Genomic DNA, 243,793 nt, shown 5'->3' on the forward strand with positions numbered 1-243,793 from the left:
TTGGGGCCGTTAGAGGATGAACCCTATCTATATTAAACCTTCTGTGACTTACCCTTCAGGAGTTATCAAATTTTCATATGAGCTGTGTGGGCGTATTTCCACGCTTTGCCTGGCCATCTTTAAAAATTATAATTAAGGGCGCGATGCATCAGAAGGCTTTTAAACATTTCTTGTTTCGATTTAAGGACTGAATTTTTTTCTTTAGATCGTATTTCAGACGATTAAAACTAAAACATAAAACAAACATTTGGTTAGACTCCATGTTCACGGATAAGAGTAAAATTATTGATGACAGCATGAAATTATTAGAAGCTTTTAATGGCCATAATTGGCTTTAGAATTGATAGGTTTTAAGAGCCATTCCACGAGAAAACCATGCAGAAGGTTCGAAGGTGGGGGTCGGCCGATTGAGTTCATATTTACAGGGTTTGGTCGACCCATCGAGCCTACTCCCCAGCCAAAATCGCCGATTTTAGAAATCAACCGTTTCTGAGATACAGCCCGATTACGTTTTTCGGCTAATTTTCGTCATTTTCCGGTTAAATTTCGACCAGTTTTGTAGCATTGCTATAGCCGTTAATCGACCAATGGCGAACTAAGTTTTGGTTGGTGATTATAGTCCGGGTCTCACCCTACCATATTATAATGGTCACCCAGTGCAACCCTTCTTTCCGTAGGTGTCATGACACTACACAAAATACGTGTCTGCAGACACCTGAATTATACCCTTTCTTCAAATTGCGATAACTCCACTGGAGCAGGGTTTGCGATAAAAATGGAAATCGTTTTATTTGCAGCTTGACCTGTTCTAACAATATAAAAAATAAAATCGTTGTCAACTAACCTTAAACAGTATGAAAATTTGTGTCGAAAGTTGCGAATTTCGTCACTTTTCGCGTCGAATTTCCACTTTTTAAGTGTTGGGATTTTGTCCGTACATTCCGGACATGTCCTACGCTATTTCATCAATCTAGTCTTGAACAGAAGTCATTGCTTCTCTTTTGTAGGACTATTTATCAATCCAATAAGAGTGAGTATCAACCTTATCTACGTGATTACCTCGGTGGTTTCTCCATTGCCGGACAATTTAATCTCATTGATATCAACCGACAGCACGTAGAAACTAGTCCTTGATGTCACATCTTATCCTGATAGTATATAACATCCTATTAAACCATTAACTTATTTTCCGTAATGAAACCACTTCTTTTAAGACACCATATATAAATTCCCATTTACAGTGGTACTTTCCCGCGATTTCGATTATCGCACGAAAATCGCTTACCATATAAGGCAGTGGTTACTACGAAACTATGCTGAAGTTCTGTATGCCTTTTAGAAGCTATTTAACTAACAATGTAATTTTAAAATACCATTTTCCGAAAATGATTTGACATCACCACAAGTAATTCTCATTTCGGACGTCTTTCTTTCATTTTCTGCCGTATAAACAAAGACTCGTAATTTTGGAGGAATATTACTGCCATGAATTTGATTGAAGCAGGCACGGATCGGCAAATTTTATTCTATCGTATTACGGAAGCACGTAATTTTATAGGAATATTACTGACATAAATTTGAATACCATACGGGAATTAAATATGAATAAGCGGTTGTCATGCAAGATACGCCCACATTTTGCAAGAGATGGACAGAGAACATTCAAAATAAAAAGCGATTTTTCGTACAATCAGGGGCCATCATCCAGTATGTTACAGACCGACATGCGACAATATCAAAAGGAACCAAGGTCTTTGGGATATAAAAGTATATTTAAAAGTTTCATCAAGTTGAATAAAAATTGTGACAACAAGAGGGACTACAGGCTAAAAAAACGTGATTTTTCATATATTCAGTGGTCATAACTCAGGAAGTTACGGTGTGATATGAGCGAATATCGAACGGAACCGAGATCTTTATCTTGGAATTACATATTTTTACACTATTTGCGTATGAGGAGCGGCCATTTTGTCCGACAGTTTCGGTCCGATTTTTATGAAATTCGAACTTAGTCGTCATTTAGGCGTAACGGTGATATATTGAAACGGTTTTTATAATCGGATAAAAATTATGACATCTAGAAGAACTTCAAGCTAAAAACGCGATTTTTCGTAAAAATCGGGGGTCATATTCCACGAAGTTACGGTGAGATATGCGCCAATATCGACAGGGACCGAGATCTTTGGGATCTAAACATATATTTCAAATCTCATCAAAATCATACGAAAATTGTGACCTCGAGCGTGTCCCAAACTCTGGAATTACATACTTTTACACTATTTGCGTACGAGGAGCGACCTTTTAGTCCTGCAGTTTCGTCCGGTTTTCACGAAATTAGAGCGTCGCCATCATTAGAGTGGAACGGTGATATATTAAAACGTTTTTTGAAATCGAATAAAAATTGTGACCTCTAGAGGGTGCTACAAGCTAAAAACGCGACTTTTTGTACAATCATGGGCCATAATCCAGGACGTTAACATCCGATATGCGGGAATATCGAAAGGAACTGAGATCTTTGGGTTATAAAAATACCTTTTAAGTTTCATCAAAATCGGATAAAAATTGTGACCTACAGTGCCCACAGGCTAAAAACATGATTTTTCGTAAACTCAGGGGCCATAGTCCACGAAGTTACGGTCCGATGCATGCCAATATCGAAAGTAAGCGAGATCTTAGGGACATAAACCTATATTTCAAGTTCTGTTGAAAGTAGATAAAATTTGTGAGCTGTAGAGTGTCCATAAACAAATTGTGGACGAACGGGCGGACAGGGGCGACAACAATATACGTCCACACGAAAATGTGGACGGATGGACGGACAGGGACGACGAAAATATACACCCACACGAAAATGTAGGCGTACAAAAATAGCGAGGTGTTGCTATTTTTATTACGTGCGGATTTGAATATTTTGTCAACATTTTATAAAGAAGAAAACGATGTTCTGACATCACAAACTATTCTTATTTCGGAAGTTCTTCATTCATTTGCTGTCGTATAAACGAAGACACGTTATTTTGAAGGAATATTACTGCTGTGAATTTAAAGCCGAAGCAGGATCGGCAAGCTTTCATTCAATCAATGTATTACGAAAACACGTAATATAAATAACATAAATTTGAATACCATACGGGAATTAAATAGAATGAATGGAATGAAATGGGGTTTAACGTCCTACTATTCTGCTTCAACTGGGCTAAAGGAGACGGGAGAATTAAATATAAAAAATATCGAGGTGCACCTATTGTTATTACGTACGGGATTTGAATATTTTGTTGACACGTGATTTTTAATTGTGGTATGAATCCGTCTGCTTAAATAACGATAAGAGTTATGCCCCTTTACTTTCGGTAAAATGTCCGACAAGAAAATTTTTGAAATCCCAACTCTAACTCATTTGTTTTTCGATATTTTCGAATGAGATATGGTTTGTTGATTGAGGAACGTGTGAACTTCAAATTGTATCCCTGATGACCTCGCGATTGAAGGCCACAGGTCAAATAGGCGATTTTCATGGAAATTGGGTCTGTTTTGCATAATTGTCGACTTTCATCATTTGAATTGAAATTTCTCATTTTATATAGAAAAATAAATGTTTCAATAATCACGATCGACATTTTAGATCGAGAATTTGCGAAAATCCATATTCACTGGGAAACGCCATCTTGGATTTGTAGACTGGATACCAAACCACACCGAGACTGAATATTTTGGCAAAGCGGGTTGAAGGGGAGCTGGAGTTGATATATTGACCCTTTGAATAACAATATATAGGCGATTGGGTACCTGAATAATCAGCCGATGTATCCCAATAAAAACTGAAGTTTTTGGTAACTTTCGACACGAATTTTCATACTGTTGCAAGTTAGCTGACAAAGATTTTATTTCTTATGTTGTTAGAACTGGTCAAGCTGCAAATAAATTGATTTTAATTTTTATCGCAAACCCTGCTCCAGTGGAGTTATCGAGATCTGAAGATAGGGTACATTTCAGGTATCTCAAGACACGTGTCTTGTGTTGTCTCCTGACACCTATGGAAAATGAACTTGAACCGGGTTACCATGATAATGTGATCGGGTAAGACCCCGACTATCACGAACAACGACAAACCTAGTTCGCCAGGGTCATGTAACAGCGGTAGTAGTGCGACAAAATTAGCTAAATTTTCGCCTAAAAATGACAAAAATCAGCCGAAAAACGTAATCGGCCTGTATCTCGGAAACGGTTGATTTCTGAAATCGGCGATTTTGGCTGGGGAGTAGGCTCGATGGGTCGACCAAACCCTGTGAGTATGAACTTAATCGGCCGACCCCCACCTTCGAACATCTGCCTGATATTGCATGACTTTCTCGTGGAATGGCTCTTAATCATTTTTGGACCATTATACTTTTTGACCAGGATATCTATTGTGTGTGGCTAAGTGGGTAAGACGCTGGCTCGCTAGCCTGGTGTTCGATTCCTGCATTGGCCGAGAAAGTTCATCTAGATTTTCCGGCGTGGTTCCCCCTTGTCAGTGATGCAGGACGGAGGTCCTGACATTGACAGCTGCTGCTGTCTAGTCGTGAGAATGGGACAAAAACCGAGGTCCCGTGTACACATTGGCGTGCACGTAAAAGATCCCTTGACAGTTGGAATTCGATATAAGAGTTGGCCGTAGTGCCGCTGTCCGGGCAAAACATCCCTCATAGCGCAATGTATGGCGTAGCGTATGCCCGTCTTCATTAGCCCAGTTCGGAGCAGAACAGTAGGACGTTAAACCCCATTTTATTTCATTTTATTTTCTATTATGTGTGGTTGGTAAGTCTGTATAAATTAAAACTAACCGACAACATAGTCTTATTTGCATTTTAGTTTGAAATGTTCGGGTTTTAATTAGGTGTGTGTTATGTATGGAAGGGTATCGCTGCCAATATTAAATGCTCTGCTACAATGTCTTTTCTATTGATTATATGTAAAAAGTACAATGAAAAAGTCATAATACCGGTAATGATAAAGTCAAAATACCTCTAAGGCAAGAGTTAAAAGTAAAACGTCAAATGTTAAATGACAAATGTTTTGTGGGGAAATGCTTTTTTTGACGTGTCTACATTTCACATTTCTCTCATTACATTTTACATTTGCGCTCTGCCATATCCCATTTGTCCTTCACGCTTTCTACATAGCATGTTTCGCACAGCATCAACTTGCATATGCAAATGTAGGATATCACGTGACTTATTAACATATTCGGAAACCTGGCACACTATAAGCCAGAACAAGGATATTCACGACACTATAACAGGAAATCAGCCTAGCACACAATAAAAATTTACTCACCTTGACACTTTGGATGGCACTTTATGATGATTACGGTGGGGGTGGGGGCTGTGCAATGCCCAAATACGAAATTTCAGGTATCATGTTACATATTAGTGAAAAGCACATTCTTTTCTGTTTGTAAATATGTAAATAGTTTTCTGGTACAATCGTATTTTCATAATTTAAATCTAATAAATATCACACTATTAAAGGGGTATTCAAGTAAAAATACTGGTCTAAATACGAAATTCCAGATACCATGTTACGTATCACTGATTGCTCTTTCTTTTCAAATATGCAAATAATTTTCTGGCACATTCATATTTGCTTAACTTTACAAATTAAGATTAAAGTTGAAGTGAAGGAAGGGGCGGGGGACTAAAATAAACTAAAATAAAGATACAGGGTTTAATCAAAAATTCTCTATGTCCATACTAAAAGATGTATAGTCATTCCTCTCTTTAAATATAGTATTTATTTGTTGGGCACAATGCTTATATATTGTTTTTTTAATGGATTAAAGTACTCAACTCTGTTTATAGAGAGACCGGAAAGAGTGGGAGTGTTTAAAATATCAAAATACGGGTATTATTGTGTTATAAATTACTGGAAAGTATGTTTCTTTGGCTGTTTGAATCTATCAATTATTTCCTGGCACATTCAAAATTACGCACGGTCGTCTAGATAGTTTCTTATGGTGTGCCAGCTTGATTTCTTTTGTCGTGCGGTGAATATGTGTGCCGGTTTATAGTGTGCCGGGTTTCCATATATGTTAATAAGTCACGTGATATCCTATATTTTGCATATGCAAGTTGATGCTGTGCGAAAGTTGCTATGTAGAAAGCGTGAAGGACAAATGGGATATGGCAGAGCGCAAATGTAAAATGTAATGAGAGAAATGTAAAATGTAGACACGTCAAAAAAAGCATTTTCCCAAAAAAACATTTGTCATTTAACACTTAACATTTTACATTTAACTCTTGCCTTAGAGGTATTTTGACTTTATCATTATCGGTATTAGGACTTTTTACATATAATCAATGGAAACGACATTGTCGCACAGCATTTAATATTGGCAGCGATACCCTTCCATAGTTATAGTGGTAAAACGCAGTGCCAGACTGGTGATCCGAAGGCCCACCTGTCAGGTCATTGACCAAGGCCCACACAAGTATGCGCCGAAGGAGCGTCGCGAGCGTTCGAGGGGGGTCTGGGGGGGGGGGGTCCCCCCCTAGGAAAATTTTGAAAATTGACAACCGCAAACCCGTTTTCTAAGCATTTCAGACCAAAGCAGAAGAAGGCAAATATTTGATTTCCTGGTACAATTAGATAACAAAATGACCTAAGAGCACTATCATTAGATGAATTTGAGAATTCTAGTACACTTTTTTTCTTGTGTTGTTTGTCAGTCATTTTTTTCCTATCTTTTCTTTCTCCTGTCTGTATCCTGTCCTCTCCTTCCTTCTTTCTTTTCTCCCCCCTCCCCTCTCCTTCCTTTCTCTATTCTTTTTTCTTTTGTCTTTCTCTTTTTTCTTTTTTCTTTATAGGTTAGGCCCACTTTTTTTTTAATGAGCTTAGGCTTTTAATGTTACGGACAGGTGGGCCCAGCCTGGCACTGGTAAAACGTATGCACTTTAGATTATAAGGTATGCGGTTCCGATTCCAAGTTTGTGTCGTCTGCCCAACTTCGGGGCTTCTTTCCCCCACAGTCAAATTTTACCGTATATTAGTTCCGATATGACCGAGTTTGTGTGTCGAGTGGATGTTGAACAAAGGGGACTATAAGATATTGCTTTCTTTACTAAATTATCCACGTTTGTCAGCGTTAAAACATCACCCCGTCTTCATTAGCCCAGTATAATTAACACCATCTGTTACAGATCCTATGAAATACAAGGATTTTTTCAAAATATTATATTCTATATTTATATTATGAATTGAAGGACATAATAACTGATCGACAGATAATTACTAACCAATGTACATTACAGTAATAATTAACGGCTGCGGATTTGAAAGAGTGGGCGGGGAGTAACTTGGTGATAATGGGGATCGAGCGATTTGAGATCGCGCCTCCTTTCTATCTGTTTAGGATTTCGTTTCATACCATTTTACCTACAAAAACGCCATGTTTTTTGTGTAAATGTATTTGATTTAGCGGGGGATGGGGGGGGGGGCTTAAAAATGTATGGTTAGGAGCCAAATTGGGCACCGATCACACCCAACGTAAGTCCAACAAACAATATGGACATACATGTACATATTTAGATTTTTTTTCTCCAAAACTCCATGAAGGATATTCGAGCATAGGAAACATTTCCGTATCCCTATTTGGTGTTTATACTGACGCACTTACTTTAAAGATACATTAGTTAAGCGTTTATAAGGTGTTGGCCATTCTTGCTATAATAATTCAAAAATAGATGATACTTTGTTCTGAATGGAATTGTCACTGTTGGAAGTTTGGACTAGAAATAGGCATCAACTGTGTCTGCACCGTCTATGAGAATTGGCGACCATTTGATTGACAGACGATAACTCCACCTACATATTCTCGATTATCAAGTAACATACTCAATGGCTATGATAAACTCGCTTGGCAGGCCTTTCATCACCAGTTTCCGGTAGTGACATCAGCGACTAACGGTAAATGTTAGCTTGGTCCGCCATTTATTGATTTAATTTTAAATGAATGACTGTTTAAATCCGCCATCCGTGGGTCTACAGAGGTGATTTTGAGCTTTTCGAGTCAATAAAGGTCTAATTAATAATTTCTATAACATCTGAAGCCTAAATAAAGACTTGCAATAGGCAGATTTAGCTCTAGCATAATGTATGTTTAAGTTTGGCCCCTTAATTTGCAGTGCCGGACTGGCACACTAAAGGAGAAGTAGGCAAATTTTTGATTTCCTCATACAATTAGAATGACCTAAGAGCACTATCATTAGATGAATTTGAGAATTCTAGTACACTTCTTTTTTTGTGTTGTTTGTCAGTCATTTTTTTCCTATCTTTTCTTTCTCCTGTCCTGTGTCCTGTCCTCTCCTTCCTTCTTTCTTTCTTTTCTTTTCTCCCCCTCTCTTTTCTTCCTCTTTTCTTTTTTTTTCTTTTCTCTTTCTCTTTTTTCTTTTTTCTTTATAGGCTTAAGGGGATCCACGGTGGCTAGGTGGGTAAGGCGCTGGCTCGCTAGCCTGGAGGTCGGGTGTTCGATCCCTGCATTGGCCGAGAAAGTTCATCCCGATTTTCCGACGTGGTTTCCCCTTGTCAGTGATGCAGGACGGAGGGCCTGACAGGGACAGATGTCTAGTCCTTCGGATGAGACGAAAAACCGAGGTCCCGTGTAAACATTGGAATGCACGTAAAAGATCCCTTGGCAGTTGGAATTCGATATAAGAGTAGGCGATAGTGCCGCTGCCCGGGCAAAATTTCCCTCATAGCACACTGTATGGCGTATGCCCGTCTTCATTAGCCCAGTATAGGAGCAGAACAGTAGGACGTTAAACCCCATTTCATTTCATTTATAGGCTTAGGCCCACTTTTTTAAATGAGCTTAGGCCCACCTGTCACGGACAGGTGGACAGGTGGGCCCAGTCCGGCACTGTTAATTTGTAATTAAAAAAATGGAAGGTACCGAAACAAACCGAGGCAGAACACGGTCGAGTTCGAAGAATAGCAGCCTGATTAATTGTAGAATGATTATCATATTTTATATAAATATCCAGCATTTTGACATTGTCATTGTTAAATATTAATGAAATTCAACAATTTCTATATAGCTATAACATATCACGTTCCAGTCATTGACTTTTATTTTATATTTACTCTTCACAAAAAGTAGGGGATATTGAAATGCAAATACCTGTGCAGGTTGTGATATGATAAATAGTCATGGACACTTGACATGCTTTGAGAATATGTTCACAGATGAAGAACTTATCGCCCCAACAGAACCACTGAGCTGCACCTGCGACACACAATAGCTCCATACACGTGAGAGGGGTTCATTGTCAAATTTGACACTTCAAGGAAGGGTTGATGAAAACTGCCGCGTGCTGGTTTATCCTATCCATGTTTGCTTTCCTGTCGGTTCTTGCATAAGATTTACTGTTTAGCTTATCTTTGCTTTAGTGTGTTACGTTTAATTTGCAATGAGACGTCTTCAACATGACGAACGTCTACGTGCTATTGGCATGCTTCAAATGGGTTCTACACAGCGAGCAGTAGCCAACATGCTTAATGTGTCACAGTATGTGATCAGCAGACTGGAACTCGTCAGCACATGGCAAACAGGCGTCAATGGTGTAGGCAGCGTAGAAATTGGGGTAATTGTCGATGGGCGCGTGTAATGTTCTCAGATGAGTCCAGATTTACTCTGGATTTTACCGATAGGCGTGTTCGCGTTTGGAGGCGTGTAAATGGGCGTCATGCTAACGTTAATGTCAGACAGCATGACAGATTCGGGCGTGGGTCTGTTATGGTGTGGGGAGGAATCACCATGACTGGCAGAGAGCGGACTTGCATATTGTTTAAGGAAGGGTCACTGGTGTGTAGTACCGTGGCCACATCCTGGCACCGATAGTTCTGCCCTTTGCTCAACGTGCTGGTCGACGTTTCATCTTTCAAGATGATAATGCCCGTGCCCACCGCGCTCGTCCCGTGAATGATTACCTCCAGCGTCACCATATTGTCCATAACCCTTGGCCAGCCATGAGTCCTGATCGTTCCCCTATAGAACATGCCTGGGGCATGATCGGGAGATGTGTTCGTCGACGTCAACGTCAACCGACAACACTGCAAGAATTGGCCGTGGCACTGCAAGAGGAGTGGGTCAGATTTCCCCAAATCGCGATTGGACGGTTGATTAGGAGCATGCCACGACGAATTCCTGAATGTCTGAGGATTGGTGGAGCAATTACAATTATTAAGACAAAAAAATCAAAAACGTCCATTTTCACTTTTGACAGTGTATCTCTCTGTGAGTAAAATGGGGCCGTCAGATAAGCCGCCCATATGAACTGTTTATGTTCATGTTTAGGCAATTGGCCTGTTATTAACATACACTGGTTACCTCTAATAAAAACAGCAGTGCATTTTTCGCAGTTTTGCATTGTTTTTGAATATCCCCTACTTTTTTTTTGGGAGAGTATATTATAATAAAGGCGTATAATTAAATATAAATATCTTATTTAAGAGATTAGTCTGCTAATTGATTCAGTTTATTATTTCATTCAGGTTTTTAAAAAACCTGACAATAAATCTACTTCTTTTTCTTTTTGCCCTTTTTGCCCCTTTTCTTCTTTTTCTTTAAACCCGCGCCCATTTTCAAAATAGCACTGAATATATTATCGTTCATTCGATGGGTAGTTCGTATTTTAACGCCTTTCAGTTTTTCTGCTTTCCGGAAAGTAAGCCCGTCCATTAGTTCTTTTCCACCTATATCTCCAATTAAATTATCATCTAAATCAATTTCCTCTATCCCGTCACAAAACATTAACAACTTTTTAAACAATGCCATGCAAATCACTGGTGCTAACTTTCCGTCTTCACCCATAGAATCAATACCATTATCGGCTAAATGTAACTTCTTTATCCACGGTCCCACTGGAGGTGGAGGAGGAGGGTGTTTCTTTTTCTTCTTTTTTCCTTTCTTTTTTTTCTTTTTTTCAGTACTCTTATTCAGACCCTTGAATTCGTTTTCCGTATTATCATCAGCACTCGTCCCTAACTTATTATACCGATTCTCCTTTTCTTCTTCCGCTAGTCGAGCTTCCTCTTCTAATTTCTTCTTTGCTGCTTCGGCTTTTTGAAAGGCTTCGAATTCTGCTTGATCGACACAGATCTTAATGAGTTCTATTGTTCCTTCGCATTCTAGGTTGTTGCCATCCAGATACAGTTCTTGTACGGTGGTAGTCGATATGATATTACCCAATAACTTCCCACTTTCTTTACTTAGATCGCAATAACACAGACTAACGGATAACATAGTCTTATTTCCGCCCAAACCTGCACATAAATACTCACATCCTTTGTCTCCAAACTCATTATAATCTAAATTAATCATACTCAAAGTATCACACGAGTTGAAGATGCTAGAAAATCTTTTCACGGAATAAGCTTCCAATAGACAATCCATCATCTCAATTTGACGTACGGGATAAAATGGTTTGATAACCAGAAGTGCCAACGATGCCACGTTTTCGTAAGACATCGGGTAATTCCAAACATAAAGATCTTTAAAATGAATATAACGTTCCTTTCTTAATGCTGCTAGTAATGGATCCAATAGCACGGGCAATTCGCCGCCATTCTCTGTCGATGGGGCGTCAAAAATAAACTTAACAATAAGTTTCGAATCGTCTAAACAAGTTTTCATTGTTTGCTTTATGCTCGGACACATTTGCGAGTCTGTCTGGGCACAAAATTTTTCATAGCTTCTCATTAGACTTTTGACTAGATTTTCAGCTGTTTCATCCTTCTTTTTGCCTTTTTTCTTTCCCTTTCCATCCTTCTTTTTGCCCTTCCTCTCCGCCTTACCTGGCATTTTGCAGACGTTATTAGTGTTCCTACTTTCCCTATTCAGGTTGTCACACACTGTTGTTAAGGGGTGCCTCTATTCTTTCAACACAGCTGTACATAATTCGAACAATCCTTGAAAATAAGGTAACACTATCGCTTATATTAGCTATAAACTCACCGTAGAATAATATCGTTAAGGCCAATTACTACATTTTATACTGATATCTCAATGGCAGTTCATACACTAGAAAAACAACCCGATTAGCCCCTACCGGTTACCTTCCAGGTTATTATAGCAATGTATATCTTTATTATTCATACATATTAGCCTATATTGTGGGCAATAATAATCCGTTACTATTCTTATTGTTGTAGTCACGTGGTTGTAAGTAGTTTAGTTGCTAGCCGTCTAAAAGCGTGTCTGTGACCTGTAGGTAAATATAATGTATCCACATACCTGACTTGGATCACACAGCGATATTAATTTGAATGGATTAATATTAGATTTAATGCTTCGTCACGACATAATATGGCTATTTTTAAAAATAAAGATTTAATTACGTTGGAAATTGTTTTTACGATTATGCTATAGTTGTGTAGCCAAATGTATGTTATAAATGTTGACAAAGAAAATGTCAGTCACATCGTTAAAGCGATCTGATTTTTCACCCTCCTTATGTCTATAAACAAAAAAGGCAACCCATAAGAAATATTTGAACTCTTAATACATAATATATTTATTTGCTTTGACGGTTGATCTCCAGCAATACATTATTTCTAAAAGTACTTTAAAACCCTTTTAGCTATTAATTTTAAAATTATTAATTCATTATACTAGTACAGTAAAGAATTTAAAGTATAAAATAGACGATATCACTCTACATTCCTGAATCATTGAAATATTTGAACTCTTAATACATAATATATTTATTTGCTTTGACGGTTATCTCCAGCAATACATTAGTTCTAAAAGTACTTTAAAACCCTTTTAGCTATTAATTTTAGAATTATTAATTCATTATACTAGTACAGTAAAGAATTTAAAGTATAAAATAGACGATATCACTCTACATTCCTGAATCATTGAAATATTTGAACTCTTAATACATAATATATTTATTTGCTTTGACGGTTGATCTCCAGCAATACATTATTTCTAAAAGTACTTTAAAACCCTTTTAGCTATTAATTTTAAAATTATTAATTCATTATACTAGTACAGTAAAGAATTTAAAGTATAAAATAGACGATATCACTCTACATTCCTGAATCATTGAAATATTTGAACTCTTAATACATAATATATTTATTTGCTTTGACGGTTGATCTCCAGCAATACATTAGTTCTAAAAGTACTTTAAAACCCTTTTAGCTATTAATTTTAGAATTATTAATTCATTATACTAGTACAGTAGAGAATTTAAAGTATAAAATATACGATATCACTCCACATTCCTGAATCATTGACATCGAACATTATTAACCATTGTCATAATTGAAAATGAAATGAAATGGGAATTAACGTCCGACTGGGCAAATGAAGACGGGCTACGGTCTACTCTTATATCATATTCCAACTGCCAAGGGTTCCTTTATGTGCACGCCAATGTTTTGACGGGACCTCGGTTTTTCGTTCCATCCGACCGACTATACGTTGTCCCTTGCCAGGCCCTCCGTCATACACCACTAACACCACGCTGGAAAATCCAGATGAACTATCTCGGCAAACATCCGGATCTAGGACCACCAGGTTAGCGAGCCAACGTCTTACTAACTGAGCCAGCAAAGGCGATTGTTTTATTGTCTACAAATTTCGCTTGTCGACTAATTAGGACCGTCGATACATCTTTTGTCATCTATACCAAACCGATAGCTGTTATATAGCCCCCGATTAAGCTTTTCGGAAATGTATAGTTCATTTCAATCGTGGTAGAAAAACTGCTAGAAGTAATCTTATGGAAGGATAACGTTGTCAATATTATTTCATTGTTCACGGTGCAAACTGCAAAATGTCAGTAGTTCAAAATACGTATTTTAGTTTTACAATTTACAATTTCCATTGCTCAACATTATCAATGTCTCGGTGTTAAAATACAGAATACACTTTTCAATAATACAAAATACAGTAGAATAGTTATTTTGCACATTACACTTCTGCATTCTGCATTTTGCATAATAGACAAATGCATAATAGAACCTTGCATAGTAGAACATATACCTTATATGGGATGTACGACGTACGTTATTTGCATACGGAAAAAAATCCGGACTATGACGGAAATTAATGATTTACGGGATAAAGCTATAAGGCCGGGGTCATTAGAAGGGGACAGTACTCGATTTTATTAGTCTTAAACGTCCAGGCTCTATAATGTAATCAGTTCGACGATAAGAGGATTCTGAAAGATAATAGTCTGGTTTAACGAGACTATTCTTATTTTTCTCATCGGTAAAACCCCCCCAGATATTTCAAGTTAATCAATTTCTTGTTAAAAATTAAATTGAATATCTTATTAATTGACTGGTCTCTAAAACCCTTTTTTGGGGTAAGGTTAAAGTATCTTATAGTAACCGAGCGGAATCTCTCACCCGTATTCCAGCACCCGGATTCGAAATGAAGTTAGCACACATATTCCCAGCGCCAATAAAAACCTAGATATAATTATCACGAAAATAATTGTTACCTTTATATTAGAAAATAACATTTTAAGACATATTAATGCAAAGTATATAATAATATGTATTAGACCCCCCCCCCCCCCAAAAAAAGAAGAAAATTTGCTGAAATAAAGATCTTGGACCCACCAAAGCTAGTTTAGAAGTCATTGCGTGCGCAGCGAGCCTACCCTAACCCGATTCCCCCACATATTTAGTACGTTTACGGTAATATATCTCGAAAAGCCTACATAGGAGGCTTCTGAAATTGTGCAGTCTAGTAGTTTATTCATCCCTGGATTCTGTGAAACAAAAAACATTTTGCCGCTAAAGCTGGTTTGGGTGCTTTTTGATGCAGCGTGGGCGTACCCCTTGTTTATTGTACCCACGAACCTCGCCTCGAATCCTGATGCTAGGAACCTTTCGGTGATATAACTCGATACGCCAACATAGAAAGTTAATGAAATTTGGCATGTTCATAGCTTATGCACCTGTCAATTGGGTGAGATAAAGATCCTGGAGCCACCAAAGCTAGTTTAGAAGTTAGTGCGTGCGCAGTGAGTCTACCCTAACACGATTCCCCCATATTTTGAGAATGTTTAAGGTAATATATCTCAAAAAGCCAGCATAGGAGGCTTTTGGATTTTTGTATTCTAGTAGTTTATTCATCCCTTAACTCTGTGACATACAAAACAGTTTGCCACCAAAGCTGGTTTGGGTGCTTTTTGGTGCAGCGTGGACGTACCCCTTATTTATTGAACCCTCGAACCCCGTCGCAAATCCGGGTGCTAGGTACTTTGCGGTGGTATATCTCGATACGCCAACATAGAAAGTTAATGAAAATTGGCCTGTTCATATCTTATTCATCTGTTGATTTGGTGAAATAAAGATCTTGGGAGCCACCAAAGCTATTTTACAAGTTATTGCATGGGCGATGAGCCTACCCTCACCCGATCCCCCCATGGTTTTAGTATGTTTACGGTGATATTTCTCTAAAAGCCAGCTTAGGAAGCTTCTGAAAATTTGTATTCTAGTAGTTTATTCATCCCTTGATTCCATGAAACAAAAAAAACATTTTGTCACCAAAGCTGGTTTCGGTGCGTTTTGATGCAGCGTGGACGTACCCCTTTTCTGCGTGCTCAGTTAGCCTAGTGTGCGATATTTTAGTATGTTTACGGTAATAGTATATTTTTTTTATGAGGGGGGGGGGGTCTATTACATATATACTTTGCATTAATATGTCGTTTTCTAATATAACGGTAACAATTATTTTCGTGATAATTATATCTAGGTTTTTATTGGCGCTAGGAATATGTGTGCTAACTTCATTTCGTATCCAGGTGACCTTATGGCTTTATCGCGTAAATCATTAATTTCCGTCATAGTCCGGACTTTTTTCCGTATGCAAATGACGTTCGTCGTAGATCCCATATAAGGTATATGTTCTACTATGCAAGGTTCTATTATGCATTTGTCTATTATGCAAAATCCAGAATGCAGAAGTGTAATGTACAAAATAACTATTCTACTGTATTTTGTATTATTGAAAAGTGTATTCTGTATTTTTAACACCGTGGCATTGGTAATGTTGAGCAATGGAAATTGCAAATTGTAAAACTAAAATACGTATTTTGAACTACTGACATTTGCAGCTTGCACCGTGAACAATGAAATAATATTGGCAACGTTATACTGTTACCCGCACACTGTTAGTCTAATAAATTAATCGACACTAAAACAACAGGAACTTATAAAGGTTTTAATAAAAATTAGAAACATATATGATACATATAATTTTCGGTTGGGGATAGCAAGGTCAAATTCGGGTATCCAAAATTACGTGGCTTCGGGACGATTTGTGGTCGTCTCTAACTATGTAATATTAATAATTACTTACAAAACACTTCTAAAAACACTTTCTACTACCAGACATAAAGAACACTGTGTTCAAACGCTGTCAAAACACTTCCTTGAGCCAGGATATTACTATCCAGTCTAGAAGGCAAAAGGCTAAATAAAACACTTCGTTAATTACACTTTCTTAAAACACTTCTTGAGCCAGGATGTTAATATCCAGTCTAGAAGACAAAAGGCTAATGCATGGAGTTCGTTCGTTCGTTTCTGGGGTTTTACGTCCACTTCCACCTAAGGTGATATCGTAGACAATTTTAATGCATGGTGGCAATGAGACTCTACTTATTCATCCACCTAGTAATAAAAGGTGGGGTGAAATCCTAAACTAACAGACACAAAATAAATAAAAGAACCCATGCCTCAACTAAACCAACATGACACATGGCTTACAACATGCATAAATAATAATTTGAAAGGATAAAATATACTAAATAAGACTTAAATTAAACATGCCTACTAATTAATAAATTCTTGATATACAAGAAGCTAATATTATCTCCCTTGGACAAGTCGGCATGGAATCTAAAATCCAGACACGGGTACTATCCAAAAAATATGCAGAACTTTTGACACAAAGTAGGCACCACAAAACTAAGGATAGGCACGGATAGCTAGATAATTTATCTACCAGATACATATAAGTCCCCATCAAAAATGTTTACTTACAAAATCTGCCCACTAAATATTATAACAAACTAAGTGAAAATACATATATAAACATAGTAAAGTTCTTGCTTGAAAATACAGTCGGCAGACACAATTAACAATAATAAAAACATAGGCAGCATGCTCAATTAGAAATATATACTCTTACACAATATAAAAATATCAAAATATTAAACAGGCGATGACTGTGCCGAGAAAACCATAGATTTTACTAGAGTAGCGATAGGTACCAAAACTTACACCCATAGTCTAAATATAGAACTACGGAGCGCTTTTCCGGAAAACGAAATACAAATAATTAAGATAGCTACGGCTACCGGTTACACTACCCACGACTCCGAAAATCGATCGTCCTCGATCGAAATAGTAAACATAATGAACAAATTAAACATTTCAAAACATTGATAACTGGAATAAACTTATAAAGTTCAAAATGTCAAATCATTAAATCACAGTTCAAGTCACTTTTACTCCAACACGCGACATATTGTCCAAATTACAGCTCGCAAACGCGATGTTTTCGCGAAATCAGTTCACACTGATGATCTATAAAATCACAGTTTAAAGAATTAACACAGTCATTAGAGTTCAAAATCACTGATTTGTTCCCGCGATATATATATTCATCACAACACAAATACAGATAACGTATACCGTCAACACACTTTTATATCACTATGAACCACGATCAGTTCAACACGATAATTGTCGATTAAACTCGCAAACATTACTTAAAGTTCACTTTTCGTTATCTCTTTTCTTCTAATTTTTCCAAGGGCGGTGGGGGAGCTTCATCGACGGGCCAATACAAACATTGTAGCGTTGTCCTGAAACCCTTCAGTTTCCCGTTACCATCAAAGTCTGCAACTTCCTGTTCACATCTAGGTATAAGTCGGTAAAGGCGTTCTTTTCCACCAGCCTCTGTTGTTTTGTGTATGGATTCTTTAATTATAAATCCCAATGGCTCATCTGAGTTAGACATAGCAATGGGCCATAAGGGTGGGGGAGATGTTGATACGTCGGAAGTTTTAGGCCTTGCATCAGATTTCATAGGTGAATTATCCTTCCTGGGACTCAAAGATATTGTAGGCAGTTTCTTTGGACTTAATAAAACTGCAACAGATTCTTTAGGGCTAAAAGACATATCAACAGGTACTTCAAGATCAACAGTCTTCTCTTCGTTCGACAAAGTCGATTCGGGCTGCTGAGAAATTTGACAAACAAAACGTTTGGTAGCCTCCGAATCCACAACACTAGCTGGACTAGAACCAACAGAATTACTTGTTACTGTTGCTACCGGAACAGTCTTCAGTGTAGATTTTGAAGTATTACCTTTAGACTTTGCAACTTCATCCATGACAAGCTTAGCATATATATCATCTGTATTGTCGTTCTTCGGCAAATGTGTAGCTAGATGTCTTCTCCAGAAATATTTTGAGCGAAACCTCTCTTTACAATCAATAAAATGACAATGATAATTGTAACACAAAACATCTGGCGGTACTTTGGATGGTTGGCAAATCAGTGGATGACTCCCAATTTCTATACAAGGAGACATAAGTTCCGTTCTACCAACGTCATCACTATCAACCGCAAAAGCCTTTATATGCCTGGACAAAGTAGTCGCTGTAATATTATACTGCTGACTTGTTAGGCTTTCCTTAAAAGATTTAAGCAAAGTATCAATCAAAGAACCACGAACCAAATCATCCTTTTCGGTACCCGATTCGGGGATAACACGACATACACCAATTCCACCCTTAGTCTGACATGGGATCACCTGACCACCAACATAAATCTCTGACAAAGGAACATTAATAATAACATTTTCCTCTTTTGCAAAATCTAGACCAAGAATAGCCTTTGTTGGCATGGTCACAACTGCAAATGGGAAAACAAAACTCTTATCGGTAACTTCGATCTTAAGAGATGCACGACCCTTAACGTTTAAAGGCGAGCCATCAGCCTGTAACAGCTTACAATTAACCGGACGCAACTCGGTTTTCTCTTCAAACGAATCATAAAAATCTTCTGAAATCATCGACAGGCTAGCACCTGTATCAACTAAAAATTCTGTGTCCAGCCCCTCTACTTTGCCTTCAACAAAAATACCGGAACTGGAAGGGTTCACAACACCAACAGTTCTGTCTAAGCTAGAATGATGTAACCTTGAAGGTGCTGGCATGGGAACTGGTACAGCAGGTGTATCTCTCTGATTAGTCTGCTGAAATGGTACCCTCCCATCTCGCCAAGAGCCAACAGGGGGACTCTTGCGAGGTGAGGGACATGTCGTAGAATAATGCCCTAACTCTAGACAATTAAAGCATGTTACTTCAGACAGGTCTCTTCTTTTCCTATCTGAAATCTTATTTTCTAACTCTCGTAACTTCTCTTTCACTTCTTTTAATTCTTCTTTCAAACTTGCTATCATTTTATGCAGTTCAGAACTCTCAGATTCTGCCTTCTTTCCAGACTTGGGTTTTGCATTAGCTACATGAGTGGAGCGTACATCGGGATCTGAATGTTTGATGGCCTCTAACTCCATAGCATGGTGTAGTGCGGCATTCAAATCTCGGGGACGTGCTTGGCTTACAAGCATTCTCATCTGGCTATCTCCAAAATACTGGATAAAATGGTCTTTAGCCATCTCTTCTTTCGTTATTTCACTACTTCTGGGATAAGCAGAATACACCAGGCGGTGGACAGCTTGAGCAAACTCCGACAAACTTTCATTGTTCCTTCTTCGTCGTTCTCGTAACTGTACCTTGTGCATCTCTGCTAACTCCGGAGGATCAAATTTCTGCTTTAAAGCTTCTACCAAACAATGGTAGTTAAGAACATCAGTTGGTTTCAACGTACCAAATATATCACTTGCCTTACCTGTAAGACTAATCGCCAAAAATCTCGCTTTATCACCTTCACTCCATGAGTTGATCTCTGCAGTGACTTCAAATTGAACCAAATAATCATTCAATCGTGTTTCACCATTATACTTAGGAGGCATCGCGATAGGCTTAGCCAACCTTTGTAATGGTCTAGCATCGGCTGTCTGAGCTCTGTCAAATCCAAACATTTGACTGTCTGCTTTTCTGGCCCTTCTGCTAGATTCTGGAGAACAGCGACTGGAACCACTGGCTAAGGTTGAGATATTAGACACGGGTCCATACATATTATCTCTCTGTCGTTGAGTATCTACTGGCGTAGACGTCCTTGTTCTAACAGGATTCGAATCTCTGTAATAATCTGCAGTTCTCTCCAAACCTGACGTAGATGAACTGAAACGAACACTGGATTGCCTTTGATTCTGACATCGAACAGGAGATCTGCTCATGTCAGAAAATAAAGATGGTGAATTAACAGGAACTGTCGATCTCTGACTCATGAATGATGGAGGAACAGCATCAACCCTTGTTTGGGATAACATCCTCCCAAGCGTTGCAATGTCGCTGTTATACGAATCCGTAAGTTCTGCAATAGCAGCCTCCAACTCTCCAAGACTCAAGTTATCAAGTCTATTCATGTTGACAATTGATGACATCCACAGCGATAAAACATAACTCCACAAACATCAACTTCTTCCGAATTCTTCACAAAACTATCCCACTCCAGCCACCAATTAAACTTTAGTGTTACCCGCACACTGTTAGTCTAATAAATTAATCGACACTGAAACAACAGGAACTTATAAAGGTTTTAATAAAAATTAGAAACATATATGATACATATAATTTTCGGTTGGGGATAGCAAGGTCAAATTCGGGTATCCGAAATTACGTGGCTTCGGGACGATTTGTGGTCGTCTCTAACTATGTAATATTAATAATTACTTACAAAACACTTCTAAAAACACTTTCTACTACCAGACATAAAGAACACTGTGTTCAAACGCTGTCAAAACACTTCCTTGAGTCAGGACATTACTATCCAGTCTAGAAGGCAAAAGGCTAAATAAAACACTTCGTTATTTACACTTTCTTAAAACACTTCTTGAGCCAGGATGTTAATATCCAGTCTAGAAGACATAAGGCTACTCCATGAGGCAATGAGACTCTACTTATTCATCCACCTAGTAATAAAAGGTGGGGTGAAATCCTAAACTAACAGACACAAAATAAATAAAAGAACCCATACCTCAACTAAACCAACATGACACATGGCTTACAACATGCATAAATAATAATTTGAAAGGATAAAATATACTAAATAAGACTTAAATTAAACATGCCTACTAATTAATAAATTCTTGATATACAAGAAGCTAATATTATCTCCCTTGGACAAGTCGGCATGGAATCTAAAATCCAGACACGGGTACTATCCAAAAAATATGCAGAACTTTTGACACAAAGTAGGCACCACAAAACTAAGGATAGGCACGGATAGCTAGATAATTTATCTACCAGATACATATAAGTCCCCATCAAAAATGTTTACTTACAAAATCTGCCCACTAAATATTATAACAAACTAAGTGAAAATACATATAAATACATAGTAAAGTTCTTGCTTGAAAATACAGTCGGCAGACACAATTAACAATAATAAAAACATAGGCAGCATGCTCAATTAGAAATATATACTCTTACACAATATAAAAATATCAAAATATTAAACAGGCGATGACTGTGCCGAGAAAACCATAGATTTTACTAGAGTAGCGATAGGTACCAAAACTTACACCCATAGTCTAAATATAGAACTACGGAGCGCTTTTCCGGAAAACGAAATACAAATAATTAAGATAGCTACGGCTACCGGTTACAATACTTCCATAGTATCTCGGGGCTACTGTAACAAGTTTTAAAAACAAACGAAAGGGTCATGGGACCAGTCCTGGATAAAGTCCGTGTTCGTGATTTGCCTACCTCATATAAGACAAAAAAGAAACGGTTCAAACATATTTCAATTCAACTAAACGATTTTGAATTATTATTACAGACTATAATACTTTAGGTGTAATCAGCTAATAGGCCGTGGTGTGAAATTTCTAGCTAGCTTGTTCTGTTTCTCCGTCCCGACCATTTTCGGGTGAAAAAAACCCTACATCATCTAATTCTTCTAGTATTACTTTGTAGTGTTACGCAACTTTTCTTTTATCAATTCTTTGACGTTTGATAGAAAACGTAAATTAAATATGGGCTTACTTGTCAATGTGCAATGGTATTTGAATTTCGCGGTGACTGGATTTAAACAGATCACGTGACATAATTGGCCAATCAAACATACGCGACGAAAAGTTCAACAGGTCTTGTGGTGAAAGGTCAACTGCTCTTTGTTTAAGTTTTGTTATTAACGGTACAATGTACATGGCGGAAGAATAGCTAAAGTAAAACTGCATAATTCGTGCACATTTTGTTAAAAACACTGAGCTAAAACCGTTCACTGCGACAAGCTGGGAAAAAGTTAAGGTATGTGCTAACCAGTGGATCAAATTAGATGGGAAATGGCAGGCTTGTGCCGGATAGACAATGCCGATTTGCTGGACAAAGAACTTCAGGCAGGAATGTGCAGACAAAACTCTCACTGGGGTATGGTACTGGTAGAGGCTACTCTTTTCTCACATTCCACGTTACCAACGTTAACAAAACTGTGTATGAAACATTATCACGATTCCAAAATTGTTGAAGAAAGTGATATTTAGAAACAAGCAGGAAAAAAAAAAGAAAGAGAATAAAATTAAAATAATAATAGGTCTGGTTAATTTGTTAAGGGGATCGGATCATATCTTAACATTTTCCCCATTTTCTTGCAAATGCAAGCTGATGAAGATATTCTCCTAAATGCATGACAACCCAGACCATCGGCTCAAGACCACTCAGACCAATAGAGAAGTCCACTCAGTCAAAGACAGAAGACCACTATGATAATTAGACTGTGTCACCATTATTGAGGTGAAATACAATGCAGTACTCATACCCAAGTTGTTATGGAGAGAGAGAAATACTAATAGGGTTTAACGTCCACTCGACACAAACTATGTCATTTCGGGACTAACATATGGTTAATTTTTTTATTTCAATAATTCGCTTGCGCGTAGGGGTCTTTAGCAGTGGGAGGAAACAGGAGGACCCGGAGAAAACCCACGAGGTTGGACAGGCGACCCTACTCCTTGTCGCGTACAACCATGCCTGTTGACTCAATGACAGACTTTATGATACAGTGCGCACGTGCTAACAATTCGGCCATCCAACCCCCTTGTTATGGAGAAAATAAGAACCGAAATAGATCATGAGTTGGTACAAGTGCACTTACATTTTTTGAAAAAAATATGTATGATAAATTATTTCTGCCCTTGCATCACCAGTCTAAAAGGGGACATATTCTGGCGCATTCCTCCCTGGTTGCCTGACTGTAGCTGTGAAAATTTAAACCCCTCTTGTTAAACTCTGTTGAACTAATGACAGGGTTAGGGTGACTAGAGATCAAGCACCAAACAAAACTTTCAATGTGAATGTAAATCAAGCTGCATTACACTTTTACAGATAGATCAGTAATAGATGTACTTGTTACAAGTGAAAACTTTCTTGTATGGTTTTGTGTATATTGTTCGAATATAAAAGTGACAGCCAAACATATGCTGACAGTGACATTGATTTTAATAGTGATGATGATATTGATGAAATTATGTGAGTAGGCCTACACCTGTATACATGTATTTTTGTAAGCGGTTTTTAAATATTACATATTTTAAATATGTTTTACTTAAATGTACTGTACATGTCAATAAATTTTCATGTTATATTTTGTCACTTTATGCTTACTATATGTTTTTATTTTACTTTTTTTTCTAATTCTAATTCATTTCCGACGGTTTGCCCTTGTCAGTGGTGCATGCGGAGGGCTGACAAGGCACAAGGATAGCAGTCTAGTCGAGGTCCCGTGTATACATTGGTGTGCACGTAAAAAGATCCCTTGGCAGTTGTAATTCGACATAAACGTAGGCCATAGTGCTGTGCCCAGGCAAAATTTGCCTTATAGCACACTGTATGACGTATATGCCCATCTTCATTAGACCATTTCATTTCTAATTCATTTTACTAGAACCATTTTACTTAGGTAACTTTTTGTTTTTCTCTTATACCGGTATGTACTTTTATTTACTGGTTGGTATATATCTTTCAACTTTGTACAGTGTATATGGGCACAAGACCTGATCTCTGTGTAAATACATGTATTCTGTGAATATAAGAACCTTAATACACTTTATAAATGATGATGTTATTATTATTATATACATGTTTCATTAATACTAGTGGTGTATGGTATTGTTGTGTACGAGGAAATTTATATAATTGCATTTGTTTATTTTTTTTTAATTTCTTTCTTTAAATAAATGTAATCTTATACTCTCTTATAGGGGGTTGGGTAGACGAATGGGTAGCATATCATAAGGTCTGTCATTGAGTCCACTGGTGTGGTTTAGATTCCACGGTTGTACTTGACAAGAAGGGTCGCCTGTCCAACCTCTTGGGTTTTCTCCGGGTCCTCTGGTTTCCTCCCACTGCTAAAGACCACTACACGCAAGCGAATTATTGGAATAAAATTGAACCAAAATTACCTAGTTTGTGTCGAATGGAAGTTAAACCCCATATCTCTCTATATATACTCTTATAACAAGTCTATTGTTTTCTTTTTAAAAAAAATAGTAAAATTGATGAAGGTGAATTATTATTAATTGTATCGATCAGATCACATGGTATTATTATTTTTGTTTTTTCTTAGCATTATATAATTATGAGACCGAACCAGTATTTCAAGCATGCCAAAATCGTTTTCATCTGCATCGGAACAGAAATGTATGCTACAGTGACGGCCTACTGGTTACATTATGTAACAAAGCGTCAGATTTTCACCCGGAATTTGCTGGGACGAGATGAAACGATTTTCGGGGCTAAATCACAGCCTATAAGTACGGGTTGTATATATTGAATATAGTGTAGCTACTGCTTTTTATCATTAGCATATAATTTGTATTGTAAAAATAGGGATAGGGGTCTGATATAGGCATTTTGCCTGTTCCCCAATTTCCCATTCATTTACAGTGAATGCATTATGTCTTTAAAAAATAGTTCATCATAACTATCAACTCATAAAGAGTTTATCCCGGGTCGTAGTCCGAAATGTCCAAATCAAAGATCCAGTTGAAAACGTCAATAATTCTGCGTACCGTACACAGAAACTGTTTTGGTGGGGAAGTACAAAAATCTAAGCGTAGAACTATAAAGTTTGTAGTTTACGATTCAATATTCTTTGTCAGATTGATCTGAATTCTCGAAGCGTTTGTTTTCGATATTTCATGGGAAATGTGAAACGGTTGTTATTGGTCCATGAAATACGTATGGATTATCAAGCTGTTACAGAAATGTTGCTTGGAAACGTGTTTATTAATCGACTCCTTCCTCCCACTGTTACTCCACATGATATTATATGCCTAATGGATATAAATGGCGATAAAAGTACGGATGAACAAAGACATTTAATTACATTCTATAGTAGGCTTGAAGGAGTAATATTTATGTATATGCGGTTATCAGATTTATCACTAATATCAACCATCATATACATATCGGTCTTGACATTTTAAATGGTCATATATTATCTAAGTAGTATTTTATACTGGTCTCGTCCGAAATGTTAATATACACGTGATTTGGATTTTTTATATTTTTTATTTCGGTGACAATAACTAAGCTGCCGTTAACACAAGGTAGGCCTACAATTTTATGGATACACAATTACTGAGTTTAATACTAAGGATACTCTCGTCTTTATGAAGCAAATGATGCAGGTATGTGAATAGTAGGCAAATATATACAGAATATGCAACAAAGATAAGAATAAAATACAATTAAGTCTTATATCTGATTTTTGTCATATTAGTAGTGATAGGGATTAGTTTCCTTTCAGTAAAACAAGAACGGGGTAGTAGTTAATCCCAAACACTAAAATGTTCCTCCGTACATTTTATTAAATAATTACTAAACTGTATCATGTCGGCTTGTAGAAAAAAAACATATTATAACTATTGAACACCGTTTAAATAAGTGGGTATAAGCACTTTAACGCCTTACGTTCATGATTCAATTCTACTACCGGAAATGATTCCTTCACAATCGCACGACCTTCAAATCTTATTGAGCAAATCTGGTTATTTCACAAGTTCTACAACTTTTATTGAAGTGTTCTAGTTCTAAAGACCATTTAATTAGTTTGTACACAGGGCTTAACATCAATCGTCTTTCATAAACATAATGACTAGTTTCGAGTCAAAGTTGACTAATACCGTTTCTACAAATTTAATTTGAACCAAAAATTACGTGGTGAAAAGGGATAAATTGATTTATAACAGAATTTTTGTTTTGTGTTTCCATTTGCTTTACTTCTCATTACCTCATTGTGTAGCTTTATTGAATTTTGGATGAAACGGGAAAGGAAAGTGGATATGATTATAGGAAAGTAAATACTTATTATCTACAATAAAATTAATGCCGGGCCTCAGATTCTCAAAGGAACATTCAAATTATTTCCTTATTAAATCAATCAATGAAAGTTTACGACGAGTCTGGCCATTTTTACGATTTCCAGACTTTGGTACTATAAAATTTGAGGCTTGTCATATTGGAAATATTTGTATATGTGCCATAAAATGTAATTGAAAAGTAATTGAAATGTAATTGACCATTACATGATTTTTCGAATGTAATTAATTACACTGTCATTACTCGTTACTTTTGAAATCTTCCATTACTCATTACATGGCCATTACTTAAAAAATGTAATGATTACATTCCATTACCATTACCCATTACCATTACCCCAGCCCTGTTCCAGATATGTATTCATTATCTGAGGGAACTTCAATGACAGACCGACCTGCTGCCAATAAACTGATCAATAAGAACATTGCATATGACACTGAAAATGCAAATTGAATTTTAACAGAAAACAGTAATTGTAGGGTGTGCGCAGAAAAAAACCCTGATCTCGCGTTGCTGCAATTGGAATTCGCCTGAAAAACAATTTGAAACGTTGCTATGAAAGTCTTTGATAACCACCTGATGCCTCTTACCTTTTCAGGAAGGATACACATTTTGTATCTTGTATGGAAGGTTGGCGCAGGCTGAAACATAGGGCAGGGAGGGGCGCGTGGTTTCGTTTTAAATTACACTAGATACTCTAAAATACTTTCAGTGTAAAATTTGATTTAGAGCCCCACTATTTAATTTTTATACGCCCACATTGAAATGTAGTCGTATATTGTCATCGCCCCCGTCCGGCGGTCCGTCGGTCCGGCGTCCACAATTGCCTGTGGGCGCTCTCGAGGCTAACGTTAATATCCTGTGGACGCTCAAGAGGTCAAAGTTAATATCCGATTGACTTTAAATTTATACACAGTGTTTAAGTTCATGAGACGAAGAATCCTATTGATTTTCAGCGATTTCCGATAATTACTTTCTGAGTTATGGCCCTTGATCACTTAAAAAAAATCTTGTGGACGCTCTAGAGGTCAAAGTTAATATCCGATTGACTTTAAATTTATACACGGTGTTTAAGGTCATGAGACGAAGAAGCCTATTGATTTTCAGCAATTTCCGATAATTACTGCCAGAGTTATTGCCCTTGATCACTTTGAAAAATCTTGTGACCCTCTAGAAGCTAAAGTTATCATCCGATTGACTCCAGATTCATACACAGATTTTAAGGTCTTGAGACGAACACGTATATTGATTTTCAATGAATTTTTATGACTTGAACAGCTAAATCCATGATATTAAAAGTTTCCTATACTAAACGTTAGCATGGGGCAAAACTTTTTAAAACCAAACAAATTCTAATGGTAATTACTTAATGTGTTGTTACTCTTAATCAGATTTTAATGTATTATAAATGTTTCATTACCGAAAAAAGTAAAAATATGTAACAACTCTTGTTGACTGCCCGGACGATTTAGCTGCTGTGGGCGTATGTTTCGTTGCCTGGCAGCCGGATTAGAATTTTCCTTATAAGCACACTGAATAATTGATCAATTAATAGTCACCATGTGTAAAACTATCCTGTGTCTCGGCAACAAATAATTAATTAGCTGTGGCTCTATCGTCTAGGACTTTCTTCGACTTCACGTTGTGATAACTATTTCCAATGATCAATTAAGTCTGAAACATTGTTTATGTTGTTACTATGTTTATAAATCAAATACAGCAAACTACAAACGTTAAATACAGGAAACTACAATATCTTTGGTAATACTTTTCGAGTTATTACAATATCTACGGTCTGAGTTTAATATCCTTTCTAACTCAGACCAGAACGGCTTAAACGTGGCAAGAGCCACATACTTCTTGATAGTTCTACATAAGGTTCGCGCTAGGATGATGTGTTCACCCTAGCCTCTAAGCCGAGGAGGCTATGGGTATAATATTCCCTTGAGCTCCGAATGATGTCTGAGGGTAAATCAAACCAGCTCTCTCCTATATAGAAAGTACAATGTGTTATCTATTAGGGCGGGACAATTACCATTTTTGGGTACGTGTTTCGTATAGGCACCGTTTTACGTCAACACTATTCTAGTTAATTGTACTAATCCGTGCACGGGATAACTTGATGACAATACCCTACTTCCAGTAATGGATACTGACATAACTGTCGGTGAGTTAGTCTAAGAAAGTAGTAGATTAATGCAAGCTACTTCGTTACCCTAGTAAAGAATTTCTATATTAAACAGAACACCTTTCTTAGAACTAAAATAACCCTATTACACATGCAGGCTAACGGATATGTTTATTATTTATGGCGCAGTTTTGTTTGAGTAAGCATTCCCACCTTACACTATACGTATCATATGATATATTAATTTTGTGGAATAATTTTAAATCTTCATATAAATAATTAGGAAAACTTATTTTATAAGATTTACTGTAAGTATATATCATTACCTTAATTAATAAATCACCCGTGGTCAGTAAAGCTTACTCGAATCTATTACATCTACTGGTTACCTCACATATTGTGGGTTATTGACCATAACGGTCTAAAACCGTAAAGCGCTTTAGTTCTTGCGAAATTGATAGTTTAATTTATTAAAATTAACAACAGTATTAGTATATGTGATTACAGGAACTTTAATCCGATTATATCCAATACTTAAATAAAGAAAACAGTTTAAAAGAAAATATATATTTATTTATATTTATTTGCTGTACATATAAAGATACCTGTTTACAGGTCAAATGTATAAAAGTTAAGAAGCGGCATCTGCATACTTCATCAGATCGAATTCTTCTTGCGTTAGTCGCCTTTCCAGTACTTATGGTGTTTTCCGGGCGGTTGTTGTCCACTATTATTAGACATTTCCACGTTAGACAGGTTGATATTGTATATTATACCAGATTTGATTTAAACGTGGTCCATTGAGTGTGGTGTTGGCTCAGTAAACAGGAAGTCACAGGTATGATCCCAGTGTTGACCATAAAAGTTCTGTGGGATTGGGTTCTATCTGTCAGTGGTGCAGGACGGATGACCTGGCAAGGAAGAGGTATCTAGTCGTGCACGTAAAAGAACCCTTAACAGTTGAAATTTGGAGTAGGCGTAAACGCTGATGCCCGGGCAAAATTCCCAGATTGGTGCAGATTAGGACGTTGAACCACATTTCATTTTTTTTACTTCTGATTAGGTATCGTGTCGTGTCTCTTTACATGATGCCCGTCGTGTCAAACTAGGCTGTATCAATAATATCCTTGTCATCATAGTATCAATTGAATTGGAAACTTTCAATCAAGTCTGAACAATTATAATGAAGTTGGGGAATTTTATTTTGTAGCCATGGTCACCAATAAAATGTTTTAATGACACTGCGTTATTTTTATTGTCAAAATTGATTTAATATAACTCCCTCAAGACAAATTATTCCTTTCAGTTTCACCATTCATTACAAATTCAACTACGTGAGTTGAAATCGTGTGGAGATTATGTTATATGTTGCAATCCCTATTGTATTGTAATAACTGTTAGAATTATAATAAAACTTAACCTCTCTTGTAATAATAACCCATATTGTAATAACTGTTATAATTGTAACACAACTTGTCTTAACCTCTGCTGTAATATTGTTACATTTGTAATAAAACTTGTCTTAACCTCTGTTGTAACACAAACCTTTATTGTGATAAGTATATTGTCTAAGCAACCATGGTGGATATTCTATTCCAAAGTGTAGTAACACAAAACAAATACTTGATAAAGGCATCGCCTTTTTTAGTAACTATGTATATTTGTGGAATAATTAACATCTTTACATTGATATTTAGTAAAACGTATTTTAAATAGAAGCCGATGGGTCTCAGTGAGTAAGACGCTGGCTCGTTAACCAGGAATTATCGGGTTTGCTCTCGGTGTTGGCCGAAAAAGTTCTGGGGATTTTCCGGCGTGGTTTCACCTTGTCAGTGGTGCAAGACGGAGGACCTAAGAAGGAACAGTGATCAGTCGGTCTAGAATAGTGAGACTTCAACAGAATTCCATTTCAATTCTATTTTAAAATATTTGCTAAGCTTCTTATTATATTTATCTATTGCAATAATAAGCTGTATTATGGCATTAATGGCTGTCCTTCTTTGTAGAATTAATCTAGGCTTACTGTATATATTCCAATTAATTTGTAATTAGCAACAGTAGCGGACCTAGAAGCTCTGAATAAGGGGGTGGGGGTCCAAATCTAGGGTTTGTCTGCTATATCACTTCGGTGGAAGCGGACGTAAAATACAACTATTTAACAACAACAAATCTAGGGCGCCATCCACAATCCCACCCCACAATGAATGTCAACAAAATACGGGCTATAACACTGCCTGGGCGTCACGATAGACCATAGATCGTATATTGTGTATAATATAGTTGTTCGCCGATCGTTATCTAATCGGAAAGCAGTTTTATTCAAGTTGACATAAAGTTCATGTCATATTATGATTGCTATTGATTTTGTTATTGATATATATCAACCTTAGAGAAGTGACTATAACAATAAGCAACCTGAGGGGGGGGGGGGGTCGGGGGTCTCCCCCTAAGAAAATTTTGAAAAGTTGAGTCTATATCGTGGTTTTGAAGGTCATTGCTGAAAAAAAATTTTGTGAACTATAGCATCAGAAATGGGAGTCAATGGGACAGAATCTTGAGATCTGCCTGTCGGTTTCGCCTGTTAACAGAAAATCTGTAATATGTCGCCCCACGCACTATAAGTGGTACTACCGATTGGGTGGTTCACTATAACCGTGAATATGATAGTCATGAGATAGTGTAAGATCACAGATGGGTGGAGGAAGAATGATGCCGTAATGGAATCGAGCGCCGTAGGCGCGAAAAAAATTTCAGATATAAACGTATAATTTTTTGGGACTGGGCTTAATTTTCCTGGCATTTTAGCTCATTGGTGGTAGCAAATGCTTGTGAACGAAAAGATAAGAAATGAGACAGAATCTCGAGCTGTGAATTTATGAGACCAAGTTTTCCTAGATCAGTTTTTTGCATAGATTCTGAATCTGGGTGGTGATCAGGGGGGTCCAATGTCTACAATTGGGGAGAAATATCATTATGTTGACATAAATGATGATCATGTTATATATTAATGTAAAACATAAATTTCTAGGACTGTCCATCTCTTAAGAGGTGTATATGATGCCCCTGGACAACTGTTTTAATTTGTGGGGAGGTGGGGTGGGGGTAGCAGGTGTGCGTGTATGGTGGGGGGGGGGGATTGGCGGGAAATGAGTTCACGTTGATTTAAATGATGATTTTCTTAGAGCTTGGTAAAAACATGACTTTTTAATTCCGCTGCACATCTCTAAATATGTGTGTAAGATTCCCATTGTATGAAGCGGAGCGGGGCGGGGCGGGGGGGGGGGGGGTGCAAAATGTAATTTGGGGACAGAAACCACTTGGTTCAAAATTGTTCTGAGAAGTGTTTTCTCGTTAGCTTTTTCGTTCAATCTCATTAATACAGATGGTATTTCGTTTCGTTTTCTATAGTTCAAAATTTCGATGTACTTGTCTTTACAACACTGAAAGAGTTGCTATATAACAGGCGGTCTAGTTGATATGAGGTATTAGCCAATGAAACGGTCTGTTACGGCGAGTTCTTGGCGTGCTCTGCACGGAACTGTGGGTAACCCCTAGACCCGTCAACGCTGATTGATTAATCAATGTCTGGCATCATAGGGACCAACGCCGCTCGTATGACCCCTAACGCGACCTCCCGATACAACTTCATGTAGTGTAGGCCATCGAAAGTATAAAAAAAAACGAAACGACATATACATCTATATTTTAATCAGATTTCTTTTCGTTCAGTATCAATATCGTCATTCCAAATATTAAATTATAATAGTACTTTTGATGAGGTCAGGGAATGTACATAAAAAACACAGTAAATCAGAGACATGTTTATATATTTGTTGCGATTAATGTGCAGCAAAAGACTACCCAGGCAAGATGGTAATGAAGAAAGAAATGTTTGTTATTTTTCATCACAATTAAAATTCCTCCAGAAAATCTTTCTTCTAATGTCATCTACGGATGTAAGTTGGCTTTTCGTCGTACTTGGCACAAACAATTTTTTCTAAACCAGCAATTATGTGATCAGAAACATCATTTGTATGCCCTAGCTCTTTAAAAATTGTTAGAAAGTTGGAAAAAGAAAGACAGATAGTCATTACCACTAAAAGCATGTATGCCAAGATATTCTCGACACTTTCAATACTAATCTTATTTGGATCAAAAAATATATCAAGATTAGTATTGAAAGTGCCGAGAGTATTCTAGACCTGACAACAAACAACGAGGACACTAAAATAGCTTACCTACGCCTCTTCGCATTGCAAATTAATAGAGGTGCTGAAACAAATTTCATTTTGCGTTTTTGCTCGGGTGAAATAGACATCCCAGTCATTCTCCTCGCAAACAATGATCCAAATATACACATTTTGATTGATAATGAAACGGGCAAAGTTAGAAAACATCGCTGAAGGCTACTTACATCAGTAGATGACGCTAGAAGAAAGATTTTCTGGATGAAAAAATAACAGACCTTTCTTTATTACCAACTTGCCGTAGTGGTCTTTTGCTGTATGGCTGGAATGAAGATTTACAATGTGAATTGGTATCTAAAGCATATCCAAAAGATATATGCCAGCTGAAGATATTTATCCCGCTCATATATATTATAAACTTTGATTTTGAATCTTCTGATGAAGACTAAGAATAAGCTAATACCTAAACATGTTTTTGTATTACTGTTTTTTTTATGTACATCTCCAGATCTCTTGAAAACACCATTATATCTTTTTCCCCAATTGTAGACATGGGACCCCCCCCCCATATCTCGAAAACGCCCCCTCAAGCGCCTGATCACCTCACAGATTCGGAATCTACGCAAAATATGGTCTAGGAAAACTTGGTCTCATAAATTCACAGCTCGGGTGGCGATTTCCCCCACCCCCTTCAGCCACTGGACTATTAGGGCTTAACATTACGCCCCGTGCTATTTTAAATGTGTCCCGTGCTATTTTATAATGAATATAATTTTAAAACATACACTATTAGAAAATAATCTGGTACATTTACATGAAAATTACTGGCAGCAAAAGTTACCAGTATTACATTCAGGTGTAATATTACAGAGTTTTCTGTAAATTGAAAACAATAAATTGAAAATGGCTATAAGTTTGTTTTTTAACTTCGGACTATAAATTCACCGCAACACAGTAAATGTAAGTTACCAGTAATACATTCAGATGTAATATTACAGAGTTTTCTGTAAATTGAAAACAATAAATTGAAAATGGCTATAAGTTTGTTTTTTAACTTCGGACTATAAATTCACCGCAACACAGTAAATGTATGATTACAGTAAATTTGTCTTTCAACTTCTAAATGTAAATTTACCGAAAGACAGTTTAAAAATCACAATGACTGTAACTTCCGTTCACCGTTTTTGTTTTAGTTAAACAATTTCACCGTAATCATATTATTTTAATGTGAAAGAAAAATAAAATCTGAACTGAAAAAGAGACATTTAACAATCCGCTTGTTGTAGCTTACCGAAAACATAATACTAATCCTTTTTGGTAGACAAGATCGAACTGTCAACCAAAAGGTAACAGGTTGAAACCGCCGCTCGTCAGTGATTGTGGCGGTTCCTGGCTGGCTTTCAGATGACAATGTAAGCTTGTGGTTCTGCCTACTTGCAGGCATTGAAACTCTGCTTTAGAGACAGTCCATCTAAGACTTGGCCTATCGGTTTAATTAACCATCTTCGAGCGAGCTTAATTTATGAGATAATACAACCTACAGGGAAGTCAAAACATTTTTTATACGTTTATGAACACACTTAGGCCGCGGTTAATTATTTATTGATTGTTTCTCATGACCCGTGTTTGTGAAATATACATGCTACATGAGGTAATTATTAATTATTGAGATGGAATTTAAAATTTTTGAGTTTAAGCTGTTTCCATTTCAGCAATAACTAATGTCGGTTACTTGGTCATTGAAAACACAACGGTAATTGGCGTTCGCAATTTATTCACATTTAAAATTTTTGTTATAGATTAAAATATATGTTGCACAATAGCCGGGCACCGGAAGACTTGATCATAATAATAGGTCTATATTATTAGTGATACCCTTCTAAGTTAACCGTTCGTTAATTCATTCATTCTTCGCATTTCATTTCATCTTCCCCTACTTTGACAGGTTACGAAATGACCTGTTCCAATCAGGTTGATGATTTGTTCTGACATAAATATTTAAAAGCATAAGCCCTAACTTTGGATTTTTAAATACAATAGAAGTTAGATTCTTAACATGTCAGCCCAAAGAATTTATTACACATGCGTTCGTTTCTCTAACCGTGAAGGAAGACAGTACCAATAACCCGTATGTTAAATGTCTTCAACTTTGACCCCATCGACACATGGCATCGTGATAATATGGTCTCAGACTAGCAATTACTTGCCCATTGACTTCAATGTTTAATGGCTGTAACAACATCACAGGCTGTAGCTTTTTGCTCAACATTCCGTTGGTTCCAATCTTTATAGGCACAATGGGGACCACATTTGACAATCTCCTCATCATAATTTTGTAGGGGGGGGGGGGCGTTTAGATTTTTTGCTACGGGGATTTGAAGTTGACTGGTGTGAAAATCTTACTTACAACACAATGATTGCTCTGCAGAAAGACACTTTACACCCACTATCCCTCCGCTGTAATATCATCAGTATTACCCAAAACTGCTATGAAATTGCAAATTTGATCCCTTTTCTCCAATTCTAGACCAAAAAGTCAACCAAAAAATGCAGGAAGAGGGGAGAAAAAAATTAAGGGAAAATTGTCTATTTATAACTGGCACTACATGAGTCCATATAAATACTTTTATAATTCTGGTCTATCTTCATCAAAGTATTCACATTTATTAGTATCTTTGTGACCTTTTGAGACTGTGTTACAGAGAGTCGTAGTTAATAAAATACCTCATGATCGAGGCTATATATCATGGCAGCAGTTTGGAACCGTTGGTCACCACAGAGTGTTAGTCACGTAAATAATATATTTTAGCACTAATTTAAAGACATTTATATCTTTCCATGAATTTTATTACAATTGATAAGTGCCTTATGAAGTATGTATGTCGTCTTTGGTGAAAGAAAATGCTGCAGAGTGACAGATATGGACTTCGTATATTTTTTCACGTCCTAGCCTACAGACTTTACTTATATCAGTGTTATGTTTATCGATAAATAGTCGATTTTAATACGTCAATTCATTGTTAATATTTGAAGGCAAACAAATATAGTTTTACAAATTTTACAGGACGAATTTATGACCTTCCTAAATTTGACCAAATAATTATGGAAGTGCGTAATTATTACGGATGAAAACGGACATGCGGGCGGGTGATGCGAAACAAACAATTACAATGTGAGTAACCTACGATGAATAATAATACACGTTATAGATCGTATAAATAATGTAAATTAGCTATACATGACATGCAATATACCAAATTTCACAAAATGTTGCTGTCCATGTTATGGTTAATAAATTGGAATGAATACTATAAGAAGATAATTATTAGGAATGGTTCGTTGCTATAGAATACTAAATAAAATAGACAGTAAATTTACCAATTACACAAGTAAATTTACAAAATAATGTGAATAAACGTAAATCTGTAAAATTACCTTCTGGCTTTGCTATTTCCAGTTCAATATTGAAATATTACATATGTAACTATGTATTTTTACCGGATTTTAATGTGTCTTTGATTTCATCAAAGTTTATTGTAAAAAATGAAGGAAACTTGGTAATAATATGAATAAACGTAAGATCTGTAAAATTACATGCTTGCTTGTTTATTTTCAGTTCAATTTGGAAATATTACATATGTAAGAATGCATTTTTACTGATTTTGAATGTTGTCTTTGATTTTATCACCGTTTATTGTAAAAAAAAGACACGAAACTCGGTAAACATACATTACTGCATTACTAGTGATAATGTTTCTTGTTGTAGAAATGGTTTTTAAAGATGTATATATGTAGTTTTAAAACATGACAATTCTCTGATATTCAAACGGAAAAATCGAAGATGGCATGTTTTGCAGAGACGGTATTTGATATGACTGTCGTATTATATTATACGATGTGAGTCGCTATCGCAAAAATAACATTTATTACAGTGCGGGTTAATATTACATAAGGAGTTATACAGTATAACCCTATATTGTAATACTATACTACATTGTAATCTCATTGTAGTAATGTATGGTGGCCCATGGTTATCATAATAAATGTGTAAAAAATCCACCACAAATATTAAAAACTGTAAAAATAAATTTGAATGAAAATAAAAATTCGCTAAAAAAAATAGCAAAAAAGAAATCGAAAATAAAAACTAAATTAAATTAAATGAAATAGAAAAATAATTTAAATTAAATTAGATCTAAATTAAAATCGTTTTTGATAAAAACAAAGTAAATTAAATGTAAATCAAAAACTGAAATGAAAAAAAAAAATTAAAAAAAAAATATTTTTTAAAAAAAAGTAAGTATCTCTATCTAAGTACTAGATGTTTAAGTGTCCTACCTGGTGTGTAAATTATCCATTACATCCTATTTTACTTGTCCAGAGGGTTCGAAAATAGTTTTTAATCGAAGTTTCATTTGAAAAGGTTTACGTTAGACGTTTCAAACCATTATGTTGAATTTTTCAAAATTTCTAAATAAGGTGTGTTAAAATAAAATTTGTATCATCAATTAATTGAAATATTCTAAAATAGTACAATTTGTTGACCAGAACGCGCCTCTAATTTGTCAAGCAGGGGCGAATAACTCTAATCATGATATGGTGATATTTTACATCCAGTGAATCGGATGTATGTCTGTACTATATGGAGGGAACAATGAAATGAAATGAAATGGGGTTTAACGTCCTACTGTTCTGCTCCTAACCTGGGCTAATGAAGACGGGCATACGCCATACAGTGTGCTATGAGGGAAATTTTGCCCGGGCAGCGGCACTATCGCCTACTCTTATATCGAATTCCAACTGCCAAGGGATCTTTTACGTGCACGCCAATGTGTACACGGGACCTCGGTTTTTCTTTTCATCCCATCCGAACGACTAGACAGCTGTCCTTGTCAGGCCCTCCGTTCTTCACCACTGACAAGGGGAAATCATGTCGGAAAATCCCGATGAACTTTCTCTGCCAATGCAGGGATCGAACACCCGACCTCCAGGCTAGCGTGCCAGCGTCTTACCCCATGGAGGGAACAAGAATGGGCTGTCAATGAATATCATAAGTCTCCATCCATTTAACTTGATTACAGGCTTGCTTACTATTAGTAAAATAGTCGGTATAAAATATATCAATTATCAGGTTGGACTAGGCCATGTTGTAACTGCCATTGAAGAAGAACTGGCCGAGCGAAATCTCTCACCCATATTCCAGCACCCGGATTCGAGATCAAGTTAGCACACATATTCCCTCACCCGTATTCCAGCACCCGGAAACATACTAAAACTATGGGGGGAATCGAATAAGGGTAGGCTCATCGCACACGCAATAACTTCTAAACTATCTTTGGTGGCTTCGAAATCGTTATTTCACCAAATCGACAGATGGATAAGGTATGAACATGCCAAATTTCATTAACTTTCTATGTTGGCGTATCGAGTTATACCACCGCAAAGTTCCTAGCACCCGGTGGTATAACTCGATACGCCAACATAGAAAGTCTGTCTGTCCGTCACACTTTTCGCGACACAATAACTCTCTTTCTAATTGAGCTAGAATGTTCAAACTTGGTGTAGGTGTTTATTAGGTCAATGCCTTGAAGGGAGTTCGAAGGCGAGCATTTTCTGCTTAGGGTAAGCAGAGATAAGCAATTCAATTGGTTGATGCTTTGGGACACGATAACTTTAGTGCTAATTAAGTGAGAGTGATGAAACTTGGTGTATAGTTTCATTACATCAATACCTTGACTAAGTTCGATAATGAGCATTTTCTGCTCGGGGTTAGCAGAGCGATAAGCAATTTGATTCGCCGAGACTTTGGAACACAATAAATCCCCTTCTGATTGAGCTAGAATGTTCAAACTTGGTGTAGGTGTTTATTAGGTCAATGCCTTGATGGAGTTCGGAGATGGGCATTTTCTGCTTAGGATAAGCAGAGCTAAGCAATTTGATTGGTTGATGCTTTGGGACACGATAACTTTAGTTCTAATTAAGTGACAGTTTCATTATATCAATACCTTGACTAAGTTCAATAATGAGCATTTCTACTTAGGCTAAGGATCGATATGCAATTTGATTGGTCGAGACTTTGGAACACAATAACTCTCATTCTAATTAGGTTAGAATATTCACACTTGGCGTAGCTCTCTATTAGGTGAATCAGTGAATGTCTTGATGGAGTTGGAAGATGATAAATTTCTGCGTAGGGTAAGCAGAGATAAGCAATTTAATTGGTTGATGCTTTGGGACACGACAACTTTAGTTCTAATTAAGTGAGAGTGAGGAAACTCGGTGTATAGCTTTATTACATCAATACCTTGAATAAGTTCGATAATGAAAATATTCTGCGGACGGTAAGCAGAGCCATAAGCAATTTGATTGGCCGAGACCTTGGAACACAATAACTCTCCTAATTGAGGTAGAATGTTCAAACCTCGTGTATGCGTTTATTAGGTCAATGCCTTAATCTAGTTCAATGATAAACATTGTCTGCCTACAGTAAGCAGAGATAAGCAATCTGATTGGTTAATGCTTTGGGGCACGATAACTTTGGTTATAATGAAGTGAGAGCGATGAAACTAGGAATATAGAATCATTATATCGTTACCTTGGTCACGATTTTGGAACATAAAAACTCTGCTTTTAATTGAGGTAGAATGGTTAAACTTGATGTAGATGTTCATTAGGTGAATGTCTTGACTGAGTTCAATGATTAACATTTCGAGCTGAAGCTAAGCAGAACTAATCAATTTCATTGACAAGATAATCTTGATTCTATCTGGTAGAGAGGGGTGACGTTTAGTGTACAGTTTGATCGCTCGATACTTTTGAAAAAAAGTAAATGTGCAATTAATTAATATGTGTCATCCATTTATTTTGGGATTTCGGCGGGGGACATCAGCCTTACTGTTGGCTTGTTTTACATTTCTCGGCTATGGCCCGTTATAAGAGTATAAAAATCTTACAAAAAAAACATTAAAATGGTTTCCAATATCGGTTAATATCGCACCAGAACCACGTTCAATGCTATTTAGCGTAATTATATGAACGTTATTATCCTTACTTATGAATGTTCTTAAGTATGCATCTATAACGCAACAGCCATTCCTTACACAAATCTCTTGAATTGAGAAAATCTTTCTCATTGATGTTTATATTGTAGGTTGCTGGTATCTTCGGACACGATTGATTATTTTTGGCATAGAAAACAACAAAAGAATTTCTCTAGAGGGGGTTGGGCAGTCGTTTATTTGCCTATAGCTTGTACCCAATTAAGCTACTGTTAGGTCGTATAATAATAGATGATTGGTACATGCATATTGACCAACACAACACCTGGGACATCGGAGTTGTCTTCAGATATCGACCAATTTTATCCGTAATCTCCTTTGATTTTTAATAATCCAGCACATCTATAGCCCACTGTACTAGATCTTTTTTCAGTTAACTAGAATGCTGGTCAATTAAAGAAGATATTATGTAGATCACGTTCTTCTGATTAGCTTGAAATCTGTCACGTACCTGGGCACTTACACATCTTGGAATCTTCTTTTAGAAAAAGGATATCTGAGAGCTTTGGCTGATGTCAAACCAAGGATCAACTACTAACCCTTACATAGGTTACTGTCATTATGACCAAGTATAGGGCTTCGAAAGTTTTGGCAACGACAGTACACGCCCACGTTCTTATAATTCACAAACATGGGTTCCGGTTGGAAAGCTGGCCATTATTTTGTCAACAAAAATAGTCCAAGCATGTTTTAAACACATGAATCTTGTCCACAAAAGTATTAAAATGAGATGGGGTTTAACGCCCGACTTTTCGGCTGCAACTGATCTAATGAAGACGGGCATACACCATACAATGTGCTGTGAGGGAAATTATGTCAGGACAGCAACATAATATGGGACGTAAAACAATCTAAAATTCTGAATTTTAATTAATGTTTTCATTATGATTAAATTAGTAATCTTGCAATTCAGTATCGTTTTTTTTAATCAATAAGGGCTTTCCTTATCACAAAAATAGAACAATTCTACCTTTCCTTGTCGGCCAGTTGAACAATTTCTGCGATAGTCTAATAGCCATACCAGTTCACCATCTTATCAAGTTTACTTTGTGTTTCTATGTAATTCAATTTTCTAATGGGCCAAGGCAGTTGCCTAGTTTCCCTGTGGGGTAATCAGCCATTGACTTAAACATACATTATGCAAGAGCTAAATCTGCCTATTGCAGGTCTTTCTTTAGGCCTGAAATGTTATCTAAATTATTAATAAGACATTAATTAACTTACCCAGACCATAATCAACTCTCGATGTCAACGCTAGCCTGCGATATTTATTGGATTATGATCCGATTTGCTGCTCAACTTTCATTCATGATTTAATCATGAGTTGGATAATCGAGACTATGTTTTTTATCGTACCGACTTTAGTAATAATGGACGAGGCTATGCCGAAATTTCAATCGCTTAATTCTCGGTTCATATTTGATTAATTTGACTGAAACATGCCTTTACATTATCTAGTTTTTAACTATTATAGTGAGAACTGCCAGCTCTTTATCTAATCTCCCATAACGTATATTTTATATCACTGAAAGACGCCGAAATACATCTCATTCGCCGTACAATGATGCCACGAACCCCACACCAAAGGAATTTAACGTTATTAAATCCCCTAAATTAGATTAATTTATAAAACAAAAAAGTACTCTTCGATATAGAATGCAGCCTCTCAGTATAACGGCAGTAAATATATATTCTTGTATCAATCAATTTATTGCCGTAGAAGACAGCTCTTGACCTTTTAACAAGTCAATGCTGAGTTCGTATTGTGATTCTAAATCTAATGTAATATTTTATCATTGATGATTCAGAGTAGATTAATCCATTGTATAATAATACTATTGTAGAATAACCCTTTGTACAATAAACTGTTGTAGAATACGCATTTACGAATGTGATGGGGGTTGTTTTTTTTTTTTTTTTTTTGTTTTGTTTTTGGGGTTTTCTTTTTTTTTGGGGGGGGGGGGGCAGTTATTTATTGTCTAGTACATTTACAGATTCAAATTAAAACCGCATCAAGTGTAAATACAGCTAATGTTAGTCTGTTTCAAATATCAACATTATTGACTAGATACATGGTTTAGTTTAAGGTATTTACAGTTTTGGCATTACGACTAACTGCTGGCAAGGGTATGTTTTTGTTTATATTTAGAGACATAGCTATTTAACAGATTCGCATTTTTGTAAGTGTTGGGATAGAAAGTGTGTCTATAGTATAGTTATCAATTCCAGAAAAAAGACAATTTGGAACTTAGAGTTTGAAGTTAATTCCACCTAATCCGCATTTGAGTTACTCATAATATCAAGCCTTAACTGCCACATGGGTTGGAACTATCAAACGTTAGCTTAAAACGTCTATGCGTTTGAAGGACAAATTGGTCACATTTGGAGTTTTTTCTTTGAAATAAAGAATAAAAAATCAGTTATCGGTTATGCCAATTTCTGTTAGGTTTGGTTATTTAGTTAATCTTAAATTATTTAAAAACAAAAGAAGGCATTTATAATTGTATACCGATGTATGTCCTTCTGTTGACTAGTACTACTGATTTATAAGATCATTGCTACCAGAATCAGTCGGGCCATGTAAACCCAAAAGAAATGATTCATTATCCTGAAATATGTTGTTCTTGGTGTATCTTGATTCAATCAAATTAAAATGCAGATATATATTTCGTTTCGTTTTTTATACGCCCACATTTTCATGTGGACGTATATTGTCGTCGCCCCTGTCTGTCCGTCCGTCCGCCCACAATTGTTTGTGAACAGTCTACAGGTCACAATTTTTATCCGAATTCAACGAAACTTGAATTATAGATTTATCTCTAAACGATCTCGGTTGCTTTCGATAATGGCATGTATCGGACTGTAACTTCATGGATTATGGCCCCTGATTGTACGAAAAATCACGTTTTTAGCTTGTGAACACTGTAGAGGTCACAATTTTTATCCAATTTGGTTTAAACTTGAAATGTATGCTTATAACCCAAAGATCTCGGTTCCTTTCGATATTCGCGCATATCGGAACGTAACTTCCTGAATTATGGCCCCTGATTGTACGAAAAATCGCGTTTTTAGCTTGTGGACCCTATAGAGGTCATAATTTTTATCCGATTTAAAAAAACGTATTATTATATCACCGTTACACCCTAAGGACGGCTAATTTTGAATTTCGTGAAAATCGGCCCAAAACTGACAGACAAAATGGCCGCCCTTCTTTCTCAAATAGCGTAAAAATATGGTATATCAAGGTTGTGGACCCTATAGAGGTCACAATTTTAATCCTATTTTGACGAAACTTGAAATGTAAGTTTATAACCCAAAGATCTCGGTTCCCTTTGATATTCGCGCATTCTCAAATAGTGTAAAAATATGGTATATCAAGGTTGTGGACACTATAGAGGTCACAATTTTTATCCGATTTTGTTGAAACTTGAAATGTAAGTTTATATCCCAAAGAAATCGGTTCCTTTCGATAATCGCGCATATCAGACCGTAACTTCCTGAATTATGGCCCCTGATTGTAAGAAAAATCGTGTTTTTAGCTTGTGGACCCTATAGTCAGAGGTCATAATGTTTATCCGATTTTAAAAAACGTATTATTATATCACCGTTACACCCTAAGGAAGGCTGAGTTCGTATTTCGTGAAAATCGGCCCAAAACTGACAGACAAAATGGCCACCCCTCGTTCTCAAATAGCGTAAAAATATGGTATATCTAGGTTGTGGACCCTATAGAGGTCACAACTTTTATCCGATTTTGTTGAAACTTGACATGTAAGTTTATAACCCAAAGATCTCTGTTGCTTTCGATATTTGCGCATATCGAATTGTGATTTCCTGATTATGGCCCTTAATTGTAGGAAAAATCACTTTCTTTTTAGCTTGTTCTCTATCCATCTCTCGAAAATGTGGGCGTATCCTGCCTGGCAGCCGCTGGTTATACTTTCAGTAAAACGATATTTGAAACTATACAAAACGAAATAGGAGCTGTGTTTTAATCAGATTGATTTTGATTAGTCGTACCATCCATGTAGAGAATTATCGTTTTAGTCCCCCGTGGCTTTTTATATAATTTATTGGTTGATATTTCATCTCGCCATTTCTCACCAGGGTTGTTTTTGTTTCATTTATGAAGTTAAACCTATGGGGAAATTTGTCCAATGTTGGTACTAGAGAAGTATAATCCTTCATACTAGATCAGATTATCAAGAGACCCCTAAACATGATATAGTTAAGAGAAATGTATCTTCACATTATCACAGTATCATCAGTCATTCTAAGTAATATATCTATATTGTTCTCCCAGTACCCAACAAGAAAAACGTTTGATACACATTGTGTTATACAGCAAATGGTTTATGCGTCTAATTCCTAATTCACGCTATGTCGGCGTTTACTGTCTTCGCTCCTGCGTCCTCCGGTCTCTTCAAAATTCTTTCAAACACTTTACAGATCCGAGTTTTTGTCATTCTTAGAAAATAGTTTTATGTAAGCATTGTTGTAAATACCAATATTCTCTTGAATAAAATCCTGTTTAAACCATAAAACGTTCTGAGTTTGCTTGATCCTATCGAATCTCATGCATCGATTTAACGCCGAGTTATCGCCCCTGTGACCGAAAGTTTAAAAACGCTTTTTAGAATTAAAACCTTGTTACACCAAGGAATCGGAGTTTCTGAGATTTTCTTATAAGTAAACTTGCTGTAATTGCTCGGTGAAGGACGGCTTTGGTCAAGAGGAGAAACCCTATGGAAAATTCAGAGGATTGGATCATTCTTTCGTGTATTAATTGCCTCTGTATAGTTGCCTGGCTGACAACACTGTTTATATTTGGAACAGCGAAATTATAATCATTAACCTTCGTAGCTTCCATGACTGCCTTTCAAAACTTCTGATTATCCATATTAATAAGAAATAAACCCCGTCCTAAACAATTTTTTTAATGATTAATTGTAATGAAAATAACTTTTTAATAATTTGAGAACAACAAAAATACACATATCATGTGTTAATTTCATGTAATATCATGCATAATCACCTGACTTTAAATTAAAAATTATTACGGTTCAGATATCAAAGAATGATTTGTGAGTCAATTCATTTATAGATCGAAGCATTATCACGTAAACTAAGATGTTATAATGTAACTTATTCTGAATAATATCATACTCAAAATAACCTCAGCCTCACGTTTTATAGCAATCTGATTAAAACACAGATCCTATTTCGTTTCGGTTTTATAGTTCAAAATTTCGTTTTACTTGTCTTTACTACACTAGGATCTGGAAGAGTTGTTATTATTGACGTGTTCTGAATGATGTGAGGGATAAGTCGATTAAACGGGCTGTTACGGCGTGCTTTAGGCGTGTTTTACACGGAACTGTTGGTAATCCACTAGTAACATCAATGCTGATTGGTTAATCAAATGTCTGACGTCATAGGGTCAAAAGCTGCTCGTATGACCTGTGACGCAACATATAGTTACAAAGGGTCAGATCTTCATGTAGTGTTTACAGGGTTTTATAGAAGCACTGACCAACTTATCAAAGGTATGAAAAATGCATGCCAACGAAGAATTTGCTTGTCTACGATATCACCCTTGGTGGAAGTCGACGTAAACTCCAGAAACGAACGAACAAAGAATTTGTATATGAATAATGTGCACATGTCCGATGCAACGGAAAGTTTTTACAGAGAAGTTGAGTTAAATACCAGAATGAGTTCACCACTCACATGCAGCGAATCAGGCTTAGAGTTCAGGTTTTACAGTTTACTCTAACAGTTAGAAAAAAAAGTGGTGGACTGATTCCCAACTTCCATAATTCAAACAAAAGGGGACGTTTACATGACAAAATTAATAGATGAATATGCATGAAAATATATTGTTTTCTCATAGATAAATAATCAGTTTATCATAAAATGTCTCCATATCTTGAATTAAATTGCGACGACGTCATGATTTCTCCGGTCCATTTTGATGTCGCTTGATGGATGTTTGGTGTCAGGTGGAGAAATTACCTAAAGTAAGTAGCATTATAATTTTACATGATCAAAAAGGTAAAATATTTGTCTTCTATTAAATCTAGTCAGATTTTCTAAACCTATATTTTGTATGCATGAGAGCACCAAACAAAGCTCATATTCTTCGAAATGCATATTTTGCCTTCTGTGTAATTCCGTCACGAATATAATATACTTATTTTCTACATGAGACGAGTTCTGTTTAAAGTAAAGTTGTATTTTTTAAAATTAACCAAGAAAAGAGCTTTCTATAATAAAACTATCGCTCGACCAGCAGATTACATGTTTTTTCAATGATTTTGTGGCGTATGTACGTAAATTGTAAAGGAATCACGGGAATGTTCAAATTGAATTCCCCAAGCGACGAATCAACTTCTAATGCACATGTGATGATCCAAGTACCTATCATAATTAATCTTGAACAAGTTTGAGAGGCGTTTTATTTCGTATTAATTTCAGATTGCTGTAAATTAATTTCAGATAGCTAAGATTGCAGCTGAGAGACAAAGACTGCAGAGGAAAAGTCTAAAATTAGATAGTAAATAGTATGCAAGATGTCTGGAACAAGATAGAAAAAGAAAGAAGGCAGAAAAACAGAGTTTAAAAACATCTGAATTACGGAAGCAGCGAAAGACAATCAAGTTAGCAGCTAGAGAGCTGAGACAAGGTCTCTTGGTTTGTATCCAAAATATGTCAATCTATGGAAGACCAACTTGAACAATATGGTGCCTTCAAATCCAAAGCTTCGTTATTTAAAGCCAAGTACATGGCACTGCCCAAAATGTTCACGAAAACGATAAAGATGGCTTCAGAAATTATATTGTATGTTAAACACACAATAAGTAGTTGTCATTTTATGAAACTTGAGCAGGGATTTGGTTAAGAGCGGGAGACACGGTATGCAAATGAGCTTCGTCCTAGATCCAATATAAGGTATATGTTCTACTATGCTAAGTTCTATTATACATTTGTCTATTATGCAAAATGCAGAATGAAGGAGTGTAATGTGCAAAATAACTATTATACTGTATTTTGTATAATTGAAAAGAGTATTCTGTATTTTAACACCGTGACATTGGTATTGTGGAGCAATGGAAATTGCAAATTGTAAAACTAAATTACGTATTTTGAACTGCTAACATATTTATTTTGCACTGTGAAGATTGAAATGACAATGTTATCCTTCCATAATTTTAAAGTTCCAATAAATCTGTTTAATGTATTATGGCAACATTTTATAATGTAATACGTGGTTTGTAATAGACTGGATGTTATTATTAGCAATTCGTCAATTATTAACAGTGGCGGACGCAGGATAATTGGATATGAGGGAGTAAGGGGGACCAATCCTCCTAGAAACTTTTTTAAAAAGGGTGTGTCTATGATGATTTGTAGGCATTATCTGGACCGAATATACTTTTCAATTCCATCAGCTACAACCTCAATAAACTGCAACTTATTTTTTTTTGCACTGGTATTTAGGAAGGGAGGGGCCCTAGACCCCCCCCCCCACACACACACACAAACACACACACACGTACCTGGATCCGCCAGTGCCCCGAGTAGTTTTCGTTATATCCCATGTCTAGGGAATTTTAATCATCTTTTCCGTGTACAGAAGTTCAAACTGCTGACAAACTGTGTTCCATATTATGGTTTTGTGTTTATTAACAATGGACACATATTTATACATTATACATTATTTTAATAAATAACAACACCATCATGCCTATTTAGCAGTGGCAAGTGAGCTGGAAGTCCAAGATACCAAACACATTCGTATATCGGAATTCTTATAAAACACAAAACGTTGCTAATCAGGCGCGGATTTAGATTTAGGGGTGGGGTGGAGGGGGCGTGAGACCCAGTATAAGCTCCCCCGTGAGACAAATTCCGCTCAGACCCAGTCCCAAATTACATATTATTTGAATTTTTTTCCGTCTACGGCGCTAAAAGCTAAGTTACATAGGCATTATACGTAGCTGTCACATGTGGACGTATATTGTCTCGCCCCTGCCCGTCCGTCCTTCCACAATTGTTTGTGGACACTCTACAGGTCACAATTCTTATCCGATTTTGACGAAACTTGAATTATAGATTTATCTCTAAACGATCTCGGTTGCTTTCGATAATGGCATGCATCGGATCAAAACTTCATGGATTATGGCCCCTGATTGTACGAAAAATCAGGTTTTTAGCTTGTGGACACTCTAAATGTCACAATGTTTTTGATCTGATTTTGATGAATCTTGAAATGCATGTTTATAACCCAACGATCATGGTTCCTGTCGATATTCGCACATATCGGATTGTAACTTCCTGAATTATGGCCCCTGATTGTACGAAAAATCGCGTTTTTAGCTTGAGGTCCCTCTAGAGATCACAATTATTATCCGATTTAAAAAAAAACCGTTTGAATATATCACCTTTACACCCTAAGGATGAGTGAGTTCGAATTTCGTGAAAATCAGACCAAAACGGACAGACAAAACGGCTGCCCTTTGTACTCAAATAGCGTAAAAATATGGTATATCAAGGTTGTGGACCCTCTAGAGGTCAAAATTTTTATCCAATTTTGTTGAAACTTGAAATGTAAGTTTATAACCCAAAGATCTCGGTTCCTTTCGATATTCGCGCATATCGGACCGTTACTTCCTGAATTATGGCCCCTGATTGTACAAAAATCGCGTTTTTAGAGGTCACAATTATTATCTGATTTACAAAAACGATCGAATATATCACCGTTACAACGTAATTTTGGTTGAGTTAGAATTTCATGAAAATCGGACCAAAACTGTTAGACAAAATGGCCGCCCCTCGTACGCAAATCGTGTAAACATCTGGTATGCCAAGGTTGTAAACCCTCTAGAGGTCACAATTTAGATCCGATTTTGATTTCCACCCGATGGAACTTTATTGCTTTTTATCTGTTAGATCTCAGATTAGTTTGAATTGAATGAAATTGTTTAATTATTCGTTGAACTATTGCCCTCGTATTCGCCAAATTATGTTCAAAATAACTTGTGAACACAAAAGGGTCTGTATATTCTATCAGATTTGAATGAAAATTGGTATCCATGATATCTCAGTGTAATTAAAAATCCGTTAAAAACTATAGCCTTTATCACGTTCACAAGGTGTTAGGCAATGGAGGCATCGACACAACTCTGGAACTTGGTGACACATAATGGTGAATATCCAATAAAATCTGTAGTCTTTATCGCGTTCGGAACCGGGGGAATAACTCTGGAACGGAAGGTCGCTGAATATAACCACAATGCTTAACAATAGCTTCCGTCTTTATTAGCCCAGTCGGAGCAGAACAGTAGAAGGTTAAACATTTCATTGATTTATCATTCACAACAACTTCCGTCCAAAATTGTTACCTCTATTGCCTTGAAAAGCCAATTGTTGCAAGTCGGATCGACGGACGAACAACGTAACGCCATTATACGCACACACTGTTGGACAGCTGCCACTTTGGAAAACTATAAATGAAATGAAATGAGGTTTAACGTAGGAAAACTATAAGCGGGACCATCTGATGTGGCGGTCTGTCTTTAATTTTCCGAACGACTCTAATTAACTGAGCAGAACTCAAATTAGTATCAAGAAATAATAGGAGGAAAAAACACATTATGTAACGAAGTTACAACGTGTGACAGGCTGACTCTTTGCTATTCGGATGTACTGAATTCGCTGTCATTTCATTTACGTGCAGCAAATATCAATATGATTAAGAAACGTGATTATAAGACCAGAGAGCTTAATATAATTACACTTTGGTGATGTGCTGCCTTTACTTGTTCAATGTACGGTAGCCTATAATCTACAGGAATCAGCTGTTGGATTAATAAGGTGTTTACCATATCCTAGTTTATGTTGGCACTCTTCACTCGACCTTTTACTTCAACAGATAACATTAGGAGGTATTACCATCTTTCGATAACTTAACGTATTTATGGAGAGAGCATAAAAAGGTATGACTTCTTTTTTATAACTATTTTTGACACAGTACGGTTAGAATGGAATGCGATTCTGAATGATTTGACAAATGAGGTGTCTATTACATCAAATTAATTTTTTAAAATAAGACAAACATACAAACTATTTCCAGAATTGTTCTCAAGGGCATTGTACCTTCAAAATTTATGTTAGTTTTAGATCTTGAATGAAGCTTTTAACGTATGAAATGGTTAACGGGTAGATTAAACTTTGTGACTAAAAAATGAATGAACAGACTCGTTTCCTTTCTGTAAAGCCCGGTACCACGTCTTCTTTTTGGGAAGTTCGCATAGCTAGCAATTTAGTGTGAACATATTGTCGTCAACTGTCTCGTTGACTCGTCCATTTATTCTTGCGAACGTCTGGTTCATTGCAGTTCTTGTGTGACATTTTCAGGCGCGGATATAGAGGGGGCGGGGGGGGGGGGCTCCCCCGTGAGACAAAATGCCCTCAGATCCAGTCCCAATTTACATATTATCTGAAATTTGTTTGCGCTAACAGCGCAAAAGGCTCAGTTGTGGCTGTCAGACAGTGTTAAAGCCAGTATTTTGTTGACATTTATTGTGGGGTGGAATTGTGGATGTCGCCCTAGATTTGGAACCGCCCCAACCCTCATTCACAGCTTATAGATCCGCTACTGGACTTTTAGATGTAGCACGGACTACTTGCTGCAGATGAACGTGTCTGTATATTGTTATGATTTTAAGACTCACTCGTTTCCAGACAACTTATGTAATATAAACATAGTTATCTGACTTTAGGTCATTCAAAGTGATTCAGCTGAACGGTGTATATAAATCTTTTGCGACCTTCACCTGTGAATCCGCTGATTAACATCTTAAACACAATCTGGTTGATCTTAAAAACTGTTTAAATCCCATAATCAGTAAATCTTAACAGTTATTATTTTATTTAATGTGTCCGGAATATAGTCCATAGAGGAGGACGGCTGCGATGGCCCAGTGAGTAAGGCTCTGGTTCGCTAACCTGGAGGTCCCGGATTCTATCCCGGTGTAGGCCGAGAAAATGTACGAGGATTCTCCGTATTAGTTTCTTATTGTCATTGGGTACAAGACAGAGGGCCTGGCGTCTAGTCGTTCGAGTGCAGGGACAAATAGCCGAGATCCCATGTACACATTAGCAGTATTGGAAATACGAGTAGGCCGCAGTGTCGCTGTCGGGGCAAAATGTCTCTCATAGCACACTGCTTAGTGTCTATCCGTCTTCATTAGCCCGGATGGAGTGCAGAAACGTAGGACGTTAAACCACATTATTTTGTCCAATCTCATACGGGTAGTTAAGAGCAGAGCCCTGGGTTAGTTATAAACAACTAATCTATACTACCCGACGTCAAAACGTAAGTTAATAACATTATTTACATTGTCATTTTATACAATAAACACGTAAATGAACAGAACAGACAATAGCTATTCACAAATGGTAACACAACTGATAATAATGTGATAATCAGTTATTTTACAATCAAATTGTCACAGACCTTAATACATTATACGACCCTGATCTGTCGAAAGAAATTAATAAGCTTATATTGAAAACTCAGTGTTGACAGTCATGGTAGGCACGACTCGATTATCATGTGATAAACAATACGCCAATGAAGGTACTAGATAACCATACTAGCTAATTGCCATACTAACCAGGAAATAATTGTCAACGGAAATATTTAAAAAAAGAGATTGGTTCTGCATTCTTGCAATTTTCAGGGTAAATATGATTGTCCCGACGCTGCCTTCTACCAAGTAGTTTCGGCTCCTGAAAAACCCCAGTTCCAAACTTGCGATTTCAGTTGTTGTTTTGCATCTCATATACGGTATAGCTCAACATAATAGGTATACCAGTAGCTCATGAAGAGCAATATATTTGAGTATTCCGTGTCCATTTTTGGTGGCATTTCTCAAGGAATATGGGGTTTATATAAAAGAAATCACATGGCTAAAGGTTGATGCATCATACAAAAGATAAGTATCAAATGTCTCTTAAAATTAAGATCGTTGTATGCAATTCACATTAATTACCATTTTGTATTTATTTTGATGAATGCTTTATATCGTCTCAATCAACTGTGATGCGTGTCGCATAGACTATGCATGTCTCACAGAATACGACCTTGATATACATGTAATGGTTAAAGAACCCAAGTCATCCACTTTAACTGAAATCTATTTCACCAGCAATGTTATGAGAAAGACCCGAACCATTAAGACATAATACTACAATTCTCTTGGGATGGTTCACATTATAGCATGACCAGACTGGCGTAATACATTGGAAAATGATGGATAATTTAATTTCATTGTCTAATGTTTTCAGTAAATAATACAGTGGTGATGTTACGTACTTTTAGGACTAGGTTGGGCCAAGAATTGGACTCCAAGCGCTACTCATCTTGTTCTTGTTCTGTTTGTCCCTTCGATTGACTGACTTCGATTTCTGATATGACATCACAATTCCAAGATTGCGGCGATGACGTTATGCTCGGTTACTACGCTCATTTGTTTCTATTTACAAGATTGAAAAATATAAAGGAATTTTTTTTTGATGGCTGTACTTGGTTATTCCAATGCATTATGGTATAAGCCATATAGAAATCAAATGCATAAAAACTACCTCAATAACATTGTTTGGTTTCTTGTTATTAAAATATGAATATTTTATTTGTGGGGTTTCTGCGTTAATGAGAAAGCATACATCCATGTTATCAGGTTATACTTAATTTCTAATAAATTTACATGTTTCATTAGTTATCCCACAATACATTATGCCATTTTAAACGTTGATGGGTGCCACGAAAACGTTCCTTGGGACTTCCCGCCTGCCCCACCCCACCCTCTGTCAGTCGTGCATGACAGATGGCCTGACAAGAAACAGCGTCTTGTCGTTTGGATGGGACGAACAACCGAGGTCCCATACGCGTGTACACGTTGGCGTACCCATAAAAGAACCCTTGACAATGACAGTTGGAATTCGAGACAAGAATTTTCCGTAGCGCCGCTGTCTGGGATAAAATTGACTCATTAGCCCGGATGCTGCACAACTTTCCACCCCAATCTGTTTCACAGAGATATTGTAAAAACCTTCTTATACATGTATTAGATGACTGAACTTTATAAGTTCAAGTATGTTTTCTATAGGTGACGTCACATCACGGGGCGTCCATCATTGGCTCTATGGCGCGTGCATTGTTTACATAAGACGTTGTTGCGTTAGCTGGTCCCGGCAGAATGGCGCCTTTAACTCATTTTATATGCTTATTTACACTAAATAGGAAATATTTTTGTATCTATATAAACTTCAAACAACTTTATTTATTTTTCTAATACTTCAAAAAAATGTTTTAGCATTTAATTTGCAGATAGAAAAAAGTTAATATCGCGAGTTCATTAAGCCGCCCTGATGTCATCCCTCTCAGTGGTTGTAGCGGCCTAGCGAATATTCACTGCTGATCAATTTGTTTCAACCCCAATTCGCTTCATTTTAAGCGATAGTGCGTTTGGCCTCGCTGACGTAACCGTTGAAACAACCTGTACCTAAAGTTTACGCCATACGCTTTTAGCATATTGACGACAATTTTAAAGCTGTGCGAAGCGTTGTCACCACCCCACCCCGTCCTCTTTTGTTAATCTCTCTTTTGTAATACTTCCATGGGTAATTGAATTCATAATAATTTTGGTAGTGACGTTCTTCCTCAACACACATTAATGCAGTGGTTTCCAATCGCTATCCACTTGCGGTCCCCTTAGAAAAATTTTCAAATCTTCAATGACCCCAACAATCTGCATTTACTGTGTATTTTCAAGATTTCTAACTTTACTTTAGGGAAATTAAGATTTAGGGCGCGTGCCACAACTTTTCACACGAATCTTTGATAAACCCTAAAATGGGGAATCTTGATCTAAAATATAGAAACAAGTATTAAGGCAACAATATGTAATTTGATAACATCTTAATTTCGGTTTGTTTACACTCACTCTTCTGTGATTGTCCTGTAACTCAGCCACAAGGTGTTTAATATGACTCCGATATCAGCTACTGAAATTGATAGCATATACCAACCATTGGCTATCTTTTTTTTCCCCACGAACCCGTTTCCCGTTGTGGACGTCAGATCAGGAAACACTGCACTGGTGTATTGAGATGTCATGTAACACATGACTGATCAGGACACAATGCGATAACAACGGTTGGGAAATATTGCTTTTTTTCGTGGTTTGAATCCCTTATTATAAATTTGTTTTCATTTTGAGTTAAACTTGTATCACTAGTTCACTGCAGGCCTGGGACTGTACAGCGCAGTGGACGTATGATACTATAATGGTGTGATAATCTGTCAATCGCTAAGATAATTAATGTTTCTTAAATTAACCACTTTAAGATCAACTGACTCTACTAAGTCGTTAACCTGTCATCACTTTTCAACCCGTCATTTGCTGACACCAGGGGGTGGGGGGGCAATCTTGTCTGCCCTCTGTTTGCCCCCCCCCCCCAATAATTTTAGAAAATAAAAAAAAGTATTTGTGATACGTTTCGGTAATCAATACCTTCTACGGTGAATAAATCCCACATCCCCACTCAGTCATAAACTTGCATGTTGTAGAGCATTTCCGACAGTCTATTTTTCAAAATTTTCTTGGCGAGGTCCCCAATGGACTCGCTCACAAGGGGAATTCGTTGAGGTTCGCAAGTCCGTTCGTTTGACATTTTGTTCTCTAGTTGGATAAACTAGTGATCAGGCGACGAACGGTATCTGGGCAGATCTATTTATCTCGACGATCGGTGCCTGACAGAATACTGTAAGACAGCATTTCCGGCAGTCTATTTTTCAAATTTTTCTGGGGGAGGACTCCTTACTTTGACGCTCGTGAGTGGGCTTCGTCGTGATTCGCTAGTCCTTTCTTTTCACACTTTACCTCATCGATCAGTGCCTGAAATACTGCCAGGCTGCATTTCCGGCAACCTCTTTTTCAAAATTTTCTGGGGGAGGACCCCTACCCCTAGTTGAAGCTCGTGCCTTTGCCCCCTTAACCTTGGACTTTGCCCCAGCTTTGCCCCTCCAATCACCGACGCCTGGCGCCGCCACTGTTTTGTTGATTTATTATATTGTTTAAACCTTTATGCATTGTTCAACTATCGACGTGTCAGTTTTAATTACAACATTTACTTTTATCCCATTATTTGATTTTCCTTAAAAAATATAACAAAATTGTACATTGATGGAGTCACTAGTTAGGATCCCTTACTAAGTGCAGTAACTGGCTTGTCAGTACTCTGTGACGATATATGTTTATTTATGTTCCGATATATTAAAGAATTGAAGAATCATTCGAAGTCTTGTTATATCCGAAGAGAGAATTTACACCTCTAAAATACGTGTTTGTGTTTACTGTTATTGTTTGCAATGTCTTGCGTGTACATTGTGCGTCTTGTCCACGGGTTTGCCTTAGGGGTTTTGTTTATGGTTTTAAAACCCACAATTAGCATTGATTTGAAGCTTTATTTATCTGTAAACCCGTAAACCAGTATAAATTCTATTTTCGTTTTATAACCCATAATAATCCATATTATGTTGTTTTATATTACAAAGAAATTAACTTTCTAAAATAAAGAAAACCGATGATAATATCGCTTTAGCTCTTGTATAAATATCATTTTCATCATTTTTAGCTATTTTCGTCTGGATATTACAGATCAGTTCACTCAATTACTCTGTGTATTTTGAAATATATGTAATTAAGGACATCTATGATCTTTAATTTGTAGACAAATATAAACTATAAGCGTATTTGTTTAATGTATTACCCGTCTTCATTAGCCAGGTTTATTCGTTAATAAGGAATGGAATACTAATCCTATTATATTCATTCCCATATCGCCGACCCGCCGAGTTTTAGGGAAAAATTTTGGTCGGCGTTAAGGGGTTGAGTCGCCAAGAACAATAGAACCAAGCTGAAGGATAAAACTAATTAAGCAGATAATTTGGGGAGCAATTGTAACAACCTTTAACACATAACATAACACATAAGTTTAACTTTTTGCACGCATAAAATTATGTCCAACATAGTCCAAATATTCTAACAAATTCATTCTTCCTTGTTCATATCTATATTTCGAATCTTCAATCTTCCTGTTGATATCGGTGTATTTTTTTCTTTTTAGGTGGTTGTCGCTGGCCACTTGAATACTACAATAACTGAATTCCAATCGTCTTTTGCTCTTCTTGCAAAAATTCCATTACTTCAAAAATATTAGGATGAGCTTTTCCAATTAATTTTTTTAAGCGTCCGTGCCAACCCTCTAAAGAGTTGTTGGTTCTTCGCGTGGTTTGGTTGTGGTTCCATTGTATCTGTGTCAATTGGCCGTCTAACCATTGCGTAACCATATAGTCGGCCAGTTGTCTATATTTCTCATTATCTGGTACTTCGGCCATTATTTGAATCCATGCTCATGGTATCCCGATACATCGTCTAACGAATTTGCGTGTTTCTTCTTCTAGGTATGAAGTTTACAGACCCAGTTGTTGAACTTTCCTCCAAATACATTGACCATAGTGAAAATAACAACCTCTCTATTGTACACCAGGAAAACCTGCCTCACTAATTGTATCATCAATTAATTGGAATATTGTAAAATAGTACAATTTGTTGACTAGAATAAAGATTGCGACATATTATTCAGTTACAACAAGAGTGGTATTGAACCTTTAACTATAGATTAGATCGGTTCACCATTTAAAAATTTAATTTGAAATTGGGAAAGCGAGGCTAAGTCTCGTATATACCAGTGCCCTGCTTACCACAATGCCTACATCTTGCCAAAACTACAAACGGTGATAACTTGGCTCAGAATGAAGAACTTTGAATGAAATTTTCAATATTTTCATTTTACATTATCTATTTTTGAGCTATTAAAGCAAGAATGGCCAGCCCTCTATCTAAATATTACATACACGTAGTGTATCTGTAATGTAATATGAATGCATGTAAAGTGATTTATATTAAGTTTTTGAAAATTATTTGTAATTTCTAATAAATTATGTTCGGTGAAATACGCGTACAGTTCAAATACTTAGTGCATTCTATGCGTTTTTTAAAATTATTATTTTGTTGTTTGTGAATCAGCCTTTACTAATTACTTCCACATTGTGTTGTAGGATATGCTTTTCTTTGTTCATTACAAAATGCCACCCGAAACCATGGGGTACACGACTCGTTTACTGATTATAAAATTGGATATTAGGATCCTATAGTTTAACAGCAACATAGCACCATCAATATTGATTAAAATTGATCAATATTAAATTCTAATTCGTGTTTTTTATTTCGGATATTATGGAAAATATTGAGTTAGAGACTTAGCTCCTTTAAGTTACTCAAATTAAACATACATTGGGACAGACGCACACCGACAAACCGATCGCCATAATGCCTTCGAACAGAATAAGAATGAAACGCGTACAAATTCGTTACGTACATATTGAGAACAACGCCAACTATTTTAATTATTTTACTATTTGGGCTATTTTAATTAATTTACTATTTGGGCTATTTTAATTATTTTACTATTTGGGCTATTTTAATTAATTTACTATTTGGGCTATTTTAATCAATTTACTATTTGGGCTATTTTAATTAATTTACTATTTAGGCTATTTTAATTAAATGAAATGGGGTTTAAGGTCCTACTTTTCTGCAACCACATACGTCATGCAGTGCGCTGTGAGTCGATATGGTCTACTCGTATTTCAAATTTCAACTGTCATGGGTTCTTTTACGTACACGTCAATGTGTACACGGGACTCGGGTTTTTCGTCCGTTCGGACATCAAGACGTTGTTCCTTGTGCAAGGCCTCCGTCAAGCCCCACTGCAAGAGAAAACCACGCAGAAGTGAACCCGAAACCTCGGATACACAAGTTTGTAAGTGCAGAGTCACTTCCTTATTGAACTCGGTAACTATTGATTTTTACCTCCAGTACAGTCACCCAGGAAATATAATGAATATATTTCGCGTAGGATGTAGGCCCAAATCAAACACGTTTTGTCGACAAAAACAGTTGTTTTGTTGGTTGTTAAAAACGTTATAAATCGAGTTAAAATTAAGATTGTTGGCCGTGCTAGTGATAAATCAACACTTAAAGATACATTATGGGAGATTAGATAAAGAGCTGACAGTTCTCATTATAATAGTTAAAAACTAGATAATGTAAAGGGAATTTGCTGAAAATGTCAGTTAAATTGATCCCCTCTGAACCGAGATTTTAGCGAATGAATTTTCGGCCTAGCCTCGATCATCATTACTAAAGTCGGTACGATAAAAAACATAGTCTCAATTATCCATTTCATGATTGAATTATGAATGGAAGTCGAACAGCAAATTGGAACCTAATCCAATAAACATCACAGGCTAGCCATGACATCGAGAGTTGATTATGGTCTGGATAAGTTAATTAGTGTCTAATTAATAATTTAGATAACATTTCAGGCCTAAAGAAAGACCTGCAATAGGCAGATTTAGCTCTTGCATAATGTATGTTTAACATCAACAATAACACTAAGGTTAATACCTTTATTGATTTAAACGCCAAATACTGGACATTTTCTGATTATTTTCCAAGTCTTAAGTGATATATTAAATCATGTTAGCGGTAGTATTTTTTTTTAAGTTTGTGTCAAACAAGTACCTCTCAGTACAAACTCAACAATAAAACAAAACATTTATATTGTTTCAAACGTGTCTGGTTTTTGCTTATGAAGATAGCATTGAAAAATAATTATTGTACCAATATTAAATAATGCCAATACTTATCTATATACATGTATTTACAGCAAAAGACTTCAGGTGGATGAAAAGCGGTGTGGCTGTCTGTTTATTAAGACTTCAGATGTAGAGCTTACAACAGACCAACAAAGACCAACAAATAATTCAAATTTTATTTTCCTAGTTTAGTGTGGGAATCAAACATTCAATACAATTGCCAGTGTCTCGATACCGCACGTTCCTATCCAGTCTTTAATACGATTGCGACAGTGTTATGTAAATACCTTCGGCTAATCTGCCCACAGGAAAATGTACAGTATTTTCATGTCTTGTAGCCTATAGAAGCGAGTCTACAAATTGTGTGTCATCAACCGCGAGGAATATCTTGCTTCTATTGTGTTCACCGGTAGCAGAAGTAGAATGGTTGCCGCCTAGTTGATTGATTGAACACGAGATAGACAACTCGTATTGATATTGTAATATTGTAGGAAATTGTGTCACTCTGCAACATGTGGTTACACGGCACGGTTTACTATATTATCAGTACAAACACAACATAAAAGACTGTTTAGATTTAGACGTACGTCCCTATATTATCTGTATCTGTAAGTTTTTTACTGCATCAATTGTGATATAAGACGTAACTTGTAACTTTAAGTTTCACAGATTGTTCGAAGGCTAACATCAAACCACAAAGGAAATGATTAAACCCACATATTGTGTCGTCTGCTTTCGCAAAGGACTCGGTGATTGTTCTTGAACTAATCGAAGCGTACATCAGAAATCAAGTTCAGATGCTAGACTTCATTGGAACTCATTCATAACCGGACGTAAACATATTTTGCCTCAGGTTTACATTAATATCATCCACCAACCTTGTAACCTTTAAACGTTCGGCTGGTATTTTGAAAAGAAGCCCTTTGTCTTGAGGAAGATACTACCATGTGCTTTGTATATTGAGCGGTGAAACACGAAGCATTCATCATGACGATGCCTAACAGGAATATACTATAATGATGAGTTAGAACTCTGACTTTACGCAAAGTAACAATACGTATGTAATCAAGAGAATCAAGTTCAACAAAATGACTACCAAATTAAAATGTGACCCGCGAGACTTTCTGTATGTGCATTCCACACTTGCCGTATATCATATCATTTGTACAATGACGATTGTTGGCGGTTTTATTCTAACAAAAACTGTTATAGAGAACTTCCGACGCCTTCATTCCAAGCTCACCGTTGTAGTCATCGGTGGTGGCCCTGTCGGATTAACCTCGGTACTGGTGGCAGCTTTATCAAAGAAAGTTTCAAATGTGATACTTTTTGAAGAATTGTGTAGAAATGCACTGTGCAATCGACCTCATCAAATAGCATTTAATCCTAAAACCGTGAAGTTTTTGCGAAGTTCTGGAGTAGATTTTGATAATTTAGAAGGATGTTGGGAGGAGGGTTATTTTTATACGAGAATAGGTGTTTTTACAGACTACTTATTAAGCGCTTTATATAAATTTAACAAAAAAGTAAATTTACGTCTGGGAACGAAGGTAAGCAAATATTAATATTTTTTGATTTCATGATGTAACCTTTCAAGGATAGAAAAAGTAGTTACAGATATATTATGTAAGATTTATTCTGAGAGATGTTATGAATATTTTAAATTTTGACCATTGCCTTTGTGGTCCACTTAAAGGTTATCAGATTGAATGGCATGGATGGTCTAATCCATTTAATATCTCGGTCTCGAGATTTGATTATGGGTTTGTCATGTAAATAAATGTTTACATAATTTATATAACATTTGAAAAAAGACTCGCAATAGGCAGATTTATATCTTACGTAATGCATCTTTAATGTTAAGAGGCAATTGATTTTTTATTCATGTACTTTCATCTGAGACAAATGCACTTGTCAAATATTCGCTCTGTTAATACTTCAATTAATTAGTTCCCCGACTGCGTTTCTACGAACTTCTTCACAGAAGACCAATTGAAAAATTCCACTTTATCATTGTTCACCATTTAAATTGCGTTTCGAGATTTAACACTGTCAATCCAATATAGCTTGTGATTTCTTCAAAAAAATGTCATAATTTATTGAATTTAAACTGTGTACAATTCAGATGAAGAGTTCGTCGTTCGTGCTATACTAGATCAAAAATACATAATCAAAAATGAATATGTTGAAAATTTCATTCAAATTACCGGTACTATATATATTCAGAATGACGTTATTGGTTATGACAAGATATAGCATAGCTGGTTTATTATCGTGTCAAAGGTACTTGACATATCTTGATTCCCCCTCCCCCTTCCCATCCCTTGGGCTCGAAACTTTTTGAAAGATGTGTGGCCTCTAGCATCATTTTGGCGTACGGTATAACCAGGCTAACTGGAGGTCACTCTGCTAAAACACATTGCCCCCCCCCCCCAAAAAAAAAAAAAAAAAATTAAGAAGAAGAAAAAAAACGCCTAACGAAACAAAGACGTAAGTAAAAGTTTCGCTTTCAGTTTCGTTTTTAATAATGGGTACCAGTCAGCCTACCTAGAGCAATCGATAACCGCGAAGGCCCCGGCAGATGGCTTATAGTTTTTAATTCACCAATTCTTCCTTAATTTTTCCACACTCACTGGCCCTGGATATAAATACTGCTTTAAAATGACGAGTTCAATTATAGTAACCCGAATGTTTAAAAAAAGGACGGTTATTTAACAGTATATATTATATATATATATATATATATTATTTTTTTTTTTTCTCGAAGGAAAATTTTCAATAACTTGTGATAAGAGCTTTCGCAGTCACTCCAATTATATACTAATAATTTTGTAGGCTAAGAACGTGCTATATCTCTCCAGTAGGTTTCAAGTATGACTCTTGGCTTTGAAGATTCCAGACTCCTGGAGTGCGAAATAATTCCATATACATGTATGTCGTTGGTGATTATAGACATGAAACATACAGTCTTCTTGAAAGGAATAAAAAAAAGTAGTTCTTTTTTTTAACCTAAGTGTACTCCACGACCGGAATGTTGTCAGCTCAAATATAGGTGTAGTATTTATAGTACCATGTCGGTTATAAGTTTCATTTGTTCCTGGATGTCTAGCAGACGATAACCTTTAACCATTCTTTTCTCACGGACTATTCCACCAGGTGTGTGAAGTAGATGTACCTTCAACATAGATATTTATATATACGCTCGTATATACCAAGATATTAAACCATTGATTGACATACACTAATTTCGTGTAGAACGAAATAATCATATATTCGCGTGGTATGGAATTCATTTGGAAAATAGAATCGGTGGCACACACATAAATTGATATATATCCAAGTAATAGTGGCTCGCCACAATCGCCTGTCTAACCTGCTCGCAAGCATTATTGAAATCCCCCCTTTTCTCTCTCTCTCTTTCGATCCATACTTTAACATAGATTTTAGTGTTTTCCCATACGTAAACTTATCGTGCGTTCAAATCAATATACCGAGTAGCCTACAAAACTTTCATTGTGATTCAGAATGTAGATTGTGACATGTTTATCAACATCACAGCTAGTTTATTTTCACTGTACAGATTTTAGACATGTTTAGTATAAATATTGTGTACTATTTACAACAGACAAAACAGATGCGTTATCAATGCCAAAACAAATTTTTCGAAGCTGCAAACATTACTCTTGAATCAAAAACAAACTGTCCCCAGATATTGGCCATCGGGTCTGGCTGTACAAAGTATTGACCATCATTTCTGTATGATCCCTATCATAATCTTTCGGGGGAATAATGCCACATTAATTTTGTCTTCCTGCCTAACCTTTACCCCCAGACTAGATAGAAAATAGAAATTAGAAAACATATGGATATTGAAAAGGCCATTTATTTTTTAAATGAAAACTAATAATTACATTAAAACATGGATGGAAATAAAGCTAATATCACATTAAGATAATTAACAATCCTTACATTCATTCTAATAACCTACCTATCTTTCATAAATTAACAAAATTAGTTAACCTCCGATCAAAGATGGGGTCCCAATTTAGCTCATACCATGGGTATCTTCAAGTTCTTCTTTTAACTTGTGTGTTGCTACCATCCAATTATTATTATAACCCGGATTACAGGGCTGATACGGATTGATTTCATAGCAAGATCACATTTTCTTGTCAAAAGGCACAGTAAGCCATGCCCGTCACATATCTCACAATTCCAAAGTATGTACTGAAATAAAAACTATTATTAAAAAAATTTTCATGGAGAAACTTTGTACGGAAAAGATAACAGAAATTAAACATGCAATCTGCCTATTGGGCCTTAAATGTTATCTAAATTATGAATAAGACATTAATTAACTTATCAAGACCATAATCAACCCTCGATGCTATCGTTAGTCTGCGATGTTTAGTGGAAAAATGGATAATCGAAACTTTGTTTATTATCGTACTAACGGTAGTAATGACGATGGAGGCTAGCCTGAAATGAATCGCTAATATCCCGGTTCAGAGTGACGCAATTTGACTGAAATTTTCAGCATATTCTGTTTTCATTACCTATTTTTGTAACTATTTTAACGAGAACTGTCAGCTCTTTATTTAATCTTACCTAATGCCCCTTTGATATTATTACTTTTTTATTTGTCTAATAAGTTAAAAATCGACCAATTTCAATAATTTGTGGACCATATGTGTATTTTGTGTATGGTCTATATTTGACGTTTATTCTGGGCATGGTTGGGTTTTAAATTGACATTGATATTATCCTTAAAACCAGACAAACGCACGATATGTTTTTCTAGCTGCTAAATTTCTGGCGATTAGTCCGTCATATTTTATTCAACTTCATTAGCACATTGTGAATGTTATGTAGTTAATATAATAATAACGTGTTTAGGTCGTCTGCATCTTGTCATAACAAGAATGTTTCTTTGATTTGAAATAAATTCTGTAGCAGGTTAATTTCACATGGTACATGGACAGGCAGGTGTAGTGTGTAATGATGCATTATGAGATTGGTATAGCGAGTCAAGGGAGACCTAGTATTGGAGACGTCAAGTTTGGGGATCACCCGAGAATTTGATAAAATCATAAGCTCTGAGACAATAGAATATTATTATGCTGTGTGCGAACTACGGGTCATTTTATGCATTTTATTACATATTTTGTTGACATTCATTGTGGGGAGAAAGTGTGGATGGCGCCCTAGACCCCCCCTCCCCCCTACCTTCCGAAATTCACAGCTTCTAGATCCGCTACTGCCATATATCACCATATTTTTTTTCACAACTACAACGCGATCTACTTCATTTAAAATCACTTTAGACATATACGAGATTGGTTACAATAATTCGATATTTTACTTACGTTTGAACTATTATTTTGTAAGCGCTACATGTACCTTTTACTTAAATTGACCACCATGTACTTTCTGACATGGAATTTAACGGGTGTGTATTAAACGAAAAACATACGATTGTCTTTTGGGTTTTTTTTGTGAAAAATGTTCCTTGTTCCCATAACAGAGACAGAGAAAATCAATCGGATTAAAATACAGATCTTTATTTCGTTTCGTTTTTTTTATGCTTTCGATGGCCTACACTACATGGAGATCCGACAAGTTGTACTGGAAGGTCGCGTGAGGGGTCGTACGAGCGACTTTTGACCATATGACGCCAGACATTGATTAATCAATCAGCGTTGAAAATTTTCTAGTGGTTTACCCACAGTTCCGTGCATGGCACGCCAAGAACTCGCCGTAACAGACCGTTTCATAGGCTAATCTCTCACTTCAACCAAAACGCCAGTAATATAACAACTCTTCCAGATCCTAGTGTAGTAAAGACAAGTAAAACGAAATTTTGAACTATAAAATATGAAACGAAATATCTGTGTTTTAATCATACTGAGAGAAAATAATCGCTCGCTCCCTAATCGAACTGACATGTGAGAACCAGGATTGAAAAATCCCGAAGTTTCTTACCGGTCCACGCCTGGATCCGACCCCGGGTGTTTTATTGCCACCCACGAAATTTTAAGCAACTTCAGGATTACCAGAAGGCATGCAGAATATCATCATTCAAACAACAAGTGTGTTTCATATTAACTTGAGATATAACCTTTGCAGTCTGGAGTTTGATTTTTAATGTGGTTGATTATCAAGTAACTTTGGCCAAGTAAGGTAAGAGTTGCGCCCCTTCCCGCAATAATTCCCATAATTCTTACATTAATGTAAACAAACATGAATCGTGACGGCGAATTAGGGTTAATTTAAAAAAAACCCATATATATAGCCCATGAAGAGAGAAATTTTACAATACAAAAATTAAAAGTGTTGGATATTGAACTGGCAATGCAATCAAATGGATTTTTTGAAATGGCATTCTTAAATTAATTTCATGGGCGCCAACATCTTGTTTTTGAAAATAGTTACCTGTCTTAGACTTTGTCTATGATAATCTAAAAAAAACGGATAATCTAGCCGATGACCTATTATTCTCAAATGTTGACAACGCATCCAGACTAATATACTTTACCCGGTTTGTTATCCAATCCAAGCGACAGGTGCTACCATGTAGCCCTTTTTTCAGAAAATCAAATGGAAATATTGAATGAGAATTAATGTCCTTTTCTACTTCAGTTTACCAGAGATAATATACCAGAAATAGATAACATTATTGGTAGAACATTGGTCATTGCCTGCGATGGTGCCAGTGGTAATGGTGCCAGAATCATGGGTCTTAATGATGAATTCCTACAACATTCCTGTAAGGCTTATGGTGCCGTAGCAGGTGTCGATCGTCAAGTTCATGGTGCTGTCCCGGTTCCAGAAACCGGAGTCCATAATCTTCTCTTTGATTTAGGGGCGTATGGTATTTTGATGGATGAACGCCAAGAGACCCAGGGATTTAGTTTGAAATTATTCGGAAATCTTAGACATCGATATATGAATATAGCCATTCCTAAATGTGAATCAATGTTATTGAAGTCAATGAGATTGGTATTAGATAGATCTGTAAGTACAGCTTATTTTATTTTAGATAGATTAGGGAAATTGAGTTTCCACTATTCTGTTAACATCAAATGTATTTTATAACTTTCACCGTGAGCTGTATTGCATGCCTTTTTACATCAAAGTATATGATCAATCGTATCCATTTCATTAATACAGATTCTACTTACACATGTACGCGCCACATAACTCAAAGTCTTGATCTGCTTGTATTACATTTATACAAACAACCCATAGTCGTGTTCATTGCCTTTTAGTTGGCATTGACAGGGCCAAATGAAAATGCGTTTTATCTAGTAATTCAGGAAATTCGGGTCTCACTAAGTTCAACGTTTACGGGCTAGTTTGGAATTGGGGGACATAAAATGTACCCAATGAAAAGTAAAACTTCATTTTAGGGAGCAAATTGAAATACCTATATCATCCTTTGAAACTGCGAGGGTTGGTGGAGCTTATTTTGAGTGATCAATTATGTTTGGGTTTCACAGGATGAAAAAATGTGACTAAAATTTATATTTATATGTGCTCATATTGTTACATATGGACGTAAAGGGCAAATCTCGACGAACACGTCTCCCCATCATGTCCCAGACATGCTCCATAAGGGAAAGGTCAGGACTCATGGCTGGCCAAGACATATGGACAATATGGTGATGCTGGAGGTAGCACAACATGCGGTCGTCGCGCATGCAAATGGGCTACGTGTAGCCGATTTCTAATCGTTTGGGGTGTAACTCGAATTCCTGTAACTGATTGGCCGTTTGTCCTCGATTTCGCAGGACCTGTGTACGAATGTATCGATCCTGGCCTTGTGTAGTGGCTCTAGGACGACCTGAACGAGGTCTATCATCAGCATTGTGTGTTTGTTGGTATACCGGTTCCACAGTCTGCTGATCACAGACTGTGACACATTAAGCATGTTGGCTACTGCTCGCTGTGTAGAACCCATTTAAAGCATGCCAATAGCACGTAGACGTTCATGTTGAAGACGTCTCAGTGCAAATTAAACGTAACACACTAAAGCAGCAAAGATACCTAAACAGTCAATCTTATTCAAGAATAGGATAAACCAGCACGCGGCAGTTTTCATCAATCCTTCCTTGAAGTGTCAAATTTGACAATGAACCCCTCCCACGGTAAACGTTTTTTTTTCCATCCACTGGAGCCAGGTGTTATGACGTCATATGTGGATTGTGGGTTAGGATAAGGGCTGTGGCCTGCAGATTTCGTCAGTCTCGAGATGTAGACAGGGCTAGCCCTAACCCTGGGCCATTCCTAACCCTTATCCTAACCCACAATTCACATATGACGTCATAACACCTTGCTCCAGTGGATGGAAAAAAACGCTTACCCCCTTCCACGTGTATGGCGCAATTGCGTGTCGCAGGTGCAGCTCAGTGGTTCTGTTGGGGCGATAAGTTCTTCCTCTGTGAACATACTCTCAAAGCATGTCAAGTGTCCATGACTATTAACCATATCACAACCTGCATAGGTATTTCCATTTCAATATCCCCTACTTTTTTTTTGAAGAGTGATACGTTTTCAAACAACTTAAACCCGCCAGTCTTCATATGAAAATGTTGACCGATGTCCCAAGCTGTATTATGCTGTCTGGATAAAACCAGACTTTAATTTTATAAAAATAAGGTATAGGTGACATTTACATTTCGTTATCAAGTACAGCACATGGGTCATGCGATGTATAAACCCCTAAAGGAACGGCAATCGATTATCAGGTCATCCAATGAAAAACTTGTCCCGAAATCTTAAAAGGGTTAAGTGTCCGGATAATCGGTTTTGACGTTCACGTCGCAACGACTCAATATTTTGAGCTGAAATTTGGAGACTGTAAACACACCATTTCTCTATATATTGGCGCTTAAATTTCATAGGTACACGGACTTTAATTTTGAGGCTCTGTTCAAATTGGGATAATCCCTTTAATACAGCAATCATCTGCTAGGCTTTGCTATGGAATGCCCTCAGTGATATGTTGTAGTTTTTTGGGGGGTTTTTGGTTTTTTTAAAGTTTGGCTTAATCAATCGAGGAACCCCCTCGCCTGGTTGTTTGCCTGTTGTCAAGTGGACCAAATCTTATCTGTCTGGTACATTGCAGTTAAATTCATCCTTTAGCCGGCATGTTCTATATATTTTTTAAGCTTATTTACGATAGTTCTCATTGTGATGACATGTCAATTAATTTTTCTAAACCACTAAAAATAGCTGTTAACCCTAGAGTCAAGAAAAATCGAGATTGATGGAAAATGTTGAGTGGCAATTGTAAAATAATTGGAAACGTTACGACCTAATTTACTGGCTTGTAAATGTTGTGGTTTCTAACTAATGGAATTCATTTCCAAACGAGTAACTTGACAATTAGTGGTAAATAAATCGCTTAGTTAGAAATAGCGGCTGCCATTTATATAGAAGGTATTTATTGTTTAAAACCCTAAAATCCATTTGAACATTTGACGTCATTAGCCCGAATGGAGCAAAAACGTAGGACGTTAAACCCCGGTTCATTTCATTTATTTGGCGAAATCCATAGAAATATAACGCCGAATATTATTAGTGTTTACATCCAGTGTCTTGACGTATTGTGGAACCGGGTGTTCCTGGTGCAATCGCTGACTCGTCGACTAAGCTATCTTGATCCAACACTATCATACATTTTAAAATCCCGAATTCTTTGGTGGAGACAATTTACAGTATGGACAAAGCAGATGTTTCAACCAAATTTTTGTCGGTCACTGACATACACCCAGTATAGAATGGCTAGGGTACAGTTATAATTAAGAGAAGATTTATGGTTTAGAAAGATGTCATGGACAAATTATAAAACTGCCTCAAATGTTAATGCAAATACAAAAGTACAAACAAAAGATTGTCGCTAATGTGAGGTCCCGAAGTAAGAATTCCTTTCAGATGTTATAGCAAGGACACACATTTCAAAAACCGAAGTTTAAATACAAAATTACAACAAAACATGTCGACAACGTGAATTTCTCAAAAGACTTTTATTTTAGTGCGTTGAAAAGATTGCCTATCTTTACATATTATCTTTAAGTAAAAGAGAAACTGTGGTGACTCAGTGAGTATGGCGCTGGCCTGCTAACTTGGAGGTTCAGGGTTCAATCCTGATGTTGGCCGAGAATTCCCGGGGATTGTCGCGTTGTCAGTGATGCATGACATAGAGCCTGGCAAAGAACGGCATCCAGTCTTTCGGATGGGACGAAAAACCGAGGCCCCGTGTGTACACTTGACAGTTGAAATTCAAATGAAATTTCCCTCATAGCACACTGCATGACTCATGCCCGTCTTCATTATCCCGTTGCAGCTGAAAAGTAGGACGTTAAACCCCATTCCATTCATTCGTTTCAGTAAAAGTATATATTGTACCTTGTGATTAAAGCTATGCGAGTGTAATCTTACGATGACAGTTTATGTAATGTAATACTTGTTGGTAATAACAGAACATTAAGTTGTATATAACATCGTATCTTTAAATGTACGCGAGTCTGATATTATGATACGTGTTGATGATAACATAACAGTAAGCTGTGCTATTGTAATTTTTAGCTTTGATTCTTGTAGACAAGTCACGCAGAAAATAACTTCATCAATGTCAATACTCTAATCATCAACAACAATCTTACAAAGTAAATAATTATTTGATGAATTGACCGAGAAGAAAATTACATAAGAGGGAATTATGGATAATTGAGTAATCCTTCTCAATTATTCAAATACAGAGCTTGGTTCTACATTCAAGTATAGGTTATTTGACTTTTTGCATAGCCTATATGCAAATAGTGGCCATAATCTATGGGAGGGTAATACACTGCAATAGGGGATATTAAAATGCAAATACCTATGTGCAGGTTGTGATATGATAAATAGTCATGGACACTTGACATGCTTTGAGAGTATGTTCTCAGATGAAGAACTTATCGCCCCAACAGAACCCTTCAAAGGAAGGGTTGATGAAAACTGCCGCGTGATGGTTTATCCTATCCACGATTGCTTTCCTCTCGGTTCTTGCATAAGATTACTGTTTAGCGTATCTTTGCTTTAGTGTTACGTTTAATTTTCAATGAGACGTCTTCAACATGATGAACGTCGTCTACGTGCTATTGACATGCTTCAAATGGGTTCTACACAGCGAGCAGAAGCCAACATGCTTAATGTGTCACAGTCTATGATCAGCAGACTGTGAACCCGTACCAACAAACACACAATGTTGATGATAGACCTCGTTCAGGTCGTCTTAGAGCCACTACACAAGCCCAGGATCGATACATTCGTAAACAGGTACTGCGAAATCGAGGACAAACGGCCAATCAGCTTTCTGTAAACTTGTACCAAGTTACAGGAATTAGAGTTACACCCCAAACGATTAGAAATCGGCTATATGCAGCCCATTTGCATGCGCGGCGACCGCGTGTTGTGCCTCCATTAACTCGCCAGCACAGGCAAACATACGTCAATGGTGTAAGCAGCGTAGAAATTGGGGTAATCGTCGATGGGCGCGTGTAATGTTCTCAGATGAGTCCAGATTTATTCTGGATTTCACCGATAGGCTCGCGTTTGGAGGCGTGTAAATGAGCGTCATGCTAACGTTAACGTTAGACAACATGACAGATTCGGGCGTGGGTCTGTCATGGTGTGGGGAGGAACCACCATGACTGGCAGAACGGACTTGCATATTGTTCAAGGAAGGGTCACTGGTGTGTACTACCGTGACCACATCATGGCACCGTTTCATCTTTCAAGATGATAATGCCCGTGCCCACCGCGCTCGTTTCGTGAATGACTACCTCCAGCGTCACCATATTGTCCATATGCCTTGGTCAGCCATGAGTCCTAACCTTTCTCCTATAGAGCATGTCTGGGACATGATCGGGAGACGTGTTCGTCGACGTCAACGTGAACTGACAACACTGCAAGAATTGGTCGTGGCGCTGCAAGAGGAGTAGGTCAGATTGCCCCAAATCGTGATTGGACGGTTGTTTAGGAGCATGCCACGACGAATTGCTGAATGTCTAAGGATTGGTGAAGCAATTACTCATTATTAAGACAAAAATCAAAAACGTCCATTTTCACTTTTGACAGTGTATCTCTTTGCGAGTGAAATGGAGCCGTCAGATAAGCCGCCCATATAAACTATTTATGTTCATGTGTAGGCAATTGGCCTGTTATTAACGTACACTGGTTACCTCTAATAAAAACAGCAGAGCATTTCCGCAGTTTTGCATTGGTTCTGAACATCCCCTACTTTTTTGAAGAGTATATATACATGTATGTGCACAAAATGTTATATATAGTCCGGTAGACATTAGTTAGAGAGTATTTTGAAAGGCTCGACAGGAAAATTAGACAGCATGTCGTGTGCATTAATTTCTTATGGGACGATCAAATGAATATTTTATATATATATATATATATATATCACGCAATAACAAATAATATAATTTCGATTTATCACTCGCAAATGAAAACGTGATTTGTATGAATAGGCAGATTAAAAATTGTATGACATTGCAATGTTACAAGTATATGCCCATGGGTATCTTTTTCTGAGACTAATGAAGGAGAGGAACTGTAAAATACAACAGATACCATCGTGTCAATTTCAATTATTACACGATTAAAAGTGGCAGATATGTGGGGGTTAACTGTTTAAAGGCTCGGTGTGTCATTTTCATTTTTGCTAAAATAAAAAATTTCTTACGGCTTAATACACACTAAATATAATCTCAGATTAATTTAGAAAACAAAATCCAAAAACCAACGCTAGATAATCTCCAGCATTGGAATCAGTCAGGTTTAAACTAGGCGTCTTGTTACGCACATAACTTTGTAAATATTGAAAGGAATTGAATCATTTTGAGACTGATATTCTGTTACATCGCTATATGACGCTTTATTGTTGCTTTGATAATAGAAGACTTTTGTGGGTTCTTGTAGCTGATTAGTAGGATCGTGTTATAAGGTTGAAAGTACGTGACGTGTGGGTTAAAGCATTAAGTAGCAGTAGAATAATCCTACCCGAAGTTTCCGTCTATCGTCCGACATATTATTATCATACATCAAAAGCTAGAGATTCTATTAAGTCCCTATTTTTCCCCATGCCGTTTTCACCCATACACGCTAACATGATCTTTCTGTAGGTCAGTATAAAAGTCGGATTTATGATAATGTTAAGGTGGCTTGACCTTCTTCCCATAAAAGATTAGGAGACTTATATCAGACCATATCTAACTTTAAAGGAATAAATATCGGCTTACGACTAATCTTAGACCACGCTGAGCGTTGTCGTTCTTAATTACTATCTTTAGCACTTAGCTATGCAGACAGCTCACACGTTGGCCATGGTTATTTGAAAACGTTTCGAAATCGACAAAAGCAATTTGTTCTATAATGGTAGTGAGATTGACATAGTTTAACATTTTGATTGTTCATCTTCTTATACTTGACTCTGTATTAACAGAAAGCTGAAGGCACACGACTCTACTTTACTAAATAAAACGGCTCGATATAATAGACTTCTAGCACCATCATAATCCTCTGCTTTCAAATGTCTTTCTTTTAAAAAAAACAACCCAAAAACCAACAAGTCCCAACATATTCTATAGAAAACTGCACTACACCTCATCCAAGAGTGTGGTGTATTGTCATCGTATTTTACAAAAATGAAACGAAATGGGATCTGTGTTTTAATCAGATTGAGTCTTTTAATATCCTCACATAACTATTCTGTCCTATTTTCTTGCCCCCTACAGGAATAATAAAAAAACGGACATAGGTCATGCAGTGTGCGAAGAGGACAATTTCGACCATTATTAGCGTTTAATACAGAAACTTGTCAAATAAGCCACCGAGCTGATTATGGGCTTGTCATGTGAATAAATGTCGAAATAATACTTTATATAACATTTGAATCATCCAGAAAAGCGCCCACGATAGATAAATTTAGCTCTTGCCCAATGTATCTTTAACAAATTTAAAGTGGGTATACGGGTAGAACCGTCATATTTTGGTTATCTGCGGTTTAGTTTATCGAAAATACATTTTAATGCCAATCACCATTAACAAAAGCATTTAATGTTGTTCAATAATTTAATAATTAATCAGGGGGGTTGGAACTTGGGTGGCAGAATGGTTAGCACGTGCGCGCTGTATCATAAAGTCGGTCATTGAGTCAACTGGCGTGGTTTCGATTCTCCGGTTGTACGTGACAAGGAGTAGGGTCGCCTAGGTTTTCTCCGGCCCTCCGGTTTTCTCCCACTGCTATAGACCCCTACGCGCAAGCGAATTATGGAAATAAAAATTGAACCATATGTTAGTCCCGAAATGACCTAGTTTTGTCGAGTCCACGTTAAACCCCATTTCTCTCTTCCTCTCTTAATGATTAATCAATGCCATTAATGGCCGACCAATCCCTGGTACACGCGAAGAATATGACAATACTGTGCTAGGCCTTGTTTGATAGAAACAAAATCAACTCACATGGTTATTGTATTGTACGTGTGTTTACAAACACCGAAACGAGAAGACAACTTAATATTTCTCACATATCACAAATTTGTGATTTGTTATACGCGACGTATTATATAACCAAAATGCAATTTTTAGCTGGTAGTCGTATATTGGACACGTATTGACCATGAAATGATGAAAGAGACACTCTCTAGTTAGCTTTCAATAGCACCCACTTTTATACGTCCACATTATAAAGTGGATGTATATTGCCGTCGTCCGTGTGTGTGTGTGTGTGGCCTACAGGCCACAATTTTTAAGTGATCATCTTGAAACTGTATATACTTATTCCTTATACCCGAAGGATGATCCCTATTCTTTTTGGTGCATGCCCAAACTTCGCATACCTATTTTTTAAACCCTAAGGATGACCCCTATTGTTTTTTGGTGATTGCCCAACCCCCAGGGGCAGAGCCACACCCATTTTTTCTTTGTGTCTCTGTGTGTTGCCTACAGGCCACGATTCTTAATGGGTCGTCTTTAAACTTGGGATATGTATTCCTTATAGCTTAAGGACGACAACTGGAAGTTCCGACCCCCAGGGGCAGAGCCACGCCCAATTTTTGTGTTTATCGTTTACAGGTCGCAATTGTGAATGGATCGATTTGGTACTTGGCATATGTATTCCTTATAGCCTAAGGGCGTTAACTATTGATTTTGGTGAATGTCCCGAACCCCAGGGGCAGAGCCACGTCTAATTTCTGCCTTTAGCGCCCGAAGGCCATAATTCTGAATGGATTATCTTGGAACTTGGTATACTTATTCCTTACACCCTAAGGACAGCAACTATTGATGTTGGTTCACGACCCCCTCCTTCACCCCACCCCTGCCCTTTCGGCGGTGCCACACCCGCTTTTTGTTGATATTTTGTAAATGATATACAGGTTGCAATTATTAACAGATTTGGATCCAGCATAGGGTTGTACCTATATATATTGGCCCATGTCCAAACCCCAGGGGCAGAGCCGCGCCCAATTTTTGTGTTTGTTGTCTACAGAATGGAATTCTAAATAGATTATATTGGAACTTGACATATTTATTCCTTATACTGTAAGGATAGCAACTATTTATTTTGGTGTATGTCCCGACCCTCATGGGTGTGGTACCACACCTACTTTTTTGTTAGTTTTTATCGGTAAATACCCTACAGGTTGCAGTAATTAACAGATTTTGTTCAAATTCAGCACATCAATCATTTCAATAACAGGGTGGTACCTATTTATACTGTTCCATGTCCATCCCACAGGGGCAGAGCCACGCCCAATTTTTGTATTTATCGTCTACAGGTTGCAATTCTGAATGGACCATCTTGTAACTTTGCATATTTATTCCTTTTACCGTAAAGACAGCAACTATTTATTATGGTGCATGCACCGACCCCCTGGGGCAGTGTCACACCCACTTTTTTGTTAATATTTTGTTTGTAAATTTGGCAAAACAAACCCAACGCCTAGCCTTCTTTGCCTCTTGTCATATTACAGCCATTTAATATTTCATTCTCTTCATTTTAAAAAGTACCATATCAATCAAAGCAGGAATGTGGACGTATATTGCAGCGTTAATGATGCTCTTGTTCATAAGTGTCACGGTTAATAACTGATCACTATCGTCGACAGGTGAAACAAGATATGAGATATTGGTGATAACTATCTAATCATACACATAACTCATTATCGTCGACATACAAAACAATAGAATATTGGTGATAACTATATAATCATGCACATATCCACACCATCCCTCTTGAACCAATATCTCATATCTTAATGTTTCACCTGTCAATCTGTCTGTAGAAACACTAATATCATAGTTACCTGTAACATTCGGTGCTTATATATCGTCTATGACATTTAAACAGCTAGACGTCTTGGAACTTTTTTACGTTTCATATTATGTAAGTAGCTTAAGAAAATGAGAACAAAATCGTCTCACGATTACTGTAATATTGATAGAGTTGACACAAAGAAAAATCTTCTTGGAGTATCCGTCAAATTTAGGAACTATTATCAGAGAACTCGGACACGTACAGAATCCGTATTAACCCCGATTTAATGATTGTCTAACAGTTCTTTGACTTGATTGATTTCTGTAGGTTGATAATGGCTGTGTGTAATTGTGTGTATATGTCTGTTCACAGCTGATTTACCCTATATAATTATAGAGGCACGAATGTTATAATGATTAGATCTTTCTACAATAATCATACAATCGATGACGATCTGCAGTTGTCGATCATCCACAGTAAAATTTACATACACCCCTTCCACTCGACAAAGTAAGGTGGCTGATTGGGGGTTGCAGGAATTTTGGTCTGGCAAACAAGGCAAAGGCTTTTCGCTGTAATTTGAATATAATCTTTAATAATCTTCAAATCAACAAACAGGCGATTCATTGAAGGAATGAAACAATAATAGGCATGGCTTACTGACAGAGTAAAGTATTGAATTGAAGTATTCTTATCTGAATTTATATCAAACAAACCTCTGCTAAATGACTAGTTGAGAGATTGACAGTACTACCAAAAATGGTATATAAAACACTAAACAATTTTATTATTAATAGAAATATCACAATAATATAATATTTGTACGTTTTAAATACCTCAAAATTTATGCGAAAGTCCACCTTCTTAATCGCTCAATCGACAAACAAGCATTGCTTTAAATATTATAATGTGCATGTATATTAGAACAAAGGAACAATTATGACAACACAGGATATTGTGAAACTTAATATAGAATTAATCAGTATACCGACCGTGTATAAAACTTATAATAACAAAAATGATAATGTTAAAGATACATTATGGGAGATTAGATAAAGAGACGGCAGTTCTCACTATAGTATATAGTTAAAAACTAGTCTCGATTATCCATTTCATGATTGAATTATGAATGGAAGTCGAACAGCAAATCGGAACCTAATCCAATAAACATTGCAGGCTAGCCATGACATCGAGAGATGATTATGGTCTGGATAAGTTCATTAGTGTCTAATTAATAATTTAGATAACATTTCAGGCTCAAAGAAATACCTGCAATAGGCAGATTTAGCTCTTGCATAATGTATGTTTAACATCAACAATAACACTAAGGTTAATATCCTTATTGATTTAAACGCCAAATACTGGACTTTTGGGCCTAGCCTCGATCATCATTCATAAAGTCGGTACAATAAAAAACATAGTCTCGATTATTCATTTTTTTGATATAATTATCAATGAGCGTTAAGCAGCAGAGAAGATTCTAATCCAGTAAATATCGCAGGCTAGCGATGACAACGAGAGTTGATTATGGCCTGGATAAGTTAATTAATGTCTAATTAATAATTTAGATAACATTTTAGGCCTAATGAATGTTTAAATAATGTAAAGCTTATTCTGTTCACAACAGGGTCACATTCCTCAAGGAGATATCTGGTTGATTCTCAGACCCAGTCCTAGGAGTGTAAGAACTTATTGTAGGTATATTAGCATGTAACACAAATTATACTAGAAAACTAACTAATTGTATAACATCATTTTACAGTGGCAGTTGAAACGTTTTGCAATTTAATACTGATAATCTAATATATTGTAGACTTTTATCTTAGTTGGAAATGGAAGTCACGGTAGCTCTGTATGTATGATACTGGCTCACTAACTAGATCACGTGACCCGAACCCCATTAGGACGTTGGCCCCCACATCTCCCCCCCCCCCCCCGCCCACACACACACACAACTTCCCCCACACGCGTCTTATATCATTTTGAGTCATATACAAGTTTGTACCAATTCCCCTCCGACGCCTACAGACACCACCATCGTTGGATGCTGCGTTTTGGAACTCGAAACGGTATTAGCATTGAGCCTTCGACGAAAACGCCTGGATCTTATTTTATTTCTAATAGGTTGTTGTATATTTAACAATTATGAAAATGGGTTAAGTGTCATCTATTGGCTGAAACATGGTGCAACTATAGTGTGATATGATCTGTAAAATAACTCTAGTGGTGCTTACATACATGTTTCTAAATTATTGATGTTTCGCCTTAACATTACGAGCTTGTACTCTATCAATAAAGTTTATTTACGTCTCATTCAGAAACAATATATGACAACGGTGTTCATCGTCGTCTATAGGAAATGATTGTCTAAGAATAAATGACTGGGTCTATGCGGTCGAATTTATTTGAAGAACCGAAGCTGTAAGCCAGAGCATATTTGAAATAACATACAAAAGCAGATAGTTTAAAGGATCCGCCCAGATATATTATACTGAATAAAACTTGTTAATTCCCTGTGAAAGACAATTAGACGCTTTATCCTCGTTGCCTGAAACCGTCCGAAGCTCTGAAACCGGATCATCTTCATGCTCGATTGGTGCCAAGTTTTCAAGCCACGCGAAAATACTATGGCCGCTTGACTCAAAATAAACATGTATATTTTTATATACCACAAGTATATGATATCATTTGATACTAGATTACAAACAGGCCTGCATTTATAGACTAGATTAGAATTAACTCAAGATAGACCTGAATCAAATTCCATCGTCTAGACAGTTCCAGTTCTCAGCTGAATTTTACGGAAATCAATTATTCCACCAATCAGAGCCGATTAAGCTCAACATTGTCCAATGTGCAGAAACCATGTTATACCAATCATTAATTGTACAAACTGAATGAATGTGTGGTAGGACAAACATTACACTGAGCCTACAACAGGATTAAAGTATCATTGCGTCATTTAGTGCAATAGGAATCCCGTGCAACCTACAATATTGTTAATGATGAATCTCTAACAAAAATTTCAGTCGAATGGTTTAATTCCGTCCAGAATTTACAAATAGTTGATTATAGGCTTACCATGTGAATAATTGTCTAAATAATGGTTTATATAAAATTTGAAGCCAAACTCAAGGCCCGCAAGATTTAACTCTTACATAATGCATCTTTATAATATTAATAAGTCTTGTAGAGATTAATGACCACGCCAAAATGTTTTTAATTTCTATTCTCGCATCACAATTTGGTCCTACAGATCACGCGAACTTACTGACTAATAACCCTAAAAAAATTGCAAAAAAACGTTTTATTGCATTTTCTTATAGTATTTGGTCTAGAGAACAACATATCAAAAGTTGTCTGAAATTGAGTTACCGCAAAGGGTCTAAATATGACGTCAAACAAAATGGCCGCCATTGGACCAAAATCCCGTTTTTTCTGCTCATATTCTATCAAAGCTGTTGTTTGAGAAGGCTTAGGTGTAAGACAATGCTATTATAAAAGCAACATCTTAGTAATTCATCACTCTGTGAGTGTAGTGCAGTGTTTCCAGGGGTCGTTATGACGTCATGACGAAAATTGTTCCTTTTTGATTTTTTGTTAGCCATTTCATTTGAAGTTGTAGATGGATGTAGAGCAAAAGTGCAAACAATTGCTGCAATAGAAATGCCAACCACGATTTATGATCGGTCTAGAGTATATTATCACCATAAAAAGTCCCAGTCCGAAATCCGTGCCAAAATGGGTTAAATTGGCCAAAATTCAAAATGGCCGCCAGTATGATCGAGCTTGGTATCAAAATGTATCCTTTCGGGGTAGCTGAATCCATTTCCGTACACATTTTGGTGAATAATTATACCGCGGATTCGATATTGGGAAATAACTCCAGATGGCGGCCAGTTTTGGCGGGAAAATTCGAATTTTACAAAATGACCACATTTGGTGTCAAAATATACGTTTTGGAGGCAGCTGATACCATTTTCGACTCATTTTCTCATTTTGGTAATTAACTGGTTTCCCTGTGTCAAAATGTGAAATCCCATTGGAGATTTGGGGATTAAGAGAGGTCGAGTCTGCCTCTGATCTAATACTATTGCATTCATCAAGCATCAACTAGATTACATTTAGACTCTCTGACCGCCCATTGCTCATTGCGGAAGCAGCGTAGCAGGCATGATGAAAAGGGCCTCTCTCAGCTCACTGTGTCCGATTTCGATCACCATCATCGACAGTGGAGCCAAGATGACCAAACCTATTGAAGCACACAGCGAATTTATTTTACAAACGATTCAAATAATGCGACACAGATGGATACCGATATGCAGTGAACTATTTGATAATGAACTGCCTATCGCCATTCGGAAAATGACGGAAAGATAACGAATATTGGAGGCCGACAATAATGAGCCGATTAAGATCCCTGACCAAAGTTCAATAATGAGCGGAGATAACAATTTCAATGGCAGAAAATTTAGGACATAATAAAACTTGGTGTAAAGTCATGACTAAGTTCTACAATGAGCCAAGGGCGTGCTTGGGCCTCCGAATGAGGGTAGGCAGATCAAAGTTAGGGCACTTTAGGAGAGGGGGCAGGATACGGAAAATTTGAGTTCTGTGGCACATGGTAGAATCGATTTGGTGTCTATGTGAGCGATGACATACCATACATTGACATTTGGTTAAGGGATTATGATTATGGAACAAGGGAAGGGCAGCAGAAAAAGGGGCCACAATGTTTTCTTTAGAGTTGGCATTTCCTTGAGTATTTAAGGTAACTTTGTCGAAATTCGAGGGCACATTTTCGGAAGGGATGGGGGGGGGGGGCATACCCACGCTCGCTCCACTATACCCTGGTAGGAAATCGCATTGTATTTGAGCGTTATCAACCATTTCCAGTTTCCTTTGTTTTTGCATTTATGAGAGCACGCCTCTGCAATGAGAATTTTTGCTTAGGTTACACAGAGTGATGAACAATTTCAATACTAGATGCTTTATAGATATGTTAGGTGTGCTAGTAATTAATGAGTGTCATCTATTTAGGGACACCAGATGACACTAGATTAATGTCCAGTCATCAAATATCCGGTCTTGGCATGTCCAAAAGGTGGGCGTTGTAGCAGGGGTCACCGGTTATATCTGTTGTAATGAACCGTCTGCTAGTCTTTCTTACTGATCATGTACGTAAAAGACAACGGTGCGCAAAAATTAATTTTGGCACCTCGGACCGTCTAGACCTTTATACAGGCGTTACAACATTGCGCAATAGTGAAAGTTGCGACATTCCACATAGTATTTTTCACCGGGCTTGAAATCACGACCATAATTTCTCAGCTAAACCGCCTTATTGACGCTCGCAATACCCGTTATTTCCGAAATAATGTTGGGCAAATCATTATCAAATGGTTCACTGCATATGTGACAAACAGGCGATATTGTATCCACCGTGTCTCAACATTTGAACCAGTTTGTGAATTAAATTAACAACGTGCTTCAATAAGCATGATCAGCTTCCACAGTGACCTGGCAGTGTCTCCTGCAGTCTACATGCCCATACGCCGCTACCGCAGTGAGCTGAGCGACATTCCAAATGAAATTTTGTCGATGAATGTCATTGTATTAGCTTTAAGGTAGGAGTTTCATTAACCTCCATTCCCTAATCTGTAATCTAAATCCCTAATTGGAATTTATGCTATCTATCCATCTACAACCTCGAATGGAATGGCTAACAAACCATCAAAAAGGAACAATTTTCGTCATGACGTCATAACGACCCCTTAGAGGCTTAAGTTAATATTCATTGACTTTAAATTCATACACAGTGTTTAAGTTCGTGGGACGAATATGTCTATTGATTTTAAACGATTTCTGATAATTACTGCAAGCGTTATGGCCCTTGGTCACTTTGAAATATTTTGTGGACGCTCTGGAGGGAAAAGTTAATATCCGATTGAGTTTAAATTTATACACAGTGTTTAAGGTCGTGAGACGAAGGATATCCTAGTCATTTCAACCATTTTCAATGATTTCTGCCGGAGTTATGGCCTTTTGTCAGTTTGAAATATCTTGTAGAAGCTCTTGTGGCTAGAGTTAATATCTGATTGACTTTAAACTTATACACAGTGTTTAAGGTCATGAGATGAAGAATCCTATTCATTTTCAACTGTTTCTGATAATTATTGCCAGATGGACCTTGATCTCTTAGAAAAATCTTGTTAAATAAATTGTTAGAGGTCATGAGACAAACAATCGAAACAAAGTTTAATGATTTCTGATAATTACTTGATGGGTTATTTACTCGTAATCAGATTTTCATGTGTTGTAAATATTCTCATTACTGACAAAAGAAAAAAAATATGTGACAACCCTTGTTGACTGCCTGGACGATTAAGCTACTTTGGGCGTATATTTGGTTGCCTGGCAACCTAAAAAACGCAAAAAGGTCCCAATTTCCAGATAAACATAAAACTGTTGGTTGCTTAACTTGCCACACGGCAACAGTTTGGGGGAGATGGGGTGGATGAAACCAGTAGCAAGTGATTTCATGTGTTCCGGGATGGTTAGGCATACCATACCCCGTACACGATACCCACCCCGACTTGTAGTTGTGAGACCATAACTGGCCAAAGTTGATGGAGGCAACGCTGCTCAAACGAAATTTGGAATATATAACAACACAACTATAACAAAGATTATACACGGTCAGGATACTGTAGATAGTATATTAGCAAAGTAGATGATTTGGGAATTTAATGGTGTTTTTTTGTTTTTAGGTTCAAATTGCTGTCATTAAATACACCAATATTATAATGATTCTTAGTGCTGTGGAGCGGCTACGCCTAATTGGGCCCGGATGCCATAACTCGTACATTTAGTTTTGAGATAGAATATAATAGACCTTTATAAACACCAAAGTCGATATGAACGACTGTATAAAGAACAAAATATACGATAGAACTGATAATTATGTTATAGCTATGTATGCAAGCCACTACCGATCTCTTTATTGATGAATTTAATAGCATGGTTCCTTTAAAAACTAATGGGGTTGCAATCGATTGTTTTACCAATGAACAAATGTTTAATTTCAACTGCAATCCATTTATTTGTCGATTTTCAATCGGTCTAATTTATTGGGTGCATTAAGCTTTCGTCAACAACCCTGGGGCTAAAAGCTTTTATCTTTAATCAGATTATTGTCAGTTATAATAAACTGTTCTATTCTCTTAGCCTTTGATTGATGGAAATATACCACAAGATCAAAAAGACTATATTATTTTCCAACATTATATATTTTTCAAGATTAAATTAAAAGTTAGGAATACCTCCCCTCCTCATTTTATTCCATTTTCCTTTTCATCTGAATCTCCGATGTAATTAATAATTCATAAATTGTTTGGGTTTTTTTCAATATAGATATATATACGATTTAATTATAAATAGTTGATGTTTAAGTCATGCTTTGTTACAAAATATAAATATTAATGGTATAAATTTTATTTGCAGCAGTACTTTGTGGTTATTTGAAATAGTAACATTTATTATTATCCTGTGATATACTTTATTATCAATATACTGATATTGAGATGAGTCTAAAAAAGATCAAAATATTCTATAGACATACAAAACGTATTTTTTATACGCCCACATTTTAATGTCGTGGTTGCCATAGTTTCGCGACATCTGTCTGATCGTTTCTTGCCGATGCATTATGCTTATGGTCATTTTATTGAGCACATCTTTCTCAGGTTGAACTGTATCGAAATGGTTACCTACAGAGTTATCACCCCTGCTTGACATTGTGCACGCACTAGAGAGATACAGTTAATGATTATTTTTTATTAAAAGAAAACATGCCTGGTTTAAAAATATCATCAGCTGGGTAACTAAACATAAATAAGAGTTCTGGCCTGTAAGATATCTAAAATGGACATATTTACTACATTTAAAAATATATTTCATATGAGTTGTTTTAAAACAGGAAACAGACTTTGATTTCTCTAAATAAGGTGTAATTTGATCTTAACATTCCTGTGTACTAGCTTTGTGGAGATATAAAGAAGGTTGGGGTGGGATATAGGATTTGAGGGCTTTAGCCCAAACACTACATCCACAACGAATATTTAATGTCACTAAAATCATTCTGGTTATGTGAGACTGGCATAGGTTTTGAAGTCGAAATATCCTATGCTGGAATATTATGTCGAAATCCTATACGTCTGGATATCTTTAATCTCACCCTGCGTAATGAATTCTTTTGTAACTAAAATATTAGATTAGAGAATCTCTATTTTGTTTTCTCGAGATTTTCATTATTTATAGAATTGTTTATCTTGCAATTACATAGTTTTTGATTAAAACAAATTGTCCCTAAGACATGGACAATTATCCACCAATAGGTGTATATTATGTTAGCTTTTGAATCTCGTTGATTGTTTTATATTCTTGTAACAATGATGGCAATCTGATTGTCGTGATCATATTTTGAAAGATCAGGCAATCATTTTTGATATTCACAATTTATAAAAAAAATAAAAATAAAAAGACCCTTTCTTATGACAACTTATGCGTCGCATTCAATTCCCACATTCTTGTAAAATCACAGACTTTATGCGGTCATGCTATACTAATCGCCGACAAAGTATTGCAAAAAGATATGTACATTTTGCACATCATTTCCAAAATTTAAATGATATCATAAACAAATTGCCAAAGTTATGGATTATTGAAATATTGACAAAAACGGTCCTGCCAAATGTGACCGACAAGGAAAGATGTATATTCTACACAGCAGATCCAACATATAAATGATTTCATAAAAAAACAGTTTGTGAAATGACTTTAAATTTGGATAATATGATGCGTAGAATAATATGTATATATTTATAACACATACCCTTCCTTGCAGTCTATGATTAGTAGGAGCCGCTCTGTATCATCTTACGTATCGTAAACTCCACCTTTTGCTATGACATTAAATGATGAGGTTTGATATACAGTATATGATTTATTACCATGTAGCCTGTAACTAACTATCATTAACGGATGCATCTAATATCATGTCGTGTAATATAAATCTCCATATTTTTTATACTTTTTCTCTCGGAATATATATTTTACCGTAATAGAAAATATCCGATCAGTCGGATAACTGGAAGTGTTATTGATCATCTTACGTATCGTAATTCAATCTTCTGCTGGTGGGTTAATTGATGGGGTTTAATATCATTTACTTTACTATATCTGTATCCAAATAGCGTTATCTTTTTATTCAATAATATCGTGTAACACAAAACTCATGTCGTCACCAGCGCCGGTTCAACTTCTCTTCAGAAAACTATACAGACTGGAGTTCTTTACAAAGTAGTGTAGCACCATGGGTCGTTTGTCAGACGTGGAGAGCGGCAGACGCTAAACCGGTCGCCACATCCGTCGTATAACCCATGCATCGTTTTTTACTACATATTTTGGAACAGCCCAGGGGGCTGGTCGTCTAGGGGGCCATACTATATACCGGAAAACACCGGAAAACAACCGGAAAACACCATTTTATACTGAATACCGGAAAACACCGGAAAAACACTAAATACCGGAAAACATCCTAAATACCGGAAAACACCCTAAATAGGTAACCCGGAGCCTGGACCAAGTGAGCGCCGATGAAGGATGGTCAAGGTCATTACGATGTTCGTTTTACAAATATCCCCCCCCCCCCCAAAAAAAAAAAAAAAAAAATTCCGATTTTTTTTTCTCCAAAATTTTGTTCATGCCTATTATGTTTTGAATGTTTTAAAAGACGCAATCAGTCCACCTCCATTATTGACCATATTTTATTTTGTATTTTAATTTTAGTTTTCAGTAGATTTCAGTCTTTCAGTATTTCAGTAGATTAAACACTGCCTTCGGAGGGCCCCATTATATGCCGGTTGCGCCGGTCTCCTGATTCTTACCAATAACGCTGGCATCAGGGTGGTACGAATTAGTGGAAGGCACGACTAGGCCAACTCCTCCCTAGGTAATAAAAAATCGCATCATAAAACAGCAAGTATCATCAAAAGCGAGTTAATAAATCTCTGAATAGTTCGAGTTGCAGTTCCAGGTTTAACCGCTATGTGTCCTAATAACCAAACGAAATGGATGCCACGCAATTCTCGGACAGGCTGTAATCTGAAAAGTGTCTATCGTGTCCAAGAGCTATCCATCTCGTTGGAAGCAGGGGTGTGCTGGCCACGAAGGGGCCCGGGAGGACGAGCCCCGAAGGCGCGCCGCTGGTAGGGGTGTCTGGGGGGGTTGTCCCCCCAGAAAATTTTTGAAATTTGACAACGGGAAACGCGTTTTGCAAGCACTTCTGGGAGAAATCTAGGTATCATATTTTCCAAATTTATGCTGCTATTTTGACTATAAGACATACTATTGTACTACACAAGACACACATGACAGGTCTGCTTAATATAATGCTAATACAATGTATTTCTATCCAAATAATAAATTGCATCTTATACATATCGAGGCATGAATACATGTATCAAAGACCATTTCACCTTAAGGTGACAGACATTTGCACGTCAGCATAATATATTTTACTAATCGTTGTGTATGTATGATTTTTCGCGTACGCACTCTCAATTTTTTGAGGGGATTCCGCGTGAAAATTAGAGCTCTCGGGGGGCCCGCTTATACGGGTGAACTTATTGTTTAATGGGGGTCTGGGAGGACACCGTCCTCCTAAACTCCCTGCCAGCACGCCCCTGGTTGGAAGGGCTAAAATCTACTTGTTTCTGAGCTTACTTTCATTCCAGGGTCAAATATAATCACTTGAACCATAATAATATTCAACATATTCCATCATATTTCGAGGGCGGCACACAGGATTTTTTTCTGGATTACTTTTTTCCCCAACTTGTTGACCAGTTTTCCTTGAGAAAACCCCAACTTTCGCCCAATTGTCCATGAGAAAACTACATATTCTATCTTACTGCATTGACGGGAAGTGGTAAGCTGGACGTCTGTGAAAAGGGTTGATCGATAAATTTTCAAGGAAGCAATTGTTGTTTTTGCTTGTGAAATAGAGGACTCTAGCCGATGAGGCTACTTTCCCCCCGAGAAACTCATGCAACCAATTTGTTTTGTGTACTACTATCGTAATAAAACATTACTATGTTAACCACTTCCTGGTGGCTGAAGACTTACACCGAATGCGTATTCGGAAAAAAAATGTCCCCGAGAAAATGTTTTTTTCCGACAATCGATATTCGAGATGTCTTCTGTTGCACAAATTATGCTGCACTGTGTAAGAACTTGCATCCTTTGATCTGAAGATTGTAGATGGAAAAGTATCATTTGCACTATTTCAAAGTAAACCTGCATTTTCGTATATCATCCCGTAATTTGTGATTAATGACAATGACTGTGGAAATAATATGGGTTGAGGAACGGAAGATCTATGTTCGTCACGTGACTGGACAATTCCACCCCCGTCCCACCCTGACGATGATCCCTCCCGGAGCGGCGCGGCGCGGCGCGGCGGGCTTTCTAAAAAAATCTCGGGCACAGTTTACTCTTCTAAGTTTTCCGGTAGCTATTTAGTAACCCGGAGTTTGGTCCTCGTGTGTGGTTTTGGACCAAATGAGCGCTGATGAAATAAGTTCATTAACATACAAGCGAGCGAGCGCCTACCGTCAAAGAAAATTTCTTTTCAGATTTCTCTAAAAAAAAAAAAATTTTCCAGTATTTTTCTCTGTAAAATTATTTTCTACGGAATGTTTTTTTGTAAAACCAATTTTTCGGAAAAATTCGATTTTTTTTTTTTGGGGGGGGGGGGCTATTTGTAAAACGAACATTTTAATGACCTTGACCTTCCTTCATCGGCGCTCACTTGGTCCAAAACCGCACACAGAGGACCAGGCTCCGGGTTACCTATTTAGGGTGATTTCCGGTATTTAGTGTTTTTCCGGTGTTTTCCGGTATTCAGTATAAAATGGTGTTTTCCGGTTGTTTTCCGGTGTTTTCCGGTTGTTTTCCGGTGTTTTCCGGTAAATAGTATTGCCGGTCGTCTAGGGGTTGGTTGGCTCTGGACTGGCTACTGTTGTATCTTTCCTCTTAAAGACTTCACCATTGTGTTTTCTTACGATACCGAAATTAAATAAGTAACAGGAACAACGATAGTGATTTTGCTAAACGTTTTTATGCCACAACAGTTACACAGTAGTCTACATTACAATATTTAAAATTAAGATGTCTTTCTCTCAACCCCACCCCTGTAAAAGTCTAACCAGCGTGGCTAGACTCAGGAAACCACTACATCGTGAAATTGTGGTCTTAAGAACCCAATGCGTGTCTGACTATTCTAGCCCCTATTCCCGCTTATTTATAGGTGCCTATTTTTTTGTCTGTGGTATTTACGTAAAAGACTGATAACAGCTAAATTTCAAATATGGAATGGACATGCATCGCAATCTGGATATTGACAGGAATTATTACCTAATTTGGTCAACAAATATGATATATGTTTTATAACAAAGAAACAGGTAAATGATCAACATGTTCATTAATCTATAGCTCAATTAACGTATCACCATAACGAGCATATACTTTCTTTGTGGTTATGAAGTTAGAATCAATAATATGAAAGATATTGTAAACAACTTAATTTGCGTTTCAAAATAAACTTATACCATAGCTAATATTTTGACAATGGGGAATAATTAATCAAGACCATAATATTATTCTACATATGTGTTCTTTAGCACAAATCCCTGCCATCCATATTACTACAGTAGCAGGGACTGTTAATTTGGTTAATAAGAAGCACCTTGTCGAAATTTACGTACACGCAACACGTGCTATTTTGTTTTAGGCGGTTTTGAACATAAGCCATACAAGGAACGTTTTATTAAGCTTTAACAGCAATCTATATTGGCATGTACCGACAAGAAAATACTCAAGTGAGTCATATCAGTCCAAATTCAACAAGAATTATTGCATTCTCAGGACCCCTAGCCTTCAGTATTTTATTATAATTAAGAAAATATTGGGATCGCTTACATAAATAATGCTAAATTAGAAAGAAAGAAGGCAAGAGGAGCCCAGGCTATCTTTTAAAAACCAATAGCACAATATGTATTGATTCCTATACCAATTAATAATGCTTTGTTTCGTTTAGCTATTTAATTACTGTATTTTATTGTTATTTTTCAGATAATGCGCAATATATTCATCAAATGTTTCAACACGTATAAAACAGAGGCTGAGTCGTCCATCTCTGATTCCATTGCATTAAAACAGCTGAAATTCAGTCCAAGATTATTTGAAATTAAACTGTCGCAGAGATTAGAGACTGTTGTATATTTTAGAGAATCTGATACATTTGTTATAGCTGAAGGTGAATCTGCCAGATGTACTAATTTTCATACAGGTATTATAATATACTATACAATAGTTCTCCTATTCGATCAGTTTCGAAGACTGTCGTCCCTTCAATGTCTTGATTAGGCTAAAATATCAAACCATTAGCCAGAACAAGAACCATCAATGACATTACACGCCAATAGCGGTAACCAACAAGTTCAAAATCAATAAATTCTACATTTGTCAACTTTTCAATTTTCGTGGTATCTATGGTTAAATGTTTCTCATATTTACCAAATGTCCTGGACGACGAAGTTATTAGCCACTGGTTATTGTTCCCAATAATGTAGAACATGTCGCAGACGCTGCCGGATACGGCACAAATGAAATTTCTAGACCTATAATCATTGGTATCCAAAGCCCTAAATGAATGTAACGTGATCAGATAAGCCTAAGAATTACAAAATGTTTTCAGTAAAACGTCGATAAAGATTTGGTAACGAATCAACAGTGCAACTAACGAAACATATTTCTCCTACAAAAAGACAAACAAACTTGGCCCCGTTTTAGTGCCCCATTGTACAACCCTGATCCTGCTCAAAAAACTTTCAAATTCAAATATATTGAGAAATAAGTTCATTAGATGGACAGGCCCTGTTAATGGTTTTGTCATGTCCATTGTGCGGAATGGAAGTATATAAAATCACGATCTTCATGTATGTCTTTAAGAAATTCCTGTTTTGGCAAATGTTTTAAAAAATAAGAAACCTAAAAACGTTTGTAGAGTGTGTGTCGTGTCTCTAAGACTAGTCGCATCTTTTATATCACTTCCTGTTTGCTCCCAGTACAGAGGGCTTTTTTTATTTTAGCTAAAGAAATGGTTATGCCTAAAAGACTATATTAAATTACATTCATTTCGACATGTTTTCAAACACTTATAAGTGTTTTAATCCTTAGGATATTGCTATAATATATATTAATATTTTGGATCTCACAAAGCAAGTTATATAATTATTTTTATTAACGATTTAAAAACTATTAGTTGAGTAATGTATTTTGATGGAGATCTGATTATGATTTCTGTTGATTAATAGTTTGCTTGTTTAAAATTTCGTATAATTGTGCTTAAGGATAAATATATCTGATGCAGTGTGTGTGTTGATAGTTTGTGCACTACCACGTTATATGTAAAAGTATATGATCGTCACCTCTGTCCGTCCCTGACCCCATGTTTATAATTTCTATACATACTCTATAAGTCCGAATTTTTGAGAGTAAGCGTGGCGAGTTGTTAATCTTATTACTAAAACCGAGTAAACATTATAGAGAACATAGATTTTTGCATAAAAGAGGTACTCTGTAGAATTTCAGAGTCAAACATCAGTTCTATGCGCAGTAATCGTCGCCGAAACATTGTACTAATCCCTGTACAACTCAATGAGATTCAATTTCATACAGTTGTTTCGGGTCACTCTTGTTATCAAATATTTATGATGCTCTACACGTAACAGTTTTTTTAGATTACGTGAACTGTTCGTTTAGTCTTCAAATTCAGAGTCGCTAATTAGATTTATGCGTTGCCCTTGACCTGAAAAATGAACAGTCATCCTTCAATGTTGCCAAGCAACACTATGTTTTTTTTGTACTTCAATTCGTCGCATTTCATTAATTAGGAAGCAATTATATTGGTTAAAAAATCAATGTTAATAAAACGATCGATAAGCAATGTTTAGAGAGAGAGATTGATTCATCCCTGGGGTTAATCTTAAAGAATTGGTGGTTCACATCTCTGATGGTGTTCTTACTACCGCTGATTAATTAGCTTTTGGGGGGAAGGATAAACGCAAGTAGACATAGGTTCTTATCTGTATTAAACTAAAAGTATAGACCATTTCCACCAGGACAATTAGCTATTATCTTTCAGTCATCCTTTTATTGCTAAATAATTCCCTTTAGTTCTTCTTAGTAGACCGCCTTTCGTCTGTGCTGATTGGTTTGGACGGTTGGATATGATTAAATATTGATAATGTAGGTCTGTTTCTTTATTTGCAGGATGTGATGTTAATCTGGCAATGGAGGGGCTGCCAACTTTATCTAGATTTATTACCATGGTCACCTGGGCAAGGACTGAACACAACATCATAGAAGCCATGTCGTATAAATCGAAATCAGCGGAGAAAATCTGTAAATCCTTTCTTAAACACGGACTTAGAGAAGCTATCTTTACTAATCCAGATATCCAACACTGTTAATTAGGGAATTGATGTTAAATCCATTATCAAAATGTCAGTATTTGGACAAAAGGAAGAAATATAGGCTTCCTAATTCCAAGGAAATTAAAAGAAAGTGGGTGTGAAAATGGTAGAAAGAGAATAAGATTCTAAATACAGCGAAATGGTTTCTTGATGGATCATTCAGTTGTGCATCTTTAACAGCATCTTTTTTTCGCATTATTATATGGATGCAACATACTCATTTTATTATTGCCCGTGTCATTATGTTTATTTTATTAACGAATACAGACGTTAGATTTCCAGTAGTCAGCATTCATACTAAAGAACCGGCATTCTCTATATAAGCGTTTACAGGAAGAAAAGTCAATACTAAATTGAACACAGATCATCTGTCCTTACTTAATATCATGTCTACACAGAAAGATATTGAATGGTAGTCTAAAATTACTGACATTTATATTGTTGAGTTTTTGGAGAGATTAATGAATGTTTGTTTTGAAAAGAAAAATTATAAAACACTTTCCTGTAGTAGATAGAGAAAGTCTAACAAATCAATTAATGTTCTGTGTGCTGTGTACTAGAAGTTTATTATGGACTAAGGGGGAAGATGATTGCAAGCTGGCATCAGTGTTATTTTGGTACAATTGATTTTTGCCTTTTCTAAGGTTTATTTCTATTTCTGAGAAATGGGTTCGTCTGTCCGTCTGTCTTTCCGCTTGTCTGTTATTTGTGGAACTTACCATTAAAGAAGGATTAACATGATTGAATTTTTTCATCGAAGCTATTCTGGTACAAATGAATCGCTTCTTGTCTAGTATCTATTTCAGACTCCCGGCTGTCGTAGAAATCAAGGAATTATTGAATTGGGTTTACCGTCGGTTTATCTGTTTGTTTGTCCGTCACACCTTTAGGAACACAATAACTCTGCTTCCGGGGTAGACAGTTCAAGCTATTCAACATTTATTTTGACTTAAATAAAAGTGGTTTAGCTCCTTTAGTATTAGGAGCCATGGTGGCTCAGCGACTAAGACGTTGGCTGCTAACCTGAAAGTCCCGTGTTCGATCCCTGCTTTGGCCGAGAAAGTTCATCGGGATTTCCCGGTGTGCTCCTCCTTGTCAGTGGTGCTCGAGCGAGGGCCAGACAAGGGACAACACAGTGTCGTTCGGTGGGACAAAAATCCGTGGTCCCGTGTATACATTCGAGTGCACGTAAAAGATCCCTTGGCAGATGGATTTCGATATAAGAGTAGGCGGTAGCGCCGCTGTCAAGGTAAAAAATTTCCTTCATAACACTGTATAGCGGATGATGGACGTTAAACCCCAATTCATTAATCACATGGTGGAATAAATACTGTAAATATGTGCAACCTTATTCCCTCACAGTTAATACACGATGTGTCCATTGGTTTGTCATATCATTTGAAATTAATATGTGAATTTGTGATGGTAAATTATTGTTTACTCAAGATTTGGATCAAGGATTCTTAACCGATCGACAGCTTCCGTTGCTACGAAGACTGCGCTGATGGGGGTGATGGATATGTTAATGTGGTAGTATATGGCATGATGTGGTCCCCGAGACAAGGAAATGGCTAGTCACGAATCTTGTTGCATGGGTAATTATTATCGTCTGATAGGTTTGTTGATAGTTTATCATTTGTCTGTATCAGATTTTATCCACGACGTTACTGTTTGTCGATTTTTAAAAGCTCACACGACGCAATTAAGTAAGATAATTGAAAACAGATTATTCGTTATAAAATATTTACTTTTCCGAAAAAAGAATATATATATATATCGACGTGAACAATAAATGTTAGACAACATATTCCTTTCTGATTTCAATTTAGTTTCGTTTATTTTTTTATGGTCTCCCCATTGACAATTTGATATCCTACTTCAGAAGAATACACGAAACGAAATTGTAATTTAATTTAATGAATTTGTGTATATCGTTATTTTAAATGTAATTCATCTTCTGTGTTGTCAAGACTCTTTGTCCATAGGCGTACGAGACTGGGGGGGGGGGGCAGCTGCCCCCTAACTTTCGGGCAATCTGACTTTTAGGGCAGGCGGTTAAAGTGAAAAAAAATTATTATTTCAAACACTGATTTTACTTTTCTTTTAATTGAATACCAATTAAAACATTTTGTCTTGAGTCACTCTACTCTGTGTGACATTTTTAGGGCATCAATTATTATATGTGAATGCAGCTGCAACAGTCTGATAGGATGGTTGGAATTCAGGTCGGCATAGAGTGGGATTTCGGTTACAAAACCATCGGACAACTTTGGATTGGACTTGCTTAACTCACGGGGAAGAATAGCGGAAAAACGCGTTGGCGGCAGTTAAATGTTTAAAATTTTCTCCCAACGGTCCCGCCTCCGTGGACTGTAAACGATTGATTGGTTGATTGGAATTCGAGTCAGCTATCTTAATTAGGCTATGTTAGACCACTTTGAAGTTGCTGTATTCACGGGCTGGAATAGCAGGAAAACGCGTTTGCAGCCGTCAAATTTTCCAAATTTAACTTGGTGGGGGGAGGGGGATCCCAACAAGGTAAGCTCCGTTCCTCCACTCTCCCAGAAGACCGGTGCCGCCATCTGTAACCCGAACATTTTTCGGGCATTTCAGGTTCTGCCCCCCTCCCCCAACTGTCATCGAGCCCCTACGCCTATGTCTTTGTCATCCGTCCTTCATTTTCATTACCTATTTGTTTAAATTGGTGTACGAAAGTTATCAAATACGGAACACTGGAAGGCCAATGTAAAACAAATAATTAAGTCGTTTCATCGTCATAATAAGTCGTTTAATCGCCATATTAAAGCGGAAATTGCAAATTTTTAAGTTATATTTTTAAAATTTATTAAAATAAAGCCTGAAAATAGATGGTATCCATAAACAATCCTACCTTGTTAAAGAATAATCCTATTAATCCTATAATTCACTATTGCCAGCTGAGAAATTGGCAAAAATATCATTTTCCTCTTCATTTTCAAACGTTTGAAAAAAGCTACTCCATGGTGGAGAATAGAAAACAAGGGAGGTAATTGTGTTATTATATCCTGTGTAAATGAGTTTTAAGTGTGAGAATGACACCTATGATCGTATAATTGTGAGTTGACAACCTGTTGAGCAAAAGATATAGAAATAATTACGTTTTGACTTTCTTAGAAAATTTGCAATTTCCGCTTTAAGTCGTTTAATCGTCATGTTATTATTAAGTTATTTAATCACCATATTAAGTCGTTTAATCGTCATATTAAGTCGTTTCTATATGGGATTATACCCAGTGAATACATCATTAATAAACATGCATGAACTGTTTAACTTTTAAATTGCAATAATAATATGAACCGGTCGCGATGCAAGTCTGAGTCCATTATGGTATCCACATTGGACTCATAATTATACCCAATGCGTTTAAACGACCTAATTAATTCGTTTAAACGGCTTAATTATCATGTTTTAACCACGACTTAATAATCTTGTTTAAAATGACTTAATTATCTCTTTTAAGCGACTTCGATTTTTTACACTACCTTTTACACTATTTCTATGAAGAATATAAAATATTTATAATGTTACTGTGTCTATATTTATTAAATAATTTATTTGTTAACCATAAGTTATTATATGAGTGTTTGTTATTGTTTGAGAGTATAATGCTTAATAGACTATATATTATTAAAAGAAAGAAAAGACATTAACGAATCTAAAGCCATTATGATTGGTTAAAACATTTTTGCGCAGAGCTGATCTCTAGTCAATTGAACTTAAACGTCTTATAGATGTTGCTGGATTCGATAGTAGCGTAAATGTCAAGGGCATAAAAAACGAAAGTGCGGACAGATTTTAATTCGACAGATACCAATTCTTTTGAAGGCCCACACCCAGTTTTTGTTCTAAGAAAGTTAATAAGTGTAACCACCAAATTTATCTAATCAATTACAAACATTCTTTTGCACCAATGAAGAATTGAGAAATATTACAAATACCATTATCACTTCTATCGCATAAGAATTATCTATGTAACTGGGTTTCGGGAAATTGCACCAGACGAATGAACGACAATTAGAGGACCAATAAACAAGATAATCACCAATTGTTACATTTCGACAGATCAGATACCATCCGAAACCAATATTATTTTGACAGGCCAACTACGGGAAGCATGGGTGTGTATATACAATTATTAGTCCCCGGCTGTTAAAACTGGAGAAATTTATAGGGTTCCTCTCCGTCACTCTGTCCGTCACTTTTGTTTTCCGAAAAAATAAAATGTTTAACTTTGGGATATCCGATTGATATAGAGCAGGGTTGCAGATAAAGGCCGCCTTTCGTGGGATTCTGTTATTTTTTATAAGCGCCCACATTGAATTGTGGTCGTTTTAGAGAATTACACAGTTGTATATAGCACATAGATAAGTTTCTATAAGGTTTAGTCGGATAACGTTAATTATTTTGGGTATTTGATTTAGGATTGATACACTGCTGTATAGCAAAATGCAGATCAGGTTCGCATTATTTAGGATCCTGGTAACTTTTTAATCAAAGATAACATGTGTTGACTTTTTAAATAAATCTACGAAAATTCTGTTTTCCTGATTTGTTTTTTGTAAGAATGTTTAGTGTAAGAATATTGTTTTGACAGTGTTGCTATTGTTTCAATATATTTGTAATAAAATGTTCATACTAATTTGAGTTTTATTGGTAAATACAGTATTCTGTGAGGGAAATTTTGGCTGGGCAGAATTCCAACTGTTAAGGGATCTTTTTCGTGCACGCCAATGTATACACGGGACTTCGGTTTTTCGTCCCATTCCAAGGACTAGAAACTGTTCCTTGTCAGGTCTTCCACCATGCACTACTGACAAGGTGAAACCACGCCAGACAATCCCGAGCAACTTTCTCGACCAATACCGGGAGCGAACATGATACCTCCAGGTTAGCGGGCCAGCACATTTATCACTTCGGGAGCCACCGCGGGTCCGCCAATTTTAAAGGACAATATTGGTGTCATTCATTATCACATATGTGATAGAACTGGTTAAACACGTTCCAAATATAATTTTAACACAGAGATCATTGCTACGATAGATGCGTAGTGTCGAAAGGCAAAAGGAAAACAAATGACTGAAGTGAGAAGTGGTAACAGATACACAGGCGAATTTCTGCTCACTAATAATTCCTTCGAAGACCAAAAGTTGTTATGTAAGACTGTGAGAGGATATCTGACAATTCAAAAAAAAAAAAATAATTGACTGTCACTAGATAAGAGAAAACCAATAAAATAGAAAAAGTCCGCGCGTTACCATGTTTTTATTAAGTATAGAATGAATAAAACAAGGGAATCAGTACTATCACATATTATGTGATAATGACTGACGCCAATATTTGCTTTAAGGAAATGTTAATGTAGTAAAACATCGAAAAATAAAACGAAACGTAATTAACATCCGATTTTAATCGAATTGGATATCTGAATGGATACTTATGGTCAGCGCACAATTACATTATGTGATATATTATAGTATGCGAAGAGCGGGCTATCATGTCTCCTGATAGGTTACCAATAAATAGATCTGTGATATTGCTAGTTTAGGATTTCTGATTAAACCTCTTTGCTTTGGGTCCAATAGTAGCTTTGTTGGAATAGTAGCTTTAAGCTACCTATGCAAATGTTGCGAGTTTAGGATCTCTGATTACTTTGGGTCAAAATAAAATTGTTGATTTTATTGGATCTTAAAGGTTGATTTGTTTTGTGAGAAAATTAATGTTGATATATAACGGGTTTTGTGTTCCGCTGTCAGAAAGCCAAAAAAGAAAAGAAAATTAGTAATCCAGTCGTCTTTCACTCACTTAATCGTCCCCTTATTATTTTGAAACAAAAATTTAATCCAATAAAGCTTTCACATAACTAATTAACCAGATTTTTTTTGATTTTTTGTCAACTTACACCAATATGGTTTTGAACTTGAATTAGTAAAAACAATTTTGTTGAAAATCTTGGTCCATTAATTTCCATAATCATAACCATTCATCAAATGAATCTATCAGTAAACCTAACCATCATAGTTGAACTGTATATCAAAATTTGAACCTATTTGACAAAACTGACAGGAAATGAAATGAAATGGGGGTTAATGTCCTACTATTCTGCACCGACTGGTCTAACTAATGAACACGGCACAAGTGAGAGGTGATATCAGAAGTTCTATAGCTTAAACCAAAAAAACAAAATTACATGTCTATAAGAATGAACATAACCCCGTTCATGTAACGCATGACTTATTCAAATTATTTATTTTTCGTTTTTAACACGCAAGACTGTCAATCTAGCCAGTAAGTGAGATAATTATAGACTATTATTAGAAAGATCAAGGTGCAGATAATAAATATCATTGGCCATCTACCATTTCCTTATATTTAACTACGTCATGAAACGCGAGCTTGAATAAGATCACTTCCGGTACTATCTTATTCCGTTGTCACTGAACTCGAGAAAATTATAACTCTGTCAGATTTGATTACGCAAGACTTCTTTTTTTATGTTTCATCTCATTAAATCATAAAGGGGAGATTTCTATATTGGCATTTCAATTCTTTTCATCTTTTCACATATCAGTGGTATTATTAATTCTATATTTGAAAACCACGCCCAGAATTAATAATTATATGACACAATAAAATAAAGATAATAGATAATATTTTAAATAGGGACCAAGTGGGCTCATTCGTCTATTGGTGGATTGGATTCGGCTATCATTATTATTAATAATGTCTTTGAAAATGTCAACACACTGTCAGACCCTCATATGTTGGCAGCTTAGACACCAAGTCAGATTAAATTGATCAACATTCACATAGCCTTATGCCCCCGTCAGACCGGGTGGCGTCCTCACTGCGCTGCTTCGACCGTACAGCGACTGGAAAATCCACAAGGTCGCCGGCAAACGTAAACACAACGCGAGAAAATGTCCCAAAAAATTTACAAACTTGAAAGAAGTCGCGTTCTTTACTGCGCTGCTACGGCAACGGAATATGGCCCCAGAGCGCGTCAAGATCGCCATAAGCGTGGTAAAAGCGTGAAGGAAACGCCAGATATTACGCTGTGGTCTCGATGGTCGCAAATGATCGCCGAGTCACGGCGTTTGTTTTGAGCATGTTCAAAACAAACGCCAAGATTCCGCGATCTGCCTTGGAAAGATGTGAAAACGCAATTTGTTTTTTCAAGTTTGTAATATTTGGGGACATTTTCGTACGTTGTGTTCACGTTTGCCGGCGACCTTGTGTATTTTCTGGTCGCCGTACGGTCGCTGCAGCGCAGTAAGGACGCCACCCGATCTGACTGGGGCATTACAACTTTCTAGGTTAGATCGCAGAGCCTTTGCGCTTGTTTTGAACGCGCTTAAAACAAACGCGGTGACTAGGCGATCATTCACGACCATGGAGACCACAGCACGATATCTGGCGTTTCCACCACGCTTTTTACCGCGCTTATGGCGATCTTGACGCGCTCTGCGGCCATTTTCCGTCGCCGTAGCAATTAGCATCGCAGTAAGGACGCCACCCCAGTCTGACGGGGGTATTACGTTGCCGCCTAGGTGACTTGATGTCAATGTTGAATAGAACAGCGAAGTGATCTGACTGCACTGACTTGTCAAATGTGATGTTGGTAACTTTCAGCTCATCTTCTCGAGTGATGACTAGGTCAAGTGTGCGACCACCAGTGTGTGTTGATATTGTTATGTGTTGAACAAGGTTGTAGGATGGCAATAATCCAGGAAACTTCACAGCATCACTATTTGTCGACTGATCCACATGGTAATTAAAATCTCTAACAATCAAGATTTTACCTGGAAGGGTGGTAATACGGTCTAATAGTTCCGCGAGTTCATCGAAGACGCCACTTGTCCTATGTGGTGGTCTGTAAATTGTAATTAAATTGACAATTTCTGATTCCTAAATCTCAGTGAGAGGAGTTCAAATGTAGTGGTCTGTTTTAAGGTATTAATAATGCTACATTTGAAATTGTCTCTGTGGATAACAGCTATCCCTCTCCCTCGTGTCCCCTTTCGTGTAGGGGGCTTGGATGGCCCAATGGTTAGCACGTGCGCGCTGTATCATAAGGTCTGTCATTGAGTCAACTCTCTCTCTCTCCATCTCTCTCTCTCTCTCCATCTCTCTCTCTCTCTCTCACCCTTTCGTGTAACCTGTGTAAACTGGTATCCATTCGGTGTCGGTTTGTTGACAGCTATGTGATCCGACCCGTTATCTTTAAACCATGTCTCCGTTAAAGGCAAAATATCTAGTCATTGTCAAGAATTAGATCATGAATAGCCTGGGCTTTGTCGTTGTTGTGAACAAGGGTCCTCGCCGAACGTGCATTGAGCAAACCCATTTTAACACAAATGTTCATGAAGTAAAATCCAGCTTGACAACTTCTTTAATATTGCCACGATTTTCACGAAACTGCCTGATCCATCTTCAACGATGCCATTAGGCATTTTCTAACTTATCTCCCCTTAGAGAAAGAAAGGATCAAAGATTTCAAAAAATCGAATAAAAGTAGGTCATATTGTCTTGAAAATGTATTCTGTAGTAGCTAAGACACTACTCATGCATACATACACATAATATGGAGTTTGTCGATCTAACCGGAAGTGTCACCATCTTGAAATGTTAAAACATTAAATTGCTCTGCATCTAGAACGAGAACATGTTGACATTTTAAAAGACATTATTAATAATAATGATAGCCGAATCCAATCCACCAATAGACGAATAAGCCCACTTGGTCCCTATTTAAAATATTATCTACTATCTTTTATTTTATTTTGTCATATAATTATTAATTCTGGGCGTGTTTTTTCAAATATAGAATTAATAATACCACTGATATATGAAAAGATGAAAAGAATTGAAATGTCAAAATAGAAATCTGCTCTCTATGATTTAATGAGATGAAACATAAAAAAAGAAGTCTTGCGTAATCAAATCTGACAGAGTTATAATTTTCCCGAGTTCAGTGACAACTGAATAAGATAGTACCGGAAGTGATCTTATTCAAGCTAGCGTTTCATGACGTAGTTAAATATAAGGAAATGGTAGATGGCCAATGATATTTATTATCTGCATGCACCTTGATCTTTCTAATAATAGTCTATAATTATCTCACTTACTGGCTAGATTGACAGTCCTGCGTGTTACACGAACGGGGTTATGTTCATTTTTATAGACATGTAATTTTGTTTTTTTAGGTTTAAAGTAGCTAAGTCTCTAACTCAATATCATCCAAAATCTTCAACATTGAAAACACAAATTATTTGTCAATTTAAATCAACATTGATGCTGTGATCTTACCGGAAAAAATGGGCTTCTGATATCCAATATTTAAAACAAAATAAAGATTTTACCATTGGTACACGAATCGTGTACCATAATGCGTTTTAGCCCCAGTTCTAGCAAGAGACTCGAGGAACGAGGCTAGACATATTGCACCAAACCAAACGGCGTATGTAGACTGGAATAACCAGGCGCTAGAAATTTGCATTCGATTGAGACTGCTGGCTTATTTCGCGGAACATAACTGATTTGAAATTAGAGTAAAAACGGAAACCATTGAATGTATATCAGTTTATATACATTCATATTACAGTATTATATGAGTTGCGACCCACTTGTGTCAATTTCTAGGTCCCAAATGTTAGCGATTTAGCTCCTTTAAGCTATAGAAGTATAGGATATTAACCTACCCGAGGTTGATATGGTAGAGAACGCTTGGGCTTCGCCCGCGAGTAGGTTTATATCCGACATATACAACGTCATTTCACCCTTAAATTTAATGGGATCTTCCATTAAAAGGCGACAACGATTGGATAATTGCTCGATAGTTTCCGCCAAATAGCGAAAATTACCGAAGTAATCACGTGCAATTACGTGCATGTTTTTGTTTATACGTCGTCATTTTGGACTATTGAATTGAAAGCAAAAACAAAATGGATAGTAATACGAAGTCAGACGAATAATCAATCCTTTTTAGCCAACATATTGACGATGGAATAGATGTGAATGCAAATATCGACGAGGATCTATCCAAAGCCTGCAGAAAATTTGGACCAAAAGGCATTCTTTTCCAAGAATTCTGACAGTGAACCATGATTGAAGGTTTTCGGTATGTTCAGAGAAGGATTTGACCGACTGTTTTAAGTGGACTGTACCCAAAAATACTTTACAAAGTAACTCTTGGGCGATAAATACTTCCAAGTCTTGTAGTGTGTGGAGAAATAATCGCAATGTGGACGAAAAGAAAATTCTGAAAGATGTCTTAGACATGGATAACCGATCTAAATACATGTATGTCGATAAGTACGCCGTCTATTTCGGTCCTGAATGTTAGAAACTGTACCATAACAAATTTTAATTGTCAAAAGAATAAAAATATATTTCTGTGTTGTTTTTTTTGTATTATTTCGATCATCTACGTCATCAGCGGTTGATATGAGCCGAATTGACCTGAGATGACGTCATTAGCCGTTGGTATGAAATATCAACCTGTCATGACGTCATCAGCGGTTGATATGAACGAATATATCAGCCTATGGTGATGTCATGACAGGTTGTTATGAGATATAACTGCTATGGACATCAAAGTAAAAACTACCGCCAGTTGTATATCTTCAGATATCACCTCTCAATTGTGCCGTGTTCATTAGTTAGACCAGTCGGTGCAGAATAGTAGGACATTAACCCCCATTTCATTTCATTTCCTGTCAGTTGTGTCAAATAGGTTCAAATGTTGATATACAGTTCAACTATGATGCCTTAGGTTTACTGATAGATTCATTTGATGAATGGTTATGATTATGGAAATCAATGGACCAAGATTTTCAACAAAATTGTTTTTACTAATTCAAGTGCAAAACCATATTGGTGTAAGTTGACAACAAATAAAAAAATCTGGTTAGATTAGTTATGTGAAAGCTTTATTGGATTAAATTTTTGTTTCAAAATACTAAGGGGACGATTAAGTGAAAGACGACTGGATTACTAATTTTCGTTTCATTTTTGGCTTTCTGTGTCGACAGCGGAACACAAAACCCGTTATATCTCAACATTAGCTTTATTACATTTGAGGTAATGTAAAAAAAAAAACACTGTCCTATTTAGCTTCCGTAGAAGAAAGAATATTTTCTCGCAAAACAAATCAACCTTTAAAATCCAATGAAATCAACAAATTTATTTGGACCCAATGCAAAGAGGTTTAATCAGAAATCCCAAACTCGCAACATTTTCATAGGTAGCTTAAAGCGCCACAGAGCAGTCAGACAGACTGAATGTTCAGCGCTATAGAAAACGATTATTATTATTATTATTAAAGCTACTATTCCAACAAAATGATTTTAACAAACATGTACAATATGGAGAAAAAAGAAAATACTTAAACACACATTATGCAAGAGCTAAATCTGCCAATTATATGTTATAGAAATTATTAATTAACCATTAATTAACTTATCCAGACCCCAATCAACTCTCGATGGTATCGCTAGCCTGCGGTGTTTATTGGAATAGGTTCCGATTTGCTGCTTCTGATTAAATCAAAAAATGGATAATCGGGACTATAGGTTACCCCTAAAATTCAATCGCTAAATACTCGGTTCAGGGTGGATCAAATTGACTGAAATTTTCAGCAATTTCCCTTTACATTATCTAGTTTTTAACTATTATAGTGAGAACTACCAAGCCGTTATCTTATCTCCCATAATGTATCTTTAAGTTTTCCCTTTAAAGGTGGGATGAAGTGGCTAGCGCCTTTCTGTGAGTTCAGAAACGACCCTGTCCTTAGGTGACTGAGCAACTTAAAACATTTGAATATAACCCAAGCAACACACCTACCAAATTTGATGTATTCAATTCCACGAGTAATTTTACTTGAGATTAGAACCAGTTTTCAATGCGTGATAAAACCTGTCAGAAAATGTTGATACGTATATCAGCATGTAGTCATTTAGTTCTAAAGATTCTATGCGCACGGACAATTTTAACAAATAAAGATTGACACGACAAAAGAAAAAATAAGGCGATCCAAATCATGTCCATAATTGTTGGTTAGTTTAATTGGACCGTTTATACCCAGCCTAAGATTTGCACCATGCACACCCGGGAGTCGTGTTGGCTCGGTAAATAAGGATGTTGGATGCTGGTGTTTACTGAAAAAGTTCCGATAGATTCTCCAGCATGGTTTCCACTTGTCAGTGTTGCAGTATGGATGGCTTGGCAAGGAACACGTGTACACGTTGGCCGCCACATAAAAGAAACTTTGACAGTTTGAATTCGATGAGAAGGCTGAAACGTCGCTGCCCTGGCAGATTTTCCCCACTGCATGGCGTATATCGGTCTTCATTAACCAGGTTGGTGTAGAGAAGTAGGACATTAAACCTCATTTCATGTCATTTTATTTCCTTAAAAAGATAGTCTTCGTTAACCCAATTGTTGCAGAACAGTTGGATGTTAAACCCAATTTCATTTCGTTTTAGATCGCTTAGATTAGCCTATATATGTATGAAATAACAGGTTGGTTAAAGATGCATTATGTATTTAAGCCTCAAATGTTATATAAACTATCTTGTCGGAGCAGAAAGGTAAGCCGTTGAACCCCATTTCATTTCATTTATATAAACTATTATTTCGACATTTATTCACACGACTAATCAACTCTTTGGACTATCGGATGCCGAAATTTAAGTGGATTAGAAGACCCGCGAGATTTAAAAGTTTAACGATAAAATGGATACTACAGACTTAGTCTCGATTGTCAAGTACCGTTGCTACGATAATAAACAATCTACTCTACATCTTGTCAAAACTTCACTTGGAATAAATTAATTTGAATGAAATTTTCATTATACTCATTTTTCATATTTTTTACTATTATAGCAAGAACTATTATATCTAAATCTTACATAATGCATCTTTAATATAGTAATAGTAATAAACAAATCCTTTATAATACATAAAATTTATCGATTAGACTAGGCTGATTTTTATTGAATAAATCATTTTATATTATATAGCAATCCAAATATAATCGACTACACTGAAATCCAAATCCAATCTTTCATTCTAATTTAAAAGATATTGGCTGTAAGCAAATTCCTGGAAATTAAGGTCTCTGAATTTAGATCTGGTAGACATTGCTGGGGAAATACAGTCATCTCAAAACTGTCATACCCACTAACCATGCCCAAGGATCTTTTTGGATCCGACACATTTTGGCGTTAATAAGTAGTTAATGAATATTCCCGGTATGGAACGTGGCGTGTTTAGCCGGAAACCAGTTATTAACAAGATGAGTATATAACTATTGTAGTGTATTTATTTGGGACATCAATATGAATCATAACGATGGGAGCTACACATGAAAATACAGGATCAGAGAGAACAGTAATTTTAACCAAACAACTCATTCGTTAGACAATGGTCAATGTGTATTCTTGTACATACTCTTTGCAGTGTTTCGTTTGATTTGATCAATCCCACTATGGATTTCTCGGGCCATTGCCTCAGGAATATGATTCTTGTATTACATTACAAATTTAAAAACAAAATAAACTAATTTTTTGGGGTTGTCTTTTTTATGTGAAAACATTTCATGTGAGACTGCTTAGGATGGTGATGTAAAATCCAAAATCCGGCTACAAAATCTATTCAAACAGTTCTTCATTTTCCACGTCTACATGTTCTTATGCTTCTCTAAAAAAAATATCCATGCTTTATTAAATTATTTGTTCTTTACATTGTGGAATGGCGACCATATGATTTTTTGGATTAGGCAAGTTAATGTAAATTTCAGTTGTATGTTATATTAAAGAGTTTGCTCTTTACACTGAGAATCGCGACAGTGTGACATTCTGCAGAAGAAAAGTTAATATAAAGATTTAAATAAAACGGTTTGGAAAACATTATAAAATATTGTGGCAATCAATGCGATATTAAATTTCACATAAAAACGGTTTTGAAAGCATTGTAATATATTGTAGCAGATGTGGCAATATTAAATTCCACATAAAACTAATAATCCAGTCAAAGATTTTCAGACAAAATAATCGAGGCTAACTTTAGATTTCGTCTCGAATTGGCATATTACATCCACCCTCCTCTCCGCCCCTTTCAACGTCAAAACGTTCAATTCCTGTCGAAATTCACGCATCTTTTTCGTTCTAAATGTCAGAATTTGGAAGGTTTATTATGTCATATAGTTTCGGGTATTGCACGAAAAGTTTAATTTCTAATTTTACAATTATTTCAAAAAGTTGTGAAGTGAATATTGAATATAATATATATTAATACATATATTTGTAAATCCCCTAGTGGCAGTCAATAGAATTTCTATGTTAAAGGGAGATGACTACATACAAACCGCTACTTTTTATCCAATTAACTTTAAAGGGACAATAACACTCTTGCTGGCTTGACAGCTCCAGAAAATAAAAAATAGCCTTATTCTAAGTACTAGATGTGTTAATGTCCTACCATGTTGTGTAAATTATCCATTAAATCCTATTTTACTTGTCCAGAGGGTTCAAAAATATTTGTAAAGCTTTACGTCAGGCTTTTCAAATCATTTAGTTGAATTTTTCCATTTTTTTAAATTAGGTGTGTTAAGATGAAATTTGTATGATCAATTAATTGGAATATTGTAAAATAGTACAATTTGTTGACCAGAATAAAGATTGGGACATATTATTCAGTTACAACAAGAGTGGTATTGAGCCTTTAATATTGTCCCCAATTGTCACTTTCGATGTACATGACTAAAACCCCTGACATTTGATAAGCAATTTACATTACAATTTGTCAAAAATGTTAATCAATTTCAAAATGTTATATGATTGCGGTTCATAGCTAATGGTGTTTGTATATGCTATATATTCTAATCTGTGTAATGGTTCTGATCAATATAATGAAATATAAAAAAATACATATGTTTATTTTGATTTTAGAAGAAACAAATTCAACAATAAGGAGAACATCTATACTATTCAAAAAAAAGTAGGGGATATTTGATTTTTAAGTGTTATTAAAGTCACCTAATGAAACTGACGAAGAAACAAATGACAAAATGAAATGAAGTTCACATTCATCGATTTATTCCAAATGATCGTTAGACTAAGTAAGGCACAGACTGACCATTATAAGGGTAAAATGATACCCGGGGTCAAACAGCAAAGTTACCACAGCATCACAACCAAGTCAGTAACGGGTAAATCCTCCTCTGTTTGCCAAACAAGCATTGATCCGACGTGGCATACTCCTAATGAGACGTCTAAGGTCATTTTGGTCCAGATTGTCCCATTCCTGTTGCAACGCAGCAGCAAGTTCTTGGACATTGGCAGGACGTTGTTGACGTTGACGTAACCTCTGTCCAAGCATGTCCCAGATATGCTCGATGGGGGAGAGGTCGGGACTCAGTGCTGGCCAAGGTAATGTGGTGATGTTCTGTTGTTGGAGGTAACCTGTAACGATCCTGGCCCTGTGACATCTTGCGTTGTCATCCTGGAAGATGAAACGGCGGCCATGACGTCGTGCGAACGGCACAACATGGACTGCCAAGATGTTGTCCCGGTAGTACTGGCCTGTAACACGCCCTGCAACAACATGTAAAGCCGTTCTTCCAGCAACAGTGATGCCTCCCCACACCATAACAGAACCACCCCCAAATCGATCATGTCTGATGACGTTAACGTCTTGGAAGCGCTCGTTTCGACGACGCCACACCCTCCTACGTCTGTCCAAAAAATCAACAGTGAACCTTGACTCATCTGAAAACATCACATTGCTCCAGCGTCGATTATCCCAGTGTTGACGATCCCTACACCAACGACGTCTTGCCTGAATGTGATGATCTCTCAAACAAGGGATCACGCGAGGACGTCGGGCGCGAAGGTGACCCCTATGCAGTCGATTCCGAATCGTCTGGCCACTCACTCTCACACCAGTGTCTGTTTGAAGACGAGCGCTGATCTGATTTGCTGTGATGACACGATTTCTCAAGGCCAAGGTACGGATAAATCGATCCTGGGCTTGAGTTGTCGCCCTTGGTCGACCTGAGCGTGGTCTGTCCTGTACAGATTGTGTATCACGGTATCTGGACCATAGCCTGCTTATGACAGACTGAGAAACATTCATCGTCCGCGCCACAACCGCCTGTGTTGTGCCGATCTGTAGCATGCCAAGGGCACGTAACCTTTCATTTTGGGTAAGCCGACGCATATCAAAATTTGTTTTCTGGTCACTAAAACAATTAAACTGATGTTTCCACCCTGGAATTCAATGCCACAATGACTGTAACATTCAAAGTCAGAGTCGTGCAAATCTTGGGTTGGACCCCCATGATGATCCCAAGCATCACCTGCATTCCATGCGGTAGCTATTGGTGCGTTTGGGCGTCACATGTAACTGGAAATGTTTCTTCTGTTAGGTTCTATAGTGACTTTTTTCGTAGTCATTTGCATATTTTAGTATTATGCCCCCAAAATCAAATATCCCCTACTTTTTTTGAATAGTATATTATCTTTGACAAAATATTACGCATTTTGGAAGGGAAAAACAACAACAGTACCTTCTTGCCACAATATCAGGCCAACTAAATATGCACAGGTGGCATTGATTTCCCAGATCTGGTGTGACTAGCTGTGATATTCAAAAATTGATCAAAATCCATCCTCTAGAAGTAAAGTTAATCAGTTTCAACAAATTGGCCAATCAGATTAAATATGCGCGGGCATAATATATGAAGGTAGTATATTCATTAGATTCAAAGGAACAACCAACCCAATCAGATCGCAATAGCGTCGATATTCTAAGTGACTGTTATAATGAAGCTGTGACGGAAGGGTGCAAGAACCCAATTTTAATTCACCTTAACCCCATCCAATGAACACACTTTTGCTAAAAGGTGAGATATAAAGCTATGCGCAAAAATAGCGATTTATCTATAAATAACTGATACTGTACTGGACCGGGAATGCATTAGTGGTGTAACCGAGTCCAAGCATTCTAGAGTGATTTCCCTTGTATTAGTTTTGTTGAATTTCTGCAATACCGGTGTGTGTTAGTCAGATAACAGAGGCGTTGCCGTACGGGCCGATTTTCCTGGTGGGGAAAAGGGTAAGGCTATATCATTTTTTGCCTGAAATATAAATGTACATAACTTTACCAGATAGCGCCCGATCGGCAAATAGTGCATAGCGGAGCGAATAATTTTCTGGGTGTGCAGTTTGAGAAGAACTAGACACCCTGAATCAAAATCAGAATTGTGTGATTTTCTGAAACGCTGAACTCTTTGGGAATTGCATCACGCCACACAACACACGTTCAATAACAGTTCCGAATATCGAACACTTTATTTTGCGGGATTGAATGATTATTTTCATATTTATTTTTCCCTTTACATTCACTAAAATTTTATTTTTTCATCATTCGGGCACTGCGGGAAGAATTTGATGTTCGCCCGGAAAAAAAATTGTTTAGCCTCAATCCGGGGGAGCTGCACCCCCCCCCCCCCCGCCGGCTCGTACGGCTATGTTTGATAAATCCAGCGGTTTGAGGTACTGAATTCATGTTCAGAACGGCAAGGATTCGAAAGAACAATCTTTCAGGATTATACAGCAGCAGCGCCTTTCAGACTAATGAACTTTTCAACAACGTAAACAGCGAATAAACAACTTTACCTTATAGTCAAATTACATATACATACTTAGAAGACAGTTTCAAAACACTCTTGTTTCAATTATAAGACTTTTTATTGTTTTTAATTTATTTTTAATATTTTTCATTTTAGACTTTCCCTTATGAAAACGGCTCTCTTCACAAAACTAAAACTTCCATGTCCTCCGGTTTCCTCCCACTGCTAAAAACCCTTACGCGCAAGCGAATTATTGAAATAAAATTGAACCATGTGTTAGTCCAGAAATTACCTAATCTGTGGCGACTGGACGTTAAACTCTCTCTCTCTCTGTCTCTCTCCGCCTCTCTCTTCCTTTGCTGCTTCATATGGTTGAATGTTGATCACAAGGTCTTTTGCTAAGTTATAAATGTTAGAACTTTTTATTGAGACTTACTCTGGTATATTGTGGCTTTTATAAAAACAATATTTAAATAATTATAATCAAAATACTACATGGTAGACAACCTATTTCAAGACGACTAACCCCGTTTCAAATCATAGACAATGAAATACGAATAGTTAGACATAATCAAATGAAATAAACCAAGATACAGTACGAGAAGAACCATTTTGTTTTGTTGAAATGATAAAAACTGTACTCCAATGACGATCACAATTAACGAAAACATTAATTAATAATCATTCACCAATGCCCATTATTTTTGCTGTGAAGTTTAAAGGAGCTAAATCGCTAATATTTTGGAGCCAGTTTCTAGCGTCTGCTTTATAGAGTCAACACCGATATTATTTATTGCGCATGATCTCCAAATAAGAACATGATATCACCGTTTGACATGACTTGTGGAATATGTCTAGCCTCATTCTTTGAGCACCTTGTTACAAATGGCGCTGAAACGCATTATGGTACACGATTCGTGTACCAATGGTAAAATGTTTATTTTGTCTTAAATATTGGATATCAGAAGCCCATCTTTTCCAGGTAAGATCACAACACCAATGCTGATTTAAATTGCAAAAAAATTCGTGTTTTCAATGTCGAGATGTTGGATGATATTGAGTTACGGACTTAGCTACTTTAAACAAGTGTGCTAGGCGAATCTGGCGATGTGGAGTTGTTTGTGAGATAGACTGTTATGCTAGTCTACATTTCTCTTTAATTAGAGAATATCAGAATACATGAGTTTGCCATTACACTGAGTGCCTCAATTTCATGCCTTTAATATAGTCTACCATTTTATGAATGAATTGTAATTAAGAGGATGGCTCTTTGCCAGAAAGATGTATCATTATCATCTACACACCATTAATATCACATCATGGAATTGATTAGATTGTACACTCTAAAACTACAAACCATACGATCGTTTCTGTTATTCAAATTAATTTATCTTTCAAATGATTGGAAGAAGACTACCCCCAAGCTCTAGGGTTTATTATCACGTGCTTGTCATGTGAATTGATTGAGCGAGAATCCCTGTAGAGTATGTATTTGTCGTTAGTCGCTGTCCATTTACTATAAATATCGAAGCCTAAGTAAATTCCAACCTTTAATCTCAGTGTTTACTGGACGTTTAAGTCTCCCGATATTCTCACAACTGCTAGCCATTACATCAACACATGCGAAGGGGTCCTTACGTCACTAGAGCAGATATGCTGAAAGTTGGTGACACCCTTCCATTTTCGTACAGTGGGCGCGCCATGGGTTTTTTTCGGGGAATCCAGTTTTTCTCGTAAGATTGGGTTTTTCTACTGTCCATATATACCAAAAAAGCCATTATTTTATTGGAAATAACTACCCTATAAATACTTTCGTGGGAATGCATCTTCAATTAATTTATTTTGTGATACAGGCTCACTGTTTGATAGTTTTGGGTTGTTTTTTTAAACCAAAGCTTTAAGGTATTTGTCTAGTCGAAATTAAGAGCTGTGCATCTTTTTTTTCGATGACTTTTTGTTTTGCCCTCATGAGCGAAACATTGTCAGCGTTTAGAGATTATTTTTTTATAAAACTTTATTTCTTCCAGTGTTCAGCGAATAATATGACTTCCATGAACCTCTTCAAAATACTGCTCGTTGGCATATATTCGTGTTTGGCAACACAAGATTACGGTTTCATAGAAATTATGTTCGAGCTATGAGGAGACACGGTGAAGCCAGGCCTCATGAGAGGGGGAGGGGGTGCAGCCGGGGTACATGAATATCAAAGTTCGAAATTTAAATGGGAAATTATGCATGATTTTTTTTATCGTTCCTTTTAAAAAGATTTTTGATTCCTCAGAACATTAGTGCAACTGAATCGTCTAAATATGACTAGTTTTGGAAAGCGGGTGGGGTCGGGGAAAAAGGTCTCGCCCCAGCTGGGTCGTTCACCAGGGGATCTCGGGTTCGTTCCCGGTGTTGGCCGAGTAAGTAGCTCGGCATTTCCCGGCGTGAGTTCTCCTTGTCAGTGTCTAGTCGTTCGGATGGTATCAAAAACCGAGGTCCCGTGTACATGTTGGCGTGCGCGTAAAAGAGAAAGAGAGAGAGAGAGAAATGAGGGTTTAACGCCCACTCGACACAGACTAGGTCATTTCGGGACTAACGTATGTTTTTTAATTTTATTTCAATAATTCGCTTGCGCGTATGGGTCTTCGGCAGTGGTTCGAAACCACGCCAGTTGACCCATTGACAGGCCTTATGATACAGCGCGCACGTGCTAACCAATCGGCCATCCAACCACCCGCGCGTAAAAGAACCCTTGACAGTTGGAATTCGATATAAGAGTAGGCCGCAGCGCCGTTGTTCGGGCCAAATTACTCACATAGCCCACTGCATGGCGTATGTCCGTCTTCATTAGCTCAGCCAGAGCAGAAAAGTGGGACGTTATACCCAATATCATTTTGTTCGAGCTATGATCACCATGGGCATGCTAGGTATATGCGAATAGTTTGTCAATTATAAACAGCTGTTTGAACAGTTAACCATCCATTGACCCCATTTTAGTAATTATTTCCGGTATTAGATAACACTTTTTATATTTTAATATACAGGTAAGGCTCACTCCTCTTTTCTTTTACTTTATGTATTAAAGAATTGCCAGGGCTATAAAATATGCGTTTAGGAGCGAGATACAATTGTGAAATAGGAAAAATAAAGTAATTCAGATATTTATGATTTCAAGTGCAGTCAGTGATTAAAGGGATGTGTGGTCTTCTTATGTGTGCGCTGAGATCATAAGGATCCCTGAATGTTGTTTTTTCGACTTTATGTTTGTACATGCCACGGAGTAGCGTCTTCGTGGGTTTCCGCTCCTAAAGATCCCTTCGCACAAGAAAATTATTGAATAAAGATTTACCGTTAGCTCCGACTATGAATTAGTTGTGTAGAGTGGACGTAAAACCCCATTTCTAAAATAAACTTTCTGAAACAACTAGTTTGTGTTTTTGTCTCCACTGTAAACATACTTTTCTCCTTGTGAGTTTAAATGAGACATACCCATGGGGATCTAACGTTCTTAATTGATCAATCTAGAATTACAACATCTTTCTAAATATAAATTTTTCCACTTGTTTCGTAGGTCGTTGAGAAAGGGTGTCTAAAAGCACCCTTTATTTTGTTTATCGGTAAAGTATTAAACAAGACATTTCGATAATATGATTACTAAAGATGTAATAATATTGCACTTGCTTACCCAAAATATATATACAAAATACATGTAAGTAATGCTTAAGAATATGTTATAATTAGTAAGCTAAGTCTACATGGGGTTTGTTTATATGTGAGATAAATAAAAATAACAGGTGTTTTTCATATATTGAACACTAATTGTACATCTAGAAAGTAGATGACAGGTACCATGGTAAAATGATATATTACTACACATTAGACACAAATACTTAGTTTACGTCTTAGTTTCTTAGAAGAAAGAAGACTTTGTTCAGTACGCTCTGAACACAATTGTTTTGTGGGATTTTTTTTATAATTTATTAGAAAGGTGCTTTGTAATCGGACCATTTGAAATATTTTAATGACAATTAATTGATAGTGTTTTATTAAATTCTATGGTAAGTTTCTAATTATTATTAGTAATTATTCTTGTTTTTAACGTTTGGTTAGTTTTTTCAAGATCTACTATCGTCAAAATCCTGAAAATCTAGTCCCGTTTGTACGCTGTACGGAAGCCTATAACTACCATTTATAATTTCTACTTTTCGCGCATTCAAAACACGAAAGTTGAAAAGTAGAAGTTACGACAAAATGTGAGGCGACAGCACGCTATACAAGCCAAAATCGACTCGAAAATAGGAAATTAAGAAATAAAACACTGTAATGATACCGCCCCTCGTTTTTTCCCAATATTTTATTTTCGACTTGTGTACCGTCTTGTTGACTTTCGACTTAGTCATATTTTTGTATTTATTGATGTCAGCAAGAAGGCGCCAACACCCATGCCAAGCCATAATGCAACTCGAAAAGTAGAAATTAGGAAATAAACACATCGCGCTATTAGCGACCTATCATTTTGGCTTGCTGTCGTACTGTCGACTTATCGAGTTTCGCCTCGGAAGTCGCTGTAGTCTCTACATTCCAGGTCACATTTGAATACATGCAATTCGCATGTATTGATGGCGATATCAGTGGCCTATGATTTTGGCTTGCTATCGTGCTGTCGACTTTTCGCCTCGGAAATTGATGAAGTCTCTACTTTCAAGGTTACATTTGAATATGCGCATTGATGATTGAATTTCATTTACTGTGGCTTCATACGGCATATAAAATATACTGGTTTTCCCGATTGGATATTATTATTTTATTTCAAATTATATTACCACCATGGGTAGGAAACGTAAGAACGAGTCGAATAGCGACGTTTCAGTACCGCCGCGAAAATGCTCTAAAGTGAACGACGAGTGTGGTTGTATGCATGTCTTACAAATAAAATTGAAATTTCTATCAGGATTCAGATTCTGGATCATTACGGTACCTGCATTTAAGAATAGGCCTATTGTACAGGCCTATTGTAAAAAGAGAGAGAGAGAGAGAGAGAGAGAGAGAGAGAGAGACTAAAATGGTGCAATTTTATTTTAAGCCGCGATTGCACGTGTTCAAATGTGAACTGGCAAATTGAGACTACAACGACTTCCGAGGCGAAACTCGAAAAGTCACCAGTACGACGGCAAGTCAAAATGATAGGTCGCTAATAGCGCGTGTGTTTATTTCTTAATTTCTACTTTTCGAGTTGCATTACGGCTTGGTATGCGTGTTGGTGCCTTCTTTAAGATAGATTATTACTTCACATTTTGGCACATAATTCGCATATACGTGGACAACTCCTTCAACAACACAATTTGATTAAAACACATCTACTATTTCGTTTCGTTTTTATAGTTCAGAATTTCGTTTTACTTGTCTTCATAACACTAGGATCTGGAAGAGTTGTTATATAACAGGCGTTCTAGTTAATGCGAGGAATTAGCCTGCAAGACACTGTGGGTAAACCCCTAGAAACGTCAACGCTGATTGATTAATCAATGTCTGACGTCATAGGTCAAAATTCGCTCGTACGACCCCTGACGCGACCTTCCAGTACCACTGGTCAGATCTTCATGTAGTGTAGGCCATCGAAAGTATAAAATAACGAAATGAAATATAGATCTGTATTTTAATCAAATTGTTTTGAAAACGCATTTTCATACACCAACAATTTCATGTGGACGTATATTGTCGGAGCCCCTGTCCATTCGGACACCTGTCCGTCCACATTTTGTTTGTGGACACTCTACAGGTCATAAATTTTATCCGATTTTGACGAAACTTGAAATATAGGTTTATAACCCAAAGATCTCGGTTCCTTTCGATATTGACGCATGTAGGACGAAAACATCTTGGATAATAGCCCCTTGTGTACGAAAATCGCTTGTTCTCTGTCCATCTCTTACAAAATGTGGGCATACCTTGCATGGCAATCGCTTGTTAAATTCGGGAGGAGGGGCAGTTTTAGCGTTTATTTTATACTCCTTTAAAAAAATACATTATTGTATTACAAAATGGTAGTAATATAATAGAAAATAGCCCACAAGAGATGTTTTATAGTAGGTCAAACCAGCAGGTTTTATCTTACCTGTATATAGACCCTATACAGTCTAGCCTATACATACCATCTCTTCCTATTGATCTTAAATCAAACCAAATGTTTCCTATACATGTTGTAAATGTCAGGTATGTAAGAATGAAACAGATTTATCCCCCGATATGTAACTGATTTATATAAATATGAGAATGCACAGTTTCAGTGTTTTACGGGGACTGGGCGAAAAGTCTTAAGACTATGTGTAAAAGACATGTACAATGTCGATGGTTTCCATTTATTTTTCTACATAGTCCGCTTCGAAGTGTACACACTTTTGCCGACGATGTTGCGAGACCTAGGAAAATGACGACCGGCTAGTTCCTTTTTCGTTTTTGGAAACAGGTCTGATCCCTGGTTACAAATCTGGCCAAACAATTATCAGAATCTGCTTCAAAATGGCGCAGATTGTCACTGGACGTCAGGAATCTGACACGTTTCTGATCCGCAGTCAAGAGCTTTGGCACCCATCTTGCAGAAACTTTGTCATTCCTAACTTGTTGGCAATAATGTGTTCAACCCTCTCATGAGAGATCTCACAACACTGGCAATATGTCGAGTGGTTAATCGTCACCATATCATGCACCCGGGTAATGTTTTCTTGAAAGGTTGTTGTTGATGGCCTTACAGGACGGGGATCACGCTTAAATTCCACATCATCCTCTAAAGTGTAGACCATGTTATGTTGGCATGTAACTGTGTTGCAGGAACTTGATGACTGCCTTATAGCCAGTTTTGTCCATTTCTGGTGATTTCAATAGGTAGGTTCACAAGATGATCTGGTACGAAGACAATAATAACATTACAGTTCCTATTTTCATGGTCCATTCAATGATTGTACTTGTTGGTGGCAAAAGTTCGTTTCAACCCGATAGATCTATCCTTTTCGGGCGTAGAACTTTTCATTTCAGCCCACGTAATACCCTTAAAAAAGTAACCTAGGATTTCGAAGGGTTAATAACCTTAAAGTGCGTATGGCTCTATTCTTTGGGCCCTTAAAATAGACGAAAGTTGGTCTAACTGTACATATAAATGTAATATGAGTGTATATAAAGTGCTTGGACTAGGTGGAAATTAGCCATTTTTCCTCAAATTTAGGAATGCGACCCCCACAGACAATACGTTGTATCCTAATTATCTGATACAGATGATGTGTTGTTTAGGGCATGCTACGTATCATATTACACTGCTCTATATTTAGATGGTTTTGGATCAGTTTCTATATGAGACTTTTAATTCACATTCAAATTAAATGTTGAAAAAAAAAAAAAAAAATAAAATAAAAATTTAATAAATAAATTTGATTCAAATATTACATAAAGTTATACTAAGCTTTTTATATTTTAAATTTGATGTAATAGAAGAAACTTTATTGCGTAAAAAAATTACAAAATTATGTGCATATACAAATAAAAATAATAGAAAGATACATGCAGTAAGCCAAGATACATATACATGTACATAACTATACAAAGATACACAACTTTACAAAGACATGAACAAATTGTATACAAAAGCTCCCAAACATTCTAAAATGTCTACATTTTTATTGATCATCAGTATCTTAAATCGTTGAGAGCCACGGTTGCTAAGTGGGTAAGACACTGGCTCGCTAGCCTGGAGGTTGTATGTTCTATCCCTACATTGGTCGAGAAAGTTCGTTGGGATTTTCCGGTCGGCTTCTCCTTGTCAGTGGTGCCGGACGGAGGGACTGACAAGGACAGCCGTCCAGTCGTTGGGATGGTACCAAAACCGACTGCCAGGGTATACATTAGCGTGCGCGTAAAAGATCCCTTGGCAGTAGGAATTCGATATAAGAGTAAGCCATGGTGCAATTGCCTGGGCAAAATTTCTCTCATAGCACACTGTATGGCATATGCCCGTCTTCATTAGATGGACAGAACAAGCTAACAAAAAGGCGTTTTTTTTGTACAATCAGTGGTCATAATCCAGCAAGTTACGGTCTGAAGTATCAACATTAGGAACCCAATCTTTGGGATATAAATATATAACTGGATGAAAATTGTGACCTCTAGAGGATCCACAAGCTAAAAACGAGACCCGGTCTGGTACATGCCAATATCGAAAGAAACCAAGATTTTTGGGAGATATGCCCATATTTCAAGTTCTGTCAACATCGGATAACAATTGTGACCTGTTGAGTGTCCACAAACAAATTATGGCCGGACAAATGGACAGTGGCGACAGCAGTATACATCCACAAGAACATGTAGTCGTATAAAAATCAGGACCGGAAGAAATGACCCCTCTCAAATTAAAATAACAGCTCTGGTCTGGTATCTGTGTTCTTCCTTGAATAAAAAGAATTTATGTATTGGGTTGGTTAGAATATTAGTTATATGACAGTCTCAATATGGAGGCAGACCACCATTAATTTCCCCATTGACTTCAATGTTAATTCTGGCCTCTTTGCCCACCTTCAACTTTTCCCCAAATTTTCGTTGGGCTGAATGCTTTTCACTACAGACAGAGGAACAAATGGTCATGTCTTTGCACTAAAATTTGTATGTGGTTGACCACCAAAATTTTGAGATACACAAACATGAAAAAGCATACTAAAAACATGTAACTAGTTGCCGTACATATCGCCGTAGCCAACCTGATAACCCTGTTATCCTTTCGCCTCAAAATCATGAATATTTACCAAAACCTGGCAGAAAATGTTAATTCCAACCCTCTTCGTCCATTCTAGACCAAAAAATCAACAAAAATGGGCATGCAAAAGGGGAGAAAAGAGAGAGAGAGAATTGCTATAAATAGACGAACTACAATTCGTGGTCTGCCTCCATATGTAACACTTCAGATTAAGTTAATTCACCATATTTAAAATGACAGTTTAAGAAATGTTACTTTAATTTTAAAATGAAATGCGCAATTTAAATTTTATCTAGTTAAGCACATGTATTTGCAAATTCTGTACGAAAATACACACAACTACAGTACATGTACCTTATCTCGGGTTAAAACATGGAAATCCTTATCCAATTAAAGATACATTATGGGAGATATTTATAGAGAGTTGGCCATTCTTGCTATAACAGTTCAAAAGTAGATGATGAAAGAAGAATATATTGAAAACTTCAGTCAAATTACTTTATTCTGAACATAGTTATCATCGTTGTAATATTTGCCTAGAAATGGTAGCGAAATGTGTCTTCACCTTCGCCGAACGTTTGATTGACAGGCGTTAACTCCACCTACATATCTCGATTATCAAGTAAAGTTTTCAATGGCATACGGAAACGCTTTACAGCGGCCTCGCTTAGTACACTCTATCATTTAGCCTCGATCTAACTGACGTATTTTCATCAGGTCACCCCTTATCTGATTTAATCAATTAGTGAAATCCTATTTAAATCCGAGCTGTAGCCGAGCCATCCGTGGGTCTACAGAGTTGATTTTGGTCTTGTTGTTTAAATAAAGATCTAATTTATAATTTCTATAACATCTGAAGCCTAAATTAAGACTTGCAATAATCAGATTTAGCTCTTGCATAATGCATGTTTAAACTTCATAATACATATGTTCTGTTTTCAGAAAGAATATAATTATAATTAGCTCACCTTTATTGAAAGATGTCAATTCTTCATTCTGGCATCCACTACAATTCTTTCTAATGATAAAACTTGGTTTTTGGAATAAATAAACAACCGATTCCCCAGAAATGATACCGATTAATATTATAATAAATGATGTCATTTGATACCCCCAATAGCAGGCAGGTTTTATAGTTGTCAACATTTCGGGGTAATAATGCTATCAAGTCGGACATGTTGTTTAGATTAGCATACCAGCCAATTAAATGTCAGTGAACTGGACACAACACAAACATCCAAAATTTAGCCCCTTTTCTGGACCTGGTCTATGCACTGTACATGGTGTTATTTTAAATTATTATTTTGTCGTTTCGGAATGTTCGATTACTTCCGCGATATGTTTTTCCTGTTTACTCTATCCAGTTACTAAATGCCATTTAAAGATTATTATGTTAGAGGTTTAGCTCCTTTAAGTCCATTTTCATGTCCATATAACACAAGGAAAATGTAATCTGTTTGTTATAGGATTACATATGAATACCTTTTAACAAAAAATAAACAAAACATGTTCCTTTGTAAGGAGTTTGGATTAAATCTAACTGGAAATCCTAAAATATTTTTATCGCGTCATTACACTAAGTGATCATGGCAAAAAAACCCACAATTCATTGGCATCATTGAACTTTGCCACTGAGAAGGCAGTGATTCCTTGACATTTTTCCCTGGAGACATATCTAAAGATTTAATCGAATATGTAAACTTATCGAATGTTTATAGTAAGGTACATATCTACAGAATGTCTTAAGTATACAAATAGTATGATTACTCAAGAGAGTTCTATATGTAGAAAAATGCTGACTTGGAATAAATTTCTTTCTCATAGTGTTGGTCTTTATTGACTATTGGACACCTGATACCATAGTTTCCGTTGTGGAAATCCATTCACTTTCTATTACGCTGGGCTTAACGTCCGCTTCAACCAAGGAAGATATCGCTTAAATTTTGACTGTGGGGGAGTTTATATTCTAATATAATTTGAGTATCTGTTTAGTAGATTGAACAAAACTCAAAATATTCCATGGTGTCTTATTCATACAATGGAATATCACATATGGGTATGAACTCTTTTCAGAACAAATGATACCACTTCTCATTTAATTGGTAAGTTCACATCTAAAAAGAACTCCCTAGTATTTTATATTACAATCTTGATTTTTCAGCAAGACATATTAAAGTGACTAGTTGATCGTAAATTCCAAATGTAAAGACCCATTGCCCGTGCAAAGGTCTTCATGATAGATTGGGTATCAGGAGTGTCACTTATCATTACCACCAGTGGTTCGTTATTATTACGTCGAGTGCTTTATTGCAACATACAGCACAAAACTAAAGATACATTGTGATGACATTTATTTCGTTGATGTTTTGTTTTTGTTGTTCATTTCGCGGTATTTTTTTTTTTAAAAATGGGATGACAATATATACATTTAATGGAACAAATCATCGAACTACACTGTAACCACTGTAAAGCGGCTTTACACTAATAAACCCTACCATGTATTTGTACTGTACATAAATACTCAGCCAATTTCGGCTATCCGTTGTTCATGTCCGCAAAACACTTGTTCAAAGACGTTAGGTATACAATTTACTGAAAAAAGAAAAACACGAATTAAAAATGTGAATTTAATCAGTCGCCATCAAACTAACTTATCAAAGACGAGAAATGGCCATGTTTATGATAAGCAATAGCTCGGGGCAGTGTCTAAGCACCAATGATAGACAATAAACAGGGAAAACTGTTTTCGTGCTACGTGTACCATCTGGTGATGAAATTAAGCGATAGGTTGATATAATACAGGTCTCTGGCATTAGAATGATTAAAAACTGTTCATGCATGATCCGTGCTTCTTATAATTAACTTGTGATTCACTATGGAACTGAATACACACTATTCGATACACAATATTACAAAATGATTATACGGTTGAATAAGAAAAGAAACCACAGAACGGTTAGGGTAAACCTATATGCTGTAATGGGTTAGGGTTAGTACTGTGGTTACGAGTTAATCTTTATTACATAAGAAAATTACATATTTGGCAGACATGGGAATCCGTACAACGGCTATAACGGAGCTCTTTCTCTCTTCCCGGTCTATAGATGATAATAACTGTGTACGGCTTCAATATAGCAGAAAAATAAAATTTAATATCATACTTAAAGTCAGATTTTTTACGGGTACAAAGAGTAGTATTGTCTGGAGCGCAAAGTAGTCTGGTACAGACCCATGTTACAATAGTATATTTGATATTGGTAGGCCCTATTTATACGCTATATGCCGAAAATACATGGTTAAAAACACAAATTGGATACACAGAAACTGGTTTATCATTGAACAAATCGAGAACGGTAAAAAAAAACATAACTATATATAAATACTACACTCTATCTCTTTTTCATTTTTGGCGCTGATATAAGTGTTTAGACAATAAATCATTTGTTATCAATATACAGTTATTCTATACTCTATACATAATCTAACTTATTACGCTATATTTTCTACACTTTATAAGTATCTTCTCGTTCATACTAATATTACATGTAATTAGTTTATTGTATCTATGCCAAAAATCATATAGAATCTTATAGCCAGTATACCCACAAAGTGATAAAAAGACAAGGATAAAGTCCAGCATAATAGTATATACAACGGAAAAACAAAAACTATACTATAGGGCTAAGGAACCGAGCATGGCGTCATCGCCGTCATCCTGGAATTGATTACTGTAAATCGATGCACTTACTGTCCAAGGAACAAGCTTGATCGTACTTGAATTAGCGCTCCCCAAGAAGATGAGTAGCCTACCAATTGGGGACCAGTTCCTGTTCCAAGCATATCTACATAATGATCAAAACTTTAAAAAATTAATTCAGGTATAAAAGAATAAAATGGCAACAAGATTAATCGTACATAGTTGGTGGTTGACCAGAAAGTAAACTCCCACAGGAAACATGTATCGTACATATCACAATAAGACAATTGTGTGAAATACCACGAATTGAATGCCGGAACGTCCGGTAAAATTTCACATCGTCATGGTACTACATGTATTGCAATTAATGAAATATGACTATTGTGGTTACAATGGCTATAGGATTGTTGGTATTATAACCACTTGTGTTCTTTTTATACGCCCACCGTAGACGTTTATTATACCCACATGCGTTTTTTGAAAACCCCAGAGGCTAGATAGATATTAGAGGATTATTGTTTTGTTTTTATTTTTTCCTCCAAATTCACAAAGATTGTCAATTGGGTAATAAAGAAGAACTCTTTCGAATTTCTAAACAAAAAAGTAACGTTTCATAAATCTTTTACTTTTCATTATATCCCTTTTTCCATTCGAAATTATGAAAACTTTAGAGTATGGTACCGAACAAGTTTTTGGTGGATTTTTAAAAATATTCGACGAGATTCTTCATAGGTGCCAAATTCATTTTTTGGTGTTATTGTGACCGTATTGAAATTCGAAAAATTGCGACTGTAAATTTTCAGAATGGAATACAGCACAGTGATCTCGATAGAGTTGTTCAATTGTGCATAAAAAAAGATCACTATCGAATTTCAAACATGTTTTATAGAGTTCTATTTCCGGCAACTTTTTGCCTTTTTCAGATTGTGAAAACGATAAAGGACTAAGATTTCGATCCAATTATTGAAGCTGGCTATAGGTGGGATATAGGACATAGTTTTCGAAAACAGTTTATAAACATGTTGAGGTTGTTTATTTGATCACAAGAAAAATTGTCCTCCTTTACCGTATTCATCGAATTAACGGAATCCAGAAGAGGCAAACTAAATTAAAATACATCAATATAAGAATACAGCGAAAACGGTACAGTACATAATTATATTGTGAAGAATCTTTGTATATTAAACCGTTTTAAACTAACCTTACTAGGGAAAGGTGTCTTTTTTACGGACTGTTAGTTAGACTTGTAGAAAAGCACCAAATAATTTTAAGACTCGTAAATGGTTCAGGGGTTGGATGACCGAAAGATTTTTTAAAAAACGCGTGCACTTTAGTTCCTAAGGTCTGTCATTGAGTTAAGCGACGTGGTTTGTTCAATTCCCCGCTTGTACGTGACAAGGGTAGGGTCGCCTGTTCAACCTCTTGGGTTTTATCCCACTGCTAAAAACCTACACAAAAGCGAATTTTTGAAATAAAAATTGAACTATAAGGCATGTCATTGAGTCAACTGGCGTGGTGACGAACCCCCGATTGTACGTGACAAGGAGTAGGGTTGCCTGTCCAATCTCGTGGGTTTTCTGCGGGTCCTCCGGTTTCCTCCCACTGCTGAAGACCTCTACGCGCAAGCGAATTATTGAAATAAAATTAAAAACGATATGTTAGTCCAAAAATTACCTAGTATGTGATGAGTGGACGTTTAACCCCTTTTCTTCCTATCTCTCTCTACTGGATTATTCTTTTAACATCTTCATAATGGAAATGCCTCTTTAAGTAATGAACAATTTCTAGAAACCGGTCTGAATAAAATGAGAGGGTGTAGTATAATTTTTATTAGATAATGGAGTAAAATATCACACAGATTAAAATCTAATATACACATTCTTTATTTGTGCTAATTTACTGTAGCAACTGTTGAATCTAGCAACGACCACAGGAAGTCGTTATGGAATTCTTCAGATCTCGTGCCAAAATCAAAGAAATCTTTAACATTCTAAATACATGTACCTTTGCTCTGGACAATAGCGTTTCTTTTGTTGTTGTTGTTTTTTTAATATGTTTAATTCAACAATGAATAGCCCCATAGATATACAAAAACTAATTTACCTACATACGACAATTAACTTTAATGGTACAATTGTCGGTGATGGACTTCCTTTTTTGTCTGATCTTTGAGAATGTTTGGATCTACCCTGAAAATCTTTTTCTATTAAAACCACAGCAGGAAATAAAGAATGGTGGATTTTATTCCACAGATGATAAGATTATTATAGAGAGTCGGCCACTAGGGTATATGGTTGCCTGTAGGTATATAGTATAGTCATAACACTACATCTGATAATACTACCCAGGTCCAGGTGCAAGTAAAATAATATAGGTCTATCACATACAGTTCATAGAAAAACATATATACACAGATATTGGTCAGTTTCTTTATTGTTTTCGAAGAGCCAATGCGGGTAGGATTAAATACTACTATTATGAGGCAGGATTAAGCACTTACTAAATGAGGTAATGAGTTGTATTTGTGTTTTTGTTGAAACGTTGTTAGAGGAAATCTGTTGTTTAAAAACGTTGGTATGTTTACAATTTTATCTAGTCGCAACTCACACGCTGGGAAATGGTGAGAGATGGTTTATGTCTTGTCATTAGCTATATAGTATAATTAAAACTTATTAATTTGTGTGCCAATCAGGGCCGCCAAACTAAAGAAGTGTATCAAGCGAAGCGATCAGTCAGATTGAGAGCAGATATTAAACCCGATTCATTAGCAGTAAGACTGACCACGAATTGTTTAAAATAATTTTACTTGAATGAACTTCCTCAAAATACAATTAAAAAAACAACATAGTCGATAAACAAGATCACAGACATTTAAAATAGTGTGTTCTTTCTTCAAGATTTCTGATATAGAATATAAGACGTATAATATCATATAGGAAACCAATATAGGCTATATTTGAATGTCTATTTTCTTGGCATTCATCCCTAAAATTGGGGTTTTACATTTGAAAATTTAACTTGTACATGCTTCCCAGTGTATATCAGGGTTATTCAACTAACTAATTTTTCGCAGTATCGCCAAATTATATTAGAAAATACTTTGACCTGAATACATGTAAGATTGTGGCATAAAATTATTGCAGTTGCCTTGTGGCAACATAAACGCGGCATCAAATTATTGTGATTGAAGTTTATAATTCCATAAATGATGTGACATTTAAATAATGCGAGCAGTAAGCCATCACATTTGTATTCTATTAAACGCAAAGTTTTCTTACCCTGCAGTACGTCGAAAGTTATAATGTCGTGTCCTGAATTTAAGGGCAAATGAAGGGTAAGAAAACATAAGAGTATTATATTCAAACCTTTAGGTTTATTTTCCATTTATGCCATATCGACTGATTACATAGACTACTAGTATATTAAGATTTGCTCGATAATCAATTTACACCAATAGTAACGAACTGTTTAATTAATATCCTTCTATATACCATATTATCTGGTATTCTACTAAAGGATTTCTTACATAAGTACATATCATGCCACAATCTTTTTAACAGCCAACATAAAAATAAAAATATGATTTTTTTTTTCAAATCTGAGTTCTGTATCCAAGTATCGTGCTGTGAAGTAAATGTTTTGACTGCTAGTACATTGGCGTTTAGAGCTCTGATATATCTGTTTACATCGTTAAGCAGAAAGTATCTATCACTGCGCCGCCATCCCGCGCCTCTTTCTCCAACACTCCAGATTCTCATCTCTACAGGTACAGCTGTTAGACTGGTTGCCATGGAAGCACGCGGATAAGCATATCGTCTGTTACCTACCTTAAACCCAATTCATAAGTACATCCACAAGATAAATCTTACACGCTATAACTTTCCTTAACCCGTCTGTCTGAAGTGTCGAACTTTTTAAAATTTTTATTTAATCTTTTTTCGCTTCCATAATTATTTATAAGCGAAATTGAGAGTTTTAATATATCTTTCTTGAAGGTGGCTGGTTGGATGCTTATCAGAAATATCAAGTAAGAAATTTGAAACTTCTATAAAGAACAAACGAGAAGAAAACGTTCAGGTGAAACATAATGCAATAGCCACTAACTCAAACGTCTGCCATACTGCGCGTGCAAAAACCGCAATAAGCCACCGGGGGAAAGTGACCGGAAACTGGTTTTGGTGCCAAGGTGGAAGATAAGCTTCCAGGAACAAGTTTTCAAGAATGTAGGAGCTACATGTACAAGCTGGTTATTTAAGTGATTGTGATTATGTATCGACGATCTAATACTGCTGATTTGGGATTTAGTAGATACGTAAGTGAATTTTATCTTACTTTTAGGAACTTGCCATATCTATTATAAATGTGTAGAACGATTTAGACGTATGTATATCTACATATAACTATAAGTTAGATTATCTGTTGGTATGGACACCTATATTCATTACTTTATAATAAATAATAGAAAATACACTAATCAAAAACACTGAACGTGTGTAGACTACGTATGTATTCAATGTAGACGAATCGATATAATAAATATTTGAGGGCGTACCCAAAATATATATGATTTAATTTAAAATTGAAGTGAAGTGGAATATTGACAAACATTTAACATTACTATAAGTTAAATTTAGAGTGTTGAAGTTATTGGAATATTAATTTTGATCAACGTACTAATATCATGATCGAATTTGTTTCTAAAGAATTTTATAGTTGTTTAAACATAAACTTTCATAATGTTTCGTCACAGGTTTTATTGATACTAGGTTGTATGAGTAGTTCAAGACTCACGTCTTGCATTCAATGCCAGGAACATTAATAGAAAACACGTTCTCATGCATTTATGTGCTAATATCTGACATGTTCTTTGGTTATAAGACATGTATATATACACACAAAATACATAGGGATTATTTATAGAGGGTCAAGCACTGGTTACCATGACATAACAATGTATATAACCATGGTTACTTGTATCTCTATCAGATAATACAGAACCAGGCAAATCTAACGTATGACGTAATACTGACCAGTTCTATTAAAGTTTGTTGATAAGATTGTATAAGTAGTTTTACCATTCCTTTTATCGTTAATACATTTACGATGTGGTTATTACATTGATTTGCCTATTGTTTATAATTTATGACTGCTTTCTTCTGGATTCATTTTATTAGCAAATTGTGAAAAATTTAACCTAACCGATTACGCTTAAAGAAGCATTATCATTTTCAAAAAGAAATTAAATTTCATTGATTTATATATAATATTGCATTCAAAATAACCTTTGGGTCTCCAAATCATCATTTTGCACGAGCGTGTAAATTAAATCTTTCAAACTTTATATCCCAGAAATGTATCAACAAATGTCTCTCACGCAATCTCATTTATATGTAGTCACTCTTGATTATTTATAAGATTCTGAAAAACATATTTCCAATAAAACATTCGTATATGTTTCGGTCTGGTTTGGGGAAATATTAAATGAGGTGTGTTAAATTGTAGGTCAAAGGGCCTTGCAGGGAACAGCGTCTAGTCGTTCGGATGGGACGTAAAACCGAGATCCAGCGTACACGTTGGCGTGCACGTAAAAAACCCTTGACAGTTGGAATTTCAAATAAGAGTAGACCGTAGTGCCGCTGTTTTACCCAAATTTCCCTCATTACACTGGTTCAATTCCAGAGCGACCTATAACATATGTCGTGACCTTTTGATTCGTATACTATACTGTTTGTCTTTATGTAATTGAATCTCTAATACATAAGATATATAGTGTTTATATATTGTTGGTATACACATGGTAATGTAATTGTACACCACCCTGCACGTTACCTGGCAATCATAAACATACTATTGCACACGCCATGCGTTTAATTGCCGCAACATTTTGACCTTTCTCTCTTTTTCTTGGGATGACTTGAAATGATGCCAAAATCTGACACAAGAAATAATATTAGTAGCTCTTAAAAAGTATATTATTTAATATTTGTAAATAAATATTTGTGAAAATCTTCGTTCTCTTTCAATTAAATATGCAAAGTAAATTTATATATCTAGCTAGTCCGAAACATTTGACCTTTTACTTGCCCTCAGGTGGTTAATTTTGGTGTTTATGATAAAGAGATCGATAAGGGCCTCTGTTTTGTGTGTTTGGATCCTACGCGGATTTGGATTTTTGCACGGATCCCTTCCCTATATTGATCGAAAACTTAAATATATGCCTTTTAAAACAAATTTATAGTTTCTGCCAATATCAATACGTCAGGCGTCTATTGGTTTGTATCTCGGGAAAGGTAAATGATTCAGCTTTTAAACAGCTAAAAGGTAATTCTCAAAAACATCCGAACCTTCATAAGGACAAAGGCAGGACTCCCCAGTCGTTGTCAAGCATTTTAGACTGGCTAAAGTGTCAGACATTTTGGAATAGTTTCTCGTAAGATCGTATTTCTTTAAAGCTAACGATAGAGTTTTAAAGTTACGACCGACATCTAAGAAAAATTAAAGTAACAATTTATGCTGTATTCCTATAAAAGTTAGCAAGTTGTGAGAACGATTTATGAATGGCGGGCTAAATGAATCTGATCCTTAACCCGATTTTATCTTATTTTACGGCGGTAACCTACAAGACTAGACAAAGCCCAAAATAACAATAATTGCGCTCTAACTGTAATTATCGCACTTTCCTAAACAAATTGGAACAGTCAAAGAAAACATTTAAAAATACCAAGCAACACTGCAATTACTGTAAACCATATCACCTTTCTAACAGTACACTAATCATAGAATGATGGCATGTGCTAACGACTAAATCAAGTCTATGACCCTCTTACATCACAAGCACCTGGTTATTTCGGAAGTACTTTCATGGTTCGGTCCTATTACTAATAATGTTTATATACAGCTGGCCACTTGAGTGGTCGAGTGAACGATTAAGTGTCTTGTGTATGAAGGAACCTATCGTGAAGTTTGTAATATATTGAGTGTGGGTTGATGAATGGTGGGCAGCATGCAAAAGCAAGTGGGTTATTAAGTGCGATGTACATTCTTGTTAATGATGAAATTACTGACCAGTATATCTTAAAAGCGTTATAAGAGACATATAATGTCTTCCGTAATTATACAAAGAATACCAAGGCTACTCTATACAATAATATCACAAGACTTTTATAAAGGTTGGTTGGGCGTTATTACGATTCTAGCCAAACCTAGAAGGATTTGGTTATCATAACAAAGGTTTAAGCACCCATTAATGTATTTCATACGTTCCATGGTAACCATGGCTTTTATAGTGATAATTGTACGATGATCAAATTCAATTACATATATCATGAATTTAATTCTGAATTAAACCATCTTAAATCAAACTGCTGCCGATAGGGCCTGCCCATGCTCGATGGCGGATTATATCTGTTCCACCGAATCGTAGGTCCAGTATATCAGTTAAAGAACATCTGAAGTCGTTGGAATTCATATTATCGGTAACGTCATAATAAGTGCAATGACTTAAAGGGCACATAAGGTGACCGACATTACTTTTCGGTACGTATAGCCAATGGTTACTATATCCACTTTACGGCAAGTCTACACCAATCTGATTAAAATTAATTCGGCTATCTTCACTCAAAGTCGCAAAAAGAGACCTCCCGTAAAAACGACTTTGCCAATTATAGAAAACACTCTTAATCCCCTCAGTCGCCAGTGACGTCACAGTGACCGAATGCATATTCGGAATGTTTATTCCTTAATTACCTATATACAGCCGGCGTGGGTATTCATTAACGCCTGGCTGATTCCTTAATCCCCTAATTAAATAAAACAATTGGCGACGGGATAATTTGTTTTGTAATTTATTTTAATTTAAGACCCAATTTAGCATTTGTTTCATAATGTCCCGCCCTCTCTTCTCACGACAGCGATTTTAAAACTGTGTTTTAAAGTGACTTTTTGATAAGGAAGGATCCCTCTGCCATCGTGTTCAGTCCAAACGATTCGTGATACATTTCCGCCAAAAGAGTATTGTGGTTCTAATTAACCCGAGTAAAAGAGTACAGGAGTAAAAAGATGTGCTCATGCAAAATGTGTCAAAAAAGTCAAACATGATTGAAACGCGATTTGTAAATGACGATCCGTTATCGGAGTAGCCAACTGTATCTCGTTTTCATGTAGGCATCGTACGGCGCCTTTCTTTCTGCATGTGGATTTGACTTCATTACTCTGAAATAGACCGTAAAAATGAAATACGAAAAAAATAACAGTACAAATAAATCGAAAAACAGATTGAGAAGGGTCATATATCTATCTTTGTGTATTAATAATAATATGGTAAGTGTAGTGTCTGCCATTAATCAATCCGACTAAAGTTGCACAGACATGGGGTCATACATTAATTTAAACCTCGATGTGGTATTATAATGCTGATTAGGTAATTATCTTTTTTACGCCGGCCAGACCAAAGACATTTAGGTGGAACGTGTGCGTAATACCCCACGAACGAAAGAAAAAAGTTACGGGGGAACTTTTCTACAAACATTTCCCCGCACGACAACTAATCGTAGAATCGCACACTTGTTAATTGTATAAAATAATTAAGCTTTACTCATCAGTTGTTTATAATTATTATTTACTCAATAATCAATTAGCTTTGTTCCCCGATGATTTTGTAATAAAGTAGCCTCGTATTATTTGTTGATTGGCGTTTAAACAAGATTTAATTGACTTGATATAAAATCTGAATATATATTATTCGATGGATAAACGGTTGTGATAAGATTAGGTTTTATTGTCTAACATCGTTTAACTTCTTTATAACAAAGGTATTTCGCAATTACAATGACAGTTTAATCACTCACCAAACGGCATCAGGAGGAACTCCGCGTATGATCACGTGTATTTGATATTCATGTCCATGAATCCCATGCAATTTTCGCGCCAAAATTTTACCTCCGTTACTACGCCCGTAGTATGCATGGAACCGTACATGGTAATAAGATTCTAGGCGTTGATTGGCTGAGAAATGAAGGCGATCTATTGTTATGCATAGTCATCTGAAAATTCCATATTCTCTGTGAATTTCAAATGGAGTTACGATAAAAGTTGTTCTTTGTGTATAGAAATGGTTATTATTATTATATATAGCTAATAATGAATATATCGATAAATGACTGGCACCATTTGTATTTCTGTACTTATAGAGAATAGTTTGGGATATCAGGTATTACGGGGTTATCCAAATTACCGGTAAATGCGCTAATTGCTTGGGTTGTCTTCATTTGTCATGTGACCTATTTAAACAATGGCACCTTAAATGGATCTACGGCATGAAACGGCATTTTAAATTCACTCTAAAATATTCCAATCACAAATGTCTAATCTATAACAACGCAAGACGATAATTCGGTGATTATAATTTGGCCAGTCACATGTTAACTGGACCGACAAATACACACTTGTCAACTGGTGGTGTGTATAGAGAATGATATATTGTACATACAGTGATACATTGTATAGATAATGTATATAGTATGTGTAATGCCTGTGACGTCACCAGCCAATCAATCGGATTAACTTAGGTTGTAATTGAACATTTGAAAACCGTTTTTGGCTTCCGGATCCTTAAACCTTAATAGCTGAATTAATTTTAATCAGATTGCTTTGAACTTGCCGTAAAATCGATGTAGTAACCATTGGCTATAAGTACATGCAATTAAGAATTTTCACCTTATGTGGTTATGACCCCTGCCTTAAAATATTGATTAGTTCCATTTAGAGTGTTATAGAAATAACGGCCCATTCCAAGGTATAGGACATTTCGGGCGGTTGGAGGTGGGATATATACTGCGAAATGGCACTTTTAAAAATTAATTGAGTAGACCATATCAACCATTCATTAAAGGAGGCAAGTTTCTAACTCAATATCATCCACAGTACTCGACATTGCAAACACGCTTTATTCGTCAGTTTAACTCAACACTGGTGGTGTTATCTTACCGTGAAAAGATGGGCTTCTGATATCCAATATTTAAGACAAACTGAACATTTTAAAATTGTGCCAGAATGCTTTCGAGCGCCATTTGTAATGAAACGACTCAATGAACGAGGCTAAACATACCCCACAGGGGAATACTAGCAATGTAGACTGGAATAACCAGGCGCCAAAGACTGCCATTCAATTTGGACTCTTCGCGTATTTCGGCAAACATAACTGATTAGAAATTACAGTAAAACAGGGCCCTTATTCACGAAAACTTAAACTAAAATAAAATCGAAATTTTAAGAAATACTGCAATTCGATTGGCTGACCAGTAAAATCAATTTGCATATATCCAATGAAGTTGCAGTATTTCTTAAAATTTCGGTTGTAACTTAGTTTAAGTTTTCGTGAATAAGGGCCCAGAAACGATTGAATGTAAATCAGTTTATATAATTTCATATTAGATTATTATATGCATTGCGCCCCATCTGTGTCCATTTTTAGGTGCCAAAGAATAGAGATTTAGCTCTTTTAATTAGTAGTATTTTAAAACCCTGTATGATACATCCGAATTATGTCAGTTCTCATTTCATCTCTTTCCGTTTTCTCACGTTAATTTAAAGCCGTCCTAGTTAATGACATGTCGCTTCGGCATATAAGTATAGTTGTGGAGAACAAACAACCCATTGTATATGCACCATTCATTGTCTTTTGTTTCCGAGATGCTGACAAACATAGATTTCTTATAGATTTATGCTACTGTATCAACATTGTCTTGGTTGTAGTAAAGTCGTTGTTTAACTACTGGAGACTGCATTTGACAATTTTCATTAGGAGCAACACTGTGCATTTATAATCGATTCTAGACCAAAATGTCAACAAGAATCAACATATAAGAGTAGACAAACAAAAGAAAGAGATGTCTATACTGAACCATATACCGCGAAATATGGGGTAGTACTAGTAGATGGTGGACCACTTCCTACCCACGGGATTCAGCTTACGCCCTATTGCACCTTCGGTAATATTGCAATCCATGACTTTGTTTACCAAATATTATAATTATAAATCTTGCATTGCAATGTGCATATGATAAACATATATAATTATTTGTATTAAATTTACTAGGTGTTACATACGTTGAAGTCGAAAGGCTATAACAACTGAGAGTTCACTTAAAGGTTACACAGACTTGCTGATAGCTTCTAATATAGGGGCTGGGGGTGGGAGGGGCTCCCCCCCCCCCCCAGGAGTCGGTGAAATGTCAATTTTTCGGGCAAAATATTTCTGTTTTCCAAGCACAAACATCAGAGAATATATAAATATAATTGTAAATTGAAATCGATCGCGGTTTACGTTTTGAAAATCTATAATCAGGCCCGGCATACGGGGGTGGGGGGGTTGTGGCTGGGGGGGGGGGGGAAATACCCTTTTCTCCAGGTTATTGCACGCAAGTAACTATTCAGTTAGATACAGTGACGTAACTGGAAGAGACCTAGTTTTAACATAGAAGTGAGACTTTAGAAGTAGAACGTAGACTTTCAGAAGGAAACTTTACTGAGCAGTCGAATATTTCATTCCATCTCATTTCCGTTGTATCTATGACAGATTGGCTAATTATAACACGACAGGGTAGAGTTTTTCTAACAATCTATTGCAGGGGCTAAAGCTCTACAATGGAAGGTGTCATGCGTACCAAAGTGAAACTCATCCAAGAAAGTTTGATCCCAACAGATAGTTTGATTTTTATCTCATGAATCGGACAAAAATTGTCGCCTCTGGGAGGTCCACAAAATTCATTCATATTTCACATTTTGCGCAAAATGCATTTGGCATAACTCTAGAACGGAAGGTCCGATGCGCACCAAACTTGAACTCACCCAACACTCGTTTTAAGTTTCATCGAAATCGGATAAAACTTGTTACAACCTTGGTATTACATATTTTTACACTATTTGCGTAAAGGGAGCGGCCAATTGACGGGAGGTTTCGGTCCGATTTTCAGGAAATTCGGACTCAACCATAAATATGGTGTAACGGTGATATATTTGAACGATTTTTAAAATAAGATAAAAAAAAAATTACTATCTCTAGAGGATCCACAAATTAAAAACGTGATTTTTCGTACAATCACGGTTCGTAATCCAGAAAGTATGGTGTATATATTTGTCCAGTCCAGCATCGCAGGAAATCAACATCGACTGCAGTGCTTTCGTGGTAAGGGATTAAAAAAGAAACATAAAAACTTCATTGCTTGGTAATTTTACTAGCCCGAAATCGCTTAGAAAGCGTCTCCGACGATCTAAACCCCCGGGAGCTTACGGGGCCTAGGCGGCCCCTGGACCCTCGCCTAAAGTCCTAGGACGGTAGCCCCCCCCCCCCATCCAGAATTGCTTTCGCCGGCCCTTATAATATTTAAGACCTCGCGCATAACATTTGTGGAAAACTCGTTTTAGTTAATGATTGATTCCTTCTGAAAATTCGGGTGACAAAGAAAATTTTCGGGCAAATAGTTTAATAGCCTCAGCCACCCACCCCCAACTTGGATTGGCCCCCTACGCCAATGGCTTCTAATATTTTCACCTTGCGATAACAAAATGTAATCAAAATACGATACTTCTAACTTGGGGCAATACTCGGGCGATTTAAACAATTAACATGTAGTACATTTTTTATTTCACAATAAACAAAATCGGAAGCTAATTGTAATACAATTCGAGGCGTTTTCTGTAAATCAAGAAACTTATGATAAAGTCGAAATATTTGATTGATCTTAATTAATACTATTCAGGATATACCTTTGCATTGGTGCTGATGGAATAACAATTAATGTTAAACTTTAATGAATCCTGACCTCACACGCGATTTAATGTTGTAAGAAATACCCCGATTTACTTCTGCTGTCATGCAAAATCTATGTTATAAGTTCCCCAGAATCTGACTGAAGTAAAAGTGTGTTCCTAATTTAAAAGGAAAACTAAAAATAGTTCGGTAGTCTAGTTCAAAAATAGACCTACCTAGAGCTCATAAGTTTACAAAGAGCTAAAGTTTCAAAGTTAGCGATCAAGTTGTTCAATTAACCTACATTTCTCGATAATCTTCTTATGATTCCATTAAGATAAGAAACTATGCAAAATAGTGAAGCCTATATCTTAGTGGTTAAGGTTTAAACAGATAGCCCAAAAAAACAAAAATAAACAATTGTAATTCTGATAGACGCCCCTGGTCTAACATTTTTTTTTCTGCTACAAGTTTCAACGTTGCTTTCAAAGAAGCTAAAATAACCCGACTATGTTTAAACATACATTATGCAAGAGCTAAATCTGCCTATTGCAGGTCTTTCTTTCGGCCTGAAATCTTATCTAAATTATTAATTAGACATTATACAGACCATAATCAACTCTCGATGTCATCGCTAACCTGCGATGTTTACTGGATTAGGATCCGATTTGCTGCTCAACTTTCATTCATGACTATGGTTTTCTTTTCGTATCGACTTTAGTAATAATGATCGAAGCTAGGCCGAAAATTCAATCGCTAAATTCTTGGTTCACAGCTGATCAATTTGACTGAAATTTTCAGCAAATTTCCTTTACATTATCTAGTTTTTTAAAACTATTATAGTGAGAACTGCCAGCTCTATATAATCTCCCATAATGTATCTTTAAAGTTTCATCAACGCATTACTTTGACCATTCCTAGAATGTCTAGGATGACATATAATATGGGTAAATTCACAGAAGAATCGAAATTTGTAACTGAAATAAATATGCCTTCAATGAGCATTCAGCGCTACTGTGGAATATCTTGTCGTAACCATCTTTTATCAACGTGGTTTTCCAATCTAATTGATAGCAACGGTCCGAGGTACTTTGATGTTAAGAGGAGGGTGGTGCTTAATTTATCGTGATAACGTATGCCTATTCAAAAATGTGAAATGAATAGCGTAGACGTTCACGGTGAAATGAATCAATGACGTCATATCATCATCAAATTTCAAAAACAACCGCCTACACTTTTTACTATTTATTATTATACAGCGCATAAAAATACTTCTTTAGTACAGACAGGTGATGGTCTTACGGTAAATATCATATTTCAACATATGATGAATAATTAAAACAGCCTATTGATTTTCTCAGCAGTTTACCTCGGTTCGTCGTGCATGGAATTCGACTGAAACCGCTCATCATTATCTATTTGGTTCCCCGCTTTCATCTGGCGCATATTTTCTAACACTCGGGAATTAATTTATCATGTTGCTTAAATTCAAATTTTACTTCATTTTCTTAATGCAACCTTCTGTTAAAGAGCATTTCATCAACCCAACTGTTCGGTGTGTTTTGTATCTAAAAAATAAGGTTCTGAGCACCGGATTGTAAAAAATCTGATATACGCTGACCTCTACTTTTAAAAGGCATCGTGTCACGTTAGTTTCTCCGATGACGTGTACTTTTATGATCGAAAAATCATTTTTTTTAAAATGTATGTTTTTTATTTAGTGTGGAATTTGAGCCTTAATTGGGGTTGGGTATAAGTGAAGGTAGATAAATGTATTTTCCATGTTTAAGGTTCAAATATCTGTGTACGAAAACACCATCATCCGCTAACACAATCAACAACCCCTGCTGTGCCATTCCATTAACACAGATAAATAAACTCTTCGTTTAAGGGGTTAACATATAAAACATTTAATACTTTCATTCAACTTGATAAAAACAAATTCCTCTGCTTCGTCTATCGCATTCATTTTTACATTCAAAAATACTGCACACGTTGAATCCTGAAGCAGCACACCCAGCGATATAGATATACATCATATTTAAGCCTTAAAGGTTAAAAATGCCATATATATACGTTAACACCAAATTTGAATGTTATCTCAGAGTATCACTTGCAGGTTCTATTTATGGTATCCGTGGTGCCAAAATTGACGTCATGTCTACATAACTCTTTCATTTACCTGGTAAGGTTGTGTTAGACATTGAATAATTCAGATAACTTACACCCTAAATAAATCTAATGTTTGTACTTTTAGGAAAATAGTAAGAAATGCAGGTGGCAAATCATGTATCGTGACACACAGAAACTATGAAAGTTTCAATCAAATGGCGTAGTTTCGATTCCCCGCTTGTATATGACAAGCAGTAGGATCGCCCCTCCAACCTCGTGTGTTTTTTCCGGTCCGTTAGTTTCTCTATCGTAATAATTATAAATGTATGAGAGCTGAAAGTGGTATTGTACGATTGTAATAAACCCCGTATACATTACTATTATAAACTTGTCGTCAGGAACGGTTAAATTTTGAGGAGCGGTTAAATTTTCTTGGTGTAAATGTTATCCGTTCTGAAAACGTTTTTTTGTACGTGTTAATATTAACCTTGATTCTTTTTCTAATATACAAGCAATGCAGGATATTTGAAAACGATATGACTATTCGATTTCATCTCCACTAGTCTGAGTATGGGTGAGACTGCAGCCTCATTGAAGATGGGCATCAAGTTGAAAGAAAAACACTCGTTTCTTCGTAGTTTCAGGTGTCTATCACCATGAATTTTACAGTTCTATAAACCAAGTTTAGTGTATATTTTTATCAGAGTAAAGATAGATGGTGATTTATGAACCGTCATGTCTACCATTTACAGACTATAAATAACAGTATAAGATCAACACCCGTAATAAACCACTTTCTACACTCACTAATAAATTCTTATAATGTTTGAAAAACAACACTGGGTGGAACTGATTAAGAAAACAGATATATCCACCCTATCTAAAGATGTTCATTTGTTATTATTTAGAAAGACAGTTCACAAGGGTGGCTTTCATTAAAATAATCCTTGTGCAACATTGTGTTTTTGTTAGATTTATATTCAAACAACTTGTCTGGTGAGTCTATAATGCTTATGGTTCATCATACACGGTCGTTGTAAAGTTGAAATGTCGTATTACAGTCCACTATGACCGCTAAGGTACCTCGCTTGATAGATGGAATAGTCTTAAACAATGCGAGCCCCCTCTTTACATAGCTGAATGTTTCTTGAGGAAGATTGTTTAGATATATTTAGATTTGAATGAAAGAAACGGCCGACCAACACAATGATGAATAACCTAATTAGTTTTCTGAACTCTTGATTTATTAAACATTAACAAAAAAATAAACTCCATTGACTGCTGCATATGACATGCATATGATCAGTTACAATTACTTGTTCAAAATAAATGTAACGGTAACATGTTATCTGTAATCACGATCAATGAAAAGCTAGATAGGTCTCATAATATGGAATGTAAGAGTAATGCATACTTAAAATGTTTACGTAAAGGGTTAAAATGATAACAATCTAAGTTTATCTCGTTACCATCTTTTGACTTTTTAGAATACGTTAAATGTAGGCTACCACAGCTAACATATAGCACAAAAAACATATATGAATAAAGTATGGTACCTGGAAATGAAAATGTTTGAAATAAATTTGCCCCACCCTTTTTATGATAGATATCTTATCTAATACTAAAAGGCCATTGTTTTAGAAATTGTATAATAGAACCATATCAATTAAATAAGTTTATCATGATAAAAACCTATATGTCATTATGTAAAGTGAATGAGTAATATTCGTTGTTCATGCTATATTCGTAAATTATAACGACTGTAATTCCATCCCTTATTTTAATTATTTTTTCTACCTGGATGTGTTCAATGTAAGGATGTTAACCTGTAGAGCAAACTCACAAAAACATCTGGCCTTCATTCTAGCCACCATTTCCGTCAATAGTAAATGTAATTTGAAGACTCAGAACATAGTTTGAACTAATTACATTTTCCTATAGACATGACTAATGATGCTAGTAGGTAAAAGAACATTTTGAACATATGGTAGAATGCTAGTAAGTATTATTACTCTGTTTTAAGTATTACCATGTGTGTATATTACTTCGCTTGCATCTACTATATATCCATGCCAAATAATGTCATTATTGCCCATTTTTTAGAAATATGAAGCTGACTGACAAAAGAAAAATAATAATAAAAACCTCTGGCATAACCACGTCTGTTTTTTTTATATGCTATATTATTATTACAATCAGCTACAATTACAATCTCGGCGTCCTTCAGACCCACTATGATATAGTCTCTCTAAAAGAATAATATTTACTTCTTGAAAATATTTACAGGTGAACCAATAGCAGTATTTATACCAACAGATAATCTTCATTTATTGTATACTCCACTCTCCTAATCAGTTTCATGATATATATTATACCTACATTTCGTTCCGTTTTATTTTTCGGCCCTTTACTCTTCTTCGTTTTAATGGTATGAATAAACGAAACGAAAATAACTTCTAGTTTTAATTAGATTGAATATGCTAGATATAACATTGTCATTGGCTATGAAACCATACGTCATCATTAAATACACAGCACAACATTTCCTGTCGTCATTTTCAAATCCCAAATTGTCAAGTAGTTTAGAGTACCTTGTGCCCCCACCCTCTCCCCTTTTCTAATGACTAAAGTAATACGTTACTTTACAGAACGGGACGCGTGTACATCCAGGAGAGAAATAAACTATAATAATATATTTACTTATTCTCCTTTCAGATAACCATTTTATCAGAGAAAATAACGTTTGGGTGAAGGGAAAACAATGGTAATATTTGTCATTGCATATTCATGACGCTTTCTTGCTTTTGTTTATTCACTTTTTATTTCTGCACTTTTCAGCACAACGATGCTCCTTTATTGAAATATAACTTTGTTTTGTTTATTTATGTCTAAAAGAACATTTCACTTATCAGATAAAAACTATTTTAAGATCATATATTTTGGTTTCGTACAAATATTATATTATACGAAAGTATGATTAATAGATTAAAAGCTTTTAATGTATATCTATTACCGGCACGAAGTTATTAAAAGCATCAAATTTTATTTTGGTTTTTGATAAGATTGATAATGTTCTTTACGTCTAAATGAGAACGATTATATTGAAATATACATGTTTTATCTTTATTACATGTAGGTTATCGATTCTATCAAATATTTAAACAACTGGTAGAAAACCTTTCATATAATATTCTCGTTGAACAATGTTTTTTTAATATACTTGCTGCTTAAAGTCTATGGTCGTTATTTGAAAAAGAATTAATTTTGGATATTTTTTAATTCCTTTCAATTTACAATAATTGTAATTACAATAAAGTCTCTAAAAGCAGTTCCGTTCAGAATTCACAAAGATGATGACTGGAAAATTTGTCAACATTCAGCATCTTTTGCAGTCGAGTACATAGTCAAAATCAACAAGTACCCCCAATAATCTTCGTTGAATTCTTTAGATGGGCGTATTTTAACTGATATTTTAATCTGTCGTTGATATCGTGATTAGATATTGTCCGAAAAATGAAAATGACGACCAGAGACTTTAATTGGTTTCCTTTTTCGCACCTTTGTTCTCTTCTGTTGATAATTCAGAATCTGTAATGTTAATAGCTTGATTTGGCTTATATCTATATGCTTTCTTTCTCTGGAAGTAGTGGTTTACCACATCCCAATGGTGTTGTTAAGGGCATAAAATGTGTACCTTATAATTAGGATACTGGGAATAGATATAATAAAATAATACCAAGTACGAACAATCCAAACCATTAAACAAAATTCGAAGTCCTAAAAAAACGGTATAGACAAAATTGTGTAATCAGCAAATACATGTAGACTGTTCACCGTGTATAAAATAAAGGACAAACAGTGGTAACAGGTCATCATGCAAAGGAATAATTTGTATTCTTCACGCTTATTTACGTCCTGTAGGACTATATAACCGTCTATCGTCTCTTAAACCCGATTAAGTATTCGCTTTCGGTTTGTTGACAGTCATCATTATCGACCTGTGCCTATTATGTGTTACTTAATACTCATGTTTTGCAACATTGCTAACTCGGTACAATGTATTTATTATGTAAAATTGGTCTGACAATGACATATTCCAACGGCTTTCTAGTTGGATAAAATTTAGACCGTTGATATTTAGAGGTATTCTTCGACCACTCAACCACGATTCAGACCAATTTTCTGAAGAAATCAGTCAAAACAAGTGACGATTAACCTTATTGCATTCCTTTCAATTCCAAAGTGAAATTATAAGATCTTTCTGCTCTATTTCCATTTCCTCGACGGACACAAGACACACATGTTGTTAAAGACTGACTATATACATGTAATATCAGAGGGGGTTTGCCAGGTTCCTCAGATAATGTATCTTTGCGAGAGGGGGTGGGGGGTCTCACCTCCCGGCCTTGAAATTTTTTGAGAAATACATGGTCTCTATCGTCATTTTGGCGTGCAGTATATCTTAACCAGAGACCACTTTGACCAAACACAGACTCTGGAGTTTTACAAAAAAAACATGATAAATACATGTACCAACTACGCTACGTTTTACTTTTACGGATATGCAATAAAATCAGTTCTGCACGATTTTCACAGGAAACTTTAAGGAAGCCAAATAGAAAAACAAAAACCGACCAAGCTGTGTCAAAAACCATTATATCAAGAAAATTCAGAACATGTACAGAGGAAGGCAAACAAAACGGAATTTTTCTGCACCAAACGTGCTAACGAAGACGGGTATTTTTTATGTAGCCGTGAACCCCTTGCCCCCCCCCCCTCCCCCTGTTGATCCGCCCCTAAATATTACTAGTACATGTATAAAGAAATTATTATGTTATCTGACGCTCTCTTTTCTTGAGCCAAAATAACCAAGTATAAGACTAGCATGTCAGACTAACCTATTAGAGCCACATCACAAGAAAGTCAATGTCAAATGAATGAGGTTTTAAACATGTAATAGTTCTAACGGTAATTCTTTGTTTATACAAACCTAAAGATTATTACGATCATAATCAATTAGTAAAACTGTACATTTCAGTTTTAATGGATTGTGCAATCTTAGCCTCGTTTGTGTTGAATATGGACAGTGGTATTCCTTTTTACCATGATAATTTAGGAAAGTTTCCAAAATTCAAAGAAGCTATTTTTTTTTTTACCTCAACACAAATAGGACCAGTCCTTGCGTTTCCTAATACACAATCCCAGAATTAACACAATGAACAGATTGAAACAAAAATATTTAATTACGATAGGGCTATCAAAGTTTAAAACCCACCTTATGGCTGATAATGATTAAAGTGACTTCTATATTAACTGTATCTTTACATGTGGTTCTTGACATTGGTTATTCCACTTCCAGTTCTACAACAGCTTTTTTTGTTTTATTTTATGCACGATAAATAATACTTTGATAATATAAATCGGTCAGTTTCAGGTGCCGTATTTTCTGCTTTGAACACTTTTTGAATAAGCTCTGCAATAAACATTCTATGCTAGCATTTATTTATTTTTTTATAACTATGTTTTAAATTTCATCAATATAGTTCATTTTTACGCATACGTGTTTATCATTATAACACTAAAGTCATACAATAACTTTTATTCTAGCTTGATTTATTGAAAAGTGGTGATTACGGGACATGTTCAACTTCTTATCACTTATCTGTTTTGAAGAGCAAAACGAAGAAGCACCAAAAACCTTTTTAGAAAAAGCAGACCGATTAATTCCAAATTTAATTTGGGAATTCTGGATGGTAAGACCAGACGAATGCCGTTTACATATTGTGTGTTTCCATCCTCTTTCTACTCTCCCATCCTTAACCATTTTGTTTTACCACTTTCAGGAACCAAGGGAAGTAACTCGTCATGGCTAGATTTGATTCTGGATACTCATGATGATTAAAATCTTTCAAATATTAAAACTTCACTAATTATTTGAAGAAAGAACACTAAATATAACACAAAAGCAATCGCGATTTGAAAACTAACCATTGATTTGTCATTTCCGTTTGTTGGAAACACACATCATGTCTTATTTTCGTTTGGGCTCACCAAGTCTGCTTGGAATTAAATGCAAATAACATTTAATACGAAACTAATTTTTCTTTTGTTTGGCATACTAACACAACGACAAAATGGCCAGACAAAATGGCGTACCACTACTTGTCACGTGTTTTTCATTTTGTGGTGGACAGTCATGTACAATGAAGGCTTGGAATCATATACATTCTAAATGTGGAAATTCTCTTTATTTTTAGAATGAAACAAAGAGGGAATTTCCACCTTTTATAATTAAGGATATGGGGTCTATCTACACATTCTATCACTGTTTTATCATTACAGGAACCAGTTTTCTTGATATCCGTGTAAACTTTACATAATTAACTGGATTAACATTTTTGCGTTAAAAGTTATTTGTTTCTGGAACATTATTGGATTAATAGATGTCAAATTTATTTTATCTGCGCTAAAAATAAAAATGACCACAGCGCTAAAAAGAACTTCGCGCTTGGAAACATGAGCGTTATTGTTAAATTAAATTCCTGTTTCCAGTCTCTGTATAATTCTTAAATTTTGTTTGCAATACAGTATTTAATAAAGAGGGCGACTAGATGTATGAAACCCAGACAAAATTGCATTCTTAAAAATGGTGTTAAAGCAATTTATTAATTATGTAAATTACTCGGAGGAAAAACGGGTCCAATTTTCAGTGTTTTGTAAAGTGTTTAATGTTATTTTCATACAAGTAGCATATGGAATTTTCTCTATAAATGAACATTGCGAACACATGGTCTATTTAGAAATTCCATCAAGCTTTATGTTTATAACATAAATGTTGCATATTTTGTAAACTAACATTTATCAGGCTTTAACTGGTGTTTTCTTTTCAGATAAAATGTTTGTTGCTTTTATCACACTAATAAATGCATGTTAGCAGTATACATTTTCACTTTCACAGATACCGTTTCACATACACTAAAGTAGCCTAAATTCACGATTTACGATTAACAGTGTAGTGAGGATTACGGTCAGTGGCGCTGTCACCTTACGCGATATTAGTTTATCAAACCTAAACAGGCACAATCGATGCCATTCATTATTTAAACTATTTTACTGATCCTATTGCAACACTCTATACTTGGTATCGCCACTGCTGGCAACCTTTACATTAGTATTAAGAGTCATCCCGCCATCAATACCGGATCGCAAATGGGGCCTAGTGTGGCACCGACCCAAAAGCCCTCCACGTCGGCCCACCCACACCAACAAAGTCATTTTCAGAGGTATAAATATGAATGTATGCTTATTCCGAACGAGTCCGAGTGGAGCCGATGAGCCTACATCACGCCAGCCCCCCACCCCACCCCTCCACACACCCTTTGTAACGACTAAATCACAGCACACTGCCCAGGAAAACATACCTTAGTAAGTTTAAGCGACCAGGCTGCTGTCCTCCTTAAGGATACACTGCCAGGATATAACCTAAGCATTTCTTAAAAACCCCTCCATGATTATTTTCATTCATCAGTCAGGGACGCGTTGCATTCGTAAATACAAAAGATGGCGGGGCGTCAACAATAGCGCTGTCCCCATACTTTTATTCATTGAAAATTCATTACATCATCGTGCGCTTTGCTATAAAATAATAAAATAATTATGAAAGCTTTCTTCGTGTTCTTTAATTTATTTTTCATTTGTATTGCTCTGCATGAAAAAGAGTGTTACAAACACCAAGGATCGGGCTACTTTTAGTGTTGTCACACAAATTTAGATTATGAAAAAATCCAGCTTTATCTTTAATTTATTTTGTTAGAATGTAAATTATATTTTTCCCCATTAGATCATTACATAGTGCATCATGAGAAATAAATATACAGATCTATTATTGTATCTTTTTCTGATTTGCCCAGTATCTTTCTAATTAAAATATCCTAGCATGTAAGTAGTTTGGGTCTACGTGCATATATGTAATCCACTATGCCCATTATTTATTTATGAATTATTCATTTCAGCCTTCCTACGAGAGAGGATATGGCGGTTCTGCCAGCTATGGAGGGGTAAGTTGATTTATTAAACACGCTTGTTTTGTAAACGTTTGAAGACTTTTCAAACCGTTGAACAACACCAACAGGAGTAAAGGCAGCAAGTGGTTCATAAACATCTTTTTGGTTGAATACGTTTCGAACCAATATCGTGTTTGAATTAAAAACACCCAAAACTTATGACACATAGAAACACCATGCCATCGAAGTGTTATTTTAAGGGTCGATTGATGCCGCCACGGTGGAAAAGAAACGGTATCCGTAAAAGTTGGAAAACACGTGACATGGTGCCACCCAATCCTAATAGCTCTACTTTTCACTCGGTATTTTAACGCTGGAAGAATTATGTAACAAAATCAAGCACATGTTATGCAGTGCGAATACTACACCTCTTCAAATAGCTTGAGAAACACCTTGATGCAATAAATATCTTCTTCCGGTCCCCAACAAAGTGCTGAAAACTCTCACGCATTAAACTCCCACCTCGACCTAAGTGACCACAACATCACTTGGGGTAGCAAATTACAGACCCAATCACTTTCGGCCAGTAAAAAATCAAATTTAATAATTTGCCATTCCAAATCTTTGAGAGCTCAGCGACTGGGCTGGCTTATCGTAACTATTTAGGGCTTTCTGGCAACAAAAGGTAATATTTACCATTTACACCAAAATAGGATGCGCTACCTAACAGTTTTGAGAAGATAATCTAGCCCTATGTTTACAGCCTTTTATCGACAGTTTTAGATAAATAAAGTAATTTATATTAATCAGTGTTCAGACCTACCCCGTAAAACAATGGTTACATCCGTGTCTAAATTGCAATGTAAAGCCCTCAAAATTCGAGGGAAAATGACAAAAGAACAAGGACAGTTAATGCCTTTAAAGGTCATTGTGCCTCAGTGTGGTGTACAAAATTATCCTATTAGATGCTACGTTAGTTGGTGCAAGCCTTTAAATTGCCTGTCCGAATGTTCGAAAATGTCTAAACTTCTTATATCTAGCAATTATTATTGGGGTTTTTTTTATGTCGGTTGTCTCCCCTTAACACTGATAAACAGACAGATGCGTTTTGCTCATTTACCCTAGTGATGATGTATCGATGTCATAACACACTACTGTTTGAAGATTATATTTAGCAAACTGTTAGCTTCCATAATACCTATTGACGTCATAAATGTTACCTTGGTAACGGTTATTAGAGGTGAACGCACCTGCTGGAACGCCAACAAGGCATCCTGTAATTTTCCGTAACCTTTCATATGTAGCCCATGTGTATGTGTTAGTAATCAATGTGCATCATCAGATAGACATTCTGTTTTTTCATAGATGAATCAGACAACCACTAAGAATGCGTTTCAGTGGTCGATCACATTTGACTGAAACTGAAAATCTATCTTGTTTGTTAAATACTCAGTCCAACAATTATTTTATTAAAATTTTCTGACAAAAAATGTGCTTTCTCTTCTTCAATGTTTCTCTTTGTTTTCTCCAGACTCCAGTCTAAATCAAATTATTATGTACTTGCGATCAAACACTGATCTTAGCGTCATTGGCAAAAAACTGATTTATCACATTCAATTATGACATTATTTGGGCAATTTCTTTGTCATCAAGTACTAATCTTTATATCACTGGAATGGTCAATGAATATATAGGTCCTACAATAAAGGTGTTAATGATATGTTTTGACCTATATGTGTCTAGTGATAAGTACTCCGTTGTATATATTTACAGTGCTAAACCATTACGTACAGTACTTCTAGATAACAAATATTTCTTTATCACTAGCTAAAAATCATAATTATTCTAAAACAAGATTTCTAGCAGTATTACAAAGTAAAAAGCTATTATGTTGTCTTCTCTTCTGCTTAACTAAATCATCAGTAATTGTGTTGTTTTCTGTTTCTGTTTGGCCATTGAGTGCTTTTGGACATGTTTCCAATCATTCCTTTCAAAGTATGGGGCCGCATTAATCGAGCACTCAGGGATCTGGATTATTGACTAAAATGCCCTGACATCGAATCTTGGTGCGAACGACTGATATATTTCAAACCTGGCCTTGTCCTGTCGGCGATGACGCCTGCCAGGCGAACAAGATAAGTGTGTCTGGTCGTTCGGTAGGAGGAAACTCCGACGTCCATTCATGGATACAGTGGTGTGCACGTAAAAGAAAAACACGACAGATGGAAATCAAACAAGAGAAGACGAAAACGCCACTGCCCGGGCAAACATTTATCCCCCACCCCCTAACAATGCACATGCAAACATAGAAATAATACTTGCCATATGTTTGTCTAGACATTTTAATGTAAACCCCGTTCCATTTCAGTCTATTTTTTTCAAAGTAACTTTGATTTCTAACATCCAAGTTCAAGTTATTGCCGAATCTAGTTCAATGTATAAGTAGGAATCATGAAAGTTATTATTGTGTGTGATTCACCAGACGCTGATATTAATGCGTAAAAATATTTTGGATCTATCAGCATAGACTTTTGTTACCCAGGTCCCATTTATTTGTTTTTTTAGCTATATGCAGTGACCGTTTTCAGACGGGTTGTGTTTACATTTGTAAGAAACCCGATGTGTCCTTCTTGTATAATGAACCATTAGAGGTCTATGTAACTGTAATTAAAATGTTCTTGAACCCTGTAGATCAGCTTGGGTTGTTGTTTCTCTGTGAGTCATTAAAGGTTCTCGAACCTGTAGATCAGCGTGGGTTATTGTTTCTCTGTGAGTCATTAAAGGTTCTTGAACCTGTAGATCAGTTTGGGTTGTTGTTTCTCTGTGAGTCATTAAAGGTTCTCGAACATGTAGATCAGCTTGGGGTGTTTTTTCTCGGTGAGTCTTTAAAGGTTGTCGAACCGGTAGATCAGCAAAGGTAACTGTTTCTCAGTGAGTCATTAAATGTTCTCGAACCTGTCATGAAAGTTCCCCTTACACATCAAGGTTAATTTCTCTGTAATTGACAAGAAGTCTCAAGAAATCGTTTTCGTTATATTTAAAACCATTCCTTTAAAAAAAGGGGTAGACTTTTAGTAAAATTGTTTCTGTGAAACCAAACTACTTTTATTTTAGATTTGAAAGACGTGGGCTATTTTGAAACATTTTCAGTTCATATTTCATTATTGTAGATTTTTTCCGTTATCTTATTAACCATCCTAAGCCACTTGTTTTGTATGTCACCTTAGTGTACTAATTTAGTTAAGGGGTTATATTTAGAAAAAGAAATAAAAAATGTGAATACTTGGCCCCTCGATAACACAGTGTGATCGTTCAACCGCGTTTTACCAAAATAACACCCGAGTCTAAAGGCGGTACCAGATAAAGTTACCATTCAGTCTTTGAAATCACCTGGCACTCTGCCCTTTCAGAATGTTTATTTGTTTCTTGGCAAAATAATTTAGTTCTTGTCACATGTGCAGGTGTTTTTGTATTTTTTTAACATAGTGTTAAATTCAAGTAGAATAGTACATAGTTATAAAAGTTGATACCCCTTAAGTAAATTATAAGATACAGGTGCAAGACGCAACTGAAGATACAGTGAACATATTTTACTCATGATTTCTAATATCTATCTATGTATACACGGCTTTTTTGTCAACTTCTCTGGGTTTTAATATTATGATATTAGTTTTAGTTTTAATTTATTAGCATTTCGCCGAAGGACGATTGTTATAATTTTAGAGTGATTCTTTGTTCGAAAAATGGGGGTTGGGAATGGGGGTAAATCATGAATTATCACAAGCCACAAACTGTTCTGTTTAACTACCTGTTGCACTTTGGATTTTATCGGCAAGAAGGTGGTGTGATTGATTTATTCAAATTAGCGCACATCCCAGACGGTGAGATATAGGTGAACGGGTAAATGTAAATTGCACATATATCTGTTTTAAGAAGTTCATTCCTACAAATCATCACGTGCATGCATCTAAACATTTATGCTTAACAGTTCAAACAACTAATTTGCACTTTGCGCACATGTTCTTCTCTAATTGGGAATCTGTCTTGCATTTTGAACAACTTTATTAGATTTTTCTGGAACGTTGCCACAGAGATTACATTTTAGTTCTATATATTACATTCTTCGGAATAATATCTAGGTCTTTTACTCGGTTATAAACAATTGTGCAGGCCCATGGATCGTTCTATTTTTTCTATTCTTTATAATGAATGGGGAGATAAATGTTGTATAGTCTGAAAATGCAACTGTGGCTAGTTTAATTAACATTATTTGGTGTGTTTTTGTTTATTATGGTTGGTGTGTGCTTCGGTTTTTTGGGGGGTGGTGGGGTCACAAAATGTAAACAATCTGTGCTTCAGCAAATGGATTAAATATTTTAATAAATTTTTATAAATTTGTTACGAATGTCGTAAAGGATATAATTTAATACACCGCAGGACCTTCTTCTGTAAACAGACTTTGCATTGGATTCAAGAGGCTGCCGATTAAAAATGATTGCAATCGGTCAACTAAATGACAAATGCGAATTCATTATCGACGGAACTGCCATTCGAAAAATTTATAGATCTTTGAATAGTACATGAGAACATAAAAACAGAATAAAGGTCGTTTCAAAAAATAGTTTACTTATCTATTACGACGTCCAAAATTGACTTAATATACATCAACTATTTAGGTCCCTTTATGATTTGGTTAATGGAATTGAATTGTCGATCAAAGATGGCTTGAAATAGAATTTATGTGTCTAAATGAGTGAGGGCTTCACCTATCTATCTTTTCAACAAGTAACATATTTTGTTTTAATAGTCTCTCAAAGTCTTGTGTATTTTTTTTTTCTTTTGGACTTCAAATGTGTAGTTCTAATTATAATGTATCGACATTAGTGCGCTTATATAAAAAATTATCGCCCTTGGTTTGGTAGCTGTACTAGCCTAATTTGAAAAAAAGTTGTGTGTGGGCGGTCTTTGCCTTTATATTTAAGCACGTGTAAAGAATGTGATCTGTTTTATTTGCAATGGGCAGTATATTAAAACCTAACTTGTAAATACATTAATAAAAACAAACAATTGCCCTTCTTAAACTTAAAAGATATTTTTACATATTCCCTACACTTTCTTTTGTGGTTTTTAATGTCCGTCCTTGAAATGGCACTGCTGTTCGGGAATAAAACCCCCACAAAAACTAGAAGATAAGATATTATCAAGATGTTCGGTACTGTAGAAACTACTTATTATAAAACCTACAACAAAATCTTCTCTTTTCTTATATTGAAAAAACTCCATATCACGTAATTAGCATCAGTGACATTTTTCAGTTGTAACACAACGACGTAGAAAGTAGTTCTTTTCTGAATAACATATTCCTGTCTCGATCCCTAGATTTGTATTTATGATTTTTAAATAAAGTTAATATCTGGTATGAAACTTATAATTGAACTTTAACAAGCATTTAGTTAGCTTATCACTACAATTTCTTTTTCTCATTAAATAAAAGGAAATGCGTTAATGTGTAGATAGATGAAGCAATATGGTGTGATAATATTCATCTTGCCAAAACTAAGATAAGATATGAACACCGGTATCTGAAACAATTTTTTGCAGGCTTGCTGGTTGTGATTTTAGTTCTGTTTAGGCCTAATAGGTACTGTTATGTGTAATTAGTAGTTGAATCAGATCAATCCCAAAAGATTCATTTTAAAGCTTGACAATTTTAAGTGTGATGTCATGATAAGATTTAACAAATATCATAAAGCGAAATGAAATGACTCTTCATCAGCACATTCTTGTAGTTGATTTCAAACTAGGATTTAAAAAGACTTGTTGTTGCTGTATAACTGTGAATATTGAATAATTTTCCATTGTTGTGGCTTGGTACAGTACTTTACTTTTCTATTTACAAAATAAATCTTCTACATAACACGCAATACAGTATTTAGTAGGCATATTAATAATAAGTAATAATACTAATAATAAACAGCTGGAATCAAGCAAAACTTAATGAAATTACGAAACGGGAACTAGGTAATTTCGGAACTAACATATGGTTCAATATTATTTCAATAATTCGCTTGCACGTAGGTTTCTTTAGCAGTGGGAAGAAGCCGGAGGACCCGGAGAAAACCCACCAGGTTGGACAGGCGACCCTACTCCTTGTCACGTACAACCAGGAAACAAACTCAATGACAGATCGTATAATGCAGCGCACACTCGCTAACCATTCGGCCATCCAACCCCACGAACTTCAATAGACATTCCTCAATAAATCGCAGTCATATCTGGCGTATTGAATTGACACAGGAGAGGTTATTTCCCCAAGAGATTTCGGAGTAAATACGCGCCGCAAGATACGGGGTTCTCAATGGCAAATCGCTGAACACTCTACGTGGATGGAATGTTACTTTCTTTACTGCCTAGAAATAAGTTGAAAGCGCGTCGAAGCATTTTGGTGGGTGAAGACAGCGCCATATAAATAATTTGTAATAATAATTGGTCATAGCTTCATCTATATTCTAATTTATCTTTATAGTCTAATAATATGTATATTTACGTATGGAGATAGACTTATTTGCTTTCACTTGCTATCCCTGCCAATAAGAAAATAAGACGTTCTCTCACCTACTTCAAGCAGAAGGTGAATGTAAAGGCATCTTCTTATTCCTAATTTATCTTTTAAGTCATGTAGAAAATTTCGAAATTTCTTGGTTTATTTATTTAGTGTGGTTGAGGTCTTTATGGAATGGAGAATTACAATTCGTTTAGATATGTGTTTAGTTAAGATTTGATAGTCAGCGGCTGTACAAACAAATCGGACGTGAATATTGTCTTTAGTTTATTAGAGAAAAGCAGGTTGCTACTGAAATGTCTTCACTTGTATAGTTAATATAGGTATCAGTATCAACAACATATGTATATTGTAAGTAGTACATAAATAAACAAAGGTTATTGACCGACACCATATCAGATGATCCAGTAGAAACCTGCGCCACAATGATGGGTTGGGATGGCCTAGTGGTCTAGAGCAGTGGTTCTCAACCAGTGTGCCGCAACACACAGGTGTGCCCCGAGATCTTCCTAAGTATGCCGCGAAATTTTGAACGGCACACTAGGAAAATGAGAAAAACCAGGTGATCCCAATTGAGTATTCACTGGTGTCTACTAATAAGTTCATAGCTGTGAATGGCTAGTCTATGTCTACTGTTATATTCCGTCTGACTTGCCATGTTTTTATTTTGCAAAATTCAAATATTTTTCATATATATTTAGCCAGGTACGCCGCTATTTTTTCATGTATTCCAAAGTGTGCCGTTAGCAAAACAAAGGTTGAGAACCACTGGTCTAGAGTGTAACGCTTCGATCTTTAGCTGGCTTGCGTTTGTGGTTTCGATCCCTGGGTGTGAGTGTATGTGGTTTGGGGATAGGGGCGCCTTCTCAACCTCGTGGGTTTACTCTGGGTACCCCGGTTTCCCCCCACTGGAAAGACTCCTGCACGTGCGCCAAGATAATAAAAATGAAAATAACTTGTCTGCGGTATCACCTTCGGTACAGCGCCACAATAGCTTCACCAAAACACTTAAAGAGGAGGCAACCTTATTAATGGTTTTGTCAAGTCGAAGGATACCATACTAATTTAAAGTTATATTTTCTTTAATCATATGAAATAATTGTCAGTTTTAGTCAAATTTTTATAATAGAGCGCTTATTGATCCGGTGTCCGTTGTTCCGGTAATCACGCTCTTTGCCCCCCCCCCCCGAAAAAAGTCTGAAAAAACAAACAATGTTTAAAGGCATCTATTTCATTAATAATGCTATTTTTCACATTGAACGGGATTAGGTTATAACTATTCGTGATATTGAAACTTATTGTAAGTATATAACTACCTATTTAGTTAAATAAGAACTGGGCATCTTTATTCAACTGTCATTCGTAAGCTGCCATTGAACATCAAGCAAAATATCGCATATGATGTTTTGTGGGATTCATTATTTTAATATTAATATAGGAACTACATCCACTGATGTTATACATTTTTAAGATACCTTCTCATTTACTTTGAAAGATATGATACTTATATCTTCTCCTGTTCTAATAAAGAATGCTGAATGCTGTGTATTTCTATGTTAGAGAATACACTGGGTTTTATCCTGTTTTAAAGAATAGGCTTGCTGTGGGTTTTTTGGTTTAGAGAATATAATTTTTTGCTAATATAGACATTTAGAAATACACTGTAGAAAAAAAGGTATATTTCTAATTAGAGAATACAGTATTTTTCTATGTTAAAGGATACAATGTATTCTGTTTTAGGGAATTTATACTTTTTTTGCTGTTTTAGAGAAAACTGTGATATTCTGTTAAATATTTTTTTTACGGTTTTGGAGAATATGGCATATTTCTGTTTTTAGATTAAGAAAAATATAACCGTTTATCAAAAGTGTGCCATCTCTGTTTTGACAAACAATAAGAAACATACACACATGCACAGCATCGAAGGAGAACTATAATATACCTATCGCGGAATAATACAAGGTGTATCGTATTACTAATAGTACCTATGAATGTATACTAGATAGATACAACACAGACTATACGCATGTTTTATATTTGTTATCGTTCAGTTAAGTTAATTTCTATTTTAAAAAATATATTAATGAGAATAGCACATCCGTATAATTAACATTCACTCATTCACAGTCTGATAGGTTAAACCCACAGGAGCTTTCTTAGAGAATTTGTATTAGGATCTGTATACTTTAGAAACAGAGGTTTACGTTCAAGATACAGGTTTTAAGAATTAACTGTAAATTAGTATATGAAAGAGAAAGAAGTTACCAGAGGCTGACTTGTTGGTATTTTTGGAGACTTTTGACGTTTTGGGCCAACATAAGCTTGGCAACGTTGCCAAATACTGATTTAAAGACATTAAGAAGTTATAAGAGTTGAGATTAATCTGTTGTTGTGGAATACTACTATAGGTATTGTGTGCTGTGGTGCTGGACATTAGCCTATAACAATACTTTGTATTAACGTACACTTACTGTATACGTATCAGGAAATAATATTGTATTTTCGACACCAGGTGATTGGAAAAACAGCTCACAACATGTGAGGTAGGTTTCTTAAAAATAATATTATAATAATTTATATTTAATCTTTTATATATATGTCTTCATAGTAATATTAATAACATGATTGTTTCCAATATCATCAACTATGAAGTATCGTGTTTACATAAGTATAATTTTTAGAAAATATTTTGGTTTTTTTGTTTATTGTGATAAAGTTGAGGTCTCTTTTGGGGCCAACAATTTGCTCTGAAGAAATAACATCTGAAAAAGTCGTTTCAAGGGGCTTCGCTGCCTGGGCAAATAGTGGGCGTCCTTTGTTTTTAAGTTTAGTTTTCGTTTACAAATAGTTATTTCTTATCCGGAAGCTAATAAAACCATATCGTTATCTTTTTATAATATTAATTAACTTGTTTCGTGTGATTAATTGATAAATTAAAAAAGTTAAACAGTCGCTATAAAATGTTTATTCGTTTTGAAATGGTTGCAAATTAAATTTATGTTCAATTAATTACACCAAGGTGTTTTTTTAAACCTTATTTTCTGCGTCCCACAAGGGTCGATCTAAGGATCATCTTTTAAATGGGTGTGTCTTAATTAAAAATTATATTAAAGACTATGAGTTGCAATGGTTATATTAAAGCTTTAATCCTGGTTAGTAATACCTATATTTTGTTCTCTACTATGCTTATTTTTTTTCTTCCATTTCCAAGGTAACATGTTGTTCTCTCATGGGATACATTAAATCTCCACTCGCCTCTAAAATCTTATATTCATAGATTAATAAACTGCAACACATGCCTCTAAAAGATTAATATTCATACATGTTGGATATGGTATCTTTTGTTGACAAGTGTTGATATATTCATAGGAAATTTAATGACTTAGACTTAGTTTACTTGGTTTTAATCATTTTGAATTTAAAAAAACAAACAATACTATTATAAAAGAAAGGGTTTTGGTAGTGATTGGATTGGATATCATGTTTTTTCTGATATAAAAATTGATACAAATACGATAGCCCTGCTTTAGAAAATATTTTGAGATATCTGACTGTATTATTTCAGGCCAACTTATCAGAACATAAATAGTTGCACTTCTGTTCTTCATACTAGTCTGCATGTATTATACTTATATATTAAGAAACTGTTAGATGATATTATATAGAATCTTGAAAAAAAAGTAGAGACTCCGTTAATGGTCCATAAAAGACACATTAGGATGAACGTTAATTTGTATGAAGATACCACTTTTCATCTGTGGAGTTCAACTGAGAAACGACTTTGGTCTGTTGTTATCTTAAACACGATAGATTCTGTTTCGTAAATCCAAGTCTAAACTATTGTTCCATTAGGTAGAGACGAGGGTATGGTTACTCTTTCCAGAACATCTGCTACCACTTCTCATTGAAGATTTCTTCAGGCATTGTTCTATCTTGTTGTATGGAAACAAAATCTTACAGGTTTCATCGCTTTACTTGTCTACTTTATTCTAAATATCAGGCACATATTTATTTATATTTTTTCTAACCTATTTATGAGTTCAAATATTAGTCATGCGCATCTTTTTGTGTTACGAAGAATATGTCAGAAAGATAATGATATATAATTGGTGAACTATGGCAGGCTTATTGACCTTTAACCTACAAAACAATACTACATGATATTGGTTACGTTAAGTATAATTGTTTATCTGAAGAATGAGAATAATATTGTAACCACAATATGTGCTAAATTAAATGAACCCTTTTTCAAAATGTTTCGTTAAGTTCCTAAAGACCAAAATATCTGTTATATACTGCTGAAAAAATAACAAGTCCAATGAGAACATGAGGGTATATTTTTTTTATAATTGTTTATTTGGGGTTTTTTTTGGTTTTTTTAAGCAAATACAAACCTGCTCAATGCGAGAAACTACTGTTTTATTGCAATTTGATGACACTGCAGACTTGAACATAATATATTATCTTTCATGGAACACGTATTTCTCATACTATCAAATAATCAACAATAAACGTACAACTAACCCCTTTTTGTAAGACCATTTACCCAATTTCGGAATGATTTGTAATAAGAGAATTCGCGAAAGATAGATAATAAAAAAATAAATCCCTACCTCCTTACAATACGTGGGTTGGGGTATTATTTATTATTGTAGAGTGATATCTATATGATTCATAACAACATAATTACATTACCTACATGTTGCCAAATTTTATGCTCCAATTCATTATCCATTGTCATCGCTAATTACAATGTATATATTTATAACTTTATGATTCTTATATACCAACCATCATCTCTGGTTAAATCATTAACAATTGTTTACCACCGTGATATGTAATTTATTGTCAACGTTGCCACTGATTCGTTTTTTAATCATTTATTTGAGTCGCTGACATATCTATTTTTGTATTTAGTAATTTGGTGTATCTTGTTTCTAAAACAGCTTTGTCCATGATCTTTTCTTTATTGACCAAAAACAACCGAGTTTTTGAATATGATAGCCCGGTTACATTATTTAAACAAACATTAAGCAAGAGCTAAGTCTGCCTATTGCAGGTCTTTCTTTAGGCCTGAAATGTTATCTAAATTATTAATTAGACATTAATTAACTTATCCAGACCATAATCAACTCTCGGTGTCAACGCTAGCCTGCGATAATTACTGGATTACGATCAGATTTGCTGCTCAACTTTCATTCATGATTTAATCATGAAATGGATAATCGAGACTGTTTTTTTTATCGTACCGACTTTAGTAATAATGGTCGCGGCTAGACCGAAAATTAAATCGCTAAAATCTCATTTCAGAGTGGATCAATTTGACTGAAATTTTCAGCAAATTTTCTTTACATTATCTAGTTTTTAACTATTATAGTGATAACTGCCAGCTCTTTATCTAATCTCCTATAATGTATCTTTAAGATACATGTATGAACGGGGAATTATGAATTAAGGGATTTTTTTTTATGAGGATAAGAAATTGCGACTTCCACCAGAACCACCAGATTGTAAACTGTTAAGATACATCGACAACCTAGTAGTTCTGGGGGAAGTAGCAATTCTTGTTTTGTATTTATGTCTATTAAATATACTAAATTTCCTTCAAGCACATCACCCACAAACAGTTGCCTGGCAAACGTAATTTGATCTGAAAATCACAAGAAGCAGCTTTTTCAGGATTAATTATTGTCGTTATGATTTGTAGAGTTTTTGAGCAGGGCCCATTGTGATTTGTTATCCATAGTGTGCAGATAATATCTATTACTAATATGTGATCTCAAAAATGGTCAAATTTAATAGCAAAGACAATCTTAAATTCTGGACTTAATCAAACCGTCGATTTGAGCGATTGTTTAAATGAACTATGGCCCTGTAAAACATTCAAGCCAAAACGTCATTGATCCACGCAACTACTGTTAAATAGTCGTCAATATAAAACACTGAACGCCATGACTTAATCTGTCAATGTAAAAGATGAATATAAAAGCGTTGCTCTATTATTTAAAAGTGGAAATGTGCAATAAGCCTTTCTCTCGAAGACAAGGATTCAAAGAAACATCCAAGAACACCACACGTCATGGATTGATTTATTATGATAGAAAGCAACAGCTAATAACCACTTTGAAAGAGGAAAACAACTAGACGTTAATTAGTTAATACCTTCCCTTGAATTCTTGTCTCTCACTGGCAAGAACAATAAACTAGTCAGCAGTTAGGTACTAAACTTCCTTGGTTCCTGAAAGTCTGCTATCAAGGTTTCTGATCCAAAACAGATAAGCCGCAATCTGAACACACCCCTGTTAACAATTATTCAATCAAACTGAAGTCACTGTATAACTGAAATATTATGTTTTAATTACTTTTATTTATTACGTTTTATTTCCTGTTTCCTGTATTCGAATGTTTCAATATATTGAAATTCTTTAATAAGAATGTCGATCAAATGGTTTGGATAAAACAGAGAAGTGGGAGGTGTGTGTGGGGGGGGGGGGGTCGATTGAACAGGGGACCATCTTGTAAATATAGGTTGGTCAGGGTTATTTTTATCTAACATTTTACCCCTCGCGTGTAGTACTATTTTAATTATATTATACACATTATTTAGATAGGAAATGGAAATACCAAATTTACTCTTAACACATATATGTTTTTTGTTCTTAATAATTTAAAAGAAACTGTTTTAAAATTTAATTTACGGTAAAAAAAAAAGAAAAGAATGATGAGAGCTAATTTATTCGCTCCGGTGTCATACTTCTCATGCAGTAATAGTACCGCTGACCAATTTGAATACCAACTGGCAATGAGTTGTACAAGTATTCAAGTTTATTTTTATTACAGAACCAACGACCGTAAGAGTTTGATAAACGTCTTAGGTTGCAAACAACTACTCACAGCATTATCTCTAGTACCTAAATAGATTGCATTTCCTGCAATCTGTTTTGTAATACACTTTCATTACTGGTTTCAGTTCTTAGAAAAAGAATTTAACTAGTCAAGTAGGAATGGTTTGTTGTTGCGTTTATAATATATAGATATAAATTGGTTTTAATACTAATCTATTTATCTTGTATGCATGTCTGGTATATAACCAAGAACAGAACTAGCAGACGTGTATGACATCTAAAGTTTATGGGATGGGTGTCTGTTTGCTTTATAATGGTAGTCGACAGTTGCATAACTTTTGACTTGATATTCGTTAGGAAATACATTTCTTAAACGTGTAATTAACATCTAACTGTAGCAATAGAAGCTTATTTTAATTAATGTGTTTGATAAGCGTTTCAATTTATAGTAAGTAAACGATATATATATTTAAACAGGACAGGTGCAAAATTGACAAAAACAGAGATTAGAAACGAAATTCGGATAAAATAGAATCTCATTTCTAGAACACCAACACATGATTCATAATTCCCCGCCCTGGGGCCTTCTTGTTTACAAATGGTACATTCGTCATGGTAATGTTCCTAGATGATGGTTCTTATTAGCTTGTTCTTGGGTTGTTTATTTTTTTGTTTTGTGGGGGGGGGGGTGAAAATGTTTCGTAATCATGGGTATCTTACCAATTCTTGGACTGGCTATTGTATGTTTCGATAAAGATGTACAAGATTAGAAGATGGTTCTGGGAAGTTGTAAGATGTTTTTTCTTAGTGCAAGAAGGTAACATCTAGTAGAGCTGATGCCCATTAAACTTAACTTGCACTGAAAGTACTTAAAATGTAATTTATTGGCACGACATGAAGTGATGAAATGATTAACAGTAAGTTTAAGGGGTTTTTCATTGTCGAATTTCTGGTAGAAACTGTAACAGTATTATATGAAGCCTAAGATTCAACGATTTAGTTAGCCATAGATAGTGATGGGTGTTTTGCTCGAGGCAGGGTATGCCTACTCTATTTTAGAACCCCTGATACAACTTCTCATGTAAAAAGTTCACACAACTCGCAAATTAAAGTTTTTATAATGTTTATCCTTTAAACTGTCTGATGTCGGCCCCACCATTGTTCTAGACTCTTGTTGATTCTATAAAATTGCCAAGGAAAATTTATTGTTCTCAAATAAATTGTGTGCCTTGTTATTGTTTTTCTTCTTCAATGACGTGTGATGATCAGTAATTTAGGAAGTAAAACAAAACAAAACTAGAAGTGATAAATAAATAAATATCTGACCAGTCACAACCTGTAAAGATGTTTAGACTGAACCAGATTAATGTTCAGATGATGACGTTTACAATATAAACACATAATGACCATTTGTACTATGTCTTGGCAATATAATAACAGCCGTTAGATAGTTTATAGTTATACCAAACATTTGTTAATAGAAAGTAAAGGGAGTAATAAATATCTACGACTTCTAATACATGTCGGAATGTTTATATTTGTTATCTGACTAACCAAAGGTCATCGGTGTAGTTTTTGCGGGTAACGGTACATTTGATAAATTATTATATTATTGGGTTTTATTTTTCCTCAATATCATTAATTCAAGAAACACGTTTCTTCGGGATAGCATGTTACGAAGCAATGATAAAAATCATGATAGTTTAAAAGAGTACTAGCCCATGGTAGCTCAGTTCCATTTTGCTAGGACCCGTGATAAAATTGTAATGTTTAAATTATATAATTATTTAGCTGTCGAAATATCGCCATTTAACAAGCTGTTTTCAAAGAATGTGATTCCCGTAAAAAGTCTAATTCCTCCCCCAGTAAGAAATCGTAAATTACTAGATATATATGCAAACGCCAAAATTTCCAATCAATTATTCCTTTCGTTGTTTATCTAGTGTAAGCGAATAGAAGCTACAAACTTATGGTCTAGATTGCAATCTTCAGAATTAACATTAAATTGAGTTACACGGGATGTAGCTTCTCAATATTATCTATGAAACGATTCACTATATCTTTAATAATGAAGCAATAATTACAGCTTCCTCGATCTATTTCGTTGGGCCAAGGATCGAGTGGAAATTAGAGTTGAATAAAGATAGTTTCTGATGTACTGTAAAAAGTTTTGTTCGCGTTTCTTATTATTTTAGAATAAAACACAATATAGATAATTTATTATTTTATTTCTCGAACAGGAACTGGTCTCCAAGCGCTATACATCTTCTTTTTGTTCTTTTTCTTGGGTGCGGCGCTCTCCAAAAGAAAACCCTAAGGCTCCGCCAATTTAATTACAATCGACATGAAACTTGGCATGCTTTTTCCTTGGACACTTGCGCAACTATTGGCGGACGTTACAATTCCAAGATGGCGAGGATGACGCCATGCTCGGTTCCTGGTCCAATTAATGATAAAAATGTAAACATGGCCTACTTTTTTGTATATTACTAAAGGAAATAAAATGAAATGAAATGGAGTTTAACGTCTATTACTAAAGATTTTCAGCGTTTTACATCTTAAATATATTATAGCAGGCGTTGGTTGTTTATGTCACCTGTCTTCTCATTAATTATAGGTTATAGTTTATTTATATAGTACATCCAGTAATTCTATGTTAATATAATTTATATGACTAGTATTCAACCATCTTCGCCTACATCTCCATATAGAACACACTAAAAATACTTAACGATGTTTCTGAGTGGAGTAGTATCAGTAGAAAGAGCGAAAACACATCAACACACTTCAGTTTTTATCGCAACTTTTCAAGATGTTATTGTTACTTCAAAGATGGCGTCTATCTGTTCTAATGTTTGGGGTTTTATCTATTTAGATATGAAACTGGTGGAGAGCTGTAAACATTTGCCCCTCCATAATCTGTACATATTTATTCATAATGCCAGTGAGAGGTGTTTGGTCTATTCTATGAGTCATCCTCGTGGAACCACTGACACCGTCAACAGGTGAAGCTGCCTGTTGCGATTCGTGCCCTTGATGGAAATGCATAAACAAAATAGATGGAATTAGTCTTGAGTTACCGCATTACAATATTCCTTCTTAACTCTTTGGCTTGTAAAGGGTTATATAAGTTATAGTGAGAGCACTGGGCTTGTCCCATAAACAACTCCTACATAGATGGGTGGGTGATCAACATTGATTTCTAACATTTTGTGGTTTGCTCATCACCATTAAATCAGATGTTTTAGCAATCCTGTACAATAAAAGCACTGGCCTAACTTTAGGTGATTCACATTTACAATTCTGAACTATTTTATCGAAAACGCCAGAATTTTTTCTTCATTTATATTTTTAATGTAAAAACACAATAAACAATGCTTTTGGCGGGATTTAAGTTTTTATTTCTAACAACTCACTTACTCTTTTCTTTGCGTCATTGAATTGCAAATTGTTCTAAAAGATTTACGAGTAGTCTACCATTGCTGCTTACGATGTTTGAATGGGCCTCCCGTGATCTTACAAATTGTTAAGAATGTAACCAGCACAGAAAAGTCGATGCATGATGTCTCAATCTTAATTTGTTTTCGCTATGTTTTAAGAGAGAATATGATTTATTTTTGGGTGTTTGAAGGATAGTTAATAGGATAAAAACGGATATCAAAGATAGCCATGCTACTTCTTTTCTAGCTCTTAATTTTTTGTAGATTTTAGTGTCATCAATGAGAATTTTTTTTTATGGCAATATTATTCAAACGAAATATCTCATCGTGTTATCTAGTTTAATTTTTAACTTAATTTCTGGTTATAAATCAAGGTTCGTTTTATTTATAATTTGTTGTTGTTGTTTTTTAGTTGTTGGTTTTTAAAATGTAAACCAAATTGATAAATATTTTCCATAACATTTTTATTTTTATTTTACACAAGTGGTGCGTTAAATGATGTAGAATGCACGATAGCCTTATAAATGGACGTACATCATATAGAAACTATACACTTTGATATGCAAATCAAATAAACTTCCTATGTTTATTAAATTACGCTGTTAAAATAAACATTAGATCTTATTAACTGGGGTACCGGGATCTGAATCATCCTGATTTATCACGAGGGAACGGTAAAAGGCCAAGGCTCATCTGGCAAGCATAAATACACCTTACATACAGCTACATTAGAAAATACGTAAAATGAGTGACATCTTTAAATAAACCGATACTTGATGGAATGTAACACCTCCCTCGGTTATCGCGTTCTTCCTACCTTTACAATCGCTTCCTCCTATACCTTTAGTAAAGACTAAGAACCCCGTTCATGTGGACGTATAGAACTGCCAGAAAGAAGGAATAGTGTAAAACTCAAAACAAGTTTATATATAACATATTATTATATATACGTGTGTGTATACTGGAGAACATTTCGAGTTTATATATATATATACCTACACCTCTTGTGTCTATTGGTCTTTTATCTTGCATAAGTTTAGCAACTGTACAAACATTTCGACATTTCTTTCGCCAAAATCCGAGAGTGTGGTTTGGAATAATATCCCTATAGGCGCCCGTCGTCTTTAAGGTAAGGAATTACATAAAGAATTTCTGAAATTCGCATGCCGATTGTATTTGGAAACTGAAATTACAGAAGAGTGAACTTACACGTTTAATTAGTAGACGTGGAACCAATATGAGGTCAGTCAGGTGAATGTTTAACCGATCAGAGATGAAGACAATCTATAAGAGAGATCTACCAAGAGGTCAATCTGACTACGTGGTGATTAGAATCTAATGGCAGATATCTCTTGTAGAAATTGTCTGAAACCAGTAGAAATCGTGTAAACTTAGTAATTACTCTGATGTGTTGATGTGTTTATATAGGTTTGTATTTAAAGTTCGTTTTGAATGGGGTTTTTTTTATCGTTAAATAAAAATTATCTGTAACTAGGCAGAAATTTGACCTTTTTAAATGCGTACTTTACTATTGTCTCATGTTTGCTGAATACGATTCTGATGATTAAATTAATAACCAGTTATTGCTTCTAATATATCTCAAGGGTGGGTCTTGTATTGAAATAAAAAGGGCATATTTTTAAGTTTAAGACTGTACGTAATCAAAGGAAATCCATTTTGACCAATACATAATAAAATGATGATTATGCTATGCATTTTTCTACCCAGAGTACCTTAAATATATTAAATAACAGTTATTTTGACTCTTGAAATTTATATATTACGTATTTGGCAAGTTGCACCTTTAACATTTACTGACAACTCAGATCGTCGAATATAACATTGGAAGTTATCTAATTAAGTACAATTAGCTAAAACAGATATATGCCAAGAAATAATTCATATCATTGTTCATCCATACAAGACTCTTAAACCAAAGTTTAAAGATACACATCGAGGAATATCTCCTGTCATATATATATACCTGAACCGACCAAAGCTTCCGATGATTCTGATGTCACAGTATCATCTTGTTCAGAAAGGATACATCTGCTTCGCGGCGAAACGAAAGTGGGCTAAAATAAATTGAACTTCTACACCCTTTAGATTTGCCATTCACATACTTTTTAGTAACATTTTTGTTATGTTTTGAAGCGGGTAGCCACACTATATGACAACAAGAGTTTTAAAATCCCCAATGTTTTTGTTGGTGGCAGGTCGTCGAATTTCTAGTTTGATTACCCTTATCCTGAATTTGAGATGGTTTTAATTACAGCTACATGTATTTTTTATCATTTTTATTTTACTTTCTTGATATAAACCATGCTGATAAAGACAGTAAATGGGAACACCCAGATATCTAGATCGAAAAATAAGATTTTATTAGGGAATAAAAGAAAGTTTTTATATGCGTCTCTGGTTGAGTATAAATAACTGCAAGAAGTTATCTTTATTAACAATTTAACACGGTTTATCATCGCTCTCAAATCTCTTAGTTGGCAAAGAATAATAATTGTAACAAGATATTCCAGTACTATATAATGCTACTGACTTCTTTGTACGAGCTTCATTAAAGAATCATTATCAGATTTATATCTTCTTTTTTTTAAATCTGGGTGGCTATATTCTCTCGACTCAATGAAGTCACAGTATCTGAGCAGTTCTACTTTTCAATAGATTTTGTAGATTTTGGTTTGTTTGAGTCATCGAAAAAATGTAATAAAATAAGCTTAAAAACCGGCCAAATTTTGTTATGGCCGTCCCTTCATACACCCTTACAATAGTCCCGGATAGGCCAGTGCAGCTGATAATAACCCATTATTTGCTAATCTATTCTTATTGAATGCAGCATGAAAGGATAAACAGATGTATGTATTATGGTAAATTTTAAGGTAATGCTACAATAAAATCCAGGGGAACATCCAAGTTTGACAAACAACAGAAAAGAAAGTTGTTTACCTTGAACTGAAATAGCCCGTTTATTTCTGTACATACCTCACTTCGCGTACCTTTACTCTGACGTCTGCCTGATGCCAAATCTGTCGTCTGCACATGTTCTGTGTTTTCTGTAGAATTTAAATAAATAAAGCTACAAAAACATAATTACCAAACAGTTAAGAAAATGTCTATATTACCAATACCCTAATAATCCTCGATAACAAAATTTTAAGGAACCTGATATTCATGATGAAAGGGTATTTATTTGAATTTTCCAGAAAGTCTGGCACAAGTATACGTTTTTCCATATACACGTGAACATTATTTTAGCATACATTCATTCTTATAATCACTATTAGAAACAACATTCTTAAGCGTTAAAAAAAAATTACTGAGTTATCCATAGCAGGTCGAAGAAGCTTTTGGCGCTTTAGGGGTCCTTGTCCGGTAGGTGAAGAACATTTTTTCAATTACATCGTATTGAAATTAAATGAAATATCTTGGACAAATCTGTCCTAGAGATTTCCATTTTTCAAGAACTTTAGCGAACGCTATCGATCTGATTAAAATACAGATCTATATTTCGTTTCTTTTTGTATCATTTTGATAACCTCGACTACATTACATTTATTTCTTGGTAAGAATGCTAATATATCTAGCCTTAGTCTTTAAATTAATTTTCATGATTTATACCACAATACATATATTTATATTAGCTTTTGCTTTATAACTACAGTACTTTGTATGACGTATTGGTAAGGAAAACGGGTTCACCTGTTTCGTGTTGGTAATATTTGGCTGGAAAATAAACCAACACAAACATTTGGTGGAAATGTGGAATTGAATAATTACGTCTTTCAACCTGACTTTCTTCATCTCAAGTATCAGTCCTGGCATTTCCGATGACATAAATGTTAACGGATGGTACCATATAGATACACAATACATACATGCTATTACCCTATTAGATCTACATGTAGGAGGACAAAACTCGGTGTGGTATTCTAATCTGAATCGCATGAAACTAAAGAGAATCGGGAAATGAGTCTGACTCTGTTACGTGCCAGATTATGACCAATGCACCGAAACTAATTTTAGCAAGCGTCCATGATTCCTTTTACGATTTGTTCATATTTTGAAGTTTGTTTTGCAAACGTAAATCCCACTTTTAACAATGGTTTCTTTGTAAATACTTTGACCGTATGTATCAGTTTATGCATTACATTACCAATTTGAATAATATATAGGTCTAACGGTTTTTTTTATCTGTCTATTGTCTGATTTGTGGCGCCTGATAGCTTCGTGCATATTATTCAAATCATATCTGTATAAGTGTAATTACGAGCTATACATGTATATGATGAATGGTGTATAAGTAAAATGAAAGTAAAGGTCAATAGTTCGTGTTGGTTTAATGTTACCAGGTTATTGTTAAATATCATCATTGATAACTGTAAACATCAGTCTGTTGACTGCCTCATCTTACTGACTACTGTTTGAAGCTAAAACTCCCAGTTGCAGATTTCAAGCAATGACATGCACTGAACACAATATCCACTGTTGACAATCCACAGAACTTTTTGGATGGCAGTTTATTAACTAGAGTAAAGCATAAAAGCAGGGCCGTAACTAGCGCAGAGCAACGAGGGGCGGGAAGTATTGTCAGGGGTCGACAATTTTGTCACCGGGGAGGGGGGGGGGGACTTTTTACGGGCCTGCATAAAAGCATTAATTACTTGCATTGCAACGGGGTCGGACATGATGTGTTTTGTAATGACAGAATAAGTTACTAAACTTTGGTTCGATTTGACTAATGTAACTAAATCAACGTTAAGTTTGCTTAATCTGAAAATAGGACTGGCTTTCCAAATGATTTCATACAGAGATGTAATTATATTTCCTTTACATTGCCCGTACTACACCTTTGGCTTTCCACGTCTAACTTGCCGTCCATTCGCGTAAAATTATACCACCCTCGTGTTGACAAGCCTTGTTTCAATTTTCCAGAAAAAATTCTTCTAAAGTATATGATTTTGATATCCACACACCTAAACTTTGACATCGTTAATTTTATGCCTTATTCATTAATATTACAAAATCAAAATGTTGGGTTCATGAGTTCTTTCAGTTAGGTTTCTTTTATGCTAAGTTCAACCGCTTCGTTTTTTTAATGTGCCGGGTGATGCATGGAACATGTAGGTAATTTAATAGGTAGAGCAGACAGATATACGAAAGTATACCTTGCCTTATTTTTAACTCATTTAACTCAACACTCAGCAAGCTGTTTTTTAAGTGTTGCTCTAAGATTTTGGAAGACAGCAAAAATAGATTGTGAGCATTTAGGCGTTTCCCTATACTAAATTAAGAACCATATTCGAAGTAATGTTTGAAAATACAGTGACTGTTTTGTTCCAACTAAAATAAGATTCAAAATTAATCTTCGCAAAATTAAAACCAATTAGTAATCAGGAGACGCTATGGTGCAGTTGTGTGGGTTATGGAACCCTTAGGTTTGGTTATGGCTGGATGACGATATTATGGGTTTAGAACAGTTTTGACCTTTCTGTGCTTGATTTCGAGATAAAAAGTACTCATTATTGTTACCTCTTAACAAATTTTACCCTTATTTTTATTCCTGAACTCTATAGATTTATTTTAAGCTCTTGTTATTCGGGCTATACTACAAAAAATAAAGATGCTGTGGCCTCTTAGTACTAGTTCACTCTAGATTTATGATAATTAAAAATTTCCCAAGTCCTATTAACATGATTTAACGTGATTTTAGAAGCACTGTTCATTATTTAATAAAGAAGTGTTTACCAGCCTACTTTCACTGTGTTGGATCTGATAAACGTCTGTTATTTAACTGTCTGGTTATCTCCAACTCTATTAAGTGATAAAACAAATAATCAGAATAATAGACTAGTTTATAAATGACAATATTGGTGTCAGTCATTATTACATATGGATATGATGGAACTGGTAAAGATAACTCGTGTTTTCCTTTTACGTTCTTCACTTCCCTTTCTTTAAAGCTTCACAACGCATCTATCGTAGCAAAGATCTCTTTGTTAAAATTATATTTGGAACGTGTTTAACCAGTTCTATCACATATGTGATGATGACTGACACCAATATTGTCCTTTAAAGATACCTTATGTAAGATTTAGATAAAGGGTTGGCCATCCTTGCTATAATAGCACAAAAAATAGATAATGTAAAATGAAAATATTGAAAATTTCATTCAAATTACTTCATTCTGAGCCACGTTATCAGTGTTTGTAGTTTTGACAAGATGCGTGCGTAATTGTAACCAGGGCACTGGTATATTCGAAATTTAGCCTCGCTTTCCCATTTTTAAATTAATTTAGTTAAAATCTCAAGTATCCGATGCCATCAAGAGTAGATTGTAGTCTTGTTTTGTTAAATAATGTCTAATTAATAGTTTATATAACACTTCAGGCCTAAAGAAAGACCTGCAATAGGCAGGTTGAAAGTCTTTACCTGTTGTCGTTTGATTTGCATATACATGTTTACTTTACCCGCTTGTGGCATATTGAAGTGTGGGCCAATTGAACACGGAAAAAAGACAAACTATGAAGACAAATGTTGTAATAATATTCAGTGTGTTAAAACGAAAAGGGAACACCTTTTAACTGATAGTGGGTTCATTTACTTGACACATTGCCAAAAGTGTTATTCATGTCAGTGCCATGTTTCAAAGTTTCAAAAATGGGGCAAATGTATTTTTAGAAAGGCAAAAGTAAACTGAAATTTCCATGAATACTATTTTCCCCACACTACATTCGGAAATAAACACAAATAGTAAGCAACTTTGTTACTTATTATAAGAAATGTTCTTCGTGAACAGGAAAGATAAACTAGAATCAGAACTATGTAGTTATATATGTTTTGAATTACTCATTTTAGTTTTCAGTTTCAATTTAAGAATAACAAAGTAATGCATAAGAATACAATTTTAGTGCCACTTATTTTTCTAAACCTGGTAAAAACTACAAATGCAACACCTTAGATTAGATTTTAGTTTAGGATGAAAAAATAATAGCAGTTGCGACCCATGCATCGTACTTTTTCATGCTTACCTCCGCATAGTCAGACATACGTAGCTGTGCTTATTAGTGCCGCACTACATAATAGATTTATCTTCATTGGGTTACTTTGTGGCAGATGTTGGAAAAATTAACGTTTTAATGAATCCACGATACGGCTTTCCTCCTTGGGTTAACTACGCATTTACTGAACTAAGAGGCGCACATTGTTTTAATAATCGGGGTTCGGTTCATTAAAAGTTCTCTGAGATTCACATGCTGTGATTTATGTGCATCGTTTATTTGGAAGGTTTTACACGAAACTACTACAATTCTACAATTACCTGGTCGCTCTGACTGTAGGAAAAAGTAGGGTATACGGCTAAAGTTGTAACGCAGTTAATATGCATTATCATACAATCTTAATTACACGTACTTTCAGTCCTGGACGTTTTCTTAAGTGTCTTATTTTTCTCTTTTCAGCTCCATGATATGGGAACTAGCAAGAAATATAACTCACCAAGTTCTGCCTACAACAGTGGTTATAACCGGGGATCTTCATACGGTACCCCGAGCAGAAGTCTTAGTTACGACCCAGGCAGATATAACAATTCTAATGCCTCCAGTGTAAAGGACAGAATGAAAAAATTCGCTGCCGAACCAAAATCATATGAATATTCTTCGAATCGCTATCCATCAGTTGATAGAAGCACGCTAGGGCGTGATAGATATTCGTCTCTTGACCGGGTTTCTAACAGAAGTGGTTATTTGTCAGATTACGGTGGAAGTCCACGTTCATTGGGTTCCTGGGATCGAACATCTTCCAAATCGGGTCGTAGCTACGGGGGTGGGAGTCGCGAGGGTTCTCCAGTGAGTACCAGATCTTCCAGGTATGATTATAGTAGCAGTGCATCACCATATTCAACATATTCATATAAAAGTGGTTCAGATGTATCACCAGTAACTAAACGTTACGATAGACAAAATTCGGGTGGTTTCGACGGCCCTCCTAAGGCAGCTAGTACCCCCATTGATAGTACTCCTAAAAGAAGGCCTTCACAGTCGTCGTTTGTGCCATCTGGAATCCGTACTCGAGGACCAATAACAGATTCAGAATCAGACGACAGTTCTCCCGAAGCTGAAAAAAGGTTTGGAAAGTTTTTAATTTGTCGCGGTACATCACCTATACCAGAGGAAGGTGAGCAAAAAAAAGAAAAAAACAAAGAGCCATCAATAGCCAAAACAAAACGAGTTAAGGCACCCAGCAGACGTGTTTCCGGAAGACGCGGACACAACACAGTTGATTGTGCAACCCAGACAAATCTAGAACAACAGCAGCGTAAACCTAGGGGACTACCGAAAAATTTGGACGATAACGAAAATTCTAATACATTCTATAAATATCGCGACAAGTTCTTAGCACCATCAATCCCCGCAATGCCCAGTACAAACTTTTCTGGTGGTGGTGGTGGTGGTGGAAGTAGTAGAGGCTTGCGTGGTAGCTATGGCTCGAAGTCCAGTTACAGGGATAAATCTGACGCGCCACAAGAAAAATCATCTTGGCGCCAAGCAGTCTATGGGGAAGCTGCACCAGCAAGACCACCAATGGAGGACACTGAAACAGACACGCGCAGTATAGCAAATGATGAAGATGATCGAAGTAGTCGACTGAGTCGAAGGCGACGCGAACGGGGAGGTGGTGAAGAATATGTAAGTGCTGCAGAGGACTTAAGGGGTCAAAGGCGATCCGGTCCAAGTCGATCTTCATCAAGGGAAGATATGTTAGATGAAAGACCTAGGAGAAAAAGACACTCGAGTAAGGAGCTTTTAGACGAAATGGAACCCGAGGGAAAAGCTGGGCGGGAAAAGCCGCCTCTGACACCAGAAAATTTGTCATTAAGGGAAAGTATTGAAAAGGTTAAGCAGTGGAAGCAACAACTACCATCACCGACATATTATGATGACGAAAATCCTGGAGACATGCGTCGTCGACCAGGAGTTGGCGCCGAAAGTAATTTCGATGGCCGACGTTCTCGCCAATATTCACGTTCTGCGTCAAATGATAGTATTTTAGATGATGACTATGACGAAAAGCTTCCAAATAAAGACTTCAGAAAATCTAGATTAAACAAATCGAACAACGCTTACCCACCCGATCAAGCTGCTCGTCAGGGAATGAAAAAATCTGGCAGTTCCTCAGAAGCCTTTTCCAGAGACGATTCTCCCAATAGAATGCGACATGGATCATCTAGGATGAAAAGAGATAGTTCTCGTGAAAGCATTTTGGACGACAGGCGCAAATCACGACGTGAAAATTGGGAGGCAAGTGATAGTGCGGGTTCACAGTTCGGGTTTAACAAAGAAGATTCACCAAACAGAAACAGTCGACATGGTAGATCTGGTCGCTCAAGTAGACAGGGCTCAAGGGAAGACATACTGAGCGACCGTGGACATCCACAACTAGTAAGGCAGAATTCGGTTGATGATCAATATCGTCATGACAACAGAAAACGGCCCCAATCTAATGTTTCGAATGATTATTACGATGAAAATGATCGCAACATGCAACATTCTGTGTCACAACACTCTCTGGCTTCAAATGCTACTCTTCCAGATTTGGTACCGCCGGAAGGTGATTATAATCAAGCGGACAATACTAAACGAAATCGAAAACTTAAGAACTCTCGCGCCGGATTCATCAGTAATGTTCAGGACATTGATAATGTGTTATGCGACGAAGATAAACAGCGTAGGAGCCATCAAAATGGACGCTACATCCTCGATTCGCCAGTACCACCACACCCACATGCCCCTCTTCAACCATCCCCCGTCCAGTCACCAAGTCCACAGAATGGCGACCGATATGATTTTAATCAGTATGAAGGAAAGAAACAGCGTCCAAGCAGTTATTCTTTTGAAGCTAAGCAACAAAAGGATAAAAATAGATCGCCTACGATGCGACAGTCAAAATCTCATGATGACAAACTCATTGACATTGACGATGAACAAATACAACCGGAAAGAGCTATTAAGCAATCAGCGCCAAAGAGCGGAAGAGGCAAACCTTCACCAACAGCGCAGGCCATGTGGGTCACTTTACAACAGAAGAAAGGTCTCGTCGCTATATCAGATTTCATTGCACTCTGTGAAAAACCAGCGACACCTAAAGTCATTGAAGTCCCAGGTAGTTCTGACGACGTCAACTTTAGAGGATACGCCAATGGTAACGACATGTTGGAGAATCTTGGAATTGATGTCAGTAAGGTATGTTTTTCTCTCTCTCTCTCTCTCTCTCTATTGACATTTAAAAAAATAAAACTCATATCGATAAACAAGTATATAATTTCTAATTGAAGTTTTTCTGTCGATGACGATTTTGAATTTATAGTCATTTGCTTAACCTTTGTGATGTAAGTCAAAATAAAGTTTTCCGTGTTATTTCGATTAGTGATGAGACAATCTGTATACGAATACATTTTGTTTCGAAAGATTATGCAGATGTCTAAGTTTAAGTTTTGGCTTACTGTCTCGACAGTGGAAAATAAAATCGGATATATCTTGCTTTATCTAAAGATATAACATTTTAGCGACGTATGAAATCGATCGTGTTTCTTTTGACCGAAAGCAAAGGGGGTGTGTAAATTTGATTAACTTATAACAACTATGTAGATTATGATATTGTTTTGATTTGAAGTAGGAAATATGTGATTAAAATTTAAAAGTACATTTATAATTTATCTGAAAATGTTTCGTGGTGATGATATCTTAAATATTATTACAAGAACTCATTAAAGATTTTTACAAGTGTAGGTTACCTGAAAGGTAAGTGGACTAGTAGGGCTTTCCCTTACGACATCAAGTCTTTTAGTAAACGACATACAAACACAAAACTTTGAAAGATTTATTCTAGCTATGTCAAGAAGGAATATTAGGTACTAGCTATAGGTCCACAACCCTAATGTGAGTCTTTTGGTAGTATGACAAATCTATAAAGACTAGATATTCGGACTACTATTACGGTCTCAGAATATTTATATATTTTTAAAACGCGAATTTAGATATAAAAGTATTTTATAGGATGAAACTGCGGTATAAACCGTGTCTTTGCGGAAGTCCGATTTTCCTAAATCGGGATTAATGATTAGTCTGTTTTTTAAATGTCTGGCTTTCTGGATTTGGAGATTATATTGTGGATTTTAATTGCAGGTAAGTTTAAAAAAACAATGAATGATTTAAACGAACAGTAGATGTAGGATCTTGCGGGGTAAATTCGAGTGCCAAAGATAGGAAACAAATATTACTAATGGGAGCTAACTCGTATTAGCTTTGAGGGCGACCGCTTCCCAATAGAGATGTTGAAACGATATCAAACTAAAACATTCTTAAATATTTTATTAATATAAAATGTAAATATCACATGGCAATATCGTACTACGGTCTAATAAGTTAAGTAGTAAATAATTTCCGGAATAATAAGTGCATCATTCATTCATATACGAACATTTAGAAATTCAGTTATACGAGGAAATGCCATACCTACATCGTATATAACGGACGTGGGTATATTACATCGATAACACTCGTTATAACAGTTTGAACTTTGATTTTTCCGAATTGGAACAAAGGCTTTTGTTGACAACAGTCATGTTGTGTGGATTGGTTTGTGGGAAACCTTGAAATTGGGCTTGTAGAGGTCAATTAAAATAGTTACCACATTTTACGGTGTACAAATGTCATTTAAACTATTAGTATTGTAACAGGCGCGTAATTCTTTTATAAATATTAAAAAGAGAATATTGTTTGCCAGAGCAACGGGTATAATATGATCAACTCAGTGGCACATTCCAACACTATTAGGTAGCTTATTGTTGTCTGCCAATAATATAAAAACATTCGCGCACTTGTGTTATCTGCTCTTTGGATTTCATTTTCTTTCTTTTTCCTGATCCCCAAAGAGACTGTTCTTGATTCCTTTCCTAATCGTGACAAACCAGCGGTCAATAGGTATACGCAGTGATCATTAACCAATGTAAAACCAGTGATCGCAACTGACTATCCGACCAATATCAAACAAACAGGTGTTAGGGTTAGAAGCTTATATTAATCTGGTGCTCTCTGCGATCTTGCTACGAAAATTGTACGTTCATTCGTTTCTTAATAGAACTGCCAACTTTAAAAAACAACCCTATTGACGTGTGCTGTAAAAAATAGGGGTCATTTTAAAACGGCCACGATAATTTCATAATATATCGGAACGGATCCCATACAGCAAACATATAATTTTTTATTTATTTATTTATTTATTTATTTTTTTGTGGGGGGGGGGCATTAATTCTTGTCGTTTGTGTACAACGTAAATGTAATATGAATGCGGTGTGTATATCACCTATATATTATGTAGATTATAATGCTAATAACATCACAGTTGATTGTTAGCTTATAAATTATGATATCTGACAAATGGACAACCTTAACAGTCCATTCACTCAGTTAAGTCAAAGTAAAACGATTTTATTGATCTTATATATTGAGTATTTATAAACAGATGATATCGATAAATCGGTGCTGATGGAAAGGGTCAAATTGTCCCTTAGCTTACTGTTAGTTACCTTATTAAACTTTCCATTTAACCAGTTGTTGGGGGTAACATAGTGTTCTCAGACGTTCGGATGGGAGCAGAAACCATTAATCTATTGTCCACATCAAAGGCCCTTTAACGCACTTAGAATATGAAGAAACGTGTGATGAAAACGACGCAGCCAGGGCAAAATGTTCCCCTCGTATTGCACCTAAACCATAAGATTTCTTTATGAATTTTTTAAAAACCACATTAGTCTTAAAAAATGTTCGAAGACATAATGACGTTAATCCCCATTCTTTTCTTTTAAACCATTTTAAATATCTAGTACCAAGGGGTCTTAAACTGTTTGAAATTTTAGGTTTAATATTATTTTCAAAATTAAAGCGATGTCGGGAGGATACATGCGGTTATAGCTTGATTTATTTTTTAAGTACTATTTATGTTATTCGTTTATTTGTTTACTTTTGATCAAATTCTCGAAACTAATACAGTCCAGGTAATCAGTTTACATATGCTTTAAGAAAATTGACATCAAATAAAAGTTCAGTAAACAAACTAGTGTTTTCTATGTAATGTTTACATTCTAAATACTACATCTTGTACAGTAAAAGGTCAAAAACACAAACCATAATATATTAATATATTTTTTACGTTGTTATCTTTTTATTTCAAACTTAACACCCACACTCATGTACCGTTAGTTTCCGTTTACTCCTACCTTATACCGAATAAATCAACTTTGAAGTGAGTGCATGCGATGGTTGGGGTCTCTCTTTTTTTTTTTTTTTTTGCTATATTTTTTCAAAACAACTTATCTCAAGGGACGGTGGACCGATAACTAGCAGGGCACAGATAAAGTTAATGGGTATAGGCCGACGTTTTTCAGTAATTCAATATCATAAATCTCGTTTGAGAAAGATTAGCTAACACACAAGCCAAGCCACATTCCGCGGACATCGTCAAAGGACAGACGTTGCCCATGCGCACTAACAGGTGAAAGGTTATTATTACAGACGAACGAAGAGATGACAGAATATAATGGCGACATTTACTTGTAGGATTCAATATTTAGACGATCGTGATCCATTTTCTAACACTAGTTTTCCTGAACCTACTCGTCCGCCATGTTATACATTCCTTACAACTACTGTTTTGATAAATCAAGTAGCAGGAGCTCACAAATTATTAAAATCACCACACAAGGTAAGTGTTTCTCCACCTCTACCGTTTTTCACCGTGTAATAGCGAGGAAGTTAATTTACATATTCAATTCAGGTGTTTGGATTATAAAAACAACATGTGATATACGGTATAGGTAATACATATAGGTGTTTAATTAACAAAATTGAATAATATACATTTAATATACAATAATTGTGGATATCAGTGTAGACGATACACACTTCTTTAGCTAAAGTCGGCTATCAACAACATCAAAGAAAAAGGTAGCCAAACCATCCAGGTGAGAGTGAACTAACCTTAGAAAAGCCTAAATACACCCGTATTGGGTTGGACTTTGTTTATATTTTCGAATTCTTGCCATATTCTTTCAGTTGGATGTCATGTTTATATATGTATTGATTTATTTTTCTTTAAAAACTCAACTTTTAATACAATTGTTGACGACATGTCTTGTCAAAAGAAAAGTTGACAAGAAATATCAATCTTGAAAAGAAAAAATCTTGCTCTATTCCTTAAAAATAAATCTGTATTTTGAATAAGTATGCTTTATAATTTCGAAATATTTTTTCCCTCATTTATTATAAAATGACATTATGTTAAGTTTAGTTTATGAGAATCATACCTTAATGCATTTAATTTGTAATTACACATGTCTGAATGGTTGGTTAAAACTAGATATTATCAGAATGAAAATATGATTGATATATAGTAGCTTAGGCAATCATTTGCATTATGTAATTATACATAATATTATAGATTTGTGGGTTAATATGGCTTAACAGGTAACTGAGCAGATTAGTAATACTTTGTTTAAAAGGTAGCCCTATGTACTAGTTGTCTATAAAGTAAGGTAAAAATAATGCTATTATTATTATTTCAGTTAGAGGATTGTGCTCTTCAAATATATCGTTATCATAGTGGTGCCTCTCAGGGAGAGTATGGAACTTATTTGGATTTAGAATCGAGTATTGATGAACAATCAGAGGAACTTGAAGGTTTCCAACAAGAGTGAGTATTTCTTCTTTTAATCCAGTCTATTATTTGTTAAGTGGTATCTAAACAATTAATTTATTGTTTTATATGAAACAGTATACATAGAGGAATGGATGCTCTTGCCTTGGTTCAGTAATTCTCGCTTTACCGTGCATGCAAAATGAAATACCAGTCTGAGACTGTTTTAATGATAGGCTTGGTGGCTTCCTTAGCATCCTCGCTAAAACTGGATTAATTTTAATCTTACAATCGGCATTCGTGTTATCTTCTTGTCAATACAGTTCATTTTTAACAAGAATCTGCTGTGCATCACTACAAGTTGACAAAACTTGCTGGAAATCACAAGGTTGTTCTAGACTGTTAGATAGCGTCCTTGATTCCCATTTGCGATAATGTATTTGTATTGCTTGTAGTATCATGTTTGACCATTGGAAGAATTTGGCACATGTAGGTGAAAATTTCACTCTCTAGGCAAAATTCTCCATCACAGGATGCATGGGACTGAAGTGAATAAAATATAACAATTTGTGTCAAAATGACCTAGGTAAAACATTTACTAAATGTTAACCTGATTTCATTTTATTTCTACTCTAACAATTGAAATGGCCCAACTGGTTAATTGACTGAACATACATGTACCTATGGTTCATTATAAAGGTTGCCTAACTATAATAAGTGGGTTTTTTATGTGGGAGAGTGAAAGATGGTCTATTGGCAAATAATGAGAATTGATTTTCTAATAGTGCATAGAATCTATCAAGGAATAATGAATTGCATTGATCATTATATAGAGAGCCAGTTATTATAGACCTTAAGATAGATTGGTTTTCTGCATTTCTTCATGCTTAGTGTAGGATGGTGTATCTGTTTTGTCAGAAATGTGTTTCTGTTTTTCTTGGTAACTAAGTTATTTCCCAATACACTGCTTGAACCATAATGGTTGATATAACTATGAGAAAACCATTACAAAGTTCTTCAAAATTATCCCAGAATATCTTAATGCAAAGCTTTCATGCCGTTTGAAATAAAAACAAATAAAATTCATCTACATATTAACAAATTGATTCTATGCTTCCTGTAACAATTCTGTTATGCTAAATAATTTACAATGTTCTCTACATGTATCAAACAATGGCTGTCATCATTCTAAAATAGACATATTGATTAATTATAAATTTGTGCTACATTCCATTACCTATTAATACTGTTTAAATTACCTTAATCCCTTGATGTATGTATCTTAATGAGCACAGTGGCCTATATTATATTCTACACTGATAGTGATAAAATATGTTTATAGCTTCCTTTTCTGTCTACAAAAAAAAAAGAAGAAAAAAAAGAAATGAAATTGATGGAACGAAACAGTTCCTCATACAAAACTTGAGACAAATAATACAGGGTTGCAGTATTCACATGGTATGCTTCTACTAACTGGACCTTCAGGACATCTTTTAAAGTCCATTACCAATTGTCCATTCAAAGATAATTTGTCTAAATTTAACACCTCTGTGCAAAATGAAGTGGACATTTAGAAATTATATTTCTCCTTGTTTGGAAATTTGAGTGGCCGAGTGCTCAAATATGTGTACTGTAGATCGTAACATCTGTTATCTATGCAAGTCGTGGGTTCTTTCCCAAGTTTGTACGTAACAAGGAGTTCAGTTACTAGTCTAACGGCATGTGTTTTCGAAGGCGATTGATTGAAATAAAAATATGCCATACATGACTGCTATTTTAATCATAGGCATTTATTTCACTGTCCCCAGACATACCATGGATAAATCATATGTCAAAATGTTCTAGTTGATTTAAAATAAGGCTGACACAATATATCTAGTTGTATTTTCTTATCTGTTCTATAAAATATTTGAAGTGAATGCTCAAAACCTCAGAGTAGAAGGTAAGTAAATGAGATTAAAGTAAAAGAAAGAATAGATTATATATTGTTAAATCATAAAAGTGAGCCCTTCTTTCTGTTTTCATTAATATTCAGTCACTTGGACTGTGTGTTGACATTCAAAAAGTATTTTTATCTATTCTCTGTATCTCTGATATTTCCGCTCGAACACTTGAGTACATGAATATATTTTTTACTTTGAAATGTAATAACAGCAGATTTCTAGATGTGTTTTGGTCGACACCTGATTCAATGTGATCATAAAGTTAAGAGTGAATAAATCTTTTAGGACTAAGTTATTATTCATTTGTTGTAGTTAATTGTCAGTAACCATATATATATATATATTAAGCTTTGGATTTCACACACGTGGTTGACTGTTGTTTAAATGACCCAACTGCAAGACAACACTCTATTGATCAGAACCATATACATGTAGTGTATGTCAGCAAACACTTTACTGTATGAAATAATAGTGAAATATCAATAAGAAATATCTTAGCGTTGACAAATTTTTGTTTCTAACTGTAAACATGCCCTATAATGAAATTCTTTACAAGGACCTGGTTTGTTTGCGAAACAGATATTTTCATGGGTTTCTCTATCCCTTTAGTAAAAGTGTAATAATCTTCAACAGTGGGTGTGGCATTGTTATGATTTTATCTTATGAAACTTGATTGTTGTTGAATGTGTTGTGTCTGTGGTGTAAATAATCTAGTTATGTCATACCATAGAATGACAATGATAACTTCTTTATTTGTTAATTTATGGGTGGGTGGATGACTGGTGACTGGTCTAACATGTGTGCTTTAGTTCTTAAGGTCTGTCATTGAGTTAAAGTGATGTGTGGTTTTAATCCCAAACTTGTACATGACAAGAATTTAGGTTACATGCTTAAAGGGACAATAACACTCTTGCTGGCTTGAAAGCTCCAGAAAATAAATAATATCTCTATCTAAGTAATAGATGTTTAAGTGTCCTACCTGTTGTGTAAATTATCCATTACATCCTATTTTACTTGTCCAGAGGGTTCGAAAATATTTTTAAATCGAAGTTTCATTTGAAAAGGTTTACGTTAGACATTTCAAACCATTATGTTGAATTTTTCAAAATTTTTAAATAAGGTGTGTTAAGATGAAATTTGTGTCATCAATTAATTGGAATATTCTAAAATAGTACAATTTGTTGACCAGAATAAAGATTGGGACATATTATTCAGTTACAGCAAGAGTGGTATTGAGACTTTAACCTTGTAGGTTTTCTGTGAGTCTTCAATTTTCCTCCCACTCTCAAGACCCTAAGTGATAATTGAAATAAAGTTGTACTGCATGTCAGTCCCAAATGACCTAATTTGTATTGAATGGCCATTAAGTCCCATTTCTCTGTCTAGCTGTTGTTAATTTAAATCTGTATACCATGTGGAGTTGGTAGTTAAGGTACATGTAGCTAGAACTTTAAGATGCTACACCTCTTTAATTTAGGTTGAAATAAAGTATCAAAGTATCGTTAATCAGATTTTCAATTGAAAAATCAAGCTTAAGTTGGTTTTATTCTGATTTTGGTGTCATTTGGGGCTTTACTTATTAAGACATGAACATGCTATCGATTGTAAAAATGTTAAATGTAGTTTTTACCAACTGAGATCCTGGTTGCAGATAAAAACTCCAATGATTCAAATTCCACAACTTGTTGTTAGGGTGGAGGTGATTAAGTTATACATCACAACAACTCAACCTCGTGCAATCCAGCATTCCATCTCTTTGGCAATGCACCTGTCATTTACTTTAATTAAGTCCTCTTCCAATAATAAGATACAACAATGGATTCCCAATGTCTGTTGTAACGAGGCTCTACTGTGCTAAAAACACTGATCCCATTGAACGTATTTAATACTTGACACATAATCTTATGGAGATCCCTACATCTGGTGCACTATTGCTCAACTACAAATTTTAAACCTGTACTTTTCAAGTTTTTGTATTTTGTGTTAAAATGGAAATTTGGTACAAAACTTAGACCAATATAATCTGGAGTTCTTATGCATATATTTTGGTAAATAATAAAAACTATTGGCAATTTTTATTAGAATTTGAAGAATCTTCCTTAAAATTTAGTATGAGCACAGAAAGAGATGACGGCTGTTGTGTTAGTATTAATTTATTAAAGAGCAATAGTGTGAATAAGTTTACATGATGTTGAACACATACTATCTCCCAAAATACATGTCCGTGTATGACATTACCATTTATTTTTGGAGAGAATCATCAATGCTTGGCTGCAGTTCCTGTCTGGTTGATAACCCCCCATGGTTTGCAGCACTACACTTCCTTTTAACAGGTCTCATAATAAATATATACACATAGTTATTAGATATCAGTTCAATTTTAAAAAAATAAAATAAAATAAGAAAAAAATTAGTACTTTCTCATCACAATACAATATTATTATTAATGTATAAATGAACAAAATACATATGATTTAATTAAACTTTTGGATAAACTTTTCAAAAAGTATTAAGATACTTGAAATGGCTACACATCATTGCTATGCATCAAAAGTGAAATTGTCGATTGCGTTGCTTGCATTTTATGTGTTTAAATAAAACCAATATTGTATAACTGACACAGTACATGTAGGTCACCCGTAATTTGTAAACATACCAATTTCTTATTAACAGTAATGTTTTAAAAACCAATTATTTGAGTAGAGTTCGTTCAAGTTCGTTGCATCATTAATCAAAATCACACATCAGATCATCCCAATTAAAAACTTTATTTTGACCTAAATCAAATAGGCTTAGCTGCTTTAATGTAATAATTGTATTTATTTTAGTTTATTAACATAAATATGGTGGGGGGGGGGGGGTCACAAGATATATCCAGTCAAAGTTCAGAATTTAATAAACATGAATCATACTAAATATGTTAACCCATTGAATAACTTTCTTTTGAATGTTCATAAAAAAAATATCAAGTAACTTTACAAAGAATAGACTATAACACAGTCAGTGATTCATATTACATGTATGTCTTTGATTCACATTGTAGATTCCTAATATACATGTACTGAATAGAAATAAACATGCTGAACTACATTTACAGTATCTGCATTTATGATAAATTTGACATGAAATAAATGTCATCATACTGAATGTATTTGAAAACACAAAAGTAGACCCCCTACGGTTATATTTGTTTAGTGAAGGTATAAAAGAGATTTTACATGTAATGCTATTGAAATATTATCAATATGTATCAAAGTTATGGAATAGAAAGGGTTTATTGTTTATCTCTGACCAGTTTTCTCATGATTGAATAGTATTCGGTGGATTGAAGGGGGTTAAGTGGCCCAACATGGGACATTGAAAATCTTAGAAAGTGTGTCTGCATATGTAAATGGTACTATACCTTAGGTCTCATCTACAAATTGCTAGTGCATGTCAAAAACTAGGGAAAAATGCCACTGTATGGGCAAAGCTCTAAATCGAAAAGACAAATGACCATAAAGAACAAGTAAAGTGTTGACAGAAAAAAAAATCAAACCCCAGTCATGTTCTTCATTTATTGAAAAATATTTGGAAAAAATGAACTATTATTATTATAGCTCTTAAGAGAGCTTCAATATTTTAATGGGATATACTAAATTCTCTAGAGATTATGAAATGAGTATGATTTTTTTTAATGAAGATAAAGTACACTAATAAGATCATTAAAATCCTTCACCTGTATAATACCTGTATATGTCCTACACAGATGAATGAACAAAGTAAACTGATAAGCAGCTGACATTCATTTCAAAATATAACCTTCTCATGTACGTAAAGAAATCAGATAAGAATTTGTGATAAATGTAAAAAAGACGAATATGTTCCTCTGTATGCAGCAGACTACATGGCGAAAGAGAGTATAATTATTAAGAGGCACAGAAAGCCAGATCATTCACTTATGCATGAATCTAAAAACTCAAATAAATCAATACTATTTTAATGTAAATAAGACATGCATGTTGGTCCCTAAATTAAGGATGTCTCCATCAGGTTGTTTTAATATACAGAAAATAAATAATGTGCATGTTCATTGCGTCATTTTGTTATACACCCACATTTAAATTTGGTCGTATATTGTCGTCACTCAGACGTCTGTTCATCCGGCCACCATTGCTTATCACACTACTGACTTTAAATGTGAAGATTACAAAAAATGTTGTAAAATCAATTTTTGATGTAGAAGATATGATTAGAACATTGATTAATATAATATTACAATATACTTATTTATAGATGTACATACCATAAAACTGATATCTAAATGGTTAATATCAACTTGATGGGGGTTTAATGCCCACTCAACACAAACTAGGTCATTTGGGGACTAACATGGTTTAATTTTATTTCAATAATTCGCTTGCGCGTAGGGGTCTTTAGCAGTGGGAGGAAACCGGAGGACCCAAGAAAAACCAACGAGGTTGGACAGGCGACCCTACTCCTTGTCACGTACAACCGGGGATTCGAAACCACGCCAGTTGACTCAATGACAGGCCTTATGATACAGCACACACATGCTAACCATTCGGCCATCCAACCCCCCATATAGGTACAAAGGGACCTGAATACTGAATAGAATATGATAGACATAGATATATCTGTAGGTAAAATTTCAACTGTTTTGGTTCTGATAAGAAATATCTAATTTAAGTATATTTTTATGTTCACTAATACACCCATTTATTTTTTAATCTAAGTTTTTTTCTTCCACGATAGAAAATTATTATCTCAATAGATAGAGATAGGTTTTAAACATTACACCAATGTGGCGAAGATTGGATTTTGATAATTTAATGGTAGTTAGTCTAACTTGTACTTCAGTCTGATCTGAATCTGGATCAAGTCTGTTAGATTTGTGTTTTTGACTGCTTGCACTGGTATCTATGAATTCATTTCATTTAGTCAATTAAATTGACTAGACACCATAGTTACATCATGTCCCTGAATTTAAACACTTTCATCAAATAAATGGTTTATTGACTTTTCTCTCTTTCCCTTTAGGTTACCCTAACTTATCTCCATCATTTCATCATAGTTTACTTATTATTGTGTCCTAGTTGGACATCCAACCTAACAAAGTCTATTTACCCAGCCATTGATTTGCCTGGACAACTGACAGTTTCATTGATAAAAGAACAATAATATATTGACGTGACAATGGATCACACTTGAAAATATGATAAAGAAAGAAACACATTAGAACACATTCCTTTATTGACAATTGTAAATGTACATTACTAGGGGCATTCACTGCTATTTATTATAATTCCTTAAAGATACATTATGGAAGATTAGATAAACAGCTGGCAGTTCTCACTATAATAGTTAAAAACTAGATAATATAAGGGAATATGCTGAAAATTCTAGTGAAATTGCTCCACTCTGAACCGATATATTAGCATTCTAATTTTTGGCCTAGCCTCGATCATCATTATTAAAGTCAGTACAATAAAATAGATAGTCTCGATTATCCATTTTGTATTAAACCATCAATGAGCATTGAGCAGCAAATCAGATTCAAATCCAGTGAACATCCGACACATAAGATGACATAAAGAGTTGATTAAGGTCTTTTCATGTTAATAAATGTCTAATTAATAGTTTATAACATTTCACTAATTTCAGACCCAAAGAAAGACCTGCAATAGGCAGATTTAAATCTTGCATAATGTATGTTTAAGTAAATGATAATTTGCATCTGTTTGCTTTTTTTTTTATCTTTCAGACGAAAGAACACACTTATTCTTCGAACCCAGCTTACTGTAAGAGTTCATGCAATTATCGGTAAGTTAAATTACTGAAAAATATTGATCAGATTGAATGCTGGTTTTACTGTTTGAATATTTTAAGTTATTACATGTATTTGAATGCTGTTTGAATATTCTATTCAAATAATATTTTGACAATATTTGGTGCATTTTCACTCTATAAACTGCGTATCTTTCAAATCGATATTCTCCTGTGTACTTATTTTTGAATATTTATATTGAATTAATGTTATTAAGTATTTTCCATATCAAACAAAAATTGGTTGAATTACATGAGTTTTTATTGACATTGAATAACGAAAAACTATTTGAATTCAAATATTGTAATATTTGTGTGAGCACCAAATAAATATTCATTTTAATCATGCAATTTAGTAACAGTTCATTGCTGGTTTTTCTTCCCAATGATTTATTACAAAATATGTTAAGAAGCCCCGGGCGGTTTATTGCTAATAATAGCTTTAATGATTCCATTTACTGCATATTATATAAATGCACGAAAGATGAGAGAATGTATAAAAAGGATATTCACACTGTAATTTAAACACTAATATTATCACTTATGACATACCAGAATTAAACAAAATGGACTCTCAAAGTCGTTTATTTAAAATAAAGGGGCAGTTTTTAAATGTTTTCTTTACAGATTTTAATTGAAAGTATTTGACAGCTTTAAGCCATTTCTAAGCACCCTAAAAACATACTTACAGGAAATATTTCAATTATTCTATGAAATGGTGGGCCTTTTTATATCTATGGTAATTTACTTAACATTGCATAGTTCTTTCTAAACACAGCAAAGCCGACCCTATAGGATAGAGACATAATATAATAGAATAAAATTTGAATACTCATCAATATTAAGTGGTTCTTGATTTCTTAACATTAAGGATGAGAACATCAATTCTGAAGTTTAGGATGACATTCTTTATATTGATGGTGTCAGTGATAATTATAGTCTACAAATACTTGATTTAATGAAATATTGACATTATAAAATGAATTCAACAGATTGTCATGGTATAGGGGTAAATTAAATCAGTTTGTTTGATAGTGATTTATAACCACAGACGACTGACTATTATATGGTTTGTGAAGTGTTATTATAGAAGTTTTATGTTATGATTGATATTTGAATTATGGGGAATTCCTTCTCATTCTCACACTACTCTAAATTCCTAACTTCTTTTCTTCACAATACAAGAAGACATTCTTTACCAGTGGGAATTAAGAAAGAAAATATTATGTTAGCCCAGTCTATTGTGATTTTGTTGCAGTGACTTGATCATTTCAATGCTGGCATTTTGGCTAAAGGCTGCCATTTTAATGAACATGTTTGTTAAACACTTGAAATTTTGAACTCTGCCCTTTGATCACTCAGAATATATTGAATTGAAATATTTTAGTATAACACTCATTCTTTAAATGGAGCAGCGTACTAGATTTTTTTGGTTTTTTTTATACATTTATTCAAGAGAATATTACTACTAATTGCCAACAATGAAATTTTCTTGAGATGTGTTAAAAATTTAGAGTTTAATTAAATCGTGTACCAAAAGAGCTAGTCTTGCTTTGGAAATAACTGATTGATTAGAAATTAATTTTTGATTTAAAATAATTGTACCAAATCACTACATGTATATTGGACACATTCATCAGTCCAAAGCCCACCTCACTATCCTAAATTAGGCACCATTGTATATGTATATTTAAAAATATATTCCTGATAAAAAATTTAAAGGAAATTTCCTTAACAATCACATCAAGTGATCTGAATGATCATTTTATTGACCATGGTCAGTATTTGTCAAAACATGCTATGCAGGAAAATGAACATTTGCTGACATATACATATTTACACACTTACTCCATGTTGATCATCTAACATGTAGTATTGTCATGTTTCACTATAATCTGATAAATAAACATTTGATTAACAAAAGACACAACATGCAATTACATGTCAACATTTAAACTTTGAGAAAATATTTTGATTTTTGCAGTCATTTAAAAAATGGTTGTTTCCCATTCTATTAACATTAGGTTGGTGTCTCTTATAACTGTTTACAGGGGTTGATTAATTTGTACAAAGAAAAAATCTTATCCGCTTATAGTGTTGATTAAAACAATGATTTCCTGCTGGTGCTTTGATCACCTTTATGGTCACGGTGGCCTAACTCTTTTCTCACAGTGGTTGATCTAGCCTTTTGTATCATGAGAAATCGTTACCCCAAACTTCAATGATGGGTACATTGAGGTAGGCACATAGAGTCATATTTCTACTTTAAAACCTTTTTATTATTGTCTGGATTTGGTAGTAGAACACTAAAAACACCTTTAAAAAATGTAATTGATAACTTTTTACACTTACAAAAAGCTAAAACAAAATTGTTTAATACATTGTACACACATCATTAGGTAGTGAATTGTATGAGATACTACTGAATGTAATGTAGATTTATCTATTATATGACCTAAGGTTATCCTTGATATGGTAATATAGAGTGTTTAGACACCTGGTTACAGGTTGTAATGATGGTATTATAGAGATAAACTTTAGTTACATCACACACTATGATGTATACTCTATAATATATCCTATAATTATATTGACCTATGAGATGCAAGTATATATTTATTAGATAGACCTTTAAATACTATATACTATAATGTTAAGTTGAATCAAAATTAACTGTTAGTCACCTTCAGAGGTCTGGAACATGATATCAATATTGCTCAATAAATTCTGGTAGTTTCCAGCATATTTTACTTTATACTCACTTTTACTCAGACATCATAAAGGTAGAAGGGTTAGCTCAGAAAGTAGAATTTATTTCCCTTTAAGAATTAGAGCTTGATAATCCTCACATACTGAGCCCACACTAGGGCATGACTCGGACAAGTTTGGCATAGTTCAATGATATATTGTTCATTTTCTATACTACTTTAGAGTTTACCTGAAATAAGTTACATGGAAGATAAACAAAGGATAAAACATTTGTTTTTCACAACTATAGGCAAATTCATGTCAATTTACCTATACTTAATAGAGATGCTTAATGGTTATTCGAATAGTGCGTTGAGTAAAAAAATATAGGAAGGGGAACTAGATTCTAAAATTAGGCTAAAACAAAATCAAATATCGGATATATATACAGTTAGGAGTTCGTAAAGTACATTAACAGTACATTAGTGATAAAATCTCTTAAGAATATAACATATCAAAATATAGATTGTAGGTAAAGCTTGGCTTTATGACAATACAATTGATTTTATGCTAGATTGACTAATGCAGTTTATTTAATTTAACACACATGGGGTATTTTTACATAAAAAAGAACAGTGATATGCAGGGATATTTTTTAAAGGAAACTCATGTACACTATTGGTTGTTCTATACTATAAATTCAGTTGACTAAACAGACAAACTGTATTAAAGGATTTACTAGATTTTGTGAATTGAATTGAAAACTAGTTTTTTTAAGCTAGTAGAGGATTTTGGTCCTGGATCCACAGGCTAATGTCAGTTATAAAGGTGGTGGACAAAAAGTAATACTTTTTTATGCACCCGCATTTCATTTCAGTTATCAATTTTATTCAGTTATTGTCTCTGACCCAAATTTAATTTTTTACAAAAAGGTTTATGTAAAGATTCCATAAATAACAACTTGTATGTACGTCACTAAAACTTACATTCATTGGATAAAAGGAATACCCTACTTTTATATTTTATTACCAGTATCTTCACATATTAGGCAATCAAGATATATAATAATACTTAATCGCTTATTGTACCACCAGGTAGAAAATCATTATATTTGTTGACAGATTGTTCAGAATTCACTTGTTATATTTAAATATCTCTTTCATACTGCTAGACTTAACTAGATCACACTATAAAATGCTTATTATGACCACCTGTGTCAATATTTAAGAGTTAATGAGAATTTTCAGTAACATATCTGTTACAAATTCCTTTAAAAATCAGGCTCTTGCAATGAAATATAACAGTTACTTTACTTTTCTATTGAAATAGAAATTAAAGATAATGTACTAATTAGCTATGTAAATTTGCAATTCAAGAAAAACATACATACACTGTTTGTTAAACTTAAAGTTAACATCAAAAATGTTTTAGCAGTCGTTATTCCCTGACATTTGGAATTTAAGTAATTGCTATCCATGAATAATAATTACATGTCTAGTCAGACACCGCAAACAGACGTCAGAGAGAGAATTTTAGTAGATCTATATGTGTATATTTCTTTTTTTGCAACATACTAATAGTTTGCAATTGAATAGAAAATATATCTAATACCGTAGAAGACAAAAATATTTAATCTTGACATCAACAATAGCATGCCGTTACTTTTAGAACATTCCATTACAGAATTTATATAGATGCCAGTCTGAAATGTTAACTTTACTTTAATCATAAAGATGAATTTTAGCCAGTAGATAAAGTGTATACTGGTAGATCAGAAGACACGTTCATTCTTTAGGCCAGTAGAAGCAGAACAGTAGGATGTTAAACCCCATTCCATTTCATTTATTGAACAACTTGTATTGAACAGCCCAGGCTCAATTTATGCCTGGTTCATTGCTACACTCATTTAAAAACATGGCTATGGGATTGAATTTGACCCTTTGTTAACCTTTCACACCAAATTATCTTAATTTGTAGTAAATGATTAGGCTGGTAAGTTAATAGGCTATTGACTGGATTTATTTACATTGTGTTACATAGTTTACAAGCTGTTTGACAGATAATTTTTTGGTAGAGTTAAAATCAATTACCTGTTATCTCTTATTAGATCAGACAGCCATTATACCCTAATATGTATGTGCTTCATTAGAACAGGTGGCTTAAGATATACTAAATATACCATATAATGACATGTATGACTTATATATATACAGAAATAAAGTTGTTTTAGTAAAGAAAACTGGGTTTTTGCAGTACTTTCCACTTAATTCAAGGTGTTGATTTTTGTTATATCAACATTGGAGTTGTGTAAATTTTCGTTTTAAAAAATGTTTTAATTATAAATGTTTAATTAATAATTTTGTTAATGATACATGAATATTATTTTATCGTGCATATTATTATATCCATTATAGTTCATTGGTTGTAACCATGACATTATTACATCACATCATTTGTTGGAATTGGTAAAGTTTGCCTGAAGAAGCTTAATAAAGCGGAAAGTAACACCTGAGAGTAGCTTTAACTATAACCTTTTTCTATATATATTTTACTCAACATTGATATTTTTGTTTTTCAGAAAAACTTCTAAATTCAAGTGGAAGAGATTTAAGAAGAGCATTATTTTCATTGAAACAGATATTTCAGGTATTTTTTTTAAAAATTCCTCTGAATTTTTGTGTGTGTGGGTGTGTGTGTGTGTGTGTGTGTGTGTGTGGGGGGGGGGGGGTGATGAGTTGGGCTTTGTATACCTTTACTGTCCATCATATTGTTAGGTTTTTAAAGTTTGGGTCAAATATTTGGGATGCACTGTCTGCAATATCGATCACTTCGATGGAAGCAGACGTTAAATAAAGCTATTTCACACACACACACTGTTTATGAAATTGTGTAAAGTACCATTGTCAAATACGTCAAGTTGAATACTGGTGTATAATACAGGGTAGACATACAATAAGTCAGTCATTTCATAGCCCTTTCCTGTATCTGTAATACAATGGACTTTGACTAGCCCACTGTTAGTAGATGCAAAGACTGTCCACTTTCCCCTCCTTCTCCCTCTGCCTCTTTCCAAATTCACCTACCTAATTGAACAGCTTTCTCCCAAAATCGCTACTTTTGCTAAGAATTATATGAAAGTATTAAATACAAAGCCTCAACGTTCTTTTTCAAAATTTAGGTTGTAGTATAAGATATTATGACTTTAACAAAGTTATAAAGAAATTTCGTTTTTATTACAGGAAGATAAAGATCTTGTACATGAGTTTGTCAATAATGATGGATTGGATTGTCTTATTAAAGTTGGAGCTGAAGCAGATCAAAATTACCAGAATTATATACTTCGAGGTAAAAATGTATATTATAACTTTGTTTATTGTCATATAATAATCTATTTTTTCTGTAAAAAAAACACCTCATTTTCCTTGGTGTCTGATAGCAAAGTAAATGCATGGATATATAGTATGATGAGTTCCAAACAATGGGTGAATAAGTGCTAGACATTTTGTCTAAATAGTTATTCACTTGGGGTATTGATTGAAAATTTTGTCTCTCACTTATTAGCTTTATGTATTGTTGGATAATTAGAGAAAACTTGGATGAATAAGTTTATGATGAGTTTCCAACAATGGGTTAATAATGGGTTATATTTTGAACCTTTCACAATTTGTCTATTCACTTATTTGCTTTAAGTATTGATGTAAACTTAGAGAAAATTTGATTGAATAAAAAAAACAACACATTTTTATCCTTTGGAAATGGTATTTGAAAAATGAATAGCATGTAATTCAAGGACAGTATTCCACATGTGATTTTCATTTTAGCTGTTCCACATGGAGCATGTGACAAGATATTTAAGATTTTGGTTATTTCCAGGGGAATAAAAATTACTGTTGTTTTATTTTCTGTAAAAAATCAACGAAGTGAAAGCATAAGTTTTGATAATAAAATCAAGTTGTATATTTTGTAGCCTTGGGTCAAGTGATGTTATATATTGATGGTATGGAGGGAGTTATCAGACACAATAACACTATACAGTGGTTATATTCCCTACTAGCAGCTAGGGTGAGTAAAATACTGATTCAGAGATAAAAAGGGTATCATTGGGACTTTAGAGAAAAATACTGAAATCTTTCATACTATGTGCAGAGAATTCGCATAAATATTATTCTACATGCACCAGAAATATCATTTTGGATGGAGACCTTTCTCAGAGTAATCATTGAGTGCTATTTGTATTATTATTTTTGTTCTTTTTTCCCTTATGCAAAAGAGCCCAGCAACTCTCTAATTTTTGCAGCAGAAAACATATTTCCTTATTTTTCGTCTACTTGTATTAATGAATATTTTATTTTAATTTGACAGGGAAGATTAGTGGTGAAAACAGCTTTAAAGTTATTATTAGTATTTGTAGAATATACAGAATCGAATACAATACAATTACTGAAAGCTATAGCTGCTGTAGATTGTAAAAGAGGTTAGTCTTCTTGTTTCTTTACTTCTGTCTGTCAAATGATTAATTGCTCTGATTAATTTTAATAACATCTAGAGACAAGTTTAAGAAAATCTTACTGTGGCGTCTGCTATAAAATACTCTTCAAAACCAATGAAATATTCAAGACATCATTTCTCTTTGCTAAAAGTAGGAGGCCAAAACTTTTGCATATCATTTTAGATTGGCAATTATATTCAGTGTTGACCAATCAAATGCCTCAGTAAGGAAGGATTTATCTTTGGACTGAGATAAATAACAAAGAAAGGAAAGGACACAGAAAATCGTTAATTATTTTAAATAGGTTGTGTTCGTGTTCCATACAATATATTAAATTGAATAATTAAAATAAACTTTGTTAATGTCATCTGTTTTTTTTTCATCTAAAGGTGGTCGTCCTTGGATCAATATTATCAACATTCTAGATGAAAAAGATGGTAGTGATTCAGAACTTTTAGTTTATGCAATGACTTTAGTTAATAAGGTAACATCTTTTAATTTTTGGGAATCAAAAATGGAAAATGATTGGGGAATTGCTCATTACATATTTTGCATATGCCCAATTGAAAAATAGATATCTCATCAACATGAAATGTTTTATTTGACCCAAATTCAAAAATAATAAGAGTTGCAGTGCCCAGCAATTTAGTCAAATGTCCAATAGTTGAAAAAATAAGCTATATCCAATATAAATTGTTTCAGTTCTTATTTGAATGGATTCTTATGTTTTTTTTAGGTTTTGGGAGCTGTTCCAGATCAAGATACATTTTATGATATAACTGATGCATTAGAGGAACATGGTATGGAGAAAATTACTCAGAAACATATGTCTCGTAAAGGAGCTGATTTAGATCTTCTTGCTCAGTTCCAAAGCTATGAGGTCAGTATCCCGATTATTGACAAACTTGTTAATCATTGTTACATATTGTTTGATTTTTTTTATGCTAACCTTCATATTTTTGATTTAGAATTAACTGGTGATGTTTGAGGTGTGTAACAGGAAATATACGCACAGATGAAAAAATACAACTTTTATTTTTTTTAAAAATGACCCTGAAAAATTTTGTCAATCTCTTCAAAAAATTAGGGATTAATGATTAAATTTAGCAACTGTTTTTTTTCCAGGCTGCACTAAAACTTGAAGATGGAGAGGACTGTAGAAATATAGGTCAACAAGAAAACCTAAGGTAATAGTTAACTTATTTTGTAAACACAGTGAACAAAAGATTTCTATCAATAACCTTCTACAATCGCTTGCTATTGTTGAAATTTTTAATCATTCAAATTAATTTAGAAAAGTGTTCTGCTTTTCATTAATCTGTATATTTGCTAGTAAATGTAATAGGTGAAATATGAATTTATCTTTAGGCAAGTACCTCGAATGAAAAGTGGAGATGAAAGTCGTAAAAGTCGTAGAAGTCTTGGTAGTGGGCAGCAGAAACTTTTAAAATCTCAAAGTACACCTATTTTGCCACCACATATAGAAGAGTATGATCCTGCAGAAGCATTGCGACAAAAACGGAAAAAGGATGCAGAGTAAGTAATTCCTTGAATTATTACTATATCATTTGAATTATTTAATAAATCATAAACTGTTAGAAATGTTTGAACAAATTTATTGTAAAAAAAAAAATGGTATATGTTGTTTCAAAAAAGTGCTAATCTTTTTTTTATTATGTCATGGTTTGAGCAATATCCCTAAGTGGTAAGGATTAAAATGTATTATTATTATTATTGAATGTTGAGTTTCTAACAGTTTCAGAATACCACCACAAGAAGAATTAGAAGTTCAACAACCAAGATCTCGTACCAACAGACGGTCACTTCCAGCAGATGCACAGGGTCAAGATCAATGTAAGTAGTACTACAACATTAGTGAAACACTAACAATATTTATATCTATATGTATAGAGACTGCTGTGTTTTAATCATTAACAACATAATCAACTTTTCATTTTATAAATACCTTAAATATATGTACCTAATCCAAAAATCCTAACAGCATTTCAATCCTTAACAAGGTGTGAAATTCAATTCAAGAATCCCATTTTACCCTTAAAATTTTACCCATAACTAATTTTATTAGTTTATTGGAAAATTAAATTTAGATCAACATACAGATTAGAAATGTTAACTTGTGTGTGAATGAAGCATGGTGTTTTAATTGATAACCGCATGTTTGCCAACAGATTTAAATGTAACCCGTAGAGAGAGAAGAGAAAGACAGCGAACTCAGATTAAACTACAGCAGGAGTTAGTTCAATCTACAGAAGGAGATCGTTTTTCTATAGCCAGTACTTCATCCACTAGTACGACTAGTAGTAGTGGTTCTAATCAACCAGAGTCTTCATTAACTACCCCGTCCTTACATAGTTCACAAAGTGATTTAGATGTGTTTGGTAAGGCAACAAATCATTCTAACATTTTAATTATTTTTCCCTCATAATTTAGTGGGCATGATAACCTAGATATGTGATTATTTTTACTAACTATCATTGTTTATATAGTTTTTATACAGTCAAAGTTAAGAATTATGGTTTTTTCGTGAGCCACAGTGACTCAGTTAGTAAGGTGCTGGCTCAGTAGCCTAGTCTTTTTAGATGGGACAAAAAACTAAGGTCCTGTGAACACATTGGCCTGTATGCAAAAGAACCTATGACAATTGTTGTCTAGGCAAATTTCCTTGAATGGCATATGCTCGCATTCATTAGCCCAGTAGGTGCTTGTATGAGTTTCTATGTTTCAAGATTTTAATACTTTTATTTCACTTAGACATCACTTTACTATAAAGGAATTTCTATTGTATCAATCATGTATTTATGTTAAATATTATCAGATTGTTTTATATAGTATTATATATTTATGTTGTTATATTGATATTTATTTCAGATGCTTATCCAAATAAAGACATGGGTATGTCCCAGTTGAATGAATCGGGTTATCAAAGTTTTGATCAGAATTCTCTAGACACTAGAAATAATATAGAAAATGACAATCATAATCGAAATAATAATAGAAATTACCGTTCTCATGAAGAGGAAGTGTGTAATAATAAGAACCGATTTGGCGGTGATGGAATCTCACAGCGCCGTGATAGATTTCATGAAGAACAAAATGGACATATACCAAATAAAAAACCAGGTGTTACTATACATACTGATGGAACAGTGTCAGATGCCAAAAATCGGTTTGTTAACAAAGAGGAAGAGAGACTTCCATTGGAAACTGGTCGTCCAGTTGGTGATTCTACTGGTTTGATTGGTAAAGCAATGGAAGGGTTAAATAAAAAGACACCTTTCACTCCAAAACAACCAGAACCTCAACAGCCTGCTAAAGCACCAGAGCCCAAAAAGACCGAGAGTGACATGCAGTGGGAGAGAATTGCTAGAAGATTAAAGCGACCCCTAAAACTTAAAGATATGGACTTTACTGATCTGAAGGATGAAGATGATCTTGACTTGTTTGAACCGCCTCAGATGCAAATGCCCGGTGGAATGCCACCTCCCCCACCTGGAATGCCACCACCTCCTCCTCCAGGAATGCCCGGTATGCCACCACCTCCTCCACCCATGATGCCAGGAATGGCACCTCCTCCCCCTCCTCCAATGATGCCTGGTATGCCACCACCACCCCCTCCACCAGGTTGCCCATCTCCAACTCCTCCGCAAACTGGTCCACCACCTCCAGGGGCTAATCTACCAAAGAGCAAGAAAACAATCAAAATATTTTGGAAGACGATTCCTGGCGATGTGACTGTACCAGGTTCAAAGATCGAAACTATTTGGAAAGATCCAGCACCAATCAAACTAGATATTGAAAAATTGGAACATTTGTTTGAAACAAGAACCAGTGAACTCAAACAAAAGGTGATGCTTTTATAACTTTTCTATAAATATATGAAATTAGAACTTAATGGCTTAAAATCTTAAAAAGATAAGATTATTACGTATTTTCTAATTAGATAATTTCTATAATTTTACATTCAAATTATAAATAATATTACATTTACAGCATACATTGAAATTATAAGATTTTGAATTTTGAAAAGATATTTTGATTGCTGAATTTTGAAATAGCATTTTGTAATCATTTGCACATTTATTGAATTTGATGGGAGATATTGTTTTGTGAATTTCGATGTTCTGCAATGATCTTTTCACTATATGGGACTAGAGATGTATTAGCTGGGTTGATTTGATGTATTATTGATGTTAATGTTCATTATGTGAGCTATGATTTTTTCTTTCATATATGACTTGATGCTGTGATCTCGTGGCCGTTGCTAACTGCATGTTTTTAATAACAGGACCTGGTAAGAGCTTTTAATGTTAGAGCAATAATTAAAATACATGTGATATACATGCATAACTGCTATAAATAGTTCAGACTTAGGAATATATATATCTAGAGTGTAAAAGTGTGAAGCAGTGTTAGGGGTTGAATGTTGTAGTTAGTAAATATTTTATAATTGAAAGAAGATAGTAAGATGACCCTTGTTCTTGACTAATAAGTGTTGATGAATTGAGAAAGATCTGCTTCATATTTCTTTTCTTATTCAAACAAACGCAGCTAATTTTAGTATGATTATCAGTGTCTACTGGAACGACTGTCTGAATCTCAACAGTAAAAATACCACTTTGAAATATGATTAAACACTCTGTTTTCCACAGTATCGAAACTTGCATAAACACAGAATAAAATGGCCCTTTTCCAGTGAGTTTTTAATAGTTCAGTAGACAATAGTACAAATAATCGTTTATATCATCTTGTATCCTAGGTGTAAAATACATGCACGTTTTTTTTGATATAAGTTCACTCCATCTAAAATTACTCAATCTCAGTACCTGTAATCAATTTGCAAATTTCTTAAATTCGTGCCTGTGTAGTAGTTCCGTTAGATATTATTAACTCATCTCAGTGATCAATTTATAAAAGCCCCTCTATTGTTTTATATTTGAATTTCACCAGAACCTCAGAAGCTCTGTTAACTGTTTTGTTTAGATTTTGGTAGGTCAAATCAGAAATACTTATTAGTAAGATTAAGGGTCCCAGATTCAGTGTTGTATCTCAATATATATCAGTGTTTTGTATATTGTGAGCTTGACAAATAGTGGAGATAGATAAATGTTGTCATTGTATTAGATAGAACTTAAAATTGTACCAAAAAAAACACCATTTTAGACAACAGTGACCTACTTATCCAACATAATTCCTTGTATTTATAAACAACAGGTCCACTCTAAGCTGTGTTTCAAGCTTCGTTTGGTCTTGTGTTCAAGGATGTTGATTTTTTGTGTTTTTTGTTTGTGAAGAAATGTTTTAGTACTATTTGAATTTGTATGACAGCATGGTGGCCTTGATCCTTCCTTTCTTTCACTATTACTGAGTACTGCCATTATGAAAACCTACCTGTCTGCGATATTTCAGTTTCAAACAAAGTTATATCCTAGATAATACATTTTATTTGTATTGTCTGTGGAATGAAACAGATTCTATTTGATATTATAGCATGCCTCCTGTTCTATACAACATCTAAATAGTGTAATCTCTATACTACTAAATATTGTTCATTTTTAACTTTAATTCAAAAGGGATTTATTCTTTAATCTTTTAAAACCACTTTGTATTCTTTTCTAATCTTTCTGTGCATCCTCTATTATGGATCAAGGCTTGAACTGTTGTGTTATCAAATCAAAAATAAGTGGATGTAATTTGTTTAATCATTATTCGATCAATAAAATTATCATCTATACATAAATACTAAACTTTCATCCAAAAAGCTTCAATGTCTTCATAATCATAATCACTCAGTGTTGTTCATTACTTGTCAAGTTTGATTTGTATGTCATATATTTTATTTTCTTCTTTGAAAAATCTGACACGGAATCATGCAACAAGAATATAATTGATGTGTTTCATAAAATCAAAAAGCTGATAGTCAGTACAAATTATGTTTAATTAAAATTTGTATGATGGTGTATGCTTCCAAATCAGATTATTCAAATCCATGTAAATCATTTATCACCAGTTACTCATATATGCCATAATATTATAACAGAAAACTGATACGTCTGGGAAAAAAGAAATTACAGTATTGGATCCTAAACGTTCAAACGGTATCAACATCAGTTTAACGGTACTACCCCCTCCAAGAACTATCAAAGCTGCTATATTGAAGATGGATAATTCTATTATGAACAAGGAAAGTATAGAGGTATGTCAAATGGTATTAAGTAATAGCTGTAGTCTAACAAGTTGATATATTGTATGTTTTATTCTCAGATCTAAGCAGTTAAATTTATGTTAAAGTAGTAATTATGTTAAGAAGAAAAGCATTAATTTTTAATTACATTTTTTTGGCTTGTGTCTTTCCTTTTTAAATAAATGTCTCTCTTTATACCCCATTCTGAATAAAATCTTATAACGAATCTGATTTTATTTAGACTGTGATTGACCCTTAATCATATCATTTGTTTTCAACAGAAAATCCTGAATAAATTATTACCAACAGAAGAAGAGAAACAGTTAATATTAGATGCTCAGATTGCTAATCCTGATATCCCTCTTGGTACAGCTGAACAGTTCTTATTAACTTTATCATCAATCAACGAATTATATGCTAGATTACGTCTCTGGTTGTTTAAACTAGAATATGAACAGTTGGAACAGGTAAGTAATTTTTATGATGTAGAATTTTTTTGTAATTTACACTATTGACAGTCATCGTTGCTTCTGTTTTAAAAGAGCTGGCCTATATATATTTTACCTTGTGAAAGATAATTTGCATGTAAAGATTTGTTAAATATTTGTTTTTTAAATTAGTTACTGTATGTTTATTATAGGAAGTATCTGAACCTCTCATGGATCTGAAGAAAGGAATAGAAGAGTTGTGTGTTAACAAAACTTTTAAATATATTTTATCAGTTCTACTAGGAATTGGTAACTTCTTAAACGGTAGTCAGGTAGGTCTTTCAATTTAATTCTGATTTCACTAAATTAAATAATTTTTGGACTATTCCGATCTTCATAGAAGAAGAAAATTGAAATACCCATTTTCTCCAAACAGTTTTATAATAATAATAATCTTTATTCACAAAAACCATCAGTTTACAAGAATTCATTAAATTTCATTGTACATTTTCATTATATTCATAAATTCATTTCACATCAAACTATAAACAATATAGATTTAACATTAATTAATAGTATCTGAAAATAATATATATAAATTTTATTAAACATCAGGCTATTTCTTAACAGTATATGGGACAATGTATTTTCAATGAATTTACATAATTTTAATAGTTTGTTACCCTTAACATGCAATATCTCATTCATTTTACGAGTGGATGGAAATTGGAAATAATATCTCTTTACATATTGAGACCTGTAGTCCGTAAAAAATGGATACTCTAACAAATAATGGAATTCGTCTCCTATATTTAGTCTACATAGATGACATTTCCTTTCCTGTCTTGGTATATTGGTATATGATAAAGTCTCAATAGGCAATTGATGACTTCTACATCGCATTTTTGAAAGACACTTACAAAATTTTGGGGTCAGATTTAACATGTAGTCTTCTAATTCAAATTGTTTCTTAAGTATTCTATAATTGATACATTTACTACTTTCTGATATTTTTGTAAATGTTTCATGCAGTCACTTTTGGGTCATTGGAATGTTCTGTCATGAGATTCAAGACAAACCTTACATTGGTAACAAGTAAACAAGTTTAATATCAAAAACAAAAAGAAATCATAACAAGCCAGAAGTCGCTAGAAACGAAATCAATGAAATTCCTATCTTGAAAATAAATAGAACGCAATCAACTACATGAGCGATGCATCATCCATGTCCCATTGCACATTCCTGATCTTATTGGTACGCTCCCTATTAAAACCCTTGCACAGAGATGTACATGGTTGACCATTATTCTGATCTGCCTTATACATCTCTCTGCACATGTTTTGATAGGGACAGTACCAATATGATAAGGGGTGTGCAGGAGGACGAGGATGATGAATAACTGATGTAGTGAACTGCATTGTATTTATTTCCAAGATAGGATATTTTTGTTGCGTTTCTGGCGACTTCTGGCTTGTTCAGAATCTCATGACAGAACATTCCAGTCACCCAATGGGGACCACAAGATATCATTTTACCATGCTTCAAAAGCCATACAAAGTGGTAGGCTGAGACACCGGAAATTGGTATTCCTCACCGGAATTCAATGAAACTACTTCCATTTGCTTTAAGTGTATCATAGATGGAGTTGGCATGATGACAAAACCCCAGAATGAACTTCAGATTATGAAAATCCAACCATTGTTGGCAGAGATAGCCATGGAATCGGTCAGAGGGGTCCGGATTTTAAAAAAGCCCCTCCCAGAGGGGTCAAGGGTCGAAAAAATTTGAACCCCAGAATGAACTTCAGATCATGAAAATCCAAAGGTTATTGGCTGAATTCAATCCGACACCAGAAATTGGTATTTCCTACCGGAAGTCAGTAAAGACTACTTCCATTCGCTTTAAGTGTATCATAGATGGGGCGGCATCATGAAAAAACACCAGAATGAACTTCAGATCATGAAAATCCAACCATTATTGGCGGAGATTGCCATGGCCTCGGTCAGAGGGATCCTGATTTCATAATTGCTCCTCCCAGACGGTTCAAGGGGTCGGAAAATTTGAACTCCGACATTTTTGGATAGCTTGGTCCAACATCAACCCAAAACAACAAAAAAATCAATTTTAGCATACAAATCCTACGGGATGACATGTCATACCACACTATTACGTTTGCTTCAACCATTTGCGATTAACATTTTGACCATGTTGGTGTCATATATAAAAAGACCAGCATTACCTAGGATCGATTTAATGTTATTAATCCAACCAAAATTATCATATACAGTACTAATAAACAACATAATGCTATATGTGAACGTATTAGGGTTTCCAGTGATAATATACCATTACATTAGGAGTAGAGTTTTTGACAGCTGGTCAAACTGTTGATCTGGTTGAGCCATGTACTGTTTTCTAACAGTTAAGACCTCTATTACAACCCCACTCACCACCCTCAAAGTAAGGGAGTTGGAAGGAGGGGTTCTAAAAAAAAATTTTTTTTGTTGACTTACTTAAATTTTCTGTTGCAGGCTCGTGGTTTTAGTTTAGATTTCTTAACGAAAGTACCAGAAGTTAAAGATACAGCTCATAAACACTCATTATTACATCATCTATGTGTTATGATATTAGAACAGTTTCCTGGTACTAGTGATCTATATTCAGAAATAGGTCCATTAACACGATGTTCTAGGGTAAGTTATAATCTCATTATTAAACCTGCAGGACGGAGGGCCTGACAGTGACAAGGACAGCTGTCTAGTCATTCGGATGAGATGAAAAACCGAGGTCCCGTGTACACATTGGCGTGCACGTAAAAGATCACTTTACAGGTGGAATTCGATATAAGAGTAGGCCATAGTGCCGCTGTCCGAGCAAAATTTCCCTCATAGCACACTGTATAGCGTATGCCCGTCTTCATTTGACCAGTTCGGAGCAAAACAGTAGGACGTTAAACCCCATTTCATTTCATTTCATCATTAAACCTATCGGGAAGTAATGAAAGGGTCATATATCATCTTAGTTTTAAACGAAAGCATTCTGACTATATTTGCCTAATAACTATTTTTTAGGTTTATCTTGCATGGAAATTAGGTAGACAAAAGCTGTCTAATTAGTTATTAGAGAGTGTGGTGGAAAACCCTGGAAAATTTTGTTTTTAAATATGAATTAGTACCTATAATAATATTCTATTTGCAGGTTGACTGGGATGAGTTAGAAAAGAAATTATTAAAGATGGAAAGAGATTGTAAAGCATCATGGGATTACTTACGTGCTATTGTTAAACATGATGGAGCATCCTCAGAGTTCAAGGGAAAGTGAGTAGGCTACCATATATCTATTTAACTGTACATGGACATTTCAGTGATATGAAAGATTTCTAATTCAATAATTTACTTGTGCTCCCAAGCAGTGCGAGAAAACCAGAAAAACTTGGGGGATTAGGCAGGCAACTATACTTTCGGTCATGAACCCATGACTTACATAGTTAGATAAGGCCATGGTTTATTGATCCGATGACCCTACTTTTCACAAATTTGGAAAATGATATAATTCTAACACATGTATTATTTTTTTTATTATTTTGACATTGACCATACTTTTCACAAATTTGGAAAATATAATTGTTACACATTTTTTGTCATTTTGCCGTCGACTCTACAATGAATGTCCTGTTGCCGATGACAGACATTGATTAGCGTAGCGCGGTCACAGTAAACAAGTGAGTAATTCCTAATGGCTGCTTTTGTTGCGGGAGGTTTTGTCACATCAAATTGTTGTTTATAGGAATATATGAGTATCCAGTATTATTTATGATATGGCCTAACAGACCTTATTATCTACAGTCCTTCTGTTGATCCAGACCTTAAACTCCATCACCATAGATAGATTTATTGCTTTACAACTTCCAGTTTATACACAGTACTTTTGTAAATTTTAAGAAATACTAAACAGTTTCTATTTGTTTTTATATTTTAGAATGTTGGTGTTTTTAGCAGATGCAGCTGAAAGAATCATGATATTACAAATAATTTATAAACGGGTTTTAAATAGGTAAGTTAGCTTTATTTCTGTAACAGGAGTGACTAAATATAGGTGTGTAAGTTGGTTAACCTTGTTTCCATTCAAAAATATTCCAGCCCTGTTTGTATTTGAAGAACTGTTCTTTAGATTAATCTCTTATACTTCTAGATATCACAAACTTCTATTATTCATGGGACTTCCAGTATATGCAGCAAGGGAACAGAAAATAAATGCATTCTGTAAAATAATCAGTGAGTTTGCACTTGAATATAGAACAACTAGAGATAAGGTGATACAACAACAACTCAAGAAAGCCAATCAGAGAGAGCGTAACAGAACAAGAGGAAAGATGATTAATGAGGTGAGAATGGTTGTACAAATTATGGACATAGATCATTGCTATACGTATGAAGGATGCACTGCTGTACCTTTAGAGGAGTACCAATAAATGTTATAATTCTCCATGGGGAGAAGGCACTTGCTTGCTAACCTGGAGTTCGATCCCAGTGTTGGCCAATAAGGTTCCTCTGGATTTTCTGGCGTGGTTTCCCCTTGTCAGAATGCAGAACGGAAAGCCTGGCAAGGTACATGGTCTTGTCATTTACATATTGGCATAGGCGAACGGGAAATTTTTGACTGGGGGGGGCAGTGGTGGTTGGTGCCCAAAAAATGTAGTAAGGTTCTTAGTATGTTACATAATAATAATAAATTCGCTGTTAAATTGGACACATTCAAGAACACAATATTTTTTTTATACAACTTTTACAAAGTACAATTGTGTGCCCAAATTTTCCCAGCATTTGGTGCCCAAAATGGGGGGGCCTACGCCTATGCATATTGGTGTACACTTAAAAGACCCCTTAGTTGGGAGTCAATTGCTGTCTTGGCAAAGTGCCCTCATAGCACACTGTATGGCATATGGTCGTATGCCCATCTTCATTAGCCAGATAGGTGCAGAAAAGTAGGATGTTAAACCACATTTCATTCATTCATTCATTTTATTTTCTGTTGCAGACTGAGAACTTTTCTAAATCAAAGGATGCAAAGACTGATGATGCTTTACATGCTGTATTAAAGAATGGGTATGCTAGTTGTGATGAACGAGGTTTACCTGGTCAGAGAATCAGAAGGAAACATGGTAAGACTCCTACAACATAGGAAAATAATGGAATCCAAAGAGTGAAAAAACAATCAGTTTTGCTGACAAAATTATGTTTTTTTTGTAAATTACATCTACTTTGCTTATATATAATTGCAATTTTCGAATGAATAAGAATAATCGAGGATTGGTTAATCAGGTGCAGATCATAGAGAATGTATGAAAGGGTATTGTGAAATGTGTATGTTTACAATAGCTTGTATTAAAGAGACATATTTCTGCTATTTTTCAGATGCTAAAAGTTTAGGTGCAAGTAAAGGAAGTATTACAACAGATTCTGAAATGTATGATACTGGTGATGATGAATTGTTAGAAGCTTGTGTCAGAACAGCTACAGGTCAGACCGGTCGAGCACCAAGAGAACGAAGAAGATCAAGAAGCAATAGAAAGTCCTGTACGTATTTACATTAATATTAAACTATTTCTATTATTGCTTCACTCGAGTTCGCTGTTTTATCTTTTAAGGTTCGAGCTTTTGCTTTTAATATAAAGTCTTATTGTATTGATTAAATAATTGATCACATTGATTATTTTGCAGTCGTAGCTATATATAAAGTGCTTTTATAGGGTTATTTTAAAGGTGGCTTTTATTATGTATCTATTCTAGTAATACGGTCACAATTTAAATCGTAAAAATACCTCTTAAGTTGATTATCAATGTACTAGCAGGCATGTAAGAGAGTATTCAATATCTTACAGATCATAAAATTTGATTCGAGTTTTTGTTTCAAAATCGCAATGAATAGCCCCCTTGTCAGTGATCTAGGAAGGGGGGCCTGGCAAGGGACAATGTACAGTTGTTCGGATGGAACGGAAAAACAAGGTCCCATGTACATATTGGTGTGCATGTAAAATAACCCTTGACAGTTGGAATTCGATTTCAGAGTAGGCATGGCTTATGACCGTCTTCATTAGCCCAGGAGGAGTTAAACCCCATTTCATTTCATTCATTTTCAATGAATAGCAAGAAATAAAATCCACCTTTGAAGTTACAAAACACACCATATTTCAATATATTATTGATATCAAAGGGTCATAGCACTGTACACCCATTATTTTCATTTTATTTCACACTCTTTCCCCTCACTTCTATCTCTCTCTCTCTCTCTCTCTATTCAAATCATGGTTCTAACCATTTGTAATTTGCTCAGGGGATGTCTTACACGAAAACTTAGATGAATTACGAAATGTCCTTGTTCAAAAAGAGCGGTGATATTATGTGGTAAGATATGGATGTGTACCCTTAGACAGAACATCCACCACCATTTTTACTTTTACATTGTGTGAAGGATAACCATTTTACAAAAATTACCTCCTTTTGATCAACTCTCCCATATTAACACATGTCACATGGTTCTATTTATCATGGCTTGCTATATACAGTGCAACATGAATAATCTGTAAGATCATGTAGAATATGACAGCATCATACACCTCGAGTTAATACTCATTATTCATGAGTTTTGTTGTTGGGAGTTGGTGACTTAACACTGAATGGTGAGGAAAGCAAGAACATAACATTTATATTTGAAAGGAAGTGAGAGTTGATGAAGCATTGATTATTGTTTTCAGATAATCCAGTTATTAACAGTTGTTATAGTACTCTTGGGGGTGGGAGTGACAGGGGATTTCAATTTTAGTTTGAATTTTGTTTCATTTTTTCTTTTTTTTTCCCTGTTGTGTTCTATTCATATCTTGGTTGGATGATGTTACAATGTAACATTGATATGGATAAACTTTCATGGTTGAATTGTCTTAAATTCATTTCGAAGTCTTTTTGATCCCCCCAAAAACATTGACTTGTTTTGGCTTTTTAGTTGAATTTTTAAAGCAAATCAACACTCCAAAACAAATTGGAAAAGTAGGACCTTAAAACCCATGGCATTTATTCATTCATTCAAGACAAATCAGCCAGTTACGCATATTCTGTATTATTTGCTTCTTTCTAAAATTAAGTTATATATACATTTTTTTTTTAAATGGGAATTAATACTAACTCTTTTTAGTTTTTTATCTGGTCTGTTTATTTGCACCAATTTTTATATCTATTTTTAATTTGCCAATTATTTCAGCATTTTGGGATAGTGATTATTAGGTAATATTATATGTGCAGCTAAAGTGTTGTTGACATGTTCAGTGTAAATATATATAAATGTTGGATATGCCAGGTTGATATGCATCCGTTTGTTAGGATCACATATATCATATCACTTAAACTTGCGTCATCATACCATTTGTTGAAATTAACCACTGTCATGGTGTTCTTTGTGTCTTAGTAGTGTCATAATGTATGTGGATCATTTACATACATATATTATCACTATCACAATTAATACTCATGTAGATGTATTTGATTTTGATGACATCTTTTCTACAATTCATTTAAATCTAAAACACAAATTTTACACAGCTTGCTTGTCTCTGTTTTATTTAATTGTAAAATGAAAATGCCTTATTATAAGTAATTTATATTTTTAAAACATAGGTTTGTGTGCCATAATTTTGAACTTTATTTTAATTTGAGTGCAATTTTCTTTTCTTACTAATTGTAAGATAAAATTGATATTGACCATGTGTATACTATCAAGTATATATACAATAGATGTTTAAATTAAAAACATCTTGTCTTATATCTTAGTTGGAGAATTATAGAAGGCACATCCCAAAGATTTCTGAAATCTCAGGTTAGACATGGGTTTGCTCTTATTTTAAAACATATTTGACCCGAAACAGCTTTGCCATAACTTTATACATTTTGTCTTGTTGCAAGTGCTGCATAATTAGATATTTGTCTCAACTGAGTTGTTTTATAATTATTGTTTACAGCTAGCAACAAAATAATAACATGCTTTCATTGATATTTCTTGTACGGTACCAAACTGACCTACAACATTTTAGCTTGGATATGTTTTCAGTGGATGATTACTCACTACATTCTCTTAAATGTCAGTTTGACTTCAGAGTCCGACCTCATTGCCTCATTTGATGTGTTGAAAGTTCAAATCTTCAATAAATGTATTTTAAGAAATCCTAAACAGCTAAATCTGCCTATTGCAGGTCTTTCTATGGGCAGTAAATATTATATAAATTATTAATTAGACATTTATTAACTGTGATGGTAAAGTTTGGTACATGCTAGAATTATAATGATTACATATTAGAAATAACAAACTATTTAAGGTGTAAAAAGAAGAAAGTGAATGCACATCTCTCACAATGGCCTACAAATATTGATCTACAGAAAATTATTCTACAAACTGAAACTATCCTATTTAGAAAAGTCTGTCAGAATAGTTTAAGACTCAAGTTAAAAATTAAACATGATGAAGTCTATGCTTTTATTGAATATTAACAAATTCCATAATTAGACATTAGTAGAGAACTAATTTTGCCTATTTAAAAGAGCTTTTTAAATTTAATTCATCTTAATTTCTTTGTTATGCATAATATTTTGTTAAGCACAAAGAACACCACATGTATCTGTATTTATGCAAGATCATCAGATTTTTTATTAATAAATTAATCACAAACTATTTGGTCATTATTCATAAGTTAGAATTTAAAGTTATGTTTTGTTAGAAGAAATATTTAGAATATAGTAGCATAGTAATTCATATTAGACATAAATATTTGCCTAGATTACTTTTATCTTTTCTATCGTCTCTTTACTTGGTCTTCACATATACATGCAGATAAAATAGTTAATAAAATGAATGGAAATGCATTTTAATTTTTTCTAAAAATATTTTTAAAATATGCCTTTTAGATTTATTAATTTACCTATGTCTTCCTATGGATAAAGACAGAATGCTCATATTCCACATTCCACATATTCCGCATATGATCACACCAACCTCTGCTATATTCAGATCAATTACTATGTACAAAAGTTCTGATTCAACCATTACCCATTGTGTGCCGAACATGGGACATGTGGATTTTGGGTGTACTGTTTTGTCTGTTGGTTTTGATTGTTTAAAATGTTTGTTAACTGGTATTGAAAAGTTCTAATTACATGAAATTACAGCATGATTTTGTGATCCTGAAACCTCATTTTTCAGTAGGATTCATTTAGTTATTAAGTTTTAACAAGTCTCTCATTTCTACTTTATAATACGTTTTAGCAGAACATAATAGATTTTCAAGAAGCCAAAGCATGTGAATAACCGGTTCTTTTAAAGGATTGAGAACGAATTTGAGTGTTTGTCTGCATGAAATAGAATATTTATATTAGAATTCCAGTTTCTTCTATTTCAAATATAAACTTTATGGGGTTTTTTTTTTTCAAATTATTTCCATCAGTCAGCCATTTCTTATCAATTATATAATATATTAATTGTTTATTTTTAGAATATATTTTAAGTTTTTAATGCAAAGTACCAAATGCAGTGAGTAAATATTTCTGAAAATCTATATTATGGTTATGATATTTTTAGAAAAACTTGTAATTCATTATGTATATTCTTTTTAATTTCAGTACGACGTACCTTGAAGGGTGGATTGACTGTCGCAGAAGTTACAGTGGTTGCTAGTTATTAGAGAGTTAGAGGAATGGATGAAGTTATCTTTAGCCCTTTTGTTGTCTTTCATCAGTTACATCATTTTTGTTTTTAAAAAGATTGTTTTTAAATGCTTAGAAGAAAGTTGTGGACTAAATTATAACAGACATCAGTTTAGTCATGTGTACATTAATGAATTATTATTATAGATAATGAACTAGTCATGAGACTCTCTGATAGATAATAAGATGGAAGGTTTTTTTTCTTTGCTCATTAAAATCTATTCTTCCTCTTCTATATATCAGTAATAAATCGATGATTTGTATAATATACCCTACTACTGCTGAATTTATTTTGACTGTGATATAATCAAGGATGAATAGATCTATTGCACATTTCCAAGACATATTAGATCTAGTTTTCGATAATCCCAGGTAGTATTGGGCATATGTTTTCTGTAGTAATGTACACAAAAATATTCTTATATATTTACCAGTAGGACAAAGATGTGTTGCAAGTAAATTACATTAAAATAGAGTGGCTCATTTGAAATATTTTAAAAGCACTTTGATGTTGTTGAATTTATTAGTAAATTTATTCACAAATTATTATAACTAATATCATACGTTTTACTATTTTTTGGTAAATGACACTCTATGTTATGGTTAAATATCTAGATTTTATGTGCCCTGACTAAAACAAAATTTACAAAAATTATCTTTTCTAGAATCTGTTTAACTGAATATGGCCATTTTAATTAGTTCTCAATAGCTACACCTGTTATCATTAACACATCTATATTTTTTAATTTTTCATTGTAAATTTTTGTGTGACAAAAAAGGGAATTGTGGATATGGACCAAGTAGAAAAAGGTTTAAATAACAATGATACATTGACGCAAAAAAATAATATTAATCATTAACTAACTATTTTCTATACCATAAGAATTTGTGCAATATTGTGTGGTTATTTTTAGTCATTCTTCATCATTTAAAACCATTCGAATATTATTTCATTTAACTTAAGTTTTCATATGCCATTTAAGTTATCAAATAAACAAATTGTAAATACACATTTGTACAGAATTTATTAAACTTCACTGTGAAATAAGCAGTTGTTAAAATAGTGTATAGCATGTAGATGCAAAGTAATTTAAATGTAGGAGAATATTTTAATGCACACCTTAATTTCTATATCAAATAGAAGTCAATTAGTACAGCTGATATTCCTTTAAAACTATAATGGGCTTCATGAACAGACAAATACAAAGCCACACCCCACCCAACAAAAATGGGGTTTGAAGAGATCAAAATTAAAATATTATTTCATTATCTGATCTGTACCTAGTCAAAAGTCTTAATTGTTTTGTTTAAGTCATCTAGTTTTAAAGAGAAAGGAAGGGTTGCATGTTCCATGTTTGAATAAATCTATTTTTATAATATTTATAGTTTATATTTATATCTTTTGTAGAAATACTGTTGAAAACATATAGCAATGCTGTGCCCTATATATTTGACATTGTTTAAATCGGTTTTGTAGAATTATTAACCATAATTATCCCTGGAAAGTTTTTTGTATTGTTTATGTTAAAAATTAGACTAAAAAAAACAGCTAATATTTTATATTCAAACCTATGTTAGCTGTGGCAAATTTTAGGTAAACGAATATCAATTGATGTAATAAAGCAATATGACAAACCACAATATATATATTATCTATGTAAGTAGTTACCAGTTTCTAATGTGTGCTTGCATGTTTTATAAATTAGCCAAACATATAACCCTTCCTGATTAAATTTCTCTACAAAACATTGCAAATAGATTTTTGAAACTTTAAGTGGTTGAAACAGTTTGCTTAACTAAGGAAATGTAACCCTAAAGTGTCTGTCATACACCTATTTGTTATTAAGTAGATACAATTACCTTTATTGTTACAGATGGTCCAAACCGCCATAAAGATTTATATCTGATCTCATGCTTATAGTCAAAATATATGTGTATTATCAAGAGGCTGAAAGAAATGTTTTGTTTCATGTGATAAATTAAAATATACAGTATTTACTCAATTGAAAGGACTTGCTGTCTCTTTTCATGCTAAAATAATAACCATAAAAAATTGAAATCTCGAATTATCTCCCTTGACACATCAAGGGAGATAATTTATATAACAGGACTCTTGCACTGATCTATATATTATACAGATCAGTGGACTCTTGCCATAGAAATCTTAACCAGTGATGAAGTTCATCAACCCTGTTATATATATTTATAAATGTAAATTATTATATTGTAGCATTGTTTATATATTCTCATGTTGCCATATTTTTGGTATGCAAATTTTTAAGCTGAATTTAAGCAAATAAATCTCTAAAAAGAACAGTTCTTGTTTTCTTTAAGGCTAAATTAAATTCATTCCATTTTCTAAAAGTTCAACTCCATAATTGTTTAAGCGACCTGTCATTCTTTGTTGGATAAAGACTGAGAGAATCCTCTTCAAAATATCGCCAGAAATATATCTTTTTAAGTAACTTGTATTCCATATAATTGTGTCAAGTGTTATTCAACCCAATAGTTTCCAGCGAGCTTGATCAAGTTGCAGTCATGAACGGCTGATTCTGCTCACAAACGAACAGTCCACAAGGAGAGAAGAGAATGTAAGTCCCCATTAGACCCTAATATAGAATTGAATAAAACCTACTTAATATTCCGCTTTAAAGGCTTGTCATCAGTGGTGTGGTCTCGATACCAAGTCTAGTGGTGTGGTCTCAATACCAAGTTTGTACTGACAAGGATTAAAGGACAATATTGGTGCCAGTCATTATCATATATGTGATAGAACTGGTTAAACATGTTCCAAATATTATCACGTGTTTAACCAGTTCTATCACATAGGTGATATTGACTGGCACCAATATTGTCCTTTAAGGTAGCCTGCCTTACCTCCTGGGCTTCTACAGGTCATTCGGCTTCTCTCAGTGCTCAAGATCCCTTATGTACAAACAAATTATGGATATAAAATTCTGCCATGTTATTGCAATAATGACCAAGTTTGTGTCAAGTGGAGTTAAATTTCATTTCTCTCTCTCCTAGCTTTTTCTTTTATTACACCAAGGAGCAGCAATATTTTTATTTGGGAGCAACTCCGGCATTAGTTGACTAAAACAAGATTGTATAACCCTGTAATTTAACATGTGATTTCTCAGTCAATAGAGATTTCAAATCAAGACTAAAACAAGAAATGAATGCATCAAGACTCAATATCAATGTGTGTTAAATAATGTGTCAAGCTGATTTATGGGGTAAAAACTACAGTCTAAGATATTTATGACTTTTACAAATACAACAAATATTTTGGAATGAGATATCTTTATTTGGTTAGTTGAGTTTGAATTGAAGATAATCACGTGACTTTTGTACCCATGTACTGAATGTCGTTGATTTGAGTTTATCAAGAGCCTCTTGGTAGAAAACTGCAGCAATCTTGCATTCAAGATATGTACAGTTCTCTTGATCTAAAGATCTGAAATAATAAAGACACAAATGGCCTAATAGTCAAATATACCAGAGATTCAAAGAAAATATTAATAAGTGTGGATCACAGTGACATTTAACATATGTTTTCAGAAATGAAAAATCAAAAAAAAGTAAATGTGTCTAGTAGAATGAGGAAGCGGTGGATCCATGGAGTTTAACTCTATCCTTGTCTCACCTTATTTCATAATTTCAAATCCTAATTAAAGCAGAAGAGCAATTTTCCTAGTCATCTAACAAATGCATTACACTATTTACACAAACTACCAATTTGTTCCATCTTACCCAATAAATACATCTATTACATACTTGACAGAAGGAGGCCGCTGTTCTGATGGAATAGACTTTATGAGTTTTAAGAAACGTCTCATCATTTCTATACAACAGACTGTACACCTGAATAATAATTGCATTCAGAAGATGAATATAGTTGAGAATCAATTATAACATAATGACATTAAAATATATCAATATGTTCTGTGTGTTCACCACACACCAAAACTGCTCACACGTTTTTGTTTTTATTATGACATTGCTCATGGTTCTGAAAATATATCCAGATGACTAAAAAAATTTGTACATGATCTACAGATAAATTTAAAACATCAAATCCCAATCCCTGCAGTGAATTATCAGTTAGACAAGCAGAACATTTTGGACTAACCTGAACTTGACTTGTGTAGATTTTTAAGATAGGTTGCAAGACAATGAAACATACGCCCACAGCAGCTAAGTCATCCAATAGTCAACAAGGCTTGTCACATATTTTTTTCTTTTCTTTTAAAGATACTAAAATCTGATAAGTAATTATTGGAAATCATAAGAATTTGTTAGTTTCTAATGCTGCACATGCTCAGTTTAGTATACACTCTGGCAATATTTATCGGAAAGCATAAGAAATCAATAGGTTATAGGCCTGGTCAGGACCCTATACACAGTGTATAAAGTTAGTCAAGGGCCATAACTCTGGCAGTAATTATTGAAAACCATTGAAAATCAATAGGGTTTGTCATCTCATGACCTTAAACTATCTGATGATAGCCTTGGTCTTTAGAGTGTCCACAAGATTTTCAAAGTTATCAAGGGCCATAACTCTGGAGGTAATTGTTGAATATCAATAGCCACCTTTGTATTATTGGAGTAAAAACTGCAATACTTATGGAAATGGTTCAAAATCAATAGGCTTGACCTGTGTATAAATCTAAAGTCAATCAGATATTCACTTTAGCCTCTAGATTGTCTACAAGCAATTGAGGACGACGGATGGGGGGTGGGGTGACCACATTTCAATTTGGGGTATAAAAAGTAGATATGAGATCCCAGATTTTTACCTGGCTTCTGGTTTATTTTTGTTTTTATTAGTAACACCTTGTTTTTTACCATTAACACTGACTTCACTAACTCCCAACTGTTTACTTCGAAACCAGGTAATACCTACAATATAATAATATTAATACAAATATATAATGAAAAGAATAAATAATATTATTACAAGAAAGTACAACTTCTTGTACCTGTTTACAGATCAATCTTTTTTAGAAATAATATCCTTAAAATTGTACAATGTGAACTTACTTGGCAGACATGAATAAAATTTAGCTGTTCTGGAATTAAAGTTGTGGCAGCATAACTTTAGTGTGAATGCAATATTTTTGTTTTGCTCAGAGGTGGTGCTGTCTTTCGCGTCTTTCATCTACATAATTTGTGATCAACGATAGACTTCCGATCAAAGTAATGAAAATTAACTGACACCCAAGTGTACAGATGCTACACTTCTGTTAATAATTGTATTGTTTGTGAATTATAGTGTAGCACCCACCACCTGATCTATTTTGACCATTTGTTGATATTCCTTTCTTAGAATATATCCAAGATATTGCCAACATAACTTTATGTCTGTATAGCTATTCAAACATGGCAATGAAAACATGACCTAACAGTCTAACTAAATCATCTCACAATTATGATGACAACTGCCTATATGTCATTGACTCCGATCCCATTTCTTTAGAAAGTGATTCTTCACTTACCGGCAGCAGTTGGAACTAATCTGCTACTTGAATCTTCATCATTTCTTCCTTCTTTAAATGCTAGACCAGACTGTAACAGATAAGGTGCTGTCAAGGTATAATGATTGGCTAAATTGGTGACATCAGCAACTCTATCTGTCAGTGCTCTTTTCATGGATGACTGATCGTAGGGACATCTATAGAAAAAACAATCTAACTTTCAATATTTTCAATATAATTCAACAAGGTAATCCTAACTATAAAAGTATTCACTCATGTTCCACCTTGGGCAATTAAAGGGGAAAAAGGAGAATCTACTACTACAGTCACATCCAGCTGAAAATATATTAAAGATGAAATATGTACAATGTAAGAGCTAAGTCTGCCCATGGCCTCAAACGTTATTTAAACTATTATTTAGACATTTATTAACATGACAAGACCTAGTTTCGTTTATCAAGTACCGTTGCTACGATAATAAACAATCTATGCTACATCTTCTGAAATTTTCAATATATTCATTTTTCATTATCTTTTTTTGAACTATAATAGTAAGAATGATCAGCTCTTTATCTAAACCTTACATAATGCATATTTAAGAACCACTATTTAGGTATAATTAAACAATTTATAAAATTACCTAATTAAAGGTATATCATACTTGACAACAATAATTGTTTGAAAATATATTAAGATTCACTATTTAGGTTTAATTAAAGATTTATGAAATTACCTAATTAAAGGTAAACATACTTGCCAACAATAACTGATTGCAAATATATTGGTGAATTTAAGAAATGAGAAAGTAGTGCTCCTTGTATTCCTACAACAGTCCATCGTGCTATTTTATCACTACACGACATAGATATTGTTCTATCACCACGTCCTGGTTTTATTCTCAAAGCTCCAACACAATGATAATCTGATTTGCTGCCATGAGTGTCTTGAAATCCACCAGGAACGCACTTAGCTCCAGTTCTATAAATGTCTACAGGAATCTTTTTATCACAGCTGCTTTCATTTTTTATAACTTTATGATCAAATTGTCCAGTATCTTGCTGAACATTGTTTTCAATATTCTCCTCACAAGTCTTGATATTTGAGCTTTCATCTGATAATTTATGTATTTTATTTTTGACATCTACATCATCATTTATTTTCCGCTTTCGTGGGCATTCATAACAAGAACTTTCATCACCACCCCAATCATCAGATAACACTTCTGGAGATATCTTAAGAAATATAGAAGCATCGCCACCTGAAAAAATAATATATTTTGACTACAGCATTTTTTTATAAACTAGTGTTTATACACTTAGATTGGGATTTAGTCATGGTGACATGGCCTAGTTTCCCTTAAAATTGTTTGAATAATTAATATGAAGTACTCCAATTAATGGGTTATTTTGGAACTATAGAGATACAGGTTTGAAGTATCTACAATGTACACAACAACTGTAGTTATGCAACAATACTAGCAATAACTTATCACTTCTCTTATAGTCTATAAGAGAAGTGATCAGTTATTGCTAACCAAGTATATAGGAATGGAATGGGGTTTAATGTTTTGATCATTTTGATACAAATATATCATAAATTTTATTTTGATGGTTACATGTGCAAAAGATTAAGGATAATTTTTACCAGAGAGCGGTGTTTCCACCGACTCGTCATCGATTTCAAACTGTCAATTTCTCTTTTAGACCTTGGTTATTTGTCCTATCAAAACAATACAAAAGCCCCAAATGAAATGAAACACAGACATTCTAAGTTATCAGAGAACTGCCATTTCATCTGAATGGACCGGAGGCCCACTATCAATAGATGATACTTACATGGTGTGTGACTGGTAAATAAGTGAAAATTCACATTATTTCTCAAGCAACATCTGTTAGTTTCATCTGGTGGTTGAAAAACTAAACTTTCATCTCCTTTATATACCAAGTTTAACTGCTCATATAAATAACTATTAACAGATAGAAATAATGATTAATTTAGAACATTATTATAAATTATTATAACTGGACTAATATATGGTAATTCATTATTCAAATAATAGCCATTTAAGTGGGGATAAATTGAAAAACTTGGAACAAAGCCATAAGATATTCAGCGGAATGGTTTATATCTTGATTTTCGGGTTATTGTGGTACTTCTTGAACTGTGGTTTCATATCACTGTCAGCTACATGAACATGTCACAGTGGTATTACATGTCAAGCATACCTGGTCCTATGCATCACAATTTGAAAAAAAAAATAAAGAAACCATAAGCTGAATAGTATAAAATACCTGCATTCAAGGGATACATTATTGAGGTATAATGAAACTTTTATTTTTAACATTACATCATTTCAAAAGGAAACTGAAGAATAAAAAAGTTACCATATAAAACTTCTTCTAGCTAAAATTTCAGCATGACTGTCATTAACAACATCACCTAAAAACATCACAAAAATTTATATAGGATTAATCGAATAGTGGTATCAACACATTAAAAAAAAATTCTAATCAATCTTCAAATCTAATCTTCCATATAGATTATGAGAAAATCATCCACATATTTTCCCTTTCAGAAACTTTCTTTTATACATTTTACTGCAACTTGATAACTTTTCTAATTTTATTTTCTTGGAAAATTATTTTGGCAATTCATTTTGTCTTTGCAAGCTATGAGATTCAAACATTTTAAAAATTAAAATATCTTTGCACACTGTATACCAAAATTTCTATTTATTACATCAGATCTATATTTCGTTTCGTTTTTTTTATACTTTCTATGGCCTACACTACATGAAGATCTGACAAGTTATAGTGGGAGTTCACGTCATGGGTAAAGCGAGCGGCTTTTGACCCTATGACATGACGTCAGACATTAATTAATCAATCAGCGCTAATGATTCTAGTAGTTTACCCACAGTTCTGTGCACCAGAAGGCCAAAAGCTTGACGTAACAGGCTGTTTCATTGGCTAATCCCACACATCAGCCAGTACACGTCAATGATAACAATTCTTCCCGATCCTAGTGTAGTAAAGACATGTAAAATGAAATTTTGAACTATAAAAACAAAACCAAATAGGATCTGTGTTTTAATCAGATTGTTACAATTATCTGAAAACTATGTTCAACTATTTGACCTTTTAATTGCCCCTTCCTTTCCAAAAGTTTATTTAAATGTATAAATCCAGGCAAAAAAATCACAACCTGAAGTAGACAACCAATTAATTCCTCATTTTATAGTCTTCCTCTGTCATTACATTAAGCTCCCCCACCCCCACCCCTTTCTATGATGATGTAGAATCAAAGAAGAAGGTTTGAACTTTACGTTTTCCACCAGGTTTTGGTGAATATTCATGATTTTGTGACAGAAGCATAACAAAGTTAAGAGGTTGTTTATGGGGATAGGTACTGTGGACAAACACATGTTTACTGGTATTCTACTTCAAATTTGATTATCTCAAAAGGGAAAATTGTGAAATTTAATCTAATAATGTATAGTATAGATTTGTAAGAATACTCAAAACATGTGTGAACTACATTTTTATGTTATTTCTCTCTGGGTCAACATAATTCTGTTCTTTTGAAATATTCAAATATGTCAGTTAATATGATATTTGGATATTTATTTTACCTTATATCGGTACCTACGTATGTGGCCTACATAGCAGCTTTTAACAACAAAAGATGGATGTGAATTGAAATACTAAATAAAGAGGATTACATGTAAATGTAAAATACCTGATTTACTGAGTTTAGATTCACCTAAACATTTCGATCCTGTCCCCATAGCAATAACCTTTGGAGTTAACAAACCTTCGCCTATAATTAAGGTTGAAAAATATCAAACAAAATTAATAAAATATTGTCACTGACTTAAATATAACTTCCTAGTGGTTTGATTATAAACATTTTCAAATCAATGGACCTGTTTATGTATTTAGAAACTTGACTGTCCAGGAAATAGAATTTTAATCATAAACATTTTTAGTTAGATTATAGTACTGTTTTTGATTATTATTATTCTTGGTACCTAAAGGTGTCAGATCAAGTTAAACATTCTACCTGTTGTACATGTCATTATAACAGCAGAAAGAAGAGTCCATTCTTTTCCTAACTGTGGTTTCCCCTTCTTTGGAAGAGCGTCATAATGCTTATAGCTAAGTTCAGCTATTTCATTAGCAAATTCTCTTCCATCAAGTCCAAAGAAAATATTCTTCTGTTCAACCATTTTGCAGATCTTTAGCTAATTTACTGATTAAAGCAATATAAAAATTGTTAATAGATGGCTTTAAAGTTTACAAATTCAGATTGTAGGCCCCCTATGTGGGCTAAAGTTTTGTAAATTCTTACACAAACCTTACTTTTCAACATTATATGTCTTTTTACTGTTAAATTATCATAATAGCTCAGGGTGTGTTAGCCAAATTTGTGAAGAGATGGTCAAATTTCAGTACAATGTCAATGATTGAAGGTTGCCTATCAGTATTACTCTCTGACAGTGACAGAATGATTGAGGCCGGGTTTGTATGTTTGCGGTTTGGAACCTCCCATTTTCTTAAAGGGCAATGGTACTGCTACCTAATAGGCCTACCTATTGGGTAATAGGCTATTGTTTTTTGTTACTCTCTGCTCGAGTCCTATTCAACAATGCAAATTGATAATAAGCAAATTAATAATTATTAGCAAATGCAAAGCGTGCCACTGGTTCAGAGAAAGAGTCGAGAGAGAGCGAGATATGTGGTTTAACGTCCACTCGACACAAACTAGGTAATTTCGGGACTAACATATGGTTCAATTTTATTTCAATAATTTGCTTGCATGTAGGGGTCTTTAGCAGTGGGAGGAAACCGGAGGACCCGGCGAAAACCCACGACATTGGACAGGCTACCCTTCTCCTTGTCACTGCAATTGACTCAATGACAAACCTTATGATGAAGCGCGCACGAGCTGACCATTGGGTTATTCCCCCACCGCCACTGGTTCAGAGGTTGGTGCAAATTTAGAATAGATTTATTACAGGTTTATCTGTATTGTGTAGGAAAACCAGTCTTGTTTCTTGGTGTTTTTTCATTTAATTCATAATAATTAATAATCTCTTTTATAAATGTCTATCTGTTGAACATCGGTTCAGCTCTCAACAAGGACTAAACCTATCGTAGTCAATAAAACACAAAAAATAAATAACACATACAATGCAGATTTCAAATTAAAGTAAAATTCAGAAACATTTACAATGTTTTGTTGTGGTTTTAAAGTTGCTACAGGGGGCTGACATATTGTTTTAAAAGGGAGATTACTCTAGAGCATACTACTGGATACAGACAACAGTTGATCATGTTTTCCAAAGAAAGAACAGGCTAATGCTATCTTCAAGTGGCTAAGTGAGAACGGCGTTAGCTCAGTAACTATGAGGTCCCAGGTTCCATTCCGAAGTTAGCCGAGAAAGTTCCTCAGGATTTTCCAGCATGGTTTCCCATTGACAGTGTTTTTGCAGGCCGGCTTCATTAGCCTGGCTAGTGAAGAAATGAAGGACATTAAAGCAAGAAGCTTTAAACCCCATTTCATTTCTGGATCTCCATCTATTAGACGGCTGAAACGTGGCAAGAGCCACATACCTCTTGATAGTTCTACATGATGTTCGCGCTGTGATGATGTTTTCACATCATTATTGCATTATTACGATCTAACCTTAGACCAGGTACATCATTTTTTCCTTCTGCTTAGTTTTACCGTTTCAATTTTAGGATTCTTATATATTCCTATGTTTACAGAAAATTACCCATGTTAAAACCTAAACCTTATTTGCTTCCCTCATTTACAGATTTTCTTAATTTAATTATTTTAACATTTTAAGTTACGTCCTGTTTAAACTCTATATTTAGCAATTCCCTAACCTCTAAAATTTCATTAAATCTACCCCTTGGTCTGTTTGGCTTTCCATGGTCAGTTTACTAGTAAATGTGTACCTACCTAAAAACGACTGGAAACTTCGTATTCTTCTAATGTTTTGCTCTAGGATCTACATCCTGTTATCACGGCACTAAATAAGGAATTAAGTGTGGCACTACGGGGACAGAGGTGCCTATCTTGGTCACGGCACCAAATACAAATTAGCTGTAACACTATTGTCTAGGATTTTCTTTGACTTCACGTTGTGGGATCAATTATTTCAATCATCAGTTAACTGACCCTGGAACACCGTTTATGTTGTTACTAAGTTTATATAACAAATACAGTAAACTAAAAGGTTAAATACAGGAAAACTACAACATCTATACTAAGCAGCAAAAGAAACGTCGGGTTGGTATGTTACTTGTGACCACATCTCCAACTTTACCTGAGCAATAAGGCTCCTTCCCAAACACAGAATTGAACCTAGGGAATGTTCTCAAAAACGCAACCTGACTTCTGAGATGGTAATGTGTTATCCATGATTTTTATGTAACTCATGCTGCACGTGCTGTTCACCGGGACCAGCCCTATAAAATGCACCCCATACCTGGTTGAATCATTCACGCTAAAACGTCAGCAGCCTGCCACAACTCACGACAGCTCAGAGGAACCAGGCGCTTGGAAGACTCGAAGCTGACCACACTGCCCAAGCCGTTGCCAATCACTTCCAGGTCAATGGTCGGACCATCTACAGGCTTCAGCAACGCTTTCGGGCCACCAACACCACGGGTGATCGCCCCCGAACTGCTAGACCAAGGGTTACCACAAGGCGACAAAACTGCCATGTTGTGCGACTGTACGTGCAGAATCCCTTCACACAGGCATCTGAGACAGCACGTCAGAAGACCCATCAGTACGCCGACGTCTCACCAGAAAGAACATCCATTCCCGTAGACCTTACCGTGGACCGATCCTCACCCCTCGCCATCGACGTGAACGTCTACAGTTTGCCCAACAACAGGCAGTGGAGAACTGTTCTGTTCACAGATGAGAGTCGGTATTGCGTATCAACTGCAGATGGCAGGACCAGAATATGGCGTCGACGTCACCAGGGTTATTTTGACCAATGTGTCATGGAACGAGACTCATGGGGAGGTCCAAGCATAATGATTTGGGGTGGAATCGGCCTGAACCAGATAGTGGGCCCTGTGGTGTTCCAAAATCTTGGTCTAGGGAGAGGAGGCGGCATCACAGCAGTGCGCTACATCGATCAAGCTCTCAGACCCCACGTCATACCACATTTCGCACGTCATCGAAACAACGTTTTCCAGCATGACAACGCCCGTGCCCACACCGCCAGAGTTACTCGGGACTTTCTACAGCAGAACGGTCTCAACGTTATGCACTGGCCAGCCCTTAGTCCGGACTTAAACCCGATTGAACATCTTTGGGATGAAATTCAGAGGACACTTAATAACGTCGTACCGAGATCAAACACAGCCGATCGATTGCGCCAGACATTTCTGAGGGTGTGGTTCCAGGTGCCAATGGCGTTCATCAATCCTCTGGTCCACTCCATGTACAGACGCTGCGCTGCTGTCATTAACATTCGCGGTGGACACACCAGATACTGATGTATAGACTGTGTACAGACCCTAAACCTTCTCGTAATGTCTTGGAATTGTGATGAATTAATCACTACTGTCTGAACCATCGTAAAGTTTAAACGGATTTCTTCGATTATGAACACACTACATAACTCAGGTTATTATAAATTCATGTGTGTTTGAAATCAAATCCCGTTAAATAAAATCGATTGCACAACTAATTATCCCAACGAATAAAAAAGTTCTCTTGAAAAATTGAAATCGCACAAACTTTTGACACCCAAAATTACCAATATGGAAGATGATTATGTCACTCTTCGGGAGATATCATTTCGTATAAGGGGTGACAGAATAGCAAATCAAAACGGTTTTCGGTACTTTTACGTCAATTCAAGTCTGGTTTAAGAATAAGCTATAATTTAAGTTTCGTCTCGGCATTGAGTTTGAGCGTTCACACACATAACTGTCCGTATCTTTTATTTTGTTACCGTCTTTTACATTCTAGTAAAATCTCTGCAAATTTATAACTTTACCTTTCGAAATATTTTGTTTTAATTATTTGAAGCGGTTATTATTTGAACGAAAGAATGCCATCAAATTAACAATACACTCGGAGAATTCGGAGGTAAGCTTCATGATCCTTGTTAAATTATTTATAACATAAAGAAGATAGGATATTTTTAGTTTATATATGACTATATTTTTACGAGTATCCGTGCAATCAGTGTTTTTTCATTGTGAATAAAATTTGATAGACTGGCGATCAAAGGTTTCAATATATACTCTTCAAAAAAAGTAGGGGATATTCAATTGCAAATAACTATGCAGGTTGTGATATGATAAATAGTCATGGACACTTGGCATGCTTTGAGAGTATGTTCACAGATGAAGAACTTATCGCCCCAACAGAACCACTGAGCTGCATGTGCGACACGCAATAGCGCCAGACACATGGGGGGGGGGGGGGGGTCATTGTCAAATTTGACACTTCATGGAAGGGTTGATGAAAACTGTCGCGTGCTGGTTTATCCTATCCATGTTTACGTTTCTATCGGTTCTTGCATAAGATTTACTATTTATCGTACCTTTGCTTTAGTGTGTTACGTTTAATTTGATCGAGAAACCTGTTCGTCGACGTCAACGTCAACCCTGCAAGAATTGGCCGTGGCACTGCAAGAGGAGTGGGTCAGATTGACCCAAATCGTGATTGGACGGTTGATTAGGAGCATGCCACGACGAACTGCTGAATGTCTGAGGATTGGTGGAGCAATTACTCTTAAAAGAAAAAAATCAAAAACGTCCATTTTCACTTTTGACAGTGTATCTCTTTGCGAGTGAAATGGTGCCTTCAGATAAGCTGCCCATATGAACTGTTTATGGTCATGTGTAGGCAATTGGCCTGTGATTAACATACACTGGTTACCTCTAATGAAAACAGCAGTGCATTTCCGCAGTTCTGTATCGTTTCTGAATATTCCCTACTTTTTTTTGAAGAATATAAATCTCCTATATTATTGCCTTCAGTTGATGTTTTTCGTCGCCCAAACTCAAACGATCGCAATAATCGGGATTTGTTTTCATTGCAACAACTGGTTGTCAAACTATCTGTCAAAATTAAACCACCCCCGCAACAGCTGCATTGGTTTCCCCCAAAACGTGACGAAAGCATTGTTGAATTCCACTCATTCGAAATTACAAGTAAATAGTCAAATTTGTCAAGAGAGAACTTTTTTATTCGTTGGGATATTTAGTTGTGCAATGGATTTTATTGAACGGGGGTTGATTTCAAAAACACAGGTAAGTTTATAATAACCAAAGTTAAGTAGCTTGTTCATAATCGAAGAAATCCGTTTAAATTTTAGGATGGTTCAGACAGTAATGTTCACATACTGTTCACAAAAAAATGCTTTGATCCATTTAGTAAGTCGTTTTCTAGAAGGATTTCATTAAAGTGCCTCTCTGATTTTGAAATCGTTTAGTGTTGCTGTTTAGTATTTTATAGATACTTTAGGAGTTATTAAAATATCCACGGTCTGAGTTTAACATCCTTATGTTCGCGCTAGGATGATATTTTCATCCTAGCCTCTAAGTCGAGAGGCTATGATGGTCCCCTCTCAGACGACTCTATGATGTCTGAAAGGAAATTAAACCACACTCGCTCTTATATAGAAAGTACTGATGCGTCAGCTATTAGGGCGGGACAATTACCATTTTTGGTTAAGTGTTTCGTATGAGCACGGTTTTATGTCATCATTATTCTACTTAATTGTACTAATCTGTGCACAAGATGACTGGACGATAGTAACCTCCTTCCAGAAATGGATACTGACATAACTGTCGGTGAGTTATTCTAAGAAAGTAGTAGAATAATGCAAGCTACTTCATTAAGATAGTTTTCGTCACACTTGCAGGTAACGAATTTCTATATTAAACAGAACACCTTTCTTGGAACTAAAATAATCCCTATAGTATTACAGATATTGTAGCCTACTGAAGTTGATTCAACTTCTTTTTTCGAACCGCTAATGGGATTTCGACCAAATTTCATGTAAGTAGTACAGGTTTTGGGGATTTTGATGTGTTCGTATGAAGAACTTATGTAACAAGGAGCAGATATGGGCACTTGTAAGGATAAACATTGTCAATTTTTAAAATCACCTACTAAAGAACAGTTGGATGACTTTTAAATTTGACTATACATAAACAACCATCAAATAGAGGGCGAACAGAATGACCGAATAAGTCCTTTGGCTCGATGCACAAAAACATATATTTTATAATAACTTTTGTGGGTCTTATCTCTATCCCCATCCTACCTGACAATTCATGTTTATTAATCTTTATTCACTGATACTGTGTGTATGTGGTGTGTGTGTGTGTGGGGGGGTGCATTCTAATGCCGTTTTCCCACAGCAGCTAAATCGTCCGACGTCACAAGGGTTATCACATATTTATTTCTTTGTAGGTAATTGGGGGCCTTTACAAGACAGTTCCATACAGATCAAATTATAATTTTTGTGTTAGAGGGTTGACAAGATTCTACAAACTGAAACAAGGGCTTCAACTATGGAATTAGTTTAAAGAAATTGTTTTACTAATTTAAATAATGCATATAAATTTCATACAGATCGGATGATCACTTTTGTCATTCAAATGTTCACAATGTTCACAAAGTAAAACAAGGGCCATAACTCTAGAGATTACTGACTGAAATTTAATAGACCTCTGTTTCACAAATTTAAATGATACATATAAATTTCATACATATCGAATGATAACTTTCATCAATCGAGCATTAACAAGGGCCATAATTGACGGAAATTGCTGAAATTCAATAGGCTTCTTCGTATCACTAATTTAAATCATGCATATAAATTTCACACAGATTGGGTGATAACTTTTGGCGTTAGAGCGTTCACAAGGTTCAATAAGTGAAACAAGGGCCATAACTCTAGACGAAGTAAACGGAAATTGCTGAAATTCAATAGGATTCTTCGTTTCACTAATTTAAATAATGCATATGAATTATACAAAGATCAGATGATAACTTTTGGCGTAATAGCATTCACAAGGTTCAATAACGTGAAACATGGGCCATAACTCTAGACGAAATAAACGGAAATTGCTGAAATTCAATAGGCTTCTTCGTTTCACTAATCTAATTAATGCATATGAATTTCACAAAGATCAGATCACAAGGTTGAGAGAGAGTGAGTGAGTGAGTGAGAGAGAGAGAGAGAGAGAGAGAGAGAGAGTGGGGGTTTAAGTCCACTCCACACAAACTAGGTCATTTCTAGGTCATTTCGGGACTAACATATGGTTTAATTTTATTTAAATAATTCGCTTGCGTGTAGGGGTCTTTAGCAGTGGGAGGAAACCGGAGGACTCGGAGAAAACCCACAAGGTTCGACAGGCGACCCTACTCCTTCCTACTCAGGTACAACCGGTTATTTGACCACAGGGTGGAAACAAGGGCCATAACTCTAGACGTAATAAACAGAAATTATTGAAATTAAATAGGCTTCTTCATCTCACTAATGTAAACCACATATATCAATTTTAAAACAATCAGATAATAACTTTTGGAGTTAGAGCGTTCACAAGAAATTGTGGTCGACCAACGAACCGATGGACTGGGGCGAGAGCAATATACGTGCACAGTTCCATGTGGGCGTATACAAGCCTGGAAATAAGGCACCTGTCACAGACAATGTCAGGCACAGATTCAGGCTTTGTCAGGCACAAAACCTCTGTGGTGCCTGTCATTTTGTCCGGCACTGATTTGTCTTTTTTATTGATATTATTAATTCATGTCCGGCACTAAGGTGGAAATGTCATTAGTGCCTGTCATTTTGTCAGGTACATCTAAAACCGTTATTTCCAGGCCTGGGCGTATAAAAACTAAAATGCTATAAATAATAACTATTTTATCAGTAAGAAATTTGAGAGTTTAAACAGCTATTCTGTCCAAAAAAGGAATATTTAATAGTTCTACCTGACAATTCAGCGTCATGTCACAGACCATTGTTCAATTAATTCATTTCACACAAAAAAAAAGAAGAACAAAAACTATAAGTAAATATTTGTATTTTTATTCTTTCTAGATGTCAAATATCCATAAATATACGAATAAAGCATATTTTGACTCAGCTCTGAAAGTGTATTATTCAGATTGTTTATTTAAGCTGTTGATTTCTAATGATACTTACAAGAGGTTTAGAATGAAAATTAATATTCAAGGGTTTATTTACAGATTATGGTACTAAAATTCAATATTTTCTTCAATTATCACCTTTTTTTTTTTAGCTAAACCCTGAACTTATCATGTTACCAAATGTAATAAACTATTTTCTGACTTTCTTAGATGGTGGTCCCACCTCTTCTTTTTCACTGTGTACTTGTGAAGCAGGGGGTACACTAAACCCTGGAATCTGTAACACAGAATTACATTTAATTTATCAAATTTTTGAAATTCCATTAACAGATGGAACAGTGATTATGCTGCAGTCCACTAAAGGAACATATCTATCTTGTGAAAACAGATTTTTGATAAACTGAATAGAAATCAAAATCAGATATTGATGTTCAGATTAATACTATCAACCACTAATGTCACCAATTAGCATGTACAATGTTATATATTAAATTGTATGCAAAATTGGAGACAAATCTACCAATCCATCTCTATGAAATAGATGTCTTAAGATTCATTATGTATCACACATATTTTAACCTATAGTGGTTTTCAGAGAGTTCAGGACAGGCATTGCTCTGATTGGGCAAGTGCTTGGATTTTAGTGAGGTTTGGGCTTATTTTAATATGAAAGCGATAATGCCTCTTTAATTTATTACAAGTTAAGTCAATTTTAGTCTTTCTAGAGGATCATTCCGAAAAAAAAGTATGAAAAGAAAGTAGTACCTGTGGTTTAACTAAGTTAATTGCTAGTTTTAAATGTTGTACATTAGATCTGTCTATACTCAGTTGTATTATAACATGATCAAATACATGAAACACCACATCACCAGCTGTCTGTGTATCTTGCTACAAAATAATGACTAGACTATGAAAATTAAGTTATAGTATATGCACATTAACTATAAATGGGTAGTTTTAATGATGGTTTTTGAAAAATGTTTGTACATCTGGATAATACTTTTTTTTCAAAGAATATGGAATATATTTGCAAGCTAGATCTGTTGCTACATGTTTGCACATTTGATCAAAGCTTGTGTTGATTCCTTGTTTCCTGATTCTAGTCCACCCAGCCATAATTTGTTATTGTTATGATAGAGCATGGTAAAATCAATGTAGCATGCAAAATATGGATGTTATAGATAAATGTGATTTAAAGGGGCATTATGGGGGATTAGATTAAGACTTCACAGTTCTCGCTATAATAGTTAAAAAATAGATAACATAAATAGAATATGCTGAAAATTGTTCCACTCTGAACCGAGATATTAGCTTTTGAACTTTAGGCTAGCCTCGGTCATCATTACTGAAGTCGGTACGATAAAAAAAAAGTCTCCATTATCCATTTTTATGTCTAATTATTTTAAAAAAATTTATTCCAATCTGATAAATATTGCAGGCTATGGTCTAGATAAGTTAATTAATGTCTAATTAATAATTTAGATAACATTTCAGGCCTAAAGAATGACCTGCAATAGGCAGATTTAGCTCTTTTTTACATCAAAGATTAATCTCTGGGATATAAAAATTAGATTGTTTTACTATTACAAATGAATTTAGAATGGTCAATAAAACTAGGTGTCACATGATTTGTAGTTTTCAGATTAGTTCTTCTGCACTCTTTTAAACGAGTAAATTTCTGACTTCCCCTTCCTCAACATGAAAATTATATGGAAAAGGTTACAAATATTGTTTAACATTGTACATGTAATAAATCTTTATGTTAGAAAAAATTTAAGAAGTAACTAGTTCATCAACACACATGGAGCAATTAGACATACCAGTAGCTAAAGATTATTTTATCCACACATATAAGAATTTAAACCTGAGTAAAATGGTCATAATGATTTAATACTTACTTCCTCATTGTAAAAGAACTGCGTTGGTGATTTCTTATTCTCATTTAAATATAATGTACCTTCCAGACCATATTTAGGTATTAATACTTGTAGAGCATTCTTTCTAACAAATAACACATAACCATCTTCATCTTGTACTCGTGTTTTAAAGAATAACTGGCAATAAATCCAACATACATGTATTACAAATCAAACAGCAATCAACATCTACACCATAAATGGTTAACAAAAAAAAGTATAGTCGATACGATACACTGTAGTCATAAAAAAAAAGTATGGATACATATAAAAGATTAAAAATTTGTATTGAAATACTTATTGTGCATCTTTTCAATATAATAGGATAGCATTTATCCAAGGTACAATGCGTGTAAATCAACTACAATGTTATCACAGCATAGTTATATTCTGACTTAAATGCCTGTAAACTATTTGATTTGTTCAAATAACAAGGCATCAGTTTAATCAATTTTGATGGGAGATGTTAGGTTTTTGTTATTTGTTTACATTTAAACAATAAAGTCTACAGATCAAGTCAAGTTTGACATATAACTGAGTCCATGTTCAACAGTTGATATTTAATCATATAAATATTGTCCTATCACTAATTGAAATCACACATTTGATCAACTAAATTCAACACTTTGCTCAAAGTGGTTTAGTTCCTTTAACACCTATAATTCTGACATCATTAGATGAATTTACAATATTTAAAATACTTACATGTGTGTGAAGATTGACAGAAGCTCTTCCAGCATACTGGGCCATCTTATGTCTGTAGTTTAAGTTATTACATAAACTCTATAATAAAGGAAAAATTTAAATATATTTTATACATCAGGTATACATAACAATATCTAAACAAATGTATTGTATAATCTTATTTTTTTAAAGTATAAACTACATGTAAATGCGTACCTGAGTTTTCTTTTTTTCCAGTAAATCAGGATATGAAGCATCTGCTCCAATACATACAGCTAGCAAACGATGAACAATAATATCAGAATATCTGAAATTTGATAGATGTAACATTAAAAATGACTTTGTAAATATGTAAACATTGTTATCCATCAACCTATCTAGTCTGGAATTTCAAGACAATTGGCCAACCCCACAAATAAACTGAAAGTTTGTACTTCTTCAAGAAAAAATATCCCAAAGTTTTGGATAGTTGCACAGCACTAGAAAAGGGGGTTACAAGAGCCTTTCACACAAAATTCACCAGTTTAATACACTAAAATATAATCCAATGACTTCTTGAATGGAAGAGTGGTAAAAAATAAATTTAATTCCATCACTTTATAGTGTATATTTCAATACCCAAACAAGAACCAAACTATTGCAATAGTAAGTGCAGAAGGATCGAACTACACACAAACAAAACCGATCCAACAAACTTGAGGGAATTAGGTAGACATGGTCACTCTCCAAATTTTTTCCTGAACTTGAGTTGTGATTTGTGATAAAAAAAATAATATATCATATAATAAAGCATCTATTACTTCATCCATACTATAATCTAATTTTTCACATTTCCTCTAAAATGAGTAAAATGATGACGAAATGAATATTGCTTGTCAAGTTAAAGAATCTAGTGCTTACCTTCTAATTGGTGATGTAAAATGTGTATAGATGGCAGCTGCTAGACCATAATGAACATATTCCGACTCTGGTAGCATACCACTACAAAAATATACAGCTTGCATCATACAACGAGTTGTCATAATTCGTAACATTGTATTAAAATATGGATTCTCATCAAACTCTGCTTTATTTAAACTTTCAGCCAGATTCTTATTAGATGAGCAATCCATAATAAAACCCTGTAAATAGAGGAAATTTACACAATTTTATTTTGATAACTTTATGGTGCATGATAAATTTGACAAAGGTATCAGAAATATGAGAATATAGAGCAGAAATTATTGAAATCTCTGCACAAGCTCATAACATGTCTGCCTAACTTATAGATCAGAAATTTTTGAAATCTCTGCATAATCTCATGACATCTGTCTAACTTAACATTATTTTTTTTTTTTTCTTGTTACTGACTGTTCTTTTAGTCACTCAAAGAAGTTCTAAAAGACAGACTGTGTGATTGGCTATAGATTAATATATCTGTCAGTAAGATCAAAGGATAAAGCTGGCATCTTACCAATAGAACTAGGGTGTATGAAATAGTAAGCATTTTACATACATACATTAATTTTGAGTAAACAATAAAGTGGGGGACACCTTGGGACTACATCTTATCGTTAATGCCATCCGGTGCGAATGTTCTTAAAGTGTGAATCCATTTGAATTCATTGGCTTTCCTTACGGCATCGTTTTTGCCGTTATCTGGGTCAGTCTTAAAAATGCTCTATAATTTTTATCATAACATTTCTACTCGTATGTCTATCTAAGTTGAAGTGTAGTGCGACCGGCTTTGGCCTGTTGTGTCTAATAGCTGCATAGTGTTCGTTTATTCGTATTGAAAAGACACGTTTGCTTTTTCCTATGTACGTATTGTATTTTGGAGGAGCATGTTAATAGGTAGACTATATTTCTACTTAAACAATTATAGCCCGTGCGGCAGGAATATTTCTTGCCAGTTTTACCACTAATAGAGTAGTTATTTTGGTCTAATTTGTAGCAGATATCACAGTCCTTCTTGATACATTTTTCGAATAGATTTTGAAACGTGACTCCGCTGAATAGATGAATTTTGCTTTCATCAGCGTATCGCGATGACTTGGCAGAATCAAACATCAGTAAAGAAGACTGGGTATTTTTACAACATTTCAATTGAGAAATGCAAAAACAACCTCGTGAGCTCCCTGTTGAATTCAAGAAATATTTTCCTAGAGCCACTTTTCAAAGTATGCGAAATAGTAGCATAGTTCTTAGCCTAATTCAAGGCCGAATATGAAAAACAAGGACGAGTTCCCAATTAATTTAGCTGTGGTACCCCTACGGTGAAAGCTAATAATAAAAAATTAGTGCATACATGCCCATAACCTAATAGAGTTATTTTTAAGCCCTCGTTAGTTTAGGAAACTTTAAACTTAGAGATCAAAAGGGTTAGGAGCCTTGAGTCAATGCAAATAACCATAATCATGATGGCAAATTCTTAGCCGAATATCTTTGCACACTTTTCGGAATAATCGACTCCAGTGCCAAAGATCGACTCCGGTCCATCTGTGACATCACATGTGCTCCGGTGCCCCCCGACACTATATATAGAGGGCCACCGCACATCCTCATTTAAGCCTGAAGAGTTCGAATAAGAACGAAACTAGTAGCTGAGAGAAATCTGGGAAGGCTGTTCGCCTATTTACAGATTTTTTACATTAATTTTGATTGATTTTTTTATCAGAAAAATGAGGTTCTTTAATTAAAATATTATAAAAACAAAAATAAAAATGGTTGGAGTGCCCAAGTTTAGATTTGTTGTTGATTCCATAAAGTGGTTAGGTTTTTAAAACGTTAAATATTGTGTATTTCAACATGGCACCCGATTGGGTTTTGGAATAGTATAAATAAAACCGCTCGCCACGGGAGTCCAATCAGTCTGAAGAGTTCAATATGAATGAAACTAGTCACTGCCACCCGGGATAACCAGGTCTTCATAGCCACTCCTATTTCTTATATTAATTAAAATATTAACTAAACATATGGAGGTAGCTGACAGTTCGTGTGGAAGTATCAGAGATATAGTAAATTTACATAATATCTCAGATAACATTATAAAGATTGTGTTGCTTTTGCATATGTCTTTAAATGACAGCAATTACAATAATATCATTGAAAACATAAATATGTAACACTGATAATTATTTTCATGTAGATATTTCAACAGTTGAAAAAACAAGAAAAACATAGATTATAGCTGAATAATTTGTTAAGCTTACCTTAGATGACGCAGCTTTAATGACAGGTTCAAAATTAGATGGTGGTGGGGAAGGATGACGACGTAATAAAGCACAATTAGGAAATTCTTCTAATATCTTTTTAGCAACTGAAATGTTGGCTAACAACATGAATTCTTCTACCATAGAGTTGGTTTCTCTGTGGAATAAATAAATATGTGTACATACCATGGAATACAAGATTTTATTGAATGTTCAGTGTTTACAAAGAGTAAGAAAAATAAGTTTTCTTTCAATCAAAGAGAAGAAAGGTAATTTTAGCATCAACATTCAAAATATGTTATAAAGCATGGATTATTTCTTCCTCTCATCTGCCAAGATGAAGACAAAAAAGACCTTCTGAAATAGGAACAATACAAACACACATATCATCCATTGCCATACCCTATAAGCTCTTATATCGAATAAGATATAGTGGATATAAAACTTACAGTAATTTTTTAGTTTGTACATCAATGGGATCTGCTGTTTCACTGTCGACTTGAAATCGGACTTCTGTTGATGCTAAACATAAAGCACTGAAATGAAGATATATCATTATAATGTGATTGTCCAGTAAAAAGCACCAATAAGTTCAGGAAAGGTATATGTTTGAAAATCATGACAGTACCCTGTTTGCAGAAACATTTGTTTGGTAACAAAGAATAAAGAAAGAAATAGACACTTATCACTAACTATACTATTTTGAGACTTAACATTTTGTAAATTTTTATTTCAATAATTGTCTATAGAAGTGGGAGGCAACCTATCTTACAAGGCTGAGACTAAATCCATCCCTTGCATAGATAACAGTCAATTCCCACAACCTTCACCTTGTTTTACAAATAAACATTAAGAAAAAAAATAATACCAACCCAGCATCTATTCTACTTTGTTTTAATAATTTAGCTAATTTATTTAATCCTCTTAAACTAAGTGTTAATTCATCATTCATTGTTATATCATCTATTCTAGCTTGAGCTTCACTGTACATCAAAGATGCCTGAAACATAAAATAAATGAATTCTAGGGAAACATCAAAATTAGCTGTATGTAATTGCTAGGAATAAGGGAACTTTTACGGCATACATATATTATTGTTGTATGCTACAATATTCATATCTATGCCTGAGTTGCATAGCATTTTTTTGTTAATATCAGATTAAGTTTTTTTATATACATGCATCACAATCATTTTATTTATTATGTTGCACTACAGTTTTTATGTTCTACTTTAGATGTGAATCAGAGTAGTTCTATACACATAAACTAACAGCTATTCAAGTGAATTATCATTTCCTACCTTGGAATTAATAACACTCTTTGTGAAAGTGGTGTTGAGTATTTTAGCATTTTCTGTCATCTCCCATATAACAGTAAAAGCTAATCTATAAAGAAAATTTTGGAAAGGTTGAATTGGAAAGTCATCATATTCCAGTGCATTAATATAATAATTTGACAAGCAAAAATTAAAGGGAATAGCAAGTTTCCAAGTTCCAGCAACCGCTGTGTCATCCCCGGCATTATTGGGGAAGCAGTATCTGTCACCCACCCCTCAGACTCTATGGGGGAAGTGGTATCTGTCACGTCTGTTTTATGAAAGAAGCAGTATCTATCACATCTGTTTTGTGAGAGAAGCAGTATCTTTCACCAGTGAAATTCACCCTGTTTTAAGTGTAATAGTATCTTTCACCCCCTGTTTTAAGTGTAATAGTATCTTTCACCCCCTGTATTAAGTGTAATAGTCTCTTTCACCCCCTATTTTAAGTGTAATAGTATCTGTCACCCTATGCTTTATGGGACAAGCAGTGGCTGTCACCCGTTTTATGAGGGAAGCAGTATATGTCGCTTAGGCATGTGATCAATTAAACACTCTAGTATGGTTTTGTTGCACAATGTATAGAATTTGCATGCGGTACAAGTTTCAGATATCCAAGTAGAAATAGAAATAATTAGACCTGCGACGTGTTTGACCAGTGCCCTTTAACCATTGACTTACTTCACTTCTGGCACAAATGAAACTGTTGGCAGAAGTTTAAAAAAAAAAATAACCATTGATCAAGCTAAACAGTGTGAAACTTTAAATAGCTTTACATTTAAAATTCTTTAAAAGTTTTACAATTTTCCTCAGTCCAGAACTTAAATACATAACAAAGTATTTTCTCACCTTTCTACATCACATCTCAGGGAACATAAATTGGAACTTAATAATTCTGGTACCATATCAATTCTCTAAAAAATAAAACAACCAACTATAATCATAACCTATCTTACTTTTCCTTGGTAATTTGGATAGAGAATTGAATAAGTCAATATAGTTTACAAGAGAGAAAGGAATGATTATACCTCTCGACATTCCTGAACACTGTTTTATTTGTTTTGATCTAATCAATTATTTTATATTAAAGGACATGAATACAATACCTTATCTGTTAAGTAAACAGTAGTTCCTCTATTAGCAGCTTCTTCATCTAATGCTGTACCAGGTCTTATAAAATGGGACACATCTGCTATATGTACTCCAACCTGTAACAAAATAAAAACAATAGTTTCTAGAATTCAGAAAACTGCTACAGTCACATCTAGAAGTAAATCAGGAATCTTAAAACCTTTCTTAAAACATGTCTCTGTGTCTTTTACTTTTCTTTTGTTTCAGTTTTAGTATTTTGTAAGGATGAAATCAGTCATAAAATACTATTTCTTTACAAACTTACCTCATAATTTCCGTTATCTAACAAACGACAATGTAAAGCATCGTCAATATCTGTACATCCAGGTGGATCAACACTACATACAACTATATCACGTAAATCTTTTCTATGTTTCATATCCTGAAACATAAATAAATTATCTACTACATTTACATTCCACTTCAAAGGGGTCAAAAAAAAGGTTACAATGTATTTATTGTCACAAAAATATTTTTGTCTGCAGTGACATTGGAAAATTATTGATACTTATCTAGTTTAGTTCAAATTGGCAGAGACAGTCATAGTTTGGCATAGATTCGATCTATGGTCTACTATTAATTTAAAAAACTGCTACAAAGGAAAAACATCCAAATAAACAGCATACTTTAAAAAATAATATACTGTTGTAACATACCTCTTCTGTAATAGACCATGGCATTTTTGGTAAGAAACTTAAAACTTTTTCAGAAAATACTTGATGTGGTACATCATGTTCTAATAATAATACTTCATTCTCAGCTCCTTTATCACCTATATTTCCTAACTTACGTACAAAATGACCCTACAAAAATACAATTCATGATTTTTGAAATTTGTTATGGCCATTTGAAATTTTCTTCTAGTTTAGTGTTTTCTTTTTTTTTTACACAGTTTTGTCAATTAATTTACAAAGGTGTTTCAAGCAATTTGTTTTGTTAATTCTTTTCAAATTCTATTGTAAATATTCTGTATATTAAACATACATTATGCAAGAGCTAAATCTGCCTATTGCAGGTCTTTCTTTAGGCCTGAAATGTTATCTAAATTATTAATTATAGACATTAATTTACTTGTCCAGATCATTATCAACTCTCGATGTCATCGCTAGCCCACGATATTGACTGGATTAAAATTCGATCTAGTAGGACGTTAAACCCCATTTCATTTCATTTCATTAAAATTCGATCTGCTGCTCAACTATCATGGATGATTAAATAAAAAGATAGGTAGCCAGGCAACGAAACATATGCCCACAGCAACTAAATCGTCTGAGCGGTCGACAAGGGTTGTCGCACATTTATTCTTTTGTAGATAATTGGGGACATTTAAATTTCATACAGATCGGATGATAACTTTCATCATTCGAGCATTCATAAGGGCCATAACTCTACAAGTAATTATTTGAAAATGCTGAAATTCAATAGGATTCTTCGTTCCACTCATTTAAATGATGCATATAAATTTCGTACAGATCAGATGATAACTTTCATCCTTCAAATGTTTACAAGGTTAAACAAAGTTAAACAAGGGTGATAACTCTAGACGTAATTAATGAAATTCAATATATTTTTTTGTTTTACTAATCTAAATGATGCATATAAATTTCATACAGATCGGATAATAACTTTTGTTGTTAGAGCGTTAACAAGGTTCAATAAAGTGAAACAAGAGCCATAACTCTAGAAGAAATTAAAGGAAATTGCTGAAATTCAATAGGCTTCTTCGTTGCACTAATCTAAATGATGCACATACATTTCATACAGATCGGATAATAACTTTTGTTGTTAGAGCGTTCACAAGGTTCAACAAAGTAAAACACGGGCCATAACGCTAGAAGTAACTAACGGAAATTTCACTCATTTAAATGATGCATATAAATTCTATACAGATCGGGTGATAACAAAGTGAAACAAGGGCCATAACTCTAGACGTAATTGCTGAAATTCAATAGGCTTCTTCGTTTCACTAATTTAAATGATGCATATAAATTCCATACAGATCGGATGAAAACTTTTGTCGTTAGAGCATTCACAAGGTTCAACAAAGTGCAACAAAGGCCATAATTCCAGAAGAAATTTACAGAAATTATTGAAATTATATAGGCTTCTTCATTTCACTAATGTTAACAAAATATATCAATTTCAAAACAATCAGATGATAAATGTAGTCTGTAGAGTGTTCACAAAAAATTGTGGATGACGGAGGGACGGACGGGGACGACGGCAATATACGAGCACATTTCCATGTGGGCGTATAAAAATGGATAATGTTTTTTATCATACCGACTTTAGTAATTAAGATCAAAGGTAGGCCTAAAATTCAATCGCTAAATCTCTGTTCAGAGTGGATCAATTTGACTGAAATTTTTCAGCAAATTCCCTTTACTTTATCTAGTTTACCCTAGTTAAAACTATAACAGTGAGAACTGTCAGCTCTTTATCTAATCTCCCATAATGTATCTTTCAGTATATATAGTATATCAACTAGAGATTGGTTAAAACAATTAACTTCAATTTCCTACTTGTGGATATCTTGAAGATCTTGGCCAACTATCAATGGCTACTATAACTCTCTGGGTAGCTAAATCTTCAGCTTGTCTTGTTTCTATACGGATTTTAGGAATTCTTCTTTCAGCTGGTACAAAAAGATGCTTTGTTCCCTGAATGAAATCAAAGTGTAACATCTTGTTGACAATCACTAAAAAGACACTCCAACCTACTGATGGATTTACATTGCTTTGACAAATTGTACATGCATATGTCTTAATGTTTTAATTGGATCAACAAACCAGCGGCTGCCAGGCAGGATACGCCCACCTCTTGCAAGAGATGGGTAGAGAAAAAGCTAAAAACAAAAACGATTTTTTGAACAATCAGGGGCCATAATCCAGAAAGTTATGGTCTGAAATGCGCAAATATCAAAAGGGACTGAGATTTTTGGAATATAAAAATATGTTTTAAGTTTTATCAAAATCGGATAAAAATTGTGACCTCTAGAGGGTCAATAACCTTTGTATTACATACTTATACACAATTTGCATACAAAGAACGGCCATTTTGTTGGGCAGTTTCATTTCGATTTTCCCCAAATTCCAATTCAACCTTCATTATGGTGGAATGGTGATATATCTAAATGGTTTTTAAAATCGGAAAAAAAATTGTGAACTCTAGAGAATTCACAACCTAAAAATGCGATTTTTCGACCAATCAGGAGCCATAATCCCAAAAGTTACGTTCGGATATGTATGATTATCAAAAGGAACCAAGATTTTTATGATAAAAACATATATTTAACATTTCATCCAAATTGGATAAAAACTGTGGCCTCTAGAGGGCCCACAACCTTGTGTACAAAAGGCGGCCATTATGTCTGTCAGTTTTTTCTGATTTTCATGAAATTCGAACTCAACCATCATTAGTGTATAAGTGTGATATATTCCCATTTTTTTTTTTTAATCGGATAAAAATTGTGACCTCTATAGGGACCACAAGCTCAAAACGCGATTTTTCGTACAATCAAGGGCCATAATTCAGGAAGTTACGATCCGATATGTGCAAAAGAAACCAAGATGTTTGGGTTATAAACATGCATTTCAAGTTTCATCAAAATTGGATCAAAATTGTGACCTCTAGAAGGTCCACAACCTTGATATACCAGATGTTTACACTATTTGCGTACAAGGGGCGGCCATTTTGTCTGACAGTTTTAGTCCAACTAAACGGTAATATACCTTGATATACCATATTTTACACTATTTGCGTAAAAGGGGCAGCTATTTTGTCCGGCAGTTTTGGTCCAAAGCAAAACCAGCGGCTGCCAGGCAGGATACGAGAGATGGATAGAGAACAAGCTAAAAACACGATTTTTCGTACAATCAGGGGCCATAATTCAGGAAGTTACCGTCCGATATGCACGAATATCGAAAAGAACCGATATCTTTGGGTTATAAACTTACATTTCTAGTTTCAACAAAATCGGATAAAAATTGTGACCTCTATAGGGTGCACAACCCTGATATACCAAATTTTTACGCTATTTGATTACGAAGGGCGGCCATTTTGTCTGTCAGTTTTGGGTTGATTTTCACGAAATTCGAACTCAGACGCCCTTAGGGTGTACTGGTGATATACTAAAACGTTTTTTTAAATTGGATAAAAATTATGACCTCTATAGGGTCCACAAGCTAAAAATGCGATTTTTCGTACAATCAGGGGCCATAAGTTACGGTCTGATATGCGCGAATATCAAAAGGAACCGAGATCTTTGGGTTATAAACTTATATTTCAAGTTTCAACAAAATCGGATAAAAATTGTGACCTCTAGAGTGTCCACAAGCTAAAAACGTGATTTTCGTAAAATCAGGGGTCATAATCCATGAAGTTAGGGTCTGATACATGCCAATATCGAAAAGAACCGAGATCTTTGGGAGATAGACCTATATTTTAAGTTTCGTCAAAATCGCATAAAAATTATGACCTGTAGAGTGTCCACAAACAAATTGTGGACGGACGGACAGGGGCGACGACAATATACCTCCGCATGAAAATGTGGGCGTAAAGCAGGAACTAACAAAATCAATCTACAACATTATATATCATTTAGATAAAAGCAATAGGGGGCCAGGAGGTCACGGAATCCACTGCTAAACACTGTTCAGACTTCTATTTGGAATTCTCTAACACTCACAATTTGGACTTTTACAAATCCTCATCTTTGAAATTACTTTATGCTAAGTGAATCAGTTATTATTAGGGGCATTATAATTCAATAAACTATCAATCAAACAATACCTTTTTCAACAATGATGGTTTAAGTATACCACAGTATTGTCTCCAATTTCTCTTTATAATACCAACTACACGACCTGTAGGCTGGCGTAAATGTTCAGGAACTTTATTTTTTAATTTTGAATCCTGAAAAAAATAGAAAAGAAAAATGTAACTGGCATCTTTATGAAATCCTAACCTAAACTTATGACAAAATCATCTCAAAACACTTATATCCAAACTGTTAATATGAATACGGGATTTCATTGATAAAACTCTATTGCAGGGACCGTAGTTAAAATATTAAAATTGTAAATTAAAGCTGTTCTTACATCCTCTAGAGCATCATCCTCAGCTTGTGCTGTATCTTCTAATACAAGAGAACTAGGACAACTCCATTCAGCTTCTGGTAACATCTCTATAGCAACAATATCACTATGTACAGCTCTGTTTAAATTCTGATGACCTTGTATTAATACCTAAAAAATGATATTGAACAGTACAAATTTTGTACTACAAAACCAAAGCTCAGGCAACAAAGAGTTATAAAAATTTGTTTTGTGTTTTTTCTTTGGTCATATATGCCTGTCAATTGTTCTCATTTCAAAACTTTACAAAAGACTGAATTTTGAAATTCCATCATACTTACAAATTTTTCTGATTCTGTGACATTAACACTTGCTTCTAAATAATTCTCCCTGCTTGCCATAAAACTACCTTGTAAATATTTTCCAGATTTGACTCCTTTCAATATGTCAGATGTAGCTATATGTTCAGGATAAATCAGCTTACCCTCTTGTTGTGTCTAAAATATCAAAAATAAAAATTATCATTCTTTGTCAGTGGTGCAGCCTGGTTGGAAGGCCAGATAAGGAACAATGTACTGTGTACACGTTGACATCCATGTAAAAGATCCCTTCTTGACAGTTGGAATTCAAAATAATAGTAGGTCGTAGCACTGCTGTCCAGGAAAAATTTCCTCCTAGCAGACTGTACGGCATATGTTCATCATCATTAGCCCATTTGGTGCAGAAAAGTAGAATCTTACACCCCTTTTCATTTCATTTTCAACTGAGTGATGCTTGAACAAAAGACAGATTCAAATTTTTATCAAAAGTAATCACCGTTATCTGTCATGAAATATAGCATAAGATTAATTGATTTGTAGACAATTGTGTCAAGAAGACTACTCACACCAGCTGAAGATTTCCATGCTAATCTATCTATAAGATTTCCACCATTCTTTAAACTTTTTATATATTCATGAACTGTAATTAATACAGGTTTAGTTTCATCATATTTTTTATACAGATGTGTCAGTTTATTTTTTTGTAGGACCATGTTACAATCATAACATAGGTTATCAAAATCATGAGAGAATAATTTTCATAAAAGGAACACATAACCAAATATATTTATTCAGAACTGATACAGACTAGATTTCAAACTTTTCACGAAGATTCTCAATATTTATTTCTAGATTTAAAGTTATTTTATGTGTGGTTCTCATCTATACTCTTCAAAAAAAAGTATGGGATATTCAGAAACAATACAAAACTGCGGAAATGCACTGCTGTTTTTATTAGAGGTAACCAGTGTATGTTAATAACAGGCCAATTGCCTACACATGACCATAAACAGTTCATATGGGCGGCTTATCTGACGGCTCCATTTCACTCGCAAAGCGATACACTGTCAAAAGTGAAAATGGATGTTTTTGATTTTTGTCTTAATAATGAGTAATTGCTCCACCAATCCTCAGACATTCAGCAATTCCTCGTGGCATGCTCCTAATCAACCGTCCAATCACGATTTGGGGCAATCTGACCCACTCCTCTTGCAGTGCCACGGCCAATTCTTGCAGTGTTGTCGGTTGACGTTGACGTCGACGAACATGTCTCCCGATCAAATTAAACGTAACACACTAAAGCAAAGATACGCTAAACAGTAAATCTTATGCAAGAACCGATAGGAAAGCAAACATTGGCAATGAACCCCTCCCCCGTGTATGGCGTTATTGCGTGTCCCACGTGCAGCTCAGTGGTTCTGTTGGGGCGATAAGTTCTTCATCTGTGAACATACTCTCAAAGCATGTCAAGTGTCCATGACTATTTATCATATCACAACCTGCATAGGTATTTGCATTTCAATATCCCCTACTTTTTTTGAAGAGTATATTTAATTCTATGTGGTAATATATTAACTATTACCTACTTACCTGTAAATGACAAGATTCCCGCTTCTTTAGCTTTGGTTCTGTTATCATTATCATCTGTTAACAGAACTATACTTATATCTTTCTCATATTCTTGTAGGTGATTTGTGTACCATTTAGCAGCCGTTCTAATGGCTCTATCATTTCTATCATTGCTAGATTCACCTGGTTCTCTCTCAACATATGTTTCACTGTAAAATAACATTTACATTTATAAATATTTGTTGGTGTAAGCTTATCAGATTGTCATTCGTTAATTTCTATGTTGCATATTTTCTGTGCCAGATTAATAAACACTTCATCATGCAGTTGCATGAAGAATGAGTCGAAGTGGAGTATTTTTGGTTACCAATAGCTGTAAGTGCAAATACCAAATGTTCATATTGTGTTCTATCATAATCTGTATTCACATAAATAAATTTCTTCCAAGCCACCGGTCAACCTAGAACTGAGTTTAAATTCAGTTGTCTGGCATTTCTAGTGATAAGTAACTGGGAAAACTATATTCACAACAACCAGGATACAGATGTTTTCTGGTGTAAATCAATGTCGTAATGGGGACACGAGGCTGCGGTAACCTATATGATTTGGAAGGTTTTACATTTTTTATCATGATTCAATGAACATAAACAAGGACAAGGAAGGTATACATTTGAAAATAAAATTCAAGAAAAGTTCAACAGATAGAAGGACAAAAGTTGCTTCCACGTCAAATTTAGGCATACAAAAATTGTACAAAAATATGACATTTGCACCCCCCCCCCCAAACCAAAAGGTCCCTTCACACACAATTCCTTGAACCATCAGCCTAATTCCACAACTGATGGGAAGTAATAATTTGAAAATCTGTTAATAAGCAGTAAAAACTGTCCAAATATTATATATGATCAAACCTGTTATATTCATTACAGAAGGTGTAAAAGTGTTTACTGGAGTTTGTCAATATATCTTTTAATCTTTTGTTGGCTGGAAGACTTCTATGCTTTACCTGAAAATAATATTTTGAAGATGTGTTTGAAATCTATGATCAATTCCATTGAGAACTTTATTAAATTCTTGTATCAAGTTCACAAACTTTCTTTGAGTTTGATAGTCAAAATATGACTGGTAAAAATATCGCAAAAATGTATTCATAAATTTTTGATCCCAGGTTATTAAATTTGATAGGGTTCTTCCTTATATCTTAATGAAAATACCCATTGAATTTTCACCATTTCATCAAAGACTTTGTCCTATATTATGGTCACAAACATTTGTATATTTGAAATGAAACTGTGCAATTTGAAATTGCAAAATGTTGAATTTTAATAGGATGCTTGCGTAAGACCCAATGAACACACTCTGCAAATTTGAAAAGACAGGTTTTCATGCAATGAAATATACCCACAGCAGCTAAACTTGAAATAACACGTGTTTGAAAACTGGGTTTTGAATTTGATACTCAAAATGGAGTACAAACGGTATGTGATGATAAACGTCTCCACTGCGTAGAAAATAAATAAATAAATAAATACCTCATCAATGACTGTTTGAAGAATAATGAAATTTTGTAAAGATTCATCTTCTAAAACATCGATCTGAAAAATAGAGATGTACAATCAGTAAAACAATAATTTGTTGCTCGCTTCCTAATGTTAGTATTTTTGATAAACAAGGGTGTAATGTATAAATAATCATGGTCAGATCCTTACAAAATCATACACAAGTTATGTCTCTTCCCTAATGCTATAAAATAAACTGGAAGAGAAATGGTGTTTAGCGCATAGGGGTCTTTAGCAGTGAGAGAAAACCGGAGAACCTGGAGAAAACCCACGGGGTTGTACAGGCGACCCTACTCCTTGTCATGTACAACCAGGGAATAGAAACCATGCCAGTTGACAAACCTTATGATACAATGCGCACCATTCAACCATCCAACCCCCCAACAAACTCGAAAGTTAAACATACATTATTCAAGAGCTAAATCTGCCTATTGCAGGTCTTTCTTTAGGCCTTAAACATTACATAAATTATTACATCTAATACGACATTTATCAACAAGACCATAATCAACTCTCTAAGCCATTGGATGGCTCCGAAATTAAAAAGATTAGAACAGTCTGACCATTTAATGATTTAATTTAAAAATGGAGAAGCGAGGCTAAGTCTCAATATACAAGTACAATGGTTATGATAATAAACAATGCACACATCTTGTTAAAACTACAAAAACTGATAACTTCACTTAGAATAAAGTAATTTGAATGAAATTTTCAATATTCATTTTGCATTATCTATTTTGGAACTATTACAGCGAGAACGGCCAACTCTTTACCTAAATTTTACATACCGGTAATGCCTCTTTAAATAAGGCTATGATTAAATAAGGCACTGTTCTAGAGATTCTTTCCCCCTTATATTATTTCCAGTGAAAGTTTTTCTCATCGGCTACCATTGAGCTTTGATAAGTTGAAATATTGGTGGATTTTAGTAAATTGACCTACCAGAACGGGCCATAGATCTACCCAAAACAACTTTAATTACCACAAGAACCTGTATTTTAAAGAAAACAACACATTTCTACTCTTTTTTTAATAGTTCTGAACAAATGGAAATCATTCAGTTAGACGTTCCAACATTCAATAGTGGGCTATTAGCCTACAATGTAACATAGCTTAAACACTGTGTTAAGTATGAAAAAATATTTAATAAAATTTATTTCAAAATATTTTACTGTAAAACTTAGTAAACATGTCCAATGTTTAATTGTCAGATATCTCTATGCTGGGGTTGGGATGAAACAGTCCGGATAAAATGGTTTTGGGATGAAACGACCCAAATCTACTATAGCAACATTAAACAATACAAGTTGTCTTTCTTGCTTTGATCTTCCATTTACATATTTCTTGGGTTTTTTCTCAATCTATTAAAAAAAATAAAGTTTAGGGAATATAAATAAAGGTTGTTTTGGGTTGTATTGGGTAAATCTATGGACTGTACCAGACCTGATAAAGGAAAGAGGCACAGGATATTCGCCATTCAGATGGCATGGTTATTCTAGGATCATAGGTTTTATTTCTAAATCTGGTTTCAAACACAACAATTCATCACCCCCCTGTGACATATAAACATGTCAAGACAAAGAAGAAAAATCACATTTTTAACAATTTTAAGCGGCGCCGAATGGATGGACACACTAGGCCAGTGGTTTTCAACCTTTTTTTGCCAACGGCACACCTTGGAACACATGAAGAAATAGCGGCACACCTGGCTAAATATATATGAAAAATATCTGAATTTTGCAAAATAAAAACATGGTAAGTCAGATGGCATACAACCATAGACAGAGAATAGACACTTAAAGTGACTCAAAACTAAATGAAAAAAAAACACAGCTATGAACTTATCAGTGGATACTCAATTGGGATCACATATTTTTTCACATTTTCTTAGTGTGCCGTTCAAAATTTCGTGGCACACTTAGGAAGATCTCGCGGCACACTGGTTGAGAATCACTGCACTAGGCGAATGCTTCGCCTGATTCACTAGTCGATTACATCACCTTTCACATCACATGATTAAACATGGCAGCAACCATGTCTTCAAACAATCATGTGGCTTCTCAACAGAGTGGATGATGAGTGGTGATAATTGATTAGCTAATGAATTCTAGATTCGGCCAAATACTTCGGTGAAGCAGACACACTAGCAAATATTTTTCAGCCGAATGAAAGTGGACACACTAGGCAAATTTTGACGCCGACTGATTCGGTTAGTGTGTCTACCCATAGGAAGTTATGTAAAACCCTCTGACCTGTAGATGAATTTCTGTTAATTACCTGATGGAGTACGACATTTGTGTCAGGTATGACATAATGTGAGGAAGAACACAGTACACTATTACTAGGAGGAGAAATAACTAATGGCTGAGTTTTAAAATTGTCAGCATTATAACTATCACTGTCAGTGTCAGCAGAGTTTTCGGTTTGAACATTATGGTCACATTTTGTACAATGCTGCGAACCACATGTTATGTCATCACGCAAATAATGTTCTCGGACAACTTTCAGAACCCCCCCTCTCTTTGTTTTCTTCACGAATACTTTCGATGTTAACATATTTATAGATTATTATGAATAATTTGCTTAGAAGAGTAAAATCACATTTGTAAACAATCCCGCATGTCGGTCTTCCGGAAGTATTCGTCTAACTTCGTCTTCGTGATCTAATATTCGGATCTACATACGTAGCTTGGGGATTTTCCATTTATAAAAATACTACGTACATTTTTCATATATTTTTTGGAACTACATTCATCTTATTACTTATTGTAAAACTAAAACAAATAATTAGATCAGTAGGTTTACAAATATTAAAACAACTAAATACGAATAGTTAACTTTGTTCATTATTTGACCTTTTTCGTTTTCACTCAAACAAAACAAACATTTAGGGGAAATAACTCTATGAATTATAACATGTGATCAGACCGCAATATTATTTTCTCAACTAATCTTAAAAATATTTAATGGTCT

At 35.0% G+C, this 243,793-nt stretch overlaps 5 protein-coding genes across 22 annotated transcripts; 2 read left to right on the forward strand and 3 right to left on the reverse strand.

Moving 5' to 3' along the window:
- Window positions 1-8,998: 8,998 nt before the first annotated feature.
- Window positions 8,999-12,141, reverse strand: LOC126815801 (uncharacterized). The gene has a single exon (XM_050541757.2). It carries the CDS (start codon window positions 11,837-11,839, stop codon window positions 10,556-10,558), a length of 1,284 nt encoding a protein of 427 aa, XP_050397714.2. The 5' UTR covers window positions 11,840-12,141; the 3' UTR covers window positions 8,999-10,555.
- A 37,688-nt stretch (window positions 12,142-49,829) lies between these two features.
- On the forward strand, window positions 49,830-95,275 carry LOC126815802 (uncharacterized). The gene is made up of 5 exons (XM_050541758.2): window positions 49,830-49,899; window positions 58,766-60,244; window positions 65,334-65,708; window positions 88,204-88,420; window positions 90,406-95,275. The coding sequence occupies exons 2-5, from the start codon at window positions 59,783-59,785 to the stop codon at window positions 90,603-90,605; spliced, it is 1,254 nt and encodes a 417-aa protein (XP_050397715.1). The 5' UTR covers window positions 49,830-49,899; window positions 58,766-59,782; the 3' UTR covers window positions 90,606-95,275.
- A 29,331-nt stretch (window positions 95,276-124,606) lies between these two features.
- On the forward strand, window positions 124,607-208,744 carry LOC126815796 (FH1/FH2 domain-containing protein 3). 13 transcript variants are annotated; one of them, XM_050541741.2, is made up of 29 exons: window positions 124,607-125,013; window positions 138,277-138,325; window positions 143,574-143,618; window positions 167,881-170,661; window positions 175,041-175,168; window positions 182,819-182,877; window positions 188,147-188,214; window positions 188,808-188,913; window positions 189,536-189,630; window positions 189,931-190,042; window positions 190,447-190,541; window positions 190,794-190,937; window positions 191,183-191,244; window positions 191,426-191,593; window positions 191,814-191,911; window positions 192,247-192,456; window positions 192,947-193,923; window positions 196,116-196,271; window positions 196,541-196,726; window positions 196,900-197,019; window positions 199,219-199,380; window positions 199,886-200,004; window positions 200,666-200,740; window positions 200,879-201,071; window positions 201,725-201,848; window positions 202,102-202,263; window positions 203,021-203,091; window positions 204,508-204,553; window positions 206,347-208,744. In XM_050541741.2, exons 2-27 carry the CDS (start codon window positions 138,323-138,325, stop codon window positions 203,080-203,082), a joined length of 6,510 nt encoding a protein of 2,169 aa, XP_050397698.2. In that variant the 5' UTR covers window positions 124,607-125,013; window positions 138,277-138,322; the 3' UTR covers window positions 203,083-203,091; window positions 204,508-204,553; window positions 206,347-208,744. The 13 variants fall into 13 exon arrangements, with proteins under 13 accessions (XP_050397698.2, XP_050397694.2, XP_050397696.2 ...); XM_050541739.2 differs by lacking the exons at window positions 124,607-125,013; window positions 138,277-138,325; window positions 203,021-203,091 and adding exons at window positions 141,247-141,314; window positions 203,942-203,964; XM_050541736.2 differs by lacking the exons at window positions 124,607-125,013; window positions 138,277-138,325 and adding an exon at window positions 141,248-141,314.
- A 972-nt stretch (window positions 208,745-209,716) lies between these two features.
- Window positions 209,717-217,196, reverse strand: LOC126815868 (tRNA-specific adenosine deaminase 1). 6 transcript variants are annotated; one of them, XM_050541864.1, is made up of 10 exons: window positions 217,140-217,196; window positions 215,970-216,158; window positions 215,646-215,726; window positions 214,292-214,346; window positions 213,743-213,873; window positions 212,661-213,165; window positions 211,929-212,104; window positions 211,230-211,332; window positions 210,184-210,294; window positions 209,717-209,887 (listed from the first exon to the last, which is right to left on the reverse strand). In XM_050541864.1, the coding sequence occupies exons 2-10, from the start codon at window positions 216,133-216,135 to the stop codon at window positions 209,743-209,745; spliced, it is 1,473 nt and encodes a 490-aa protein (XP_050397821.1). In that variant the 5' UTR covers window positions 216,136-216,158; window positions 217,140-217,196; the 3' UTR covers window positions 209,717-209,742. The 6 variants fall into 6 exon arrangements, with proteins under 6 accessions (XP_050397821.1, XP_050397822.1, XP_050397820.1 ...); XM_050541865.2 differs by having other exon boundaries at window positions 217,099-217,181; XM_050541863.2 differs by lacking the exon at window positions 217,140-217,196 and adding an exon at window positions 216,833-217,032.
- A 6,782-nt stretch (window positions 217,197-223,978) lies between these two features.
- Window positions 223,979-243,487, reverse strand: LOC126815680 (exosome complex exonuclease RRP44). The gene is made up of 23 exons (XM_050541542.2): window positions 243,098-243,487; window positions 240,794-240,856; window positions 240,173-240,267; window positions 239,283-239,470; window positions 238,259-238,332; window positions 237,714-237,869; window positions 237,397-237,543; window positions 237,089-237,211; window positions 234,820-234,957; window positions 232,954-233,100; window positions 232,563-232,679; window positions 232,273-232,374; window positions 232,016-232,080; window positions 231,152-231,236; window positions 230,724-230,851; window positions 230,301-230,387; window positions 229,852-230,008; window positions 227,561-227,781; window positions 226,877-226,967; window positions 226,682-226,759; window positions 225,959-226,114; window positions 224,826-224,948; window positions 223,979-224,337 (listed from the first exon to the last, which is right to left on the reverse strand). The coding sequence occupies exons 1-23, from the start codon at window positions 243,374-243,376 to the stop codon at window positions 224,251-224,253; spliced, it is 2,907 nt and encodes a 968-aa protein (XP_050397499.1). The 5' UTR covers window positions 243,377-243,487; the 3' UTR covers window positions 223,979-224,250.
- Window positions 243,488-243,793: the final 306 nt, after the last annotated feature.

This window comes from Patella vulgata, chromosome 3 (assembly GCF_932274485.2).
Source record: "Patella vulgata chromosome 3, xgPatVulg1.2, whole genome shotgun sequence".
Lineage (NCBI taxonomy): Eukaryota > Metazoa > Mollusca > Gastropoda > Patellidae > Patella > Patella vulgata.

Excerpts from the sequence above, each read along its gene's own strand:
- LOC126815801 (XM_050541757.2), bottom strand. The coding sequence starts at position 11,839 with ATGCCAGGTAAGGCGGAGAGGAAGGGCAAAAAGAAGGATGGAAAGGGA.
- LOC126815802 (XM_050541758.2), top strand. The coding sequence starts at position 59,783 with ATGACTACCAAATTAAAATGTGACCCGCGAGACTTTCTGTATGTGCAT. Across the intron at positions 60,245-65,333 it reads ATTTACGTCTGGGAACGAAG|TTTACCAGAGATAATATACC; the intron begins GTAAGCAAATAT and ends TTTCTACTTCAG. Across the intron at positions 65,709-88,203 it reads GATTGGTATTAGATAGATCT|ATAATGCGCAATATATTCAT; the intron begins GTAAGTACAGCT and ends GTTATTTTTCAG.
- LOC126815796 (XM_050541741.2), top strand. Across the intron at positions 170,662-175,040 it reads TTGGAATTGATGTCAGTAAG|TTAGAGGATTGTGCTCTTCA; the intron begins GTATGTTTTTCT and ends TTATTATTTCAG. Across the intron at positions 188,914-189,535 it reads CCAGAATTATATACTTCGAG|CCTTGGGTCAAGTGATGTTA; the intron begins GTAAAAATGTAT and ends TATATTTTGTAG.
- LOC126815868 (XM_050541864.1), bottom strand. The coding sequence starts at position 216,135 with ATGGTTGAACAGAAGAATATTTTCTTTGGACTTGATGGAAGAGAATTT. Across the intron at positions 213,874-214,291 it reads GCTAGAAGAAGTTTTATATG|TTATTTATATGAGCAGTTAA; the intron begins GTAACTTTTTTA and ends ATCTGTTAATAG. Across the intron at positions 213,166-213,742 it reads ATTTACCAGTCACACACCAT|GTGGCGATGCTTCTATATTT; the intron begins GTAAGTATCATC and ends TTATTTTTTCAG.
- LOC126815680 (XM_050541542.2), bottom strand. The coding sequence starts at position 243,376 with ATGTTAACATCGAAAGTATTCGTGAAGAAAACAAAGAGAGGGGGGGTT. Across the intron at positions 233,101-234,819 it reads GATCTTCAAGATATCCACAA|GGTCATTTTGTACGTAAGTT; the intron begins GTAGGAAATTGA and ends GTATTTTTGTAG. Across the intron at positions 232,680-232,953 it reads CATGGTCTATTACAGAAGAG|GATATGAAACATAGAAAAGA; the intron begins GTATGTTACAAC and ends TTTATGTTTCAG.